The following is a 288358-nucleotide window of genomic DNA, read 5'->3' on the forward strand; positions in this document are numbered from 1 at the left end:
TTCAATGTTTCAAATGTGCATGCAGAAGGTTTATGATTGGAAATTGTGCTCTGTATTCACCGGCTTAGAACTGTAAAAAATAATTTGCTTGCAATCTGTCTTGTGTATTTAAAGAACTTTGCGCATTGTGTGACATTTATTGCAACTTTTAAATGTTGCATCGGGTTGTTTTGCTATGTAACGCGTGCCTTTTAATACGTACTTAGAATGTATTCTTTGTGTTTGTGCATGAATTGGAATCGCTCCGAGTTTTTGTTGTTGCTGCTGTTTTTTTTTTTAGGTATCGTTTGAGTTCTATCCCACCTTATGTTAAATGTTTGAATGTTCCATTCTGAGCACTGTGTATCGCGTGTCTTCTGTTGCGTGCTTGAGGAAACGCTTTCTGCATTACCTTCTACGCCGAACAGTAGGGGGGCAGAGGCTTTGTCAGGCATTTCGCCTCGATCTCTGCCCCCCTCACGGATAGCACCCGTGGAAACAATTCCGAATAAAAAAAATAAAAAACCTTTTTTTTACTTTCCACTGATCGATTGGCCGATCCACTGTTGGCGTGTGCCATGCTCAAAGGGACAACAAAAACAACACGTAACTTCCGAGGCCTTTGTCATGGGCTTCATATAAATATACTTACAATACATAGTTCGCCTTTGTCACGGTTGATGTCGTCTGTCCTGCCACCACGTAATATTATAAGGCCTTTGAAACAACTGCGCCGAAAAATTGTTGAAAACAAGCGCGCCTAAGCAAGTGCAGAGGCAATAAGGCTTTGCGGTGAATGCCAGTTATTCTACGAGATGAGTTTTAAGCAGGAAAACGAGGAAGTGAAAAAAAAATTGTTTAACACGCACAATTTTTCGTGTTGGCATTGAGTTCGGTTGGCACCTTGGACCCTGCACAGAGAGCATAAAAGCTCCAAAACTCGTATTTTTCTGTTTTAGCTTTTCAAAGCACATACTTTAACGAAGCCCGATTTTCTCCCAATTCGGGGCTGTCAAGACTCGCCCTTAGAATATCAGAGTAATCGATACAAGCACTCGAAGCTGCTTCTGATCGCCTCTGGCTGAGGCAAAAACGCGGAACTAAATTATAAAATTTAATGCCACGGTAAATACCGCTGACACTAAATACCAAACTTGAATTTGTGTGCGAATATGAAATGCTTTTACGACGTATTGAGGTAGCGAATAAGACAAAATGGGAGGTCACAAAATGCCTTAGCCCGAAATTTTTAATATAGCTACATCACGTAATCTAAAAACCTGTTTGTAGAATGTTTCTTTCTTTATTTATTGTGTCGTTGTATGCGTTGACTCATCACGTTCGTCGAACGATGCAGCGGTTAATAGCCACCTTCATTTCAGTTGCAGCATTGAACGCATACGATTGACACTTCAAAGAAAATAGCAAAAAAGCAAAGGAGAAACAGGAAGGGGCGTGTCTACTTACCAGTAGATCACACATTTCCGCTTGAGATAACCACAGCTCTTGCAGAGTTTTAAAGGCCGAAAGAAGGAGTAAAAGCATTCATAGGCAGTGTTTCAGGTTCCTTTTAACATTTGACGTCATGCATTTATATGTTGACGGGACGCAAATGCGGCAGTTAAAATAAAAATAAAATGCAGCTGAATGTTGCATTTGGTTTGTCTGGCTCGTTTCTTCTTCGCCCGTGTGCGGACGTCCATCTAACTTCTTAGAAGCTCCCAATCAACTTGATTTCGTTAAGCTATTGCCAAATCTTAAAACGTGTACAGTAAGCACCCGCAACATTCATCTGGTTAATTTTGTGCGTTGGCACCCGTACCCATTCATTCGAACCAGCGAGACACTTTTTCGCACACCATATTTTACGTGTATTTTTTATTCCTTTAATTTCAATCTTCTCTACCTGGTTGCACTGTTTTGTGAATAGGAATTACGATCTTTCCTGAGTTCTGCTTGCTTTCAAACAACAGAAACGTGTTCGTAAAAAAATTTGTATGCCTGAAACAATATCTCTACTTCAACCGCCATTTATTTGCCAAGCACTGAAAGTAGGCTGAGATCATAAAGCAGACCGAATGCTTTGCAGCCACCCCACTTCCAGGTGACTTTCACTCACTCGTTTTCGGGGTGGGCTCTATCATAAACGTGCGAAGTGCGCTTTTAAAATGTTTAAGCTTCAACAAAAATTGCCAGACCATAATAAGATTTTAGCATGTCTACGCAAACGTCCAGATAAAACCAGTTTTCAGTTAATATCACAGAAGCCGGCAGACAAAAGTAATCACTTTCGGCTTGTATGATATATTTCATCTGGAATACTAAAAAATTCGAAAAATTCTACACGAATAGAAATTTCGTGACATCCAAGACATTTCTGACAAAATTATTCTTTCCTATCGTAGTAACAACCGTATCCCTATTTCCACCTCTTGGAATCTCACTTAACCGTCTTTTGTATGACTTAATAGAGGCTTCCAATAGCCGTTTGTTAATGGGCATTTTTACCTGTCCAAATGCAACTCCGCGGCTTCTTCCTTTCGTGCTGAGATACCCGAAGCCTGTATGGTTATTCACTCACAATTTCAGGGGCTCCTTTACACCGCTGACAAGTCTTTGTTTGAAAGAAAAGCCGTTACCGAACGTAGTAGTAACGGTTCGTGGAAAGTCTGCCTTGCAGAAACGACTCCTGGAATGGTGCGAGGCATGGCGGATTTGTGTCCCAATATTCACTGTGCAATTTCAACGGAAGGAGCAAAACCTGTATCCTCAATGTTATGATCCGACATTAGAACATCTCAAATTATTAATGTCTCAGGTGAAGTCTTTGATATCGCAGCGAATGGTTCTACAAATCCACAACGAATTGCTTAACAACGTCTATACCACGTGATTTACTGAAGCATCGCTAGGCTGAGTTCTGAAAGTACCCTCGAAACCTAAAGCTCGCGACATTGATAGGTAGTGTCGGATATTCTTTTGCAGTCATCAGCAAAATTCCAGAGGTATTTGCCCTTCTGTCGGCATACACTACAATGAATAACAGTTTGGAGCTTACTACCAGGGAAGGATTTCTTTGCAGTTGAGAACAGACGAGCTCACTTCATCCTTTATCCGCAGCTAAGCCTTTCTTTGTTTACAAATTGATACTACAACTACGCCCTGTACAATCCCTGCACCCGACGTTTTATCACACGGCGAGTAAGGGGGAAAATTGCTCCCCTGCTACGTTCATCGACAAGCAAAATAGTATTCGTAAGATGCATATTACCACTCGGGTTAGCGGTGGCTTTCGTGTACAATTACAGAAAATCAGCAGCGGCAACAGGCTGCTCCACGTTATCCCGTATGGTATTGTTTCTAGTGGCAACGTTTCTGGGCAGGGCACCCGCTACAATTCGGTCCGAAGATAACGGGACAAAACGCTTACTTGTGTGTTGGCTCATTGGCACTTTTTTTTTATCATATCTCTGGTCGTATATCACTGCTGATAGCTACACACCAATCTTCACGCATGGAGTACAGGATGTGGACGACCTAAAGAGGCTTATAAAGTCTAAAGAAATATCCCCATGCTTTGAATACGACTACACTTTGTCATCATTACAATTGCGAATCGAGCTATTAACCGAAATTATTTCAAACAGTAGTAAGCGCTGTAGGAATTGCTACGTTACTCGTTATTTTCAGGAGTGTTGGGGGTTAACTCGGCAGGGAAAGCAAGTGTATATCCGCTCATGTTGCTTCTACGACCAATCTGTTGCCAAAAAACAAGGATTGGTTGAAAGTCGTGAGTCGTGACAGTTTTTTCTTGTACCAAAGCCAAGCCACTGTGCACAGAAACATGCCCTTTCGCCACCAGCACCGTCGCGTGATTCTGGCAGTCTCAGAGTCCGGGATGGACATTCACGAAGCGACAAAGGCTGACCGTTTGTCTGAGAAAGAAAGTGAATTTATTGTAGTGGCATCGAAATATAAATTAATTTGGATCTACCTGACTGGATGGATCTCTTCAGGAGTGGCGTTTTGCTTGGATATGGCGACCTTTAAGTTTCCGCACCTACGTAAACGATGTACCATCAACTTATCCTTAATGGTATCGGTGCGTACATATGGGGGCGGGTCTACAGGGCTTAAGAGCGGGAGATTTGGTTAAACGTGTGCACTCAATGTTAGATAGCAGAACGACACAGCGAAAAAGATCCAGAGATACTCCTTATGTTCGAGAGGGGTTCCCGAGACTCGGGCGAAATCGTGAAGGAGTTCGGGGATTACTGTACTTGGTCGAAACAGCTACAGCCGTAAGAGTCAAGGGGGGCAGTTTTTATCTCCATACCATAAGTTGCAATGGGCCAATGAAGCCATTTATTCTCTCATCAGCGAACCGATAAGCTGAAAATTGATGTTCTACAGGATCACATTCGTCAGGAAATGGCCAGCCAATTACTATCCAAACTTGCTAAAATACGTTACATTTTCTCAAAGCGACGTCTCAGGGTGCGCCCCAGTCACTCCCTACTAGCAGGAAATTCAGAGCGATGATTGATATTTCATGACTTAGCCTATGGTCTTTTCAATACGGCGTTAAATGGTCCCCTGTTCAGGTGACATCGCTCGAAGCGGGCCCCAAACATGAAGTTCATATATAGTGCAAAGCCACACATGCATTGGGTGGTTACTTACACTGAAGCCAGCAGAGTGGGTGAGCTCGATAACCCAACCCAGAATAAACCAAACGTGCACAGAATTTAGGGTATTTGATAAAAGTTCCCACCGTTCTCGGATGAACAGATTTTCTAGATTGTGTGTTGGAGGCAGCGGGTATAGTTAACACGCATAATAAGGCGGAGAAAACCAGTAACCTATCATGACTCCGTGATTACAATGGTGTTCTTTGTGTGTACAGCTTATTGTAGGTGGTTTAATCCACAACCGGGGACTGTAAAGGGGATTTCCCTTCTTGGGATACTTAATCGGAACAATTTGTCTACCTGGCAGTATTTATGTATGTATTTCTCTCTGTCTATCTCGATTCAGCCATCCGGACATAATGTAAAAAAATCTTGAAAACATGCTAAATAGTCTTCTGAAGGTGCCTTGTGCAGCACGTGGTCAGTGCTGCACATAACTGAGCAATGAGGTGGTTGTGGCGACAGTGTGTTAAACAAATCTTTGTAGACTGAATGTACGAGGGTGATACATCGTTGGCTCGACCAAAGGCGGGTTCCGCCTGAGTTTGGTGTCTTCGCCGTTCGTCACCCGTGGCCTGTCGCCTCGCCTCTTCAAGCGGCTCCGGCTTTATAGCTTGGGGATCCGTTTCAGCCGGAGAAGTTCAAATTCCTCGAAACAGGACCCTCCGCAAGCCACGTTTTCGATTCCTCGAATGGACACAAAGGTATCGCATCCAAGCAGGTTGAAGCGAACTTGTGCCGGGTGGCCTGGCGTAACAGCACTCCCCCGCCAGAGAATGCAACAGGAAGACGAACTGCTTCCACGGGGCTCGGATGACATGCGTGCTGGTTCGCCAGGCCCATTCAGGTTCAACCTCCGATCTTCCGGAGCACCGGTTGGTCCAGGCTCCTTTCCTCTCGTCAGGGCCGGGTCATTCAAGCACCTATGTGCTGCCCGGATGCTTCGACCTGCTCCACCCGAATATTCGGATGGTCTTGTTTACCGGCAGTGAGTAGGTTTTCAGAATAGCACCGAATAAATTTCTCAAACTCGTCGCGTGATGTATGCAGTGGAAGGAAATCAATAATAAAAGATGTTTAACACGCAGCAACAACATTTTCCTGCGAGCCAGGACCATGGCCGAAAGTTCTGCCGCAATGATGGGAGTGCAACAGCTCAACCTAAGCTAATGGCTCTGGCTGACAAGAGCTACGTGGCGTAGATTGTTTAGCAGCATATCGGGAACGATCAGTACCAAAAAGGTGATCCGGAAAACATACCTAGTGTCTTAAAGCGCCCTGTAACAGTTGGCTGATGAGCAGGTTGGCATTGTTCGGAACTATGCAATCCTGAAAACTGGTACTTGTTCATGCAAGCGGATATTGGTTGAATGGGAAATGGGAAAAAAATGATCGCCAATGTGGGACAGGATTTAATTCATGTTTGTAGTCTTAATTTCACACATATAACTTCGCATGTCTATGGATAAGGAGGATAGAAAAAGTCGCTGGATAGCAACTCCCGCACTTCGTTAACCCTGAGCTACACGGGCACCTAGGGTATCACTGCGCAAATCACTTGCGACAAAGCACGTGTACTATTTTTATTCTGAATATAACAACTGATTACGTATACACAGCCAATTGGCAACTACGAAGAGTATACCACCATATTATATTTTTGTTTAACACAAAAGTCAGTGAACCGAGGGCAGAGGCAGGACCAGAATAAAAACAAGTCTACATTATGAATAACTTGAAAACGAAATCGAGACGATTTTTTCACAGAAATGTTACAGGCCCCATTGGAGGGCATAGTGTAAGGGGGGCATGTGAAAACGTAAATAATTCAAAGCATAAATTAAAGACAGGAACATCGTTACAACAAAATATAAACGCATTATACATATTTCAAAGTACAGTGATCACTTTTTGACCGTACTAAATATTTGTGGCCGTTAACGGAGCGAAAAAGCGTACAGTTTGTGAGGAAACAAACACAACATAGATGCAAATCCTGGTAACAGGCGTCCCTCAAAAATTTTATAACAGCATTTAAGAGTGTACAGCGCGAGTAGCTGACTGCAAAATGTTTCGGAGTTAGATATGGTGACAATGTTCATTCAAAAGGCGAATGACACGAGGCAGTGTGGATGAATTAAATGCATTGATTTTACCATACATGCGCATGAAACTGGACTGATTATGCAATCTGCGTGAAAAAGAATGAGGTATTTGATGGGGTAGCCACGTTGGTTTATGTGTGAAAATATATTTTTGGAAAAGGCACAAAACAGCAATATTGCGGCGGATCTCTAATGACGGCAGATGCAGGTTTAGTTTTATTTGTGTTATGCTGACTGTGATATTTAAAGGGGCCCTGAAAGGCATTTTGAGCACACTAAATGAAGTAGCGCAATCGTTAGATTGGGTCGTCAAGGTCATCTGGGCCAAGTATTACTCTTTTACGCGCAGCGGAAAGCTCACACTTTTGTTGCAAAGATTGTCGCTTTTTTCTCACCCTTTCCTTCGTGTTTTTGGACGCCGCCATCTTCACATGTCTACATCATCGATTCCCAGATGTTCGTCATGAGCTAGACATCCTGCTATTGGGCGGCTTTTTCACGCACTTCCGGCAAAGATATGAGTCGTCTGCTCAGCGTCGGCTCGCCGGCTGATCTGCCAGCGGAGTGTCGGAGTGCTTGGACATTTTACGACAAACGAAACAAGTGTAAACAAACGCTTAACCGTTCGTATTGAATGCAACACGGCCATAACACGACATGGATATTCTCTTACCGGAGTACGTTCCATAAAAAAAGCGTTGAAGCCCCGTGGCACTTCTTTCGTGCAATCGCAGAGAACGCCCTGAGCCGAATGCCCGGGTTTGACGGATACATTTTTTTCACTTCAAAACAATCCAGAGATGCGTTTCGAACGAACACAACGTCACAGCATGCGTTGCAAGTCTGAACCGCGATTAACAGACGATGGGTTGCCTCCTCCTGCCCGTCGTAAATTCGGCACTCACCTCGCGCGCGGTTTGCGGGGACGAACAGCAAGTCACTTAACTCTGGCGCGCAAGCCGAGATGGCTTTTTGCCACGCACACTGCACATACCCCATGCGAGGTTGAGTCGTACGTCGCTCGAGAAAGATAATCCAGACCATGGGAAGCACTATCCACCCGCAGAAGCACAACGTCGCATTTCATCGCGAAACAAAGGCGTCCACAACACACACACCATCGCCTCCTGTAATGCCAAACGCATCTCACACTTCCTAATGAGAGTGAGTGGTACGTCTGCAGTGCCCACTAGTCGCGAGGTGGGGCCCCGAGCTGAACCGGGATCACGCAACCGTTACTGACCTCTGGGGCGGTTTCTGCCTTGTTGCCAAGGTAACGGATGTTTGAGATCGTCAAAGAAAGGCGCTCGCTCCAGCGCTAGGAAGCTCAGAGCCGCGCTGGAGCATGTTTTGCCAACGTTGCCGCTCTCCACCACGCGTCGCCCCAAGCTGAACTGGTCACATGATTGAAGCGTTTTGTGCACGGGTTCTGTATCGGTATAAAATGTCTTTTTCACATGGCGCCGGCAGGAATTACCACCACCGCAAATAAGACCCGGCACCAGCGGGGCCACATCTGATACGGCGCTTTTTCGATAAACTGCGCGGTGCATGAAAGGGACCGAGCGCAAGATCCTCCCCAGCGGCTGCGAGTGCGCCGCCGATTGAAAGTCACGTGCTGCACTGCAGCAACGCACACCGCGAAAGGGCAAGGCCAGGCCACCGCACACATGCGGCCAGATTTTTCGTTCGCTTATCCATCCTTGAGCGGAGTGCGGAATTCATGGTGTCAACAAAACTTGCCCGTAGCAGACGGCAGTCGGAGGAGCGTAATGTGGAAGTACGTCACCGCTGACTAGCGCAGCATCATGGGAGGGAGTGCTGGCGCGCCGTCAACAGTTGAAAAGAGGAGGAAACGCGGTGTGACGATAATGCGCGGTTTTTGATTTACGATTTCTCAGCTAATACTCATCGCTTTAACAAAATTCTTGCGGGAGGAGATTGCTAATACATTGTCTTATTTGGTTACATGTACATCCACGCATCGGCGGAAGGTATTTCAGGACCCCTTTAAGCAACCGATGACAGTGTCATAGGTTGCTTCAAACACAATCCATGTTTCGCAAATCACCAAAAAGCGGAATTGTTACGGTTTAGGAACCGACACAAAGTCGTTTGCCTGGATGAACCCTGATGCATATATCTCAAAGCAGCTCTTCTAAACACGGGCGTCTTACATTAGAGCTTGTAGTACAAAATTTAGGACTCTTTTTTGGTCAGCACCTCACTTAGAATAATTATGTCGTGTTTCTAATCAAGAAGTTAAGGGCCATAGAAACCTTGATTTACTATTTGCCAAAAACATAAATTCTTGAACTTAGGACATACACTGTGCAAATTCCTGGAGCAGTGGATTTTTATTTCTGGAAGTACCTTGCACTGGTGGTGCTACAATAATATACAGCAATGCAATATGGAGAGTGAGGGACTGACAGAATATTAATTAGTACTGTCTGTAAAACTGAGTTCAAAACATGCTAAAATAAACGACAAGCATTTGTTTCTGGGAGCACTTGAGGTGCGCTCTCTGTTTCAATATGAATTGCTAACACGATTTATTTCTGCGACCAGTTTAAAGTTTGTTCAAAAAGTAGCTGGGTAAGGAAAACTAAAATGTGTCGGAAGTCCCGAGTCTACAAAACAGAGGGAAGAAATGCAAAACCATTCCGTGGTGCAAGTACTAATCCTCGCAGAAACGAGTTCGATAATAATAATATTAATAATAATAATCCCCGCTGGGGCACCTTGTTTATTCAAGGTGACGGAAGGGGCAGTACCGCGGACCCCGAGCCCATGTGGGTTGGACCCACCCACGCCCTTGGCTGTGCTTGTCCTTGCCGTGTCCGGGCAAAAGGGCTACCTTGTGGCCGAGCCAAAGTTAAATTTGTTCTGGACGTTTATGTCCCCTTGGCAGAGGCAACACGCCACTTTGGCCCCCGCTTCCTCTAGACGGTTCCCCAGTCTGGCCCGACCTGGGGGAATCAGCCAGTCGCCTTTTCCTGTCCTCTTCTCCATACTTTTCCTTTCCTTTTCTCTTTCCTAACCATGTCCTGTCATCTTTTCCTTTCCTCATTTCTCCAATTTTTTCTCCAGGTGGCGAGGGTTAACGCTGTACGAAGGCTTCACCCTAGATACCGAGCATAGGGTTATAGTGGCAACGTACAATTAGCGTGGGCTGCAACGCCAGGTTCCCTTGTTGGGCTCCGAGGTGGATGACTGGCCTTGCCACCGAATTCATTCCATATTTTATGGCTTCCTTCTCCATTTCACCCAAACGAACTGATCGGACTCCGAAACGAGGCCTCGCCGAAGAACTTTTCAAACCAATTTCTACCCTAGTCTTCAACAACCCTCACAGTTTCCCACGCTTCCTAATGATGCATTCAGCTGATAAGGCAACCCCCGTTACCAGCAAATCTGTGTTTTCAGTTGCAAAGTTTATTGTAAGTTTGATAGGAAAAAACCATGAAGCGAAAAAGCTCACTTCTGGGGACCTGCTAATCGAAGTCAAGAGTAGGGAGTAGAGTCCGACACCTTTTTGAAGGAAAACCAAGCTAGCCGACCTTGAAATCACAGTAAATCCCCACCCTACCCTTAACAGCTGCCAAGGTGTCATCTCTGAATCAAAACTGGTCAACGAAACAGACTCTGACCTGCTTGAAGGTTTGCGCGAGCAGAGGGTAACCGCTGTACGACGCATCGCGATTAGACGAGACGGAAACGAAATTAAGACGAAGCACATAATATTGACCTTCGATCGCTTCACTTTGCCAGGATATGTAAACGCAGGCTTTCTGCACTGTACAACCAGAGTATGCATACAAAACCCATGACGTTGTTTAATCTGTCAGAGGTGTGGGCATGCCAGCAAGTCGTGCCGAGGAAAACAAGCGCGTGCGAAGTGCTCTCAGCAGGACCACTCTGCAGATGACTGCAAAAGCACACAACTTAAGTGCAGCAACTGTGGAGGACCCCACGGGGCATACTCTCGCTCTTGCCAGGAGTTTTAGAAAGAAAAAGAAATCATCAACCTAAAAGTGATGCAAAATCTCTCATTTCCAGAAGCCCGTAAACGGTATGCTCTGCTTCCTTCAGAGAGCTACGCCAGCGCGGCCCGCCGGGGAATGGGTCGGCGTCTGGTTTCTGCGGCCACTCAGGTCAGTGAAACTGACTTGATGGCGCACCTACCCCCCGAGGTGCTGCCCTTGGCAGGCCAAACAACTCAGGCATCGCCAGCGGTGCTCGCAGGCCTTGCACCTGACCAGAATTGCACTGGCAGTGGCGTTTCTGTCGCTCCTCGACAAACTCCGGCCGCCGAAACTCTGGTGTCGATGAATGTGGGTACAGGAGGCCCCTCTTCTGCAGCCATGTCCAGCACATCGACAAAGGTGGTGGCTGGATCTTCAGCCATCCCTTCAAACACGTTGCGGGGCGGGTGCTGTAAAACCTCCGCTCCGTCAACGTCCCAAAACTCAGATGGGGACATGAATGTCGGGCCATCTCGGCCTGCATCGCAGTCGTCAAAAGAACAGCGCGGCAATCTTGGCCGCGGGAAAAACCACAAGCTCTCCGAGTCACTGGTAATGATTCTGGCTCAGTGACATAGAAATCTCCGTCCGAGCAAAACCTACGCTCAACATCTCTTTGTTCTCATCTTTTATGCAGTTGAAAGCATTATCCAATTGAACTTTCGGGGACTAATTAAAACCCTCGATGACATCTACGAAATCCTTAATAAGTACCATCCAAATACCCTATACCTACAAGAAACGCACTTCAAATCTACACAAACCAACTTTCTCAAGCGATATTCTGTACTCAGGAGAGACAGGGACAGCTGCACTCACTCCTCTGGGGGTGTAGCGATTTTCTTGAAAAAGTCTGTCCCCTGCCAACCTCTTCAGTTGCTCACTGCCCTCCAAGCTGTGGCAGTCCGAGCAATCCTCTTTAATAGGTTAATAACAGTTTGCTCTCTATACATTCCCCCGGATTACCGTCATCGAGCACAGAATTTGAGTCCCTGATAAATGAGCTTCCGGAATCCTTCTTATTAATGGGTGACCTTAATGCTCACAGTAAACTCTGGGGGTCTCAACAGACAGATGCCCGGGGCCGCTTGCTAAAAAAGTTATTTTCTTCCGGAGCTTGTCTATTAAAAAAAAAACCGCCGACATACTACAACACTACACACAAGATATACTCACACATAGACTTGGCAATCGGCTCTTCTGTCCTCTTTCCGTCTGTCGAATGGGGAGTGGACGATAATCCTTACGGAAGCGACCACTTCCCAGTCATCCTCAAAGGCATAAACAAAAGCCCTAACAGTTCCATCGGTCATAAAAGGTTTAAGAAATCTGGTGCAGATTGGCTGAAATTTAAACAGTTATCTCAGCTTTAAGCTATTTTGGCATTGCCAACTTTAAGCCATTTTGGCATTGATGAAGCCTGTGAACTTATTGCGGCCCATATCGTTCATATCGTTATTGCGGCCCATATCATGCTACACCTAACACTAGGAGGCCGTGGTGGAATGAGGAGTGTCGGCATGCACGGCAGGCTCAAAATAAAGCGTGGGGTGTCCTTCGCAGGTATCACACTTCCCAAAACCTCATTTCCTTCAAACGTCTGAAAGCACAAGCAAGGTGCATTCGCAAGCAAGCCAAAAAGGAGAGCTGGCGCTCTTTTGTGATTTCTATCAATTCATACACAGATACAGGCAAAGTATGGAATAGAATTAAAAAGCCTAATGGACGGAAGACACACAGCATAACCTTGGTTAACACTGCGGATGGCACCCTGGAGGACCAGGCAAATGCAGTTGCAAAACACTTTCAATATGTTTCAATTTCTACTCACTACACGAATGCTTTTTTGCGGTAAAAATCACCCATGGAGAAGAAATCTATTAGGTATAACAAAACACCTGACGAACCATACAACTCTGAATTTTCTCTTACAGAGCTTTTGGTTGCCCTAGAAACATGTAAGGCTTCAGCGCCAGGAGCAGATAGGTTATCATATACAATGATTCAATATCTACACACAGAAACTCTCCAAACACTCCTGCACTTATTCAATAAAACTTGGGCAGCAGGATACTTTCCAAGGGCTTGGAGAGAAGCTCTTCTAGTTGCCATAATGAAGGAAAGAAAAGATGCCTTACTACCTGCCAGTTACCGACCAATAGCTCTGACAAGTTGCCTCTGAAAGCTTTTTTAAAAAATGGTAAATAAGAGGCTTATGCATTTTCTTGAATAAAACGTCTTTGGACAGTTGCCAGGCAGGTTATCGATTAGGTCGAAGCACAACTGACAAGCTAGTAGGTTTTGAGTCATATGTCAAAGATGCTTTCATCCACAAACAGCACTGTCTTTCTGTTTTCTTTGACTTGGAAAAAGCACATGACACAACTTGGCGCCATAGCATACTGCTTGATCTCAAGGCTTTCGGTGTGTCTGAGCACATGTTAGACACTATTGAAAGGTATTTGTCACAGCGAACATTTACGGTAAGAGTTGGGACAGTGGTATCCAGAACATACATACAAGAAAATGGTGTTCCTCAAGGTGGAGTATTAAGCTGTACTCTATTGGTAGTTAAAATGAATTCGCTTTTGAAATCGTGGCCCCCCACAATATGCTACTCAATATAGGTTGACGACGTCCATATTAGCTTTAGATCATGCAACCTGCCCATATGTGAAAGGCAGATACAGTTAGGCGTAAACAGGCTCGCAAAATGGACAGAAGAAAATGGTTTTAAAATGAATTCTCAGAAAAGTACATGTGTTTTATTCACAAGACAGCGGGGAATTCATCCAGAAGACGACATCACACTGAACGGAGAACGAATTCCTGTCAATAAAGAACAAAAGTTTTTAGGTGTTATACTTGACCAAAATTTTACATTCATACCGCACATAAAGACACTCAAACAAAAATGCTTAAACACTATGAACATCTTAAAGGTGTCGCATCAGTCTTGTGGTGCAGAAAAAGACTGCCTTCTACGCCTATTTGTCAGTTTAGTTAGGTCACGTATAGACTACCGAAGCGTAATTTATGGGTCCGCGTCTAAAAATGCCCTGAAAATGTTAGACCCAGTGCTACATTTGGGTCTCCGCCTTGCTTCGGGAGCATTCAGAACAAGTCCAATTGAAAGTCTCTATGTACAATGTGACCACTGGTTCCTAGAGCACCAGCGTGCTTATACAGCACTGCTTTATTCTATCAGAACAATTTCTATGAAGAATTACCCGTGTAGTTCTATTCTGAATGACGCCTCCTCTGCCGATTTGTATCTAACACGCCCCTCGATCCCTGCCCCTATGTCCCTGCGTGTCAAAGGCCTTGCAGAGGAAATAGGGGTATCTTTTGATTAGGGCATTAAGACCTCGATCGCCGATGTAGTCCCGCCTTGGGAAATGTTAACGATTCGTTGCGACACATCCTTTAAACTCATCGATAAGCGCCGTGCACCTCGTGAATTGATCTTACAGCATTTTTTACATTTAAAACACACATCTATACACCTCATTTTACACGGATGCCTCGAAGTCAGCTTCCGCTGTGTCGTGTGGTGCACATGGCCCGGATTTCACCAGCACAAGGACCTTGAACAAAAATACCAGTATCTTTACAGCACAAGCTTATGGTATTTTAATCACAGTGGAGCACATTACACAGAACAAAATACAAGAATCAATTCTCAACACTGACTCCCTTAGTGTGGTTACAGAAATAGATACCTTTAAACCTTTAGAAAACGTTGTCTCCAATCACCTTTTTAAAGCCCTTGTGAGTGCTTATGAAGTATAACAAAAAATACTTGTTTCCCGGATTCCTGGACACAGTGACATTCTGGGAAATGAAATTGCTGACCAGAACGCCACTTTGGCGCCCCTCCGTAGTGGTGTTGACGTAGCGCAGTCCCTTACCTCTATTTGAAGCCAGTAATCCGAAGGGGAATCCGTAAATCCTGGCAGAACATATGGGATACCCACACAGACAACAAGCGTGCCAAGGCTAACAGCCCTGCCAAAAAACCCCGAAGGGGACAGCGAAAACTATCGAGTTCCCCTGAGTGAACTTTATATAGGCGTTGCAGTATATAAACAGAACATCTTCTCAGCTGTGCAGCTCTGTGAAAAGGGTGGTTAAACCTTGTTGCTTTTTTCAGAACACGAAAACCGATTGATGCAAGCAGTCCCGGCCATAAAATTGTATCGGAGCAGTTTGTATAAGAAAAGAAGGTCTGAGCGGGTTCGGCGGTAACTTAAAGAGGCGGTTATCAGGAGAGGGTCAGAGGAAAAACGATACATAAATATTGATACAAATATGGTCTGTACACGCTCTACACGTTGGCAATTAGATATGCAGGTTCACTCCAAATGACAGAGGCATATTCAAGTTGAGTAATTCAAAGTGCCATAAAACGTTTTAGGTAGGAATGAGGAATCTGGAAGTCTCGTGAAAACCTGCATACAGCGCCAAGCGAGCGGAGCACCCGGCGAGTCAGTTGAGTGACATGAGGCGAGAAAGTTAAAGCGCTGTCGAAGAGCAGTCCGAGGTCTTTGATCTCGTCGACTCTAGACAGAAAAAGGGGGTTCGTTTTTCGGGTATAAAACTTGACCTTTGTGTTCGCAAGATTAGGATTTAATCGGTTATCTGAGCACAAATTCGCAAGGGATAATATATCTTGCTGCAGGGCAGCACAGTCATCAATGGACATTATACGTCTGAATATTTTGATGTCGTGAGCGTAGAGAAGAAAAGACTTTTTAACTGCGGCTGACACTTCGTTTACAAAAATGGAGAACAAGAGAGGGCCAAACACGGAGCCTTGGGCCACACCGCTTGTTGATCTATACATAGAGGGCATCTTCCCATTAACGCTAATGACACTGAACCAATTGCCTGGATACCCAGCAATGCCACGAGTGGTGTATCAATGCCCGACTGCCAAAGCTTATCAAGTAACAACGCGTGGCAGACAACATCAAATGCTTTGCTCTGGTCACAGTAGACAACGTCCAACTGGCCTCCCTCGGAAAGTTTAACGGAGGCCTGCTGCATGAAGCAGGCGAGATTAGTTGTTGTCGACCTCCCTGACACAAAAACATACTGTTTACTTGTGAGAAACTGCTGTACAGAACCTGACAGTACCTTGTGCAGCGCTGTCTCAAAAAGCTTTGAGGCAGCACAAAGGAGGAAAACTGCTCTATAGTTTTTTGCATCAGATTTTGGTGCTTGACTTGAAAATAGGACGCACTCGGGACATTTTCCACTTACTAGGAAACATGTTTGTTTTTAGACAGTGATTGCATATTGCAGTTAAAACAGGAACAAAAATGCTGCTGAATGTTTTTAAAATAGCAGGAGGTATACCCGTCAGGGCGACAGGAAAGCGACGGTTTCATGCGCCTTAGAGAGAGAGAGAGAGAAAGAAAACTTTTATTTGAGTCACGGTTCCTGAGGGTTGGTGGTGGCTGGGCGGAGACCAGCCGCGACTTCGGTAGCTCTGCGTACGAGGGCCTCCTGAATCTCCTGGCTAGAGCTACCCAACGCCTCTCTCCATAGCTCGCTGCTGGAGATGGAAGGGAAGGGGTCATAAGAGCAAGCCCAAATGGAATGTTCCAGAGTGGCACGTTGGCCGCATTGGGGACAGTTGGGAGACGGGAATGGTGAGGGGTGGATGTGGCATAGACGAGCTCTGCATGGGAAGGAGTCTGTTTGCAAGAGTCGCCAATAGCGCCTTAGACAATAAAGCGCCAATTGGCCGTCCAATCGTACTAAGATAGAACGGTGTACATTATTCAACATTACGTTTATTTCACTGTCATCGCGCTGGCCTTATGTAGTAATAAATTGCTGCGCAAAATGGTTGGCAACATCACGAACGTCATCCCCAGAGGAATCAACAAGACGGATGTGCTCATGTGAGTTATTGTTACGGGATCGAATGTATCACCAGAATCTTGCAGGCTGGTAGTTAACGCTGCTCTCCACAGAATCAAGATAAGAGCGCTGGTCTCACTCATAATATTATAATAATAATAATAATAATAATAATAATAATAATAATAATAATAATAATAATAATAATAATAATAATAATAATAATAATAATAGTGTTATAATAATAATAATAATATTAATATAAATGTTTTTATTTTTTGTAGAGGCACAGAGAACAAGACGAGTCAGCCCAAGCCAAACAGGCTTGTCGGGCTGTACCCGAATGGCAGTGTCAGGACACTATAAATTAAAGCAGGGAAAAAAAGAAATAAAAGAAAAGTGAGGGCGAAAAGAAACAAGAACACAGAGAAAAAATAAAAAGGGTAAAACGATCAGAAGCAGTAAACCAGTATGTAATGCATACATACAAAATTGAAAACGCAGGGTTACTCAACTTCTCATACGTTTTTCCTTAATAAAACAGTATGAGAGCATGTGTCGATGAAATGGAGTAGATAGCAGTGGGCATGTAATAAATGTATCGCTAACATAATAATTGCGCACAAAACGTCCACATCGCGTGTAACATCGGCGCATGTCGAACAAAGCATGACGTCTCTGGGCTCTTGAACGCACAAAACGAAACAAAAAATCACTACTCCAAAAATGGCGGCATATAACATTGTGCAAAAATAATGCATCAAAAGAAGGCAATTGCAAAACAGAAAAGTTAGTGCCTTCGGGAATGTTGATGTTGCCGCGAACCATGTATAGAGTTTGTGTATGTTTTGTTTTTACTCTCCGGCCCCGCCCGGCTGTGTTATCTGTGTCCCAAGCGAAGCGCGTGTTCTATTCTTTATTTTTATGCTGCACCGGTTATCTCTTTCTGATACGGAGAGCGTTTCGCCCTAACGCCACAAGCCTAAAATAATCTTCTTTGATCTACAATGTTCTGGATGTAAATCGACGCTTCCAGAAACATTCTCGCCGAAAGATAAAAGCCTACAGAGCAGACGCCGCAGTATTCGAATCGCCGACGCTCGCATGGGCACATCACTTTGTTGACTGCTGTTCGCCCCCTGTGTATTCTTTGAGTTTTTAGAGGAGCACAAGTTCGCTCCGATAAACGTGTTTTTCTTCAAGACAACTGAATCGTGTTTAGCTTCAACGCCAAGCGAAAGATCAATGAAAAAATACGGTGACTCCAGATCTCAAGATACTCTAACCAAGCGCATGTACGATAATATCAGGTACTGGTAAAGGGATGATGAAACGGCTGTAAATAATAGTATATGACAAGCCCCGGAATTTATTACAGAGCATAAATAGGTGACTATTATATGTCATATCAGAGTGAAAGATAATTCCTAAATACTTTGTATTCGGCGATGATAGAAGAAAGCATCGACACTTATTACACCGGGTACCATGAAGAAAAAGAGGTAGATTATGATCAGTTTGCTTGTGTGGATTGTGAAAACAAACCAGATTTGATTTTTTCTGATTTGTAGTAATAGAGCTTCAGGAAAACCAATCCATGACAGATTGAGTATCACCTTGTAACATTGCAAGTCATTTGCTTTAAGCAAAGTGCCTGGCCAGAATAACAGTGTCATCAGCATACTAAATATTTGGCAATGGGCTGTATAATTAGGTAAGTCATTTATATAGCCGTTAGACAATATTGGTGAAAATACGGATCCCTGTGGGACGCCAGATTTTAGAAAAACTTTCCAGCAAATGTGCTCACCGATCTTTAGTACCTTTGAACAATTTCAGAAATAGTTAGCTAATAATTTGTTAAGAGGACCCCGAAATCTCAGTAGATACAGCTTGCACAAAAGTATTCTTGGGTTAACAGAATTAAATGCTTTGCTTGCATAAAGAAAGCCTTCACTACTTCATTGTTTTCCATAGCAGAGAAGAATAGATCAGATAATTGTTCCGAAAGTACAGCAGTCCCTTTCCCAGGAAGGAACCTTAATCACGAACTTAAAAATAAATTGTGTTTTTCCATAAAGTTGGTCATTATTCAGGATAAGTGCTTTTCTAAAATTTCATTATTGCAGGTAAAATCAAAATCGACATGTAGTTGTCAACCTGTTTAAAAGAACCATTTTATGTAATCGTTTAGCAACTGAAATTCCTAATTCATCTGGAAGAAAACCAAGCTCGATATAACTATTCAGCAATAAGCAAAGTACATTTTTCAGATCAAGAATGTTACGTTGCAACTCGTACACAGATATACCACCTAAACCCGGCACCTTCTTTGGTTAAAGCTGAATAGTATGCTGTGCAAGTCATAAGAAGTCCTGAAAAGAAGGAATGCAGAAGACTCTAAACTGCTGATGTTGTCGAAACCTTGGGGAGAAGCTGAATGCGTAGCCGAAGATGCGAAGTGACACTTTAATATAAAAACATGAGAATAACTGGTGACGACGTGAAAAAAAATTTTGTGTCACAGATAACATAACTTGCCGAAGAGTTCCTTGTGTCTGCTGTCGATAACTTGATATGCTTTGCTTTCCTGTTGTTTTGCTGTTGTTTTTGTTGCGGCTGCAAATAACCGGCGTTCCTAGCCTTGCACGGTGTCGCGAAAATTGATCCACCCAATTAGAACCTTTTTAACAAAACGTGGGGGAAATCATCAAAAGTCACAGTGGCTTCTGTCCAAAAACTGGACAACCAGGCGCAAAATGTCTCTCCTTGTAATCCAATGACCGTTAGAAATAATGAGGCATGTGGCCCGGCTCTTCTTACTGACCACTCCATTCCATGATCTTACCAGTCGAAGAAAAAATTTCCGACATCGCCTGCTACACCGCACGTTTGACACAGAAGTGATGAGAAATGGTTTAGTAGATTTGTAAGCGACGAATAAGTGTTCTCTAAAGATTTGTCAGTGTTCTTAATCTACGTTCTGAATATTTCTCCCAACTGCCTTGAAAGCCAACGTGCATTCAATGATTACGCAGAAAACATATAAACACTATGCACAACAAAATTCCATAAATGTATATCTGAATAACAGTATCCAACTTCTTTGGGCGATTGCTTGATCAAACACAAATAAAAATAACTTTCAGGATGCTAATTCCTGACCGGCAGCTGCAAAATATTTATGGGACTGCCAAATTTTCAGCCATTTAATAGTGCTACAGGGAAAGAAAGACTCAGGCGTCCTCATGTGTTTTTGTTTGTATCGGTGCCAGTGAGTGCACGATTTCAGCTACTGCGACCTACATTAGGCCTGCTAATGTTTCGGTAGTCGTTAACTGATCTACCGGTACAGAGCCTCCAGCAGCCCGCAGTTATTAAGTTGAAAAAACAGAAGTAACAGAAATACCCACCTGGTGATCGTTGCGTTTATTTGTAACTTTCTAGAGCTATAAGCCGAGGTTCTGCAGCACTGACCTCACCAGGAGTCTTGTAGGCAAAGCGCGAGGCAGACACCGGACGAGAGAAGAGATGGGACGAAGACGAGCGCTAACTTCCAACAAAGTTTATTTCGAGAAGCAAACGAATATATACCCCGAGCCAATACAGTGAAAAAATACACAGAATTATCTAGAGATAACACACTTGCCATGCGCGAACATTGTATAGCCTCAGGAATTGCAACACTTTATCACAAAGCGCGAGGGAGGGGGACGTGACACATTCCGGCCCCACTCTACAAATCTTTTCCGCTTCAATGATTTCGAGCGTAAGCCTGCTTTTGCTTTTCCCTGTCACAAAGGTTTTTTTTTTTTTGAAAATGCGGCTTACAACCCTTTAAAACACACGTGCTGCAGTGCTGTGCGAGGAAACCATCGCGACCATTCATTACATTGCGTGCGCGTTCGCGGAGCCTATCATTTAAACAGCGACCGGTCTGTCCTATACATATTGCTTACCACATAAGAGAGCGATCTGGTACACAACATTTGATGCACACGAAACGAAGGGATTTTTGTGCTTCTTGGAACATCCTTGGTTTACTTTTGCGTCTGAAGATTTCATCTTGAATAAGGTGGCCAATTTTTTCGGCGCTGAAAAGACTACTTTTACACTAGCACGTGCTCCGATCTTTTTTAGGTTGTGCGATACGCCATGAATATACGGAACCACGGCGAATTTAGGCTGGGGCAATGACGTTTCTTGTGGAAGAGGTTGTTTTGATATATGTTTCTTGACCAAAGCTTCCGCTACCGATATCTGTATGTGTGTGGAATAACCAGCATTCGAGAGCCTGAAAGACTGCTCGTTGAAACTATTGACCATTAGGTGGGGGCACGACTTATGTAGGGCATTGCGGAAGCAGAGGTTCACAATGCCTCTTTTAACAAGTTTTGAGTGAGCAAATGGAATGGGAGAAGAGGTTTACTGCTTCTAGGCTGGTGCGCCCAGCAGGTGCGGTTCTGGTGAAAGGTGAAAGCTATGTCTAAAACTCCTAGAGTGTTGTTAGATGGCAACTCATGGGTTAGAGAGAGAGGTTTAAAACATTCTCTGATAAAATTGAGAGTGGAAAGAGCATGTGATTCGCAGGAGCTAAGCTCACAGTCAAGAAAAACCAAATAGTCGTCAACAAATCTAAAAATGTGCAATACATGCTTGTCATTGAGGTCACAGGAAACGGTTCTGTCACGTTTGGCTAAAAACAGGTCGCTTTTTTCACTGTTTTGGCTCGGGGTATATATTCGTTTGCTTCTCGAAATAAACTTTGTTGGAAGTTAGCGCTCGTCTTCGTCCCTTCTCTTCTCTCGTCCTGTGTCTGTCTCGCGCTTTGTCTAAAAGAATGCATCACCAACAAGCCCAACTTTACACTCTCCTCACCAGGAGGCGAGACATCTTGGAGTAGGAACCATCGGACTCCTGCAAGATGCGTCAAATCAGGTGAAGCATCTGCAATGTTTGTTGTCGGGCAGACCGAAGCCACATGGCAGCCGACCCAGAGAAGGCCTGGGCTTTGGTTTGGTCTTGCATTTTCGCTGTTGTCGCTTATTAGACTCCGGCTGTTCACTATGTTCGCAAGATTGCTCAATACATGAGCTGGCGCCTAGCTCGCACTGTTCGCGCTCCGCACAGGACCGGCCTCAGAGGAATGGAGTGACACCGGCAATCTTTCTTTCGGAGCGGTATCAAAAGCCTTCAATCCCGCCTACAGCTAGTGCACGCGATTTCAAGTATTTTGTTATTATAAAAAGTTGCACATACGCAAAATCTGGTGAGGACAACCATCAAAAGTCAACCACGCGCAAAGAAATGGCAGAGAGCACTAACCCAGTGAAGCAGACGACAAATGCTAGAATCCCTAAGAAGACCTCACAGACACGCGCTTCGCAGCGCCGCCCGTGGTAGCGCTCACCGCCAATAGACAGGTCAAGGAAACGCAGTAAGGGCCGGCAAAAAACAAAAAGGGGTGCGCAGCGCCATCTTGAGCCGCACATACCGGGGACTGAGGACCATGTAGGAAGTGCGGTGAGCGGCGCCAAGCCGATCGCCATCGCAATCACAGCCAATGTTTTCTACCAATGGCCAATCTTTTTTTCAATCAATGGCCGAGGTGTTTTTGCTTTGAGGAATGCGCCCATGCACTGCCGCTCATATGTTTGTTCCCAGCGTTCCTCCCTGATACTTCGAGCTTTATTTGTATGCCGGCCCTTGACAGAATCTCTCCGTCACTTTCTCTAATTTCTGCAATAACGTTGAGGGCAAATATTTTGCAGTGCTTTATTCATTTCAAATTTATATTACTGGGCATTTAAGATATGGTGTACGGGTATCAATGGTTTCCAATATAGCTATTGATATGCCAGCTCATGGTTTTACGAGTACACAACAAGTCGCTTGAGAAAATCCCTACCAGAAAATTTCATCAACCATCGCGAAGGTGATTTCAGAAAAAACCCTATAAACCTAAAGCTTACTGCATTGATAGGTAATGCCGGTGGTTCCTCCGAAACATCAGCCAAATTCCTGAGGTCTCTTCCATGTTGGCTGCATATGTAGTATTGAACATTTCCTTGGAGCTGTAAGATGAAAGCCTACCAGGGAATATGTTTCCAGTTCAGACCAGGCGACCTCACTTCGAACCTTTATCGACATTTAGGCGTTCCCTTCCATCCAAATAAAATCTACAACTACGCTATGTACAACCCTGTCAACTACGTTATTTTAACAGCAAGTAAGGGGCGAAATCGCACCCTCCAAGGCTCATTCACAAGCAAAATAGACCTCTTGGCATGCATATCACCACTCGGGCTTGTAATGGCTTTCGTATATAATTCCAAAAATGCAGCAGCGCTGACAGGCTGTTCCAGATTATCCGAGATCTTGTCGTTTCAAGTTGCAACGTTTCTGTGCATGCCACCAGCGAAGGTTCGGTCCCTTGTTAACGGAACGAAAGTGCTTCTCGCGTGCTAGTCTATGGGCAATTTCTTTCTCGGGTCATACCTCAGACCTATATCACTCCTGAGAACTACTCTTCTGAGGCTTATAGAGCCCTCTGTGATGCTTATAGAGGCTCAATAAATATACCCATCCTTTAATTACGACGTCACAATGTCACCTTTATTATTACAGACGAACACATTTCCCTTAGGTGTTTCAGACATCATGAAGAGCTGCAACAATATGCTACCAATCTTGGTTCATTGATGAGTGCGTTCTGTTAGTTCACCAAAGTACGCATGTGTACATTGTTGGCATTTTTATGAGGACCATGACTTCAGGTGCCCATTAGTATTACCGGCCACATCTAACCCCGAATTCGAACGCGAACTGAACAACGCTGTCCAAGGGCCTTGACCTTTCATTTTGGAGTCTTTTCTTTCTGATTCCGTCCAGAAGGCAGCCTTGACCCCTCTTATTATATGACCGTGTTCGCTCTGCTCAATCGTTCAAGGTGTCTTTGCCCTAGAGGGCTATCATTCAATATTGTCGCGAAGACAAGGACGATGCAGTTGTCTTGAATGAGAAACACGTTTATTGGAGCGAACTTGTGCTCCCCTAACAACTCAAAAGAATACAGAGGCGGCGAAGCAGCGGTCAACAAAGTGACTTGCACAGGCGAGTGTCGTCGAATCGAATGCTCCGGCGTCCGCACTGCAGGCTTTTTATCTTTCGGCGCGCGTGGTTCTCGAAACGTCGATTCACATCGAAAACATAGTAGATCCAAGAAGATTATTCTGGGCTGTTCACGTTAGATCGGAATGCTCTCTCTATCCCGACAGATAACACATGCGGCACAGAAAGAAAGAATGGAACACGCGCTTCCCTTGGCGCAGAGATAACACAGACCGGCGCAGCCGGGCGGTAAAAGTAAAACACAAATAAACAAACCCAATGTATGGTTCGCGGCAATATACTCTCCAAAACAAAAGCCTAATATCTCGAGGCTCCAAATCTACACCGGGAATATATTCATGCCAATTCTGTTCTTGATGCAATTTCGAGGTTGGTTCCACTGACTACTTCCTCTTTTTCTTTCATTCTCGCGGAGACCTCGGTTCCGGCACAAAATTTATCGGGCGGAAAATCAATGGCATTATGTTTTGATTTCTAGATTTCGCCCGTCAGCTGCGTTGATACACTCATTTTATTTCAATAGGCTCCGCTCGATATGAGTGCTTTTCTGCGCCTCTTACGCCACTCGGCCCTGCTTTTTGATGTTCACGACTTAATTGCATATTCTGCATTTAGACAAAGCACTTGTTCGCAAGCGCCGTCTGCTCCGCATACAAAATTTGCTTCATTGAAAATGAATTTTAATATTACGACTTTTTCCTATATTTTGCTTTTTTTTCGAACAAAAGAAAGGTGTTCGTGAAAAATTTTGTATGCATGAAAACATATCGTCACTCCAACCGCCATTGATTTTCCAAGCACAGAAGGTAAGCTCAGATCTAAAAGCAGACCGATGTCATTGCAGCCACCCTACCTCCAGGTGACGTTCACTCACTCGTTTTCGGGGTGTAATCTATCATAAAGGTGTACAGTGCGCTTTTAAAATGTTTTGATTGCCAGACCATAATAAGATTTCAGTATGTCTACGTAATCCTCCAGATAAAAGCAGTTCTCAGTTAATGTAATAGAAGCCGGAAGACAAAAGTAAGCTGTTTCGGCTTTTATTAGATATTTCGTCTGGAAAACTAAAAAAATGCGAACAATTCTGCAAGGATATAAATTTCGTGACATCCGAGACATTTATGGCAAAATTATTTTTCCTATCATAGTAACAATCGTATCCCTATTTCCGCCATTTGGAATCTCACTTCACCGTCTTTTGTTTGACTTGATGGAGACTTCCAATAGCCGTTTGTTAATGGCCGTTTTTACATGTCCAAATGCAACTCCGCGACTTCGTCCTTTCGTGCTGAGATACCCAAAGCCCGTCTGGTTATTCACTCACATTTTCAGGGGCTCCTTTACACCGATGAGAAACCTTTGTTTTGAAGAAAAGCCGATACCGAACGTAGTAGTACTGGTTCCGTGGAGAAACTGCCTTTCAGAAACGTTTCCTAGAATGGTGCTAGGAATGGCGGATTTCTGTCCCCATATTCACTGGGCAATTTCACCGGAAGGAGCAAAACCTGTATCCTCTATGTTATTGGCATTGGAACATGGCATTGGATCTGGCATTGGAACATGTCAAATTATTGTTGTGTCAGGTAAAGTCTTTGATACTGCAGCTGACGGTTTTAACAAATGCACAACGAACCGTATAAGAACGTCTATACCACGTGATTTACTGAAGCATCGCGAGGCTGAGTTCAGAAAGTACCCCCGAAACCTAATGCTCACGGCATTGATAAGTAATACCTTAGATTCTTTTGCAGTCATCAGCAAAATTCCAGAGGTATCTGCCATTCTGTCTGCATACACCACATTGAATAACAGTTTGGAGCTCTACGATGGAAGCCTACCAGGGAATGATTTATTTGCAGTTGAGAACAGGCGAGCTCACTTCACCCTTTATCCGCAGCTAAGCGCTCCTTCCTTACCAAATCGCTACTACAACTACGCCCTGTACAATCCCTGTCCCCTACGTTTCATCACACGGCGAGTAAGGGGAAAAATAGCTCCCCTACAACGTTCATCGACAAGCATAATAGTATTCATAACATGCATATCACCACTCGGGTTAGCGGTGGCTATCGTGTACAATTACAGAAAATCAGCAGCGGCGCAAGGCTGCTCCAAGTTATCCCATCTGGTATTGTTTCTATTCGCAACGTTTCTGGGCAGGGCAACCGCTAACATTCGGTCCGAAAATAACGGGACAAAACTCTTACTTGCGTGTTGGCTTATTGGCACTTTTTTTCTTGGATCATATATCCAGTCGTATATCACTGCTGAGAGCTACTCACCAATCTTCAGGCGCGAAGTACAAGATGTGGACGACCTAAAGAGGCTTATAAAGTCTAAAGAAATAACCCCATGCTTTGAATACGACTTCAGTACGTCAGCATTACAATTGCGAATGGAGCTATTTACCGAGAATATTTCAAAGAGTAGTAAGCGCTGTAGGAATTGCTACGTTACTCGTTTTTTTCAGGAGTGTTGGGGGTTAACTCGGCAGGGAAAGCATGTGTATATCCGCCCATGTTGCTTCTACGACCATTATGTTGCCAAAAAACAAGGACTGGTTGAAAGTTCTGATAGTTTTTTCTTATACCAACGCCAAGTCACTGTCCACAGAAACATGCCCTTTCGAAGCCAGCACCGTCGCGTGATTCTGGCAGTCTCAGAGTCCGGGATGGACATCCACGAAGCGACGAAGGCTGACCGTGGGTCTGAAAAAGAAAGCGAATTTGTTGCAGTAACGTCAGAATCAAAATTCATTTGGATCTATCTGACTGGTTGCATCTCTTCAGGAGTGGCGCTTTGCTTGGAGTTTGTGGTTTATACGTTTCTGCACCGACGTAAACAAGGTACCATCAACTTATCCTTAATGACATCGGTGCGTACGTAGGCATGGGGGGGGGAGGGTGTCTACAGGGCTTATGAGCGGGAGATTTGGTTAAACGTGTGCACCCAATGTTAGGAAAGAGAACGACACATCGAAAAGAGCCAGGAATTATCCTTATGTCTGAGAGGGACACTTAGGGAAGCACCTATCAACCACGAGTCTCCCCAAGACTCAGGCGAAATCATGAAGGAGTGAGGGAATTACTTTACCTGGTCGAGACAGGTACAGCCGAAGGAGTCAAAAAGGGCAGTTTTTATCTCTATGCCATAAATTGAATTGGGCCAAACCGGTAAGATTAACACCGATGTTCTGAAGCCTCACATTGCACAGGCAATTAATTGCCCGCTTATTCCTATCGAAAGTTTCTAAAATACGTTATATTTTGGAAAGCGACGTCTCAGGGCGCGCAACAGTCACCTCTTACTAGTAGGAATTCAGAGCGACGACTTTTAATAAATAACGAATTAACCTGCGGTGTTTTTAATAGGGTGGTAAATTTCCACTGACCAGGTGACATCGCCCGAAGCGTGCCTCCGAAATGAAGTCCTTATATAGTACATAAGGCACACATGCATTAGGTTGTTACTTACACTGAAGCGCGATGCACGTATGCCCCAGAATAAACCCAACATGCGAAGAATGTAGGTTATTAGATGAAAGTTCCCAGCAGTTCTCCTAAGCATAGATTTCCAGATTATGTGTTGGAGGCAGCTGGTACTGTCTGCACGCATATATACGGCGGAGAAAAACGGCGCGTGTTGACTCCTGGAAGTGATGATGGTGTTGTTTGTCCGCGCAGCCTATAGTAAGTGGGTTGATCCACAACTGGGGACTGTAAAGGTAATTGCCCTTCGTGGGCCACTTAATTGGAAGAATACGTCTACCTGGCAGTATTTATGTACGTATTTCTGTCTGTCTCTCTCGATTCAGCCATCCGGACATAATGTAAAAAAGTCTTGAAAACATGCTAAATAGTCTTCTGAAGGTGCCTTGTGCAGCACGCGGCCAGTGCTGCCCAGAACTGAGCAATGAAGTGGTTGTGGCGACAATGTGTCAAAACAAATCTGTATAGACTGAATGTACGAGGGCGATACATCGTTGGCTCGACCAAACGCGGGATCCGTCTCTGGTTGGTGTCTTCGCCGTTCGTCGCCCGTGGTTTGTCGCCTGTCCTCTTCAAGCGGCTCCGGATTTACAGCTTGGGGATCCGTTTCAGCAGGAGAAGTTCAAATTCCTCGAAACAGGACCCTCCGCTAGCCACGGTTTCGATTCCACGAATGGACGCAAAGGTATCGCTACCAAGCAGGTTAAAGCGAACTTGTGCCGGGTGGCCTGGCGTACAAGCACTCCCCCCGCCAGAGAATGTGACCGGAAGATGAACTGCTTCCACCGGAATCGGATGACATGCGTGCTGGTTCGCCAGGCCCATTCAGGTTCAACCTCCGATGTTCCAGAGCACCGGTTGGTCCAGGCTCCTTTCCTCTCGCCAGTGACGGGTCATTGAAGCACCACTGTGCTGCCCGGATGCTTCGACCAGCTTCACCCGAATATTCGGATGGTCTTGTTTACCGGCAGTGAGTAGGTTTTCAGAATTGCACTGAATAGATTTCTCAAATTCGTCGCATGATGTATGCAGTAGAAGGCAATCAATAATAAAAGATGTTTAACACGCTGCAAAAACATTTTCCTGCCAGCCAGGATCATGGGCGAAAGTTCTTCCGCAATAATGGGAGTGCAACACGTCAGCCTAAGATGTCATTACAAATACAAGATGTCATTACATTACCAGGTGTCATAGAATCAATGTCATCTCAAATAATGCTCTAGGGGCTGAAATTGCTAGACGAAGCCTGCTGGTGCCAATCCATACTTGCTGAAATACGTACAATTTGGAAAGTCGCCTCTCAGTCCTGCTACAGTCACTTTAAACAGCCATAAAATTAAGAACAATGAGTTATACATAGAAATAATCAGCGAGCATTTGGTTCATCTAAGATGGCGTTAGGTCGGCACTAAGGGAGAGATATTACGGAAAGGGAGCCACAAATACGAAGGCCAGATTTGGGAACGCTTACAGCACCACTTAAAAAGAATCCAGATAAACAACCCGCAGCGTCATTGACATCACGTTTTGTATGCCCAGAACGAACACAACATAAATAGAAGTTTTGTTATTTAAAATGTTCCTTGCACTTGTTATATGAGCAGGATTTAGATATTCTGTATATTGTATATTCTGCATATTCTGTATATTCTGCAGGTGCTATAGTGAATGCTAGAGGGGGGGGGGGGGGGGGGGGACATGTCACGCAAGCTGAGTGCTTGCGACCATTGTGTTCGTCGAGGTCGCGGATTCGATTCCTGGCCGCGGCGGCCGCTTTTCTGATGGAGGCGAAAAGCAAAACCGCCCGTGTGTTCGAGAGTGCGGCACACGATAAAGATCCCCAGGCGGTCAAAATTAATCCAGAGCCGTCCACTACGGCGCGCCTCATCGCCAGCGTTGCGTCGCCGCGTTAAACCCTACAATTAATCCTTCTGTTTGTTATGCATGCTGGTTCATATGGGTACCTTGATTCCCCACAGGAGCAAAATATCCGCGTTTGTGCTTTTGGCCGCTGGCGCAAACTGTGTGTTATATATACGCGTTGAGGTTATAGCCTTGTATCTCTTTGTAACCGTTGCAGTGACATCCTGTAGCAGCTTATGTATTTATTATATATATCTTTAAAGAACTCCCTTGTCTCTCTCCATTGAGGTGTAATTGTGGCTAACGCACTCTGCCGTGTTGTTGTACACTTTTCTCACAAACAGCGTGTCCTTGCGGGCTTTATTGCGCAAGTGTAATATCATTCTTGGGGCTTAAAATGTTTTGGCTAATCTGTGCTATAAAATGCGTCTCTGGCGATCGTCAAGTGTTTGCCGGGGTATTTGAGGGCCCGTCATGTGCCCTTCTTGCGATTTCTTTGAGACCTCGTCGTGTGTTTCTTTGTATTTGCCTATATTTTCTCATGGTGTCTGGTTTCGTCAATGGCGGGGGTGTTTTGTGATATTTGCTATTCATGTATATTTTATTCAAAGAGATAGAGTATGTATAATTCTGTTGTTTACAAGGCGGGACTCTTTTGAAAATTGTGCCTTTTCGTTTCCTCAGTAAAAAAAAATAACAAATGGCCGGGGGCTAGCATGGGCGTGCCTAGCGATGACCGCCCAGCGTCCCTGTCACACGTTTTTCAAGCCAAGCATAACCACTAGATTGGCAAAAAAATTACCTCCAGCGTTCGCAGTAACCGTGGCAACACTTGCCCGGAATGAGAAAGACACGTCGTCGCGTACGCCCCTCCAAGGTGATGTCTAACGACTATCACTTCCGAAAAATGAAAGACCCTCACACTTACAGCAATAATGATGGAGTTAAAGTCGTTCTGGCCGCGAAGTAGAATGAAATTGGCTGCAATCGTGAACCTAAACCTTCGCGATGCTCGTGAAGGTTGCGTACGCGTCTTCGCTACCTTCCAATATTACCAGTGAGTGTGAGCTTCCTTCACTTTTGTATTCAATTATTGTTCAATAAATAGTCTGCATTTTTGCTACTAAAGTGTGCGTCTGATTTCGTGTCGTGGCTTTGAGCGCCATTGCACTGAATTACGTTATGATACAGTGGGTCCTCATGCAGCGTTTTACAATTGCTCTCTTCCTGTTTTCTACTTGAACATTTTTAAATCCCGTAGGGGAAATATTTTATTCAAGCGCTCAAAATTTGGCTCCCCGGGAGACTGAAAACAAACTTCATTTTCATTTTTTCAGATACTGTCTAATTTTAAAAGAATGATTTTATCCGCATACCAGCTCATCGCCCCCCCTTCGCCATGACTAAGCACCCCGTAGAGAGGTAGAAAGAGAGTACAAACTTTATTACGAGCATCCTAAAGTGGGTGGGTCCTCAGTCTAAGACCCCATTCGAAACCCTTGCTGCGACGGCCCTTTCCATCAGCCTAAGCTGGGAGTCTAGGCCGGAGCTGGACAGCTCCTTCTCCCATTCCCAAGAGAATGGTTCGGGATTCTTGGAACCTTAGGGTTTGCCAAAAACTTCCAATAGACCTGACGTGGTACAGGGTGCCCGGTGCGGCGCAGAATTTGCACAGCGGGAACTATTGCGTAGTATGAAGCAAGATAGGTTTGGGCGGGTGAGGAAAGCTGTTTGTTTAAAGGAGCCGGAGGCAGTGCCACTGCTCTTTAATTAGAAATTCATGGGCTGGAGGGTAGGTGAATTTTTGATAATTATTGTACTCTGTTATATCTCGATACATAACCACACGATACGCTGTCTCTACCCAGTACTCTCAGTTCCCTTGGCCGGCTAGAGCTCTAGATCAGCCTTCGCTGTAACTCGCCGGCAGTGCCTGCCAGATGGTGCATCGCCCTCGGTAAGCTTCAGCTATGAAGTCGAGCCTTGGGGGAGGGGGTTCTGTCATGGTGTCTACAGGATCTCCACCCTCGGAATCGGCAGCGGGATATCTGCCGCTGTTACACCAAGTAAGCCCAATCTCACAACTGCTCTGCGAGCACCATACCACCTCGTTACTGCTCTTGGGAGGCAACCGTGCACCGACCAACCTGCGTGCGAACTTGCCGGGGGCATCACACTTTCTCAATTCTGGGCATGCCACTGTAGCACCGCCAGATTGCTGAGCTTATGGCAATGACCAGAAGGTGAGCGAGAATCCCAGGCAGAAGAGGCTGGACCTCACCGGGGCTGGCTGAGAAGGCCGCAGCCCTACCGACCTTGGCCCCAAATGCACCCACTGCTTTGAATGAAAGTCACCAGCCAATTGTCAACTAATTGTTCCCAAGCTAACCGGCGACTGCCAGCTGCAGCTTTGCCTGTGAGTAAGGGAGTGAGAAATGTTTTATTGAGCCGGTGAAGTGGGGGTCGTTGCCTACTGCCTGATTTGACGAATGACGGAGGAGGTCACCAGTGCTTGTAGCCAAGCTTTCCGTTACCGGAGCAGCACAGCAGCGTTGTCCGCTGTTACATGGGCACTCGTCGACTCATCCACCCAACAGTTAGAAATCGCCGCGAGACCAGGGGGGCTGGAGAAATACAAACATCCTCAAGCGCTGGCGACGCCGGTGGTTATCTCGCCTCCTTGCTGACTTTGTCTTCGACCGATACCCCAAAACCGCGGATTTACTCTGCCATTCCACCTTTTTTTTCGCGCACCAGCTCTGACATCATGGCGCCCGTAATAGCTGAGTTTATACTCTGCTCACTGTATTACCGCGAGAGTGCCAGGATGTGCGTCTCTGCTTTAAGCGCCAGATGACAAACAGGGATTTAACATGAACGGTGCTACCAAACGAGCCTGGGCATGTCACACTCTTACCACTCGCAAGTTTCAGAACTGAAATGTTTTCCAGACCTGCAGTGGAATGACGACGTCTGCGTGGTTTTTTTCCCCTCCTTATTTTCACCTACCACTTTTGAATAGGCAGTGGGAATGCGATCTCACTCGTCAGTTTTGCAGAAACAGCGGTAACGCGTGCGATTATTGTGCTTGCGTACGTATGATGTGGACGTATTGTTGGCCCTGTTTTGATCTTTGAGGAAATCAACTGCCATGATCTAAGATTTTTGAACCATGCAAGCAGCGACCAAAACTAATCGCTGCGCCACCTGGTTGCGCGTCACCAGTTGTCCAGACCTGCTTATACCAAAGGCACGACCTATCAGTGCTACGTACATGCCACTTTGCTTCTTTGTGACTGCAGCTTGCTTTGATAATTCAGAGATAGGGGAGCCACGCTGGCTATAGGAACACTGCCCTCCAACGCCCTATCTGTGAAAGCGGTTGGACTAACATGATATGAAGCAAAGCTTCCATGCAGACGCAGTTGGGGCGCGGTGGCTACATCGGGCTCGTTGCTACTAATTAGTTCTTGTGAATCACATGAATTGCTATTGACAGCAGCTATAGCGGACGCTAATAAAGTGTCAAGTGATGTACTGGTATATTATGCAAACAAGAACTTCTGCCACTTATTTTTGTTGTAATTTGGAGTGCTTTCATTAAAAGTTTACTTAAACAGACACTATGCAGAACCATTTTCTGTATATAATATTTTGCCCTAAGACACATTAAATTTAGTACGTAGCTTCCTACAAACAACGCACAAAAACTCTCACCATTGTGTTGAAGTCATGATGACTTATAGAGAATACAAATTTCTTGTATGTTGGTACTTCCGGAACAACAACTCCTCTCCCAGCGCAATGGTTTGTCATATCGCAATGAAGTCCTTGAATACTGAATATGTGGGTGGCTGATTTCTCCATGAAGATTTACAAAGCCTTACGTTCCTCAGCAGTTACGGAACGGCACATTTCACACCTGGGCAACACCAAGTTTCGTGGATCATTGGTATACATAACGAGACCACGTCTGCCCGAGGAAAAAAGTTTCGGCCTGCCGAATGCTCTACACCAGCGACCGCAATAGTTTCCCTTTTCGCAACCGCGTCGGGGCTGGCGCTGATCATCACTGCAAGAGCCGCGGCGGTGGCTGGCAGTGGAGGCTGCTTCCCTGGTTAGAAAAACGGCCGAAGTTAATCACACTGTAATCTTTCACATTATACAGTGATTCCTGAGCGTCCCAGTGTATACAGAGGAACATCTCGAGTTGGTATACAAGCAAAAAACCGTAGCAAGACACAACCGTTTGCACCCATGGCCTCGAGCGGTAGCGTCAGGGTAGGCAGGGCCAGCATTTGCCGCCAGGGAAGCCGAGCCGAAGTTACGAGCTCCTCGATGCGACAAAGCACATTTTATACATTTCCATATCCCATGTGTAGTGGTTTAAAACAGCATCGCTACACATGCAACTGTCGCAGGGCGGGATGGCGGGCAGTTTTTTATCGGCATTTTCAAAGTGGACACGGGGCGCTCCATTTCGTTTCATTTATCACGAATAAGCAGCATGCGGGCGCATTCGAAACATCCCGCACTTGTCGGTTCATTTCGTCAACGTTTTAACAGCAGGGTAGTTCTCGCCTTTTTCTGTCTGTGCGGGTTGTTAACGCAAATATGTCGTCATTGGTGAAGTGGAAACTGAGGGAAACGCTAGGGCAGCAAATGTGAGGGCAAACTGCCCGGAGGCAAGCAGCCCAAGAGATGGTGTTGATATTGCGCGCCTCAAGAAAAAGGTGTCGCAAGGGAGGCCCTAAAAATCGAACCCGGGACCTTTTTGCCTTGAAGACGGCCGGCAATCTAACCAGTAGGCCACCATAAAGGCCCCAGAGGTACGGGATTAACAGCGGCGGAGAACAATTACGTGCTCGGCCGCTTGTAGATACAAGAAAAGGCTCCCTGTGGTCGGAATTGAACCTACCTCACACCTAATTCACCCAGCCGTATGCCCTTAACCTAAATGTACTGCTTGCCAGTCCCTCGGCACCCTTGAGCACCTTATGTGGGGATGCCCGACAGCTTCATATCCAAGAGTAACCACGTGTGAGCAGTCGGAGGAGGTGTTTCTCTGACCTGACCAGTGGGCTGTATCTTCACTGGTCGTCCAGGCGGCCACGGTCACCGCCAAAATAACGGCCACCAGCGTCACCTGAGTGTGCTCGCAAATAAATGTGTTTCTCCTTCTTTTTCACCTTCATCGCATTAGTGCGCTCATCATTTTCTTTGAGTTCATTGCGCGGACGTTGGGTTTCGGCTTTTTTTGGAGATGAAAGTGGGCTTTGGCTTCAAACTTTGGCTGTTAGAATTTTTGCATGTAGGAGCGTGGATTGTAGATTTTGATTTAGCTCAGTTTGCATGGAGAGAGTATTGCTTTTTAACCATCCTTCTTTCAAGGAGGCGGCAGGCCTATAAAATGCCAAGTTTAAGCTAGTGGACCAGCTCTGCCGTTTCCTCAGTCTTGGGATGTCAGTTGCGAAGGTGGGCCACTTTTTTCTCTAGGATAAGGCGGTGTTGTTTGGCGCGTCCACAGTGTTATTTTCATAATACCTCATACGAACCGTTCTTGTGATGATTTTTCACGCAGTTCGTGATATTCAAAAAGAGAACAGAGAGGAATACATCCACTTTGCAATTTTCGGTGTGGAAAAATCAGAAATTTTAGATTCTCCGGCTGTTCGTTCGCTTCAAACATCGGGTATTGACTTAGCAGCTGGATTTTTTCCTTATTCCTTTAGTCGCGTTATTAAAAATTTATCTACTGGCTCCTGCAATACTTTGTAATATATCTGATTAGCCGAGCGAATGGAAACGCAAGACATTCGATTAGAGTCATTTTGCTGCAAAATATTAGCGAGTACAAATTATGCAACATTCAAAAGTATCTTCTATGGTTGCTAAAAAATTTAGGTACAGGAATACCTCTGTAAGGATCAGAGGTCCAACCAGCACCTCTCTCCAGGCCTAACGACTCATTCCGGCATCCATCGCCAACACATGTATTTCCAATTACGCAAACAATAAGCGAAACAACATACCTGCGACTACTACACAGGACCATGCGGACAGTTGCAGACATCAAAAGTTTACAGAAAATGTCCCGACGGCATCTCAACACACCACGGTCTGGGGCGGATGTCTGTAGTGTCGATGACTGGGAGACAGTGTTGATGAGGTGGTGCTCCTCGGGCCTACGCCACGAAGCGCACACAGCGTCAGTTTGCGTTGGTGCCAAGCCTCGACCTCACAGCGCTATCAGGTTCCCCGGCTCGGGTTTACGCCGCGACGCATGCGGGCAACGGGGCTGTAGGAGCACTCCTCAGTAACGCGAACGAGAGGTAAACCACGCCCACTCGCCGACCCGTAGGTCCAAGAACGCAGGAACGAGCAGCTCCGTTTTAACCGTTCCTCCAGCGCCTCCGTCTTCTTCCACTTTCTCCTCATTGGTCACGCCCGTCATTCACACTTTCCCGTACTTGTTCCGATGAAGCGTTGGCCATTGGGTCGTCCCGACGGTCTACGTAGCACACCATCACTACAACCTCACACTTTACCACCATCATTCGCCTTTTAGATGCGGAGCATCTCTTGCTCAGGGGATGTCACTTTTTCGTGCCCAGTCCGCAGCGCCTCTGATGATGATTGTGACAAGATGCCACTAGGGATTGGCCAACCAAAGAATCCACCACGAGATAGCTTCGCGTTCAACCACCATCGTCATCTTCCCGTAGGGAAACCGCTGAAGAAGAAGAAGGAGATGAAGGCAAAGCTATCAACTACAACAACAACAACAAAGCGGCGAAGAGGAGGGCGTATACGTGGCTCTCAGCCGGTGCACCAACGTCAACAACCATTACCACACCAACGCTGACGGAGACTACCGATTCTACCACAGAGACGACAACATTGACAAGAACATTATGGACGAGTTTCGGCGCCTCGAGAACCACCGGCTACTCACCGTGACACAACAGTACTTGCATGCCTTTGCCACCGGTGTGGACCCGGACGCGGAATTCCCTCTGGCGCTACTAAACACCAGATCACTCATCATAACGACAACACAATGGAACCACACGGAACCCCCATGATGCTTCGTATCCTCATCAGAGAGAGAGAGAGAGAGAGAGAGGGAGAGAGAGAGCAATCGAAGTCTGGCAATGTTAGCTGGGCCTAAAATGCCTAACTTGCTACGCCAGTTGATGACGTGATGATGATGATGGCGATGATGTTCAAGAACTTGATGCGCACAGAGACGGCGAACTATTCACACCGACTGGTCTAGACCTGTGTGTTGCAGGTTCTCTATCAGAGCTTTGGTAGCCCGCAAAGCACGTTTGGGACAAGCCCATGGTCCTAAAACGTCCTTTAGCTGCCTGTCCACGGAAAGCGGCAGTCCCAAAGCCACTGCGAGGGACACTCTTTGAGCACTGAATCGAGCGCATCCACAGAGCAGGGTTCCCCAAGGGAAGATGGTGTAAGTTTTTTTATAGAAAGTTGTGTACGCAGCTCTTCCAAGTTCCGCAGATGTGCAGTTTGAAGGGATTATTTAAAAGTACCTTACAAGGGGCCGCTTACAAGACAGTTTCACCATGAATGTACAGAAAAAGAACTATACAAAAGACGCAAAGAACAATACATTTAACCATCACTACGTAAAACGTGTATTCACATCGTCTAATTACGCCCTAAACATATAGTCGGCACCAACGTTTTCAGTGCCTTTGATATTGTGTAAACGGTGTCACGCCTCTATGAGCTGCTCATCATGGGTCAACACACTGGTTGCTGCCATTAAATGCCGGAAGCAGGTGAAGGCCAACTACACGGGAACGCTTTTATAATTATCGTTAACTGGTACGTTAATCTCAAACTCATATATCTTTTTTATACATGAGAAGTTCCGGGTTTTATTAATGAGAGTTGTGTATCTGGATATGTGAGAAAATGAATTGTATGAAAATTTTATAGTTGCCGAACTTTACTGAAATGATAAACCATACGACAGCGACGGTGGGCTTCATTGTCATGGCGATTTTCTTGTAGGTGTCTTTTCTGAGGGATTCTGTCGAAGCCCTCATGTTGCCATAATTTATGTGTTAAAGGAGCCATGAAGAGAAAACAAAAGTTTGTTTTATTCGAAAGATTAGGTGTTTCATAGTACCCCAAGCGCTTTCCCGGAAGCAAATGGTGCTTTATTCACTGAGAAATAAGGCAATTTAAGTCAAAATTTTAAATCTCCCGCTAAAATTGCACATTTCGTCACGTGAACAATGGCGTCATACGACCCGGTCCATGAAACAGATACTTAGTATGTCGACTCCATATAGCACCCACACGCGGGAGTCGACCGAGACGGCGGCCATTTTAAAAATACTAGTAAAACCTAGTGCACCCGCAGCCCTAGTCATGGAATCGCCTGATCCGGAGAACAAAACTCTCGCCGAGGAGCTCGGGCTTGCATTTAACAACCTGACACCACAAAAACGCTCAATGCTTCTAAGTGCACGAGCGGCAAGAGTTGTGGGATACGCGGTGGACGGGAAAGCGACCATTCCGCGATAGCCACAACAGACGAACGCCCAGCCGTCGGCACCGCTGCCTCGTCAGCCCCGTCGCGACGGACGAATACAGACTGGTACGTATGTGCCGTATTTTCAATTTCAGTAGCAGTATCGCTTATGCCAGTTGGCCGGTGTCGTGTATGGAAAGCCGTTCGCTCGAGCTCTCTGCTCCGACCAGAAAGATTCGAGCATCAATGCGCGGTGTGTACGGCAATTTTTTCCCCCAAGGTCAGAGCGCTTTGAAAGGCGATTTTACGAAGTCGGCGACGAGCGCCAGCATGTCCGGGTCCCTGCCGTAACCACTTCCTCGGAAATGAAGCGAGCACACTCGTACTTCCTTTAGCTCTCTTTCTCCTCCGTTTGCAAAATTCACAAAACGTAGCCACTTGCTTCGCCGAGGTTCGTCGTTGGGCAGCACATGAAAGGAGATCTCACCGGCGGGGATGTCGCACTCCCTCGACGATTTGCCCGTACTACATGGGCATTTCAAAACACAGCAACGAAATTTCATTGTAAAGTACTCGAGCAAACTGAAGTTTTCAGTGGTTGTAAACTGTAAACGAGCTCGTAACGACAGCAGCAAGCCAACACGACCTCCATACCGAAACCTGTGCGACGAGTGGCACTATCTCGTTGCTGCTCTGTGTTCCTTACTCCCCTTGTTTCTATTTTTACCTTTGCTGGTTGGCGATATGACGGCCAACCTCCTGTGAAGGGATTACGATACCAAGGAAGGTCGCGGCTGTGCGTGCTGGGACGGTTCGTTGGCCCCGAAGAGCCTTGAACGCGAAAATTCGTCTGCGCGACGGTGGCGACGGCGAGATGTCGAGTTCGGCTTGGCGGTAGTTTCGTACTCATTGGCATACACGCTTGCGTGTTCGTTCGGAACTTCAACCGTTTACTCCACCGTTCTTTGTCATAAAAAGAATGTGCAGTATGTTTCAAGGGCATTTAGCTCGCTATGCAAACTGTAAGCCCTGCCTAACATGCGTTTGCTTTTGCCGGCCTCCGCCAATCGCAGAGCATTCCCAAGTGACATAATAGGTTCTGTTGCGGAAAATGAGCTGGTGGGTGCATGGTCATTTCCTTTTTTCCTAATTATGTAGCTTATTTGAGCGAAGTTTGCGTTATAAGTGGTGTCGTTATGGTTCTAACGAGGCAATCTTTCGAATGAGCCAAACTTGTGTTTTCTCTTCATGGCTCCTTTAAGTTAGTTGAAGAAGGCAACCTGGATCTGCGCAAACCTTTCGGCGTCACTGGAAACAAAACGCAGTGCTTGGTTCAGCACACAGCTATGTCTCAGAGGTCCTAAGATCTGGCAAGGTTTCATTGCGTATGAAATAGTGGAGCCATAACTTTTGTATGTCTCAAACATATTAACTTGCACATCGAAAAAGCGATGCAGGAAACCTATGTTTGTCCAGCTTAAAATACGCCTGCTTATAAGCTGTGGTCTAAAATAGCTTCCATTATTTAGCGTAATAAATACCAGCAGTCGTAGAGTTTCCGTTTAAAGCAAGATCATAATGAAGATTGAAATCAAAGTATCACAACAAGATGCTGTGCCGCTGTTGCTGCTGCTGTTCAGAATGGCTGAAGAATCAGCGGCGTCATCGAAACCGTCTTACATGGTGTTTATTTTTCCTGGCTCCATTCCTTAATATCAAACTTTTGATATTGCAGAGTCACTTTTCCGGTATATTGTAGTTTTTTTTATTCGAAAGTTTGCCCTGCGGCATAACGGTGCACGATTCACAGGTAGACGAAGAAGTTTGGTTCTCGTATAAAGTCCAGAAGGTGCCGATGAAATGGGAATACGCCGGTTCTCGTCCGATATTGTAGTAATATCCCTAGATAAACACTCCGTATACATGGAATTGGGGTAACACAGGGTTATCACTGAGTATAGCATGCTAAGGGGTATCTAAAGGTTATATTTATTCCAAAACCCATAAAATAAGATGATTTCTCAATACAGCGTTCGGCACAGTTTCCGTGCTGCCAATGTTAATGAAGGGCGAGATCAGGTTCAGTAGGTTTTCCTTTCACTCCTTGTATTCGATATCCACAGGACAATCATATAACGTTGCCTGCAGTCTTACAGAACAAAAAATGGAGTGAAATTTTTAAAGGGTATTCACTATTTTATCCCAACGTCTTTATGAAAAAAATTCTCCCGCATTTCCCCGAGGGGGAGAATGTGAAAGTGCGAATGCACGGTTGTCGGCCCGCTTGCGGCGCTTGCGCTCGGCCCCCGCAGCCCACCGCCTCGCCGCCTTCTCTTCCATCTCTTCCATCGGGTTTGTAGTATCACGTGTACACCACGCAGTTATCAAGCCGCTATAACGCCGCTGAGTCGCCAACGCACGCCGCTGACGACGTAGTTTGAATGCGTTAAAGATATAAGGCGCGTCACTAACACTGATATCAGCGTCGTGTCCGTGGCTTGGTCGGTAGAGCGTCGCGCTGCGGCCGCAAAGTCCTCGGATCGAAACCTGGCGCCGGATGCTGTGTCTTTTTTAAATATAGAGGAGCACTGCGGACGCCGCCGCCGCCGGCGGTGGATGGTTTGGGGTCGCTTATAAAGTGCATTCGCACTTAAAATATCCCTATATCATGGCGGCTAGTGTCAGCACAGGAACGTACTCTGTATTTCTATAATTCCACATATGCGGAACTTTCAGGAGGGCTTGGTTTTCTTATGTGTGAGATAAGACGCTAGTGGAAGTCGCTTTTGTGCGCGACGATCGCCGCTACTCCCAAGGCACTCCGAAGCGGGAGCCGAGGTATACTAGGTGACAACTTAAGAACGGCACCGGAAGTTGCCGCTGTGCCTTATCAGCGTAGCCGGATGTTTTTCCGCGCGGCGCAAGTAGGGCGTTACTGGGAATATTTTGAACATGGCGTGAGCCGTTCCCGTGATTTTTTAGACTTAATATGCTTATAAACGACTCCAGTGACGACAAACAAACTGCGTGAGAAAAGGCAGACGATATCACGCATTCATAGCAAACCCCTTTCAAAACGCGCGCGCACTGACGTCACGGGTCCGGCGCTTTGGCAGAGTGATACACTACATGAGGTGGTGCCGTTCTTGAGTTGTAACCGAGTATAGCCGTCCCTACGGGGATTCGATACACACCCCTCAAGGCGTCGCTGGCATCGAGGCACACCAGCCATCACCGGTTTGGCGCTCCTGCCGAAAGTAGCGACCGCACCTGGAAACTCCGCTGCCACGCATCGCCCATTCCGGTGCGTAAATCGGCAGGCCGGACATCTCTTTCATCCAGTGGCCGTGCCTAAGCACTGTACCATTTGTAGAACTCTTTTCAGGCGTGGTTTACGTGAATGTATTTTTATGTTCGCTTACGTGCTTAGTAAGCTGTAATTGCACAGTTACGCTCTAAGCCGGGGAAAGGTGGTCTTGTGTCTTGATTTTCTGCTACTCATGGTTTAATTAATAATGCGTAAGAGTTAAAACCCTGTGAGCATGAGATTATCACTAATACTGCAACTCTTGCAGTAGAGCAGCATCGCCAACGATTACGCCTGCGCGCTGTTCCCACGGTAGGTGTATTGATCACCGGCCTCCAATAGACCAATGAGGTTCAACTGATGCCAACTTATTAGAGCCTGAGGCAGCCGCGAAAAAGTGAGTGAATGTTGCGGGGACGCTATACAGATAGACCACGCGTGCGCTGTGCGCGGTCTCGACAGTAGGCGCCTTTCAACCAGACGGCACAGCAGTTTCATTCGGCCACCGCATCCCTAGTCCGTAAACTTAACCCCACGCCGACGGCAGGGTAATTGAAGCTAGGAGATGTTGGCGCAGCACTGAACCCTGTGGAACCCCACGATACTAGGTGAAATGGCCTGTAGCTTTTCCGTCCAAACGAACAGAGAAAGTGCAGTTCCGAAAAAAAATGCGTTCACAAACGCGTTCACAAACTTGGAAGTTTAAGCCACTAGGGGATCCCAACAATAGCTTCACGGCTGACGCTCTAGTATGTTTTCTTGATATCCATCACCCTGATCGTTCGAATCCGACGAGAGTGACCTCCTATAAGGACCATATAGGAGAAAAGCTGGAGTCCGTCTTCAACACCCATTTGTAACCTGAATCCATTTGTACCAGGGTGGTACCACGAATACCGCTCCAGCCATCACGAAAGGTGTGGCGCTAGCATGCGCTTCATCAGCTTGCATATCGTCGATGTAAGAGATATTGGCCGAAGGTTGAAAATGTGAACCGGGGTTTTGCCTGGCCTCGGAATTGCAATGATTTCCGCGTGGCACCAAGAATCCGAAATGATGGCTGTAGTCCAAGCTGTATTTATAGCCTCAAGTAATACGTTGAGAGTGGTACCTTCAGAAACAGCTCGTAAGGAATGCCATCCGGTGCCGGTGCTGCTCTGGGCTTGGCATATGGTCCATGGCTGCCAAGAGTTCGGCCATTTTGAAAGGAGCTTCAATCCTGCTATATTTCCACTTGTAGGCAATGAACCGGCTCCAGTCGGCAAGCAGTTTTGCACAGTAAACGCAACTGACGGGGTGTCAAAGGCGAAGAAGATGCTACTTGCGGCTTTATAGGCGAAAGTGAACAAGTCTTGCCCGGATGCTAGTAGTGCACTAGCCGTTGGATCCGGACGACGTGGACCACGTTTCATTGCTCTAAATGTTCGCCAGGCTGAAGAATTCGACGACGAAGGGACAAGCGAAACGCACCAGTCTAGCCAGCGGCCGCGTGCCAGTCGCGGCTCATGTCGGCGTGCTGCTGTGAGGTGTTTCGAATCAGCCCACCGCAGTGCTTTTTGCAACACTCCACGGCTGTGCGGCGACGTATCCACTACGTGCGCCTTTCAAGTAGACCCCCCCCCCCCCTGTCGGTGACTCACGCTTGCAGCCGACAGATTCAACGCGTCGCTACAATTCTGGGTCACAGGCGCCTCGCTATCGACGCGATTCAAACTTCGAAGGTGGCAGACGAGGCATGCTTCAACCTGTCCGAAGGACGCGGAAGCCGCTGCGGGGACCTTCTCTCCCCCCTCTCTCGGACTCAGCGTGCGCCGCTACTACCGACCGCTCACAAACTCTGGAAAGAGTGTTGTGTGCGTCTGTGCCATCCGTGTTGTGTGCACAATCTAGAGCGAACGCTTGTTTTAAACGTTAGCGCTTTGGGTATAAATAAGACCCTCCAAGCGCTGTAGTTCATTCCTGTCAGTGAATCAATGCTGTCACTCTGCTCGAGTCCTGTACTGTAAGCTCGCCCGTCGGGACATTGTTCTTTGGCTGCGGCTCATCTCTCGCTATGAAGTAAACGAGTTAAGTTTGCAACGCCTTCGACTTGTGGTCTTCTTCGGGGTAGCAACATTGGCTGGCCGCTCGCTTCATCACGCTACCACACGCATGTCGGAGGCGACGGAGCTCGGCTCGGTTACGCCTTCCCGTATGCAGCAACGGGTTTTCAGCGGTGGGATGACAACGTCGCAACAGAGGCGATGAAGTTTCAGCTGAGCGTCGAATTACGTCTAATCTCCCTCAAGCAAGTTCAGCTTGGCGGCGGGCGGCCGACAGACGGTAGAGTTGTAGTCCGGAGCAGGCCGGGGTTCCTCCACCCAGGTAGAACGGGTCGCTGCCTCCAAAGCCGCTCGGAGCCTGGGACACGTGTCAGGTAAGAGGCTGGAGACCACTGTAGCTGATGCCGATCGATAGACGTCCCAGACTAGAACCCGCCAAAACCTTCGAAGGCGATCCCTACCACCGGGAGAAAGGTCGACATGAATCGGGTGGTGACCACTGCCCCAGCAGTCCGGTTCACACATCCAGGTTACTGAGCTGCTTCCTAAACACAAAGCTAAGTCGGGCGAGCGGGGAGTCTCGCGTGGGCATTCACACCGGCGTGTGGGCACTGCAATGCCATGTAGTAGCACAAACTGGGCGTCCACAAAAGTGTCATACACACATTTAATCCACGCACTGGAGGTGACATAGCCCCATGTAGTGTGGGGCAAGTTGAAATCCCCCGCCACCGAGATTGGGCAGCCGGGATACCGTTGGCGCAGATGAAAGACAAAGCCAAGGCTTAGTCTGGCTGTACGACCACTGTAGGGGCGAGCGTGGTACGACACTGATTACGTCCGTGTGAGGGAGGCGAACGACTGTTGGTGCAAAAATAGAACCTCCGCCGCGCCACGCGTGCTTTATTTCCACCGCGTGGAACTGACCTCTCCAGTGGGCTCGCTCGCTGGGAGGAGGTCTTGCTGCGGTGGTTTTGATTTGGGGTGGCGTTATCCACAACAGTTACTTACGCTTGGCCTGCCCGATACCACGCACCGTTTGCGGACACCTGCCCCTTCTGTGTGACTCCTGCGCCGGAAGCTGACGTTAAACACCTGCTGTGGACTTGCTCAGGTCTCAGAAACGCCCGAATTCAACACCTTCGAGGCACAGCTAGGGCTTCATTCCGGGAGACCAACAGATCTTAAGCGTTGGATATGCGGACCCCAGTACCGGTCTCTTCTTGGTTTTGTGAGGGAAACTGGTGCAATGTTCCACCTTTAAAACTTTTGTTATGCCGTAGGGCAAGCTCTGGCAATTAAAAAAGCGAGTACAGTGACGATCTCTTGCCCTGGTGATGCGGGTCTGAGGATAGATGGAGCGGGCGTAGACGGCTACCTTTCCTGGGAGAACATTAGGCCTAAGACTCCGCCGGTCTAAGATGGATGGAGACGAATACGCTACAAATCCAGGAAAGGAACGAAGACCATTAGTTTCCTGCACTAGCAGCGCGCATGCATGTAGATTCCCGCACAGAAGACTTTGGCGTAGTTCTCCGACCTTTACCGATATTCCCCTGCAGTTCCACTCCAGTTCCACTGGAGGAGAAGGCGGACCTCGCAGGGTGACGAGACAGGTGCGACTTGTGCGCATATCAGGACGGTAGCTACTTCGTGGGTATAGGAGGACAGCTCCTGACGAAGCTGTTCAGGTGCCTCATTAGAGTCTATGCCTGAGATCACGTAGCGCTTCAAGTCAGTTCCAGCGGCCAAGTATGTCTGGACTTGTACACTCTCTGTCTGCGAGACCTGTGTGGCGTTCAACGACTGGAGCTTGGTGGCCAAATCGAAGGAAGGCGCCCATACCGAAATTGTATTAATAGGCTTGTGCAGGGCAAACGCACAGAAACTTGGGACGTTCAGGCATGTGGCCACTGCAGCTTGAATGAGACATGTCCAAGTTAGCTCGCGACTTGATGGCTACCTCATATGATGATGCATCAGGTGACATCGCCGCTGTTGCTAATAAAGGCGACATTGTCGCTTGCATGATTGTATGCATGATTCATAGCCTGAGGTTTTCTAAGAAAAGGCCTGCGCTACACGTCACGAAGTTGAGCTTTGGTATGTACTGTACAGAATGAGCTCGGTTGGCCTTACGGTAGAAGCTGCTGGACGGACCGTAGAATTCTTGTGTACCCCGCACGGGGCACCTTGAGTAATCTTGGTGACGGTACTGGCGATACCGCGGACCCCGAGGCCCCAAACATAAGCTGGATCCAACCGTGGCGATGTGTTTATAGGTGGAGGGTTAGAAACCACGAATGGTGGCCGTCGGAGCCCAGGTCAAGCTCCGGCGGATGGGCTCCCTGTCTGTTCACCAGGCAGGGAGCTCCGGGACCTCTTTGACTACCAGGGTAAGGTCAAAGAAGAAAGTACCCCGTCTCCCTGCTTTCCAGTGTATCATATGGTATCTTCAAAACCCCCCACCCAAACGTGATCGGCCCCCGAAAAGGGGCCGCACCGAAGCTTCATTCCCACCCTTGCCAACAATTGCATCCTAAAAGCCAGATAACTACCCGCGCTTCTTGATTGTTGAATCTCTTGACAAGTCAAATCCTACCTCCTCCCAGTCAGTGTCCTTATCACCAAATTCCTTGAAGGCATCCTTGGCAAGTCTTTCCAAGCCAAGAAACTGAGAACCGGCGAAGTTCTGGTCGAGGTGAACACTCACCAGCAAGCCACAAGCCTCCTTACCCAGAATCGCATGGCAGATCTGGACATCAGAGTCACACCCCACCGTAGCCTCAATAGTTCTCAGGGTGTGATTTCTGAGCCAGATCTGATAAATGAGACGGAAGCCGGTCTGCTCGAAGGTCTGAAAGGCGAGGGCGTGACGGCAGTGAGGCGCACCACCATGCGGCGAGATGATAAGCAAATCATGACAAAGCATATAATCTTGACATTTGACCGTTCCACACTCCCCGAATCCATCAAAGCGGGTTTCATTCATTGTTCTGTCCGGCCTTACATCCCGAACCCGCGGCGCTGTTTCAAGTGCCAACGGTTCGGGCATGGCACCACCTCCTGTCGTGGCAAAACAACGTGTGCAAAATGTTCATCTCAAGATCATGATACAGATAACTGCCAGGCTCAACAATTAATGTGCAGCAACTGTCATGGACCTCATGCTGCGTACTCCCGCACGTGTGAAAGGTTCCAGATGGAAAAGAAAATAATCAACCTCAAAATCACTGAAAACATCACCTTCCCAGAGGCGCGGAAGAGGTTCGCCTATTTCCCTGTGGGGAGGTACGCCGACGTAGCTCGCCGGGGGGCGGAGCGGCGTCTGGTTTCCACAGGGACCCAGTTCAGCGAGTCTGACCTGGTCCCTCCCCCGCCCCCCTCTGGGTTGCCTCTGGCAGCCCAACCCGCCACCACGCCGCTTGCTGAGGCAGCAGCGGTTGTGGTGGCAACCTCTTCCGTCGGGACCGGTGCCGCTCCCGTCCCTGCCTCCCCGTCCTCCAGTGCGTTGGAGAGTGCCATGGACACCACGGGTCCCGCACCGGCTTCCACAGCCACCGCACAGCCCGTGCCACTTCTGGTGCCCCCGACACCTGCGGCGGTGGCGGGTCATACGAAGGGCACCCGAAGGGGGCCAAGTCCGGGGAGCCCGGTTCGACGGGCACACCCAGGACATCGGACGATGAGATGGACGTCGTGCCGTTCTTGCCTGCGGTGCACCGCAAGGAACGCGTCCCGACGCCAAAGCCTCCCGACAAGCCAAAAAAGGCGAGAGTCACAGCCCCGAAAGACGACACATAAACGAACACACACACTCCAGTAGCTCTCACACTAAATAATGGGAAGAGAAAACATAATTCAATGGAACTGTAGAGGCCTTCTTAAAAATCTTGACGATGTATACGAAATACTGCATGCTAATCAGCCAAGTGTAATGTGTGCTCAGGAAACACATTTGAATTCCAAGCACACAAATTTTTTGAATAGTTACATGGTCTTCAGATAGGACAGGGATGGCTGCACACACTCTTCTGGCGGTGTGGCCATAATTTCCCGGAAATCCTTAGCCTGCCATCCTGTCACTCTGAACACTGTCCTTGAGGCTGTGCAATTCGAACAATAATATTTAATAGGTTGATAACGGTATGCTCCATATATATTCCTCCTGATCTTGCACTTTCGAGCTCTCACTTTGAGGCGTTGGTTGACCAGCTGCCCGAACCATACATCTTAACAAGCGACCTTAATCTCACAATTCTCTATGGGGCTCTTCTCGTACGGATGCCCGGGGTCTCCTGATAGAGAAGTTTCTTACATCCTCCGGAGCATGCCTTTTCAACAAAAAACAGCCTACATACCATAACATAGGACACAACACATACTCATGTCTTGACTTGGCGATTGGCTCCGCAGTTCTCTTTCCTCTCCTCGAGTGGGGTGTGGGCACTGACCCATACGGTAGTGTCCACTTCCCCACCTCACTCACATATATAGGTAAAGGCATAAGCAGTCCATCTTCCCATAATAGGTTCAATGAAGCACGAGCTAACTGGAATACATTTACAGAGACATCCAAACTACACCACACATCCATAGGACACCTACACGTTGAAGAATCTACCCAACTCCTCACGGCACACATCCTCGACGCCACCGAAAAGTCCATTCCCCACGCCTCTGGTGCCCCGCGCAACCAGCGGAGGCCGTGGTGGAATGATGACTGTAGGCGGGCGCGAGAGGCCCAGAACAAGGCGTGGGGTATCCTTCGTCGGTACCCCACGTCGGGAAACCTCCTCTTGTTCAAACGGGCCAAGGCGTTAGGAAAACGTGTGCGCCGTGAGGCAAAACGAGAGAGTTGGCGTACATTCATAACATCAATAAACTCCTACACAGACACAAGGAAAGTATGGACACGAATACGCAAACTCAAGGGACAACAAACACACAGCCTGCCTCTGGTCAGCACTACAGGGGACGCACTCGAAGACCAGGCTGACACACTCGCACAACACTTCCAACACGTGTCCAGTTCAGCACACTACACAAACACTTTCCTGAAACATAAAGCCTCTACGCGACAACAACAAATCACAGACTTCTTACAACTCTCTGTTTTCACTACATGAGCTGAGGGCTGCTCTAAGCACGTGTAAACCCTCAGCTCCAGGCCCAGACAACATCACATACACTATGTTACAACACTTACACGCAGACACACTCGAAACACTTCTACATCTATATAATAAAATATGGCTTTCGGGGCACATTCCAAAGTCTTGGAGGGAGGCGGTAGTAGTGGCTTTTTTGAAGGAGGGAAAGGACCCGTCGTCCCCCTCAAGTTACCGTCCTATAGCACTGACGAGCTGCCTGTGCAAGCTCTTCGAGAAGATGATCAATCGCAGGCTCGTGTACTTCCTTGAGTACAACGGTCTTCTCGAGAGCTGCCAGGCAGGCTTCAGGGCGGGGCGCTCCACCAATGATCAGCTTGTTGTGTTGGAATCCTACATAAAAGATGCCTTCGTTCACAAACAGTTCTGTATTGCAGTCTTTTTTGATATGGAAAAGGCCTACGACACGGCATGGCGATACGGCATCTTGAGTGACTTGAAGTCATTCGGTGTTTCGGGCAACATGCTTAGCACACTTTCTAGCTACATGTACTGAACGAACTTTCCGTGTAAGAATTGGTGGTGCACTTTCTAATGTACATGTTCAGGAAAATGGCGTGCCTCAAGGAGGTGTTTTGAGCTGTACACTCTTCATAGTGAAGATGAACTCACTCCGTAAGGTATTGCCACCAACCATTTCTTGTTCAGTTTATGTAGATGATGTCCAAATATCTTTTAAATATGTAATATGTCAATCTGTGAACGTCAAGTCCAGCTCGGCGTAACAAACTTGCTGGCTGGGCGGGCACAAACGGCTTTAATCTGAACCCCGTAAAAAGTACTTGTGTTGTGTTCACCCGTGTTCGTGGGATCCATGTGGACCCTGACGTTACTCTAAACGGCGTGTCGATTCCTGTAGAAAAGGAGCACAAGTTTTTAGGCCTAATATTCGACAACAAACTAACATTTCTTCCTCATCTGAAAATGCTTAAACAAAAATGCCTAAAAACTATGAATATCCTTAAAGTCGTCTCTCACCAATCGTACGGTGCATACAAGCAGCTACTCCTGCGTCTTTATACTACACTGGTAGGATCTCGCTTGGACTACGGGAGCGTCGTATATGGGTCTGCAACGAAAACGGCACTTAAAATGCTTGACCCAGTTCTGCATTTGGGGCTTCGCCTTGCTTGTGGCGCCTTTCGCACCAGCCCTGTTGAAAGCCTCTATGCAGAGTGCCACAAATGGTCCCTGCATCACCAAAGGATATACACTGACCTATTGTATGCCTCTAAAATCATGTCTCTGACAAATCATCCTCTTAACTCAACCATTTATGATGCATCCTCACAGCAGCTCTTTTTAAACCGTCCATCTATTCCCATGCCGTTCCCTCTCACAGTGAGAGCAGAAGCTTCTGAGCTAGCAGTGTCATTCTCATATATCCACAACACACCGATCATTGATTTTATTGCACCATGGCAAGCCAGGGATGTTTCCTGTGACCTGTCTTTTGTGCAGTTCGACAAAAACCGGGCACCGAGGGCAGCTATTATGCAGCATTTCCTCTTCCTGCAGGATAAGTACCAGTGTGCAGAGTTTTACTCCGACGCATCAAAGACAGCTGATGCTGTGTCTTGTGCTGCCCATGGACTGAACTTTAACGTGGCAAAAAGAATGAACTCCCACAACAGCATTTTTACAGCTGAAGCACACGGCATTTTACTTATTTTAGACCACATTGTCCAACACCAAATTCCAAAGTCAATTTTTTACAGATTCTCTTAGTGTTGTACGTGCACTTTTGTCCAGAAAACGCTCAAAAAATTATGTAATCAATCTTGTTTTTAACGGCCTTATGGCGGCATACGCATCAAGTCTTGAAATAACAATATGTTGGGTTCCTGTGGAATAGCTGGGAATGAAACCGCAGATGAAATGGCCACTGCTGCTACACTCTTGAAATCAGTGGGCATAGCAACACTGCCGTACACAGATATGAAGCCACACATCAGACACCAACTTCACAACACGTGGCAAACACACTGGAGTGAACAGACAGATAACAAGTTACATGTAATAAAACCTCACTTGGGACCATACGCTACTGACTCACACAACAGACACATTGAAGTTACCTTAGCTAGGTTGCGGATAGGCCACACACATGTAACACACTCACACCTGCTCACTAGCTCTCCAAGACATGGGTGTAGCAGGTGTGGGGAGGGCCTATCGGTAGTCCACATCCTAATCACATGCAAGGCACTCGACACAACAAGACACAGACACTTCAAGGAACTATACAGACAACACATTCCGCTACACCCTTCGTTGTTTTTTGGGTGATAATGCCATGGTCTTTGTGCAACGCGTTTTTAAATATTTGCCTGATGTTAACTTTTTAAACCTCATTTCCTATCATGCGTAATCAAAACTGGCCCTATACACCAGCCATCACCATTGCCGTTAATTGATTTTACTGCTATGTTGGCTTTAGTAGCCACTATTTTCTTCTAGATACTTTTGTTTGGCGCTCTTTGCCCCAGCTGGCCTTGCGCCAAAAAACTCCAACCATCATCATCATCATCAGAATTCTTGTGTATACAAAACTTTTGTTTTGTATACTGCATTTTGTACAAGAACTACTCAATAAAGCATCACTTTTACGCGAAATTATATGAAAATGACGTAGGCTGGGCAGCCTACGTCATTTTATTGTGGATGTCACACTCACCGTACCACACGCGTTGATATGAAGGAAATAATTACAGTAAACTTCCGTAAAGACGAACTCGATGGGACCGCAAAAATTTGTTCGTATTAACAGAAATTCGCCTTAAGAGGACGTCTCGTTACAACAGAGCAAAAGTGTCATTCGTTTTCTAGCCACAAAATTCGCCTTAACCGAGTTCGTCTCAGCAAGAGTCTACTGTACATGGAACTACTGTCATGTAAATTAAAGCCCCCACGAGGTGCCCGAGCTTACGGGCGGTGATTTGCACAACGCGGAATCCTGATTTTTGTCAATTTATACTTCATCTGTAATTTTAAAAAAACATCATAATCAGCGCTAATATCATAGGAGAGACCTGAAGACAGCGTATGCCACCTTAGCTCCCCCCCCCCCCCCCGGAAAAAAAAATCGTGGCTACGCGTCTGTTAGTCATGGACATGCCCTGGATCATCCCACCATGACTTACTGGTGTATATCCGGGATGCTGACCTACACCTTTTTGAGTGCAAACCCAATTGCATCGTTACGTACCCTCTAAGGCAGTGGTTCTCAGCCATGTCTGCCCCGAGTACCCCTGTTAGGCTTGCGAAAGTGATGCGGGACCCTACGATGATGCTTCATCATGGGGTCCCCCATCATGTTGATCGGTGTCATAATTTCAAAACAATTTGTACTTGCAGATGGCGTCGCCCACACACTTATCCAATTCCCGCCTTTTCTTTTTAGGCAGCGTCTCCTGCCACGCGCGTGGCAGCAGCCACGCCCCCTGGCAACGGCTGCTGCCACGCGTGACGTCATAATGACGTCATAACATTAATAATTGTCATTAATTGTGTAGTGTAGTCCGAAATACACATTTTTTTTTATTTGCAGTACAAAATAACGCACCATTGAACTGCTAAAACTTTTCTAAACAAACAATTTTTGTTCTTGCGGGAGCAGCCGGCGATGCTGCTGCTGCTGCCAGCTGCCGTATCGCGCACATGGAGTCGCGTATCCGAAAGCGTGACGAAGCTCCGATTTTCTCGGGCCGACAACGTAGATAAACCGGAGTTCATATTGTTAGAAGCACTATCTGAAAACGTGAGAAAGTTTCTTGTGATAATGTATTGCGTGGGGACCCAGCCAGCCTTTCCAGACCGCAGCAAAATAGCCGCTCTCGAGTAATGTTGACCTGTGGCCGCTTGGTTATGCTTGGTGTACGCCGATGGTACCTGCGTACAGTTTCAGCGTACGTGAGACGACATCGCACAGCCGACTGGCCTCGTTCGAACAAGCTACGTTCCACACAAGAAAAGACACCGTCCGAGTGTAATTCTGTGAACCTTCCGACGCATGTCGGCGCGGCGGCATCTGCTATCAACAGTTTGCACCACGGCAAGTCCAGAATGCTTAAATGGGCGACCTGAAATCGCGGTGTGTGTTCTCGAAATGAAGACAACTTAGCAGCGCCAAAAGATAATCAGAATGTACAGTGCCGAGGACGAAGGGTAGTGGCGGCAACCGTTTTTTACTAGGCACATGTGCGCATTACAATTACAGACAATTGCGCCGAGAATAGGAAAGGTAATCTTTGGTGTCCCCACACATGTACCACGTACGTACCACTACAGCAGATCTCCTCTTCTGAAATATTAGCAAGGAAAACTCGAAAATCGGGAAGTTCTTATTTTCTAGTGGGCGAAATTGTAGCTTAAAATTTGTTTTACACCCACGATACGTTTTATGAGCAGAAAAGTCTTGTGAGCATGCGCCACAAGGATCATAATTGCGTGATATTCAGCGCTTAAAAAGATTTCCTAGTAGAAACCAAATATTTCGTAGTAGGATACATGATTCTACAACAGTTTAGGACCTGCGACCTTCAAAAGGTAGACTAGCTAGACGCTTCATCTCATAGCCACTGCACTGGTATAACTTTCACGTCTCACTGTACCGTGGTGTACGCTATGTTGGCCAGACTTGACTGACTCCCTCATGCAAAGGAAGTTAATTCAGGACACACACCCAGACGATAGGGTCAGAGAAGAGGCTGTAGAGACGGCAATAGGAAGGGTATACGCTTGGCCGGCCATCATGTCTAATACACCTACATGCACTCCAGCATATGAAAACCTATGGGTTCTGCACAGGCTCAATAAGCAACGTCAAAGAGAATCTTAAGATGTGCCTGGAACGTGAAAGCATCTACGGATTGTTTGTGTAAACAGGTATAAGCAGCGAGCATGCTGCAAATGTAATTGATAGGCAAACGTCAAGGCTATCATGGGGCGAATTTAACAAAAAGAAATGGTGCAAAAGATCCCAATTTCAAACTACATTGATGTTATATGTGCATGCACTATAAACACAGTCATCAGTATGTTAACTGTACGTAAACACTCAAGTGATATGATCAAACGGAACTAGAGGCCCCACTGCAATCGCCCAGTTATGTTTCTTTGCAGTGGAATAGGTCGGTATCTGTTAGTCGCACAAACAAGATTCTCTGATGGCATGGAGAAATAGCTGGAAAGTGGCTATGGAGCTCCAGCTGCTTTACACATTTTCTGTAATACCAGTTATTTGTTTGAAGTTTGCAATAAAATTGATCTCATTTGTTAGTCTTTTTAATTAATGAACGAAACTTTTCATGGCCACAAAACAGTGGTCGATAAACAAATGCTCACTTTCTTTGGTGGCTTGTAACAATTCACTAGAATTTCACATGGCCAACCCAAGGAATCCATGGCTCGTACACTGCAGGGTAGTGCTAGTCTCCAAAAACATTTGCCAGGACGACTGGAAACTAGTGCGGCCCACAGGCTCCATAGGTGGAAACCAGTAGCCCACCCACAGTGCCATAAAACAGCTAATGAATAGAGTGAGTCTCTGCTAAATATTAAGCAGGTTCAAAGGGTAGGTTCGCATTGATAGATTTTGTGCCATCGTTCACTGTGCGTAGATTAACTATTTAACGGGCACAATAGTCATTTTTGTTATTTCGGACAGTTGAAGGGTTGCCTAAATGTTCTTTAACAAAACAAAAAGTGAAAGCTCTCAGGGATTTTACAAACATTGTTTAGCCTCTCCAGCAATTGTCCCAGCCTGAAGGAACTCAGCTGATAGTTGGTGCCGACTGTCGTCCTCGCTTGCTAGCTCCCTGACCAAGCACATGAATGCAGTGACTATGAAAGATGGTGACCAAAGTGAGAAGAGAAGGTGGATCCCGTACAACAGCCCTTGATCATCTAAACACCAGAAAAAAGCGCCGATGACTCACAGGCCACGACTAGGGCGTTAAAATACCTTTTGACATACATTTACAGGGCATTTACAACCTTTTATCAAAAAAATCTTGATTACACACAGTCCCTCCATGGAAGGGGTTTGTTTTTGACAAGGTCGTTGAAATTTGTTATTAGTGACAACATAAACTCATCATTGGTCCCTTTCATTCAGCACACTTACGGGCTTAGTTTTAAAAACCCTGCTGTTTCTATTTCACGTATAAATGAACTGCTTATGCAATATTCTCTTATTTACCTATGTTCGAAGTAAACTGTGTTATACCGTAAAATGTGATGTGCCGAGTGCATGCAGGTGTAACATTCTTAAATGGGACATGCAGAACATGAAGCTCAGTGCTGATAAACTTAAATCAGGGAAAATAAAGCTTCCCATGTTGCTTCTTTATTTTTGTAACTATTCTCTCTACCAAATACCTTGGTGGTAAACTCAACTAACCTCACCTTTTCCCTAGGCCTTTATAATTGTTTTGCTCTGCAATTATACATTCTCAGCTGGAGCATGCCTGCTGAATTCAGGCCCCAACCACGCTTTACTATTTCTCAATTGCAGCTGTATGAAATGTTGCTCTTTAGGTTTTGCCAATGATTTCCAACAGGCCATTTAATTGGTGTCAGAACCATTTTATACCTTTAATTGCTATTTATAGCAAACAGTATTATATCATTTTTCATAACACATTTTGTTGTAACCTCATTCAATGATTTTGTTACCCCGCCAGCCTGGTTCATAAATCTTTGCGTGAACATGCCCGTCTTGCAGCTAATCTGCATTAACAGACACCACACATTTTGGCTTTCCAGCGTAGCTTTGGTGTCCGCAAAAAGGAATCTTTTTCTTGGCTCCTCTGCAGCGCTTTGTAGAAAAAGATCACTTGCTGGTTTGGCTTTCTCGCAGGGCTCTAGTGTAGTGCAAGAGAGTATCGCTTGCTTATTCCTTTTTTGTTGAGGTTTTAATGCTGTGCATCTTCCAGAAGAACCCTGGCATTTTGTTTAGAAATGGAACTTCACAGCACAAACAGTGCAGAGAAAGTAGAGCTACTCACTTTTTGCATAGACACGGAAGTTTGGCAGATCACTTGTCATTGACAAGCAAGTGTTTGATTTCTGGCTTAAGGTGCAACGCTGGGATAGTTTACTAGCTGGGGGGAAAAAACACAGCACTGATAAACGGTACTGAAGTACTAGGAAAGGTGCCGTGATCAACATGGTTTCCATGTGTTGGCAGCTTTTTGGTCCAGTGTTTTTCATGAATATTTGCCAGGGGGCCTTAACATGGCCTGCTTTTGTGTAACAAAAATGTCAACAGTGAAGCACTTATCAATGCTCACATGCTGCTCATTGATACCAGAGCAAAAGTACGTTCAGCAGTCATTTTATTGTTAAAGCCACCCGTGATCCATACACCTTCCAGCTGTACTGCAACTTTCACAAACATTGACAGACATTCACATCTACGCACGTGGCCTTGGCTCCAGTTCTTGCACAAGGAATTAAGAAGTACTCTTGGGAGTGGGCAATGTCACGCTCGACACCAACCGTTACCTCGAAGTTGTACTTGATGAACTATTTTTTACGCCTGTTGGCTTAAAGGATTGTTTAAGTGCCCGTTTTGTGGAAGAAAAAGAAACAGCTAATGGGCACACAACACACAACCCGTGAATGTGTTTTCTAGCAGCTGGCTTCTGACGAGACTTGCATCATTGTTGGGACATTTTATAAAGCCCCTTACCACTAAGTAAATTCACTTGAGCAATTTTCCAAAACAGTTTACACAGTGCGGAGTTAAAAAGCAATAGAATGTGAAACGTCCCCTGACAATTGGAAACTCTTCCTGTTCACTACCCCAAAGGCTTTGACAGTAGACGCTTAAGCACGCTTCACCAGTTGCGAATACAAACATTAGTGTCAAGTTGAACTCCGCAGAGTGCTTGGGATGGGCATATAGATGTCACAGCCACTTGGAATTTGTGCAAAGACTGCAAGCCTCCGAGATAAGCTCTCATCATCATTAGCCCATCCTGCTGAGAGTGAATGAAAGTATTGTGCCTGGTTATGTTGAATTCCAACCAAGCCAAACACAAGAGTAAAGAAGGAACGAGCCTATCAAAATACATACTCAAAGCAGATGCAGGAGGAAGTTCTGTTGCCTAACCAGGTTAGAGGAGGCGAAAGGTACTGGAGCGAAGGAAAGGGAAATAAGAGCCAAGCAGTAATTTTAAGCCTTGCCTATCATTTCATTAAGACTTCCTAAGTTGAAAGCACAATGGTACTAAGCAACAAATCTGAGCATAGATGAACAATAATTGAATTGTCACTTGTTAAACCTTATGCACACCAGACTTTTAAAGGACTATTAGCAGAAGTTCCAAACTTGGCTCACACGGCGATCTTATCGGCTGCACTTCTCCCATGCTTGCACAGTTGGAGCTTGAGCCTCCTTGCACAAGAAGCCAGCCAGTCAGCGAATGGTTTCAGTGGTATCTTGAATAGATATATCTTTGGACGGGCAGTTGGGCTCCACCCACGGAAGTGCAACTGCGCTCCCTGCACGGATTCTGCAGCGCTACGTGCACAGATCGTTTCTGTGGAATAGTCAGGATACATTTCTCGGCGACAGTACTACTGCCCCGGGGGAAAAATTGCAGAAGCTACATGCGAGATTGGATTGCGTTCGATGATGCCGTGCGCTACCTGACGACACTCGATTCGTGCACACGCTGACACTACGTCGCTCGCTACGGCGCGACGCGATGGAAAATATTGATCCCTACGTTTTATAATTGAGCCACCACTCCAGAATCAGAACACAAGGCTTGGCATGGAAGAAGCGAGGCACAAGTAGACAACAAATGCAGGCGCGTAAAGCAAATAGCACGCAAACTGCAAAACAACGTGAAGCTTACAAAATATTAAACGACAACAGTACAGTTCTAGGAGCATGTAAAAAGCGGGGCGAAGCAGCGTGCAGAAAACAATGCGTTAGGCTTACCAAGACGTGCAACAGCAAGTTCACAAAAAATACCCAATCTAAATAATTACAAGCACACCTCCCAACAAGAAAAAAGCGCCGCGAGGCAGCCGCCGCGGGCAGCCGCTGTACAGGGAGATAAGGACGTAACGATGCGTCAGGCCTGCCATTCGAACCACGGGCGGAGAACATCGGGACACAAGACGCGAACACCCGGCTGCCGTCGTCAACACAAAAAAGTGGCATGATCAAATGACGTAAATATGACGTTTGTTTTGTGACGTCACAGGAAGTCACGTGATTACTTTAGCTTGACGTCACTTCTGCGTGGCAGCAGCTGTTGCCAGGGGGGCGCAGCTCGTGCCACGCGCGGGGCACGAGACTTACCCTTCTTTTTAACGTAATGACGATGCGCCTCATAATGGTAAACAATTTGCTCTTGAATCGAAAGGTCTTCAAAACACTGTATGCTACCCATTCGTTGTCTGTTTTTTTTTCCTCAGAGCTGGCGGGCTGTGCAAAAAAAGTGCTTGTTAAAATACGTGCTGCAGAGAAACTTAGCGTACATGTAATGCGGCGAAGCCACGTTTTTGCAGGGCAAGAAAGTGCTGGCAAAATGGAGAAACGAATGGCGGGTGTAAAAGTTTCGAGGGAAGCTCGCGGACCCCCTGGGGTCCACGGAACCCCATTTGAGAACCTCTGCTCCAAGTCAGGTTACAGAACAAGAAGAATCCCAACGACACATTTAAAACCTCAGAAAAAAAAAAAAAAAATCACCTGTGCCTGCCAGGGATCGAACCTGGGACCTTCCGCGTGTTAGGCGGATGTGATAACCACTACACCACAAGCACTGGACAGGCGAAGTGCCAACTTTGGCAAATTATAAACAGAGTACCACCAAACATAATGATTTTAACCAAAAAGTGGTATTATAGCACGTGTTTAATGCTAATATTGCAAGCAGTGAGCAAGTAACGTCCACTTCAGCCTGCGACTTCCACATCAAAGGCTGCGTCGTCCACTCACTTTCAAGCCAAGGATAACAAACACGTTGGCTCGACTAACTATTTTTTAACGTTCTGAAAAAGCTTACCATCATTGCACTTACTGTTTTATAATCATTTATTTTTATTTAATAAATTCTTATATTTTGCTAGCTGTGCTCCGTTGCTGGGTTGGCGTCGCCGCCAGGACACCGTCGCCATGACAACGGTCATTCAACGACGCGAACTTGCCCAGCATGGCGGCCGGCACGTACGAGGTGTTCGCGTGTTCGAACGGCGCATCGCCACCGGACTGACCTTCCCGACGCGGAATCCTTTTTGGGGCGTAGCTGCACGATCGCGACCAAAGAACGCATCGATGCCCGCTTTAGATGACCGGACACGCGGGCGGAAAGGACGATCTCGGGAACGTCGATCACATGGTCGCCGGCGCGATCAGCGGATTTTTCACGCGCTTCGTTTGCCAGCCCTTCGATGTCGTCAAAATTCGATTCCAGGTGAGTTTACGGGAACGTAACGCCACGTTACAGTGTTAGAAATTCACTTGCTTTTTTTTTACCCTGCATTCCGTTGCGCACGATCTCGGATTTCAAAGCAGAGCTGTAACGGAACCGGGAACGCAGCGATCGCGATGGGTTGCACGCGCCTTGAAGGTCAAATCGAACCTTTAAAAGCCCGAGTTGGGAAAGGTAGAACGGATTTTCAATCATGTTCTCGTTATATTGTGAGATGAAAAAGCTTCTGCTTAGCCGAAGCGTCCTTTACACGAGCTCACCGCGGTGCGACGAGCGCGCAGATCGTGCGTTCCACCACATGGTCGGGCGAGTGTATGCACATCGGGGACGGACGCACGCGTTTATCTAAGGTCGTTGCGCCGGCTGATGCCGATAAGCTGTGACACATATATGACGCAACCATGCGCGCGAATTACGATGTTCTTCGGCTTCGAAAACGCTTGACTCGGACGTGTGTTTTGTCGGTCGCAGCTACAGCTGGACCCGATCAAGGCGTCCCACCCGACTGCCAAGTACAAGGGGGTCTGGCGCGGTACGCTATGCATTCTTCGCGAGGAAGGCGTCGCAGCATTCTGGAAAGGCCATGTTCCCGCCCAGATGCTGTCTGTCGTCTACGGAGGAGTTCAGGTGAGCGGAGAAGTCTGTGTTTCTTCCGACTGTTTTCCCCAGCGCGCCGTGTGTCAACAAACGGCGCATCCCACTGCGTTGTTTCCGACAGCTGACCTTGGCGGCACCGTAGTGGAAGGGATGTTCCGTTCTCCTTACAGCTCCTGACAGCTCGGACGACGGTGCGTCGTTGGCGCCTTTCCTAACACGGCTGGAGACGCACCCGACGTGCAGAAGACGTGCATCTGATTATTTCTTTTCCAGCCTCTGCAGGTTTTAAAGAAGCTTTCCGTGGCGACCGTACGCGAAAACGCACTGCAGGAAAGCCAGCTGTGCGCAATTGATTTCACGAAACAATGATGATAAGCAAAGGCGTATCAAGCACCTCAAAAGAAAAAAAAAACGCTTTCTTTGGTGGGAATCGAACTTCGGTTGCTGGCGTTCTGAAGCCCCATTTGCGCCCATTTATCCTATTTATTTACTTATGCACGAAGGTGGTGTCATTTGATACTATTCAGAGATTATTCGGCATGTTATGGCCATGCTAGTGTTAAATTGATGCAGTGGGGTGGAACCAGAGGTATCAGTACGTTCCCTATCATATTTGTTGGTAGTGGCTTTCATTGGTGGCATTCACACCTGTTGATTGGTTGTAGGGTTTTACGCACCTATGCAACGCAGGCGATGAGCCGCGGCATTGTGGAGGGCTCCGGATTAATTTTGACCACCTGGGGATCTTTAACGTGCGCCGAAATCTCGTACACTCGGGCGTTTTTGCTTTTCGCCTCCATCAGAAAAGTGACCGCCACGGCCGGGAATCGAACCCGCGTCCTCATGCTCAGCAGCACAACGCCCTAGCCACTGAGTTACCACGGAGGGTCGTTCACACCTGTAATATCGTAAGGGAGTTTAAGGATTTGCTGGTGTGACAGCCTTATTTCATCTGTTTACGTTATTATTTAGCTCATTACTCTGGTGGAACGATATTTCGAATGAAAGAAACTGGCACTTAGTCTTTATGGTCTCTTGAAGCACATGATAGTCTCTCTCAATGTTTCCACTCGTACTTTTTTATACGCAGTGTCTGAAAGGGGTCAATGCGGAAGTTTACCTGGTGTGAGACTTCTTGTGGGAAGAGTTGAAACATTGCTCACCTAAAGTCGTCTGTCGATCTGTCTAGTCTGAAACGCGTGCACTCTTACAAAACGCATGCACGCAGTAATGAAGAATAGAATACTGGATTATAGTTTTCCTAAAGTGTTGGCTTTGTATGCAGGGCTAGGCCTTGGAGGTTTGCTCGAAATTATGGATTTGCTCCCCAGCTACAGATGTTGCTGTGCTGACGGAAGTGGTAGAAAGATGGGGGTGCCTGCCTAGTGTTTGAGATATAGGCACATATTCGAGGTACTTGTGGGGCCTCAGTTGTAGCCCAGCCCCTCGTTACTGTTTGCTTTATAGCTCAGAAGTAGCTTCAGAGTCTCCTGCTCCAAATTCAGATCACCTATTTTTATTAAGTGCCTTATTGTGCGAAAAACTGTTGTTGCTGTTGTCCGAGAAAATGGTTGCTGCTGGAAAGGGCGAATAAAAACTGCACTTCAGTTCGTATTAGAATCGAACCTAGGGCTATAGAGTAGGAGCCGAGTGCGTTGCGATTGTGGTTCAGTCTGTGCGGTGCTGATGTCACATCGCCTGACAGGGGCACATGACGTCCTGTGAATAGAACAGCTGCATGCCAGCCATGGACAACACTGTTTCGGGGCGAAACGTCTGTCTGTCGAAGTAATTTGTGGCAAAAGGCAAACAAACAAAAGAAACTCGAACATAATGTCAGAGTAAAAGAAGATTTTAGTAAGTGTTGCCAGGGAAAGCCTTAATGCTCTCACCTACAAAGCGCGTAAGCAGACTTAATTGCCTCGAAGAATTTTTTTCCCTTCTTTCGGAAGGATTGACGCTGCAGACATTTTGTGGCAGCCCCCAACCGAGCTTGTGTGGGAGACACCAACCTGCAACATAAATTTTTTATGATGGAAAAAAACGAACAGCACAAACACGACAAACTAGAAAAAGAAGGGAGTTCATCGTCTTTGCGCTGTTCTTTTTTTATTTTTTTTCATCATGAACAAGTACCAACTAGCCCAATTGACCATCCTTCTGCTACAACATAAAGTGTGGCTGCAGCCATTGGGAGAACTCGCGTGCTTCACTGTCGTGATTGGCTTGTGTGGGTGACGGCTGTCGAGTTATTCATAACCAAGTGCCGTTTCCACCTGTACTACTGTCGGCACATGCCACTCATTTCATAATTTGTCAGGAGTTTGCAGCACTAGGCGGAAACAAAGCGAAAATTCACTGACCTTCCACTCTGTGAAGGAGGATGGCCAGCAGAGTTGGCCGCAACCCAATGAGTGCACAAAACAAACACGTTGCTTGTAATTTACCGTTGAGCATACTTCCTAGCTAACTAGCTGAATGAAACTTGGAAGAATTTGAGCTTTTTTTTTGTAGTGGACAGACACATGGGGCCTGTTTGTGTCCCTCTCATAGAAGCCCATCGGTATATTGACTGCAGACTGAAATTCTACAGTATCTACAACTTAACTGTGAAGTAACTAATTGTGAAAAGTAGATAAAACTGGGCGTAATGTTGGAGTCGTTGCAGTGCTCAGTTGTCATATAATTTGGGGGGGGATAGTTTCGATTGAACAAGAGTTACAGCCACTTTTTTAATCATACTCCCTGCATTGATGGCCACATATGGACGGCAGACAGGAAATCTGGAATGTTTACAGCTTCGTTCTCAGCTAACCATGATGAGTATATGAATCTCGGGTTGATGGTGGAGTCATCGGAGCGACCAGTTTCAGTCTTTTTTCTTTTTTTTTCGAGATACCTAAGTTAGATTGAGATCTTTAAAAGAGCCATGAAGAGAAAATACAACTTCGTTTAATTTGAAAGAACTAGGATTCAGTATCTCACTCAGCTCCATTGCAGCCACAAAAGATGTTTTTTAACGAAAAAAAAAAGCAAGAAGTATTTAAAAACTTTCAAATTTTGCGCCACAGTGACGTGTTATGAGCAAGAATGACGTCATACGGGCCAACAATAAAACAATTTTTAGTGCCTTAACTGCACGTTAGCATTCAAGTGATGCAGTCAAATGGAACTAGAGGCCCCATTACAGACATCCAGTCATGTGTCGTCGCAACAGGTGAGTTAGGCGGCCGCCAATCGCACAAACAAGGTTCCGTGACGTCATACAAAAGTTGCGGGAAATTGGCTAGGGGGTCGCGACTGCTTCACACGTTTTCTTTAATATATCCGTTATTTGTTCGAAGATTGCAATGATATTGGTATCATTGTTTTTGGGACTAAGCAGTCTTTCTAGTACACCCAACTTGTATTTTGTCTTCATGGCTCCTTTAAGAGCATTCACCATAAAGCTGGCTTTGTCGCAAGATTAAATTTTTTCGACTTGAGTTTTTCTGCGCACCGTGGTGATGCCCGCAGTTTTGGTAAAAACCTAGCCTGTCACAGCTCTGCTCTAAAATCCAGAGGGCAACCCTTCGTTATATGGAATCTCTCTGCTTCCCAGAATAACCCATCATGCATTTGGAACGTGCAGTGGAGGATAATGGTGTAAGGAGTAACACCATCTTTTGTATCCCTCATTCATCGCTGTAAGGTGCAGTCTGTGTCAAAATGTTCCCCCTTCTTGCTACTGCAGTATCCATAGCGTTTCTTATCAACTTGGAGAGGTGTGATGCAGGGTAGATAGAGAGGTGTTTGCTTGTACATACAGGTTGACTGCTTGGTAAGTAGGTGGCCACCAACTCAAGTAAGTTGGCGCCCTGCATTACCCAAAACATACCTGGGATACCAACTGTTTGCTCATTTTGATTTCTGTCGCCTTAAACTTTGTTCATTATTTGGTCCTACGGACGCTCCTTTGTTCTTGTTGTGTGTTTTGTGATGAGAGAGAGAGAGAGAAAACTTTATTGAGTGAACCAAAACTGGTTCATACTACAAGTCGTGTCCATCGAATGCCAGCTTTTGCTCTCGTGTATTTTTGATTTACACTTTGTCAAAATTTTCTAGGCCAGCCCTCTCGGTGACAGAGAGTTCAAAGAATACGTTTTACCGTTAGATGTATCAGAAATATTTTATGACAGTAAGAAAGAAAGCTGTTTTCCCTAGCTTCCTGGCATAAAATGGTTCAGCCTCGCTCGGGACGGAAATGAGTTGTTGGGGGCCTGCGCACTCTAGAAAGGCCTGGCCTAGAAAATTTTGACGAACACTGTACTTCACTAGAGCTAACTGTTCCTCAAAAGAGGAGGCGAGAGTCAGCCAGATACGACAGCCGCAGAGGTGTCCACAGGTCAAGTACGCTTGGAGTATTGTAAGGACATTCCAGAAGGACATGCTGCTGTTTAGGATGTCCACCGCAGTGATTAGAGGATGCTGATAAGCTTTCTGTAAATTCAACAGTATCTTCAAATTATTGTGCGTATAGTAAGCCGAAGGACTTCATCTGAGCTAGTGTTAGAGGAGTTTCCGTGGACTCGGTAGACAAGATGATGTGATCGTGAAGATTGAAATTGCTGAAATGCTCTACACTTATTCCAGTAATGATTTATCCGAAGGAAGTGCCGTGTTGCCTTTGCATTGACCGGGGTGTGGTTGCTGTGGGCGCAGTTCTCGTCGTGGGAGTACCTGACGCGGCGCCTTGAGGAGGGCCTGGGTCCTGGCCGGTGGCAGCAGTGGAACACGGGGGCCCACTTTGCGTGCGGCTTTGCCTCGGGCTGCATTGCAACGGCCGTGGCGCATCCCTTTGACGTCATCCGCACGCGGCTCGTGGCGCAGATGGAGCCCAAGGTGGGTGGGCCTGCTTCTCTCCCTCCCCAAAGCTGCTCTAGGCAGAGCTGTTCGATTCACAAAGTTGCAAAGCTCCCTAAAAAAAAAAAAAAAAACTAGCTAGGCATCACTGGCCTAACGTCGCAAACACTGATGTTAACAGCAAAGCTGCCTGGCCTTCTTCCCTAATTGCGAGGCTAAGCTTCATAGAACTAAAGCCAGCAACAGATCGATTTCCGTTCATGCGCCAACTCTTGCCTTCTTTCGGAGAGAGTGCGACTTAACCCGTTTTCCAAACATTCAAGAAATGACTGCATGCGCTCTCCAATTGGTTGACCCCTCTCCTTGGCTCCGCCCACCTGTGCTTGGTGCCCGCTCTCCCTCTCCCCACTACACTGCACAGGTGCTTGGTTGATTAATTGATTGTAGGGTTTTACATGACTACGCAACGCAGGCGATGAAGCGTGCCGTAGTGGCGGACTTTGGAGTAATTTTGACCACCTGGGGATCTTTAACGTGTGCCGAAATCTCGTACACACGGGCGTTTTTGCCTTTCGCCTCCGTCAGAAAAGCAGCCGCCGCGGCCAGGAATCAAACCCGCGTACTCGTGCTCAGCAGTGCAACGCCTTAGCCACTGAGCCACCGCAGCGGGACATGGGCTTGGTGCTTGCTCTCCCCCTTGCTATGCTATGCCCTCTCCACATCGCTGCGCCCGCATTACCCCACCTCGTCCCAAGAAAGCCTCAACCAAGAACAGCTTCCCTGTTAAAAGTGGTTGTTGGTGTGCCCTGCCTTGGCGTTTTGTAGTAGCCTGCCATCTGTCAAGAGAAAGTTGAAGTAATAATCAGCTGCTCACAGCTGTTTCTGTCTAGCCATAGTAGAAATGCAGTGAAGGCATTGGGGAACATTTGTCATTCAGTCTATCCTTACTTGAAAAGCAAGTATTGTTGCACAAGTGGTGGGGTTAAAGGCAGTGGCCGAGGCGTTGTGCTACTGAGCGCAAGGACACAGGTTCGTATGGTCGTGGTGGCCGCTTTTCTGATCAAGGCAAGAAGCAAAAACACTGGTGTGCATGTTGAGAGATCCCCAGGGGGTCAAATTAACCTGGAGCCCTCCCGTATGGCATGCCTCGTAGTCCAAGAGCAGCTCTGGCACGTAAACCCCATAATTTGGAGTTTTTTTTATGAATGTTCAGCAAAGTTCAGTTTTCATAACCTTGATGCCACGATGGCACGCCTGGTTAGAAGGGGGGTTGTATGCGCACGGGGCTGACATTCTAAAACACTTTCATTTCACTAGCGGTGTATATTATCAAGGCAGTGTCGTTGCAGGTTTTCATGTGATTCAATTTTTCCTAATCATTCAGCAGAGTGGCTGTGAACGCAGGAATAAAAAGACTGCTGCTGCTTTTTTTTTTTTTCTTTTTTTGCCATGGAATGTTGAGTGCCTGACCAGAAGGGAATATTTGTCCTTGTTGTCCAAGTCATGGCGACCTGCTTCTCACTTTCGGAGATGACCCACTCCTGGTAAAAGTCATGATGGAGACACAAGGACAGGGAGAGAGAGAGAGAGAGAGCACCTATTTTTAGTCCACTCTTTGTGGGAAAAAGAGTTCAGATCAAGGTGTCCTTGACAGACAGGCCAATCCTCATGATTGGGAAGATGAGCACTGAACGGTAAAAGACAACGATGAGGAACGTTAATGGCAATACAGAGATTGTGCTGTAACAGTTCCGTACTTTTCTCGACACTGTAACCAGCACCGTCCAGTCCCCCTACTCCCCCTTTTCTGTGGCAGCACTTGCTGCGAAATCATTTACAGAGACTGCCATCTGTGTTTTCTGCTTTGTAGGTAAAGCCTGTCTGTGGGCCAAACAAAAGACACCTGTGCTTACAACTCGCTGAGTTTTGCGTGGTCTTCTGTGACAGTTATTGTTGTGCTTTCCAAAAACCTCGCATCTTTTCTGCACTAGAAGGTGTAGATTGCTGAAGCAAGGAGAACACTGCACTTGTACGGTGCCAAGGCTTAGCTGAGAAGAGCAAGGCGGTGTCTGTAGCTACGGAAGAGTGAACAGGGTGGCAAGCATCCACGGTGGTGTGTCCGCTGCATTGCTGGGTTGCACATGTGCCTGTGTGGGACTATTGTGCGATGTGTGACGGTGCGGGTGTTGGATCGCTGTTTTTACAGGGTGTAGTTGTTCAAGTGCGACCCACATGGCAACTTGCTTAGCGTGAAATGCAAAAATGTGGGGTTAATTTCTCTTTCAAAGTTATCAGACTAAACATGCACGAACAAATGCACTAACTCCATTTTCCACTGCTTACGCTTACGCTTATGCAGATTCAGCTGCTCTGAGTAGTGCAGAATGCCTTATGATAGTAATAGTGGGGGTGCTCTGGTGCATGTACTTGCGCACATATGAAAAAAATGTTTGCCTCAGTGACGGGTGTCGTTTTTCTATGGTTAAAGAACATCCTTTTTTTTTATTAGAGTTCTATTAATAGTCAGATTCTTTGGAATTATTGCACCAAGAGACAGTGCATTGTATCTTATTTGCGAACAAGAGCAGCTGACAGTCGTTAAATTTGCCACTTCGTCCAAGGTAGTTTGGGCACCGTGTGTGGCTTGTGCTATTCAATTCTGCTTCAGTTCCCGAACACTTTAATAAAAACAACCTCTAATTACTGGATTTTATTTACATCTGGCCTAAATGATTAAGAAATTTCTGGCAAAGGAGTAACATTGCTTCACCATCACATTTGCACTTGCTAAACAGCTTCCTCCACTAATACCAATAGCACAGAGCTAAATGGTGAGTGGGCGCACAATCCTGTTCCTTGTAAAAAGTAGCCTGCCACTGAGCTTTGTAGAGGGTAAAAGTGTGGTTTTACGTCTTGTAACACACAGTGGCTGAGGGGTAGACAGTGCATCACGTCATGTGTCATGTCATGTCAATGCATCAATGGAGCAATGCGTCACTTTGATGTTGTGCATGTTTGGATGCACACATTGGGCGTCATGGCATTCCATGTACTCTCCAATGCCTCGGGAAGAGGATTCAACCCCTACTGTCGTCTTCCCGAGGAGGTCTCTCCCCCTCCTCCTCCTCCTCCCAGCCAGCGAGAGAGAGAGAGAGAGAGTGAGCGCCCCCTCTTCTCCTGCGCTGTGCAGACGTACCCCTCGCTGGGGCAGGCGGTGGTGTGCATGTGGCGGCAGGAGGGCGGGCGGGCCTTCTACCGCGGCCTGCTGCCCACCCTGCTGCAGATTGGGCCCTTGTCCGGCTTCCAGTTTGCCTTCTACCACGGCTTCCTCCACCTCTGGGAGATGACGCTCCACCCCGAGAGCCACGTCACCGGTGAGAAGAGGGTCTCTGCTCTGCAGAGCAGGCTTGTCACCATGTTGGCCTCACAGATGTCGCAGTGCGCGTCAAAACCATGTTCAGTGGAACCCCATTGATACGTCCCCGGGTTTTACAACAACCCACGTTTTACGACTGACTAGTTGAGTCCTGGAAAAGTCCCCGTAGAAGCAATACATTCAAAACCTCGGTTATCCGTCGTGATTTCATGCCTGACTGCATTGTCCGACAACCCGCACAAAGCGCGCAATCAACAGGTGGATGAAATGAAAGTGCTGTGGGTCCATTCTCTGACCTTGAGCCAGCTCAACTGGTTCTCTCTGACATATCTGACATAGCTTTCTTCTCTGCCTTATCTTTCCTATCTCTCCCCTCTAGTAGCTGCCTGTTCCTCTGCACAATTGCTTTCCCCCTCTCCTTGCTCACACCTCTTTTTGTTTTGTTGCACAGCGGTCGCCGGTGCAGTGTGCAAGTGTTCATTTCTTCCACTCAACAGCGAACCGTCAAAGAGGTTACACTGGCAGGCTTAGGCTTCCACATGTGCTCATTGTGATCGTGACCGCGATTCCCGCACTGGCGGGCGGGAATCGCGGCAATGAACTGCGGTACAAGGTTTTGTTTTCATACTGCATGATTGGTACCTGCACTGCATTATTCTTTTCACATTGACGTTTTTTTAGTGATTCGGGTTTCCGAGCCCTTCAGAGCGTTAGCTTGTAGCTTACGTTCAACTTTTTTCCAATTCCGTCGTTTGAAACTGTATTTATGGGCGTAATTGTTGTTCGGATTTCACGACTCCCTCATCTAACAATGCTTTTTCATGGTCCAAAGAAAGTCGTATAATCAGGGGTTCTACTGTAATGAGCTGTCAGAAAGGATACCCACGTGAACGGTATAGCCCCTCTCACCTCTCCTATTGCACTCGGAACCGTAGCTTTTTTTTGAGTGCTAGTATCCCCTTCCAGACAGCTGCCACTGCTGCCTGGTCACATTTCTACCGTTACCAGAAAACTATTTTTTGCATTCAGTCCTTCTTGTTGTCCCATTTCGTGTTGCTTTGTACTCACAAGCAACACACACATGGACTCGATACTACTGCTTATACATGTCCTTTCAAGGTCCTAAAACATGGCAATGCTTCAGCAGAGCACAACCACAAGTTTTGAATACGATGTGAGCTTTTGCAGTGTGCAAAGGCATGGTCACTGAGTGAACAGTGGAAAATCTGGCAAGAAGGCCATCCTGGTACTTCTGCTTTTGTGGCTCAAGGAAGAAAAGGAGAATGAGAGTTGGTTGGTGATTGGCAAGAAAATGAAACAGTGAAAGTTTGAGTGGCTTGTCCTAATTTCTATGATATTTACAGGGCAGATTTGTGTGTATGCTAATGACAGTTGCATGGAGTTTTTAACCTAGCTTGGTCATGATGGCACTTTTGAATGCTTGAGTATGAATGGCACTGGGTGAATAAGCAAAGCTACTCCTTCGAAATTAACTTGATTGGCGACTGTTATTCAGTATATTGTCTTTGCAAAGCTCACAGCATGCAGCTGTTTTCCTGTTCTTACTTTGTTTTTCTCATGAAGGTACCATAGAAAATATAAATACTGGCATGGTTTTTTTTAAATTTGGAAGCATTCTTTATACAATACCTAGCAAAATCTTCATGTAACGGTTAAGTGTAACACCTTGTATCTGCACCACAATGCAGAATTGGAGAAGTAGAAAAAATTAATCATTATAATAGTGCCAATGTAGATGGTTGGTAGCGTTGCAATCAACTAGAAACAGTTGAACAGAAAAATTAGGTCAGCAGAAAGAACCATTCTCGTCAAGCCAACCTAGAAGCTTATTTTTCTGCACTGCATGCGTGCGTGCACAAAGAGAAGCCTGCTTAGGGGCTGCTGAGCATGAAAAAAAATTAAGAATGACTGATTGGTGGACGTGATAATAATGTAACAATAATACGTGGTCGATGGCTGTAAATAAAGTATTGGTGACGTTGCCTCGTCGAGGCCTTAACAAAAATAACAAAATGAAAGGGGAAAAATATTTGATAAGATGGGTTTGTAGCAGTCGGATTCAGTGATACGTGTTCCTGCAGTGCCACCAAGAAACTGCAGTGTTGCTGGAACAGAAGTGCTGTAAGAATGCTTACCCATTAGTAGGCCATTCTCAAAGTGTATACAATTTTTGTTTTGTTATATCTTTCACCCTTCATTTCATACATCTCAAAGGCCAACTGCACTGAAATTTTCGACAACGTAAAAAGCATGTTACCTAATATAGTACACATAAAAAGGGTGCGCAATGCAAAATGCTGCGTTTCAAACATCAACGCGCGCAACGCAAACAGCTCGCGAAATAGGCGTTTTCAGAACCGAAACTGAATAGAAAAGGCGGCCATTACTGGCGCCCGGACGTGACGTACCGTATTTACTCGCGTAATCCTCGTACTCGCGTAATCCTCGCACCCCTAATGGGAGCCACCAAAACTTGGATTTTTTGGTTCCTCGCATAATCCTCGCACCCCCAACTTTGCAGCGGCGAAAGTTGCCTGCTCGCGAAACCCGCATGGTGCACGCGCTCTCCAACGCGCACCCTTCCCCGCCGCCTCTCCGTTCGGCGAAGAGCGCTGTGTATCCAAGGCCATCCAGGCGCCCTAACAACCGGCATGGCTACTCCCTAACAGGCGCCCTAACACGCTACTCACACTGTCCTTGAGCCGGTTTCGCGCATGTTTCGCGTGCGCGCAACTAGTTGAGCGGCAGCAGTCAGTGAGTCACTTGCGTCACTGGTGGATAGCTCGGTGCCATTTTGAGAACTTTTTGATCTCTTTGTTTTGTGCTTGGTGCCGCTTCGCCATGGGGAGGAACGCCAGCTACACTGCCGCTTTCAAATTGAAAGCGAAAGAGTACGCGATCGAACATGACAACCGTGCCGCAGGCAGGCACTTCGGCGTCACCGACTTGAACGTGCGTTATTGGAGTAGCGCACGCACATACGACGAGATAGGGCGCGCGCCAGAAAGCAAAGGCGGCAATTTCATGATCGCTGATCGACGGGATACTGTTTACGTTGTAAATAATAAAATAAAAAGAAATAGCTGCTGTTGGCAACACTGAGCTTACATATACAAAAAACGACCGCTACATTTAGCGGGATTGGCATAAGGCAAATTAGCAACACTGTGCACCGGATTTTTTTTCCCCGCGTAATTCTCGCTCCCCTAACTTTGCATTGACTTTTCAAAAAAAAAGTGCGAGGATTATGCGAGTAAATGTGGTACGTGATGGAACGGAAGCGGCTGCGCCAGCACCGGCGGCCGCTCAGAGCCGCCTTCAAATGCACATGGTAGCGTCGCGTTTCACACTGTTATTTCCGCAGAACAACTCCCACTAACGCTTGCTCAGGATAATGGAGTTAGGCGCGATTCCGACATCGCGTTGCTATCAATCGAGATGAAGTAGACCATCCCACAGTAATTTTTTTCTATCAGAATAAGTGTCAGAGTAGCAATTCTTGGCATTGCGAGTAAAAAAAGCAGAACCTGATTTACGAAGTACTTGCTCGTACAATATCGAAAAGTAACTTTTGTTAGGCAGCGCCTCGGCTATCACGTTGCTCAGTTTGAAGGGAAAGAACTGCACCCTGGCGGAAATCAATTGCTGTTGTTTTAGTATACATTACGTACAAACAGCTTCGTGAATATCGGCCCAGTATTTTTTGCCTTGCTGCACATCAAGAATCGCATTATAAAAGTGGTCTGAAACTATAAGCCAGCTTCCACAGCTAAATGACGCACTAAAACACGAAAAAGTTTCCTATCTAACGCCGTTTTCTACTTTCACCAGAGGCATGTGCTGTTCAAAACATTTTACTTTCAAGTAAACTAAATCTAACGCTCTACCAAAATAAATACTTCACTTCAGAATTGAACAAAAATCTAGTCTATTGTTTAGGAGAGGAGCAGTTTTGTTAGCTTTCGCACTTCGTGACGATGACAGCTGATATTTGTGTGGATGTATCTGTTACCACGAGCAAGGCTTATTTTGGTTCGCTTAGCGAGTGAGGCAAAAGTCGCGCAAATGTTTATACCCGCGTGTACAACAACACTAGTTAGGTCGTCAAAATTTTGGAGAGGTCTAAAGGATGGAGGTGGTGTTGGGCCAGCCCAAATAAGGCGAATATTGGACGTGGAAATGCAAGTGGTCAAAAATTTATAAAATCCTTTTTTCTGTGGTAGATGCCATAGGAATGACAAATGTAAGGCAAGTGCTCGTTTCGCGGTATTTTTTTCTTTGAGTAAAAATATTTTCAAGTAAAAAAAAGTTTTGCTAACTACAAAACGTTCGCAAGCGCGTGAATAGTTTGTAGGCTTATATCTATTTTATTGCATTTAAAAGAAAATGGCGGATATTGCTACCTATGCGGTTAGTTTTAAACGTGATGACGACGGCGGCACAGCGCGCTGGTGTAGTTGAGAAAACCTGGGCGATCGCATCCCTGAGCCCGGCGGAGCGCCCTGCAATTAGCCGGAGAAGCGCGAGCTTCATGGGACAGGTTCCCCAACCTCCGTCACAGGCCGCTCAGAACTTGTTTCGGCGACTCTCCGCCAGGCGCAAACATCGTCTGCTCGGAGGTACTTTGAACGGCGGTACCTGGCGTGCTCTGTGATTACAAAGCTTAGGATTTCGCCATGGTGATTTTAAGAGCCTAGACTACTTATTTGGATCAAATTTGGACAAAGAAAAATTTGAGTGCAGGTGGCATTTAAGTGCACATTACGTAATACAGAGATGGTAGTCCTTCTAACACAGTATAGAGCTAAGACAGTTAAGGGAAATTGCTTCTAGCTGACCTAAAAAAACTTTTTTTGAGCTCCTAATGAATCAGTTTTCTGTTGGGAGACTAGATGCAACTGAAGATACTTGAACGAAGTCCGCTGGAAGATAAAACTTGCGCAGGCTTCTCCCTTGCACTTTGTTGAACATAGTCCGTACTCCTCCTTTCTCACAGTACAGGTTCGCGCCATCTTGGAATGAGTCCATCTTGGAATCTGAATTTATGGTGGGTTTCTCCCCACTGAAGAAATTGGTCTTTTTTTTTTTTTGTAGGGCAGCAAAGTTGAATAACTGAGCTTTAGTGCGACCTGTGTCTTTCATCACTAAACTGGAGGCCAGTTTGGTTATCACTGAATTTGACCCTGTCCTCTGCCTCTTTCTTTTCTGCCTTGGCCAGGGTTAAGCCAGAGCGCGGCGTGCGGTGCCCTGGCGGGTTTTGTGTCCAAGACGCTGGTCTACCCTCTGGACCTGATCAAGAAGAGGCTTCAGGTGGGTGCTTGCGGTAATTCACTTGCTTGTCCATTCGGCAATAATTGGGGTTGACCTGAATGCGGCGTTCTAGCTGGAGGGATTGGAGGGTGCAAGAGAAACAGCTGTGATATGTTCTTTGTTGTTGTAAAAGCCTTAAAGGGGCCATGAAGACAAAATAAAGCTTTGTTCAGTCGGAAATAACTGGCCTTTGGGAACTCGCTGAGCTCCACTCCAGCCATGAAAGGTCTTTTTCCAAGTGAGAAAATGCAAGAAATGCTGCATAACCTTCGAATTCCGTGCTACCGTGACGTAGTTATGAACAGGAGTGATGCAGTAGAGGCCAGCAGTAAAAGCACAGTTATTGGTGTGTTAACTGCACGTTAGTGTTCAAGCGATGTGATCAAATGGAGTTATAGAGGCCCCACGACGACTTCCCAGTCGCGTTTCATTTCTTTTCATTTTATTTTACTCAAGGGTCCCTAACAGAATGGAAATTACATGAGGGGTGGGCGCTTAAGAGATTGGCAAAGGAAAAATATGCTGTGCAGCACAATAAAACAATAAAAATGGTAGGATATAGCGGAAGCGGAAGAGAAAAAAAGATAAGAAAAAGGGAGGGGTGAACAGGTACAGTTGTTTGAGGATGGTGGAAAAATTCATTTTGCGGGTGCAAAAGATACTGCTTCAGGGGTACAAAACAGTGTCAAGTACAGGGTTCGTACAGGGGCTTGAAAACTTTGAAAACCCTTGAAATTGAAAGTTGAGTTTTCAAGGGCCTTGAAAGCCTGGAATTTTTTTCCTTCTCCTTGAAAACCCTTGATTTCTTTGGGCGACACAGAGGAGACACGATTACGTGTTTTCGTGGCTTATATCAGTGTGGCCTTCCACCCTCCCCATCCAAAACATGTTTTTTGCAATTTAAAGCCAGCCTGGGGGTTCAGTAGTGTTGCTTTATACCGCTTTTACAATTTAAAGTGAGCTTGGAAGCACAGCCGTGCTACTTTATACAATATAGATTGTACGGAACGAAATCCCTGCATCAAACAATGCAGAAATCAGCATAGGTCCCCTTCCAATTTTCTATACTGCTTTCTGCATTGCCTTATCCTGTTATTCATTTTACATATTTTCCTGCTGCTGTGCCCCGTTATAGCGGTGCCCCACATTTTTTGGGGTGACACTCCAGGGTGAAATAAAATGAGCACAGATAAGCAAAACTCTGAAGGTGAGTCCTTGAATATCCTTGAATTTTTGTCCCTGAATCCTGTACGAACCCTGCAAGTACAAATAATTGAAAATATACACGCCGTATGAAGAAGATAACATTAGGAACCATTATACTAGGAATAGTGTGGTCTGTCGCAACAACAACGAAAAAAAAAAGATTAAGTACGTCCAAGAGCTTTCTTGCAATTCAACGATGGTTCAACGATGGTTGTCAGTGATTTTTTTAAGGTTTTTGCATCCTTAAATTAATGCTAACGGTGGTGTCTTGTAGGGCGTTCCATTCCTTAGCAGTCCGAATAGTGAGTGATTCTGCTTATGTGGTAGTTTTGGGGCGAGGGTAATATCATAGAAATGGTGGCGTGGGTATGCGTGATAGAATTTGTGGAATAATGTGAGTTGTGTAGCTTTTCAGCAGTGGCTGAGAGGAATGAGTGCAGCACATTTCTTTAAGTCTGTTACACTGGTGCCTTGATGGCGGCTAGGGTTGGCCAGCAATTTGACTGACAAGGTTTTATGGCATCATAAATAATGCGCCGGAAAGTGTTGTAGGAGTTACCACTTCTTCACCTATTTTCTCTAACATCTAGGTTGTTTGTTTGAAGTGTGCGATAAAATTGGCATCCCTGTTATTAGTACAAAACAGTTCCTTTAATGAACCAAAGTGGCATTTTGAACCAAATGAACCAAAGTGGCGTTTTGTCTTCATTGCCCCTTTAAGTGTCTCATTGCGTGAAAAACAAACCTTGCTCTTGTTGTACAGTACATAAAATAGTCGCCAGTGTAAAGGGTAAAGAAAAACACATTTTTCTTTGTATGGGGATTCAGCCCAAGTGTTCCGAGAAGAATGCGAGTTCATATTGGCAGAAAAAGAGCTTGCCTAGTGCATGTGGCGCTGACATCATACAGTCAAACCCATTTATAACGAAGCCAAACATAGTAAATTATGCTATATATTGAACAAAAGCAAGTCGGTAATGAAAATACATGTGGTACATGTTCCTTGTAACGAAGTTCCCATCTGATATACAGTCTACGCTCGTTACAGCGGATTCGGCAGCAACGAACTTTCGGTTACAGCAGACCATTTCTGTTGGCTTGTCTGGTCCCCATGCATTTTAAATGGAGTCCACTCCGCTCACAACAGACCCGGCTAGAGCAGACTGTCGGCTACAAGAGACTAAATTTTAGGCGAAAATTGTTTCGACTCAATGTTTATAGCGGACTTCCGCAGGGCCGGCACCCGATATGCTTTTTCTTCACTTAGTTTGGCAAAAAAAACTGTTATGTCTGGCAACGTTGCTAGCAGCCGGGTCGTTGGCGCAGCTAAGCCAAGCCAGTGCCAGTGGCTTTTTTTTTGTGCGACCAGCGGCATGAGCGGCAGTGTAGCTGATTTCACTGTCGGATAAATTAAGCGTAATTAACGCTGTCGAACATGGGCAAAACCAGGCCGACATCGCCAGAAGTACAGGCCTGTCTAAGCAGACGGTTTGCTCAACCGTCAAGAATAAGGTCGCTGCCGGTAAACGCGACTCCGGTGAGATTTTTTATTTATTTATTTATTTATTTAAGAAATACTGCGGATGGTTTTTCACCATCCCAGCAGGAGAGGGTTACGTAAGGTTCTTAACACAGAGGTCAAAACTAGAAGAAGTCGGAGCGTGCACGCAGTCGGAAGGCAGTGAATTCCAGTCTTCAACGGTTCGTACAAAAAAGGAGTACTTGAACGTGTTATTTTTAGGAGCATATGGTCTTAGAGTTTTTGAATGATTAAACCTTGCTGAGCGCTGGGGAGGTGGCCGAATATACCATTCTTTATTTAAACCGGATTCGTTGTTGCATAGTTTATAAAAGAAGGTTAACCTTGCAATTCTTCGCCTACATTCGAGTGGTTCCAGCCCACATTTAACATTTCAGAAACGGAGGAGAGGCGCCTAAAATCTGAAAAAAAAACCACCGTGCGCTTAGCCGCTAAATCCTTTCCACTTTATCTGGGTCCCACGCAAGGGATGCGTATTCCAGCACTGGTCGAACTAGGGTTTTATAGGCTGCAAGTTTCACTTTCTAATCGCATGATCCCAACTTCCTTCTTAACGGGGGGACACTGCTCTTAAAAAACCTTTTTTAATTTTTAAGTAAACTCTGTGAAACATGTCAGTCTTGCTGCTTTTCCTCCACTGATTTCAAATATGGCATTATTTTCTTTGTTGGTCAATTAGGTCTCAAGATAATTAAAGGTAATTAACCATTTTTGGAGGAACAATAGACAAAAGTGTGTTGGTAAGAAAACTGTAATCTTTACATTTTCCAACACTGTGAACCTTGGTGAGTGCAATAAGACAATCAGTTTTTTGATGCATCGCTTGGAACTAATTTTACAGCTCATTAAACCTTGGTGGCAACACTGGCAAGGAGCCATTTTGAGTGCCAACTTCAAACACTGAAGTTTAATGAGCTGTAAAATTAGTTCCAAGCGATGCATAAAAAAACTGATTGTCTTATTGCACTCACCAGGGTTCATAGTGTTGGAAAATGTAAAGATTACAGTTTTCTTACCAACACACTTTTGTCTATTGTTCCTTCAAAAATGGTTAATTACCTCTAAATCAGTGGAGGAAAATCAGCAAGACTGACAAGTTTCACAGAGTTTACTCAAAAATTAAAAGAAATAGTTTTAAGAGGAGTGTCCCCCCCTTCTTAAGAAGCATAGCTTCTTGTATGCCTTGGCGCAAACGTTGTCGATGTGAGCGTCCCAGCTAAGTTTTGTGTTAATAGTCAATTCCAAATATTTCACGCCATTCACAAATTCAATACTTTGGTCACGGACATGGTATTTATATTCAAGAGGGGTTTTCTTGTGTGTTACTGTAAGAGCGCAAGTTTTTGAGTAGTTGATAACCATCTGCCACCTCTCACACCAGTCAGCAATTTTACACAAGTTTTCGTTAAGCAATGATTGATGCAAGGGGCTACTGACAGTTGTATAAATAATACAGTCATCTGCAAACATTTTCACAGTCACTCCCACGTCAATATCGTCACAAATATCATTTACATAGATCAAGAACAAGAGTGGTCCTAAGACCAACCCTGGGGGCACTCCTGACAATACATCAAGGTTTTGTGATTGGCAGCCGCTAGTTTCTAGGATATTTGATGGGCGTTCTCGTAAGCGGCACGTATGACGTTTTACAGTGAAAATTTCGCCCACGTTATCCGCTTTTTTTCTCGCATGCCCCTCTCGCTTGCCCCTCGAATTGTGTTTCAGCGAGCGGTTAGAAGCGGTCGCTGGAGTTACGGCATCGCGTGGGTGGGCGCCCCGGCTGCGTCAGCGCGCCTGTGGCTTGCGGGGCGCGTTTTTGCGGGAAGAAAACGCTCCATGCGGTTCACACTGATGCCCGCGTAGACGATTAATAAGCACCGATAGAAACAGAAACAGTGCGCCGGCCGTGTATGCGTACCACGTTTTCTTTTTCAGGAAATGCTTCACGGGATGAACTCTTCATTATAACCGAGAATTTCAATGTAATGAAGTAAATTACGAATTTTACCGACTTTGTTACATCGAGGTTTAACTGTATCATCCGCCGGGCCGCACAGGTCCATTCGTAAGAGCCGAAATTTTTCCTATTGCAAACAAGGCAATTTCGCCAGGACTTATAAGAAATTCATATCCCGAAATTCGTATCACGCAGAATCGTATCATCGATATTCCACTGTACTTGGCAGGGGCGCCAGTCGACTATCGTCTTTCGACGACATTTGCAACGAAAGGATCAGATATGTGATCATTTTTTTTGTTTTTGGTAACGCTGGGCAGCGGAACCAAAAGCTCAAACAGCTTGGCTGTTAAAAATGGGGTGCCTTTGCTGAATCGAAAATCTCCCGTCCCGTTTCACAGGTGCAGGGTTTCACGGCGGAGGGCGTGCGCTTTGGGCGCTACACGGGCTTTCTGCACTGCATCCGCTGCATCCTCCTCCAGGAAGGCGTGCAGGGCTACTTCAAGGGCTACCTTCCCAGCGCCCTGAAGGCTATGGCCACCACTTCGTGCTACTTCGCCTCGTACGAGGCCGCCTGCGAGATGATCCGCCTCCGACACGCCGCCCGCGAAGACCCTTCTGCGCCTTACAAGCCTGGCTGATTGCGCCCTCCCGTCTTACCTGGTTGCACCCCCCTCTCTCTCTTTTTTCCTTGGTTCTTTGTTTTCCCCCCGTTTTTCTTACGTTTGTAAAAGGATCGCGTAGAGTTTGCGGACGTTGTTATCGCTGCGGTACGATACAATTGCTGTACAAAATGTATAGAGTGGTATCTGTAGCATTGAAGTCAGTGCGTTTTCTTTTGTTTTTTCTTCCTCTGTTCTTCGTTATTGTTTCTAGATCGATGCAGTTTTTTTTTTTTTTTCTCTTGTTCCGTGTTACTCGTTTCTATTAGTTGTGGGCAAGCCTTAGCTATTGGTTGTTACGGTGGGCAATGAATTTGAGTTAACGCAACGGTGTAGTGGTCACTTGTTCAGCGCCGTCGAGCCTGGCCTTTGTCAAGAATACAACATATTTATTCCACTTTTGTGTGTGTGTGAGGAATTCTAGGTCGCAAGGTGCGGAACGTCACATGGCTGTGATCGCTGGGGTGTGCAGTGGCGTGAGCTAATAGCCCTTGCAATAAAGATATGAATGGTGGTATAAAAAAGAATAAGGATGTGCCAAGACTGCACACGCTAGACAGACGAACAGGCATGGAAAAACTTCACGTCGCTCTCGAAAACTAGAAGTTAAAAAATGGAAACGTTACTCTGCCTAAAGGGTGTTCCCAACTATTCAACGCAATTGTCTGAATTCTCGGGGGTTCATTTTAAGTCACTCCAATTTTTGTAAAGTGCTAGATACCATTAAAAAGCGAGATGTCGCATGTACCCAGGTAAGCAAGGTTAAGAACGAGATTTTTCAGAAGTTCTTCAGTAATTATATTTTACCAAGTTTAATAGTACTTTGACCAATTACTGACCAAGTTTTGCGGAACACATGCATTGCTGTGTTGCGCAACGTCTGTGTAACGTTTGTGAACTCCACACGATTCGTTTTCTTTTAATTTTCGGTTGCACAGTGTCCAGGAGTTGCTTTGATTCGAAATCAAGGTTGTGAGCAGCATCTTTCTTCTATTAATTTTTTTCATAATGTTTCTACGATGCAAACCTAATCTGGCAAAAAATGTGGCAATAAAACGCTTGCAAAGTCTGGGTGCATAAAATCATCAGCTCCCTTTGTAACTGCAGTTGTGTGTAAACTTTGTTCAGGCCTCTATGCAATATTAAGTTTACAATGAAACTTTTGTTGTTTAAATATTTCAAGTGGCGGGTGATATGTTGCGGTATGTGTTTATTACAGTGCGCGACAATCCGCATTTGCAGCCAAGGCCAAACCAATGCTGTCCAAGGCCATGCATTTAGGCATTTCTGTTGTAGCTCTTTTAGTTAGCAATAGCTTCACTTAGTGCCTTGCAAGGTTGGTTTTTTTTTTTTTTTTTTTTTTTCCTCCTCGAATATCTCGAAGCCAGTGGCACTTTTTTTGCCCCCAGCATTTCACCTGGGTAGCTGTGCTGAAATACAATCTTCCGGGGGTGTACAGATCAGTGGTAGCCACATTATAATTCTTTTTCTGTTTGCACACAGCCAACAATTCACAAAAGTGTAAATGTTAAGCAGATAGTGCTGCAGTCGATTCCACACAGCAGGCCCAAGCTGTTGAAGACGTGTTGTTTCTCTATACAGTGAAACCTCGATATATCGAACAGCGCGGTGCCCGCAAAATAGTTCGATATAACCAGAATTCGATATATAAAAGCACGTAAAAAAACGCGTCATAAACTGGTACAAATCAATAAATGAACGAATTGTGCAGTAAATACTCACTTGGTGCTTCAAAGTATATATTCTTTTGGCTTAAAGTACTGCAGTAGGGTATACACGCGTGTTATACACGGCTTCCTCAACGTAGTCCAAACGTTCCACGAGCGACAGGCCGGTGCATTCTATAGCACTGCAGTAGCGGTGCGGTAGGGACAAAACCGTTGAAGCCTCGGTCGAAGTAGGGAGCGGGGCACTATCAGCGCTTGCGGGTAGAACCTCGGCAGCGCCTTCGTTTGTGCGCTCAGTAGTAACCTCCGCTAGGATCTCCACATCCGTCAACTCCGCCGTCGTTCCAGTGCTGTCGTCACCGCCAACAAAGTCATCAATGTACATGCTTCGTCACTCGGCACCAACAAAGTGCTCCAGGTGGCCCCAGGTTTCTTCAAGCTTGCATTCTTCTTTTGCACCGTCTAATTCTGCTTCGGTGCAACCGATGCGCATCAGTCGGGAGCTCCCATCGCGCCACCGCTATCCTCGAGGGTACTGCGGGACAGCTCGCCGCCTGTTAACAGAGCGCGAGCGGTCTGGGCAGTCTGGGGTGGCGGAGTTCGATATACCCATATTATGTCAGTCTCAGTTCGAAATAAAAAATTAAAAATGCGTGTAATTTTCCTCGCGATATAGAAAGTGTTCGATATAGGCAATAATTCGATATACCCGTGTTCGATATATCGAGGTTTGACTGTAGCACCGTGTATAGCTTTGCTAAGATACTTTCCACGTCAAGGCGTTGTACTTCTTCCCTGTACAGAATCTAGTCGAGTGCATTCATCTTCTGTACATATGGCGGAATAAACTTGGATTTAGAAATTGCAACTGTCGTATGCATAAATAGGGTAAGCCCATCACCGTTCGTCATGTTTTATGCTCTTAGGATTGCCTAGAAGGAGGAATTATTGCAAATTTTTGTTTGCATGACATTTGTTTGGGCTTACCTGGTCATGATACGTCGTCACGAGTTTCATTTGGGAACAGATATTTCGTATAAAGCTCTGTAGGCCCTTTCGGTCAGAAAGTACTAACTTTGCAACGAGATGGAAGCAACTGTTGTGCACATAATGGCAATTAATGTAACCACGTGCATTGCAGTGTGATGGTTCCCTGCAGGGATAAGAAAAAAGTGCACAAAATTGGGTGCCTTTTTAAGAACAACCAAAGAGTATAAAAAAAAGCTACAAAAAAAATTCCTTACAACCAGTTTTGTGGAAACCACTTGTGAACTACTGCTTTGGAAAAAAATTTATTTTTTTACTGTGCTAGCAGTAGTATTGTAAGTTCACAAAAACCCGGTGGTGTTGGCAATGTCTACCTACCACAGCATTGAACTGCCTCATCCACGCGACCTGTGACATCCACAGGCCCGGCAGATAATGGCGTCGACAAAACGAACACGCAGGCGTTATACCAAGAGAAGATGTCCAGTTTATTCAACCAGTGCAGTGCATGTTTACAGTCTCGGAAACACTTCCCTGGCACCCTCCAAACCTTGGGCTATTTGTTGCACGCTCACGATAAGAGGGAAAATGAATCCACAAATAAATTCACAAACGAATTCACCGAATGCATAAAATAAAGCAAGCGGAATATTATCCTTTCCACCTTGTTTGCACAAACTGTTGAACGCGCAGAAAAAAAGATGCCTGCCGTTACACGAAGCAAATGCAGTGCAATCATCAAGGTGAGGAAAGGTTTTGATACTGACTGCACATGGTAACTAAAGAACGCACGGTCACGTTATTTTTTTCCTTGGCTAGAGGCATACACGGCACGCTAAACTTCACCGACAGAGCTAACGAACTAAAAAAGAGAAAAATTATCACGCGCTATACAAATACATAAACACAGGCTCTCGTTCGAAATCTTTTTATCACAGTCTGGTAAGGAAAATTCAAATGCTTGTTTCAGCATGAAAAATGCGCCAGCAATGTCACTCCATACAACGGAATGGGGAGAACACAAAAAGGAAGCAAACAAGAGTTTGGAGAACAGACACAAAACGACACTGCCGCTAGCATACAAAATTCTATGTGCCTCTACAATTATTGATGACAAGCAGACAACAGTCCTTTGTGTCAAATTGGGTTAGTTACATGCCAGCGCTGAACTCCTGCCCCCGAAATTTGTATTCCTCGCATGTACAGCCATACATGTTCCAGTTTGAAAACAGTCCTCGTAACTACGTACGATTAAGCCTTTCAGGGTCACGGACGTACATGTACGTCCTCTGCAAACACCTTCAAAATGGTCAATAACGTACATGTACATCATCGCTTGTAAAAGCACGCCTTTTTCGTCAACTTCCCTTGCTTGGCAGGTGCTGCCACACTGCAGAAATACGTCAAATTATTTTCTTGCGCTGATGGCTCTTCTTTTTATCTTATTTTTTATAATTTACGTCAGTGGCGCGCTGTCAATCGCTTGCGCATCCGGTAACGAGGGGTCACGCCGGGTATCGCCCACCTAAGGCCCCTTACGCCCACCGGGCGCCTCTCGCTTCTTGCGCTTACCACAGACTGCCTGCGAAACTGATGAGGCTCTTTCCTCCTTTTTTTTTTTTGTATTTTTTAGGAGCGGTGCGCCGTCTATCGCTCACGCATCCGGCCGCGCGCACACAGCGGCTGGTTTTAATATCATCCTCCGGGCGCTTCCCGCTTTTTGCGCCCGCGAAACTGATGTCTATCTGATTTCGATCCACTCAAAAGGTGCCGGCTTGTTACTCTCTCGTTTTTATTTAGAATTTTTCTTGTGTTACTCATGAATAAACCACATGTATGTAACAACACAAACGATTTTTTTGTCACTATGGTCACCCTAAAAAAATTACGAATTTTTTTTCTTAAAATAGATTCATCGGAAGAATTTAAATCAGCAATAAAAGAAATCAACCCTGGGGATTCGCATTTGACGAAAAATTCGACCCTCAAAGAGTTAACGAGAAAAAAAAGAAAATCTGCGGATAATCAATGCTGAAATAAATAATCGTTTGACACATGCCTGCGAACATTCAAACCCGGCACAAATTTAATAAAACACTGGGATAGCGTGCTCAGAATTAAGCACTAAGAGGGAATCATCGAGCACTTAGTTGCATAGAGGTCATTGAGATACCCAATAGCTTGAATGCAAGTACAGATGGTTGCAATTTACAGTAAAGACAGCTCACTTCAATTCAAATAAATTTTGTTCAAATGGTGGACTGTGCATTAGTACGAGCTAAACGCACATTGTAGGAAACACACGCCTGTCTGCTTAAAATTACGTACATGAAAAAATGCTATAATACTAATGGTCGTAACACAGTAATACCACTAATGAATACAACAATAATTTGGCCTGAATGATGGTTTTCAGACTTCAACCACGTGTGTTTGTACGTTTATGCTTAGACAAAGTAAACTAATTGCTGTACTTGTGCAAACGGCAATTTTCACTCATTTTTAAACATCGGGCACAACGGAAAGATACCAGATTTAATGGCTATCAACACGCGAGTAATTTCACAACAAAAGGACACTCATCGGCGTTTCCCGATTTGCGGAAACTATCGGCCAATGATGGTTGTACAGCAGGCAGTCGTACTGTGCCAAGTTGCAAGACCAAGTCGACGACACGATGGCATATTATTCTAAGCGGCATGAAAACAGGACGAAGTTTTCTCTACGCTTCCTACAGCGTCAAAAGAAGAAGCACATTTTCTGAAAAGACTGAGGGGTAGCTTGATGAAGCAGGTAAAAGAACAATAACCTGAGTAATAACAAAATAAAGAGAAATAACAAACCAAACGCTGATTTTGAACGGCTCACTAAAACAGCACACATACTCTTGGAATGCTACGGGAAGAACGATGCATGCAGAGGGTGGCTAGGCGAGAAATATGTACAGGTATAATAACGGTACGGGACACCAACATCGATGGTAACGTCACGATGAGGGGATTTGTACAACTTTCCTCAAAAGAAAAGAAACGGAAAAAAGAACAAAATTAACGCTGAAATGTTAGTATTGTGAAGTTGAAAGTTATTCACAAGGTAACAGGGAATATAAACTTTGGATTGGTGCTTGTTGAGCGAGTTCTGACAGTATGACGTCTAATTCAATGCAGTAATCAAATATGGTAAATGAAAGTAGAGATGAAGAACAAACAGCAGCGACAATCTGAATGAAACTACAGAGCGCCAAAGGTGACTAAGCAGTAACATACCGTACAAAAACTTGGCAACGACGGAAGAAGAAAAGAAAACTTCATGAGCTGCACTGTAGTCTGCTTGATTGTTGCTTGCTCATGCGCACCTTCCCTACACAAAAGTTTCATTTTTTGCTCACAAGAACACAGTGTTGCAACAACAGCAGGATAATGACTGCCATCATTCAAACTTTCCTATATCGTACACATCAGCAATGGCGAAAAAAAAAAGTAAAAAAAAACAGCACCAAAAACAATCCGTTTAAAAAAGACAAGGAGAGAAGAATTGTGGAAGCAAGCTCCACAAAGCAAAACGATCGAGAATAACCCTAGCAGCAGCTTTTCGCCATGCGAAATACCACACAATACGACTAGACTGAACCGGTTTGAAAGAGCTCTTGCCTAGGTGACTGGGTGACTAGATCCAAGACGGCATGCACACGAACACAAGCCGCAACCCAAGTTCAGTCCACAATTGCCGACAGTTTTGAGTTAACACGTTACAATTGTTTTCACTTTGCTGCTAACTCCTTGCTAAATACTTGCAAGTCGCAGCATTTAAATTTATAGGTGCAGCTGGGCTTCTAGTTTCAATCAAAGTGTCTGATTTCATAAAACGTCTCGAGCAATTTGTGGCAAACGTAAGAATTACTTGTGCCAATACGTTAATCCTAAAACTTAAAGCAGCACACTGAGCAAGAACTTGGGCCGCCGCATTGCTCGTGCAGCAGTTCTCGGCCATTAGTACTGTACCAGGCTCTTAGCAAAGCAACAAAGTACACCAGGCATCATCCAGTGACCTGAGAGGAGCCACTCGACGACGCAGCCGTTGGTCTAAAAAACACAAAATCGAGTTCAAAAGAAGAAAGAAAGAAAAGAACAAACAACACCGGAAAGTACGATACCATGTCAGGTTACAGTATCACACGTCAACCCAGAGTGTAGTGTCAGTATGCACCCATAAAAGCGTTCCTTTCTTAACTCCAATACAGTGGTATCCCCCAAGGGCCAATTCTAGGCCCATGCCTTCTCAATCTCGTAGTCATGACACCACGGATGAAAAAACTCTTAAAGTTCGTTGTCTGTTAATAGTAGTACTATGCTTGGTGGCTTCTTTTTAGCAGGCCCCTTGAACCAGTGCTGCCCCCTGCTGGATGCCAAAGGCACTACCTTACAAATTGGCTAAAGAGTGCGCATAGAAAGCCACAGAGTGGTAGCACTCATAGGTTCCTTGGCAAACAGACTTTAACGAGAGAATTTGTGGCAGAAAAGTTTTTTCTCTTTTTCAAAGCGAGAAAGTCCCCAATGAGATCTGCCCTCTACTGACGCTACACTCTGCGCAGCACACAAGTCAAAACACGCTTTATAAACGCTTGAGAGTGACAGGAGATGTCTCCGAGCAAAACCTAACTGGGAAGGAGGTGTGACGATTGTCCGTTTTCTAGTACGCAAAGTTCTTGATTCCCTTCGCGACCCCGTCAGGCCTTGAGCCCAAAGGGCTGGGTGACATCTGCCCCTAAACGCACCGCCTATCAACTCCCACACTTAAAACCTCGCTCACTAGGATTTAGAGGCATTGGTGAGCATAAGAGCAGAAACTTCAGTGAAATTTTTAGGGTCTCACGTTGATTCTCCACACTTTATATGCAGCAAGGCATGAAGATACAGTTGAGGGAAAGGCTATGGTGTGAGTAGTCACTCAGATGCCTTCATAAGGTGAACCTTTCCTTTAGGCACTGCAGCTACAATCAAAACCTACACTGTCAAACTATTTAATTTAAAATCACCGAAGTTGAGGGGAGAAAAACTTGGAAAAAAGAAAAAAAACTTTCATTTTTGAAAACATTCAAAGGGCCGAAGGCTCCACCAGGAGCCAAGGTACCTAAATAAGCCTTCCTTTTGGAACGACTACAGTTATTTACTCCTCTGCTCCTTTTTGATTGCTCAAGAAGTCAGTCCGAGTTGCAATGTGCAGAATGCACATGACAGGTCGCAACAAGTAAAACTGAACACGTAATGGATGGGCAAGTTACTATAAAGCCAATATCTTTCAACTTGAAGTCACCTGTAGTCTGGCTAAAACAATCTACATTCCTCTCAAGGACACCAGTCTCGAATCCTTGCGCCCGCCGGTTTCACCTAAATCGGCTACAAAAAGAAATTTGTGGGAAGAATCGATCAGCCTCAGTCGTGCACACAACACACGGTTAACCGTCACTCCAACATGAAAAGACAACATCACTCACTAGATGAGATCCTTCCATTGACTGTACTTCAGCACAAGCTCATCGGGAGGGAGGACTTTTGCAGACGTAGTAGTGTCTCTGGGCAGTGGAAGCTAACGCACCCGACGCATTCCCATCTATACACAAAATCACGATTCCTCACCAGTCACGGGAAGCCTGACAGACTAGCAGAAAGCGGTTCCACAACAGGAAGAGACAGGCTCCAACGCTTCGAGTCACGGTGAATGCTTTCCCCAACGTTCAGAACGCATCAACTTAGCCATTGAAGGAAAAAAACACTAAAAGGAAAAAACCTGAGACAGAGAAATCCAGCCCTTATACGCAAGCTGATTCCGAACACGGTGCCAGAAATTACTCGCCACTAATGTGCTTTCATCAAACATTGCCGATATCTGCGGTTGAGTGAACAAGTGCAAGTTTTACCTAGTCCTTCACTTCAAACAAAGCCCTAAGCCCTAACAAGAAGACACCCTGCAGTCTGAACAACAAACAGTGGTGAAAGTAAGTACCAGTCGAAGAGAAAAAATCTACAAGCTGACTAACGTCCTACGATATGGGGCTCAAAGCTTGCCAAAGCCCAGAAAACACTACCTCTACCTTGAAAGGCTATGTAGTTTGAACATGTTCCAAAAGCTTCCTATAACAAGCAGGAAAAGTCGAAACTAAGCCCTCACAAACTTTTCAGGCAGGCTAGCAGTATTACTAGAGTTGCGAGTCGAAAAAAGGTGAAGCGGCAGACGTGACACCGACACGACCTGCTCTACTCAGCTAGAAATCTAACAAAGGTGCAACTTCAATGAAAGACTCTGAATCTTTACCACAGAGCATTACCACTAGAGTAAGGGTGACAACTGGTTTCTTGAAACAGCACGTCTATCGCCCCTTTTTTATTTTTATATTACGTGCACCAACACCTCCCCTACCATTTAGCTGAGAAGAAATAGCCAGCAGAATTTATATGAGCAAGCAGCAATGCAACTTCCTGGGACAAAAACAAAGCAGCACACTGCTTCCTCTTTTCGCGACACCAGGTGCCACGAAAAACACCATGCTGCCTTGTTTTTACACCCGTTGTCATGGGCAAGTGCCATGACATCTGCAAAGGGTGTTCTCTTGCACCCCTACAGGGGTGTAAGAAATACACCCTTTGTAGCAAAACATGTTTTAAGCCTTGCAACTATTGACTGCCAATTCCACAAATTCTGAACACTTCTAGTCTAGGTCGCCGTGTGTGTTACACGACACTCTCCCGTACATGTCATTCACTTGCACTAACTTAAGAACTTAAGCACACCCTTATGGGTGTTCATGGTTCCCATGTGGGGAGTATTTTAACCGCTCACTTAAAAATTACACAATTTGACTCTTCCTGGAAGGGTGTAATTTGGTAAATCAACTCCCTCCTGTGCTATTATTTTTCCTGCTTTCTCGATACGAAGTTGACCGTTATCCCAGAAAGTAACCCTCATCTAGTGGCTGCAAGACTGTGCCATTCACTAGCACTAACTTAAGAACTGACGTACACCCTCTTAGGTCTTCATGGTTCCCATGTGAGGAGTACTTTAACCCTACACTTACAAGGTTAAACACAATGACTCCCTTACTGGAAGGGTGTAATTTGGTAAATCAACTCCCTCCTGTGCTATTACTTTTTCTGCTTCGTCGATACGAAGTTGACCGTCACCCCAGAAAGTAACCCTCATCTAGTGGCTGCAAGACTGGTAGTGGTAGACTGGTAGTGGTAGACTGTTTGCAGTGTTTCCAGCCTAGTAAGAGCTAGAGCCTGCTATTGCATAAGAGACCGCCTTCGAGGCAAACTCTACTACTAAACATCTCCACTCCGCACAAATCGTCCCCCCAACCTCCAACGTGAAACACGTGCTACAAGTTATGTCTGGAAAAATGGACAAATGACCATTTTCTCCGGCTAAACTTTGTACAGACTGGGTGGGATAGAGAGAACCGAACCACCCATTGACGGCAGAAAGTTCCGTTCCGTGAGTTCCGTGCACTGGACAATTGAGATCGCGATGGGAGAGAGAAAAATTTGAACGTTAAAAGACAGCGTGCTGCAAAAGCTGTGCTTAGGAGAGTAGCTCAGTCGACAGAGCAGTCGAGAGTCTAGATGAATCGGGGCACAGAAAGGTACTTGTGAAGAGACCAAAACCTGTCGCATGTTTCACGACCTAAACTACTACGACGCTTCGAGTCCTACTGGAAAGTCAAAATCAAGTGTACAAAAACGTCAACAGCAGTAAGCGAGGCATAGAAAAGCGCGGCCGCTCTCGCTCAAGCGAGAGTACGGCTCATCCTTTCGGGTAGAGATTTATCCGAGCAGAAAACGTGGAACAACCTACCTACTTTTCGGAGTCAGAGAAGCCAACAGTAAAAGGAGCGTCCTACTTTGGGAGGTACTCCTCCCAAGCTGATTCCAGACAAGGCCTTGTTGCGGAAAAGGCTAAGGCAAGGGCTCAATGAGGGTTTCGTCACCCAGGCTCAAGAATGATGGCGGTATTCTGAGTCTGTCCTCCACTCAACTTCATGCGTTTCCTCAACTCGGCTCAGTGGAGGATACCGCAATGCTTTCACATGGGAAAATCTTTTTCAAGGACCTCCTCGACTGGAGGCTCAAGTAGAGGAGGGATTCAGAATACCAGGGTGAGAAGTCGAAAACTGCAGTCACCGATTGACACTCACCGAGATGTCAACCCTCGGTGACCGTCTGCGTGTTCCTCGTCCACCACACTTGCTACTCCCAACTCATTCGAAACAGCAGAGAGTGAGCAACCACAAAGAAACGGCTACGCTCCTCTACCTACAGCATCCAAGTAGCTTTGGGCTGTAGCTTGTACTAGGTGCGGTGTACAAAGCGAGTGACAGGTTAAAATCTGAAATTGAGTCTACAAGTCATCGTCATTACTCCAGCAGTGCCATGCAGCCCAGCACGTTAGACAGCTTAGCGCAACCGACAGCTTCTGGGGCCCCATTCATCACCAAGTGATGAGGTCTGCATGAGCTTACACGGCCCTTTCAAACAGCAGTACTGGTGACTTCACGATAGCATGAATCATTCCAAACATCACACTAGTGTTTTCGTCATGGAGGAAAGAGTGTTAAGCAGCACTGGTGCAATTGCATGGAGATAAGGACAGGACTCTACATTGCAAGAAGTTCTGGCAGGCAGCGTACTGCATGTCATGTCGCATTTTGTATGGTCAACCTTGCAAGGCAAGAAAGTACATTGTCATCAGTGATCTGATGTTGTAAGGCATTTTACACCTGTAGGTCATTTTTCGTGGCGAAACGCTCCTACACCATGTCAGGGATGTTGAGTTACAGGCAACATAAAACCAAAAATGTCCCGACAAATGCCACCGCCTGTGACTTTTTTCGTCACACAGGTAAGGTTCTCGTACTACAGACTGGTCAGACTTTGCCCTGGTCTTGTGAGGTCCGTAACTATGTGGCCTCATCAGAATATTGCAAGAATGTCTTCGGTCTGAAACTACGCAGTTAATACCCAGGTATCAATGCAGTGTAAGACCACAGCCCCAGTGTGATATGCTAGCAGGCAATTTTTTCAAGTGAAATGCCAGCAGCATGCCTGTAAACACTGCTAGGTTTTTGGGGCCGTAGCACTGATAATAACACAAACACGAACTTCAATCCCTTATTGATTTCACTGCAAGAAAATATGCGTACAAGTGCAACGCGTGCATCGAAAAAACAAACTTGGTATCGGTATTATTTCGCGCACATGTCCCAGTGATTGTCAGGCACTACCTCAGCGCGACAGTGCAGTTACTGAAGACGGGTGCAAGAAGACGTGCAGCGGTTCGAGAGCAATGCTGCAGGTATTGCCTGAGGACGTAAGCACCAGACATGATCTGTTCAGCCGCACAGGCAAGAGAGAAGCCCCCGAGCAAAAGCGTCAAACACCCACCAGTGCCCTGAACCGAAAGAAGTGGTGGGCTTCACACGCAGATTCCATTGCTGACCAGGGCGACCGTTTCGTGCGGGGGAGCCGCCTCCCGGTCGGTGGCGGTTGTGGCGGCAGGAGCGCCGTTCTGCGGCAGAAGGACCGTCTTGACGTCGCGCCGGTCCGCAGGTGAGGTGGTGGAGGAGGAAGAGGAGGAGGACGTGCTGTCGTCATGGCGGTTGAGGGAGGATGGGTTGCGGCAGTGCCAGCTGCTGGCCACGGGCAGCATGATGATGCCTGACGCCAGGATGGACAGGCCACTGAAGTAGAAGGTGGCATCGTACGCGCCCGTCGTGTCACACAGCCAACCTGCGTGCATGAGGGGGGAGGGTTGTAGGTACCTGTAGTTCCAGACAGAGAAGGGACACTCGACTGATCTGACTAAAGCGGCAACCACATGCAGCGTTTTTCTCACATCTGGCAGCTGTTGGTGTCTCCGGGTGGGAATGCAAAAAACGTTGGAGAGCACAATTTACCCAACCAACATCTGTCAGATTGCTTTCTTAGCCAAAAACTGCGTTATTGGTCATATTGGCTCTTTATTTTCTTGAATTTGGTCCTCTCCAACGGCTGTTTCACGTCACAGGTAGGAGACGCCGACAGATGCCAGACGTGAGCAAAACGCTCGATGTGGTTGCTGCTTAAGGGGGCAGTTGGGTCTTTGGGGCCGAAAAACGGTCAAAAAAAGCGTTTTCTCAAAAATGGAATTTTTGGCCTCCACGGCCATTTTTCTAACAGTCTCTAAATTTCCTCATCAAAGGGCATCATATTTGGTTGTTACTATATTATAATAGCATTTTAAAGTGCACTCTACTGCTCAGTTAGCGCAGAATTCGATGGTGAAACGGCACTTTTCTTGCAATGCAAAGCTAGCATTTCATCCTCAGATATCTTGGCACCCAGAGCAGGTACAACTTTAATTCTTTTTGCTTCTGATACCAAAATGTGTGGAGAATACAATATAGGCAACAAATTTTTTAAATGGAGGCTTTGGAAAATTTTTATTGTGTTCAATTGGCACCACCTGCGAGCCATTTCTGGCAGAGAGCAGGAGAAGCGAAGTTCCCTGTGCTGTAAAACGACCAAAAATAGCTAAATCAAAAAAGTTCTTCCTATGTTGTATTCTTTAGTCATTTGTCTGCCTAGCCACCTGGTAATTGCCATTCTGCATGGAGTGGTTATTTTGTAACTGTGTCCCAAAATAATGGCAATTAATCATTAATTAATTCAAAATATAATCTGCTTACAAAAAATCTAATAGGAGATTTAAAATCAGAACAAAAAACTGCTTTTCCGATGAAGGTGAAAAGCGAAAACGCTCGTGTGTCGCGATCTCGGCGCACGTTAAAGATCCCCAGGTGGTCAAAATTAACTACGGTGCACCCCGTAGCCCAGGTGTAGGTTCGGCATGTTAAATCTTTCAATTAAATCAAATCGACACTCGACTGATAAAGGATCCATGAAAAACACAGGTTTCGTTCGCCGAAAAAAAAAAAAAAAAAAAGAAACTGCTTTTTCCCAATTGCAATGATACCAATTTTATAGCAAACTTCCAGACACTTTCTGGCAAAGTATTTATGACATCACAGGATCTTGCCTGGGCAATTAATGGCCGCTCTTTAAAGTTACCACCACGAAAAGTGACTGTGTGATTCGAGTGGAAGCCCTTGTTACGTTTGTTGATTGTACCTCTTGTATGCTAAAGTGCAGTCGACACGGCGATAACTAAGTTTTTAGTGTTTCCCCCTCTCGCATCACTGTGAGTAGGGTGCAAAACCTAAATGCTTTCAACACTTCTTGCATTTTTTTTTTCTTCTTAAAAACATGCCATTTGTGGCTGTAATGGAGCTAGGCGCATTACCAGAGGACAATTCTTTCAAATTAAGCAATGTTGTATTATCTCCATCCGCATCATCCCTTCGGTGTCTTACAACTTCCCCTGAAATAAAAACATGTAGTCGCAAAATTCCACCCACGCCCTGCCGACTTCTCCTCGTACCTGGTCCTTTTTGCGCTGAAAAAATATTGATTGATTGATTGTAGGGTTTAACGCGCCGACGCAACGCAGGCGATGAGGCGCGCCGTAGTGGAGGGCTCCGGATTAATTTTGACCACCTGGGGATCTTTATCGTGCGCCGAAATCTCGCACACACGGGCGTTTTTGCTTTTCGCCTCCATCAGAAAAGCGGCCGCCGCGGCCGGGAATCGAACCCGCGACCTCGTGCTCAGCAGCGCAACGCTTTAGCCACTGAGCCACCGCGGCTGGTGCGCTGAAAAAATAACTACGGCTCAAGTTGCATTGGCTCCACAAAAGAGTGCTTTGAATGTAGCCTAGGAGGAGTACTTTTGTAGGACTTATACAGCTTTCTCAGGCATTGAATGCTCCCCCCAGCAACCCAGCACAACCGTTTCCCAACAGTGAAATTTTGCAAGAAGCTACATTCTACCTCCCATACTAGCTCAGCCAAAGAACTCTGTACATGCGCACCTGCGATGGGCGGTCCCACAAGGCCCGCGATGCCCTGCACCAGGAGCAGGAGTCCGTAGGCACCCGTGAAGTTGTCCAGGGAGATGAGGTTCACCAAGATGACGGGCACCAGGGTGTAGTTGGCCGAGATGGCAAAGCCATACATCGAGGACAGCAGAGCCAGCGCCGTGTAGCTGCTCACCAGCGGCAGCACCGCAATGGCCGCCCCGCTCACCGACGTGAGCAGGCTGTACAGCAGCGACGGCTCCAGCCACCACTTGTCCCCCAGGTAGCCCACGATCACCTGCAGAAGGAAGAGGAGAGGGCACAGAGTGAGACCTTGCAGCACACCAGACAGCAAAACACCTGCCCGCCCCTCCTGTCAAGTACATGTTACCCACAGCTATCTGCCTCCACAGACAGGTAAGAAACGAGCACAGAGGCTGAAGGCAGCATTGCTGAACTGCTAATACCCCTAACCTATTGGTACATAAAGTAACAGAAGCACACAGATCACATAATTTTCTCTCCATTATATTATTTCTTTCCCCTCTTACTCACCTCTTCTCGATCACATCAGGTAGTCTAGCACACATGCAAATGCCGAAGCCATACCAGCCAGGTTCTCCAAGATGGCATTAGGGAGCTCTGACAGGGGAAGGGGGGGAAGCTAAGGGATCGAAAAATTAGTAGCAGCAGAGTGCAATTATTTACACTGCTTCGTCCAAACAACTAATGAGGTATGCACCACTGGTCAGATGCTAAATCATTGGCGGGGCTGACGCCACCTTTTTCAGGAAGTCCTGGTAATACTGTAGAGCGTAACAATGTTCGTACCTGTGACTCCTCGCCAAAAAACGTGGCTGAGGGTTGTGTTAGACATGACGATGATGAAAAAACGTTCATTGCGCAGAGTGGAACGTGTTACGGCCGCTTGCAGGTAGGATGGGTGCTCGGAACTGGGTGCAATTTTTCTTTACCATACTGAACTGCCTCTCACATTTCGTGTTTCTGTGTTACTAAGCAGCTTAACTTGCACGCATGGCCGACTACGCTTTTGAACCTCCTCACTTATCACGACGTCAATCGCTGTAGGATTGTATTAGACTGTTGGGTAGCTCCGGCGCAATGTGTCCAAACTGGGAGAAAGGTTTGGCCTGGCACGGGTGTGTATTCGGGAGATTTTCGTTTCGGCCGTACAATCGTACAAAACCATCAAAATTCGGGAGTCTCCCGGACAATTCGGGAAACCTGGCAGGTAGGTATGCGAAGCATTCAGACTCTACTCTGAGAACCACAGGCCACAGAAAGTTGTGGGTAGTTCTACAACCTCTCCAATTCACTAGGTCGTGATAGCCCACCAGCAGCATAATGAGGACACTCCCCAGATGGAAAGTGCTATACGAATACACCAGAAAAACATAGACAGCAATGTGCCTCGGGCAGCCTGCAGTTAGCACAGCACTGATAATAGCATACCTTACGAACGAACCGAAAAAGGCCAGTCCGGCACACGACTGGCCTTTAGTTCAACTGGCCATTAGACAATTGCCAGCCAACCACTAGCTGAACATTACCAGGCCGGTGGCAAAACATTAACGGGCCTTTGCCAACAACTCGTTGGCCATCAGCTGACCATTATCAAACCATTAGCCGACCATTAGCCAGACAATAACACGCCTCAGCCACCCACTTGCTGGCCATTAGCAAACCGTTAGCCAACCACCAGCCAATTGTTAGCTGACCGCTGGCCAGGAATTAGCTGACCATCGACAGAACTGGGGTCTTCTTCCCCTCCCCCTCCCCCCACCACTCACCACTCCGAAGGTGTTGAGGATGCCGATGAAGGAGATGAGGAAGGATGCCCGGTCCTTGTCCACCCCGAGCTGGATGGCCGAGTCCGGCAGGTACATGTACGGGTTGTCCACGCACGCGTTCAGCAGAAAGTTGGACACGCAGAGGAGCGTGTAGCGGCCGTTCAGGAACAGCCGCACGTCCATCGAGTCCAACAGAACCTCCCGCAGGTCGCGCAGCCACTGGCACGTCTGCGTGTTGTACAGAGAACGCTTACATCGCGGCGTAAGAACAACACAGGAGAGTCTTTCCCATATATATCCGCACACTAAAAGATGCGACTACTCATAGACTTTATTGAACACAAACTGAGTCAACTGAGAGAAAATTCAACCGCATGTTTCGACATATGTGCAACCAAATTGGGTCCACTGAAGAAGTCAATGCCCCTAGCACACAAATGAGGTGTTTTTGTTTCTGCATGTATGCATGATACCAGGTGGCCCTTCAGCCAAAGAAGTCGCTCTCGCAACACAAACGCCATGCAGTCACAATTTATAAACGAGCTGCAAATCAGGGGTGAAAAATTTTACAAGCCAAGATGACAAATGCATTGCAGCCAAATATTAACAGCAATGTTACGATTACCCTCAAAACCCAATATATACAACCAAATTCGTCAAGCAGTGCTCTGCACAGCAGTCACTTTGCTTACCACGTCCATTTAACCACCCAGAAATCGTCAATGCTCTCTCAGCATCATTAAAACTACACATGCTAAAGACAAAGTGATGACTGTTGTAGCATACATATGTCATGAATCTCAAAGTTTCGGCATTTAAGCTTTCATCCTGTCCATAATTTTCCCAACTGATCAAAGGTTCCGACTTCTTCAACATTTTCAAGGCCCCGCCAAAAGTTACAGGCAACAAAGGATTAAAAGCAAAAGCTTAACATTTAAGTGTAACCAAATTATTTTTTTATTAAGAAAGGTTGCGTTGTCCATGTTTTTGCTATAAAACATTTAAGACTCACTAAAGAGGTAAGCTTGCAGTTTGGATTCTTTGTGGGCCACTGAAATTTAACATAACCTAGAAACTTCTGGCAATGACTGTACCTTTCACATTACGTGTGCCTTTCTGCACACAGAAACAATTTTACTTTGCATCAACTGACACCCCCTCCTCATATCCACCACTCTTCTTAAGCCTTGTATTGTGAATTCTTTATTACCGATTATTATCTGTCGTGGCCCAGAAACTTTTGGCAAAAACTGTACCTCTAGCATTACGCATGCCTTTCTCTGCAAAGAATACTGTTTCCTCTGCATTCCCCAAACCGTACTACCTTGTACTTTGAATTTTTCGTGGCCCATTAAAGTTTAAGATGGCATAGAAACTTTTGGCTAAGACTGTACCTGCCATATTTAGCACAAAGAAAACAGTCCACCCTGTGACCGCCAATCACCCCCCCCCCCCCCCCTCCGCGTACCGCACCCACCTTGTCCTCTCCGCTGATGGTAAGCATGCTGTTGCGGTACATGTCGGGGCAGCTCGATGCCCGTAGCCGGTACCGGCGGATGTTCAGCATGGCACCGCGATACGTCAGGCTGCCCCGCTGAAGGCGCATGTTGCGCAGGCACGCCGAGTCGGCCCGCTGTTGCAGACGGCGCTCGCCCCAGCCCCCTCCTTGCCCCACCGTAACCGCCGTTGTTGGCGGCACGGTGGATGCCGGGCGCATGAAGCTGGGCAGCAAGCTCTTGACCGCCATGGGGTTGACCGGTTCGATGGTGCTCCAGATGGTGGGGTACTGCTCGAGCAAGGCGTTGAGGTGGCCCCCCTCCTTGCTGTAGTTTTCCGAGAGCACGTCCAGCGGCGTTCCGTGCCGGTCCGTGATGTACGTCGGCAGCTGGATAAGCGAGCTACACAGCCGCTGGTCGCTCCCGCCCGCTGCCGAGAGCGACTTCCGCACAGGCCCGTCCTCTTCGTCGTCGTCGTCATCCCCAAACAGGTCCAGGTCCCGCATGAGGGCACCCGAAATGACCATGTTGAGGAAGAAGCCCGCCAGGATGAGCAGGGTGCCCTGCCAGGCAAACGTCTCCAGGAGCCGGATCGTGAGGGGCGCAAAGACGAACGTGCCGATGCCCGTGCCGCAGACGGCCAGGCCCGTGGCGAGCGAGCGGCGCTTCTCGAAGTAGTAGGCCACGCTCACAATGGACGTCACGTAGCACAGCGCCAGCCCGAAGCCCGATATGCTGAACGTGAGGAAGAGGAACTCGAGCGAAGTGCCCACATACGAGGCCACAAAGCCGCTGGCCGCCAGGAGCGAGCCGACGATGCAGACGCGGCGGCAGCCGTAGCGGTCCGTCAGCGACGAGGCGATGGGGCCCGTGAGCAGCGGCATGCTCAGGTAGAGCGAGCCCACCCAGGCCGTCTTGCCCTTGCTCTGCTCAAAGTAGTCGATGAGGTCGACAAACAGGATGCCGAAAGACATGGACACGCCGTCGGCGATCAGGTTGATCACGAAGGAGGCGAAGACCACCACCCAGCCCCAGCCGCCGTCCGGCGGGGTGGCCCGCCGACTCCGGCCATCGCCCGACGACGATCCGGACGCCGACGACGATCCGGCCACCGAACACTGCTGGTCTAAGAGCTGCCGGCCAGAAGGCACCGAGGGTTTGGGGTCTGCGTCCACAGCCATGCTGGGGGAGACCGCACACACGGGGAAGGTGAGGTCAGAGGGGACACGGGTGTCAGTGGGGAATCACGACACTGCACGTGGTTGGGTTCAAGGTGCTGGGCACAGCGGAGGGGAAACACGGGGGCGGTCTGGCCGGCGGCAGTGACGACTAGCGGGGCGTGCTCTAGGTTCTTGCTGCTGTAGATTTCAGGCACTGATATACCGAGTTGCTGCAGGAGGACCAGTTTGGCCATCGGGCGTGTCAGAGCGTACCGCTTGTTGCTCAGGCGCAGGTTGCTGGGCATCCAGACGGCGTGCCGCTCCGGCGGTCTCTCGGATCTGCCCCTGATCCCATCAATTCTGCAGAGCAAAAGAGAAAGAAAAGGGCATTACATTTGGCGGTGCACTCTGTAGAGAACAACAACACTGCCATTACGAAGTAATAGGCAAGCCATACGAATTACAGCAAATTATGTCCAGCACCCACATCTTCTAGCATATTACAGGACATGCCACAAACCTCACTGCACCCGACATTGGGACAAAGGAAATGGACAACAGCTTCACTAACAATGCTTGTTGTTGGAGCTCACAACCATTATAAGCTTCAAAGCTCGTACACTTGGAGCTAGACCATAAAGAACCTCGCAGCTTTTGAAAACTTTGTCAGTGGTTGTGGAACGTTGCGGCAGAATGTGGGTGAACTGAAGCTTGCATGACGGCGATTGATCGGTACACATGCCCAGAGTGTTAGTAAGTAGTTAACATCCCCTAGAATACACAAAACACACGTCTCAAGCGTTCAGTCTAACACGCACCACTTATTTCTGGTGGTGCAAGTAGAAACAAGCAGAAGATCTTTAATGAATAATTTTCACCAACTCGCCCAACTCACAGCCCTTTATAGTAGAAGAAACCCCATAGCCATTGTAGCGTATTATAAGTTACAACAATCTGCATGTCTGTGCATTTTTTCTTCTGAAATTCGTTTTAGTTAAATGACATTGTGTCCATTCATCTTCCTTTTGAAATCAAACATTTGTTATTACCTTTGCACCTTTAATTAACACATAGGAGTGATACCCCTAAACAAGCTATTTGCATAAGCACCAAACACACGGCATTCCATCCTCGTTTCAACAGCTTTCCAAGTCACTCAAAAAAACATATTTGAATCGTACTGTTGTGTGGCCTGTGCAACTCGACAAAAGACGACGACGTTTATTGGAAAACAGAAGGGACTTGTCATTCACCAATAATGAAGAACTCCAGACTCTCACCGCACTCATTGCCAATTAACTGAGGTACGCAAAGGCAGCTGTATTTCATTCCGCATTAGTGAACATTCACATGCCATGCTAAGCTCTACTCCCCCAAAAATCGTACCTGACCCACAGTTGTCTGCCTAAAAAGCTGGCATGTAATCTGTAAACCTTCAACAAGATGCTGCTCTTCGTGTGAGAGGTGCGGTGAAGCCCTCCTTTTTGCGAACGCACTGCCACTTAAAAGACACACGGAGAAAAGTATACTAAAATACTTTTTTTATTTTCACTTGTGGCAGTTCAACAAAACCACAGCTCTGAGAGTGCACTGTTCGTGGCCACAAAAGACCACCTTTGGTCTTTGCCAATCTGTTTCTCAGGGCTTGACGATCACATGATGCCGCAATGATACGCGATGATAGAGATAGGCTATAAGCATCACTTTGAATGCGAAGTCATTCTCCTGTGAACAAATTGTTTCAAATAGAAACACCAATATGGGTACCTATCTGAAGAATGAAATCATTTTGGAGAGGAGAATACGAAAAAATATAACGGCCAAGAAAGCGTCAAGTTATGAACTTTGCTGCTTGCTTTAAATGCTCCTATAACCAAACTATCACTTCATCGCTGTTCAGGGGCAGCATAAAATGTCTTACTAAAATTTTACCAAGCCTCAAAACCCAACCAAACTGATCACCACAAACTTTTGCTTGTAAGCCACACAGTACAAAACAGCCCCCTGACCTGGCTTACAGCCAACGTCTCACCTGCCTCACTCTGAGGGGTCAGCTTGTGAATCACTGCAAACTGTTGCCATTCACAACACCATCAATAGAAAGCATTACCCCAGTAGGGAAACACAAGCCAATGCCTATGACAATACGTTCCCTTTCGTTCGCCTGTCATTTTCCCGTGCACAAAACAGTGGTCTGGATATTTGGCACGGTCGAGTCGACAGGACTGTCGGGCAGTCAAAACGAAGTGTCCCTTACAATTGTTTTTACAAGCCCAAAGCTGACGTCGGGAGTGAACAGCAGCTGTGATTTGGCGCCACTACAGACAGTTGTGCTCATGTTTTCTTCAAAAGGTTTTTCTAAAACACGCGTCTTTCTTCGGCTACCTGAAAACAAAAATTTTGGCCTGTCTGTCCATCTGTGTGCCTGTCACTCGATTCAGCCAGCTGGGTAGAGTGGAAGAATGCTTGAACGAAGTATATACAGCGCAAAGGAAGCCTGCAGCATGTTTGAGGCAAAATAAAGGAATGTTACCGAGGGTACCAGCACTCTTTTATTATAGGAACACACGCTGGGATCGGTTTTTCTAATAGAAAATTAAAAAAAAAGTAAATTCAGTAAAATCCAGCGTCACTAACTTGAAAAACCGTGCTGAACTAGTTGATTTGGCCGTGCGCCGGAAACATGCGCGCTTATCACTTTTTCACAAGCTTTATAACCACCCGTCACTGCGTGAAAGTTTTTTTGAAAGCCCCTCTGCTCTGTTTCCACGACGCGATCACCCCAATAAAATTAAACGCCCACAATGTCATTCACTTCGTTTCGCACAATCATTCATACCGCGCACCATTGTTGAGTGGAATGACTTGCCAGCACATATTGCCACCGAAAAATATTCTAATAAATTCTTGCAGCTCTTACACACTACGGCCAATAACTAGAATTTTTTTTGTAGTTTTTACCTCTAGCATAAATTGTGGCAGTAGCTTGCATACATTGTTCATGCTCTTGCTGCAGGCTATTTCTGCATACGCTGCCACTTGTTATGTTCTCTGTTCTTTGTTTTTGCGTTATATTGTTTTCTTTTTCAGCCAATATTATGGGCGCAATAGTGTCAAGCAAATTTTTGAGGTCTTGCGAGCCATGTTCCAAATTTATCTGATTGTTTAACGACTGTACAACGCGGTATGGCTGTAGGTTGTATTTATTGTCTCTTCCCTTCGTTGCGACTAATTACTGGTTATAATGCGTTTTGTATTTTTGTTAGTAATTTTGTATAATGTTGTCTTGCCCCCCTCCCCCCTATGTAATACCCTCGCCAGAGGGCCTTTAGGGGTACACTGAATGAATGAATGAATGAATGAATGAAAAATGGTGTTGAAGAGAGGTGAGATAATAGCAAACACTAAAACAAAGAATTTCAGCTCATGCTGTTTAAAGGAAACAGAAACAAGAGATTCCAAAAGCGGAAAATTTAACCGAATTGAGCAAGCCTCCATTTCATTCATCAAGGGACGAGTGGGGGCAACAGAGTGAGAGGTAGAATGGGGAGAAAGGAAGGTGTGTGTTAACAACAATGGCAGCAAAGTGAGCAGATACGCGGACAATTTTTTTTGTGTGTTGCCTTTATGACCAAAGTGACCTTTTCGGGGTGTACAATAGCAGTTTTGTTTCTTTCCTGCAAAGTTTCCACAGCACCAGCAAACAAAGGGAAAGTATCTCCACGCATTTCACACAAATATTTTTTGATCCACACAAGTCTCACAACATGTCAGGTTAGGAGGTGCTGAACACGCGGAACCAGAGCAGACAGTTCTGTGAATAACGACAAAGCAAGCACGAGCATGGTCTGTTTACGTCAACAGATCACACCGGACGTTCGTCATTTCGCACTGTTACCATTCAGGCAAAAAAAAAGACCACTCGGGGTCCAATTGGGCCTGTCGAAAGGTCCACAGGAAATGCGATGGGTTCCAATTGGTCCAATGATGTTTCCGGCAGGTCCACCTCTAATGGTTTTTTTTTTTGTCAACTGAAGCGGGGCTTTTAAATTCAGTCATACTTGCCCCCCACCCCTCTAGTAATATCTTGCGTTTCTTGAGCATTTTATTTTACCTTCAGTGGTTGTGTTTACATTTGCAGAACTCTGCGCGCCTATCATCGTGCGAGGCGAGCGCGGGTAGCTAGGCCCGGCTCCCACGGTCGTCTCTTATTGCTTGCCGTCATGTGTGCCGTGTTTACGACCAGCCCAAACGCGGCTCTGGCATATCCGACACCAGAAGCTCAAGTGTTGCGGCTTCCAGGCGCCGGGAGAAATGCGCAGTCGAGCGTTTGGACGTCTGCGCGGGTGTGTGTGTCACGTAATCTGAGCGCGGCGAAAGAACGTATCGCGAAACCAAGACCATGATTAAGCAGTCTATTTTTGCCTCCTCCTAAAAAAAGTGTGCGGAGCTTATCATTCTACAGCTACAGGCCTTACGAAAGAAAACGACGAGAGCACAAGTTAACTATTCAGGAAAGTTAACACTAACCACCTGAAAAAGATGCGCGAGCTACCGGTCCGCCATTCTTTCAGGTCCTCAGGAGACTATGACCTGGCGCAAATCCCAACCTTGCTGCTAAGAGAAGAGCTACCATTTTCTAGCGCTGCACCCTTTTGTACATACCAGCTTTTTCGACAGTTCGCGGTGAGTTCCCAGTACACACAGAGAAAAAAAAGAGTTTCCACAGGAAACGGGCAAAGCTTACGAAGGAAAGAAAGGCTGCCCCTGTACAGAGCATTGGCTACCAGTGTGTGAGTCACGAAGAAGCATAAGGAAAGGAAAGGAAAGAAAACGGCCCTTTGCTATAAATGCAGATTAGATTAGTCTCGGTAATGTGCACCTGCTTTCGTGGCTTTCATGCGAAAGGAACGAGTGACGAGACGTTGGGGCGGGAAGGGGGGGGGGGCGACGAGGTTGTTTCGTGCGCACGTTCTGTGACAGTGAGATTTTTCCTGCCGCGCCGTGGCGGTACTAGGAGCACCGGTACTGGGAAAAGGTCCATTATAAATGAGGAGTCTTCTTGAATGCGTAACTCCTCTTAGACAAAATATATGAGTTCAGTTCATTAAAACGGCTGCTTTGTCCCATTAACAGCAATACAAATTTTATCGCAAACGTCGAACAAATAACCAAGATATTAAAAAAAAAACATCAACAGTGGAAACTCCCTACAGCCCCTTTGTATGATGTCACAGAATCTTGTTTGGGCAATTGACGGCAGCCTCGGCCAATGGCTTATATTATAAACCATCGTCAAGTAACATGACTGGGAATATTGTAGTGGGGCATCTAGTTCCGTTCGATCGCACGACTTGGATGATAATGCGCAGTTAACAAACTTATAGAACTGTTTTTAGTGCCGGCGCATATCCCGTTTTCTCTGCTGCCCATGTTACGTCAGAGTAGCGCAAAATTTGAAAGTTCTTTTGCTCACGTTTTTTTTTTTTCGGTTAAAAAACGTCGTTCGCAGCAGGAATAGGGCTGAGTGTATTATTGTCTTCATGGCCTTTTTAAAGGATCCATGAAGACAAAATACAAGTTGGGTTTATTAAAACGACTGCGTAGTCCCGATAACAATGATACCAATATCATCGCAATCTTCGAACAAATAACGGAGATATTAAAAAAAAAAGCGTGTGAAGCAGTCGCGACCCCCTAGCCAATTTCCCGCAACATTTCCATGACGTCACGGAACCTTGTTTGTGCGATTGGCAGCCGCCTAACTGACCTGTCGCGACGACACATGACTGGACGTCTGTAATGGGGCCTCTAGTTCCATTTGACCGCATCACTTGAATGCTAACGTGCAGTTAACGCACTGAAAATTATGTTTTATTGTTGGCCCGTATGACGTCATTCTTGCTCATAACACGTCACTGTGGCGCAAAATCTGAAAGTTTGTAAACACTTCTTGCTTTTTTTTCGTTAAAAAAACATCTTTTGGGGCTGTAATGGAGCTGAGTGAGACACTGAATGCTAGTTTTGTCAAATTAAACAAGCTTGTATTATTGTCTGCATGGCCCCTTCAAGGCATGCTGCATAAATAGACAAATTTATTGTAGGGAATTCGGTGATAAAATCCTTTGCAGGTGGTTGACACAGTTATTAGCCCTTTGCTTGCGCACAAAACCTAGCAAGGACGAAACTACGTACTGTGATTATTGTGATGACAGGAGCCAATGTATTCAGAGTTTTAAGCCAGCATTTCAGAACAAGTGCTTTAGTAGGTATATATATATATATATATATATATATATATATATATATATATATATATATAGCGAATCAGAAAATGGGAAATGAGGGGCTCCGTGAAATAAGACAGAAAATAAGGGTTGGCAGTCAAGAAAACCTCGGAAAGCAAAGGGGAGGTTGTGGTGGGTCATAGAAAGAGATGAAGAATTTTTTTAGTCGAAAAGAAAGTGGTGAAAGAATGCCCGCCGGGAGGGATCCGAACCCACGACCTCCGAATACCGGTCTGGTGCGATAACCACTGCGCTACCGGCGGGGCTGTTTCCCCAGCACGTTCTCGGGTATTTATGTTAAGGTATTTTTGTTTACTGCACTTGGGGGTGGTATAGCCAGCGCCACTCGGACTATTCAGGGTGAAGGAGACCTTCTTTTTAACCCCCGGGCCGTGACTCGAGCGTCTACATGTCGAGAGTGGTCGACCAGCGGGCATTTTTTCACCACTTTCTTTTCGACTCAAAAAACTGCCGGCATTTCTTTCTGTATTTCCTAACGAGCCCCTCATTTCCTAAACCTATATATATATATATATATATATATATATATATATATATATATATATATATATATATATATATATATATATATATATATATATATATATATATATATATATATATATATATATATATGAGTGGCGCTGGCTACCACCCTCAAGTGGTGCAGGAAACATAAAATAATACCTTAACATAAATGCCCGAAAAAGTGGTGGGGAAACAGCCCCGCCGGTAGCGTAGTGGTTCTCGCACCAGACCGGTATTCTGGAGGTCGTGGGTTCGGATCCCACCCGGCGGGCATTTTTTCCCCACATTTTTTCCCCACTTTCTGACTCAAACAATTCTTCATCTCTTTCTATGACCCACCACAACCTCCCCTTTGCTTTCCGAGGTTTTCTCGACTGCCAACCCCTATTTTCTGTCTTATTTCACCGAGCCCCTCATCTCCCATTTTCTGATTCGCTACATTCGCTACACATATATATATATATATATATATATATATATATATATATATATATATATATATATATATATATATATATATATATATATATGGTACCCCAATAAGTTCCCCGGGCCCTATAGAACACCTTTTTGGGGGTGCACCTAAATACGCTTCTATTGTTTCAGCAAAATATCAAGAGATACAATGATCACTTTTAAGAAGTAGAAATCTGGGAGAGTTGTAACCTAAATTGGACATGGGTCCACTCAGTGTACCGCAACTTTTGGTGAATTGCATCATCAGCGTATTTTAAGAGAAGGAAATGAAGTGGCTTTACTAAACATACAAGGAATCTCCGAGCATGCAACCACCAACGCGAAAATTCCTGCCCACACTAGATTGTAGATTTACTGTCCTGTACGCGCGCAAGTAAAAAAAAACCTTTTTCTTCGTTGTAAAGTAAATAAATGGCACTATTCCAAGAAAGTTAACCAAGTTACGCGCTCGCTGAATTCCAGGTGAGTTATTTTTTATTGCCTAAGCTTTCTGTAAACACCCTACTGCACAAGAATTACGGTGACTAGTTCTATCTTACTGCATGTTTAATTAAGAAAAAAAAAGCACTAAGTGTTGGACAGAAAAGGGAGACACAATTAACTGGTGCGCGCAGCACCGTATCTTGTTATCCACAGCACTCTATCCACTCACATTTCATCCTTTAACCTCCTCCTCTCTTTGCCTTGTTCAAACTTGGCACATTTTCGAAGAAACCAGACCCCAATGCCGCTTGACAAGTTTCAGCACTTCAAACCAGGGTGGAAGTTCTGTTGCAGAGTGTAGTTTTGTTGGGCAAGAATGACATGCGTCAACTGTAGAATGGGAATCGTTACACACATACGGTGCCAAAACCATTTTTTCTTTCTTCACAGCCATACGTCTGTCAACAGCCACTAATTTGTATGTGCATTTTTTTCTCTCTGAATATATCTTGTACCAAAGCACTGCCTTTAATTACGGCACTGAATTTTCAAAACTGGTCAATTATTTTCAAAATGCACACTTATTCGTTGTGGAACAAAAATTAACGGAATTGCATCAAGTTGTCTCTCTTACATCAAGGCAATTTTAAGACAATACGGGCTGAATGAAAATGTGATGTCCAATAGAGAATCGAAAGGAAAAAAAATACCGGTCCATCTCCACTAACGTGAAACCTGGCGTGGTGCGAAGCATGAAGTGTATAAGTGTATCCTTGGTGCCTTGGCGTTTTTGCCGACGGAGATGAAACCGTTGGCAGGTAGAGGGATACAGCTTTGCTGTAAAAGTCTCTTGTCTTTGAAGCACGAAGCTCTCTATCGCAAGGCATGAACGAGTGTCCGGGTGTTTTAGTACCGTGACTATATGAAACAACGACTACGACGACGACAGGAGACGCCAACAGCCCCAGCCCCTAAGGGGGGCTTCACCCTTAAAAACGAAAACCAATTCCCTCAGAGCATGGAACTTTTCTTGACTTACCTTCCGAGTGCAAGCGGTTCAAGATGAATACAATCCAGATCTGAGAAAGCCACCAATGATGATAACAAGGTATCCCACAGCTGGACTGCGTTCCCGGAGGAACAACCGCGGCTCACGACCACCTGCACTCGCACTCCATGGCAACTCCCCGACGGTCGCACAAGTGAGTGACCGGCCCCCTCCCTCCACTGCCAGGTGCCAACTGTCAACCTGACGACCGGCACCGGGGACTTCGCTCGGACGGAAAGTTAGAGAGAGATAGCCGGTTCCGCTCCCTCGAAAGATGCGATAAAGACAACAGTTGAAAGGCAGCCAGCCAACCCACGTGCAGAGCACCAGAGGAGATGATAGTCGCTGGCAGCGATAAGGAACAAGAGCACCTCTTGCGTCGATGGCGCAATCCCTGAATGGCACTTTCCATCGAGCAATGTCGCTTCCACTCTTCATCCTCCTTTTCGAAAGATGACAAGGACACTGGGGACGTTATCACTGCTGTCAGGGCAAGAAAGAACAGGCTGGAAGACAAATCAAGTAGTGGAGAACAAGGGTGGCAATGGAATGCTCGGTGTTTCTAAAGTACCGTTTTTTCGCGCGTATAACCCGCACCAAAAATGCGAAAATTTCAGCGGCAAAGTAGGGGTGCGGACAATACGCAGGGCTTTTTTTCTTTTCTTCGGTGCAGCTTCGCGGCAACGCGCCGTGTGCCGTGAAGCTCCTACGCAGTAACACCGACTAAGCCTTCCATGGCAGCCATTGCGCAAAACATACAAGGACAAGGAAGAAAAAAAATCACGCCATATCCACGGAATGAATGATGATAAGTGGGGCGAAGCTCGAGAGGGGGAGATCATCGGTAACCGTAATAACTCTCCCGTGAAAGTTCGCCCATTACATCATTAAGAAAGACGTAAGACTGTGTGCGTACATTGTACAAATCAACTTTTATTTTCGGAGTCAATGCTCCCAGGCCTGGGCCAGACCTGGTGAAAGACCCCGCGCCATCGAGGACTACCCCGCACCTCCACCACAATTTGTCACGTAGGATGGGACACAACGGTAAAGAAAGAACTTTTATTTAGGGCGAACTTGTGCCCGAACAAGACGAGAGGAAACGACCAAAGGTCCTTGCGTCTCGTTCGATCTCCGAGAACGACTGCCTGCGTTCGTAGCGTGATCTCTCGCGTGATCTCCCCCTCGCAGTGCACGTGCGCTCGCGCCTCCGTTGGCGAACACAGACAAGGTCGCGCTCCCGGTGCCGAGTTCGCGCTGCCGGTTGCAGCCGGTTCTTGCGCGTGCAACGCGGCCCACTTTGCGACATCTCCGAAAGCATGCGGCGGTCACGTACCACGAGACACAAGGGATGGACAGACCCATGGCTTTAGGAGCTTCGCCCCTAAAACAGGGACGAGCGCACCCTAAGAACTGAATTTTATTAGTGAATTGCGATGTTCGCCTTGCAGTCAGTTTTTCGTGTGTTTGTTGCTTGCGCAGTAGCATTGGTGCAGCCTTTCCTGCATCAAATGCGCGGGCAATGCGCGAGGATTCTTTTTTTTTTTTTCTTTTCCGGTGGGCTGAAAGTGGGGATGCGGATTATATGCACGGCCGGGTTATACGCGCGAAAATACGGTACTCAAGTAGAGTTGAAAGCAAGCGAGTAGCACATTGTTATTTGGAATCTTCGAAGGCCGCTGTTGTCACCAACCTCACTGCTTTCCGAGCAAAATTAATTTGAGACAGGGTCAACAGGCTTGCGCTAAGACGCGAGCTGGCAAACATACAGTACATCACGGTACCCGCAAAGGATTTACAAAATTGAAAAAGCTGAAGAGCCAAGAGTAAAAAACCCAAACACTTTTAATTCCTCGTTGTCGACGCGCGAAGCCGTAAGGAATTTTTCAGGGTTCGCTGACCGCTCGAAGGCGTTCTTTGGACCCACAAAAAAGCCATAACCTCCCTTAGGTTCAAATACCGCTTAAAGGGACCCTGCAACACTTGCCATCGACTACTAGTCATGTATTTTGGGATAAAGTCTATTGTCCCAGAAATCTCCTCCCGCAAGAATTATGAAAATCCGTTCACGATTAACGAAACTACGCGCGATGAGAAATCGCGCATAATCGTTCCCTCTCAACTCGAGCGCGGACAAGGCGACGAAAGCTGCGCGCTCTCTCCCGGAGAGGAGGGCGGCTCGCGGCGTTCTCTTCGGCGGCCTTTGTTATATCACATGCCGGGTAGTTTTCTCCTTTTCTCCGCAACGCGGAGGGGCCTATTTCCGGTCTGGTGCCACAAAAAAGCAGGCATGGGTGCCTGCTCGCAAGTGCGCGCTCGGGCTGGTAGGGCGTTTTTGAAGCAATAAACGTTTGTAGTCGAGTGGTCCCGTTGAAAGGGAAGTATTGAGCTCATCACTCAAACTCCGCGCGCACTCAAAACACAAAATAAATGGCAAAACTGTGCCTACAGGTTCAGACATAGAAGAGGTTCGTACACAGCGATGACGACGACGGAAATGGGAGAATCTAGCCGCGAAGTTGACCAGTGACAGCCGATCGGGCAGCCATGGCCTATGTGACGTCCCTTAGGCCATGCATAATGAGGACAACTGAAGAGAGAGCGGTTTGTTTTTCCGCGTCTTTCACATCGATTTGCGCGCTCACCGCTTCACGTGCACGTGTAATATTTGGCTCAGGTATTCCTGGCAGTGTAATCTAAACGTCGCGCAGGTTTACTTGTACTGCTCAAAGAGTGTTGCAGGGTCCCTTTAAAGAGATAAGAGCACAACAGCTAAGCACATAATCCAGTCCCTGCAAACACAGGGTAATGGAAACGGCATAGGAGCACACAAAGCTAGTAAAGTGGCATTTTTTGTTTGATTTTTAGATGTGAACTGTTGAAAGACACCGTCTGCTTTTGTCCCCCCACCCCCCTTCCCAAAATACACTGCCATTTTAATCTACAGATTTTCAACCTCAATTACAAGCAAAGAACTCGACTAGAGCCTTAAGCAAGTGGGGAAAAAACAATTTCCGACACGCAACACATACAAAACTACTTATTGACTTTTGTAGAGTGCTCTAAAAGGATAGATACTCATGATACTAGCCAACACAAACAACCACTCATTCTCTCATCGAGTTCAACTAAGTGACAGCTGCCACAGTGACAGGGAAGAGACAATTTTGAGTCTTCGGAGAAATGACCCCGAGAAAAGAAACAAATCTCCCGCCAGCTGGAATATCTCGACGCCATCTCCCAGCTATCCACTCATCGTGCCACTATTCCTTGGCACGAGCGGCTCAAAATGAGGCGCGCTATATTTACACGCAACGCCAGCACCAACCTCCAGCCTTGAACCTGGCCTCCCTACGGAGAACGCAATCTGCTCCTGAGCTTCTCATTCCTTTCCCTCCACCTCCCCTCTTTTGCATCCCCTCAGAACCATCTGCACTGCGCCGCACCTGTTGTCATGCGAAAGCAAGAGTGCGCGACAGCATGCAGCGGAGGGGGGTCACAGGGTCGGAAATAGCCCAGTCAGGTGGCGCCGCGGAAATTGGGTACAGGCAGAACTAAACTCACAAGCAGAGATGCGTGTTTCGTTGTTTGTCCGCCAGCAGGTAAAGCTATTTGGACAAGCGCCAGCCACGAGAGCTTCAAAGGGTGCTCCCCGCACCAAGAAGGCTCCGCTGCCCCAGTTTTCTTCCGCGCACGCGAGCGATGATGCTACGACAGCGTTCAAAGGGTTTCTGAAAGAATGCCCCAAATGACAACAAAAAAAAAAAAGAAAAGAAAAGAGCGGCTTTCGAAGGCTAGTTATGACGCACGCCACGTTTAAACCGGAAGGAAATGCTCCGCAAACTTTGGAAGGGAGCCGGGTTTACTGGGGCAGTGAAGTGATTGCTGGGGCAGATGTATGCATTGGAAAAAAGCGAGGGACGTCGTGTTTCCGTCCTTGTCAAGAAGTGTTACATGCCCCGAGCACACACAATGGCCTAGACCACTGATTCGTGACGTAGCTGCATGGCTGATTCCTGGGATACAAACGCTGCATTACTATATAACAGAGGTGGAACACAGAAGCACAGGCGTGTTTTGCCGCGCGACAAAATACCAGACGTGGTACAAACCAAACCTGCCTCAAAGCCCAGATGTTCCTCCAACCTTCCAAGCGACCAAACATTTTTTTTAACTGGACAGATCACGAGGGGGGCCAATGCATTCTTCAGGGTTGAAACAGACACGTGAGAAGTTTAGCGTGACAACAATAAAGAGTGCGTTAAGCATAGCCAAATACCCGACGCCGGAACAAACGCGAGGGGAAAAAAAAAAAGAAAAAGGTACAAGCAACAGCTTCAAGGACGTCGAAGTGAACCAAAGGGTTGCAACCTATTCTTTCCATCTCTCAGTTACAAAATATTCCAAGAAAAGTCATTGACTGGCCATACAACCAACATCTATAGGATAAAGAAAATGCAGCTGCAGGAAGGATGCACGGGACACAACTCACTGGAATGACTCACACAAAGGCGGCCAAATGAATACAACAATGACGCCACATACAACTTACAGCTGGGAGAGTGACTCGCAAGGGGAACATTGTTCCCACACATATGGGACCTGTAAAACGCTGATGACTGTTGCGAAGGCTAGGGAACAGGCCGTCGTAAAGGAGGGGGGGAAATCGGGGAGAGAAGTGGCTGACGAACACGTGAAAGCGACAGTAGAAAAGGTGGATATAGGGTAGCAAAATACAAACTGACAGGACGAATAGTCGTATAAATGCTACTGCAAACATTAGAAGCCCCAAGCTCGGTCAGAACAGGAAATAGGTTCAATGTGCGCATTACCTGCTTTGAGCACCTCTACAACCGTTTTTATAGTTGTACATGCTCCCTAGGATAGAACACGAATCCCAGACACGGTAATAAATTTCTACAAAACAGCCCTCAACATCCTCATTTTAGTGAGATTCTAGGAACACTTTAACTGTAAACGAACGCTTAAATTCAGCACTTGCCAAAATTTAATGTCCATTTATTATTTTACGGCCATTCGTGGAAAAAGACACAGTGGCAGGGGAGGCTAAAGCCTCTTAAATTGGAAAAAGCGATGACAGGAAATGAAAAAAAAAAAAAGTGGGTGGAGGAAGAAAACAGCTACCCTCCGACTTCCGGCCCTGAAGTATCGGCAACAGCTGTCGTTCCACACCATACAGCTGCACTATCCACACTAAGCACTGCCGTTAAAGGGACCCTGCAACACTTGATTGATTCTGATTGATTGTGGGGGTTTAACGCGCCGACGCAACGCAGGCGATGAGGCGCGCCGTAGTGGAGGGCTCCGGATTAATTTTGACCACCTGGGGATCTTTATCGTGCGCCGAAATCTCGTACACACGGGCGTTTTTGCTTTTCGCCTCCATCAGAAAAGCGGCCGCCGCGGCCGGGAATCGAACCCGCGACCTCGTGCTCAGCAGCGCAACGCCTTAGCCACTGAGCCACCGCGGTGGGTCCTGCAACACTTACCGTCGACTACTCGGAATGTATTTTGGGGTAAAGTCTATTGTCCCAGCAATCTCCTCCCGCAAGAATTATGAAAATCCGTTCACTATCACCGAAACTACCCGTAATGAAAAATCGCGCATAAATGTTCCCTCTCAACTCAACCGCGGACAACCAACGCGTTGGGACAACGCGACGAAAGCTGCGCGCTCTCTCCCGGAGAGGGGGGCGGCGCGCGGCGTTCTGTTCGGCGGCCTTCGATATTTCACAGGCCGGGGAGTTTCGTCCTTTTCCCCGCAACGTGGATGGGTCTATTTCCGGTCTGGTGCCACGAAAGAGCAGGCATGGCTGCCTGCTCGCAAGCAAGCGTTCAGGCTGGTAGGGCGTTTTTGGAGCAATAAACGTTTGTTGTCCAGTGGGCTCGTTGAAAGTGGAATATTTAGTTCGTCACTCAAACTCAGCGCGCACTCAAGACGAAAGAAACACCAAAAGCATGCGGACAGGTTCAGACATAGAAGAGGTTCATACACAGCGCCGACGACGGCTGATCGTCACAGGAAATGCCAGAATTTAGCCGCGAAGTTGACCGGCGACATCCGATAGGACAGCCAGGACAGCCATGGCCCGATTGACGTCGCAGAGGCCATGCCAGGGGTGCATAATGAGGAGAATTGAAGAGAGAGCGGTTGGTTTTTTCGCGTCTTTCACGGCGATTTGCGCGCTTACCGCTTCACGTGCACGTGTAATATTTGGCTCGGGTGTTCCTGGAAGTCTAATCTAAACGTCGCGCAGGTTTACTTGCACTGCACAAAGAGTGTTGCAGGGTCCCTTTAATGCATTATCCCCGCAAAAGTTAGTTTTTACAGCGCAAGTAAGGTGAGGCAACTGCACGTTTTCTTGCCGAATGACGAATCTAGTGCAAATGTTTCCTCCCGTACATTTAAAAGATTAGCAAAGTTTTCAGAGTGACAACCATTTGGCAAACGCAACATCACTACCCTCATGCCCCTATTTCACTAGAACTGACAGGTTCAAATTATCTTTCTCTCCCGCTCAATAACTGAATGCAATTCACTGACATAAGCATAGTCCGCAATCATGCAGTAATGCTTTGTTGTTTTCTTAACAGCAGAGCTGTTTCTGCTGGCCGTAACGAATGCGGCGTCATAAAAACATTTAGGGTCATCGTTACTCTTGCCGTTTACCTCGCTCATGAGCACGTTGCAATAACTACCAAGAAAAAAGTTCACCATACAGCTCGCGCTACAGACACCCAGTTCGTGGCCACCGGTTCTTGCGCGGGCTGACGCGTTCCACTTTGGGAGAAATGCGACAGCCTGCGGACAAAATGATCCGGGCCCGCCAGTCATACATGATGAAGACGACGATATTACGATGACTACCACTCCACTACCACAGTGCAAAGTGACGATCCGTAACATGTAAATAAACAATTTCAAAGATAATGAAAAGCGTGCTGGTGTGTCCTTCAGTGCTTACATGGAAAAAATCCTGAAGCTCCGCGGTGGTTCAAGCCTTGTGCGACTTAGCGCAAGCTTCGCCATTTCTTTTTTTTCCTGAATTCGTGTTCGCTTTGTACTTTGATTACGCAATAAATGCTTGGATTTCCGTAACAGGACGCCCATATATGTCACCCACAATGACATTGTTCTGTACATTTTATGACGTATACGACACGCGTCTGAGAGCACCTGAAGACGCAAATATCCGGCGTGGAAAGAACCAGACGTAAATAGCGTCTAGACCACGTTTGACGTACAGCCCACCTAGGTGAGCACCGAAGTAAACAAAAAATAGACGTGACGATGGTAGAAGACCAGCACGTGCCACACGTGGCACCTCCAAATTGCGTCACGCATGGCACGTTTCCATCACGCGAGATTAGACATGACAGACGTTGTCGTCTCCCACTTGACATCGTCACATCATTCACCTCGCACACGCTCCCCAGCTCAGGAGAATTCTATCAGCAACCGATGATTACCCGCCGCAGATATGTCACAAAGGGGAAGGCCGCGAAGTGTCCTCTAGCCACTTCGACTTCGAGACGCGAACTCCTCCTCCCCCCTTGACAGATAGCGCCGAGCCTTCAAGAGCGATAACACGATCGTCACTTCTCTGAAAACGGCCTCCCTCCAGCTGTCGTAAAGGCTGCGTTGAACAAAGCGTAATGTAAATTCCTTCCGGGGGCACTCGAGCGCTATCGGAGATAGTGCCAGTACGCCAGCAATGATAAAAAAGGAGGGGGGGGGGGGAAGAAGTTATCGCTTCATTTTGCACACGTCGTCTGTGCTATAACTGCTTCCCCGACTCCTCCGCAAACAGTACTGCAATGAGGATAATTCCACGCAGAGATAAGCCGCTTTGTTGGAGCATACGGCCACTCCAGTCTCAAGAAGATAAGTCGGCACCGTCTCTGAGGAGGCTTTTGGTAAAAGTTAAGGATAAGAACATAGACCGAGCAGTAGCAGCAATTCTGAAAACAGTAGAGAGTTTTAGCTCCGTGTTGAACGCGCGTACCGGGTTGACCAGGGGCGGTATTCTCGTAACTGTTCCTTTTGAAAACGTCCCTTTTGCGTCCCTTTCATCGTTACGTACTTCCGGTTAAGCAGTGGGCTCTGACAGTAGGTTTGCCGCACTTGCGTTACGTCACTTCCTGTTGTTTGCTTTTAGCCAATCAGGGCTCGTCAAAAGGGACACTTCTGAAAGGGACGCAAAAGGGACAAAACTAGAGAATACCGCCCCAGGACCCTTCCAGTCACTTGTGCATTCCTCACGGTAGGGTGGATTAGTTGCGTGGACCGGATGATAAAAATTTGTAGTTTCTAAACTTGTGCGCGCGCACGAGGAAATGGTAGCTGGTTTCAGCTGGTTTATGCCTGAATTCCTAGCTGGACCCGGCTGGACCTAGCTAAATTCTCAGCTGAATTCCCAGCTGGGTCCGGCTGGGACTTTAACCATAAACCAGCCGAGACCAGCTACCATTTTATCTTGGGTGTGCATTCAGTGGATACACAAAACTGTTGACAGACGTTCTTCACTTTAAAGGTATCTGCTTTGTATGTGCATTCACTGCCTTCACAAAACTTCAGACAAAATTTCCGACAGGCTGGAACATTTACTGACATTTAGAACTGCTTAGACCAGCCACAAATAAAGATGAGCGAATGGATTCACGCGATAAGTATTAAGCCTAAAAAGTTTGCACATCGTATGGGCACAGCTGCTTCAACCTGCTCCAGTTTTCAGGTCAGGCACACCAACAGACACGTCAACCCGATGCACTTAAAACCCCCAAAACGACCTCTGACCTATCCTATATTCTGCTTAGCTGAACGATTTTACGCAACGTGCACTGGGGCTGCTAAGGTAATGCGATTGAGTGCGCGAGTGTGAAAATACCGGCCAACAACTCAAGACTGTCCGTCTTATCTCGTCAAAGCTGTGGACCCAACAAAGTGCGGGGTGAGAGGCCTGTGCAAATGTTCGGCAGGTTTTTATTTGCATGCATGCGTACACGTTTAACTGTCAGAAAAACGAACGGCGTGGCACACACAGCACACAAAAAAGATTCGAAGTTTTTATCTCTCAGATAAGACCCTAGCGCAAAGTTACCAAAGTAACTGATAAAGCTCCACAACTTCAAAAGCCAACGGCCTCTCGCTGCTCAAGTACGGCGTTACCTCTGGAAGGAGGCCAATTCTACCGGCGTCTTTCCAATAATTAACGCGCGACAATTGCAACGTTACCTTTATAAGAACTGCCTTTGCCTTTGGAAACTAAAGAGACATAACTTTACACCCATGGATTTCCTAGACAGTCAAGGTAGTTAGAGCGCCAGGCTGGTGATTAAAACCAGACGACTTAAGGTCGGAAAGCAATGCGAACACCGACCTTCCAGGTGCCATTTCCTCCGCTTTCAACAATGCAAATCAAGTCAAAATGCTTACCTCGAATGTGGCAGAAAGTTACGCAATAATTACACCCCCATGTTTCTTTAAAACTGGTTTTAGATTTGACTGCTAGGCAACAAAGCTAGCTCGTGAGTCGACAAATCTGCCACGTCACTCCTGTGTAACCGCTCCTTCACGACATGTAACAACACACAGTGGATGCAATTACCTAGCAGTTATTATAAAATTCAAACAAAGCATGTTTACAGCATGAGGGAATAAAACCTCACGAGGCTCGAAAATCCTGTTTTGAAACTTTATAAGGAAATTGTTAACTCGCGCTAAACTATGTGCTAAAAATAAACGTACATTAGTCGGTCACCAACATTGCGGTGCTGCATGTATTTTTTTTTCAACAACAAAGGTATTTACCGTGAAGTGATTATGTGCAATAAATGTTACCGTCTACAAACTACCACTTTGTACAGAACCCAATTTTGCAAGGATTGCAATTTACAATCTTGGTTGTCTGCTCCGATTTTTTAAAAATGGTATTTGACTGCTCCTGTGTAAAAAAAAAAACAAAAAAACAAATATGCTTTTTTGTATACAGCCTTCGAAAACATTAAATAAAAAGTTGGTATTGCATGAATTTCACTGTTGACCACTCAAGAATCCAGAGGCGTCCGGACAAGCTGCTTTTTTCCATGCCCGCGACCAAACTGCAAACTGATATCTGACTAAATGCTTCCAATGATAGTTAAGAATGACTTGTTGGTGGGCGAGGTTTTTTGCGCAGTTATTGCATAATTTATTGGGCGAGGTTTATTGCGCAGTTTTTTACTTTCAATGGTAGGTTACATAAAAAATGCCCACCACAGGCAAAATATTTAAAACATCTGAAACAAAGATAAGCACCATACAGCGCAGCACTTCCCCTTAAACTGAAATTTTAGGTCTATTTGATAGCCAATTGAAAATCGGCGTAAATAGGCCGCGCTGCAATTGAGGCAGAGTGAAAGGAATGAAGCGGCTTCCAGCAACAGAGCTCAATTGATGGCGTGGCTCAGGAATAACAGTGGACCAAGGCCGTAGAATCTCCGCCCTTAAATGGGCACTGACAAAATTTTGAAGGCGAAATAACTTCGGAGATAGATTGGTGGGAACACATATACATCATCTGCAAAATATCAGCGGCGAATACAGCCTAGAACATATTTAAAATCAATTTTAAAGTGTGCGAAACGCAACCGAGCAGCCAGCAGAGGACCACGCGCAATCGACATCCCGAGGATATTGTGTAAATAAACAACGTCCAAACACGTCACGAGTTTGTGTTTGCCGCTTCCGCACTTGCGGCGTTTTTCGCCGGCTCGCCGATCCAATCGGAGGGCCGGAGGGCGGAGCTTCTGCTCTCGAGAACGAACGACCCGATCGTTGGCGGCGGAGGAGCCGTGATTTCGTCGGCTCATCGGGCAGCGGGCCGCGACCAAAGTTCTACAGCGATTCCAGGCACTCTGTTTCTATTACTGTTTATTACCACTGGATGCGAAAACGCGCCGGAGGCACGAAAAGCCCACTGAGTGAGCCGCACGGTCGCTGTGCAGGCGGCGGCCACGGCCGCGAAGTGGCCCAGGCCGGCGCAGGTAGCTCGAGTGATAGCTTGTTACCGCTGCACGAAATTGTCCCCAAGTCCCGACCATGGTGGCTTACATGAGAAAGGAGTTAATGATGCGATGGCCGGTTGCATTAAAAATTGTCATCTGCACCGCTTACGAGAGCGGCACTCAAATATCCGCCGCAGTGCTAAGCCGAACACATCTGTAGGCGGACCTGTAGGCAGACCGGCCGGCTGCTCCCAGCGCGCGTCTTGCCAACCACCGTCTCGAGCGTCGCGCGTCGTTCTTTAGCCGCGGTAGCATTTGCACTCGCAGCGCCTGCGTAACATCCACGGTCGCTTTTTAATTAAGCGTCTCACGAGATCAGTACGTGGGGGCATTCGCAGAAACTGCCGTCGATGCGGATTCGACAGTGCTACGGCGGCTCTGCTCTGTGATATCCCTCCGACGGTCACGTAGTCAGCTTTGTTCACACAAAATCCACAAAATCCATCGTTTCGCGGCACTCGCTGAAACCGAAACTGCGACTGGCCGGATTTAAAATGCCTCTAATTAAACAACCGTCGCACGCTGAGGCAAATGAGGTTTCTACAGGTTATAAGTAGGTCACTATCTACTTATCGCAACAAAAAAAACAAGATGCAAAATTTTTGTGTCAGTGCCCCTTTAAAAGCATTTCATTAGAATACTTTATAGGAGGAATATTCCCGTTTACGAACTCGCATTGATATTTTTGCTTGTCCCAGGCAGTACAAGATTTGGTTTGTCCCAAAACAGAGCTCATTACTTCCACATGCCTGCCTATTGAGAGGAAATATACTGTTCAAACGACAGGTTGGCTTAGGTTTAGGTGAAAAAACAACTCAGTATGAGTGCTTGCAACATTCAAGGAAAGACACCCACTCTGAAACAAAAAGAGAAAAAAGCTGCAGCTGCACATTCACAGCAGCCGACGGTGTGTGGCGATTTCGCTGTTTGAGCAGACATCAAAGCGACAGCAAAGCCATAGCCTCTGTATAACGCCTTTTATACAGGAGGACGTGGCAAAGCGTACTCTTTTACTCAAGACCTGCGAACGGTTCGCGGTTCAACTCTTGCAATCCTTGCAGTCTTAGCGGAAGCGTAGATTAGCTGTGTATGTCTAAAAAAATCGCCGTGGGTTACAGCTTGAGATATGTTCGAGGAATAAAAGCAGATAGCCATAAAGATAAAAATGAAGCAAAATAAAAATCTCGCGCACACAGAAAGAACCCCATATCAAAATTTTACGAGTGTTATATATTCCGCCTTTAATGCCAATCTTCAAAGCTAAAGGCCATAAAAATCGCGTGTAGAGGTTAATCTCCGATTTATTACTTTCCTGCCGCAAGTAGGGGGGGGGGAATTCTGCTAAAAAAATGTCAAGCAAACGCACAAAACATTTGTACACTCCCCCCCCCCCCCCGAGTATGTTTTAACTGCCCACAAAAACTCACGACATGCCCTTACAATCTGCACTGTTCTGTTAGATGTAGGACATTCTTAAATGGCAACAAAAACAGTGTTGATGCCCTTGGCCTCCATGATAATGAGTGCATATCGCCAACACGCAGCGAGCCACCACTTTACAAGCAGTGCCTGTATAATCTGAAGGAGAAGCCCTTGACACCTTCATGCATCACTGGGCTGCCGCACGTGCCGTCGCCTAGTTCACGGCCACGGGGGATTTAAACCATGCCGCCCGAGCTCGGAACAACGGCGTACGTTGTATACATGATTGCCCTAAGTCGAGCGCATGATATTCTCTGCACCTTTTTCGGCGGGTAGTTGCAGAGAGAGAGAGAGTTAGCACGGCCGCTGGATGAGAGCGCAAGCTTTCATCCAGCCAGCGGCCGTGGTGTTAGCTTCGGCCGAACCGTGTTGGGCCATCTCAAATTATCTACACCTGATTTGAGTGGACCTTTTCTCTTTTTTTTTTTTTTCCAGCAGCGATCTGCGCACGCGCGGGCTGCCGGTCCGCCATTCTGCCAGGGCAAGATAAACAAAAGAGGGGCCAGCTATGCCTTCTAGCGCTGCAAGTTTTTATTTTTTCTCTTTCGACAGCTCGTGGTGGGGTCGACCCTGCAGATTAGTCACGGGAACGTGCGCCTGCTACTGTGACATTCATATGAGTGGTACGGGTGATGGGTGGGTGCGGGAGAAACTGCAGGACCAAGGTATCTTGCGCAGAGTTCTCGAAAGCACGACTTTTTTGGGGGGCGTGCTTTACTGCCATTTTTAGTTCGCCGTGGCGGCCGCTAGGAGGACCGGTACTGGAAAAAGGTCCATTGGTGAAATGCAATGAAAATGAAAGACAGCCTCATCTGTGCACAACAAATTCCTCACATAGACGTGTGACAAACCTTCACCTACCTGAGTAAAGCTGTTCAAATAGGTGGGCATTTGCATGCTGCGCAGTAACGCTTCATATGTCTCTCCAACCTGTGAACTGCGCATGTGAAGTTACCTAAACTTTCGAGATACAGTATGCTGGAGAATCTGCACAAACAGGTTTGAGAAGCAACTTGTGTGCAAGCTTGAGTGAGCACCTTGAACAGCCCACACACAAGTTCATCCCTCCCGAGCTACGTAATAACCGCAGATTTTTTTTCCTCTCCAAGTTCCAACACAGTCGGACCTCGATTGTTATAACAAACACTGATAAAGCAAATTATTGAATGCAACAAACAAAATTAAAAACTTGGATAGTCGCGCTGAATTGAAATGCAACTTAATTTTAGGCTACAACGTCACCATGTAGCAAAACACAGTATCTAGAGTGCAGGACCAGAGCCTCTATAAAAAATCTTCCCCTTGACCGGAAGGTTTTTAGATGCGAAGCATCTCATGCTCGGGGCTGTGTGCCTCCCTCCCTAGTTGTCGTTGTCCGCCGTCCGCACTCTACTGCGCATGCGCGCCTCTTCAGCCCCGTCAGCGTTTGGTCTGACGTCAGGGCAGTCCACTATTAATAAAAGAAATAGTTACAACGAAGGCACGCGAAGCTGAACGTCACCGGAAACGACGAACTGAAAACTAATGGGAACTTCAGTCGACCCCATGGCTGCTTCACATACTACTATGGTGGCTAGAGGCCAATACTACTCAGGGTTCCCCTACGGGAAGATGGTGTAATTTTTTTTTGTTCTCCATAGCATATACAGGGGCACGTTATATGTGTGAGAATACGGTATACATTTATAGTGTGGTGCAGGAATCAAAACGGCGCTCTTTAGTTTTTTTTATTGTGCCCAGTAGGATGGCAAGTGCCTGCTGCAACAATTTAGGTGCTTACTTTACACTTTATGTGCGATTTCATTACAACAAGGTTCGAATGTGTTGTGCACGACCAATGGTTTTGTGTCAATCGGCTACACTGACATCTGGAAGTAAGGCAACCACAAGACACGGTCCCAGCCGACGTTCTTTACGAGGACTTCATCGCCCATTTCCAAATACGCCGTTAGCCGCACAGTTGACCTCCTTTCCCAAACAAAGAACGCCTGCCAGCAAACGATAATACGCCCTTATCTGCAGGCTCCACTGAAAGCGTTCTCTGCACTAACGACGTGGGAGCAGCTGCACACACCGAGCTGCCGAATGCACGGACACACAGCAGAAAGCTTAAAGGGGGGACCAGTGATCTTAAAAAAACTTTCCAATTTTCAGATAAACTTTGTGAAACTTGTTAGACTAGCTGTTTTTTTTTTCCGCTGATTTCAAATATGCCATTATTTTTTTCAGTTGGTCATTTAGTTCCCAAGATAATCTACTAGAATTAGACATTTTTGGTCAAACAATAGACAACAGGGTGTTGGTCATAAAACTGTAATCTTTATATTTTCCTATACTATGAACCCTGGTGAACGCAATAATCAAAGCAATTTTTTGATGCATCGCTTGGAAATAATTTTACAGCTCAATAAACTTTGGTGGCACAGTGGCAAGGAACCGTTTCGGATGCCCATTTCAAATACGAAAGTTTAATGTGCAGTAAAATTAGTCCTAAGCGGTGCATCAAAAACCTGATTGTCTTACTGCACTCCCCAGTATTGGAAAATGTAAAGATTACAGTTCTATGACCAACACTTTTTTGTCCATTGTTTGACCAAAAATGGCTAAATCTAATTATCTTGGGAACTAATTGACCAACTTAAAAAATAATGGCATATTTGAAATCAGTGGGGGGAAAACAGCAAGACTAACAAGTTTCACAAAGTTTACCTAAAAAACAATTGGGCACATGAACTATTGACATAGACAACGAAGGCCACGAGAGGAGCCACTTCTAAAGCTGAACATTCTAATGGCAACTAAAAAGGAATGAGTAAACCGCACACGGTGTACCGTTTACGGCTTTACGGTGGCTGGCCGGCTGGCCTTCCGAGTTGTCACGCCCGTTTCATGTGAACACTGAGAGAGACCGAGTGGATAGTTGCTGATTCACGTTATGACAGTTGGAGGGGACGCAATAAAGATAACCGCGTTGTTGCAGGATGCGAGAGCCTGTGTGCGGAATTGCAACAGGCAGCGCTGGGGACGTATGCGAGAGACGGTAACGTGCGCGCGTGTCTCGCTTGGTTTCATGTCGACCAGGCACTGCCAAAGCGTTTTTCCACACAGAGATGGGACGAGCTGACACTGCAACTTTCTGTTGCAACACATGCGCTATTAAAAAACTAGCTGCTATACATTGCTTTGCTATTTCTCTAACCACAAGACGTAATACTATGTGCAGCTCAAGCTCAAATTGGGTTCTTTGTTGAAAGATAAGAAATGCACGATCTTGGTGTTCCACATCCTCAGCGCAACAAGATGCAAAGAGAACTCGAAGAAAGTGCTAAGAATCCGCTCCAGTGTTAATTTGCACGCTTCAGCAGCCAGAGCGCAGCTGAGGGGTGGTAATTAATTTCTCGTAACTTTGAAAAAGAAAAAAAAACATTGGAACCTGTCCAAAACACCATTGGACCATTTGGAAATGCAATTGGTTCCAATTAGTTCAATGGTGTTTTGGACAGGGAGAGTTGGATTCCCACGCTTTTTTCCTGGCTGAAATAAATTTCCTCAGCCCACTTCCTCTTACACCATCCTTCTACCCATTTTCCTTATCAGGCCTGGAGCCTGCCTAGCCTCCAATCCCAGGCGAAAAAAACAATTGTCGAAAACACGATTGGGCCAAATGGAACCATTTGCATTTTCAAATGGTTCCATTTGAACCAATTGTGTTTTCGGCAGGTCCAAATGGTCCTCCCATTGTTTTTTTCGCCTGGGATAAAGCCTCTCTCTCTCCCTCTCTTGCAAGCAATTCAACCCTGCAGATATTACTACCCCTTTTTCTATTCCTCTGTTGCCCTGTTCGCTTAGAAAAAAAAAATCATTCTGCTGTGCATTTCTGTCAAAACAGGTAGGTGTATAGGCACAAAAAAAAACGCACTGCAACAGTCCATGAAAACCTTCGCAAAAAGTGGCAAGCACTCAATAAATGCCACTTGCAATGCCAGCCAGCTGTCAAGCAGAAAACCCACATTGCTGAAATAAAGGTACCGACAAAGTCTGTTCTGATCCACATGGCAGCTACGAACTTCCTGAGCCCACCAGCTGTTACTTGACACACCATGTGTTTGGAAAGGCAGCGGGAATTTACGCAGCATACATAGGCCTAAAAGCATAGTCCGGCGTGACGGCATTGGCACCCTCAGTTGGTCAGAGAGGTGCTTAAGCATGCAGTCAATTTGAGCCGTGTTGCTCCTTTCGTAACAAGCCCTAGCTTGGTCAACTGGAACAATGCCCAATTGGAACAATGCCCAAGGTGGAATGCATACAAGCTCCAGGTTAAAGGGGCCACAAAGACGTATTGGTTTATTAAAAAGGCTGTAATGCGCATTAACAGCATTAGCGCATTACAGCATTACTACCAATTTAACCACCAGCCTCAAACAGGTAATCGAAATATTAAAGAAAACCCAGATGAAAATGGACTGCATAGTCTTGCTGGAAATGAGGATTTCCAGCCATATTTCTAGCATAATTTTCCAGTGCCAGCTGTGAATATCAACTTCGCGCTGGAAACGTAACCTTCCCAGCGAGAAATATTGATTTTCAGCCAGAACACAATTTTTTTCTCTCGGGAAATGTGTGACCCGGCCGGAAAGGTTTCCAGCTGGAGGCGGAATTCCTAATTCTGGCTGGGAAAGATATTTCCAGCCCCAGCCGGAGGTGCTCCTGGAAATGAACGTTGTAGCACTTATAGCTTTTAAAATGCATAACAACATAAACAAGTGTGCTAACCGCTTTAATACGTAAGTAAAACACTTCAACAATAAGCGATCCCAAACTAAAAAGCAACAACCTCTTCAAAATTGTTTTAATTGTGCACGGACTACATTTTCACGCGCCTGTGCCCGGCGCCATTTCACACACCTAAAACGTGTTCGACCGCTCCATGTTGGCGTACGTGCAGAGGTCCGCACTTGGCTGCAGCGTGTTTTACGTCCTCTTTTGGGCTAAACTTTTGACAGTGTAGTCAATTCTTTTCTCTACAGCGGTTTTGTACGAGCTTGTGCTGTTCGTGGAAGACGTTGACAGGATCGCTCTCGCGTTATTCGCGTCGCTTGTCGATAACAAAGTGAAATGCCCAGAAAACGATGTGGTGCAACAATGGACTGCGTATCGTTCAACACTGATACTACCATATAGGTAAGTGCACATAATTATTGATTTGCTCAAATCTATGAGCTTGTAGATTTCTTCAGTGTGGGAAGCGGAATCAAAATGAGTGCACGCTTATAGCCCCAACGCAGTCTTGATCGTTGCAGCGACTTAGCACCGTGTGTGGCGCTCCCGTAAAAACACTGCATTGGGCCTCGCTAAAGTTCGACTGGGTCATTGGTTATTATATTCCGGTGGCCTGTGTACAGTGAGAGAGTAGCTGTCGAAGGTCTTAGTGCGTTTCAGACGTCGGCGTGTATTTTAGTAAAACGTGAGCGGTGCGACGCCGTCAACAATTTAAGTGCAGCAGACAGTCATATGTGATATTATGTTACGAGGTAAACCAATCTATAATAAATCGCTTTTTCTTCTGTTTTTTCTAGTATCTGTGAGGGAACGTCTATGTTGCAGAATGTGGTGCACGAGGCTTGCAAACCAGAAGACTACGGGTGGAAGGACCAAAAAGTGGAATCGAGAACTCTGGTAAGCACATAAAAACATGGAAATGGTTTGATTGGCAGTTGTGCAAAGCTCACAAAATCACTTGACATCGCGGTTTCTCATGATGCTTTATTTTTCATAGGCAACCTGAATCACTTGGAGAACCATTTACCCAAAGAAGGTGGAGATTCCGGCCCCTGCGGATGGTCTGGGTACACAAGTGACAAGGCTGAAAATATGTAATATACGGAACGACAATATAGTTTTAAAATTTTAATCTGGCCTCTGTGTTACTGCTTCGGGGCACAAAAGCCCACTTAGAAGAGTTCTTTTATTCGGATATGCTGAAAGTGCTTTGGTGTCTGCTACAAAGGACTTCAGGCCAGAATGCTGTTCATAAAAATTAAATTTGGTATGTGTGCTGACTGCAAAAAAAGTGATTTCTGGCTGGGAATGGAGAAGAATCTAGCATGAAAGTAGTGATTTCTCGCTGGAAGGTGGTGCACAATCCAGCAAGAAAACAATCAATTTCCAGCCAGAAAGCGTTGTAGATCCAGCAAGAATAAAGCAATTTCCAGCTGGTAAGCTACGCCATTCTGGCTGGAAATAATAGTATTTCCAGAAAGAAAAGGGTGATTTCCAGTTAGAAGTGGCATTTTTCTTGCTGGGAATGGTGCGATTTCCAGCCAGCAGACGTGACATTTCTGGCTGGAGACAAGCCTGGAAATTTTGATTTCCAGCCAGTGGTGCCAGCTCCAGTCCAGGCTGGAAACGATTTCAGGCTGGAAGACTGTTTCATAACACAGCCGGGACTGGAAATCATTTCCATTGCTTCATCTGTTAATTAACAGATGAAGCAATAGCGACTATGCTCGGTGACAACTTAATTTAAGAACGGCACCGGAAGTTGCCGCTGTGCCTTATCCCCGTAGCCGGATGTTTCTCCGCGCAGCACAAGTAGGGCGTTACTGGGGATATTTCGAACATGGCGTGAGCCGTTCCCGTGATTTTTTGGACTTATTATGCTTATGAACGACTCCAGTGACGACAAAAAAACTGCGTGAGACAAGGCAGACGATATCACGCATTCATAGCGAACCCCTTTCAAAACGCGCGCGCACTGACGTCACGGGTCCAGCGCTTTGGCAAGTGGTACACTACATGAGGTGGTGCCATTCTTGAGTTGTAACTAAGTGTATCTAGCCACTTTCACAGAATCTCGTATTTGCAACTGGTGGCCACCGACTTGAGCCACTGCCAAGAAACAACATGGGAGATTGTAGTGGGGCCTCTAGGTCCATTTGATCGCATTACTTGAATGCTAGTGTGCAGTTAAAAAACTGATCAAACTGTTTTCAGCGCCGCTCCATAACACGTCCCTCCTGCCCATATTACGTAACTATGGCGCAAAATCTGAAAGCGGTTCAGCATTTCTTGCGCTTTTTTTTCAATGAAAAGCATGTCTTTCGAGGCTCAAATGGAGCTGAGTGGACTACCAAAGCCTTGTTCTTTAAAACAGAACAAAGTTGTATGTCGTCTTCACGAATGCGAGTGCAGCTTGAGAGTGTCAGATGTAGTGTGCTAAAGCCTGTTCGCAGTAGCTAGAGCACCTCACCAATGCAACCTGGGAATTTCTTAAAACAGCGCAGAGGCAAGCATCTCCATATTCAGTTTTAACTTTTAAGTCGCAAGCCAGCTACCAACTTGTCACCAACTTGACCATAACGCTGCACCGACAGTGAAAGCATCTACCTGCCCGTCTTAAAAAAGAAAAAAAATAAATAAAATGTAATTACAAGGGCATTATACCAGCAAAATTGAAGTGGACCCTGCGTGCAGAACAGCAGGATTGCAAACAGAATACCTACTAAACAACTCCTGTGTAATGTTCCCAGTGGTCAACAACAAACCTAAAATTCCACTTTTGCATTTGAATCCCAATGCAACCCCAAATGAGCTGCATCAGAATGCATGCAGTACTTTGCCCACTTACAGAGCTGGCATTACTGATCATAGATAGTAGTGCGGGGGGATCTAAATGGACGTGCCCACTCACACGAAAAAAAAAAAACACATTATAACAATGCAGCAACAAGTACACGGCATGCATGCAGGTGAACAACTAGGTCTCACTACTGTTATAAGGTCTTTGAGGGCCTATTTATAACAATGAGCTCGGACTAGAATCACTCATCGCGCAGCACCTATCCCCTTCAACTTCCGCTGTGTTTTGCTCTTTTCAAATTTTGGCCTATTTCTTTCCTGAATAGCTTTGATACGAAAATGGCAGCTGCTTTGGCTCAACACATGTGCTGCCTTCTCCAAAGCGGTTTTTTTTTTTTTTTTCATGATACCTCCACACGCAGCTTTTCTAAAACAAAACGTTCCCAGTACGTATGTCTTCCGTTCTTTCCCAGCTGCGTAAAGAGACGGCCGCAAATTTTTTCAGAGGGCTATACAAGTTCCACACGCCTTAACTAATAACCATGTATACAGTGGAAACGCAAGACGGGTTTCCGTCCCAAATCACTGAACCACATAGTTTATTGATGCAGAACCGCGATAGCAGATTACATGCTATTTGAAGCAAAATTTAGAGAAAAATATACCTTTTGCATCGTTCTTTATTGGTAGATGTTGTTTAAATGCATAAATTAAACAATGAAGGTTTGTGCTTCACGTGTTTTCGCAACCTATTCCAACTTTACATGCAGTTGCTCAAAGAATCGCGCTTCCCAGCAGAAAATGACTTCTTCGTGATCAAAAACCTGCTAACCTTCTATCGTACACAACATCAGTACTGCTGATAACACAAATGGACAGAGATAGCTGTACGATACCCACGGAAAACTAGCGAAGGACTTTGAAAAAGCTCCGTGCCGTTTTTAAGCTCGCACAAGTTTGCTGTTTACGCAATTTTTTATATATAAAAAAAGTGAAACTAAGGTCTATCTTGTGTTTTCAGTAGCACAATAGAAAATGCAGTCACACAGACATCCAGGAACATGCACTGTTATCTTTTCTCTCTTCTTTTTTTTCCCTTCCCGTTGCTTCGCTTCCTTTTGACCTTCCGCCGTTTCCTTCCTGGCTTCCGAAAATGGCAACAACCTTCAGTTTGCAATGCAGCGCGCTCAAGAGAACAAGTCCACACATGTGGGACGATGCATATTCCATCCGACCAAAAGCTGTACTTCTTTCCCTGTTTACCGCTACCTTACTTGCGAAGCACACGCCAGTGGCTGCATTGAATACAACAAGCACCGTGGCCTTCAACACATAACAACAGTGCGAGCAAAAAAAAAAAAAGAACTCAGCAAATCCCATTTTCCATCCTCAACTAGGACCAAACTTTTTGAATTTGTTCACTGCTGAAGAGGGTCAAGGGAGTAAAGTGTTCATGGCTGCCTAGCTACTTCAACCTTATTTACTGATGCATTGAAAAGAGGACTTTCCTCGGAGCATTTAGGTCAGCTTAGGTGCTTTGAATTAAGGTTATGATGATGATAATGATTGACAGTGGTATCCCCTTTGTAGCGGGGTGATGACGCATCATCTTACAAAAAATAATAATAAAAAACTACAAAACCAATGTTTTATTCCCTTCAATTAATACTAGCGTGGCTCTTAGGGCAGGCACAATAGTTATTAGGCACAAAATACTTATTTTTTTCTGTTACAGGGGGTAGCTGTCCTGGTGAAGGCATAACTACGGCTCCCCCTGGTGACTTTATTTACTTATATAGGACTTATATATACTTTCACACTGCATTTCAATCTCTCTATCGTTATGGTTTCTTTTATCCTTAAAGGAGCACAGACACTAAAATTTTATGTTACACTTTTATTGATTTTATCGATGCTTAATGGTCTGGCGAACCTGAAACAGCACTTCAAATACTTCAGCGCGCGATAGTTAATTACATTGAACGGCCTGAAAATCGTTTGTTTCAAATTCCCACGCTTTCATCCCGAACGGCGCATATGACAGCCTCCCGGTTTGACCTCACCGCTTTGTGCGGACGTCACCGGCCAACACCACCTAGACTAGAAAGTCTAGGTGGTGTTGCACCGGCGCCCGCTTGAGAGAGTGTTGCGCCCGCTCGCCGCTCGTGGAGCCGCGCGCGTGAAGTGACGTCACGAGTATTTGGCGAGCGCTGTCGCGTCACTTCTTTTTCCTCTCCTGGAGTGATGTCACGCTGATGTCCATTTGCTGAGTGCCGCTCCGCGCGCTGCTCCGTCGGTGCGATAAATGCGATCCCATTGAACGATGTTCTTCGCGTCGCAGGCCGCTCATATTTCAGCCAGGGTATTCTGTTGAGTGAAGGAAACGAACTGTGCAATAATATTAGCGCCGAAAATTGGTGTCAGTGCTCCTTTAAGTGAGACTTGCTTCAACAGGCAGACTTGTTTCAACAAACACACCCCAGCTTGGCCAGAATCAGTGCTCTCCATAGCTGGCGAGCACCCGTTCAACTCACGTGCCATCACAATCACCTGTCGTGTGCTATGACAGCACTCTATGCAATATCTCGTCCCACTACTGCCAGTGTGCTTAGGCTGGCTGTAGCTCAACGATTTAATTCCCAGATGAACTCAAATGCGCTCTTTTACTTAAATCTTTGCGGAAGAGGCCACTTTCTGTACTCGAGAATGACAACGACAATGCCGATGTTTTGCCTAAAGGGGCACCTAAGGCTTACGCTTTAAAGGAAATGTCCACAAACATCCCACTTGTAATGCAAAAACAAAGGTCCAGTTCTCTTGGCCTAGCATTGACTTCAGCATTAGGTTAGCAAGAGCTCCCACGAATGCTCCGAATATTTGTGTCAGCCGGAAATGACCAGAATAAACTAAAAGAAAAGTACACGAGAATCGAAAAATGTTTAATTCAATTAGTGCTCAACTGCTATCCAAGATCAGTAAACCGATCAGTAAATTGGGGTGTATGTAAGGGGAAAAAAAAGAAGAGTGGCACATTATGTCCAAATTCAGAGGAACCAGAATTCAGCGAGATGAGTAGTTTTTATTCCTTTTCCACCAAACAATATGCGAGATGTTCCATAGAGAACATTTCGCACGTGTCGCTGAATGAACACAGGATTGATTTCTTGCACTCACAAGAACAGGACATTTAAGCCGGACTGTCTTTGCTGAAATAGGATGCTCTTAATTGACTTCATACTTAGGTTAATTATCAAATACGGCAATTAGTTTAATACAGAACACCTCCCTCAGCTGCACCCATCCACATTACACTTTGTAAAACATGATGAGCAAGATCTACCTCCAAATTTCCCTACAACATTACACACATTCAGCGAATTAGGCTGTGTTGCTATGTTTTTGCACCCTTCCACAGCACTTTCTCTTACATCACAACTAGTTTCAGGCAAGTCCATATGTGTGTCCCCAATGCTAGCACAAACAATTAAGTGTCTACGACATTCCCGTTAACCGCTTGCCTGTCCCTTTTGTGTTGTTGTCCCCCCGTCCCACGCAATAAGTACAATGCCTGCGAGGCAAAACCTATTAACCGTACAATGGCCTGTCATAGCTGGCATGAGCAATGCCTTCTGGTGTTTTGCAAAACACATCAGCAATTCACAAGTACCTCGAGGACTCCCAATGGGCGGTGCTTCGGCGTTAGTGGTTGGTAAGCACAGAAAGCACGATTAAAAAAAATGAAAGTACAAAAATAATTTAAAGGGGCCACAAACACAAAATAAAAGATTGGTTCTTTAAAAAGTCTGCCTTGTCCTGATAACAACGATACCCATTCCGTCACAAACAGCAAAGACACAACAGAAATATCGAGGGAAACAAATGAAGCGGTGGCAACTCCCCAGTTATTTTCCTAAATTTCTCTTATGACGTCACAGAAGCTTGTTCGTCTGACTAGTGGCATCCGACCTCAGCCACCACCAAGAGACATGACTCGGAGATTGCCATGGGGCTTCTAGTTCCATCGGATCCTATCAGTACAATTCTAACATGAAGTTGACACACAGATAACAGCGTTTTTAGTACTGGCCCATTTCACATCACGGTAGCGTAGAATGTGAAAATTTTTCAATATTTCTAGCGTTTTTTTTAAGCTAAACGTTTTTTATGGCTGGGACACAGCTGAGTGATCTACTAAAGGCTAGCACCAGTGTTCAGACTGACCAAAGTTGTATTCTTCATGGCCCTTTTAATTGAGATTCATAGCTGAGCAGAGAACCGGCCCCAGTACGGTGCCCTGTAGGCAACCGGCACAGGCACGTGCGCAGAGACAGATAATGTTGTTGTGTGCATGAGCAGGTGCACCGGATACTGCTCCGGAAACCGGTTCACCTGCTCATGCACACAGCCACATTTTCCGTCTCTGTGTATGTGCCTGTGCCGGTAGCCTACAGGGTACTGTACTGGGGCCGGTTCTCTGCACTGCTATGACTCCCTAATGTCAGCTCAGGAGTGTCAAAGATTGGAATGAAGAATGTCTACGTACCGGGTACTATTTTTCACTGTTCCCTTCATTATGTGAGGGATGTGAATAAGTCTGCAGATAGCTTGGGAAATACCAACTGCATTGTTCACGCAAAAGGAACAGAGCTCAGCACAATGCGTTGAAGACAAGGATGACAGGTGTTGCACGCCAGCTCGACATCGACACATACAGCCTACAGCCAGATGCTTATAGCTGGGGACTTCGCTTGTGCTACGGAAAATGGGATCTCATCATTGTAGAGGAAATGTCAGGCGGGTGGCATGACATCTACAGCTGCAGGATTTCCCAGGCATGTGGGGGCTGTTTGGACGTGCGGCTGCTCGAATGTTTACATGTGCGCAAGAACCAGAAAAAAAGAATAAGCGTTGCAGGCATCCACCAAACTCACTTCCAAAGCATATTACCAGAAGTTCCGGCAGGATGTCAAATGGGCATCAATGACTTTACCTTTTTGTGGAAAAGTCATTGACTGCATTCAAGCATATCACGAGATTTTAGCAATTTTTACAGGACTGGCTAGCGCCAGAAGCAGGGACCTCCCCTTGTGCGTTGTGGTTGAAAAGACATAACTGAAAAACGTGTAATTAATTTCACTTCTTCAGGTGGCCAGCTTGTCACTGAAGCTTTCTGCACATCTGCAGTATGCTTGCACATGCAGCTTAACTACAGTGGAATTTCGACAAACGGAAATAGCTTAAATGGCATTGCTGCTTAAATGGGACAGTAGCCTGTACGTTAATTGGTTTTGTATTCAGATAACGTAAAAACACTTTCAGTAATCAGAACTAAAATTTCCACGTCACCGTTTAAATGGAACTGAAAATGGAACTTCTTGTCAGACCCACTGAAATGAGCATCAGCTTTCTCCAGTTCCAGCAGTTTCGTTTGTTTTTTTTAACCTCGTTGGCCTCATAACCTCGTCTTGTTAGTAGTCAGCTGTGTTAGCGTGATGAATGCAACACAAAAAATTGCTGTATTTTTTTAGTACACACTGGCTTATTGTTGCCAAATAACCTTTGTGTATGCCGTGTCTACACCTCTTTTAGTTTTCTTTATTTCTAAAAAAAACTACTAGCTATATTCACCTTCTAGTCCTTAGAGTTCCATAAAAAAGTTTTAAGAGTGTACACGCACATAAATTTGCACATCTCTCCCAGTAAACAGAACTCCTGTTAAATAGAACTAATTTTTTTCGGTCCCTTGGAGTTTCATTTATCGAGAGTCTACTGTATCTTTTTTCACAACCCATCTTGTGAGCACACAAGTCACTTCCATTTTCACACAACAGCGGCCAATAATGCCGCAATTACTACTTTTAAAGGTTGCTTTAGCCTGCCATGCTTCACCAAACACATATATTTCCTGATTAGGACTTCACTGCTTGCAAGATTACCCCCCCCCGCCCCCCGAACAATAAAAAAACCCAGCTTTCAAACATGTAGCGCAGAAGAAAGAGACACAGACAAGTAGACACACACAGCACTACTGTAGAAATTTGGGCTTGTTGGTACATAACTTTCAAACATGTAGCGCAGAAGACGAGAGACACAGACTAGTAGACACAGTTATGTATCAACAAGCCCAAATTTCTACAGTAGCGCCGTGTGTGTCTACTTGTCTGTGTCTCTCGTCTTCTGCGCTACATGTTTGAAAGTTATGTACCAACAAGCCCCAATTTCTACGCTAAATAAAACCCAGGTGTACTATTCTCACAAGTCCCACATTCATGTACCATAACCCAAGTGCTGCGTTTTCACAAACCTCACATTGATGTACCACGCCTCAGCCCGTTTGGGCACGCTGCTAACTAATTCGCCACAGAGGCTTACCCGCATTAGAAAAGTGGACGTCATGGTACAATACCATGCTGCATGCCTGTAGCCTTAAAGGGGACATGCACTGAGAAAATACAAGATTGTTTCATTTGAAACATTTTGTGTTTTACAGTGCCCCCAGAGCTTGTCCGGGAGCAAACGATGCTTTATTCACTGAGAAATTAATTTAAGTGGCTTCGATTCTCCCACCGAATCCCGTGGTTCACGACGTCTGCAATGACATCACAAGAACAGGTCTTCAAGCTAAACTTGGTGTGCCGCGAAGACTTGTTTACCGTTAGTCAACCTAGATGGTGCCACCATACCATGGCTTGCCGGTTTCTGCCTTTGGTTTGTTTTTGACCGTATTTGTAACTGGCTTGTTTTTGTTCATGTAGACAATAATTGTTTCGTGAAACGTGGTGCTCGTTCAACAAATATGGTCATGCAAGACTTATGCAATCGGTCAGCGTCATTTGAGACAACCCGAAAGAACCACAGTGCTGTGCAGCTAAAACAAGCATAGTGTGCGCAGTACCAACAGCAGTATGCATCGGTACTTCAACGTTTACGCATACTTTCAAAACTTTCACTGTTTATACCACCATTAATCTTACTGCTATAAAAAAAAATCCGCTCTAAATTTACGAGCAAATAGTTTGTTTGGCAAGCCTATAAGCCCTGCCTAATTAGCATTTGTTTTTGCCGGCCTCAGCCAATTGCTGAGCTGGCACATATGATATCATAGGTTCTGTTGTGGGAAATGAGCTAGTCGGTCGCATGGCCATGCCCTTTTTCCCTAATTATATAGCTTATTTGAGCGAAGTTTACGCTAAAAGTGTGTCAGTACAATTCTGAAGAGGTAATCTTTCAATTGAACCAAACTTGTGTTTTGTCTGCATGGCCCCAAAATGTGTCTGCCCATTCGTGGGCACAGAAGTTGTGGCATTCTCATTTCCATCATAATAATCGCACCGTGTGACCTGCTTCTCAATTCAGTGAAGAGTGGATTGCAGAGAGATTATGCTACAAGTGTTCCTACTTTCTTTTTTCATTTTGGAGGAATTGGGAATATATATTCCCAATTCCTCTAAAATAAGAAGAAATCTGCCCCGTTTTTTTTAATCCTTGCTTGTACAGCGCCAATTATTAAAGAGGAAAGTTGGCTGCCAACTAATGAATTCATGGTGCTAGCGAACACTACAGACAACTAAGCTACACAAAGGACAAAACACGCGCTAGATTTATTGCAAAATGGCAAAAAGGGCAAGTGCGATGAATGCGGAGTTTATTATGTTTCAGTTAATGTATGCTTCCTCATTTACTATGTCTTGTCCCATGGACTTCATATATGCATGTTTCCTTGTTTCTTGTGGGATAAACCCAATTGAAGCCTAGCGTGCGTTTCGCACTTACCTTAGCTCCGTCCTGCACAATGTTTGCTAGCACCGTTAGCTTGTTTTGCAGTTCCTTCACTGAGTAAATAAAAAAAAGTAAATGTATTCTTCATAGCCCTGGTTACGTCCTCATCACTTGGTAGTAAAGGCCATGGAAAGTGGCGAACTAGATCACCCGTATTAGTATTTTGGTAAAGCAATATGCATATGTACTCCGCCCAAACAAATGCACAAGATTTCCAGCCTCTGACCCTCCTCCACCTGTCTTTTTTGTTGCAAACAACAATGCACAAAGTTCCAACATGTAGCCTGGCACATTAGGCAGGCTTTGAGAAATTTTCTGCATCAGACGTTTTTCTTTTACGTTTCACTTGTAGCGCTGACCTACAACCGGGCGCTCATCTTCGACCCCCCCAACCCTTTTCTGTTCTTGATGTCGTGAGAACAGCAAATCCAAAAGCACCGTTTTTGTCCCCGCAACCTCCGTGCAAGCATCTATTTTTTAATGTCGCATTGTAGGGATTGTGCCTAAACAAAAACAAGAGCCACGATAGCTTCCGAATGGGCTGATAACAAAAAAGACGCCGCCATAAGCAACGTTGCAAGCTTGCATCACGTCACTGGAGGTAGATTTCGAAGCTCCCGCTAAAGAGAACACCTACGTAGCTTCTCGCGAACTTCAGAATAAAGCTAAACCTTTGAACTCCCACTCCATAGCTTCAACAAAAGATAGCACGATTCTAACCAAACAATTCTGCAACAAATAACGATTGGAAAAATTAATTTCACTGTTCATTTAAAGCTTTCCTGACATTTTCTTGTGACGTTCATAAGAAAGGCATCCTAGTGAGTGTACAAGCTCCTATGTGCACGAATTTTTACTGTCTCAAACATACTATAACCGTTTATTTTTTGCCTTATCCTAACATTTACTAGTAATCGTGCAGCTATATACGACTCTGGACTGCGATATGCCTCCACGATAAGTTCCACCGCACAGTTTATTGCACACCAAGGAGGTGAAGTTGAGGGGCTCATTATGCGGCTTGGACATTACATAACAGGTCGGTGCCTTAGGCCAGGGGCACATTACAGGTAAATGTTTAACCTAGACGTACTTAACGTATATATCCTTGCTAGGAAATTAAGCCGAACTCGTAGCACGCAGCACTAGAACATACATGTGCTGCTGTTGTCGTTGTAATACATTGCACTATTACAAACAAACATTTCCTTAAAATTAATAAATTCCAGGCTATAGGGGCAGCGACCCCCTCTCCCTCGAAGAAATTCCCGCGAAACGTTAGCATAGCGTGAGGTTTACCCTTGAGATAAATACCCGAGGGGAATAATCATTAGGTTGCGACTATATAATAAACAAAGAAATTACGATGAAGAAAATTTGCGCGCGGCGGCAATTCCAAGTGTTCTACACTGCCTTGGTATAGGCTCATCGAAACTTCTAGACATCCGACGGATGCGCCGCAGTAAATAAGAAAAATCTTAACGCGTACGTACGAACTTAAAAAAAAAAAAAAAAAAACAGCAGCAAGAGCCTTGGACGCTGTTCAACGCGTAAATACATACGGGAAACCGAGACTTAACTTCCAATCGCGGCGCGACAATCTCGCAGGTCACGTAACACTGCGGGCGCGCTTCCATTTTTGTGCCTTCATTACGGCGCGCGCGCGAGCCCATGCAGGGCCCGCCCGCCTGAGAATACGTTACCAAGCTAATTTTCTAGATGGTGCTAGCCATCTGGGGTCACGCGCGACCTTCAAAAAAGAAAAAAAAAAAACTAGAAAACAAAGAAGCCATAATTACGGCTCCCAGACCGAGACGCGCGACTGACATGGTAACCTGACGGGTCGATGATTACGGCAGAGCGAAGCGCACCGAAAATAAAAACACCAAACGAAACACAAAAACGCGCAACGAATTCTAGGCGCGGCGTTACTACCCGTACGTTCTAGTCAAGCGACTAATTTTGGCCTTGGCCTTCGGCGCACTTTTACGATCAAACCAGCGCACAGCAACCGACGTGATGCGACCCTGAATAGGCTATAACGCGATTAAGTAAGAGGCTTTCGTCAAAACACAACAAAGACAACTGCAGAACTGTCAACAGCGACAACGATAACAACAACACAACGGCGGCGGACACTCCGTAGGTGTAGCGAGGGGGAGTTCCAGGCGCAGCGCCACAAACGCTGCAATGCGGACCACCCCCTCACAACGGCTTGAAATTGCAGAGACCGCGCGCAGCACTGCACTGCACTACGAGGCACGTGATGAGTGCGCGTAAAACAGCACAATTGGTGCATTCGCTTTCATCGCAGATCAGAATGGGGCACGTCGAGCGCTAGCCGAAACAATGAACGGCTGGCGGGCGCGCGCTGCAAAGACAAAAAAGCGGAAGCGAACGTCTCCGCTGACGACTCCGAAATTCCCAGTACTGCGCGAACCTCCGTTTCGCCGTCGCGAGAGAAAAAAACGCCACGCGCAATATTAATCGCGCGGGTCGACGGCCGCACCTGACGGAGGCTGGAAAAGAACGGACGCCCCGAGCGAAGCGTAGGAAATTGCGCCAACAGCGATCGCAGTCTGAAAGCGAAAGTAACCAGATGCAAAAGCAAAACGCGATGCCCTCCTGGCGCGATCAGCTGCGCTGTCGACGGATGATGGGTAGGTACCCCGGAGGAATTCTCGCCTCCCGAGCAATAAAGGGAGGTGCAACTCGGGCCACTTACCTCATAATTCGTTTCTCAGCTGTTCATGAAGAGGATAAAACTTGGCCGCGTTCGTTTCCCACAGAAACCGAGGAACTTATAAACGAAGAAACAAAAGACACACACACACACCGCCGCCACACTTTGAGGTCGGGACAAAACGGCTCTAAAAGCGAGCTGGACAGCAACACACCAACACAACCGCCGCCAGGGGTACCTGGTGACGGAAATCGAAAAAAAAAACGTAACCTTGACCACCTTTCACAACTTTATCTTAGTTAGTTCAAAATTTACAACCTTAAATTTATATTTAAAATACGTACTTGTTATAATACTTTTTATTCCACGCTTTAATCTCTACATCGGTTTGCAGACGATGGCCGAGAGGGAGCAGCAAGGCAAGAAACAACATGGCGATACGCGCCGAGCTTTGGTTGCACAAAGCTGGACCTATTTGTGTGTGAACCGCCCGGACTTGTTAAACCGTGTGATGACAGCTCTTATTGCGTTAGGGTCGTGCCATGGATTCATCGAATCGACAATCTGAGGTAGGTCATGGTTGTAACCCGGTTGACGCCACTTTTTGTTTCACCTGGAAATGTTTGTCAGGGCTGTGTTGTCACCGCGCTCATTTCGCTGTGATATGGAACGCTTGTCCTCTGCCTCGTTTTAGATCCTGGAGAAATTGGCGAGAATTCGCGAGGAACTTGCCAGGAAAGAGCGTAAGCTTCAGGTAAGCCCGCTTCATGTTCAACGTGATCGCATATTCGCAGCAGTTGCCCCGCGTTTGCGTCTCTTACGATCGGACCAATGCGTCAACACGCGTGTTGCGGTCCCGATTTAGTTATCACGAAATTAAGCGTAAGACCTGCTACACGCCGTTTTTTTTTCTTTCACCCCCTGGACAGAAACTGAAACGTCTTTCCGCTCTGAAGAAAGGACAAGACAGCCTTCAGAATGAATCGATCGGGTCCGACGAGACACGTCTGTCGACTTCTGCAGACGTTTGCTCGCCGCTTCGGGTGCCTCTCGAAACGACGCTTCCCGAGAGCGAAGTTTGCCACTCCAAGTTGCAACGGACGAAGACGCCAGAGGAAAAGTCGTTTTCTCGAGAAGAAGCCAAGTCTACTCTCCAGGCAGAGACCTCTGACAGCCGTGAACGTCGGTTGCAGACAGATCGGAGCAGCTCATCGGTTTGCACGCCGCTTGCAATTACAGCGCGGGATACGGCCCCCGCAGACGGACCCAGTAGACTTACTGCGACCGTTGCTTCACCTCGAAGAAAGTCATCAAGGTTAGAAGCTCTGTCCGGCCGCACAAGGTCTCAACGAGAACTTTTCACTAACAATGTGGCACATTCTTCGATTGAGAATGGTGATACTGCAAGCTTCAGTCATGCCCTCGAGGTCAATTCACACCTGTCAGTTCCTAAAAAGAGCTATGCTGACGCGCCACAAGATACGAATGGGAACAAAGTTGCAGAGTGCAATTTTAATCCCAAAGCAGATGCTTGTGAGGTATCGATGCAAACAAATGCCTCCCTTAGCATGTCACGACTCAACAACGCTTCTTTTCTGGACATGTTGTTGCAAGACTCGCAAGCGGAGGTCAAGGATTCGGATTCGACAGCTGCTGGTAGGCTCTCACAACAAGACAAGGTGACATTAAGTGCAGAGACAAGTTGTGGGGCTGTGAAAGCACGGTTTTCACAAGAGGAGAAGGTACGATGCAGTGTAACATCAGACAGCACATTACACCAAAACGGGAACAAACAGAAGCGGTCCACTGGTTTGTCACTCGTCAGGTGGACAAAGGAAGATACCCGGAAACAGAGCAGCGTTAAGAGCACACATGATGCTGAAAAATGTGAGGTGAACATTGTCGCCGAAGATGAACTGCACTTTGAAGTCTTTAACCCGTGTGACGATGATTCGAGGGATTCTCAGCAAGAATTGTTCGTTCACGAAGATGAGCCAGATGTGATCGTGGAGGATGCCCCTCTAAAGGTAATGGCTGAAGACAAGGGTGGTATTAACGAACAGCCTGTGAAAGAAGGCATGAAGATGACAGAGAAACAGTGCAACACTGACAAGGCACCAGATCCTTCCGAGTCACACTCCCCCATGCGAAAAAGGAGACGGACAAGATCCTACGAACCGACAACAATAACGGCCGACACAAAGGATGCAAACTACAACTTCCGGAAGCGGAAGCTCTCGTACAGCCCCTTCTGGAAGAAGAGGATGAGCAGAGAATCGAAGACCATTGCCTCCGCCTTCAGCAAGCTCATACAAGGTGCACTCAAAACTCCCATCTCCATGTTTGCGTTGAACTTCGAGCAGTTCGGTTTGGCTGAGTGTGCTGAGGCGAAGGGACTGTCTACAGATCCTGATTCAGCTAGTCAACGGGAGAAGTCTCGGTTGACTGTTGATGACAACACATCATCGGAACGAAGTTCTCCTGGGAGGTCAGAAGCTTGTCTGCAGATCGAGCCGGACAAACGAGCTTCGACTGTAAGCAAAGGCGAATCGAGGACACTGGACGACTCTGATAGCTGTGTGCTGGCTAGACAGACAGAGGTATTCCCCACGGAGAACGTGCCGTGGCGTGAGCGCAAACTGGGGCGCCGTAGTTCCCGTCGGCAGAGGAAGAGCAGCACTGTTGCAGAGGGCACCGCGTCGGAGTCTTCGACCAATGACGCAACGTCAGTCCCTGACAAACATTACACTGCAAGAGCGAAAATGTCATCTCCACTCGTAGCGTGGGAAACAGTTGGTAGCGCAGCTCCTGCATCAAACGGTAACAGTGACTCAATGAATACGGCTTTGCCATCGCAGTTGTCTGGGGACTACACTGCACAGGCATCTCAGCGTGGGGAAACACCGAGAAACACCTCTCGGAGTCAAATCGGGACAAGCCGTGTTCCACTACACGTTGCGAGGAACAATCGCGAAGCGCCGACGCACGTTCTGTCCTCGAGTGCTTGCTCTGACGGTGGTTCGTGTCGGCAGGAGAGCTCCAAGTCTCGACATCCAAGCCTGAGTTCACCTTCCATTACCATATGCGGCAAAATGGATGGCAGTGGAAATCCGGAGCACGCATCGAGAGACAAAAGTTCGGAGGATGCAGCTGACACTTGCGACCATGCAATTCCAGTTTTGCCGAAATCCGAGCACTCATCCTGTCTTGACTTGCGAGGCAGCTCCGAGCTTGCGGAACGAATGCCGCCTCTCTCATCATCCGACCTAGCTTGCAAGGGAGAGGAAGAATCTTTTCAAGAAGCTGAGGACACTGATGCAGACAGGTCGACAGCTTTGCGCGGTGAAGTCGTCGAGTATTTTTCCCGAGATGACTGCAACGTGCAAGGCGGCGGGCAAGCTTCCGAGCCGGGTTGCGCCACAACCGCGGTGGGTTCCGCACACAGCACCCTGTTTTCTCAGAGTGAAGAAAGTGAAAGCGCTGAGGATATCAAGGACTTCGTCAGCGGAATCGTGGAACGCTTGGGTGTTGCTGATGGGAACTGTCCCGGGTTCCCGTCGGGGGCTACCAAAAACCGGCTAGAGGACAGCGAAACGCCTGGTAAGCAACCTTGGGAATATTTTTTGTATGGCCTGGCCCACCTATATTAGGGCAAGTAGGGTTCAATTGATGTTGACGTGTGCGCCACGGACGAGACAATAGAACACCTCTTGTGTCACTGTGTCCGGTTTGCAACGCAGAGGCTGCACCTGTCAACCGCTTTCCGGAAACTCGGCAACCAGCCATTAACTGCGCAAACTGTTCTGTGTCACAGACGTAGCCCATCACAGTCCAAAAAGGCCACAAAAGCGCTACTTCGGTTCTTAAAGGACACAGGCCAGTCTGAACGATTGTAGAGACACTGTGCACCATTGTTCATTTGTTGTTTGGTTAGTTTACCGTTTCCGTTTAGGCTTTATTAGTGCCTATTGTTTTGTTATTGTAGTTATCTCTAATTTTTCTTTTCTTGCTCCTCAAGCTCTATTCCTGTCTTTTCAATACTCTTTCTGTCTCTTTAAATCCCTCCTTCCCCACTTCCCACGTGTAGGGTAGCCAACCGGGCTGTAGCCTGGTTAACCTCCCTGCCTTTCATGCACTGTATTATCCCTCCCTTCCTTCAAATGATGTTGGTTTGTGCTGAGGGCTGCGTCAAGGGGAACTTCCCTATTGCTTCTCCCGTTTCTGTATTAAAAGGGGCCAGCCATGAAGACAAAAATACAAATTTGTCTTATCGAAAAGACGGCTTTGTCCAGATAACAATAACACCAATTTCACCTCAAACGTCAAGTGAATAATTGAGATATTAAAGGCCAACTGCCCTCAAAATTTCAACCCCTTGAAACAAACCTTATTTTCGTATAGTCTGCCTAAAAGCACTTTAGGATACAAAATAATGCAGCTCAAATACGCGTATCTACGGCACAAACGGCTGTCAAAAATCGGCGATTTTGAAACAGAAAGTGAGAAGAGCACGGCCATTACAAGTGAAGTTGCAGTTGGGCCCAGCTGGCGACCGAGCAGCCACAAGGAGCCGGCCCGCCGGAGGGTACCTGCGCGCAACGTTTCCCCCTCGCAGCTGCCCTAAATGAAAAGCGGCCATTGGAGCTGAACCGGTTCTCGTGGCTGGCCGAAGGAAAACGCACCCGGCCGGCCGCATTGCAACTTCTGCTTCATAGCTGTTTTCAGGTTTCGCCGGCAGGTGCAGCGTCGCCCGCAACGGAGCAATTTTGAACGTTTATAACTTATCAACAACGCATTTCGTGGGGCTACCAGTTATGTCCCAGTCAGTTTGGTGGCACGTGGTGTACGTTCACTGTAAATTTGGCCCAGGTTGGCCTTTAAGGAAAACAGATGAAGCAGCTGCAAATCCTCAGCCACTTTCTGACAATTTGTCTCGGACGTCACAGAATTTTATTTGTTCAGTCTGAAGATAGATGCCTATCCATGCCACCACCCAGATACATAACTGGGCGATTGTAGTGGAACCTCTATAGTTCCATTTTAGTGTATCACGTCAATGCTAATGTATAGTTAACACACTGAGAACTATGTTTTTAGGGCTGGCACATGTTACATCACTTCTGCACATAATACGTTGCTGGAGCATGAAATTTAAAAGCTTATCAATATTCCTCGCATTTTTTTTTTTTTTTCGGTTAAAAGCATCTTGTTGCTTTAACGAAGCTGAGTGAGTTTCCACAGGCTCATCGTCACCTCATTGCCGTGTGAGGTCTTGCTTTTGGGAAGTTTCTGTAACCGGGTTCTTATTTGACTCTGAAAGTCTGTACATTGCACCCGTCCAAAAACATCACGCAAATACCAATGGAGCAGTGGTTCCAAAACTATTGGTCAGGACTCTCTCTGGTATTGTGAGTAGCTTCAGAACTGAAGGGGGGAAAAAAAGAGAGAAACAAGAAATTAAGTGCGGGCGGTTTAGTCTAGCCTGATTTGAGTCCACCTGAATGTCAATTTCAAGCTTTACACACGCAGATGGGTCACGAAGAAAGGGGTTAGCAGAAGTGCCCGAAGCTGTTGTAATGAAGTGAACAGATACCAGCTAGTTGGTGCATGATGCTACTTAGAAAAAACAGTGCCAAAAACGATGGCCTCACGAAGTATGGGATTTCTGGTGGCGTGCGATGGCAATTTCAAGTATCTCATATGGCCCACACATGTATGGAGTGCATCATGCCGCGCGTTACAAATAGGCACCATTTCTGGCGGGAGTAGGCTAAAAATTCTTACCCATTAGAAATGCACCACCCCCTTCCCCAAAATAAAAAAAAGGGGGGGGCTGCATTTTCTTGTTTGTGCACATTGCAGTCACATCTCGTTGTATTCCAAAATCACAATCAGTGCCAATTATGTGTGGAATTTTTCAAGCCTCACGCTGTGTGGGAAGAGGGCTGCTGTTGGTAGGACTGTCAAAGTTTTCTAAATCGTTTTTTTTTTTTTTTTCTTGGGGCAACGGCCACCTTTTACAATGTGATTTGTTGAAGGTGCTGTGTAGACAAAATGCAACATTTGGAAGAATGAGCCTTTGGTAACTCACTGTGCTCCCTCCCTACCTGCCACGAAAGACATTTTAGATGCGACTGCATCTCATTCACTCGCCTTGTCCCTCCATACGGCGTTGTTGTTGTTGTCCGTCCACACCCTTCCCCCATTCTCCTCGCCGCGCGAGCTGCGCTCTTTGCCACTCACCCCCTCTCCTCTCCGATAGCGAACACTCTCTCGCGAGGGGCATTGGATTGGATTGGATTCGATTGGATTGTATTAAAGTGGATTGTGTTGCGTCATAGCCGCGCCACTTTGCGTCATAGCCGCGGTCGTTCCAGCACCGGCGTTCCGATTTCGGGCACGGGCATAGACTTGATCTTCGCTGCAAATTGCACGGTGGTCCCGTTACTTCACCATCCACTACCCGTACACTTCAGCGACCACAAGGCCGTCATCGTTAACGTTACGCCGCGTGTTAAATAAAGAATACATCATACGCGTTCCTCACACGTTTCACACAACTAGAGAATCAACCCAACGGAAACGCCAAGTGAACCCCCAAGATGCGTCGCATCTCCACAGGGTTCCCCTCGCGGGAAGGTGGGGTAATTTTTTTTCAACGAAATAGGTGCCAGAAAAATATTGAAAAACATTTCGATTTCGCGCTGCATTGACGTGATATGGCCACGCATGATTTGATGGGAGTCAGCAGTAAAACCATAGTTTTTAGTGTGCTGGCTGCATGTCAGCACTCAAATGATAAGATAAAAGGGAACTAGAGGCCCACTTCAGTTGCCCAGTCATGTTTCATGGTGGTGGCTTATGTGGGCGGCCACGGGTCGCCCAAACAAGATTCTTTGACGTCATAAAGAAGTCACCCGAAAGTGGCTCAGGAGTTGTCACTGCATCACATGTTTTAGATGCGACGGCATCTCATTCACTCGCCTTGACCCTCCATACGGCGTTGTTGTCCGTCCACACCCCTCCCCCATTCTCCTCGCCGCGCGAGCTGCGCTCTCCGCCGCTCACCCCCTCTCCTCTCCGATAGCGAACACTCTCTCGCGAGGGGCATTGGATTGGATTCGATTGGATTGGATTAGATTTGCATTGGATTAAAGTGGATTGTGTTGGATTGTGTTGCATCATAGCCACGCCACGTTGCGTCATAGCTGCGGCAGGGTGTTCACGGCACGTTTCACGCGATGGGAGAATCAACCTAACGGAAACAACAACGGAACCCCCTATGTGTCGCATCTACACAAGGGTTCCCGCGAGGGGAGGTGGGAGTAATTTTTTTTGAGATCTCAATTATTTGTTTGAATTGTGTGATGAAAATGATATAATTGTTATTTAGACAAAGCAGTCCTTTTAATGATCCAAACTTGTATCATATCTTCATGGCCCCTTTAAATTTCAAGTGTGTAGCTATAAAAAAAAAAACTCCGGGTTATCTTTTGTCTGTTGAAATAATTGGTGAGAATGTAGTATACACTCTAAACACACCGAAGATATAAAATCAGCCAGTCATATATCAGTCTATATTGAGTATTGACTGATCCCTTTTAGCAAGAAAGGTTGGAATGATAACCCATCATGCAATGTATATGCGTAGAAGAGTGCATAAATTTTTGCTCGGGGTAAGGCGTCCACCATTATTTATGATAAAAGTGTGTACTGTTTATTTTGTAAGAAATGGGGGAGGGGGGTAGTGGAAGGTGAACATGGGTGGTTTATAGCTGGGAGACATTTTAGCTCGTAGGAAGGGACTGTTGAGTGTCTGCATGCATGGCGTTGCATGTCATGTTGTGCAGGATAACAGTACGAATAATTGATCCCCTATTTATGCAGAGCCTCCTTCTCTCTACCTTCATTCAATTTTCAATACATATGTATACAAGCAGTGTAGCTGAGATTCACATGGAAGTTGTTCTGTGTAACTCTTCCATAGTCTTCAAAGCTCCCTTTCTGTTCCAGATGAACTGAACCTCCCAGAAGTCGTCATCGGAGCCTCCAGAGCTTCATCAGGAGACCTGTTAATTCCTTCATGCCGCACTGACCATCGCACTGCGCACAGAAGGCCCAAAGATGATTTCCCAGAGTCCAGGAGGGATACAGGAAGCACGGAAGAGAGCACCACTTTGCTTTCCTCCTTGCAAGCCTGCAGCAGCATCTCCAGTGCCAAAGAGCAGTCCTCGGACAGTCCAATAGCTGCACCAGGACTGCCTTCCTGCGTTCTTGTGGAAGAGCGGAGATCGGAAAGCGAGGAGAAAGACATTGATTCAATCTGTCCTCCTCCAGCTAAGACAGACCCCGTCGGAGAGTCTGAATTGCAATGTACAGTCTCTAAACGTCCTGTTGCCAAGAGGCTGTTTGCTGATCCCGCGACCAGTAGCCGACTGGCCTCGGTAGTCGACTCGGAGCCGCAGGAACTGATGGACCCATGTGAACTGGAAGGCATGTTCGACGAGTGGTCTGAGGAGTGCAACCTCAACACCGCTTATCTTCCTGCTGTTAAAAAAGACTCTAGAATTGTGACTCAAGGACTCGGAGACAGTCATCGAGTTGACAAGCCATCAGCAAGTGGTCGCGGTGATGTTGAAAGCCGTTCCTCCGAGAGAGTGGATGGCAGCCGGATCAAAGCACTTGACGAGGGACCTTCGGACGGCAGTGAAAAAGAAAAGTCCACTGAACGCGATTCTGAGAGCTGCAACCAAGGCTCCCAGAATGAAAGCCTGGCTGGGACGGACCTTCCAGCTGAACCTGTTGCTGAGAGTGCAGAGGAAGTAACGGCTGCTGAAGGCGACCAGTGTTCTCAGTCACTGTCAAGCTCCCTACAACCCCTGTCAGACCTGTCAAATTTTACGGAAGAGGACATCGGTGATGGAGAGCTGGCAGAGTTGAGCGAATTGGAAAGGCACAGCGAGCCGGAGGAAATAGGTTCTCCGGAGCATCGTCGGAGCGAACCTGACGACTGCTGGGGCGATGAAGATGGTGGCCGACCTGACCAGGACTGTATGGATGCTAAGGATGAGGGAGGGGACTGCAAGACATTATCGGACTCTAGCTTGGTGCTTGGAACGAAGAGGCCGCTCCTGTTCTTCTGTGAACTCAAGGTAGGCCTCTCCACCTTTTTTTTATTTTGTAACTCCTAGAAGAGCTCCTTAGCTTGAACAGTGGTCATGACAAGCCCTGGTATTCTTTTGATGTAGTTTTTTCGCATCCTCATTAGCTGCTATGGTGGCACAATGGGGTTAATGCAGGAATAGCCTCAGCTCTCGGGTACAAGTTAAGAGCAGCAGTAGCTCATGCAGTGTGTCACTACACCGAAGCAACAGACCCAGATGTTGACACACACGTATGTGTTGGAAGAGACTGCAGTCACTGCGTGACGTGATCTGCTTTATCGCACCTAGTTTGTCATCACTGCAGTAGTTTACGAGCAGGTTAAGTCTGAGAAATTACGACGGCAACTTGTTTCATGTTCAAAATACTTGTACTAGTGCACTGTTTGGACCGCACGAAGGAACTGCCGGCTGCAGTGATGAGTCACAGGGAAAACATCCTTTGTTGTTCTTAGATAGAGATAGATAGATTGATTGATTGATTGATTGATTGATTGATTGATTGATTGATTGCAGGGTTTAACGCGCCAACACAACGCAGGCAATGAGTCGTGCAGTAGTGGAGGGCTCCGGATTAACTTTGACCACCTGGGGATCTTTAACGTGTGCCGAAATCTTGAACACACAGGTGTTTTTTTCTTTTCGCCTCCGTCAGAAAAGTGGCCACCGCGGCCGCCAATCGAACCCGCGCCCTCGTGCTCAGTCCATTGTTGTTCTTAGGTTGTACCCGAGTATAGTAGGGGCATTTTTTTTTACCTGAACTGGTGCAGGTTAGTGCAGTGTTGTGCAGAACAGTGCAGAGTGCTACTGAGGATATAAATTAGTAAAAAAAAATGAACATATGCTGCGCCGCTTGCACCAGTACAGCCAGTTCAGGTAAAAAAAATTCCCCTAGTGTAGCAGCATAGAGCAGTGGTTCCCAAATGGGAGCCTGCAAGGGGTATCCACGAAGCGCTCTACGGAATTCTCTCTGCCCCATTTTTCTTGTATCGTTTTTACCCAACCTTGGTCGTTCCACAAGAAAGTGGCTGTGCCTGATAGCCCGTAAGTTTGACTTCTCGCACAACACCTAATTCAGGTTTCTGCATAACACCGCAGCTATGCAAAAAAGACAGGCACGCAAAAGATGGATGGTGGTGGGTAGGTGTCCTTAAATGCAAATAGATTCACGACTGGACTCATATCAACGTACTTCACGGATGGCTCCCCCATTACGTCTGCAACACCAGGAGGGTTCCAAGACACACTTATTGAGAACCAGTGGTTTAGTGTATCGTACGTATAGTGAGTGCTTACAGAATCATTATTTTACCACTCATTTAATACAGGGGCCACGCAGACAAAATACAAGTTTGTTTTATTAAAAAGACTTGGCGTTCCGTAGTGCCTCTAGCGTTTGTCCGGTAGAAAACGATGCTTCATTCACTGAGAAATTGAACATTTTAAACCAGGATTTTATTTCTCTTGTTAAATCATGTGTTTCCGGACGTCAGCGATGACGTAAACGGGTAAGATGCTACGGAGCTGCTGCGAACGGCGCAACTTCTCTTGGTTCGCCGTGTCCTTTCACAGATGGCGCCACAGTACCACTAAGAGGCCGCTGTCCATGCTTGCTCTGTTTCAGACCGGGTTGTACTTGGCTTACTTTTGTTACGTTTGATAGTAATCGTTGATTGATTGATTGATTTGTAGGTTTTAACGCGCCGACGCAACGCAGGCGATGAGGCGCGCCGTAGTGGAGGGCTCCGGATTAACTTTGACCACGTGGGGATCTTTAATGTGCGCCAAAACCTCGTACACACGGGCATTTTAGCTTTTCGCCTCCATCAGAAAAGCGGCCACCGTGGCCGGGAATCGAACCCGGGACCTCGTGCTCAGCTGTGCAACGGCTTAGCCACTGAGCCACCGCGTTGGGTTGATAGTAATCATGTCATGAATTGTTGGGTAGGACTTGACAGGCAGGGTTTCATATGTGGTGATGTCACTTTTGCCAGTTAGCCAGTGTCCTGTCAGACAAGCCCAACATGCCCGACGCCAGTGCAGCTTCAGCCATCAAAGTGCGTGCCCTTTGCACTGGTGCTTTTATGTTTACATGTTTGTTCGTAAATTTCCTTGTTTGCCCCGCCATTCTTACTGTATAAAAAGAATTTGTATTACATTGAATTGCAGATAGCTCGTTCCGCAAGCTTATAAGTCCTGCCTAACTTGTGTTTGCTTTTGTCGGCCCCAGCCAATCGCACAGCTGTCCATAATAAGTCAAAGGTTCTAGTGCAGGTAATGAGCTAATGGGTCGCATGGCCAGTCTCGTTTTTTTCCTAACTGTAGAGCTTGTTTGAGTGAAGTTTGTGTTCAAAGTGGCGTAAGTTTTATTCTAACGAGGCAATATTTCGAACGAACCAAATCTGCATTTTGTGTGCATGGCTGCTTTAAGCTCTAAGGTGTGAGTAAACTTAGCTGGGAAGAGTCTGCTGCATTTTATTTTGAAGTTGTAGGAGAGGCTGAACGCAAAAAGGCATTACCAGTTCTACGAATTAAATTGCTTGATCATAGAGTGAATTTTGCATGCGTTCATAAAAACTTTTTCACTTGCATCATGTATTCTGGCTAAGGCGTTGCGCTGCTGAGCACGAGGTCGCGGGTTCGATTCCCAGCCGCGGCGGCTGCTTTTCTGATGAAGGCGAAAAGCAAAAACGCCCTTGTGTACGAGATTTCGGCGCACGATAAAGATCCCCAGGTGGTCAAAATTAATCCGGAGCCCTCCACTACGGCACGCCTCATCGTCTGCGTTGCGTCGGCGCGTTAAACCCTACAATCAATCAATCAATCAATCTATTCTGGAATTTCGTCTTTATGACTGCTGAGACAATGCTTGAAAAACGTTACCTGTCAGCACCTTTGAACGCTTGGTACCTCTAAGTAATTCAGTTAAATAACAATCCTATTGGGCACAATTTGTATTGCATTAAAATAAGAGCTTCCAACTTGTTAAATGCCACTGTCTTGGCTTGTGACCATGTTATGAGCTGCTCCACCAAATTTGTACAAGGAGAATGGCGAAAAGGCAGTGTCATTTTTGGAAACACTTTTATAGGAAAGAACGTGCATGCAAGTTAGCTGAAAAGAAGGAAAAAAAGAGAAAATGCACATGTAGATGAGCACAAGACATAAATCCAATTCACGGATTAGACAAAGTTTACCTCTGTCATCAGGTCCCACTTGGGGGGAAACTGATGTGAGGGTTGTGTGTCCTCTAAATTATTATCTGATAAGAAAACATGGGGAAAGCATCCCCTTAGCCTAGGCAACGAATCTTAGCCCAAAACTCCTTGTGGGGAAATTGTCATGTTGTGCGGAGCTTCCTAGTTGAATCACCTATGCGCAGCCAATAGGCTGAGTGCTTCCAAGGGATGTACACGCGTGCGTCTTTTTTCTTAGGAAAAATGTTTTCCAGAGCACCACTTTCCTCCCTCACTGAACCTTCTGGATTTGGTGGTAGTGTGAGCAAAATTGACTCGGGTAAATTGCAATGAAGCAAACAAGGAGTCGATATTTATCATGAAATAGGTAAAAGTCGAGACTATCCACGGCTGACATGGCATCAGAGCACATGGGGAATCAGAGAAAGACTAAAGAGAGTAAACTTTATTACAAGCTTAGTAATTAAAAGAGCCATGAAGAGGAAACAAAAGTTTGGTTCATTCAAAAAATTGCCCCGTTAGAATCATACTGACACCACTTTTAACATAAACTTCGCTCAAATGAGCTACATAATTAGTAAAAAAATTGGGCCCATCTCCCCACGAGGGGGGACTCGAGTAAATGCGTCGCATAGGGGGTGGGTGTATTGCGTTAACGTTAGGATTTGGGGGGTGGTGGTGAGGTGGTAGTGAATGTGTTAACTATTATTGCTTATTACTATTAATTATTATTATTTCTTTCATATATTAATTATTACTTTCGTGATTTTGCGACTTGAGTCCCCCCTCGTAGAGAGATGGGCCCAATTTTTCTTTTTTTTTTTTTTGTGACGCAAGAAGTGAAGGCAAGGAGTGGGTTGTGTAAGTCGTTATTTATTTATTTGTTGCTGTTGTCGTTGTATTGGACGCTGAGAACGACGGCTTCGTGGTCGCTAAAGTGTACTGTTAAAGGGGGCCTGAGATGGATTTCAAAGTGTTTTTGTTTGTGTCAGAAATCTACTCTATAGTTCTTGTAGAAACAAGTCCAAAAAGAGTAAGCATATTCGCTCACGCTAACAAAAGTTATTACCCCGACGAGACAGAACTATTTGTTGGCTCGGCAGCTTGCGATGACGACATAGTCCGACCTCGTCCGAGGCGAAGCACTCATTTCATGGTTGGCCGCCGGAATGTCCGCTGTTTTTGACGGCGGCGGTTTGGTTTAGAGCGTCGTCGTTACCATGGTTACTTTAGCGAGTGGGTCGCACATGAGACGACGACGTCCTTTTTTTTTTTTTTTTTTTAAGCTACGTTTTCAGTCTTTACGGACTTTGAGCAGGAGATACTGGTGATTGCGGAAGTCGACCTTGCATGCGCGAGAGTTTCCGTGAACGGTAACTTATTTTTACCGTCGCTACATAGTGATACAGAGGCTAGAATTTCTACCGACTGTAGTAGCGAGCCCCCTGCGCCGGCGAAATGTACGCTCGCGTTTTGATTAGATTACCGGAAAGTTCCGAGTGAACGCCCTCCCCCGAAACATCGCCCACCCCCTTTTACGGGTGAAATATTCAATTTACTGGAAGACGCGCGCCCACCCCGTAAAATCCATGGCTTTAGCGCCGATGAGTGAACAAAACAAACCCGAATCATCTCTTCATGTGTAGATGCGGTCACTTATTCGTCCTTTCCGCGCTTGACCAGAAATTTCGCCCATCTCGTATTTTTCACTTGATATCACTGTACTTAAATTTGGGTGGCCGTTCTTCCGGAACTTTACGGCACAGCAAATGCGCTGTGCTCTGCGCTTCATGCAAGCAATCTTAGTTGATGTTGTTTACTACATTCTTGCTAAATGATGATCAGAAGCACGATAAATGACAATTTTTTTTAGAATGAGCGAGCAAAATTTCCGCCCCTACTCCAGCTTCCCACGCTTCCAATGGTTCAGATGCCTTTATGAACTAGCATAGCTCTTTTATGCTTTCAAAATCGTCTTGGGCAAGGTAATATAGGTAACTGCAGAATCATTACAATATATCTTACTCATTTTATATCGAAATATTGAGCGGTGGCGTGAATTCTGGTTAATGCAATACTTGGTCCTAATTCTTCCCACTAGATGGCGGCGTCAACGTCATGTTTTCGATTTTTTAAGCTCTACAGTAGAAGTATACGGCTCTTTTAAAAAAAATTATTACCGTATTTTCCGGTGTATAGGTCGCGGTTTTTTTCTGAAATTTTCGTTGGTGCGTTTTATCCACCGGTGCGACTTATGTATAGAATTCCGGTTCGCGGCGGCCGCGCGTGGGCAGTGCACGTTAGGAGACAGCTCTATGGTCAAATGAATCCGAAGCCCACCGCTACTGTGTTTCTCATAGCCCAAACGTCGCTTCAGGACATTAAATAAAAAAATTAACAGTTTATTCCAGTCGAAAACAATGATAATGGCCTGCGACAACCGCGCACCACTTTCTGCCATGCGCAGTAACTACAGTTCAGAATAAATTCAAAGTAATATCAAACTGGGTAGCAAAAATAAAATGCAGCTTATAAATTATCACAGAGTTACTCTGAAGGATGTAAACGTGCTGCTAATTTTTAAAATGACAGCTTGCTGATAAGTTTCGATTTTCCGGCCGCTTCCGGTCGCGTCACTTCTGTCCGCCATGACACCTTTATTGCACTGATTTACGACAGCACGCGAGAGACGCGCGACGTTTGGAGAGGTGGCCAAATGGGTCTCTGACTCTTGGGACTCCATTTCTACAAAATCAGTTGTAGCCGGGTTCATAAAGGCCGGAATGATCCGTTCCGCGAGTGGTGACGATGTTGGCGAAGAAGATATCAGTGAGTCGGAGGGTGATAGCGATTTGCTGGCGGAACTCCCACTTGAAGTTGCTGAATTGTTTGTTAGTGAGTCGGAGGAAGAAGACTGATGGTTTTGCCTAACGTCGTTTGAAAGTACAAGCCATCTGTGTGTATCAATAAACCATTTTTGAGAACTTTAAGAACTTTGTTCTGTCAAGACTTTGGACGGGAGATGCACGTGTCTAGCCCTCCTCACCGGGCGATGCGTTGATAGGCGGCGGCCGCCGCAACCATGTACTTTCGCCGCTCTTTCTAACAATCTGATTCACTGTGAGTTTACGTAATTAACAAGTGCGTCTTGTACACCGGTGCGTCTTATACACCGGTGCGACTTATATACGTTTTTTTCGGAAAAACTGTCATTTTGAGGGGGGTGCGACTTATACAAAGATGCGACTTATAGACCGGAAAATACGGTATATTCTGAGAGTTCAATCTAAGACGTCTAAGATTCAAGCCATTTCAATTCAAGCGTAAGCGAACAGTTCTGGGCAACAAACGTTTGTGTCATTTGCTTTGCGACAAATTCGCCAGATGTCGCTACTCGGCAGAGCCGGTAAGCCGGAATGCAGAAACCGCAGAGTGCAACCCTTTCGTTTTCAGCGGCAAACTGCTACTCTTGCTTCATTTAACACGGTAACTGGTAAAGCGCGCTAAGGACACTAGGCAACTGGTTCATCCAGAAGGCCGGTGCAGCAAACCACACTTTCCTGCGATCATGACTTGATGGGAAGCAATGAAATGAAACTCTTTGGCAGTTGTCGTTACGGGATGAGCATGCTCTTGCCCTTGTCGCGACCGCCGCAGAGAATCAGCTGCGACAGCGTTTGGGCTTGAACTGATTTATTCAGCCCGCGTGAGCGCACTTGAGCGTGCGCCTCGTGATCACGAGCAGTGCCCGGCGTCGTCCAAGCGCTGCATGCGGAGCTCCTCCTTCGTCGTCGGCGCGGCGCTCCCTTGGCGCGCCGTTCGTTACCACCTCTGAAACAACGTCGAGGCTACGCTCGAAACACAGATGGTGCAAAGAATCCTTTCGGGTACAGCGTCCAAGAAAGCAAATGAAAAGAAAACTGAGACACGGAGTGCTGCGCGATCACGCTGGCTGCAAGCGTCGTTGCTCCTGCGCTCACTGTATCCTTCCGCCGAGAACGGAGGAGCGTCAAGCCCGGTTTCGCCCGGTGTGTAAGTGCTTTACACTCCGGTATAAAACAAATATGTGTGACTGTGTAAAAGCACCCACACACAAAAGATGTTTTTTGTAGCTTTCTGATGTTTTTATGCTCGTAAAAAATTGATTAAATCAAGAGCGCACAAACACGTCACGATTAGTTCAAGAAATAGCCGTTGCGCTCCGATACCATCGACCCCCCAAAAAACCGCATCTCAGGGGCCCTTTAAGGGGTCTTTAAGCAGTGGTCGTGCGTTGCAGCAACTGGTGAAGACGAGATCGATGCAACTGCTGCCGTGTATCAGCAGCTTCTTGACGTAGTTTGAATGAGTCAAGGATATAAGGCGTGTTCGTACCCTTTGATTCTGTGTCGCTTTTGTGGCGCAGTGGGAAGAGCACCATGTACCTTGCGTTCCGCCCACAGGGTCGTGGGATCGAAACCAGGCACCGATAACTATTATTTTTTTTTATATGGTGTAGGGGGAGGGGTGCAGACCTGTTGTTGAGAGCGAGGAGGGTAGCGTGATGTGGGAGAGGAGTGGGGGAGAGGGCGCACCTGCGCGCTGAGCTGTTGCGGACGGGCGGCGGACGCTACATGTGAGTTAAAAAAATGCTCTGCATTTAAAAAAGAAAATGGCCATGCGACCCACTAGCTCATTTCCTGCAACAGAACCTATGATGTCATACCAGAAAGCTCTGCGATTGGCAGAGGGCGGCAAAAGCATACACAAATTAGGCAGACCTTATAAGCTTGCCGAATGAGCTATTTGCGCTTAAATTTAGAGCACATTCTTTTTAAAGCCCCAAGAATGGTGGGACAAACGGTGGAAGTTACGAAAGCACACGTAAACATAGAAGTACCGATGCGTATGCTGCGGTTGGTACCGTGCGTACTATGCTTGGTTTAGGTGCACAGGACTGCTGGGCTTTGGGGTTGTTTCAGACGACACTGGCCGATTGACGCAAGCCACGATGTCTTACGTGACCGTATTTGTCGAGCGAGCACCATGTTTCACGAAACGATTGTCTCCGTGGACAAAACAAGCCAGGTACAAATACGTTCACAAACAAACAAAAGGCAGAAACTGGCTTGCCGCGGTATGGTGGCGCCATCTAGGTTCACTAACGGTACACTAATGGTAAACAAGGCCCTGTGATGTCATTGCAGGTGACGAAAACGCATAATTTAGCAGGAAAATCAAAATTTTGACTTAAATTAATTTCTCAGTGAATAAAGCATCGTCTGCATTCGGACAAGCACTGGGGTCACCATAAAACACGAAATCTTTCGAATAACACAAACTTGTGTTTTGTCTTCATGGCTCCCTTAAGGATGGGGTCCTCAGTCCAGGACGCCATTGGAAATGCCTGCTGCCATGGCCCATTCCAACAGCTAGATAGGGAAACACGGTGATGTCATTTCTGTGGTTCACAGGGGAGCTGCCAGGTGTGCGCAGTGTTTACTTCCTTTCCAAGCTGTACGAATGAACAGAGGCTCTGGGCTTCGGCTAGATGTTGAAACAAAGGATTGAAGGGTTTAAACTGCACATTGTGGCCAGGAATAAGAATACCTTTCTTTATATCTTGATTTTTATCCATTCTTTGATTGAGAGGTTTAGCGAGCCAACACCACACAGGCGATGAGCCGCGTTGTAGTGGGGGCTCCTTGTGATTGATTTTGACCACCTAACGACCTTTAACGTGCAATGAAATATCGACACACAGCCGTTTTCGCTTCCACCACGGCCGGGATCGGACGTGCGGCCTTCGGCTCAGTAGCACAACGCCTTAGCCACTGCGGCAGGTTATTTTTCGTTTTTGACCAGCTTTTACCTAGCCTCTCTTTGACAATGTTTTTAACCCAGACAGCTTGTTTCTTTTACCCTTTGGTTTTGTTGTGTTTGGCGCCGTTCGCGACAGCATAAGAGGCAATTTATGTTCTATCTTTTGTTTTTGTAGTGCTTCAGCATGCCTCTCCACAGCCAGGAATGACTGCTCCATACATCCTCTTCAGTGTACTGTTAAAGGAGCCACGAAGAGAAAACACAACTTCGTGTAATTTGAAAGAACTAGGATTCAGCGGGGCTCTTTGATTTACAGTCTCGGACTCACCGCGGATAGTCCGCGGATAGTCCGAGGATTCCCCAAAGCCATAGGGATACATGGGAGAATTGAGTGCTGGACTGCTTCTCGGGGAGTCTGTGGTGAGTCCGAGACGGTAAATTGAAGAGCCCCAGTATCTCACTCAGCTTCATTACAGCCACAAAAGATGTATTTTTAACGAAAAAAAAAGCAAGAAGTATTTAAAACCTTTCAAACTTTGCGCCACAGTGACGTGTTATGAGCAAGAACGATGTCATATGGGCCAACAATAAAACATAATTTTCAGTGCGCTAACTGCACGTTAGCATTCAAGTGATGCGGTCAGATGGAACTAGAGGCCCCATTACAGACGTCCAGTCATGTGTTGTCGCGACAGGTCAGTTAGGCGGCCGCCAATCGCACAAACAAGGTTCCGTGACGTCATAGAAAAGTTGCGTGAAATTGGCTAGGGGGTCGCGACTGCTTCACACGTTTTCTTCGATATCTCCGTTATTTGTTCGAAGATTGCGATGATATTGGTATCATTTTTATCGGGACTAAGTAGTCTTTCTAATAAACCCAACTTGTATTTTGTCTTCATGGCTCCGTTAAGTACCGACTCTCGCATGTTCTCTGTCGCGTAATGCTTCCCCAGTGTGCCACCAAGCAGCCCGTGAGCAGGGTGTTCGTGGTGCGGGCGACCCCGCGACCTTTCCTGGTGTCGGTGCAAGCGGGGGCCGTCAACGTGTGGCACCTGGAGAAGACCTGGCGGCACACCCTGGTGGCCGGAAACATCAAGGTGGGCCGTTGCTTTCCAGCACGCGTGGATTTGCTTGCATGGTTACTGTGGCATTCTGTGCTTTGAAATTTACAAGAAATGAATCCACGAAAGATTTGGCGCCATTCCGCACTGCAAGTTCAAGGACTAGCATAAGACTAAAGAACCCGGGGTAAAGGGGGGGGGGTACACATATGGCTTGTATTCATTGGCGAGACACGCATGCAGACAACCATGTGAGCGCGCCATCACTGGTTACGTCCGGCTCCGCGGGTTGGCGGTACTTGTCCGTGCTAAGTAAGGCCCCTTTGCTAAGCACATGATGTCTGTTGGATGTTCCAAACTCTACCCCAGCGAACGCAAAGTAATGCCTTGAGTCCATTGTGAGTGCGATTAAAAACATCTCTGTTCACACCACCGTTGAGAATCGGGTTGAAACGGAGCAGACAACGCACGCCGGTGTTTTTTTTTTCTTCGGCGTGCGCGCAGTGGCACAAGCCACGCCGTGTCCATTGCGCAGTGGCCATGTCTGTGGCCGTTTCTAGTGTTGCCAAGCGAATAAACTGACAGCTAAACTTTTCAATGAACACCACCTATACATTGCATTTTTGTGCATATAAGCCACACCAAAAATGCGAAAATTTCAGTGGCAAAGTAGGGGTGCGGCTAATACGTTTGTTTTTTCCTTTAGTAGTGCAGCTTCACGGCAATGCACGTTGCGCCGGGAAGCTTCTACGCAGTAACACCCACTAAGCTTTCCATGGCAGCGATCGCTCGAAACATACAAGGACAATGAAGAAAAAACAAGGACGAGCGCACTGTAACAACTCAATTTTATTAGCGAATTGTGACTTTCTCCTTGCAGTCAGTGTATTGTACTTGCTAAATATGCACTTTGCCTGTCTACGTAGTATGTGATGTGTTGCTTGAGCAGTAACTTTGGTGCAGCCGTTCCTGTATCAAATGTGTGAGCAATACGCGGCGATTTTTTTTTTTTTTTTTTTTTTTCGGCTGGCTGAAAGTGGGTGTGCGGATTATATGCAGGGGCGGGTTATATGTGTTAAAATATGGTAGTTTTCTACGAACATATACTGGAGAGAAATTCAGTGGTAGTATCAAGGCGAGCCACACTTCACCGAGTGTGGCATCGTACATTGCTGCAGAGAAGTGTTCCATTTTTACTTGTCTTGGCTTGGCAACAGGCTTCAACATTGCAAAAATGCCTGTTGCTGGAAAAGTGGGGTTATTGTTCTTAAAAAGACTATTTCAAGTTACTGTATTAACGTTAATGTGTAGCCGATAAGAAAAAATTCTTTGTCAGAAACCTTTAAAACCTTTAAAAAAAAAAAATGTTACAAGAAGGCACGTTGCAATCCAAGCCAAGTAGCAGGGAGACAGTTCCATCTGCTACGGCAGCTCTCACGGCAGCACGCAAATGCGGGGACAGATTTTCCTCTAATATATACTAGTATGAAACTGTAAGTCCGCGTATCCATTAGTCAAACAGTGCTACAGCACAGCACCACGCACTTAGGCATCCTTCCACACACGCTAGGCCACACACGCTAGGCGTGGCCTCATCAGTCTTCTTATGAAAGATATGCAGCAACACATCCATTGCACATTTGCGCTTTGCGCCATCTCGAACGTTCCTAATCACCGTCATGTTGTTCTTGAACCACAGTCTCTTGCACACTGCACAACGGAAACCGAAATTTCTGTCCAGAGAGTCTCCCTGGAATGTCGCGTGCAAGCCTTGCCCTAGTCCAATTTACTACCGTGGTTGCTTCGCCATCACTACTTGCTACCCGCCGCGGTGGCTCAGTGGCTAAGGCGTTGCACTGCTGAGCACGAGGTCACGGGTTCGATTCCTGGCCGCGGCGGCCGCTTTTCTGATGGAGGCGAAAAGCAAGAACGCCCGTGTGTACGAGATTTCGGTGCACGTTAAAGATCCGCAGGTGGTCAAAGTTAATCCGGAGCCATCCACTACGGCGTGCCTCATCGCCTGCCTTGCGTCGGCGCGTTGAACACTACAATCAATTAGAATCATCACTACTTGCTGCCCATTTCCAAGCTTTCCTCCGGCGATGTTCGCTTTACTGATTTGCTCCACCTGCTTATAGAGGGTGGTGCTTTGTAATACCGAAAGGTTTCTTAGCTTTTCTTTCACTACACCAGATGTCAGTGCGTGTCCAACTGGTTTGCTTTGCCTACTGATTGAGAACATCGGGAAATTTTAAGGCACGGACGTAGAAAAATCTATAGGGGGGTTGGGGACAGAGCTCTTCTGTGAAGCGCCATGTTGATGCAGGTGTTACTTGAAACCAAGGAGATACGAATCTCCTCAAAATACCCCCACTGGTAAGTAGCCTTTCACATTCAAGTCGTTGCACTGTGGCTTTGGCCACAAAGCAGCCATGTGTGGCAACCGTTACGTCGGTGCTAGTTGTAGCATTTCTTCCTTCGAGAACTGCCTTGCCTTGATGAAAACCTGTGGTGGCATGGACATGGCCTCCCACAGCCCCCAAACACGAGCACCCTGTTTGTGGGCTGCATTGACCTTAACACTGACACTTTTTTGTACAATTCCTTTAAAAACAGTTTTACAGGGGAATGACAGTGTACCGTAAGCTAATGCATGCTTCAATCTGCAAGCACCAAGCTTCCATAAGAAAAAAGGAACTGGGGCTTTTCTTCGGATGCCAACAGTTTGAGCATTGTATTCGTAAAAAATTCAGGGACTGAATGCGACACAGGGACAAATTGAAAAGTTTTTTTTCTCTGGTCAGGTGCTTTATATTCCCTGCCGCGGACAATGACAGTGTGCAAAAACACCGAACACGAGATCATTTTTGACTTGCCCTCTCACTCCCATGTGCCTGGTGCCAAACCCAGCCCTTCTGTTGGGCTGCCTTGTGTTCCTCTTGCACGAACGTTTCTGGATGTGTGGCGTTTAAAGCCGAAGCTTTGTTTACGGGACAGATGGCGTTCTGCCGAAAAACTAATGCATTTCCCCATAGACCCGTTGGCCGAGTGAAAAGCTCTGATAAGATCTCTCGACACACAGCAAGCGTATGAGACCGGAATTCCATTGTGTGAAAACAATTACTTGAAAATTGCAAAAAAGGAACGGTTCTGGATACAATACAGTTTACACTCGTTACAGGGGATCCGGCAACAACAGACTTCCGGTTACAACAGACCATTTCTGTTGGTTTGTTTGGTCCCCATGCAGAGCTAGAGCAGTCTGAATGTTTACAGCGGAGTTCTGCGGGGCCGGCACCCGATTAGCTTTTTCTTTGTTTAATTTGGCAAGAGAACTGTTATGTCTGGCAACATTGCTGGCAGCTGGGTCAGTGGCGCAGCCAAGCCAGTGCGAGTGGCCTTGTCTTTCTCTTCTCTCTCTCTTCTTTTTTTTTTTTTTTTTTTTATGCGCGACTAGCGACATGAGCGGCAGGGTAGCTGATTTCACTGTCGGATAAACTAAGTATAATTAACGTTGTCGAATGTGACATAAAACAGGCCGACATCGCCAGAAGTACACGCCTATCTAAGCAGACGTCAAGAACAAAGCCACTGCCGATAAACGCGACTCCGCTGAGATTGAGCAACAGCGTTATTGAATACACGAAGTGGTGCACCGGGAGGAGAGTCTGCCCTCGTCGGAAATTTTTTTTTATGTAATAAAGAAACTCGGGTTCGCTAAAGTTCGGTCTTTTTCCCGTTCCGTTCGGTGAAAAAGGTAAGAAATGCGTCAAGTAGTGGGGTTGGTTCCCATCATCTATTGTTTGAAATCTTCCGCTGGCCAAGTGCAGTCCAACTGGTTTAACTTTAGAGTTCACAGCTGTCCATCAGATGATTTCGTATCAGCTTTTTCAATGGAGAGACTAAAATCATAAAAAATGTGGAAGCTGCCTTGGGGGAACATCAGGCAGCGATCCAATTTGCTTGGCGAACGGTTTCGGGTAAACCTGCCTCGTCACGAAGGGATTTAAAAGCACCTAGCTAATTCTGATGGCCACGACTGATTTTTAGAGGTGGGTAATAATTGCTCCTAGCTATATTCTTGCTTTGTTTTGTGAGCTTATCATGCGTCTTCACTACCCACTTTTGCACTCATATACCCCCCCCCCCCCCCCCCCCCCCCTTTTTTTTTTCCCCCGGTCGGATACTGCATACTTCGCCTACAGCAGATGTTGTTTTCCGGATAAAGAGGGTCCGTTGTAACGGGCATAGACTGTACATGCATTTGTCATCAAGAAGGAGTCCAACGGTACACCTTTACACCATGAACCACATGTTGGTATACATTTAGATCATTTGTAGATGCTCTCATGTAGTGCGCGAAAAATTGTCACATGGGTTCGTTCTTCATTTCTGATTTGGGTCTTTGAAGGATTGGCAATCGATTGGATGCACTTTCACCGGAAGTTGGACGCACTTTTGATGCAGTTTTGATGTGAGGAAGCTTTTTCGCCCTTTATGAAAGGATAATAAAGTTTGTGAAGTGCGTTTGCCGCAACCAGTGAGTAACGTGTCGCGTGTGCACACGTGCAGTTCCCCGTGGAAGAGGGGGAGGGGCCTCAGAGCGTGCTGCTGCTGCGGTGTGGGCAGTGGAGCGTGCTGGTGTACCTGAGCCCTCGCCAGGCGCCCCTGCAGCTGCCCTGCGTGCTGTGGGACGCCCGGGATGGCCGCCACTGCTGCCAGCTGCTGCTCACCCTGGGGGAGAAGGGCTCGGCCACCACAGGGTGAGTTGTTGCTGTTGTTGCTGAAACCAGAGTGCTGTTCAGAAAAAGAAGCCACAAAAGGGGAGGGGGGAGGGGGGAGGAAGCAAAACAGAAACCTCCAAACAAGGGGTCAACTCAAAGGGAAAAGCGAGCACATCTTCGTCGGGGTGCCGTGGCTGTACTCCGCACTACTTTGAGAGCGTGTTCAATTTTGTTTTTTGTTCAGGGATGTTGCAAGCTGGAAGATCGTCAAGGCAAGAGCAGACTGCGTGGCTTATGATGGAAGGCTGTGTGTGGCTTATGACGGAAATATAACTACAGTCGAACCTCGTCTGAACGAAGTAGTATCAGGGCAGCAGAAAGTTCTGTATCTGATATTTGTTATAACAGTGTAGGTAACAATCGGCTCTAACAAATCGACAATCTGGCTCGCGCAAAAAAGCTTGACGCAAAAATGCATTTTTCTAGCTTCAAATCTGCTATAAGCAGTGTAACCTTTACCTTTGTTGCATTTTAAGCTCAATGAACCGGAACATGAGTACGTGAAAGTACAACTAAACCAAGTTCACTTGACAAAAAAGGGCCGCGTCTTAATTTATTGGCCACGTCTAGAGTGCAGTCCGACGGTATTATAGGCATTCTACTATGTCGACGTCCACCGGCGTTTTATAACAAAATTGCCGCGCGTGGCGCTGCATCGCTCTAGACAACGTAAAGGTAGACAACCTAACCTAAACATAACATAACATGACCTAACGCACACAAAGAAATCATTTAAAACACCAGTACTAACCTAAGCCATAAAAATTATACTTCAATTTAAAGATGAACAAAAAAAAACTGAGGCCGAGCTGGTATCGAACCTCCATCCATGGGATTACAAAGCTAAGACAGATCCTCTACACTAAAACGACAGACCGTTTGGCTTTAGCTTGCCTAGTCTTATTCATTCTAATGTTGTCGGACGGCACTCTAGCCATGCCTGCAGCGATCAGCTTGAGTGCCGTCGGACGGCACTCTAGACACTGTGTTATTTATTTTATGAAGGCTGTGAGCTTCATTTAGTGGCTACTCACAGCACTGGCCAGAGTGGAGTTTTCCACAGTGTCCTTCGAACAAAAGGGCCTTTATACTTCTGCAGTTTCGGACGACACGATACTTCTTTATCATATCTGACATTGTGGAAGGCTCTCATGGTTTCAGTTTTGTTATAAAAGAATAGGTGTCATTGAAATGAAGCGTGGCCAACCAAAGTTCGTATTTATTTAGTTCCCTAAGCCGATAATTTGCTATATATCAGTGTTCGTTATAATGAGGTTCAACTGTATAACTAATGATAACTGCAGTTAGTGGGCTCGTATAACCCCGCATTTGCCATGGCAGTGGCAGTGACCACCCATTTCCTTCCACTATAGTTCAGTTGACCGATCGGTTAATCAATTGGTTGAAATTAGCACCACCACACATCCAACCGGCATTTTCACACAGCATGCAACATTGGCTATGTGAATCGTCCATGTGGCATCAGACACGTGAGAAAGCCTAACCCTGCCGCCACCATCTACTATATTTGAGAGCACAGTGTCAGCTCCCGAAAAGCTCATAAATGTCCCTCTTACGTTGTTTCTTTAGACACTAATGCCAATTTATACACGCTACAAATTAAAACATCGGAAGTAGTAAAAGTACATTTGCACCACTTTTGGCAAAAAGCCAGTGTTTTTGGTCACAGTGGGCTGCTTAGGGCAACAAGCTTTTTTCTGCCCGGTGCCTCTGAATGCAATAAATGTGGAAATTTCTCTTATCTGAACAAGCCAAAAGTTTGTACTATATGGTGGTAGCGTGCCAAGTAGCGTGAGGGGCCTGCATGCTTGCATAGGCACCCAGTGGTTAACCTATTTACTGCCAAATCATGTGTGGTTGAAGTTTTGCACGTGTGTACACATATACACATGAACATGCATATACAGTGGAACCCCGATTATACGACTTTCAAGTGACCGTGCGAAAGCATTGTCTGACCGGGGTACGTGTAAACGGTGGCCTAGTGGATGGTCACACGTGACAGGTGGGCTAAGAGCATACTTAAATTACTTCCGTATTTATTCGAATCTAGGCCGGCCCTGATTCTAAGCCAACCCCCGAAAGTTCGAAGCCACGAAAAAAAAAAACTTACCTCGAATGTAGGCCGAACAAAAAGGCAAGGTCAGTGTTCACAAAAAGAAAACACGTTTATTGAAAATGAAGAACTCTATGGCTCATTCTGAGTCATCATCGCTGCTAGCCTTCGAATGCCATCCTCACCCGCCGCGGTGGCTCAGTGGCTAAGGCGTTGCGCTGCTGAGCACGAGGTCGCGGGTTCGATTCCCGGCCGCGGCGGCCGCTTTTCTGATGGAGGCGGAAAGCAAAAACGCCCATGTGTACGAGATTTCGGCGCACGATAAAGATCCCCAGGTGGTCAAAATTAATCCGGAGCCCTCCACTACGGCGCGCCTCATCGCCTGCGTTGCGTCGGCGCGTTAAACCCTACAATCAATCAATGCCATCCTCGTTGCGGAGCACGCAAATATCCTCTCCCGTTGCGTCCTCCAACGACGAACATTTTTTTCATCCACGCCGAAGTCCCGCCCGGCTTGAACATTCGACAGCTCCGCGGCTAAAACAACATTTCTTTTTTAAAAGCGCCACTATAATGGCACCGCTTGTTTGGTGTCATTGCGCTGTCAAAACCAAACATCACACCGCACGCAGGCCACTATCTGCACAGTTCAAAATGGCGGCATCGTTCCCAGCTATGGCCCCTTAAGTGGCTACTGGCTCGTCTAGTAATGGCTACAGTACTTTCTTTTCTGGGTGGTGCTAGCTGCGCACCACTTCCCTCAATTTCACTTGGAAATTGGCGCGTGTTTCAAAATCCTCGAATCCAAGCCGACCCTGGAGTTTGATGTATCAGTATTTCAAAAAAACTGTCGGCTTAGATTCGAATAAATACGGTATACAGTTGAACCTCGATATAACGAAATTCGTGATATAACGAATTTTTTCAAGTTTTCTATCAAAATTTTGCTAAATGCATGTATTTTTGTCTCAATTTTACGAAGTCACGGCAAGAAAGGAAGAACGAAATTCCGGTCAAGGCACGTTATATTTTGCCTCTCAGACCCTGCATTGAAAAAATTCAGTACTCGCATTGACTCTTGAAAGGCTAAAATGAAAGAAAAGCGGTGAAATCTACGGTTAACAACAATTAAAAGCGAAGAAAGAAGCTGCACAAACCGCTAGCGGTCATGGACGATTTAATAGCGCAGCCACCATTTTGACATCTCCATCCTTGCCTACACCAGCGCCCTCTATGCTTACGCTGCCGAAGCCTACTTCAAGCTTTTTTTTTCTACGCGTCATTGCTCACGGTGCTGCTGCTCTAGGTTGTGCTCGCTGATAACCACATTAATATTTTGTTTGTGCATCGTTAGGTGAGTCTTGTAAGCAGCATGAGCACTCCAAGGGAAAGAAAAGTGTTCCTAACAAGAGCCTGAGGAAGTTTGGTGAAACCGACAGCCACCGAAGTGTGATGGATGCCATCGACGTTCTGCGGAGGCACGCAGGCACACATGAATGTTTAAGAGCAAGCCTTGTTAGCGCTGTCAGCATACAAGCGTCACATAAAGCCCGCCGTGGTCAAGAAACGCCAGGCACTGCTTACGGACATCTTCACTACGGCTTGAACATCGAGTGCTGATGGCAATAAATTGCTCTCTTTGAACGTAGTCTTCTTCGTTTCACCAGCGTTCATTAGACAGCTGCGGTGCGGAGAAATCGGTTTCGTAAGGCGTTTACTTTTGCTGGCCTCAGCGAATCGCACAGCTGCACATACGACATCGTCGGTTCTGTTTCGGAGATGAGCTAGTGGGTCGCATGTAGCTTATGTAGCTTATTTGAGCAAAGTTTACGTTAAGAGTGGTGTCAGTGTGATTGTAATAAGGCAATCTTTCGAATGAACCAGAAAGAGGGGGGCTCAGTGGTCATAAAAGTAATTGCTTAATCGAATTTGGCCGGAAGATATTTAATGTAAGCTTTCCGCTTTCCGGGGCACGTAAGCGCTGCTCCACATAGTGAAGCGGTCCGCATGTACTCCGCTCAACTCACATTCATGGCTTTATCTCGAGTGTCGTGGTTGCATCACGCGCCCATACTGCAGAGCCTTTGTACATGAAAAAAGTCTCGAAAGTTTCATAGCAGCCTTCCGCTGTTGGCCCGCCGCACCCCTCAACGCTGTGCCTAAGCCTACCACCGAATGGACGAAAAGAGGCGTAACTTCGAACGAGCACCTCGCCGAGGTGCTCGTTTGAATTTTATTGCCTAAGTGTTGAAACTCGTAAATCACACAATTTTCGCGGCCAGTTTTAGTACAAATTTCGCTTTAAGTGCAGAGGTAACTACATAGCAGTTGCTGCCTGGCGAGGGTCAAAGTGTTGAAACCTCAATAACTGGTTAAATGTACTGTAATATCGAAACCTCGATTGTACGAAATTCTCGATTTAACGAAATTTGCGGCCAAAGTACGACTTCGTTATATTGAGGTTTAACTGTATACGGTTTTTCGTGCTGATTTCAAATCTGCAATTAGATTTCTTCCAAGTTGATTATTTTTTGGCATAATTAATAATTAATTGCCATTATTTTGGGTCACCGTTACAAAATAGCCACCCCACTATGCACAACAAAGAAGGTTGAGCAGGTGAAAAGGGAGGGGTACGTACGCTGGCGCGAGTCTCAATTGGCCGGCCGGCTGCTTTATCTGCAGTATACGGCACTGTTTTTGCGCTTGGAAATTTTGAATTTTATCGAGCAATGGCGAGCCACCTTGATGCTTTTCATTCGAAATAACTTCCAATTAACCGGTATAGTGGAGTTTAGCTTCAACTTATCAAGCAATCTCTTTCGTTGGATTGCGTGTAATATTGCCGGGATGAGCACATCACTTGCGATTTACTGGAAATTCCAATTAAGCGATTTTGAAGTGATTGATTGATTGTAGGGTTTAACATCCTGACGCAACACAGGCAATGACGCGTACTGTACTGGAGGGCTCCAGATTAATTTAGACTACCTGCAGGGGATCTTTAACAGGAGCCGAAATCTCGAAACATACGTTTTTTTTTTTTTTCCTCCATCAGAAAAGCAGCAACCACGGCCAAAAATTGAACCCACAACCTCGTGCTCAGCAGCACAACGCCTTAGCCACTGAGCCACTGCAGCGAGTAGCAATTTTGAATTATCGAGAGTCGACTGCATGTATGTGTGTGCGGACACTCTTTGACTTCCTGCGTGCGGTGCAATCGTGGACGCGGGCGTGAAAAAAATGCGCGCAAGGCTCATAAAGACCCACAAATGTTTCGTCGCGCACTTGCTGGAGCGATGGAACCCAACAAGCATGAGTGAACTCGAACGAGGGGAAAAATCGGCGGCATGCAGCAGTGGCAGCGCCATATGCAGTTTGTAGGCAAGGAGCTTGTAGGCACTATGGTTGCTCACAGACTCCGTGGCTCGCTGCATCCGCGGCATTGGGCGGCTCTTGTCACTGTTCGTGTTTTATCGAGGCCCTGTTATTACACTTGCGTCTCCCAAAATCTACTTCTACAACCAAAATTTCGTGCCTAGTTGTCCATGAGACTTTGTTACATTGAAATTTCGGCAAACGGGACTTCGTTACACAGGGGGTGAAAATACATGGTGTGCATACACTTGAAGTTACAAAAGCTACGTGGTTTTTTTACATTGAGGGTTTTGTTGCATTGAAGTTCGTTACATCAAGGGTTGACTGTATTGCCGGGACAAGCACATCACTTCCAATTAACTGAAAATTACAATTAAGCTGTTTTGAATTATCAAGAGTCGACTGCATATACAGTTAAACCTCGATGTAACGAACCACGGAATTTTTTGTAACGTAAAGTGTATGCACACCATGTATTTTCACCCTCTGTGTAACAAAGTCCCGTTTGCCGGAATTTCAATGTAATGAAGTTTCATAGAGAACTAGGCACGAAATTTAAGTTGTAGAGGTAGATTTTGGGAGACGCAAGCGCCGAAATGGGGTCCCAATTAAACGCGAACGACGACACGGGCCGCCAATTGCCGCGGATGCAGCCAGCCACGGAGTCTGTGAGCGAGCCCCTTGCCTACAAACTGCGTGGCGTGCATACACGGCAGGCGCACTGTTTCCGTTTCGGTCATAGCTTAATTGTCTACGGCTTAATCGGCATCAGCGTAAACCGCACGGAGCATTTTCTCCCCCCAAAAATGCAAAACGCGCCCCGGAAGTCACGCGCGCTGACGCAGCTGCGAAGACGACCCGCACGATGCGGGTAGCTTCTAACCGCTCGCTGAAACGCAACTCTAGGGGCAAATGAGAGTGGCATGCGAGAAAAAAAAGCTGATAACGTGGGCGAAATTTTCATTTTAAATCGTTTGATACATGCCGCTTACGAAAGCGCCCACCAACTATCCTGCGCGGTGGTAAGCCTAATCGCCTCTGGCATTGCCGCCACCGCCACATGCCACCGCTTTGCACTTCGTTTGAGTTCGCTCATGCTTGTTGGGTTTCATTGTTCGATCAAGCATTTGTGAATCTTTATGAGCCTTGCACGTGCGTTTTTTTCACAACGGCGACCGCGATGCCGCGCCGGTGGCGGGACGTGACTCGCGCTGCACGCGGCAGTGGGAGGAGCCTGACCAGTTTCGCCATGGTTTCGCCAATGGGGAGGCGCGCACCCTGTGGCGGGAGCTTCAAAGCGCTAGGGAATGCCGGCTGGCTAGACGGTAAGGCTTACCGCCGTGGAGGATATTTTATGGGCGCTCTCGTAAGCGGCGCGTATGACGTTTTAGAGTGAAAATTTCGCCCACGTTAACCGCTTTTTTTCTCGCATGCCCCTCTCGTTTGCCTCTCAAGTTGCGTTTCAGCGAGAAGCGGTCGCTGGAGCTACCCGCATTGCGCAGGTGGTCTCCGCGGCTGCGTCAGCGCGCCTGTGGCTTGCGGGGCGCGTTTTTGCGGGGAGAAAACGCTCCATGCGGTTCACGCTGATTCCCGCGTAGACGACTAAGCTCCTATAGAAACAGAAAGAGTCCGCCGGCCGTGTATGCGCGCCACGGTTTTTAAATGCAGAGCATTTCAGTAACTCACGATGTCACCCACGTTGACGTCCGTAGTTGTAGTCCGCACCCCTCCCCCTACACTATATTAAAAAAAATACTATCCGGCGCCTGGTTTTGATCCCTCGACCCTGCGGGCGGAACGCAATGTACATGGTGCTCTACCCACTGTGCCACAAAGCCGACACAGAATGGGAGGCTATGAACGCGCCTTATATCCTTGACTCATTCAAACTACGTCAAGAAGCTGCTGATACAACGCATTCACTACCACCAACTCCCCAAACACTAAACGTTAATGCAATACACCCACCCCCTATGCGACGCATTTACTCGAGTCCCCCTCGCGGGGAGATGGGCCCAATTTTTTTTTTCAGGTAATGCTTCACGGGATGAACATTTCATTATAACCGCAAATTTCAATGTAGCGAAATTTCAATGTAACGAAGTAAATTACGAATTGTACCGACTTCGTTACATCGAGATTTAACGATATATGTGTGTGCGGGCACTCTGACTTCCTATTGGAGTACAAATTTCATCCTTCTCCTCCCCTCCTACCGCCTGCAGGGAGGAAGACTCCCCCTCCACTACCACAAAGGGTGGCCTCTGCATCTACCGGCTGGCACGGCTCAGTGGCAGTGAGGGTCGTTTTGCGAGCGCTCTGAAGACCGCCAGCGGGGCCACCCTTCTCCGCGTCCACCGGGTGCACTGCTTCCGAGGCGAGTTTGGAGACGAGACCGAGTTCCTGGGGCGCACCTCCAACCTCCTCGACTCCCTGGTGCCGGTTGAGGGACTCCCCAGTGCCCTGCTGGGCAACCACGCCAACATCTTCTACGTCTGGTGGGTGGTAGTGGCCCCCTCGCTCCCCTGTTTAAGGGGGGGGCACAGGTCTTAAAACTACATACTTCTTTTAATTTTTGCGTAAACTCTGTAAAACTTGTCAGCCTTGTTGCTTTTTTCCCACTGATTTCAAATATGGCATTATTTTTTCATTGAGTCAATTAGTTCCCAAGATAATTAGAGGTAATTAGCCACTTTTGGAGGAACAACAGACAAAGCAGTGGTAGTCTTAAAACTGTACTCTTTAGATTTTCCAATACTCTGAACCCTGGTGAGTGTAATAAGAGAATCAGGTTTTTGATGCACCGCTTAGAACTGATTTTACATTTCATTAAGCTTTGGTGTTTGAAATAAGCATTCAAATGGTTCCTTGCCACTGGTGCCACCAAGGTTTAATGATCTGTCATATTAGTTGGTAATTAGTTCAAAAACACTGTTTTCTAAAAAAAAAGCCTCTCTCTCTCTCTCTCTCTCTCTCCCTCCCTCCCTCCCTCCCTCCCTTCCGCTCCCATTATCTATTCCTGGCTGGGTCTTAGGTGTTTCTGATGCCTGTCCTGATTGTAGAATGCCCTGGTCTGTGCAAGTTGGTACATAATTGGATCGGAATTAGCTTGAACTTAGACGAACTCCAGAAAGACAGGAAATACACGGCCTTTCTTGCGTTCATCTAAGCTCAAGCTAATTCTCATTCTGCTTTGATTGATTGATTACAGTGTTCTAACGGGCCACAGCGATGCCGAAGCTATGAGGCATGCCTTGGGGGGGTGCTGAGGATTAATTTTCACTGCCTGGGGATCTTCAATGTGCACCGAAATCTTGAACACATTGGTGTCTTCGGTATTTGCCTCCATCTGACAAGCAGCCACCATGGCCGGGATCGAACCCGCATCTTTGGGCTCGGCAGCGTGACGCCTTAGCCATTGAGCCACCGCGGCGGGTTCAGTGGCTGCACTGGCTGCACTGTGGCTGCCCTGTGGCTGCACTGTGTTCTACACAGTGCAGATTTCCGTGCACATTCACTGCTGCTGTGGCACCGCTCGTGTGGCTTGTTTTCCCCACTAGTTGGCGATCAGAGAAGAGAGCGCAACGTCTTGGAAACAATTTGCACTCACACTTGGTGGTAGGACCAAAGTAGCTGAAGAAGCGGTAAAAGACGTGGAGCTGACGCCCACTTGTGCATCTACCGGCCACTGCTTTTGAGTAAGAGCTGAAGCGAGCATGTGCATTGTCGGAGTCTTCAGTGCAAGATTTCATTGGTCCAACTGGCCATCTCTGCCCTTTTCCACTAGCAATAGCTGTGTGTTGGAGGGGGCGAGAGCTCGTCAGCTCACACTCCTGAGGTGTTGGGGATAGGGCGGAGATGTGGGTTTCACTGGCGTTCCAAGACAATGTGGTAGAGTGTGGCTGGGGGTCACAAATTATGTGCTTGTTTTTCTTTTAGAAAAGTGTCTTTTTTTTTTTTCTGATACATTTTTTTTTTTTTCATTAGGAATTTGTGATTTAAGTTGGGCACTCTCAAATAATGTCAGACGCAAGTTAAGTCAGGTGTTCGCAAGCTGCATAAGAATGCAAGGTACGCAGTAAGTATGGTACTACTACTTTAAATAAGTTTTTAAAACCATATTGTGCCAGACCACGTACAAGGGTAGTACCGTATTTTCGAGTGTATAACATGCACTAGAAATGCTAAAATTTCAGTGGCAAAGAAGGGGTGCAGAAAATCCGCGGGGTGTTTCTTTAGTGCAGCTTCACGGCACTGCACATTGTGCCATGACGCTCCTACGCAGTAACACTGACTAAGCCTTCAATGGCAGCGAAGAAAAAAACAAACAAACGCAAACTGTATGGATGGAACCGAAGATGACCTTGTGTACAACAGTGAGGACTGCGGTTCAAGTGATAGCTCTAGCGAGAGCAGTGACACTGAGTGAATTGTGACTTTCGCCTTGCAGTCAGTGTATTCTACTTGCTGAATATATATACGCTTTTTCTGTCTACATAGTATGTGATGTGTTGCTTGAGCAGCAGCTTTGGTGCCGCCTTTCCTGTATCGAATGTGCAGGCAATTAATGCATGAGGATTTCTTTTTCTTTTCCAGCGGACTGAAAGTAGGGGTGCGGATTATGTGCATGGGCGGGTTATACGCGCGGAAATACAGTAGCATTTACCCACACCCTGATTATGTGATGCTTTTGCACGGTCCCAACAAAGTCATGTAACCGGAGTTCCACTTATATTAGCCACTTCTTGCGGATTTTATCCTGTCAGGGAACACCCAAGTTTCTTTTTTTTTTTTTCAAATCGAGTGGCAAATCAAAGTACAGCTGAACCTCGTTATAAGAGACATGGATGTAAGAGACAAATGGGTATAAGAGACACTATTCACCCACATGGTTGGCTGCCCTATCTTTCCCATTAAATCGACCTCTTTTATAACAGACATTGGATGTAGAAGATTGGTTATAAGGGACAAGTCATCCTTGAAGTTTAATCAATAATCTTGCTTGTAACAGACATTTTAACTTCAGATGCAGTGCCACCAGTCACTAATTGCAGTTGCTTCCATTGTGGAAACACAGGTGGATGACAGACACCTGCAGTCGCTATTTATTATAACTTCAGCAAACACAAAGTGGTTCAGTCAGCTATGAAATGACAATGAGAAGCCCTGCCAATGGAAATGCAACTGACAGAAGTAGTTGAAGCTTACTGCCAATGGAGCGCGATCACACATGCGGGCTCTCCTACTCGCGTAGCTCCCAATCAAGAAGCACTGCAGACGTTGAGTCCTGCAAGCGTAATGAATAGCATGAGCACACAGCGGAAGAAGCTGTGCGCTCTGGCTATTCATCAGGCTTGTGAACTCAACATCTACGATTCATCTTCCACAAACAGAGAAAGGAAAAAAAGCTTGTAGAATCGGTTGTAAAAAACAGTGCAAATAGTCATGAAGCACACAACTGTTTCACAAATTCTGGGGGCCAAACATAAATTAGAATGAATGTTCTGAAACATGCTGTAGCGTTCTTTTGAGCTTATTTTAGTTATACGGTGCCCACATTGAACTAGGGTCTGATTAGTAAGTGAAAACATGGTACCCTGCTTATAAGAGACATCTCGTATAAGAGACAGAAACTGCTCCCCGGTACGTGTCTCTTATAAAGGGGTTCAACTGTAACAGGAGTTGAAAATTGAAAATGCATTCGTTTAGAGCCCTGGCAGCACCAATTTAACTTGGAGAAATGAAGCATCGAATTTACCGTATTTACTCGCATAATCCTCGCACTTTTTTTTTCGGAAAAGTCAATGCAAAGTTAGGGGTGCGAGAATTATGTGGGGAAAAAAAATCCGGTGCACAGTGTTGCCAATTTGCCTTATGCCAATCCTGCTAAATGTAGCGGTCGTTTTTTGAATATGTAAGCTCAGTGTTGCCAACAGCAGCTATTTCTTTTTATTTTATTATTTACAACGTAAACAGTCTCCCGTCGATCAGCGATAATGAAATTGCCGCCTTTGCTTTCTGACGCGTGCCCTATCTCGTCGTCGTATGTGCGTGCCCTACTCCAGTATCGCACGTTGAAGTCGGTGACGCCGAAGTGCCTGCCTGCGGCACGGTTGCCGTCTTCGATCGCGTACTCTTTCGCTTTCAATTTGAAAGCGGCAGTGTAGCTGGCGTTCTTCCCCATGGCGAAGAGGCACCAAGCACAAAACAAAGAGATCAAAAAGTTCTCAAAATGGCAGCAAGCTATCCACCACTGACGCGAGTGACTCACTGACTGCTACCGCTCAACGACGGGACCACGACGGCGACACGACGACACGACAGCGGACTGTGTGAACACCGTGTAGTTGCGCACACGCGAAACATGCGCGAAACCGGCTCAAGGACAGTGTGAGTAGCGTGTTAAGGCGCCTGTTAGGGAGTAGCCATGCAGGTTGTTGGGTCGCCTGGATGGCCTTGGATACACAGCGCTCTCCGCCGAACGGAGAGGCGGCGGGGGAGGGCGCGCGTTGTAGAGCGCGTGCACTATGCGGGTTTCGCGAGTAGGCAACTTTCGCCGCTGCAAAGTTGGGGGTGCGAGGATTATGCGAGGAACCAAAAAATCCAAGTTTTGGTGGCTCACATTAGGGGTGCGAGGATTACGCGAGTAAATACGGTAAGTAGCTGATGCCAAATTAACGAGCGCACACACTATTTGGGATCTCAGATGAACGTCAGAGTCTCTTATTGCACTCGACACACGCATTTCAACTCAGCATTGTCCGATTACGACAAACCCCCTTTCCTTTGCTCACCATCAGGGACTGTGAGAACCGGGTGTTGGTGAAAAAGATGGTACTTGAGCCGGACTTGTTTGCTGACATGCGGCACATCTCGTGGTGCTGTTCTGAAAAGGTGAGTGCTGGACATTTCGCCGATTGAGCTGGCAACCTCTCAGACATAGACATTTCTCACTCATTTGAACTTAAGCTATCGATGACGCTCACATTTTATTTTTTATTTTTTTCTGTGATGCCAAGATTAATGACGTCACTCGTCTGTCTATTTTTCAGTTCCAATTAAAATACACTTTGTGTGCCTATGGTGCCGACTTGGCCGATTGTCATGCTCAGCCTATCTTAGTGCTCAAACCAAATGCAAGCTTCCAAATGCAAGCGTTTTGTTTTTTTTTCTGAAGTCAAATCAAAGTAATAACATCCTCAGTTTTAGTATATGTTTGCAACTTCCACTATGTATGACTGAATCAGCTAAGCAAACAGCGACAGGTAGCAAGTTCCCCAAAATATGTTAAAATCTAGTGAGATAGGCAAAGCAGTGCACCAACATTTTCAATGAATAACAGTTGTGGAGATAAGACGCTGCATTAAATTAAAACGGGAAGCTCACTTGCGAAAGAATGTAAGTTGCTCGGCATGTTTTAAAGGTAAAGGGGCTTTGTGTTGTACTTACTCCAAGCACTTGAGGAAGATGGGAGAGGTGGGGAAGGTTAGCTATTAGAGAGGCTAGTGGCTGTTTGGTCATGAACAAACACCAAATGGTGAACGCGTACCACTACTGACAACAGTTCTTATCGAGGCCTGTATAACTGTTTCACGCAAACTGCTTTCAACTTCGGCTTGGACGTTAGCCATGACTTGGACGTTTTTGTGCCCTTTTGTATAAGTAAGCATGCTAGGCTGGAATGAAAATTTCCAACTGCTTTCTTTTTTAGCACGTTTGCAGGGTTCAATAATTTCACTCCCCTTTGCAAGTGGGCAAGCATTGTTGTTCTCCGCCTACTCGTGCACTTGGGCGTTAATAGGTTCTGTGGTCATTGGGGTTTGCCACAAAGCTGGTGTGTCGTGGGGGTAAGCCTACTCAAGGACGCATGGGGCCATGTTTGCGTAGGCTTTTTTAACTCTTTCGTTATGGCGGAAAAATGGCCAATTTTGAGTGCTTCCACAAAACATCTTCTTTCTCTTGAGCTACTGGACACATTTAGCATTGCTATGCATGAAATTGTAGCTGATAGATTGCTCTTTCAAACGCATAACAGCAGTTTTGTGAAAGGTACGAATATTTACAGTTTATTGGTCCAATAGCAGAAAAAATGCATAAAAAAAGCATACACATATTACATATAGGCGATTGTACTGAGCCTAAAAATTATTTTAGGAATTCTAAGATATGCAAAATGTTTCTGTGTTCTTTGGCTATGATTCAATATGTGCATCAACGCTGTACACCAAGTTCTGGATTTTTGCGGGCCCACCAACCTAGCGGCCCTCACGACTGCGCCATTCCACGCAGCCATTCGAGAGTAAGTCAGTCGCTTTAAAATATGCACCCAAGCATGCTTGTGTGTGCTGTCACACCCAATTTATATCACTGCAGTGCTAAAAAACAAGAAAAAAATCGAGCGGTCTTATGAAGTGGCGCACGGCGCTCCACAGCGCTAATCCGACGTAAGAGCCAGTCTATCTTGAAGGGAATAACGCGATGCGCCACGGTGCATTTGGCAAAATATCCCCGCCTCACATTGTACAAACCCTACACATGAAAGTAAAACCGCAAAACTAAAAAAACTGCGAAAGTAAAAGAATTGCGAAAGTAAACGACCAGTAACCAGCTGTGGGTTGGGGGACACCGCTTTATTGGCGACCTTCGAGCATCTAGTGTCGTCATGCGCTTCACTGCCCGTGACATGGCCATTGACATCTTCACTTCAGTGTCAGTGTCTTTTCTACGAGATCACGTTTTGTGGCAGTCGCATAGTGTAAGCTTGACCCGAGAGGGAACAATTGTGTGTGATTTTTCATCTCGTTAGCTACGGGGGCACTGGACAGATTTTTGTCAGTCTTGCGGCAGGAGATTGCTGCAACAATAGACTTTGCCCCAAGATATATTCCAAATAATCGGTGGCAAGTGTTGCAGGTCCCCTTTAAAGGGGCCCTACAACAGTGCAGCCCTGCTGTGATGACAAGACACAAGTTTGGTTTATCAAAAAGACTTCTTTGTCCCTACAACACTGACAAGAATTTTGACACGAGCTGTGAACAAATAATTGAGATATATTAGGGCAAACATGCGACAGAGTGCTGAGTCCCCAGCTGCTTTCAGGCGATTTTTTTTTGTTTTGTCGCAGGGTTTTGTGCGATTGGTGACAGCCAACCTGCCTAAACCACCACCAAGAAACATGACTGGGTCATTCTAGTGGGGCCTATAATTCTTAGTTTGATTGCATCGCTAGAACAATACACTGAAAATTGTGTTTTAGGTGCTGGCTTTTATTGCCTCACTGCGGTTCATAGTACATCACTGCGGTGAGAAATCTTAGTTTCTCAGAAAAATTTAATTTCTGAGTAAAATTTCTTGCGTTCTTCTTTTCTTTTTTTTTTTTTTTTTCGGTAAAAAAATTATGTTTCAGGGCTAGAATAGAGTAGAGTGAACTACAAGAGGCTACTCCTTTCGAACTGAACAGAGTGAAATTTTTCCTTCGTGGCCCCTTGAAAGGGCATCCTTTGCTGCATAGCAGTTATGGGGTTAATCCTGTGAGTTGTTGTCTGCACTGCTCACGGTCAACAAGCGCAACCATTTTCGTTGTCGTTACCCCTTGAATGCAAAGGCTGTGCGCAGCCTGGCCGGCCACTAACCTGAGGTGTTGGGATGTCTAAAATTAGTTTCGCATCTAATCGTGCACTGGGTTGATTGCAGGGCCTGCTGTTTGCACTGATGCGGTCTTCGGACGATGTGACGTCCACCCTGGTGGCCATGAACCCTTTCAGCTGCAAGGCCGAGCCTGTCTGCAGTGCCTCCTGGAAGCCCGCCGCACGGGCACGCGTCGATGACTCGAGGTGATGTGGCGGGAACGCATGGGATAGGGAAGGCACCATAAAATGAACTGCTGTTGTGGGGAGAAGGGTAGCAGAAGAAGAAACTCGAGATATGACTCGCTGGCTTTCCTTACAATGCGGCTGGGCTGTGCAAGAGAGAAAGGGGGGGCTGTTGCAAATAGCTATCCTCCAGTGCTTGTCTTAGCTGGTGGAATGTTGCTTTTGATTTCAAGTGTGCAATTACATTTGTGGTCAAAGTAATTAAGAGTACCTTTGTGTTGTTTGCCAACAGAAGAAAATACTGATAACTGTAAAATTAATATTAGTTTATGTGCAGACGCTACGCCTCCAAGAATGCCTTATGTATGTATGTATGTACAGTTAAACCTCGTTATAACGAGATGGGCTACAACGAAATAATGGCTATTGGCGGTGAGCGCGACCACGGGCGGCGCTGCGAAGCGCGCCTCCGTGACGTCGGCTTAGGGATTCTCGCATTAGTCGTCTGCTTCACTCGGGCTCGCTCTCCCTGCTGTTTCTTTGCGCTCGGTTGACTTTTGATGCTTGTTTGCACCAGATTTTGCGTGTGCGCAACTTTTTATCATAATAATAGGATTAAAATCTCATGCACTAGCTGAAGGCATGGGTAAAAATATGGTTTTGGATACCGCTACGGAACAAACATTGCCGGCGTCGCCCCATTCCTTGCGAAGCCGGTCCTGTGCAGAGCGCGAAGAGCCGGAGCTAGGCGTCCGCTTCTGCATTAAGCAATCTTTAGAACGAAGGGAGCAGCCAGCTCCTAGTAACCGACAACAGTTAAAATACAAGCCCAATACAAATTCCAGGCCTTCGCGACTGTCGGCTCTGGCTGTCGGCGTAATTACAGTTAAACCTCGATGTAACCAACTTCAATGTAACGAAACCCTCGATGTAACGAACCACGGAATTTTTTGTAACTTCAAGCGTATGCACACCATGTATTTTCACCCTCTGTGTAACGAAGTCCCGTTTGCCGGAATTTCAATGTAACGAAGTTTCATGGAAAACGAGGCACGATATTTAAGTTGTAGAAGTAGATTTTGGGAGACGCAAGCGCCGAAATGGGGTCCCAATAAAACGCGAACGGCGACACGGGTCGCCCAATGTCGCGGATGCAGCCAGCCACGGAGTCTTTGATTAAGTCCCTTGCCTACAAACTGGGTGGCGTGCATACACGGCTGGCGCACTGTTTCTGTCGGAGCTTAATCGTCTACTGCTTAATCGGCATCAGCGTGAACCGCACGCAGCGTTTTCTCCCTGCAAAAACGCAAAACGCGCCCCGCAAGCCACAGGCGCGCTGACGCAGCCGCGGAGACCACCCGCGCGATGCGGGTAACTCCAGCGACCGCTTCTAACCTCTCGCTGAAACGCAACTAGAGGGGCATATGAGAGGGGCGTGCGAGAAAAAAAGCGGATAACGTGGGCGAAATTTTCATTGTAAAACGTGACACGCGCCGCTTACGAAAGCACCCATCAAATATCCTCCGCGGTGGTAAGCCTAATCGCCACTGGCGTTGCCGCCGCCGCCGCAAGCCGCCGCTTTGCACTTCGTTCGAGTTCGCTCATGCTTGTTGGGTTTCGTCGTCCCAGCAAGCATTTGTGAATCTTTATGAGCCTTGCACGCGCGTTTTTTTTTTCACACCGGCGTCTGCGATTGCGTGCCGGCGGCGGGAAGTGACTCGCGCTGCGCGCAGCGGTGGGAGGAGCCTGACCAGTTTCGCCACGGTTTCGCCAATGGGGAGGCGTGCACCCTACGGCGGGAGCTTCGAAGCGCTCGGGGATGCTGGCTGGCTAGACGATAAGGCCGCCGCGAAGGATATTTGATGGGCGCTCTCGTAAGCGGCGTGTATGACGTTTTACAGTGAAAATTTCGCCCACGTTATCCGCTTTTTTTCTCGCATACCCCTCTCGTTTGCCCCTCGAGTTGCGTTTCAGCGAGCGGTTAGAATCGGTCGCTGGTGCTACCCGCATCGCGCGGGTGGTCTCCGCGGCTGCGTCAGCGCGCCTGTGGCTTGCGGGGCGCGTTTTTGCGGGAAGAAAACGCTCCATGCGGATCACGCTGATGCCCGCGTAGACGATTAAGCACCGATTGAAACAGAAACAGTGCGCCGGCCGTGTATGCGCGCCACGTTTTCTTTTTCAGGAAACGCTTCACGGGATGAACACTTCATTATAACCGCGAATTTCAATGTAGCGAAATTTCAATGTAACGAAGTAAATTACGAATTTTACCGACTTCGTCACATCGAGGTTTAACTGTATATGTAAGGTCAAACAGTTTTTGCAACCTTGCCGAACGCTCGAAAATACTGTATCCCATCACTTTACGTTGTTATGGCACGAAACTATGCTGACATGCACTATGGGCTTCAAAACCTGTAGGTTGAGTTCCAAATAACCCACTGTGAGTCTAGGCGCGTGTGGGTTTTATAACAAGCTTCTAACCAGTATGGAGATGTACTGAGCAAAACGAGTCACGTCTACATAAAGATACAGTAACACCATGTTTGTTCAGACCTGGAGGGATATTTCGGTACACTTCCCCCGGCCATACCTTCCCAATATTCAGATATTGGTTGTAGGAAATCTGCACTCAAGAGGAGGAGAAGGAGGAGGAAGAAGAGGCGAAAACTTTATTTCACAGTAAAATCGAACTGATTAGTGGGCGGGGTCCTCAGTCCAGGACAAGGCAGTAGGAGTGATTTTCTTCATTCTTAGAACACCATCCCAAGTACACCAGGATTTGGTCTTTATGAAGGATTGGAAAACAATAGAGAGCTGCCTGTCGGTTTCTATTCTTGTAAAACATGCACGTATACTACTTATTGCGTTCGTTAGCGAGTATATCATGCCTTCAAACACCGTAATCATGTCATAATTGTTCGGGTTGAGTCAGTTCGTTATAACACCGATGGTTACGATAGGAATTCGGAGCACAAAAGCCGCCTTCAAGTACTCTGGACCACGTTGCCTGGGACGCGATCGCGGTGGCGTAGCAGAGACGTTCTCATTGTATCTTCATGCGAATAAACAACGCACGCTGCGGATATGCACCTTCTGGCACGCAGCCATAACGGAAGCCAATATGGTAAGAAGGGAATGTATACGCCATACAGCCACACGATCTTTGTGAGCCTCCCAAACATCCGCAAAGCTATTAATAAGACATTTGAGACGGTGCAGAAAAATAATTGCTTTGGGCACGCACACACGCACACACACACACACACACACGCACAAAACATTTATCTGTTCCAAGTCGACTACAACGAAAGAAATGGAAGACAGCCGCTTTATTTCCTGCTGTGCGATACGCGTGTAGAGGCCCGCTGCTTGGTACGTAGCATTAGACTGTAGAGTCTTCATAAGAGCATCTCAAAATCACTGCAGGGGGCCTACGCAGTTTGAATACTTATCGAGGAGATCTGAGCGCTGAACCTCGCGAATAAGCTAGAAAGGGTGAGTTTCACACGATCTTCTGACCGATGCTCAGAAGAAAGTTGTTCTCTCTCTCCTCGTGTGTTGCAAACTTCTGGGGGATACAGCTTGAAATTATTCAGATGTGTCGGAAGCTAGCAAAAATAACTGAATTACTAGAAACACGCTTTTTAATGCACTAAACCATCAAAGCGGGCGATTTCTAGCACAGGCCCTGCTGCCCCTCACAAGCTGAGTGTAGCAGACGACAGCGGCGCGAGTCCCTAAGCCGACGTCAGAGCCAGAGGGCACCACTCAAACATCTCACCGCCAATAACAAGCAAATCGTAATTCCCCTTGAAAGTCCCCGTAAAAACCCGTGTATTTAAAACCTTGTTTTAACAAGGTAAAATTTGCCCGTTACGGGATATAACAAATAAATTTCGTTGGGAAATAAAATTTTGAGCTAATTTTGCAACAGTGCGCAACGCGGATTTGAGACAGTGCGCAACGCGACAACTGTATTTAGCAGTTCAAAACTCCCACCACGCATCCTCCAGCCACGCGCACCTGACACGCGCGAAGCTGGATGGCACACCATGCGCCCGCTGCGCCCGCGAAGCCTTTCCCACCCTCCTCTTGCTGCACAAGGCATGCAGACATTGCACACGGCGTGCATGGTTGCGTCGCCTCCCCCCTGTTCGTATCGCTGACATCGCTGCGTTTTGTACTGTGTGCGTGTTTTTTCTGAGTCTTCAGCGTTATCTTTAATCGAACTGCCCGCGTGGTTCCAATAACATGAGTGCGACAGGCGGGAAGCGAAAGCGAAAGACTATCACGCTTGAGCAGAAAAGCCGTCGCATCGGGCACGAAGAAGGGTAAGGTGGCAAGAGACTTTGACGTGTAGACGAGTACGCTGTCTACAATCTTGAGCAAGCAAGAGTCCATCGTCGGCGCTGTTGCACATGGCGTGAAAGGAAGCGCTAAGAGGATGAGGGCTCCTGCTTTTGAAGCGGTCGAAAGAGCCGTTTTTAAATGGTTTCTGGGCACGCGGGCCGTGAATATGCCAGTGAACGGCACCTTGCTACAAAGAAAAGCCAGAGACTTCGTCTGCATCATGGGCTATGACAGCTTCTTCGCAAGTTTGGGATGGCTCCAACGTTTCAAGGAGCGCCCTGACATTGCAGGGAGAGCAGTCTGCGGCGAATCGCGGTCGGTCGGCGAAGCAGAGGCGACAACGTGGGCGGAAGAAAACGTTGGGCGGCTGCTAGAAACGTACAGCGAGAAGGACATTTTTAATGCGGACGAAACCGCTCTCTTTTTTAAGATGTTGCCGCACAAGACGTTAGCCCTTAAGGGGGCACATGGGTCTTAGAGCTAAAATTTTTATTATTTGAGCTATTGCCATGAAAATTTGTAGGTTTATGTATTATGCTATGCTGATTTCAAATCTGACACCAGTTTTTGCACAAAGTGCAATGTTTTAATTTTAGGTTACTTTTATTGTTTGCAGCTTTTGTCAAGTTTTTAGAAAAAATAGTTTTCTTGGTGGCTATAAATTTCATGCTGGTGAATTGAGGAAGAACCCGTGAGTGCAATAAAAGCAGCCGCATGTTCCTCTCTCTGCTAGTTCAAAAGTTATGAATGTGAAAAGTTAGTGTTCAAAAACTACCATTTTTTTAGTCTAATTACTTTTGATAATAAAAAATATCTTGATGCATAGGGCATTATCTAATGGTCTAGTTGCACTCACCAGCTATTCAGTCACTAAAAAATACAAGAATGACCAAAATCTGATCAGTATTAGTGGAGATAAGGTTGTCAAACGACTGCTCCAAGGCAAAAAAAGTCGAACTGAGAAAATCACAAAAAACGAAATGCAATGTTGTGAATACTTTATTTACATACATACACATCAAGGAATGCAGCCAAAAGCATCAAAATGCTCCTGGGGAGTAATTTTTGTTGTTGATCAACAAACTCCAGAAGTTTGTTGATAGCCGACAAGTCAACTATCGTGTAAGTCGGCGCCGATGCCGACGGCTCGGTGTTATCACTGCTACGGAGAGTCCGCAGCTTGCGCTCTGTGCCCGATACAGACGATAAGGCGGCTGTTATCGCCTCGGCTCGCTCATGAAGTTGTTGACGATCGTCAGGAGTCATAAACGTCGTGTCAAGCCGCGTTCGCTGCTGCCGGCCGCTTTCACCAGAATCACTCGAACAGCCGGCGGTCGCGCCGAGGGCCGCCGCTCCGCCGACGGTCGCGTTGAGAGCCGCCGCTTCATCTGCCGCGGGTTGATGGTCGGTTGCGACGCCTGTTGAAGGTTCCCGAAGGCGTTCAGCTTGCTTGCAGCGTACCTTTTTGCGTTTTTTGCCGAATTTGTGAGCGCTGCGGAACTTTCGGTACGGTTTTGCCATGCTTCCCGTCCGACGGCTTTTCCAAAATGGCCGCGTTCAATTTGAAAAAGATGGCCGCGCCTGATGACTAGGGCCAATGAGGAGCGCCCGTTTCACCACGTGACGAGCAGGGACCAATAGTAAAGGCGCATTTGACGTTTTGTTTTGTTCATTTTCCCGGCTAACAAAGCGGAGTCTAGCGCGCCGCCCGAGTAGAAAAAAAAAGAAGAAAGAAGGCGCTTTCGAACGCTACCAACATGGCGGCTCTACGCCGCGTCGTTCAAGGACGGCGCGCCGCTCAAAATCGGCGTTTTCGACACCGCTTCGCGTCATTTTACAGCTAGAAACGTGCCGTTATTCGTCATTTTCTAAATAACTACGTGGATTTGGGCATCAAAACTTTACGAAGAGGTAGAAAATGACTTCGCGAACGCGAATATCGCTAAATTGAAAAATGGGTTTCTTCGCGATTTTTCGGCTCCAAAGACCCGTGAGCCCCCTTAAGGGTGAGCCGTGCCATGGCAGTAAACAAAGTAAGCTCCGGATCACGGTGCTACTTGGTGCTAACATGGACGGTTCCGAGAAGCTGCCAGTTTTCGTAATTGGCAAAAGTGCATCCCCCCGCTGTTTTAAGGTAGGTCGACACCTTCAAAAACGCATTTTTTGAAAAAAATGGCTTTTTTTACATTTAGCATTTTCAATATCCCTGTCTATTCACGAATACTTAGCAAAAAGAATTGTGCTGTTATCTTAAGCGGTTCAAAAGTTATGATCATTTTTCCAACCCCTACTAGACAGAACTGAAACCGAAACTGAAGGTTTCCGACTCCGTCGCATCTGTCACTGAGTCATGTCTCTTCGTACACATATTACGTAATGTTAATTCGCCTAGGTACGTTCTAAAGCTTCTGGACGCATTTTGTGGGACAATATATTTTCGATTCATTTCAAAAGTTCCACTAGAGGGCCGCAGGGCGCAGTCGTGCTCTGTTGTTTACATTTGCGCGTTTGTCTTGCGTTGAGCTTGGGTCTGGTGGTTTGTGCTTTTTCGCATGCCGTTTTGAGCTCACCGATTTATACTAGCTTTTTAATGAGACAGTTGTAGTACTTTATAGGAGATGGCAAAGTACAGAACGAAAAGGAAGCGTCAGCGCAAGTTCGTAGGGAATCAGCATACCAGGCATAGACCTACCGTGCAGGTCATGGACGCTTCTGTTTCGGCCAGTGCCCGAAAGCTAGGCACTATGGAGCAGGACTGTGACATCCCACTGCAAGCTTCCCCCCTGGAAGGTAACAGGATCGTAGATATGGAAATCCTTTGTTCCGTTTTTTCATCCTTGGCCTGCCCGGAATGCAAGAGCACTTCGCTAAACCTCAACGAACGCGCCCGCTGTGGTGTCTCCTTTACGTATGGTGTTATGTGTGACTCGTGTGGGTTCGAATGTGCGTTTCAGTCTTCCAAAAAGACCGGGCGCACAGTAGAAAACAATGTCCGCCTTGTGTATGCGATGCGACAACTTGGTAAAGGACACAAAGGTGCTGTCACATTGTGCAAAGTCATGAATATGCCGCCCCCTGCTTCGCATTCTGCATACCAAAAAACATCCTCTAAGCTTTCTCAAGCGGCTAAAGTGGTTGCCATAAAATCTATGGCTAATGCTGCCACTGAAGTGCGCAAACTTGTCGACAGTGAGGAGTGCGGCGTGTCAGGGGACGGCACATGGCAGAAACGCGGACATTCCTCACTGAATGGGTGTGTGTCATTGATTTCTGTCGATACGGGGAAAGTCATCGACGTAGAAGGACTCTCCAGCAAATGTAGAGCTTGTGAATCGAGGCGTAACCTTAGTACTTCAAGCCAGGAGTACCTCGAATGGAAAGCCGATCACACAAACTGTCACGCCAACCATGCTGGTACTGCCGGAGCCATGGAAGCAGTCGGCTTGTATCGCATGTTTGAGAGGTCGGAAGCAACTCGGCAACTCAAGTACGTGGAGTTTTATGGGGACGGAGACTCCAAAAGTCACGCTGCAGTGAAAGACATATATGGTAAAGACAGCGTCCAGAAGCTGGAATGTATAGGACACGTGCAGAAACGTGTCGGTTGCCGTCTAAGGAAGCTAAAGAAGACAGAGCGCGGACTCGGAGGAAAAGGAAAACTCACAGATGTCCTGATTGATCGGCTGCAAAATTACTACGGAATTGCCATCAGGGCTAATGTTGGAAATCTGACAGCAATGAAGCAAGCCACACTCGCAAGCCTATTTCATTGTAGCTCGACAGACAACTGCCCCAGGCATGGCCTCTGCCCTGAGGGAGTAAGTAGTTGGTGCGGCTTCAACCGAGCGAAAGCGCTCAAGAGGGTTGGCTACAAGCACAAGGGAGGACTTCCCAACGAAATCCTCAATAAGGTGAAAGCTGTGTACAGTGACCTTTGCTCCGATGAACTTTTGAGTAAGTGCCTGCACGGCAAAACTCAAAATGCCAACGAGTGCTTCAATGGAATTGTCTGGCAGAGGGTCCCGAAAGACGTATATGTAAGCCTGCCGATTCTTTTGTTTGGGTTGTATGATGCTGTCATACAATTCAACGAAGGAAACAGGGGCATACTGGACATTCTGCAGCAGGCAGGCATCGAACCTGGCCACTACACGAGGGCCGCGTGCCTCACCAGTGACTGTCGCCGTACGACGAAGGCCGCACGTGCGTCAGCTGGAGGCACAAAACAGGCAAGAAAAAAAATGCGCGCTTCAGCTCGCTCAAAAGGAGATCGTGCAGCTTCGAAGGAAGGTGCAAGCTATGAGCCTGGCGGATTTTAGGCACAGTGACCGTTTTTTTGTGACATGCACAAGTGGGCTAAGACTTAAAAGCCATTTTTCTCGAAACTTGATTTTTTGCGTTCCACAGTTACGCGAACAGTGATAACTTTCTTTCTAATAAATATTTTCGTATGAAATTTTGTGTGCTGTTTATTTATATACAGAGCTATGCATTAAAGCAGAATAATTGAAAAATATTGGTAAGTTTTTAGGCTATCGCCAATTGCGCAAAAACCAAACCTGCCGGATATCAAATTTTACCGTTTTTTTGTGATTACGTCACATAGCTTAAAGATGGATTGATCGTGGAGGTTAGTTGCACAGGTCATTGGCTTCATTACGTTCCTGCCAAGTCGCGTTTGAATCACACTGTCCATTTTGTAGTTATGACTGTTTGCGCAACATGAGTATTTTCGGACATTTTTATTTATATATATTTTTTATTAGACATTTTTAGTAGTTTTACCTTTTTAAAGGTTCTAACTACATCAGCTTTACAATTCAAAAATGTAATAGTAACTTTTGGACTACAATTAAAAAAATTTTTTGTGAAGGTGTCGACCTACCTTAAGGGCAAGAGGCAGCTCCCAGTGAAGTACACTGCCAACCGCAAAGCCTGGATGAGCAGGGAGATTTTTGCAAAATGCCCTTGCGAATGGGACGAGAAGCTGACGAAGGAGAACTGCAAGGTGTGCCTTGTTTTGGGTAATTGCACCGCCCACCACACAGCTGCCGTGCTCCAAACCATCGAGCTGCGGTTCCTGCCTGCCAACTGCACAGCAAGAATACAACCGCTTGATCAGGGCGTGATTATGTCGCTGAAGGCAGGATACCGCAAGCGTGTGATCGACCGTCTCCTGCTCAATATGAGGCTGAAGCGGGACACCGATGTTGACTTGTACACTGCAATCGAGGTGCTGCAAGCTGCGTAGATGAGTGTGACGGCAACCGCGATCGCAAATTGCTTTCGGCACGCCTCATTTGCCACCGCACCAAATGCCAGCAACGGGCTGTTAGACGAGCCCGCTGTGCCTGACGGTTTCGCCAAATCAGAAGAGGCCTCAGCGTCATCGTCATGGACGGCCCTTCGTGACGCCGGCGTCGTGCTGACAGTGAGTCGTTTTGCGACTATGTGAGTGCGGACTCGGAAGTGGTGGCAACGGAGCAGCTCACGAATGACGATATCGTACACGCTGTTAACGAACCGGACGAGACCAGTGACGATGAATCTGTCGACGAACGGGAGAACAGCGTGCTGACAACGTCGGAGGCACTAGACGCGGTGAACGTGCTGCGCCGCTACTTCGGCGCGCACGAGGGCAGCGAAGATGGCGTGAACTTAGCGGCCGCAGCTGAGCTAGCTATCGCTCACATCAGGAAGGTGCATCAACGTACTATTACAGACTTCTTCACACCCAAGCCTGTTTGAAATAAGTTTTGAACTGTAATAAAGTAGGTTTGTGACTTCTCCTCTTTACCTCCGGAATGCGTTTATTTTACTGAGTACCGCCGTGCAGCGAGATGCTGTTTCGCCCGCTTCTTGGTTTAGGTAGGTACAATGCATAATATTTGCAGTAAATGTCGGCTACGGCTAGAATGAAATATTGGCTATAACGAGCAAATCGCGGCGCCCCTTCAATTTCGTTATAATGAGGTTTAACTGTATGTATGTTTTTATGGCTCACGGGCATCGAGGAGAACGCCTCGTAGAAAGACACTTCTATAGCACAAGGTTTTCTATAGCGTCATTGTATGAGAAAGCCTCATAGAATGATGCTGTAGAACACCTTGTGCTATAGAACGTCACGTGCTTTGGAACACTCTCCTGAAGCATTTGTTTTCCGTACCAGACACTGTCACCGGCTGTTTCGCCTAATGCTTTCACTGTAACAGGAACGTACAAAAACGAAATCTTTTTGCGCAGGCCATGTGGCGTCCAAGTAGAAGGTCGATATGTGGCCTGCGTCGGCCCTGGCTACGGCGTCCGTATATGGAACCTCTTTACCGGTAACCCCGTGGCCGACATGCGGTACCAGAGCTCCACAAGCTGTGCGGTGGCGGAGTTTGCGGACTCTGCCGTCGTCGCTGTGGGGTCCGACGACGGACGCGTGCTTGTGTTCACCTGCTAGCAACGACGATCCTGGACTTTCTATCCCCTTGCGTCGTGTGATAGACATAGTGTTAAAAGAAGTTTTACTGCCTCGCAGCTTTGAGGAACGACATCGGATCTGCAGGAAGGAACTGAACGCCGACTGTGTGGTGCAGAACTGCCCTGACCACTGTTCAGAACCACGGACAAACTCGCAGTGACTGCAGTGTTGGCGGCCTGTTTGCAACTCCCAGTGTGATTGGGAGAGTGCGTTTGCACGCGGGGATTATATAAATAGACTGTCGATGGCAGCAGTGCAATTGTGCCGTGAGGCACATTATCTCCTTGTTGTCGAGACCACGGCGACATCGTTTGATTTTTTCGTAGGGTAAAAACTGTGTATCCGAATCCGCGTTTTGTGACGACAGACAGTAGCTTTGTGTGTGGGTTTTTTTTTTTTTGTCCATGTGTGTGTTAGCAGTTCCTATTCTTGTCCTGTGTACAGCGTCAACTGTAGGAGAGAAAAAACAATGTTTGGTTGCATTTTGTGCTGTAGTTGTGACTGGACTCTAATGCTGAAAAACCTTGCGTAGTTGCCACATTGTCTGTAACGCTTTTTTTTTTGTTCATTTGTTTGGAATTTTGTTGTCATGCGTGTTGGCAACTAAGAGGTTCGTTATTCGTTTTAATTCTTTTAAACATTGCCAAGAAGACTGCTTCATACTCTGGGATTCCGAATTTTTTCACTGCACCTTTAAGGGACATACCGGTAAGGTTTCTGGGAAACGAAGGTCTCTTAGCAGCACGCAGAACAAAACCAATTTTTAGATGTTCTTTGGTGCTCTTGTGAACATCCCCATGTTCTGGCTGTTAAGTGCGTACCGTTGACTGCTACACTCCCACTATTTACGTAGTCAGGTATGCCGGTGTCGGTGCCTACTGTTAAGCAATGTTTGGGGTTAAATTTTAAGCAGTTAGTTCGCTTGCAACGCGAAGTTTTGTTCTGATAACGTATCATTTCAAAGCATGTTCAATGCGTATAAAGCTAAATTTGAAAGTGTGCTTCGCAAATATGTCTCATTGGATGCTGGCGAAACTGCATTTTAAAAACTTATCAGAAAATTTATTTTTGTAAACGAATAGAGCACTGGTACAATTTAAAGATACTATAGAAGGGAACTATGCATTGCACAGAAGGCAGCTGAAATGAACATGAGCAGCAACTTTCTTCAGTAATGTGTGCTTGTTTTAAGCCAATTAGCGTGGCTCTCTCAAAGGCAGTCCAAGTTTACATTTCTGTCACGCTGTCATTTAGCCCCCCTCTTGGTGTGCCTTTTAAAGACCTTGCTTAGAGCTGCTTAGAAAGAAAATGTTGGCTAACACGTTTATGGGTTTATCCTGTACGTTCTCTGTGTTTTGTCTGTGATATGTTGTCATTATGGTTCTTGTGCTGCAATACACATGGGTTGTTGTTGGTCGGCTGCACAGAATGTCTGCTATTTGGGCTTTTTTTGCCAGCCGATTTTCATCGTTGAGGCAGTGTGTAGTCATTTGTTGTGTTATGTGTCTGTGGAGCTCATGCTGTACAGAGGAAGAATGTTCTATGGATCATTTCGCGCATAAAGGATTCGTATCAGTTGTGTACTTTATCCCTAGTTCTTTCAGTTAGCGCCCATTTCACATTTCAGGGTATTGCAAAAGCTGTATAAAAATATCTTGTGGCAAAAGAGGTTGCAGGTTGGCTGACATGTGATGGGAAATAAAAATAGTTCTCACGCGTGCCTTCTGGTCTGCTGATTAATGCATGAGCTTTGCCAACTTTTGGCTTCCTTGTGAAACCCTGTGTGACAGTAAATCGGAAAAACAGAGAAGGCGGAAGTAAAAGCTAAAATTTGTTGGCCACCAGTGGCAAACCAACCTACAAAGAAGCATCAATCCATGTATATAGCTGTGCTGATTCCTCAGCCATCTTATTCATTTCAGAATGTTGCTGCGTTGTCAATCCACGCAAGCAGTTTTGATTTTCCAGACAAGCCCCTAGTTGATTTTAAATGTTTGTCTCAAATGTGTGATCTAAACGGCGCTCTACGTGCAATAGCAGTGCCAAGAGCGGTGATTTAATGTACATAGTAAGCGTTTTCTTTGGTTTCTCAGTGTTGCGGTAGTAATGCTGAGAATACTACTTGATTGTTGCTGTGCCATACACCTCAGTTTTTCTCCAAAGTCAGCAAGAAACTGGGAGGGCATATCGCATTCAGAATAGCCATGTGTAACAGTAAAATCGGGTTCCAATTTACTTGTCAAGCATTGCAAGGTTTAGGCCTGACGTGGAGGCCGTGAAGATTTTTTATTTTTTTAATGTGAGAGTAGTACTAGGCACGTAGAGTGATTTGTTTGTGGCCAATAGCCATCTGCAAATGCTGTGGCTATCAGCTGTACTCTTTGGCCTTGCTCATTAAGCGTCTGGAAATACGTCAACCTTCGAGTGGAAACAACTCCAATCGGGTGCAGCCACAACCGGAGTATGTAGAGGAGGCGTGCTGGTAGGCTCACCGATAATAATACTATGGTAAAGAGAGAAAATTACGGTGGAGGCTTAGAACTACTTTTTTTTATAATTTGCTCACGAAAACCCGGTTGGACCTTCCATTGAAATGCTGTCAAACTTTATGTTGCGGTGGTGCCCGCCACCACTTAACCAGCCCATCTGAACAGCACCCTCCGAAGCTCGATGCGCTCACTTGCCATCACCAAGAACTTCCTGTTTGTCCCTATCAGTACCGTCACCCCTTGAGGTGGCTCATATTGCATGTGCGGTAGTGACCTACCTTACAACAGCACAGGCTGCGTCGCCGTTTTGCAGAGCCCTCCTTTGGCACTGCTGTTCCTTGGAGCGTGATCCTTGGCTAGCACCTCACCCTCTTACTTTGTGTACAACAATGTGTTCCTCACAACAATTTTTACTGCAAAGCAGTGTATGTCTAACCCCCCACAGTTCTCTTTCCGGTGATGCCGATTTACTCGGCACCGCTCCAAAGCTCCTCCTCGCCACCGCCGACCGCTCTATCACAACTGCTATTCCCCTCACCACCACCAATGCCTCTGTCACAAGTTGCACTATCGGATGACCACAGTGGTAGCACCCTTATCAGATGATTGCGAAGAACACACAGAAGTGCGAATGGGCGTAAAAATTACCGAAAGCCACCGCCGCTGCCGTGGCCGCCTCAAATTCCACCTCGACGAGTAGGTGAGAATTCAAGAGCAACTTGGCCGGTCGGAACGCCGGCGTGAGCCCACAATTCTTCAATTTTTTTCAGTGACATTTTCAGTGGCGTATTTTACACTTACCCAAGTATGCGCCCATCACCGGTTGCCGGTTTATGCGTGCATGGGGGGGGGGGGGGGGGGGGGGGAGGGAGGGGGGGAGAGAAGTGCGACGTGCATGCACAGCTGAGCGCCATGCCGCTACCGATAATGCCCGTTGTGCTGGTTCGAAATTTAAACGTAGCTTGATGGGTCCTGTCAGCTGTCATCCGTATTTGCGCGGTTTCGGTCTGGGTTGGTGTGTTACACAGGCGGCAAGATGCCTACGAAGGGGGAGAGAAAACGACAGTCTAATGTTGGTCCGCCAGAATAAAGCTCGAGACCTTCCAGCTTTAACTCGCTATGGGACGGACGCATGTCATTCGCTTCGAGGTAGAGCGGGAATTGAAGAAGCCTCGTCCCGAACAGAAGTGCAAGCAGGCGCAAAAACAATAGAAAGCCGCTGCCGCCGCCATTCCGTCTTCTAGTTCCGCTCATCAAGTTGCTGCGAATTCCTCCCAGATGAACAGTAACTTGCCCGCTTGGAATGCCAACGTAGGGCAACATTACTTGTTCTGCTTAAGGGGCTTTTAGAGTGACATTTTCGACGATTTCTTTCGCTTCTAAGCCCGCGCACACGGGTTGGGAGGGGGGGCGTGCATGTGAAGCTATAGGTTTCATGCCCTTATTGATGACATATCCGTTGTGCTGGTGGGTGGTTTAAACATGGACGTCAAATGGCCCAGTGCGACTTGTACAATGTACTCGGTGGTCGACCGGATTGGGTTGGTGTGTTACACAAACAGCAAGATGCGTACTACGCGGAAGCAAAGCATACAGCTCCATGTTTGTCCACGAGAGTGAAGCTCAGGTCCTCCCAATTTTCATTCAGCTAATTGCTAGGAAGTATGCTCAATCGCAAATTACGAACAAACGTGTTTTGTTTCGTGCACTCCGCGGAGTGCATCCAGCTTCGCAGGTCATTCTTCTTTAGAGTGCAAGGGCACTCATTTTTTTTTGTCGTGCGTTCCATGAAACAGACCTGAGCGCCGTGCCTCTGCAGTGATGTTCATTCTCACCCATTGGTGGTGCACGCGATGCTCAACAGATGCAGTCACCAGCCGTGCAACAAACTAAAACCATCACACTAATGCTCCTCCCACTGGAACTGATGAGTATTCAGCATTGCGCTCCTGACTACAAAAAGTGGCCCAAATGTCAGCTAGGCAAAAAAAAAAACTGTGGTTGATTCCTCCGGCATAGGAATCGGTAAAACACGAAAATGAACTGTGCAGCAAAATCTGCAGCTGAGCATAGTTTGCGGGTCGGCGGCTGTCTTGTGGGTGTGCTCGAGTGAGCGGCGTCCTGCTGGCGGGTCGCTTCAGCAAAGGTGTACCGACTAGCGGCGTCATTTTCGGGACGGATATGACGTCAGTGAAATCTTGGTGTATCCCGGCATAAAATACTCTCGGGTTAAAATATAAAACCCGAAAACGAACAACCCGAAGTATAACGTACTGATGGTGAAGATGACTGATGATAGCTATTAGTTTTCACTTTGTAGCGGGGTGATGACGTGTCATTTACCACAAAGAGCTAATATACCTATGTTTATTTTCTTGGTTGAATACTAGCGCTGCTTAGGGCGGGCACAAAAAAACTTATTAGGCACGAAATACTTTTTTTGCCCCTGTTATAGGTGGTAATTGTCCTAGGCAATATTCCCCTCGCTGCTTTTCGTCCACCAGCATTCTAATCTTTTCGTCGCCTCGACCGCTTTGAAGTTAAGTTTCTCTGTGCTACCCTTAAATCCTAGAACTTCTGGAAGCCGAATATTTCCCTCATGTAGATACATTTAGTACTAAAGGTTGCTTCCCCACAAGAAGACCCTATGTGCAGGGGTGCATCCTTTACAGGCCGCTTGCTTCGTTGTACTGGCGTCACTTCCGTGGCGGATATGACCTAAGTGAAATATTCATGAATCCCGGAATAAAACACTTTCGTGTTAAAAACTAAGGCCTACATGGTGAACAGAAGCGAAATAAAATGTGTCCTGGTTAGAAATACCGAGTCCACAGCATCTAATGGCACAGCACTAATTTGTTACATACTTCTCAAGCCACCCGGCCAGGTGTCCGCAGCAAGTTCTACCTGCCGAACGTGGAAGACGCCACATGGCGAAGCGCCGGCCCTGCCACAACGCTCGCAGTATGTACTCCAGAAAACACTGACATTGTCGCATTCTTTCTCACGCTCTGCAACACCCCGAAGCTGGACACTGTACACAAGCTCCTCTCATCATAGGCGTGGTGTAGTGGAGGGAAACACAAGAATTTACAATACTTGGAAATGTTTACCGTACCGCATGATTTTGACACAACATGGTTTCGTTTTACATGCCCATCACAAAAACTGCACCCGCAACAATGATTGAAACACTGCGTCATTTGTTGATGCTGATGTTGCTATCCCAGTAGCATAAAAACCCTTTCCACATTCCTTGTAGCCTACGATCATCAAAAAGCGACAATAATAGGAGCGAAGTTGTATGCGTTAGTAACTAAGATAAATGCAGGCACAACAGGATTACCGGTTGTGGGATGGAGTGGTAGCGAGTGCCACGACTGCGTGTTTTACATCTTTAAAACACCCGCTTATGAAAATGGGTTGGCACTTCTCCTTTTTACGTCGCTTCGTATTGCTGCCTCGGCAGACTATAGAACATTGAAGGACTCTGGAACAACGTTCAATGTCAGTTTCCTATTGTGCTTGGTGCACTCTATGAATAATGCACCACTTTTGGGTGGCTCGAAGACATTCTTGCGGAGGATATGCGGTTGAGCCGCTTCAGTAGATCGACTCATGCCCAGGGTTTGGGAAAACACCATTCTCCGCAGTGGCTCTTCAGGGCGTCGTAGTTCACGTCGTATACTGCAATGCCGAATGAAGACGGTTTTAGCGATGTGCGACAAACCTGCGACGGAGAAGAAAAAAAAAGCACGTGCAGTTTTTCTTCTCCTGATGTCAGCTAATGTGTTTTCAGACAATTCAGGAATGGTGGAATTCGCAAACTTTTGCTTTGCACGTACAAAACTAAGCCACACTAAAGTTTAGAACAGTGGCTATTGCGCGTTTTGACACGTCGCAGTACAGTCGCAGCGGGGTCTTTCCCATCGGTAAATTTAGGAGAAGTAGTGGTTTTACTGCTTTGATGACGATAATTGTCGGCTTATTGCCACAAGGCCGGCCAACTGAGGGCAGCGAGCGCCAGAAATTTAATTGTTTAGTAAAAGTGGCAAGATAAAAAAACTGCTAATAAAATGGGGTGTCAAATTAAAAGTGAAATGAATAAAAGACGAATAAATAGACGATTGGAACTGCGGCAGTTAAAGAGCTCACAGTTACCTGCAACAGTCCTTGCATGGGCCATGAAGACAAAATGCAAGTTTGGAATTCATTCCATAGATTGCGTCGTTACAATAAAACTAACACCAGTTTAAACACAAACACCCCTGAAATACGTTACACAATGAAGAAAACAGAGAATACGCATGCGATGCAGCTACTTTTCTGCGCTGAACTATAGGGCTGTATTATACCTAGGCGGCTACGATTGGCTGTGCTTAAATGTGTGTGTAAATTTAGTATACATTTCTTTTTAGCAGCAAGAATGGCGGGATTAACAATGGAAGTTACGAACGAACACGTAAACATAAAAGCACCCGTGGGTACTGCGTGCACTATGCATGTTATAGCTACACAGCAGTCCGGCGCATTAGGGTTGTCTTACACGACACTGGCCAACATGCCTAAGTGACATCTGATCTCTAACATGACCCTCTTTGGCAAGCATGCCTAATGTTTCAGGAAACAATTACTATGAAGCATACCAAAAATAATCCAGGTGCAAATCCAGTAAAAAAAAAAAGGATGTGGGCAGTGCACTGAGCGGTAGCATCGCACTATTATGATGGCAAACAGTAAACAAGGAACTGGAAGACTGTTTTGCCGTTAGCAACAGCCGTAGGCAGCATGCTAACTTCCTCGTTACGGGGAGGCGCTGGTCTTAAAGGAGCACTGACACGAAAAAAACAGCACTTCAAATACTTCAGCGCGCGATAGTTCATTACATTTAACGGCCTGAAAATCGTTTGTTTCAAATTCCCGCGCTTTCATCCTGAACGGCGCATATGACAGACTCCCGGACAGACGTCACCGCTTTGTGCGGACGTCACCGGCGCCCGCTTGAGAGGGTGTTGCATTGCGCCCGCTCGCCGCTCGTGGGGCCGCGCGCGTGAAGTGACGTCACGAGTTTTTGATGAGCGCTGTCGCGTCACTTCTTTTTCCTCTCCTGGAGTGATGTCACGCTGATGTCCATTTGCTGAGTGCCGCTCCGCGCGCTGCTCCGTCGGCGCGATAAATGAGATCCAATTAAACTATGTTCTTCGCGTCGCAGGCCGCTCATATTTCAGCCAGGGTACTCTGTTGAGTGAAGGAAGCGAACTGTGCAATAATATTAACGCCGAAAATTGGTGTCAGTGCTCCTTTAAAATAAACTTTTTTATTGATTCACCCGTGGTAATGAAAATCACAGTGCATATGTGTTTTGTTTTCCCCATTTCAAAAATGTAATTAGTTTTCATGTAGCGTAATTATTTTTTGAGTTTTAAAGAAAATGCTGGAGCCTAATTAAGTAATTTCTTACAGGCCGTTAAGGGGCTTTTTATTCAAATTTTTTTATAACGAGTGGTATAAATGTGTTGCTTAAGGCTTGCCACGCATGCTGATGCTATTTATATTCCTGTAAAATTAGTCTAATGAAGCCAATCACAGTTTTCAGAAGACTTAATTCATGAGCTCATATTATTATTACTTATTTGAGGCATATCTTGAACCAATTAGAATAGCACCAGCATGCAGTTCATTTCATCCTGAATCCAATGGTATAACGTTCATATAAATACTTTGAAAAAAAAAAGACATCCTGAAAACCTCTGTAAGTCTAGGCACATATGCAGAAAAACGGAAGCTGAGAAAATCGCAGCTGAAGTTTTACTACAAGTGAAAGCTTTATCTGTGGAAAAAAAAAACTCTTTAAAATGTAGCTTACGTTCAATTGGCTCAACACGAGCATATCAAGTTCGCTGGAATCAGTTGGTGGGAAAATTGTAAAGTCCTCAATATAAAGGTGTCAAATGGCAGAACTCAACAAAAGCAAATCAAGAAAGTCGCTTCAATTTTTATACTGTTGGCAGCGTGCCGTCACTATTTGTGACCGGTGCTGAGCGGCCGATCATGCACCACAGTTGTAAACGTATATTTTGTTACGTGACTGCTTCATTTGTTGCAATAAAATCGGCCCCAAGGCGATTTGCATCGCGCGAAATGAGTTGCAAGGGGTTGGTAACGGAATGCCCCCCATTGTTTTTGTGACGTGCATGCGCTTGGGTATACAGGTGGGGTAATCACGTTTTCGATTTAATCTACTCGTATATCACTTACCACCGCACATTGTGCACAGTGCGAACATTTATCATTGCCAAATCGCTGACAAACGCGCGCAGAAATGCGGGCCGACCCGCCGCGGCATCGTTGATGACGGAATGAATACACTTCCCTATCGCCGTCTTAAGCGGCACCCGCCACTTTATGATTTCTTTTCTTTCTGTTTGCTGCTAATCTTAAGATAGACGCCCCTAGAGCACCATATCGCTAATGCCATCGTCTCGGCAGCCCGCGCGTGCGCTAAGCCTACCTCCGTCTTGGCGCCGTTCTCGCGATAAGTTGCTTCCCGACAAGGTGAAGAGCGTATTACAGGCGCTTCCTATAATACTGCTCGTTCTTCCTTTGGGTTATCATAGAAATATTTACTTTATTATTACGCCGTCCGTTGCTTTTTCTCGTATGAACGAGTACACAAGCCGTTGCACTGTGATGAGAGTGCCGAGCAGGCGACCCACGGCGCCCAGCCAATCACATTGGCTGCGGTCACGTGCAGCCAGTAGCCAAACGGGCGGCGTGTACCGTCTCTTTTCAACCGCGGTTTTACTCGCAAGTGGACGAAACGAAGCAGTTTGGCGGGAAATTAAACATTGAAAGACCCTCTTCCGAATGACACCAAGATGGACGCAATAGCGCATGTAATATGGTGAAGAAACCGAGCGGCGAGTCGTCGAAAAAATGCTATTAGATGCGAAGCATCTCTTGCTCGGGTGTATGCACTCGTCCGCGCCCCGTCCACAACGCCTCCCTTCTCCCTCCCTCCCTCGCCAGCGATAAAGCAGGTGCGCGCTGCACGCGCCCTCTCTCCCCCTCCCTCCCTCGCCAGCGAATAAAGCATGTGCGCGTTGCCCGCGCCCTCTCTCCCATCCCTCCCTCGACAGCGAATAAAGAAAGTGCGCGCTGCGCACGCCCGTTCAGTCTTCTCGGAGAGATCGCCTGCGCCGTTGAGTTCGACCGGAACCAACAGACCCGTCAGCGTGGGGTGTGAAGCGTGCACATTACGGTCCCATCGGTGCTCCGATAAATAATTGATTGATTGTAGGGTTTAACGCGCCGACGCAACGCAGGCGATGAGGCGCGCCGTAGTGGAGGGCTCCGGATTAATTTCGACCACCTGGGGATCTTTAACGTGCGCCGAAATCTCGTACACACGGGCGTTTTTGCCTTTCGCCTCCATCAGAAAAGCGGCCGCCGCGGCCGGCTCCGATAAATAAAATAACACAATGGAACCACACGGAACCCCCATGATGCTTCGCATCTCCTGAGGGTTCCCGACGGGAAGATGGTGTAATTTTTTTTCGTGTCGAATCTTGGCCGATTTTAGCGGTCGTCGGTGCTATAAATTGATATTCTGGCCCGAATGTGTACTTCTGAGTCTGGATATTTGTATGACCGCAAGAAAAATAGCTCCAATTTTCGAAAATCGACTTTTTGGCCAAATGTCGGGATTCTAAGACCCGCGTCTCGTTCCCTAAAAAGATCATCGCTGACGTCATTAAATGGATGATTCAGTCGGATAATCAAATTTGGCTTCAATTTCTCAGCGACAAAAGCACCATTTGCTGCCGAAGAATTCCTAGCGGCACTGCGAAACACCAAGTCTTTTGAATAAAAGAAACTTGTACAGCCTTTTAAAGAAACAATGCACCTTTGCGAACATGATTGAGCTTAGCATGCAGTGTGACCAAGGTACTATGAGAGACACTCATGATGGCAGGGTCAAGCTCTCCTGGCCGCGCCCATTACCGTTTCAACCAATCCGTTTGCAATCTCGAGAGAGAGAGGGAGAAATAACTTTATCGCGTGACAGTTATCCTATAGACGTCGGCCAAGAGCCCTTGGGCTCTGACAGCGTCTTAGGCCTGCTAAATGGCCCAGACTTGATCCGCTGGGTCCGAGCTGAGCAATACGACACTAGCGATTTTGCGACCTAACGTGGCGCCTGTGGACAGGACCACAGCATATGTGCTAGGTCTGCCCTCTCCTTACACCGGTGACACTTTTCAGATTGCCCGGGGTAGCAGTGGCTGTACGCTGCCGGGTTGGGGTACGAGTTTGTTTGCAAAAGTCGCCAAGCCACGGATTGAAATTTGCTGAGTGTAGGATGAGCTGGGGGGGAAGCGGGCCCGCTCTAGCCTGTAGTGATGAGTGATGTCTCTAAAGGACACGAGCCGATCCCTGCCCGAACAGCAAAGCGAATGAGCGCTGTGGATTGAAAATCCTTGAACAGCCAGCCGTCACCTGAGCTTGCTTATGGGGGTTATATCACAGTATAAACCTACCTAAAGCGTACAAAAACAGCCGAACCGAAATAATTAACGGCCAAAACGGACCTGCAATGGTTCTATTCAACAGAAATAGCCAAAACCGACCTAAACGGGGAAAACTCGCAAAAACGTACAAGAAGCAGTAGCTGAAACGAAAATACCCGAAATTCCATTTATAGTGCGTAAAGATGTCATAAATAGATTATATGCGTGATAACAAATGTTAATATTCAAATATGACAAACCCTTCAAAAAGGAAAAAAAAAGCGGCAACGGGATTTGAACCCGGGTTAGGATGTTCGTTTCGCAGGAGCGGAACTACTTACACTTTTTTTCTTTAATGAATGGAAATGTTAGAAAACTTCAAAAGACGAGACACTTAACACACAATTTAAGCACTAACAGACAGTCGAACAAAGATCAAAACTCAGGCAAGCAAACGCACGCATCCAAAAGAGGCAGCCACTCTGGTGGATCACTCTGCGCAGCATAAACGCTCCGCACCAACGCCGCCTGTTCCCGAAAAATGCACTTGGTCGGCCTAGGGGGTTCCGCATGCCGATCAGTCATACGGCACTTCCACAAGCTAAACAATCCTAGGAGAACGAAATCGTCATATGGCACCCGATTAACATCTTCAAATGGCAGGAAGCGAATGGTGTACGGGGTGATGTCGATGTCCTTTTTTAGTGTCCGCTGCAAAACGTCCCAGAAGAACACAGCGTCCCGGCACAACACAAAACAATGATCAATTGTCTCTGGTTGATTACAGACCGAGACCTTTTTTTTTTTATTATTATTGCTTACATAAACGTGCATGTGGCCCTAAATTTGCTCGCTCAGAACCGATTGGTCTCGTAGTGCAAGTGTAGTGTGTCTTACACTACGAGACCAAGCGGTTCTGAGCGAGCAAATTTAGGGCCACATGCACGTTTATGTAGCTTCAAACATGCCCCTATATGGCGCCATGCGTCGCTTGGCTGTGCTGACTAGGAAACACATATACGCAGCAACCACACATGCAAAGCATTACTCCATACCGACCTCTTCTTGCACTTGGTCTATGAATGGACCTCTCCCGGGGTACGTCACGCGGAGGCCGTGACGTCACGGAAAGCGCACGTGCTGGGTGTGGCCGGGAGGGTGGTTGGCAAAACATTCGGACCGGCGCGCGGGGCGTATGCAGTGAGACTGCATTAGACGCGCGTAAAAGTGGAGTTTTGTTTATGTGTTGGCGTTTCTGATGCCGGTAGCTGCTGTGCTCTCGGCTACGCAAATCTTGCGAGCAGAATCAGCGGCATCAGACTTTTCGGAGTCACCAAAGAGGTAAATTCGGCGTGTATTGTGGATGCGCGCAATGTGCCGAAGAGGCTGGCAGCCAAAGCAGCGACATGGTCTGCTCTTACTCATAGCAAGATTTCCCATTCTTGAACTTCTGCTGTTCCCCAAAGCGAAGTCATACCGTGTACATTGGCAGTCCGCGCTGATTCTTGCCGTGAAATTATGCTGTTTACCAACCATCTGCTATCATGCAGCACCAGCAGAAATTTGCTCAAGTGAAATAGGGCCGGGGGTAGGAGGCATAGGGAAATTTTCTTGCTGCTAAACATTGTCATGTATTGAGGAGGTAGAGTAGTGTATTAAAAACACACTGAATGCCTAACCTGCTTAATAAATGTTTCGACGAGGGATCCGCGATAGCCGCCTGCCGCCAGATCGACAACGACAAGTTTGGTCTTATGGGGGAATCTGTTCAAGACGAACGAAATTCATTGCTCAAGACGAACGAAATTCAATAAATTTTTACCTTGATCAATTATATTCTGCCTTGAGGATGCGGCAAAACAGAGATGCTTGCCGTGCTCACATGTAGCATGAATGAATGAAACTTTATTAACGATACGGGGGGGGCTTGAAAGCCTAGTTGGGGAAGAGGGGAGAAGGGAAAGGGAGTGGGGCGGCCGTCAGAGTCGTCCGGTCAGGTCTGCCGCTCGCACGAACTCCCACAAAGAAAGGATCGTGCTCGCGGCGTCCAAGTGAGGGGGCGGGGTTGTCCATTCTTCCAATGATGTAACGCCGGCGCCCTTGTGCCTGTTCCTCAGCGGCGAAAGGCCGGGGCAGTCCCACAGTAGGTGCCTTAACGTTGGAGAGGCACCGGTACTGCACGTGCAGCACGTCGCAGTGGCTGCCTGGTCGCCCTCCTCGTTCTGATCGGTGATGTCCACTTGTGGGTCACCGCCACGAGCTCTTTTGGATGCAGTGTGTGCTCGCCACTTGGCCAGAACATCTTCCGTAAGTGCAGCACCTGTCCTAGCCTTGTATATTAGCACTTCCGCACCGCGCGGAAGCCCGTTGGGAAGTGGGTGGGGATTGTGCGGCACCTTCGCCCTCAGTTCTCGTTTGGCTTGCACCTTCATCCGCTCGCGTTCCTCGTCCGGGTCAAAGAGCAGCGAAGCCTGAGGGACTGTGTCAAGGGGGGACGAGCGGAAACGTAACAGCTCGCTCGCCGCGTCATGGGCGGCGCCGTTTCCGATGCTGCCCGCATGCCCCGGGACCCAGTCCACCCGCACCATCACGCCGTAGAGCTCGTGAAGGGTTGCGCAAGCGACTTTCACGTTGTGCGCCAAAGTGCCGGCTCTAGGTGTCTTCGTCAGATTTTTGAGGGCGTCCAAAGAGTCGGTAAAAATTGTGAAGGTTTGTCCTCGCACAGAAAGTGGGCTGGTCCTTGCACATTCAGTCAACTTCTCTAGTGCATAAAGGATGGCCTGCAGTTCAAGTGACCTCACAGGTTGCTCTTGGCAGTATTGAAACGCCTGCGCATCCCGCTGCTGTCCTCGGACGGCAGCGACCGCTCCCCGGAAGGTGTCTGGGTCCCAGGCGGCGTCCGTGAAGATGGCGTTGTCCTGGAAGTCAGCCCTCTCAGCAAGGGCGGTTCGTTGGGCCGTGTGATCCCCTTTCGTGCGTCGGCGCGTGACTGGCTTCGTGACACGAACCTGGACGTCGTCCCAGGGAGCGATCGCGCGGAGCACTTCTATCTGTTCACCCAGCTGTTCCCCGTCCAGCTCTAGGAGCGACTGGCCCGCTGGCGTGTAGAGACGGCGGCGATCGTGTCCTGCCTTGCGTTCTGCGATGATGTCTCTGAGCGGCGGGATGCGAGAGTAGCGGTGCAGCTCCTCGACCCGGGCATGGCGGGGCAGGCCCGTTATCACCCGAAGACACTCCCGGTGTAGTATTTCCAGCTTGTCGTATTGCGATTTTGTCAGGTCAAAACACACAGCTCCGTAGCAAGCTTTGGACGTTAGTATTGCCATTGTGAGGGTACGAGCTGTGCGTGTGCTGGCTCCTCCGGATTTGTGGGCTATGCGTCTTACAAGATGCAGAAGCTGTTTCCACTTAGGCTCTAGCTGCCGTAGCCACGTTGCCGCACCTCCGCTTTCATGTATCGGGATGCCAAGAATCTTGATGTGCCGGTCTGGAGCTCTCTCGAGTGTCTGGCCGGCGAGGCAGAGCTTGACCTTTTCGTTTTCAACCGTGGAGCCGCCCAGGAGAATATATTTTGTTTTTTCCGGAGACACTTCCATTCCCGTAGTCTTCAAGTAGTCGGCTAAAGTATTGAGGGCGTCTTGTATAGCGTTGGCTGCGTCTTCTGTTGTTCTGAGAGGGTCACCAGGCTCCGTCCACAGCGTCACATCGTCGGCGTACATGGTGAGGCGCACACCATGAATTCGCCGCAGGCGTGTAGCTAGCCCTCGCATCACCAGGTTAAATAGCGTGGGCGACAGTATGGCCCCCTGGGGAACGCCAATGCTGCTGCTGTAAATCCTAGGGTTCCTAATGTCACTCCGAATCTCAAAGGTGCGTCCCTCCAGGAATGACCTGACGATGTTGAGGATGCGGGCTCCTGGCTTCGTGTCTTCGAGTGCGGAGATTACTGCCTCGTGCGCTACGGTATCGAACGCCTTCCGCAGGTCGACGGCTACCAGTATGCCAGGAACCCTTTTTCTTCCTCTCCGCTTTTGAAGACAACGGCGGAGCAAGAAAATGCTGTCTTGTGTGCAGAGGCCTGGACGGAATCCTGTCTGGCCCGGGTCGAAGTAGGGTTCTTTCTGTGCCTCTTCAAGGTGGTAGTTAAGCCGGGTGAGAACCATCCGCTCCAAGAGCTTGCTGAGTGTTGAGGTAAGCGAGATGGGCCTCAAGTTACTGATGCTGACGGCTGGCTTCCCTGGTTTGGGAATGGGGCTCACCACGGAGTGCTTCCATTCAGCGGGAATTTCGCCTGACAACCAAACCTTGTTAATTTCTTCAAGTAGCTGCATTTTCCCGCGTTCGTTAAGGTTGCGCAGCATCTGCCAGGTGATGCCATCCTTTCCTGGTGCGCTCTTGGCGTTGACGGATTCGAGAGCCATCACTAATTCTTGCATTGTGAAAGGCGACTCAACATCTTTGTCGGAAGTAGGTGCTGTGCGTTGATAAATTCTGGGGTCTGGTGGCACTGATGGCTGCGGGAAGAGCGTCTCTGCTGCCTTTTTTTCGAAGTCAGACGCCGAGTCGCCGGTCGCCAGCCTGACGTTTTTGACGGTGTTTCCAGTCTTGCGGTTGCCTGACATGGCCTTGTAAGTTTGCCAGAGCTTCCGCCCGCCAGTCCGTTCATTGAACGAGGCGCAGTGGTTGTGCCATCGCTCCCGAGAGAGCATTTTGGCGTAACGGCGCGCTTGTGCGGTCTTATTGCGCACCTTGACAAGGTCGACATGCCGTTTCCCCCTGTCAAGGTAAACTCGATGCAGCTGGCTACGGGTGTCCCACAGGTTGAGAAGGTGCTTGTCGGGTGTAGGAAGGTGTTCATCCACTTCAATCTCTCTAGTGGCTTCCCGGGCAGCTCTGGAAAGCTTCTGAAGAAACGGGACGTTTTCGTCGTAAGCGTCAAAGCCGGATCGAAACCTGTCCCAGTCGACAGCTGCGGTCATCCGTTTTTTCCGCCCTGTGGCTCTTACTTCAAGTTCAATCCAGATCGGATAATGGTCGCTACCCATTCCGTCGGGACCGCACCTCCAGTCCTTTACAAGCCTGGACGTTGTCCAAGTCAGATCTGGTATAGTGTCGCGCTGCCTGGAGTGAAGTGCATGACGAGTAGGGTAGTCTGTGTCGTTGGCCAAGGTAAGTCCTGCCGCTTCGGCCTCTTCGTAAAGTCGGCGCCCCCTCTGTGATTCTTTGTCGTATCCCCAGCTCTTGTGTCGAGCGTTGAAGTCCCCCCCGGCCAGCAATCGGTCTTTGGGGTACCGATGTCGGAGTTCGCGTAACCAAGCGAAATTTGCAGTCTCCGAATTGCCCTTTCTGTAGCAGCTGCTCTCGGGACGTAGGTAGGCAGACACCAGGATGGTCTGGCGACCGCCGAGCTCACATCGCACGGCAACCACCTCTTGTATTCTGTTGCAGTACTTCCCAGTGTCGAGTTTGACGTGCGGAACATCTCTACGAATGAAGATTGCCGCCTGTGCTTCGACTACCTCGTCTGGCTGCTGACCTTGCTTCTTCTTGTTTGTCTGTGTGTGCACAATGGTAGGTTGAAAATGCCCTTCGTATCCCTGGATGCATGGATTAGTACCTCTTGTCTCCTGTAGTAGAAGGGCCACCGGTTGCCCTACGTGTCTGAAAAGTGCTCCAAGCTCGGCAGCGCAGGACTTGAGTGACCGGCAATTCCACTGCAGGACGTCTGGTGTCCGCGCAGCCGGTTTATTCTGGCTTATGGTGGGCTGGCTGGCCATGCTGTAATAGTACGGCTGTCACTTGGGCCTGCTGTTTTTGAAGGATTTCTCGGAGTTGTTTTATCTCCTCCTGCTGTGACTGGTGCATGTCGGTCCACTTCTGCATAGCTTGATTCGTTTGAATAGCTTGTGTTTGTGCTTGCGCTTGCAATCGCATGGACTGTGCCCTTGTTTCTTGAAGGAATTGTGTGACCCACGGAGGAGCTTCGTAAGCTAGGGGAAGTGCTTGCTGTGGCTGCTGCTCTTGTAGAGTCGTTTTCTGAGCAGTAGTAATTGCAGTTGTAGACTTGCCTGCTGACTTCTGTTTTTGTTGCGCGTCTGGGGGAGCGGCTACTAGGGCTCTCTTGGGCGATGGGGACTGCCTCGACTTCGCCTTGTCAATGCGCGCCCTTTCCTCCTTCCATTCTTTCAGTCGGTGCTGAAGAACCAGTTTTTGCTCGTTTCGCGCGTTGAGCTGTTCCTGGAACCTTGTACGGGTCACGTCTATGGAGCGCTGGATTTCCGAAAGTTGTTTCTCTAGGCGCGCCAGAGTGTTCTCGAAATCCCTAGTGCTGACTTCTGTTTCATTGTCCAGTTGCTTCAGCTCACTCTCGATTTCTTCCTTGCAACGCGAACTGAAGCCGGATGATCCCGGCTTGCTGGCTGAAATTTGGACTCCGGACGCTACCGTGGCGTATGACAACGCGTCAGTTTGAGGCAGCGACTGATTATCCCTGGGCTCCGAGAACTTGCTTTTTGGTGCGCGTTGCGAGCGGCCGCGTTGCGGTTTTCGGCTCGTGCTTGTGCCGTTTAGTGTGTCGGTTTCCCGGCTGGCAGACGGTGCGAAAACCTTTCGCCGTCGACTTTTGCTGCGTGACTGACGTTCCTGCGTCGCTTCCTTGACTTTCTTATTGAAAAGCCTACGCGCTGGGCACTTTTTGTCGGTTCCCAGATGACCATTCTTCCCGCAGTTGGCGCAGTGTTTTTTGTCTTTCTGAGGGCAGGCGTCTGGCGTTTCCTTGTGGGAGGAGCCGCACTGCGAACACACTGCCTTCTCCTTTGGGCACACATCCTGCTTGTGGCCTGGTCCGTGACAACGAAAACACGCTACGGATCGCGGCTCGTAAGGGCTTACTCGTTTCAGAAAATCCCAGTATTTCACGTACCGGGGTGGATGACGCGAGGCAAACGTGATCAACACCGCCCCTTTCTTTCCCATGGGACGGGCTTGTAGCACCTGGACGCTCTCAGAGTCCAAAGCTTCAACCAACGTCTCTGATGTTTCGCCTGGAGTGCAGTCATATATGACGCCACGCGACATGCCATCACTGGGAACCTGGTGTACAGTCACGGGAAAGGATGGGTTCGAGGGAGTGTCTAACGCTCTTAGTTTAAGTACTGCCGACGCCTGCTTCTCGTCGCAGGTATGCACGGTGAGGGTGTTAGACTCCTTGTTGAAGCGCAGAAGTTGGTGCTTCGATAACTGCTGGTTGTGCGAAAGGGCACAGATAGCCCGTCTCACTTCCTGAGGGTTGAGAGATGTGATACGACATCGCTCCTTGGGTCGTATTGACAACACGAAGGTGCCGAGTTCGGTGCGCTCAGCGGCTCTTGCCGATTTTGCGGACGTCCCGCTGCGCTGTAGCGCTGCTTTTCGTTTGGCGCGAGTAGTTGCGCGCTCCCAAAGTCCGTCCCCTTCAGCGCCATCTTCCGGGTCTCGGCTGCACCAGTCGGCCTGGAAACTTGCCGCTTTGCGTAATGTGGCTTCACCGGCATCCTCGGATTCCGTTCGCCGTCGCTTGCTGTCATGCTGCTGTCTGCGGTCACTTCTAGTTCTCGTAGTTAGGCCGTCAGCGGCCGCTACAGATGGTTTACGCCGCATGCGTAGCGCCCCTTCCGTCGTCGGTGCGCCGCCCGGCGCGACCTCCATGAGCTCCGCTGGCTCCGCTCCGCGGGGTGGCGCAGCGGGCGGGTGCGACGTCAGTTCTCCTGATGAAATCGCAGGCGTGGAGTTGCCAGTTCCAGCGATAGATGGCGACGCCATCCCGCCGCAGGCGGCCCAGCCGCCGCCGCTGTCGTTAGGGTTAGCTTTGGTCCGGTCGTGCACGCTCGAAAGGGAAGTGGCGTAGGGTGCCCAACGAGTTCACAAAAAAGAGCGAAATTTTCCTCACGTGTGCGGAAGGTCAGTTTCCCCGATTGTAGAAAGGCACACCAATGTCCGAGGACGGGAACCATGAAGTAAGGCTTTCCTCTGAAGCACGAAGCATCGTGCCTTCGGCGCGAGATGGGCCGCTCACGCGACTCGAAAGAACTCGAAAAATGTGTTTGCCCTAAGCGAACAAACTCAGTGAATGTATTCTTTTGTTGCGGCCTCCCGACGCTGGCGTATGCAGCGGGCGCACAAGGACACTAACTTTAACTATCATGAAATAATGACTACTGAAAATTATTTCAGTGCGCTGTCGCAAGCTATATGAACTAACCATATGTAGCTGCTATGTTACTCACAATGACAATGAACCATTTCACGATTTCACTGGGGAAAAAGGTAACAAAATAATCGGTCAATCATGTAGAGAATGACATCATCGCGATATTTTTATTGGAATAATTTCTGGCTTTTGCTCTTCATATTCGAGTCCAGGATTCCTGCCCAAGCGCCCCTAGTTCTCAAAGCTGCCACCACGTGCCGTCGTCGAATGGAATTTTGCCTACACTTCTAGGCACTGTACCTACACGGCTGTTTTCCCTCATTCTTGTCCCTCATTCTTCTCGGGGCGGTCGCGGCGTTCGACCGGTTTGACTGTCAAGTGCGACGGCGCGGTCAACTCCTTCTCCTCAAGTTAATTGTTCGTCTGTGAGCGGGGAGTCACTTCAATAGAGTTCCCCCGCGACTATTGTGGGATGGCAAGCGGATGCCTCAGAATAGTTGAAGCTTGAGCCGGTTTGTGCAAAAGTTGGGACGAAGCGAAGACGAGACGCTTCGTCCCGTTCATTGCGCTGCCCTCTACTCCGAAAGCGGATGCCCTCTGCGTTAGGATTTTGGTGGAGCTTGGAAAGGTTGTCCGCTGCGAAGTAATTCACGACAACTACTAGATATACGGCTTATGTCTATCTACGACGCTATTTTCCTGTTTATCTCACATTTCATACCACCGGAAAAAAAAAGCATTGGATAATAATTACTTATTTCGGACAGCTACAACTGCGGAACGATATTTTCGAGTAAAAAAATTATACGGCAGCAGCCGCCGTTTCTTTCTTCCGAAATTTGGTATTCTTGAATGGCTTTTGAGAAAATTCAAATTGCAGGGAGGCATCTAATTACGTGAGCAGAAAGCATGAAATTTCAAAACGCGTTCAAAACAGTACCTGCGAGCGATGTTCCCGGTGCGTCACCTTAGCTACTTCAATGAAGTTCTGGAATTGATTCATTTTATGACATCGTGACGTATCAATAATTAGTTTCAGAATTCCTCTGTCACTGCTCATTATTACCTTTCCGCACGATGCGAACTCACGGACACACCACTAGAGATAAAGATTTGTAACTAGTGCTTCAACTAAGGGCTTAGATTCCATATGAGGAATATTCTACATATATTTATTTATTTATTTATAACTATCTCTCAGTTTCCTCGATAAGGCATTGAGTAAGGTAAGCTAAAAAGACACAAGTACAAGTTTTAACATGTGTGACAAGTAATGCGTGAACGGGGTATATAAAAATGAACGCTAAACATAAGAAACGCATAAAACAAACCTACACATAAATGAGGATCTCACCTCATGGCAGAACAAAAACTGCAATTCACTGCACGGATATCGCGTCTGATGAATATTAAATTTTACTGCATTTCCTGCAAACGATGTCGATCGCATGAAGACTCCTAACCTTAGGTGGCTTCATTTATTTATGTTGTCGGTCGCCCTCCAAGCCCGTGGTATTCGCGAGAATTATTCGTTTTAAAAGTATTCACATATACTGTTTTCTTTTCCGTTTTTCTTGTTTTTCTAGAAATAAGAATTCCCGTTGCCAACGCGCCATTTACCACAGCAGAACGCCTTTGAGGCGATATAAGATTAACAAGGACACTGCGCTAACATGAGTGCTCACTGTATATGAACTCCGAAACGTATTGTAGAAAAATTCTGAATTTAAATCACCCCGAATATGTGTACTCCAGTTACAAGGCCGAATACAATCCGCGAATTGGAGTGAATTGGTAAACATTCATGTTGGATACACATAAAGAAGTGCGGGGGTCACGAGCAATAGCGTTAGGTCAAAAGGGGGAAATCCCCGCTTCACGTTTTATGAGGCGCACCACAATGGATTCCTCCGGATTAATTTTGAACACCTGGGGATCTTTAGAGTGCGCCGAAATCCCGGACACACGGTCGTTCTTGCTTTTCGCCTCCACCAGAAAAGCGGCCGCCGCAGCAGGGAATCGAACCCGCGTCCTTGTGCTTAGCAGCGCAACGCCTAAGCCCCGCTTTACCCACACCCTCTCTTTTCGGAACCGGCTTCCGAAACAACGACAGCGAGCCGCCTCATGACAAATACATTTTTTAGGCGAAGCTCATTTGAATACATAGTGTTTTTTGTATTTTGCATGTATGCAAACAAAAAGTTACGTATCTGAAGAGTGAGGCGTTCTTTACCGTGGGGCGTTCGAAAAAAAATGTACCGGTGTAGGCATTGTCAGTACTCGGTCACCACCAATGTCACTCGCCGTTCTTGACCTCAAGCTTATGCGTCTCAACACTCGATCCGCACCATCAGTAGACTAGTTAATATGATGCACCGTCTGCTCGTTCGCTAGAGTCAAAATAAAAGTACGTGGATAAATGTATATGTCTTCCTTGAGGATGCCCATCGTCAACTTTCAACAGAAATTAAATTTGTTTACACCTTTCCGGTAAATTTGGAGCCACCTGCGTGTCACGTACCAAGACAAGCTTCGCTGGTAATCCACATTCACCTGGAATGTCTCGTGATTTTTCTTTTCGATTATTCCTCACAAAATTGGGAGCTATCAATCTACATTATTTCTACTATAACACTTACATGTTCCAGCGTGACCAATTCGACACTTAATGTTGCTGCGGACATACATTCTTACGCAGTAATATTACCACTCCAGGCACATCGGATAATCTCAAAAAAAAAAAAACCGCGCAAATTAACGGGGACAAGAACACACGAAGACAGCAGAGAATCCCGTTAATTTTCGCGCAGTTTTTTTTTTTTTAGATGCATTATTACCAACTCGCCCAAATCTCAACCCTTTTACATCGGATAACTTGGAAACCCGCTCAAAATATTTTAAAAGTGTAGCTTTTCTGTGTGGACTCAACACGCAAACCCTTCTGTCCGTCTGGGGTGCAGGATGTGCCAGACTTTCCTGCATGCGAAAATTGTAAGTATAAAAGGCCCTGAACCTTGGTGTTTTAATACAAGAGCACTCATATCGGCCTTCCCAGGGAAATCGAGAAAACGGCCGCAACAGCACTCAATTGTCGTCGTCATGATTCCACAGCTCAGACGACAAGGACTGAAAGAAAAACGCAAGACAGGCACTATGTACGACCGGCGCATGCGATTCGCATGCGACTGATCCGCTAAAACCCGTCCTAACAATCAGTCGTAACGATCAGTCGCATGCGAATCGCATGCGCCGGTCGTTCATGTGTCTAGCGCTTTAAACAAGTCCTCGCCAAAAACGAGCATCTGCAGTATCTGCGAGCTTCCAAAAAAAAGTGAAAGGTATGACATCATGAAAAGTATGTCATATATGTGGGCTTTTGTTTCCGTTCCATGGATGTATTATATATACATGGTGATTTTGTCAATAAACTTTCAGCGCCTGTTTGGTGTCCTTTCTTTTATCTTTTTACTGCCCTAAAATAACGTAAAATTACGAGCAACAACAGTTGTAATAAACACGTTCGATTTGCGTGCTTGCAACTCCCATGTTAACAACGGGCGCGGATTTTGCTGCCTCAAACGCTCGCTCGAATTCGTTTTCGTACCGAAACGACCTGTACCGAACCGCCCTGTACCGAAATGTCCTGTACCGAAACGTCCGTGTACCGAAAAGACCGTACCGAAACGCCCTGTGCCGAAAAGACCAGGACCCCCGAAATGTCCGTGCACCGAAATGTCCGTGTACCGAAAAGACCGTACCGAAACGCCCTGTACCGAAAAGACCTAGACCCCCGCTATGTCAGTGTACCGAAATGTCCGTCCACCGAAATGTCTGCGCCGAAATGTCCTACACTGAAATGTCCGGATCCCCATTTGACTAAAATGCCACCTTTGAACTGACACACAACGTTTTTCAAAACCATTTAATTGAAATGCCGTTTGAGACAAAAGAGCACGACTATCGACCTTTAAAAATCTCCAAGGCCTTTGAAACGCGAAAGCTTGTACTCTCGCACCCAGTTTGTTCGTGCCGATTTGCAATTATTTGTGAGTAAAACTTTGTTATTAAAGAGCTCGCTCATAATCACTTTTCTTTTGTGTTTGTTTACTATCACTTGGTCGACTACTAGAAAGTAGCTTAGACTCCCAACACCGGTGGTACGAAAAAAGAAAAAAAACTGCCTATGTTGTGCATGTTTTGTGAGCCGCGGGATGACGTGACTTCGAATATCTCTAAAAGTTCGTATGTACACGTGCTTGTGGGGTCGCAAATGATCGTCATTCAGCGGAATCAATGGGTAATTGGGTAGGCCCATTACCAATTGGTTCCTCTGTAGGACCCACACAACATGCAGTGAAGGTAAACTTTTGGCTGCGACCTGTCTGGTTGGGAGGCTACAAATGAAAAGCTATAATTACACTGCAAACAATGGTACAATAAATGGAGAAGCGGACGTTTCACAACCAGCTTTCTTTCTCAGGGGTGACTGGGGTCAGCCTGCTGCCGCGTCCGATAGCCTTTCAACGCGTTAGGTATCACACAAAGCCCCTCTCTGTTTGGCGCAGGCCATGCGTATACACAAAAGTGAGAGTCCCAAGGTAGCGATTAAGGTATTGTGACATTGTGCCACCAAGTTTTCGTTCTCGACGATGGCCGTCCCGACGAAGTCGATTCTGTGGCCGGGTGCATGGCAGTGCTATAGCTATACATGCACCATGAGCTGACATAATCTCTTTACTGCACAACAAAGAGCCACCGAAGAAGCCCCCGAGGACACAATGACCAGCCTCATTCGCCCCAGTGTCGCCCGTCTCAAGGAACAGGCTTGCTCCCTGCACCTTTCCGCGCCTCGCCGTTCGCTCCTTTTACGCCCCGTTGGCCTCCACGGCTTCAAGGCGGGTATAATAACACTTCCGTCATTGTTGGATGCAGACGTCTCCTCGCCTGCTCCCATTATAATAGGAAGGAACTTTTAATCGGCTGGTGTGGCGAGAGCTGCAACAGTTGTCTATAAGCTTTCGGCGCCCACTTTGCACAGTGGAAAAGCACAAATGGCACCCCCGACATAGGAGGCTGGTTCTCCAGCAACAACCCCCCCCCCCTCCCTGGTCAATCCCCTTAGCAACGCCACTGTAAGTGCGATAGCTGATTATTTTTGAGTAGAACCAGAGTCCTTCAATACACCGAATGTAACGACGACGGGGTGATAGAGAATATCAGGAAAGGCGAATGCACACGTGATTTAATTAAAAGGCACTTTGGTTTCTTTCCTTTTTATTTTTTTCGTGACGGTTGAGGGGCTCATTAAACGCGGAAAGTTTGGTCTCTCTCTTGGTCTGTTTGTCAGCCTGTCTTTCTGTTCTTCGATTCAGCCGCCCGGCCAAAGTTAATGCAGAGGAGAGTTCTAAACAATTAAGTCCGCTGGCAATGTCAATACTTGTGATTATTGTTGAGCCGAAACAAAACATTAAGCATATTTGAAATAAAACACCAATACATAACAGATATTTGCATTGTTCCTTAGAAAAATTCCAAATGAGTAGTCCTTGATAAGTTAATTATCTGTATGTATGCTGCAGAAAACATTATTACAAAGCATTTCCAACTTCTGATAAAACAAACACTGCAAACCCGCCGCAGCCCCTGCTAACAAGTTAACGAAGCCGGGACGGAAGCGTGCGGCGATAAAAAGAGAGAGAGAGAGAGAGAGAGAGAGAGAGAGAGAGAGAGTAATTTATTGCATGGAAAGAAAACACAGAGAGGTCGGCCTGATCGTGTAATCTCTGACCTGCTACATAAATTTGTGTGGGGGGTGGGCAAGGGGGAACGAGCATAGATGGAGAGGGTAACAGGTATGACGAATATAATAGGTGCCTTCCGTAATGCATTTCTAAAAACGCCTTATTAAGCACTTGCGTTATCAAAAAAAAAAAAACCCAACGCATACAAATGCGGAATGCCGAGAAATTGCCCTACATCATTTAGCGGTCTAAAAAGGCACATATTCCTTTTCCCGCGCAGTGGCCCTCATTTCCGCAGCCTTTGTCGTAGGGGATCTGCAAAGTGTGAAAATAAAATAGTTACTCTCACTGATTTTCGAAAAAAAGCGATAATAAGTCGTCAAAACACGGCCGAGGAAATAAGGTGATACTGTCACTGATTTGTTATATAAAATACTTAATAAGTCGCTACAAAAAAAATGATGAACAATTAGGTTTTATAAATGCTACAAATATCCCAGCTAATATTCAACAAATAAACAGAAGTTTTTTTTGGCAAGGCCGCATAACCAACTGCTGGCCTAAAATAACGCAGAACTGCGAACAAGAATATCTGTAATAATTAGGTACGCATTGCGTGCTCGCAACCACCACGTAAACAACGCGCGCAGCCTACAGCGCATGCCGGAATTCGCCTTTATACCGAAACACCCGTGTCCCGAAAGGTCCGTGTCCCGAAACGCCCGTGTCCCGAAAGGTCTGTGCGCCGGAAAGACCGTACCGAAACGCACTGTACCGAAACGTCCTGCACCGAAAAGACCGGAGCCGAGCGGGGCTGCCGGCGGCCCGTGGAGGCTATGGGGGCTGTAGAGGATGCCGGCCACTACGAGAGAGGGCACCACACGTTCCCACTCTCTAACCTGGCATCAGACTCCAGGCAAAAAGTGCCCAGTAACATTTTTCTGTGAACCAATCACGTGGAATTTTATGGCGTCTTGAAGTTAACATACTGTAGTACTCAAATCCGGGAGAGCAATTGGATATCTGATCTTGCAGCGACACAGTGCTCGATTTAGGAGAGCCAAGTGGTCCATTTTTCAGAGACTGCCCATAGACGCCATTGACAAAAAGTTGTATACCCAGGTAACACGCATCGTTCGAGTTACATGATTGAAAATATACAGTAATGGAGAGTGAAAGCTGTTCTGCATACAACCGGGAGAGCAATTAGCTCACTGGTTTGGGTGAGGAGCTATTGATTTATCATTTTTCGCTCCCTTCAGTTACGGAGCGTCGCGCCGCCACACGCCGACAGAAGGCGCTGCTCTCCGCGGAGGCGCTTGGGCAGAAATCCTGCGTTCGTTTGTTTCGTTGCTGATTCTTTTACTTTTTAATTGTTTCATGCTTTACCTTTCCTTTTTCTCTTCGACATGAAATCGTGTGTACGCCACTGTCTCAGGGCGACGCAAAGAGGCCAAGAACAGGGAGCGTATACGCTGCCTGAGGCACCGCGCTTAGCTTAAAGGAGTACTGACACCAAATTTAGAGGCCTAAATAACGATATAATTGGCTTCAGTAGTTTGTACAGATTACCCACAGAAATTTTTGGAGCGATCCGAGGCTGGAAACGCATCAAAAATCGATTTTAATTGCCCTGGCCGCGAACTATTACAAATCGGCAGCACTAGCGAAATCGCTTAGGGTGTGACGTCAGGCTATCCGCGATTTTGCGGCCGATTCAGCATGACGTCATACAGTTGTTTCCGGAACCGGAAGCGATAGCCTGCGCTGTTGTTGTGGGCGGTCTCGCTTCGATAGGAGGTTTGGCTTGGCTGCGGTACCGCTGTGAGCAAGGCTTGCGAAGTGCGCACTTCACGTTTCCGCGCAGGTATTGCCATCTCTCGACCGGTCGGCGCACCGCCCGCCGCGCGCCGCGGGGGGCCGGTCAGCGTATACGCTTGCATCGCGGCAGATATCTGATCGCCGCTTTTAAAATAAGCCCTGATAACAATCCCAAGCACAATTTTTCACCACACTAACACCTACTTTCTCGCATGTGGAACTTCATTTTAACGATCAGATTGATTCAGAAGAGCAGCGACAAGCGGTTGCTACCGTCTTGCTACCGTGGTCTGCGCCGGATCGAGCCGCTGAGTGTCCGAGCTGGCAGGCGCGGCCGGCGTGTGCGCGAACTGTTTCCGAAGGCAGGAAACGCTTCACGATTGCCTGCTTTATCCATTTTTTGCGATTAAACGCGCGGGATCTACAAATTCAGCTCAGCGATAGTCGTAGTTGACCATGGAGCAAAAACGGTGGGCGGAGCGACGCCGACGACGCATCGCATGCACGCATCGGGTCATGTGTCTCAAATTCACGCGTACGACTAGTCGTGGTGACAGTCGTAACGATCAGTCGCATGCGAATCGAGTGTACAAATCGTGCATGTGTCCAGCGCTTTAGTGTGAACCGCGTGCAATCCGTAGCAGACGATGCAGCGAACGTCCCTGACGTCACGGAGACCATGACGTCACGGTCCGACGTCACGGAGACCGTGACGTCAGGCAGTCCGCTTGCAGGCTCTCCTTCGAACGGCCATTTTCCCGCGCGGCGACCGAATTTGAAAGTGGTTGCAATAAACGTGCTATAATTAATTATATGTTGGTGGCTGACGCCTTTCGGTTCGATTTTCGTAATTACTGGGACCATAGGTATTCTTTACAGCATAAAAACTGAAAGCGAGAAATTTCGTGTCAGTACTCCTTTAAGCGGACCTCGAAAGCAACAATGAATGAGCTTTCCTTGGTATGTGTCCGAACACAAGGAATATTAAAAAAACATCCTTGGAATGCGTCACAACAGCACCAACCTTCAGAATGATTCGTTTAGGCGGTTCTGTCGCGCACTGATTATCCGAAAGTGTCGCCCTTCAGTTGATCGTACGGTAAACGAAAGTGTTGCGGTGGTTGTAGATGCGGAAAGCTACATGGAGGTGCGACGGCCATAGCTAGGATAGCTAGACCCCCACCTGCAATGTAGGCGGCCAGTGACGGCCCGAAACAACGGCACATCGTTCCTTTCGGGCGCCGCGTAGCCAGGCCGGGCCGTTGGCGCAGGCGCGTTCTGCCAACCGCCACAGCACTTCGCGGCCGCCAGCAGGCGCCGCCCGTCGCGCACGTGCGCTTCGTGACGTCACGGTGTTTACATACAGGGAGAGGTCCATTGTTAAAGGAGCACTGACACGAAAATTGTATGTTACACTTTTATTGCTTTTATCGATGCTTAATGGCCTGCTGAACCTGAAACAGCACTTCAAATATTTCAGCGCGCGATAGTTAATTACATTGAACGGCCTGAAAATCGTTTGTTTCAAATTGCCGCGCTTTCAACCCGAACGGCGCATATGACAGACTCCCAGCCTGACCTCACCGCTTTGTGCGGACGACACCGGCGCCCGCTTGAGAGGGTGTTGCGCCCGCTCGCCACTCGTGGGGCCACGCGCATGAAGTGACGTCACGAGCTTTTGAAGAGCGCTGCCGCGTCACTTCTTTTGGCTCTCCCTGGATGATGTCACGCTGATGTCCATTTGCTGAGTGCCGCTCCGCGCGCTGTTCCGTCGGTACGATAAATGAGATCCAATTAAATTATGTTCTTCGCGTCGCAGGCTGCTCATATTTCACCCAGGGTATTCTGTTGAGTGAAGGAAGCGAACTGTGCAATAATGTTAACGCCGAGAATTGGTGTCAGTGCTCCTTTAAGACTAAACTAGCAGTACGTCTTTGAAGCCTAATTGTCAGGACTGTAGTGCACGTTGTATGAAACGCCATCACAAGATAGTTTGGCAGGTAATTACAGAACCATGACACAGCACCTGCTAGTATTACAAAGTGGTGCGCCAAGAAAGAAGCACAAGACAAAAAACTTTCACCAGACAAAAAGGTTTATTGAGGGGAAAAACTTGAAAAGCTGGGTAAAAATGAAGGGTTTAAAAGAGGAATGAAGGAAAAAATTAAGTGCTTTCACACGTAGTAGTTCAGGTTGGCTTTCTTCCTTGCCTGCACCTCCATGACGGCCTCGATATAGTCCTCGTGGGTAATGACGCCGCCCGCGCGCCTCAGGGCAATCATGCCGGCCTCGACGCAGACCGCCTTGCACTGGGCCCCGTTGAAGCCGTCGGTGCAGCGCGCCAGCTCTTCGAAGTTCACCTCCTTGGCGAAGTTCATCTTGCGGGAGTGGATCTGCATGATGCGGGCCCGGGCCTCTTCGTCGGGGGCCAGAAACTCCATCTTTAGGTTCAGTCGGCCCCACCTCAGCAGGGCCGGGTCGAGGACGTCCACGCGGTTGGTGGCCGCGATCACCTTGATGTCCGCCCTCGAGCTGAAGCCGTCCAGCTGACTCAGAAGCTCGAGCATGGTGCGCTGCACCTCCCGGTCGCCGGCCTTCTCGGAGTTGAAACGCTTGGTCCCGATGGCGTCCAGCTCGTCGATGAAAACGATGGCCGGCGCCTTCTCCTTGGCCAGCGAGAAGGCGTCTCGCACCAGCTTCGCTCCCTCGCCGATGAACATCTGCACAAGCTGGGGGCCCGCGAGTTTCAGGAAGGTGGCCTTGGTCTGCGCGGCGCAGGCACGAGCCAGGAGCGTCTTGCCGGTTCCTGGCGGCCCATACAGCAGGACTCCTTTCGGCGGACTTATTCCGATGTTCGTGAACTTCTCCTTGTGCGTCAAGGGCAGCACCACGGCCTCGACCATCTCCTGGATCTGTTTATCCAGGCCGCCGATGTCGCTGTACTCCTCAGTGGGTCGGTCAACTACCTCCATGGCGCTGACGCGGGCGTCGTACATTGGCGGCAGGGTCTCCAGGATGATGTGCGAGTCCTTGTTGACGCCGACCAGGTCGCCGGGGCGCAGCTCTTCGGCCTCCACGAGTCCAATTAGTGGCAGAAAAAACGTCTGGCGAGTGGACGTCTTGATGACAGCAGTCTTGCCCTTGCGCTGAGAATAGAGGTCCACGTTGGCGCCGTCCTCTTCGCCGAGTTCCGCAGGGTTGATGTCGAGCAGCTCGACGACGTGCGACACTAGGTGCGGGTGCGCCTTGTTGACCTTGATCTTGTCGGTGTTCTCTTTGATCTGCTGCGTCTTTGCTTGTATCTCGTGCTGGACGTGCAGAATTTCGCTTTTCATGTACCTGATTTGTTCGTTCAGCATCTTCGTCCTGATAGTAATTTCCTCCGTGGACATCTTTGACACGTCGTCTCCGGAAGCTCCGTCGTCCATCCACAGGGCCTCATCTTCGAGCGGTAGCGGACTTGTAGCCATTTTTGCTCTCCTTAACGCGAGCACAATCGCCAAACCATAAGCTGTAATGTTCTGGATTCTCCAGCCACGAGGTCCGCCTTTCTCAGACTGATGCCGATACTAATGCGGGTGCCAGCACTGCAATCATGCTGCAGCCGCGAGCGTTGCAAAACAAAATTAAACCAAACTTCAAGAAGCAAAACCTCAAAAATATAAATTGAAAGAACCCAATAAGTATATACCTAAATAGCAACGTATGTTCCATGCATTCATTGCGTGATTTTTTGGTTGGTTTTGTTTTTTTCCCTCCCCGCTTTAACGGTAAATTGAGCATACCGCCGAGATACGAAACTACCGGCACACAGACGATTTCCGCATGCAGACGATAGTTTTTTTGAACGTGAAAGTACTTATTTCCTTTGCTGCGATAAATATTGATCACGCGAGGAGATCGAAAGATAGCGGCTACTGTCGCGACGTTTCCACGATATTGCGCTGTGACTGCATAATTCGGCGTTTGTGCTCGGAAGCGTTCGTAGGTGCGTAACACGTCAAGTTCGAGCACAGCAGAGTTTGGCGTCGCATGGTGAGATTGTCAGCGCTTACACGTCGACGGCGTCACCTTCCTCCGGAGTCTTGTTCGGCCGACGAATCTCTCACGCAAATTTTTTTACCGCGAAGTCCCAATGCTTAGCGGGAACGACGAGTGTGCGTCTGCTGTGATCGTCTGCTGTGATCGTCTGCCATTTTTTCACCGCTGGCGCTGGTCTGCTTGAATATCCGCGATTACAAGTTTGCGCTGGGCGACATGCGGCTTGTGTGAGAAACTGAGCGTGGGTTGCTGTAATCAGATCTTGTTGCTTTTTCTCTCCGCGATCGCGCCACTGTCCTTTGCCCTTTTCGGGTCGCAACTTTTGAACTATTCCGCCTCGCAAGGGACAAAAAAGCCTACTGTAAAGATTTTCGTGTGTCACCTTTGCGTGGTTTCAACTGCTAACACGGGCGATCCCGCACGGGGCGAGGAAGCCGAAGACTGCGTGGCGGGAGCCGGGGTGCCAGGAGACCGGCTCCCGGAGGGACTAGAGCGGTGCATTCGCTCGGACAATTACCACCAGCAAAAGTGGGCGATCCAGCAACTCGAGGAGGCTCTGGCAAGACAGAGGAGAACGGGAAACCACACGCCGGACTCACCGGCAGCGGGACCCAAATACCCCTGTCAAGGCACCCCCCTCCCTCGAGTCCAAGGCCCGGTGTAACAAGAGACTTTATTCGAATCACACTAGAGTCGTAGTGCGAGCCCTGCGTGGCCGCTGACTACATCTTGCCGGATCTATAAATAAAGTTCTTCTCTCTCTCTCTCTTTTCCACGTTCTCACCAGTACCCGCGTGTAGCAGACGACGGACCCCGGAGGGGGCTTTCCGAAAGCGAGAAAGTGTGATCGTCTGCCATTTTTTTCATCGCTGGCGCTGGTCTGCCCTCGAGCAGACCAGCGTCTGCTGGTCAGCGTCTGCTGGTCGCGTCTTTTGCGCGTCTCCTCAGGACAAGAAACTAAACTCCCGATTCAGCGCCTCAATCTCCTTGAGGCCAGCCCGCCAAGGTCATCAGAATCGGCGGCAGGGGAGGGCGTTGAAGAAAAAGGGTGATGATGACAATAAAGAGGCGGCTCGCACCGGAAGGGCGGTAAGGCCTAGCTCGTGCCTCGCACTCGTGGCACTTGCTCGTGACCAGCCCAGCGAGCGGGTGACCGACTGTAGGGCTGCCGTTCTACGTCGTTTTCTGCGACGCCCACCGCGTCTCCACCGCCTCCTTGCGTACCCAGACTCCACCAGCCAGGCGTTAGGCAGGAATCCGGTGAACGACGTAGCCAGGTTCAGCCCTGCCGCCGACGTTAGGCGCGGTTCTTCAGCGAGGACACCGCCGACGATCGCCCCCGGCAATCCGCCATAGGATGAGTGCTTCCCACAAACCCTCCCACCCGAGCAAAAGACGGGCTCAGGGCGATGAGGCTGCTGGCGCAGGTGCGGCCAAACCCCTTCGCAACACAGCGCCAACCGACTCTTCTGCTGCGGCCACTCCGGGAACTCTCGTCAACGTGATCCCCCTACCCGGCTTCCTGGTGCTGCTGTTACGGTTGGTGAGAAGTGGCGCCCTCAAGGAATTCACCACTACGGAAATGTTGCTTTCGGCCTTCGTAAGTTGTCCCGTGGAACCAGTGGTAGCCATGGCAAGTATTTCTAAAAAGGGGAAGACGCCGGCCTGCTTCCGCTGCGCCATTTCGCGCGGGAGCTTCGTCGTAGTTTGGGCGTCAGCTGAGCAGGAAGCGCAAGCCGAGAAAGATGCCCTGCGCTCTGTTTGGGTGTCTCTGCTGCTCTATTCGCAGAACTCCGCAGTGGACGCGGATCTTCCCTCTCGAGGGAAACCTGCTGCGGCCGCAAGGAGCCCACAAAGCGGCGTCGCCGAGAAAAAAACGTCCGGACCGATCCTTCCCGTGTTCTCGGCTGCTGGTGCCGGACTTGTCCTCTTAGTGAACATCACCGGCGACCCCGACCCCGCCAAGGTTCTGAAGCGCACCGCCGTGCTTCACAGCTTTCGAGAAAAGTACGAGCGGGAAAGCTGCCCTGGAGGCGTTATTTGCACATATAGACTAAAAGAGCGTGTTGTCATGCTGGCCGCCGGTGAAGAAATGGCAACAGCTAAGAAAAGAGCGGCAAGCGCGGCGCTCAAGTACCTGAGCAGCGTTGTCCCAACGCTCAAGGTAAAGCAGCTCCTTGACAAGTACTCCGCCAATGTCACAAAGGCGCACGTGGACGCCGTTAGCGTAAGTGCGGGGACATCTGACAATCCAAGTGGAACTTCCACGAGTCTCCGACAATCGCTTTTAGTGCCAAGATTGAGCACCTAGTGAATGATTGCAAGTGCAACGGCGTACTAAGGGACCTCGTCTTCTCACCTCGTCTTCTCACCAGACTTCGACTCTGAAGAGAGGAACATCATCAGATCCGTGGCAAATACGCATAGGTTGGCGTGTGAGCCCGTCGATGAACCATCAAAAAAGGTTATAATTTTGCGTCACAAGCTATTCGCACAAACAGTAGTGGGCGCGCTAAAAATCACCGGCCCCACCGACCGCTTCGAACTGGTCAACCCAGCGCAGGCTCCGCGCGCTGCATGAGAACTGACGAAGAACACCCTCGTCATTGGAGGTCTTCAAGTTTAGCCAACAACATGGCGGCCATGAGTTTTTTTTTTTTTTTCTTTTTGTAGAGAGTCCCTAAATGCTCTTTGAACTCGATCTTGGAAATAAATCTGCCTGCTAATCATTTCATGTATCTTGTTCAATATATACGACCTGCCGTCATCCTATAAATTAATGGCTGCGGCGATGCTTTGTGCGCTTCTACGGGCAGGCTGCGTCGTGGTGTAGGAGGTGACACGTTCGTATTTCAAGCCTACAGTGATTATCGCGGCTGAATATACAGCGAGGCTGTTTAGCACTTCGTTGATCCCGGCGTTTCACGAAAAAAAATCACCGGCAGAATTCGAACCTGTACGTGGCAGATCTATGGAGTTACACTAAGTCGTCTTACCCACTCGGCTACGACCATTTGAAGTGCAGAGCACTTTAGGCGCTCGCCTTGTCGTCCTAGCTCGCTCGCTCGAACCAAGCATATCTCCACGGCGTTACGGTGTAGCCTGTCACGGTCCCTTCGCCGCGGCGTAACCCAGAGGCTTCGAAAGCCAAGAGGTTTAATTAAGTGCAGAGCACTTTAGGCGCTCGCCCTGTCGTCCTAGCTCGCTCGCTTGAACCAAGCATATCGCCACGGCGTTACGGTGTAGCCTGTCACGGTCCCTTCGCCGCGGCGTAACCCAGAGGCTTCGAAAGCCAAGAGGTTTAATTAAGTGCAGAGCACTTTAGGCGCTCGCCCTGTCGTCCTAGCTCGCTCGCTTGAACCAAGCATATCGCCACGGCGTTACGGTGTAGCCTGTCACGGTCCCTTCGCCGCGGCGTAACCCAGAGGCTTCGAAAGCCAAGAGGTTTAATTAAGTGCAGAGCACTTTAGGCGCTCGCCCTGTCGTCCTAGCTCGCTCGCTTGAACCAAGCATATCGCCACGGCGTTACGGTGTAGCCTGTCACGGTCCCTTCGCCGCGGCGTAACCCAGAGGCTTCGAAAGCCAAGAGGTTTAATTAAGTGCAGAGCACTTTAGGCGCTCGCCCTGTCGTCCTAGCTCGCTCGCTTGAACCAAGCATATCGCCACGGCGTTACGGTGTAGCCTGTCACGGTCCCTTCGCCACGGCGTAACCCAGAGGCTTCGAAAGCCAAGAGGTTTAATTAAGTGCAGAGCACTTTAGGCGCTCGCCCTGTCGTCCTAGCTCGCTCGCTTGAACCAAGCATATCGCCACGGCGTTACGGTGTAGCCTGTCACGGTCCCTTCGCCGCGGCGTAACCCAGAGGCTTCGAAAGCCAAGAGGTTTAATTAAGTGCAGAGCACTTTAGGCGCTCGCCCTGTCGTCCTAGCTCGCTCGCTTGAACCAAGCATATCGCCACGGCGTTACGGTGTAGCCTGTCACGGTCCCTTCGCCGCGGCGTAACCCAGAGGCTTCGAAAGCCAAGAGGTTTAAATAAGTGCAGAGCACTTTAGGCGCTCGCCCTGTCGTCCTAGCTCGCTCGCTTGAACCAAGCATATCGCCACGGCGTTACGGTGTAGCCTGTCACGGTCCCTTCGCCGCGGCGTAACCCAGAGGCTTCGAAAGCCAAGAGGTTTAATTAAGTGCAGAGCACTTTAGGCGCTCGCCCTGTCGTCCTAGCTCGCTCGCTTGAACCAAGCATATCGCCACGGCGTTACGGTGTAGCCTGTCACGGTCCCTTCGCCGCGGCGTAACCCAGAGGCTTCGAAAGCCAAGAGGTTTAATTAAGTGCATAGCACTTTAGGCGCTCGCCCTGTCGTCCTAGCTCGCTCGCTTGAACCAAGCATATCGCCACGGCGTTACGGTGTAGCCTGTCATGGTCCCTTCGCCGCGGCGTAACCCAGAGGCTTCGAAAGCCAAGAGGTTTAATTAAGTGCAGAGCACTTTAGGCGCTCGCCCTGTCGTCCTAGCTCGCTCGCTTGAACCAAGCATATCGCCACGGCGTTACGGTGTAGCCTGTCACGGTTCCTTCGCCACGGCGTAACCCAGAGGCTTCGAAAGCCAAGAGGTTTAATTAAGTGCAGAGCACTTTAGGCGCTCGCCCTGTCGTCCTAGCTCGCTCGCTTGAACCAAGCATATCGCCACGGCGTTACGGTGTAGCCTGTCACGGTCCCTTCGCCGCGGCGTAACCCAGAGGCTTCGAAAGCCAAGAGGTTTAATTAAGTGCAGAGCACTTTAGGCGCTCGCCCTGTCGTCCTAGCTCGCTCGCTTGAACCAAGCATATCGCCACGGCGTTACGGTGTAGCCTGTCATGGTCCCTTCGCCGCGGCGTAACCCAGAGGCTTCGAAAGCCAAGAGGTTTAATTAAGTGCAGAGCACTTTAGGCGCTCGCCTTGTCGTCCTAGCTCGCTCGCTCGAACCAAGCATATCTCCACGGCGTTACGGTGTAGCCTGTCACGGTCCCTTCGCCGCGGCGTAACCCAGAGGCTTCGAAAGCCAAGAGGTTTAATTAAGTGCAGAGCACTTTAGGCGCTCGCCCTGTCGTCCTAGCTCGCTCGCTTGAACCAAGCATATCGCCACGGCGTTACGGTGTAGCCTGTCACGGTCCCTTCGCCGCGGCGTAACCCAGAGGCTTCGAAAGCCAAGAGGTTTAATTAAGTGCAGAGCACTTTAGGCGCTCGCCCTGTCGTCCTAGCTCGCTCGCTTGAACCAAGCATATCGCCACGGCGTTACAGTGTAGCCTGTCACGGTCCCTTCGCCGCGGCGTAACCCAGAGGCTTCGAAAGCCAAGAGGTTTAATTAAGTGCAGAGCACTTTAGGCGCTCGCCCTGTCGTCCTAGCTCGCTCGCTTGAACCAAGCATATCGCCACGGCGTTACGGTGTAGCCTGTCACGGTCCCTTCGCCGCGGCGTAACCCAGAGGCTTCGAAAGCCAAGAGGTTTAATTAAGTGCAGAGCACTTTAGGCGCTCGCCCTGTCGTCCTAGCTCGCTCGCTTGAACCAAGCATATCGCCACGGCGTTACGGTGTAGCCTGTCATGGTCCCTTCGCCGCGGCGTAACCCAGAGGCTTCGAAAGCCAAGAGGTTTAATTAAGTGCAGAGCACTTTAGGCGCTCGCCCTGTCGTCCTAGCTCGCTCGCTTGAACCAAGCATATCGCCACGGCGTTACGGTGTAGCCTGTCACGGTTCCTTCGCCACGGCGTAACCCAGAGGCTTCGAAAGCCAAGAGGTTTAATTAAGTGCAGAGCACTTTAGGCGCTCGCCCTGTCGTCCTAGCTCGCTCGCTTGAACCAAGCATATCGCCACGGCGTTACGGTGTAGCCTGTCACGGTTCCTTCGCCACGGCGTAACCCAGAGGCTTCGAAAGCCAAGAGGTTTAATTAAGTGCAGAGCACTTTAGGCGCTCGCCCTGTCGTCCTAGCTCGCTCGCTTGAACCAAGCATATCGCCACGGCGTTACGGTGTAGCCTGTCACGGTCCCTTCGCCGCGGCGTAACCCAGAGGCTTCGAAAGCCAAGAGGTTTAATTAAGTGCAGAGCACTTTAGGCGCTCGCCCTGTCGTCCTAGCTCGCTCGCTTGAACCAAGCATATCTCCACGGCGTTACGGTGTAGCCTGTCACGGTCCCTTCGCCGCGGCGTAACCCAGAGGCTTCGAAAGCCAAGAGGTTTAATTAAGTGCAGAGCACTTTAGGCGCTCGCCCTGTCGTCCTAGCTCGCTCGCTTGAACCAAGCATATCGCCACGGCGTTACGGTGTAGCCTGTCACGGTTCCTTCGCCACGGCGTAACCCAGAGCAGAGTCCTCGAAAGCCAGACCAGAGGCTTCGAAAGCCTTGCAAGCGGCTATGTCAGGATATACGTAGCGTGACCTAAGGTTCAGCTGGTTATTCTTAGCTTTCCTGGTTGTCTACGATTAGCTGATTATCATGCTTACTGCTGCTTATCATCCAATCCAAATTCAATGCAAATCTAATTTAATCTAATCCAATCCAATGCAATCCAGAACTCCCGCTGGCGCAGTTTCAGGCAAGGGGTGCGCGAGCACTGCGAAGGCGTGAAATTTGAATTGCATGGGGTGCTAGCAGTAAGCGGATAACGGTGGTACAGCCCATTATGGCGAATCACTGCTCTGCACTTCTAAAAGCTTTTACATTGAATGGAACGGCTTTAATTTATTAATAAGCGCTCGAAACTCGTGAACCGCTGGCGCTTAGCAGTGGCTTATATAGCTCGGCTATACCAGGATATACGTAGCGTGAGCTAAGGTTCAGCTGGTTATTCTTAGCTTTCCTGGATGTCTGGGATTGGCTGATTATCATGCTTACTGCTGCTTATCATTCAATCCAAATCCAATCCAATACAAAACCAATCCAATCCAATCCAATGCAATCCAGTCCAATCCAATCCTCGTGCTTGCGCAACATTACAGTAGCAGTGCAACGCCGGCACGTGCGGGAGGAAAAGCACAAAGAGAACAGAACTCCCGCTGGCGCAGTTTCAGGCAGAGGGCGCGCGAGCACTGCGAAGGCGGGAAATTTGATTTGCACGGGTTGGTAGCAGTAAGCGGATAACGGCGGTACAGCCCATTATGGCGAATTGCTGCTCTGCACTTCCGACAGCTTTCACATTGAGTGGAACGGCTTTATTTTTTTTATATTTATAGCCTATCGTTAACAATATGCGAAGTAACACAGAACACGTGACAGGGTACACGTTGCACCTGCGAGCGCCTAGTTTAAGAGCGCGCGTTCCGTTCGTTCGTTCTGATTCTTCGATTTGCTCCTTCTTCGCCGTTATAACAACAAAGATGGAGTAAAAATCGTTGCGGCAGCGAAGAAGAAGCAAATCGGCTGCAATCCTGGACTTAAACCGTCGGGATGGGCGTGAAGGATGCGTACAGCTTCGCTACCTTCAAGTCTTACGCGTTAGTATGAGCGTCCTTCGTTTACTCAAATTTGAAGCGGGGTTCTTATCCTCAACTTATCCCAGCATCCCCGATTTGTTTAGGTAACGTGCACGGTCGGATTGAAAGTAAAACTCACTTTATGTCGCAGCGGTATTTGCACTCGCGGCACAAATGAGGGCCCGCTGCGGAAAAACGTTACGAAGCGAATATGCTGCAATAAGTTATCCGAACTGTGTCGGTCGACATTCTCGCATTTCGTGGGTAACTATAGCCCATTTGATAGTGCCGTTCAGTTTCACGATCCTAAAGTCCCATCCGCCTAGGACAGCAAAAAAGGGAAGTAAACTTTCACTTTAAAAAAGAATACAGACGCGAGCCGCAAGGTGAAATTTGATGAACTCCGAGATTAACGAAGCAGCGTAACATTGTGCAGGAAGAAATGGAGGGCGCAGTTATTGCACGATGTTGTCGAAAGAAGAAAAACCTTGAATGAACTTCGATGACACTAAATTGGGTGCCACGCAGCCTGAATATAGCGCAGTAATTTGCGAGGCAGCCTCTAGCTAACCGCAGCCATCTACGAACATTGGCCAGTAAATGTTCGGCCAGTAAATTGGCCAGTAAATGACATCGGGAAGTCATCCACCTTGACCGAACTTGCCGTAGCGCTGGCGCAAGTCCGTGTAGCTAGCGCCCCGGTGAAAGGCGGCATCCCCAGGGCCCTGCTCCGTAATCCAGACTCTACGCAAGCGCATCATTTTCACCGGAAATATGCCCAAATTGTACTACCCCCATTAACCCGAAATGCTCACTGTGGCAATGCTAATTTACATCACCTGGTCTGGATACGCCCCAATTTCTCCCGTTACCGCAGTTTTACTTCCCCACACCCGGATCCCACAACCGATATCGATCCCCTAACATTAAATGAACGCAATATAAACCTGATTATAGAGTTCGCCTCTAAGACCGGTCTAGCGAAAGTTAATAGATAGATAGATAGAAACTTTATTGTACAAGTGATGGTGGGGCGAATCGGCAGCCTCGGTCCAGGCAGCCGCTGAGGGCCCTGATGATGTGGGCCGCCAGTTCCCGTTGCTGTTGGAGACTCGCCGCAACAGCCAGCCACTCTCCGGTGTAATTGTGTAATTGGGTAGGGTTGTAGGGGCACTCCCACAGAATGTGGTCCTGGGTAGGGGTAATAAGGCAGTGGGGACAGAGTGGGACAGGGGTGTCTGGCGTGCGTTGGAACAGATGAAGCCGAGTGGGTGTGTGCAGCGTATATGTTTGCGCCTGCCGAATTACTACTTGCTCGCGACGGGTAAGCCCAGAATGGAGGGGAGGGAACGTGCGGCGTATGCTTAGAATGTCTGCTAAGGTGGGGAGCGGAGGGGGAGGACAAAGATTTGTGTCTTGAGAGTCGACGCGGGCCCGGAGGAGAGCTTCGCGGGCAAGCTGATGAGCGCGTTCATTCCCTGCAACGCGTGCGTGACCAGGGATCCAGTGCACGTGAAAATGCCCTTTAACGTTGTTGAAGAGGGACAGTGAGGAGGGGAAGGCAAGACCCTGAGCCAGGTGGTAGCATGCTGACTTTGAATCTGTGTAGATATTGGTCGTGCGGACGGGGGATGTGTTGTCAGCAGCGGCAACAGCGATGGCGAGAAGTTCGGCTTCTGGGGAGGTGCAGCGTCGAGTGATGGAGTAGTGAGTACCCCGTGAAGTGATGAAGGCGACCGCACCGAGGTTATCTTCAAATGCCGCATCTGTGAATACGTGGCGGCTGTCGGTATCACGGTTTCCTTTCTTGGCGTAGTATGCGGCACGAATAAGACGGCGTTTGGGATTGCGTTCCTTGTCCATGTGGCGGGGAATAGGTGCTACGGTAATATGTTGGAGTATTTTGCTGTCTAGAGGAGTTGTTTGAGGTCGGGGAGGACGGGGCGGGTATCCTAATGTGCGTAAGATATGAAGACCTGTTGCAGTTTCGGAGAGGCGTTGACGTTGGTGGCTGCGATGGATGTCAATTATGTCAGTAACCGTCGGGAGAACACCAAGTTGCGCAAGTCGGGTGGTGCTAGTGGTAATAGGAAGACCCAGAGAAATTTTTGTCGCTTTGCGGATTAGAGCGTCAAGCTTCCCTTCCAAGGTGCGCGTTAGGACGACGTACGGCGCTTGATATCGAATGCGGGAGAGGATAGGAGCATCGCACGGCGCATCATGTTAACGATGGGTTCGGCCTGACGGAGAATGTGTTGCCCGGCCAAACCTCCTCCTCCATCAGATTGCATGTGAAGGCCAAGAACTTTCAAAGTTTTTTGTGGGTAGATGGTGTTGTCATGATGACGAAGGACAACTTGAGGTGGTTTCCAATTACGGAAGTGCCCAAGCAGCAATGAAGTTTTCTCAGCCGAGCAAGCTAGACCGATAGTGTGAGCTGCTTGATCGACAGCCCTGAGGGCGTCTTGAAGGGTGTCTTGAATGAATCCCGGACTGCCGCGTTTGATCCAGATAGTAATGTCGTCGGCATACAGAGCGATGGCCTACACCGGTGAGTAGGCCATGAGAAAAAAAATCGTCGCGTATCTGTGCCTCTCGTTGCAAATGTCGACGAAAGACGATAGTCGACAGGTGCCCCTGCCAAGTAAATGTCTCCCTTCTCTTTCCGGCTCACCTCTCACACTGTTCCTCTCCCGTCTCGTCACTCCCAAGATAACACGGTGTAGGTTTGCTCAAGTCAATTTAAATTTACCGCGTTCCACTCCTCTATGCCGGGGGACTCGATGCCAGCGCTGCCGTACGGCGGAGACGCGCGTGAGTCGAGGCACCCTACTACAATGTTTATAGAACCATGTCGCCCTACTCTACGAGCGTTCCAAGCGGAACGCGGACCCAATCTTGTGGAAGATTTCGTTGCGTTTGCCGTTTGATTTCTTAAATGCCACCAGGAGCTAGAGTAGCGCTGGCAACAGCAAGCGACGGTTATCTGCAGTTGATGTATTATTTCATTAGCTATCGCAAAAACCAACCAACCGGGTATTATTTCTTAATAAAGGGGCACTGCAAATATCACTCATGTATTTATTTGCGGGCTTATATTTGCGTAATGTCTTGTTCAGGTTGAACAATGTTGACAAGTTGACAATGTTGACAGTGTTGACCGGACTTAGACGTTTAGATCTGGCTGTGAGTATATAATACTATTGGCGGTTAGCGCGACCACGGGCGGCGCTGCGAAGCGCGCCTCCGTGACGTCGGCTTAGGGATTCTCGCATTTGTCGTCTGCTTCACTCGGGCTCGCTCTCCCTGCTGTTTCCTTGCGCTCGGTTGGCGTTTCATGCTTGCCCGCACCAGATTTTGCGTGTGCCTAACTTTTATCACAATAATTGACTTAAATCGCATACAATAGCTCAAGGCGTGAGTTAAAGCATAGTTTTCGATACAGCTACTGAAGAAACATTGCCGGCGTCACCCCATTCCTTGAAAAGCCGGTTCTGTGCGGAGCGCGAAGAGTCGGAGCTAGGCGTCAGCCTCTGTATTAAGCAATCTTTCGACCTAAGGGAACAGCCAGGTGCTAGTAACCGACAACAGCGACAATACATGTCCAAAACAAATTCCGGGTATTCGGGGCTGTCGGCTTTGGTAGAAAGCATTACTATTCCTGGCAATCAAATGTAAGGAAAAACATGTTTTGCAGCTTCGCCGAGCGCTCGAAAGTGTTGTATCACATACCTTTACGCTGTCATCGCACGAAAATATATGCCGCCATGCACTATGGGCTGCAAAAACTGTAGGGTAAGTTCCAAATGACCCACTGTAAGTACAGGCGCGTGCTAGTATTATACCAAGCTTCTAATCATTACGGAAGTTTATTGAGCAAAACGAGTCACGTCTACGGTGGAAGTTTATTGAGCAAAACGAGTCACGTCTACGGTAAAGATACAGTAACACTATGTTTGTTCAGACATGGTGGGATATTTCGGTACATTTACCCCAGCCATATCTTCCCAATATTCAGATATGTGTTATAGGCAAACTGCACTCAGATGAGGCGGAGGGGCAGGACAAAATTTATTCAACAGTAAAATCGAGCTGATTAGTGGGCCGGGTCCTGGACAAGACAGTAAGAGTAATTTTCTTAAATTCATAAAACACCACCTCGAGTAGACCAGGTCTGTTCTTTAAAGGAGCCATGAAGACAAAATACAAGTTGGATTTATTACAAAGACTGCTTAGCCCCGATAACAATGATACCAATATCATTGCAATCTTCGAACAAATAACGGAGATATTAAAGAAAACGTGTGAAGCAGTCACGACCCCCTAGCCAATTTCCCGCAACTTTTCTATGACGTCACGGAACCTTGTTTGTGCGATTGGCGGCCGCCTAACTGACCTGTCGCGACGACACATGTCTGGACGTCTGTAATGGGGCCTCTAGTTCTATTTGACCGCATCACTTAAATGCTAAAGGGCAGTTAACGCACTGAAAATTGTGTTTTATTGTTGGCCCGTATGACGTCATTCTTGCTCATAACACGTCACTGCATGTGGCGAAAAATTTGAAAGTTTTTAAATACTTTTTGCTTTTTTTCCGTTACAAAACATCTTTTGTGGCTGTAATGGAGCTGAGTGAGATACTGAACCCTAGTTCTTTCAAATTAAACGAAGTTGTATTTTCTCTTCATGGCTCCTTTAAAGGAGCCATGAAGACAAAATACAAGTTGGGTTTATTAGAAAGACTGCTTAGTCCCGATAGCAATGATACCAATATCATCGCAATCTTCGAAGAAATAACGGAGATATTAAAGAAAACGTGTAAAGCTGAGGCGACCCCCTAGCCAATTTCCCGCAACTTTTCTATGACGTCACGGAACCTTGTTTGTGCGATTGACGGCCGCCTAACTGACCTGTCGCGACGACACATGACTGGACATCTGTAATAGGGCCTCTAATTCTATTTGACCGCATCACTTGAATGCTAACGTGCAGTTAACGCACTGAAAATTATGTTTTATTGTTGGCCCGTATGACGTCATTGTTGCTCATAACACGTCACTGTGGCGCGAAATTTGAAAGTTTTTAATTACTTCTTGCGTTTTTTTCGTTAAAAACAGCTTTTGTGGCTCTAATGGAGCTGAGTGAGATACTGAATCCTAGTTCTTTCAAATTAAGCGAAGTTGTATTTTCTCTTCATGGCTCCTTTAAGGGTTGGAAAACAATAAAGAGGCGCTTGGAAATATTCATCGGTTTTGATCCTTGTGAGTGATTTATCGTTTTTCATTCTTGTTGATTCTTGTTGGTTTACTGTGTTCATTAGCGAGTATATAAAGCCTTCAACACCGTAAACATGTCATAGTTGCTCGGGTTGAGAGTCAGTTTGTTATGATAACGATGGTTACGGTAGAAAATCGGAGCACAAAAGCCGCCTTCGATTGCTCTGGACAACGTTGTCTGGGGCGAATAAACAACGCCCGCTGCGGATATGTACCTTCTTGCATGCAGCGATACCGACAGCCAGTTTGTGAAGAAGGGAATGTATGCCATACAGCATGAAGAAAATATCCACACGATATTTGTGAGCCTCCGAAACATCCCCAAACGTACTAATAAGATGTTTGTGACGGTGCAGAAAAATTAATGCGTAGGGCGCAGAATAAAAAAAAACATTCATCTAATGCAAGTCAACAACAACGAAAGAAATAAAATACAGCCGTTCTATTTCCAGCTTCGCGATGCGCGTGTAGGGGCCCGCTGCTTGGTACATATCATTAGACTGTTAAGTCGTCATAAGAGCATCTCAAAAATACTTTAGGAAAGCCTACGCATTTTGAATACTTATCGAGGAGCTCTGAGCGCTGAACCTCGCCAATGAGCTAGAAAGGATGGACGGTCTTCTGACCTATGCTCTGAAGAAAGTTGTTTTCTCTCTCTTGTGTGTTGAGAACTTGTGGGGGATACAACCTGAAATTATTCAAATGGGTGAGATGCTGGCAAAAATAATTGAATTACTAGAAATACACTTTTTAATGCACTAAAGCATCAAAGCGGGCAATTTGCCCCTCACGAGCGGAGTGTAGCAGACGACAGCGGCGCGGGTCCCTACGCCGACGTCAGAGCCAGGGGGCGCCACTCAAACATCTCACCGCCAACTGCGCAGTTTTTGTTTCCCTTTGGCCGGGTGGCTGAATCGAGTCGCAGACAGACAGGCAGACAGACAGACCAAAAGTAGCCCGAAAAAGACTATCGTCTTTAAAAACTCATGCCTCCTTTTGACCACCACGAATTTATTACCTACGCACCCCTTTAATCCGTGAATCCCCCTCCCGGTCCCAATTCTGCCACATGGCCCCCGGCCCTCCATTTTTTGAATAAAGGATTAACAGCAATCCAAAAAGGAGGGGCCTCTTGGCTACGTCAACAAACTCTGGTACCAGCAGAGCTGAAGCATGCCGTTGTGACGCCCATCCCAAAGCCCGACACGGACCCCATCCCAACCTCCACGCAGACTACCTTGCACTGAGCCCCAGTGAAGCCATGAGTGCAGTGCGCAGGCTCTTCGCAGTTCCCCGTCCCTGTGGTCCACCGCTCATCCACAGGGACTCATTTTCAAGCGGTAGAGGGCCTGCAGACATTTTTGCTTGCCTTAAGCCGAGTACAATCCCAGAACAATAAGCTGAAATGGTTCTTTCCTGGATCACTATGCCACGAGGTCCAGCTTCTTCAGGCTGATGTCGATACTAATCGGGTGGTCAGATCACTAAAATCATGTTGCCTGTCGAAGCGTTAAAAATACATATAATAAATTTTAGGAGCAAAAACCTAATCAATTTTATTTAAAAGAACTCCCGTGGCATAAAGTTATACAATAATGTATGTTCATGCATTGAGTGCATGATTCCTATCGTCGGCTTTGGTTTTGTTTTCCTGCGCGATATAACGGGAAGTGCAGCATAACAGCGAGATACGAAACTATCGCGGTTCGCGCAGCAGTGAGAGGCGGGGAACAGGTAGACGACAGCATGGAGGAAAAAAAAGCTTAGGAGAGGCCCTGACGTCACACCCAGCGCAGCCGGAAACGCCATTTTTGTAAGTCGAATGGCGGACTCTTTTTCCCTCTCTCTCGGTGCACCTTCTCCGCCTCCTCCATCCTGTATCGCCTCTCTTGTCGTCTGCATCTGCAAGCGCCGGGCCGGCGGAAATCAGCTAATAGATCATAGGCAGGTATAAGGCCGTTTTGCAGCGCGTGACTGGCGTGACCGTGAACCTAAACGCGCGGTTACACCGTTACACGGCCTTCAGTGAGACCGCAGCAGTTTTGCGAAGCGGCTCGCTCTAACAATGCCGCAATGCTCGGTGCCAGGCTGCAAGTCGCGATCGGTACCCAAGGAATTGGGCGTCACTTTCCACCGGTTAGTGCATCATTCCGCTGACTAGTATTGCTGTACATTGGTGTGCATTCATCCTTTTAAGTGCGAATGCACTTTATAAGCGACCCCAAACCATCCACCGCCGGCGTCGGCGGCGGCGGCGGCGTCCGCAGTGCTCCTCTATATTTAAAAAAGAAACAGCATCCGGCGCCAGGTTTCGATCCGCGGACTTTGCGGCCGCAGCGCGACGCTCTACCGACCAAGCCACGGACGCGACGTGATATCAGCGTTAGTGACGCGCCTTATATCTTTAACGCATTCAAACTACGTCGTCAGCGGCGTGCGTTGGCGACTCAGCGGCGTTATAGCGGCTTGATAACTGCGTGGTGTACACGTGATACTACAAACCCGATGGAAGAGATGGAAGAGAAGGCGGCGAGGCGGTGGGCTGCGGGGGACGAGCGCAAGCGCCGCAAGCGGGCCGACAACCGTGCATTCGCACTTTCACATTCTCCCCCTCGGGGAAATGCGGGGGAATTTTGTTTGCAATCGCCGCCGTTTATAGGTTCCCAAGCGATGGAGAACGCCGCAAACAGTGGGCGAACGCCGTGCGGCTACCGGACTGGAAAATGCCCAAGTTTGCGTTGCAGTTTCGCTGGCAATCCCAGAGATGACTAGTCAATTAAACGGCCGTTCTATATATATAGGTAAGCAGCACTTCATGCCGATTTCAAGCTAAAAAAATTGTGGAATGTTTTACCGTTGTTGGCGTGCCTTCGATAGAATTTTTTGCGGAGGAGGAGGCAAAACGTTTTATTGAGCAAAAAAAAAAAAAAAAAAGGAGAGGGTGGGTGGCGTCAATAAACTTTTTTTCGCCAAGTTTCAACTTGTCTCAGTGTCAATAAATTCAAGGTCTGCAGTGTGAAGCTTTGAAAAGAGAAATCCAGAGCGAGACCGCAAAAAGATCCAGATTGCAGATCCAGCACTCTTCCAGTCAACAGACGGACACCTACTAAGGTAATAGGACGATGAAATTATATCAATTGGGAATCTACCTTGTAACAACTGCAAAGGCACTGCCGCGCATTGCCGGCCTAGCAAACTACATGCAGCGGCGATAACCAAAAAATTGAGTTGCGAATCGTTCGGTTGCAAGTTGCCTACGTACTGCACACCGTGTGTCACTTCACCGTGTATCACTTCCCGAACGCGACGGGACGGCGCGTTCAGGATATCGTCGTGATCGCGACCGGAGCAAAGGCTTGACGGGGTACAAGGTGCACTTGCAAGTAGAAATTAAATGACATATTCACATCGGCGCAGCTGTCGCAACTCGCAGCATCTTCTTAGAGTTTCGCAAGACCACAGCGCAGCAAAGCGAAGCAGCAGTCTTCGCAATCGGACGACAAGGCAGGCGCTGCCTTTCCTCCATGACTGGCGGACGGCGGGCGGGCCGTTGCTAGGACGCCGTTGCTAACGCGACTTCCAATGGCCACCGAAAACACGTGACTTCCTCCACACTTCTGCCAATACGCTGGGATAGCTGGGGGCCTCTCCTAAGCTTTTTTTTCCTCCATGGCATAGCCTCTTTCGGCAACTTTTCTATGACGTCACGGAAAATTGTTTTTCCGATTGGTATCCGCTGAACTAATCCATGGCTATGGCATATTACTGGGGGATTGTGGCGGGTGTTCTAGTTCGGCCCATCTAAGGCCTCACCGAAAATTCTGACGTTGGAATAGCCTCGATAACCCACTATAGGCTTGCAATGTATTGTTGAAACTACGCATTACCTGCTCAAAAATTGTTGAGGTAGACGAGACAAGTAGTCCACCGTGTATGCCTTGTGAAAGCTAACGGGGTACAAATTTTAAGACGAAGGAAATGGTGACTCTTCAGGGATGTCTCTTTATTGTCGTTATTTAGGGATTTCCTACGTCGGCTAGAATAAACGGCGGCTAATAAACGTATTGGACTGCTTCGGTCATATCCGCGACATAGTGACAGAGCTACGAATTTATTGTTATACCCGTAGGAGGGTTCAAAGTGGACCGCATCTAGGCGACTTCAAGAACCTAAAACGGAACACATATGAATCATAGAACTGATAGGAGCTGGAACGAAACAAACGACGGGTGGCTACACAGCTTTAAGCCTGGATTGGATGTCACAGAGCCGTTGCATCGTTTTACGGCTACATCGGGAACAAAAGAACGAGAAAGCCTCAACTACGTTTTAGGAGCGACTGGTGGTCAGGGATTGTTCCTGCAACAAATGACCCTTAGCCTAGGCACGCAAGACGTTACTAGCGACGACGTCTTTTGAGCAACAGACGGCATTGGCGTAATCTTTGACGTTGACGTGCACCTTTCCTCTCAAGTGCCATGAGTTTGACGTATCTTGAGGTACAATACAATCATCTAAGAGCAATATAAAAGCTGAGTAAAAATGGGAAAAGATACTCAGAATAATATATATACAGCTGGTGAAACTTACTCATGAAACTTTAAGTAGGGGGTGTTTGAACTGCGCCAATCATAGAAACCAAAGTAAAATAGGGTATGGCTATAGAGAAAATACATAAAAAAGAACAGCATCCGGCAAATACACAGGAAGTTGGTTGAAGAACTTAAAAGAACTGGGCATGGGGCACTGCGTAATTTCTGAAAACATGCGCAACGCTCACACGAACATGCCGGCCCAAGTACTAACTTGGCCATCCAGAGACACAGACCCCCCTCTTAGAACTCGACAGCAGGGAGCCCACGGTGTGTGCGACTGTAGCTGTGATCAAGGAAGCAGAAGCCACCTCAGGCAACATGGAGCATGAATGAACTCTCAAAGGCCATACAGGGACAAGCACGGATGCCCACGAATGCTCATGTTGAATCCCCCAGCCACGGTAAACAGTCAACTTGGTTATTGCCAGGGGCAGGACATGGCGCATGGTTTTTTCAGCTCCCTTGCAAATGCAGTGTTGTAAATGTCAGGCGGGAATCGCCAGATGGGCAAGAGCCAGGGGCCCTGTGCAACGGTAAAGGCAGCTTTCCAGGAATAAATTTAATTTTCAACTGTGCGCACTGGATTAGGGTCCGCACTGGACCAGGGTCTGCATTCAATGAATAAAAGAGCCGCGAGTGTTTGGCAGCACATGGATTTGAACCTGCTACATCCTGCATATGAGGCGTGTGCTGCTCCTCTGAGCCATTGCTTTTTTTCATACCCAGGTAGGTAAGACACTGCGGTGAAAGTTTACATTGCATGCTGGTACATTTACTTTGCCCCCACAGTCATGCCGACATTAAAGAGATTAATTTTTTTGTATTCTGTTAAACAGCAGTCAACTTTACCATGTAAGACTGTGTTTTCCGCAACTGACTGGCCAGATATTAAAAACGTTATCTGGACGTGCTGACCAGCTCCACTATATTACCCAATTACGTGCGTTGCATTTCAGATAGAAAGAACAATCCACATTTACTGTACTTACCGTGCCTCCATTTCAGCTCTGGAGAACGAAAAGACTGATTCAAAGTGGTTGATGACCGCATGAGAGGACTCAACACCAAAAGTATGAAAATGTAGCGACACTTGGAGGATGTCGTCGAGGTGCCCCTTAATGCCGACAATGGAACGCAGCTTCTCGTATGCATCTGTTTCTGCAGCAACAAAAAATGTGAGATACTTTCACATATGTAAAATCTTGTTTAAGACACTATCTTAGATAACTAGACGTTTTTAATGACTAGCCGCGAAGATGAGCATACGACGAGGGTTGCAATAATAGTGGAGATATCGCTAAATTGGAAGCTTCAAGTGTCCATTTCTCAAACTGCTCGCAAAGCACTGTGCACAACAATAACGGTTTAGGGCCTCAAAAGAGAAGCACGTACATTCGCAGGAGTCTGATGTCAGTGACATCAGGACAACACGCGGCGTTGTCTTCGCACTTGAACATTTTGAATTTTATAGACAAACGAGTCATCTGTGTGCTTTTTATTCAAAATAACATTAAACAAACCGATATCATAGGTTTTAGCTTCCCCCTGCCTTGCAGGTAAAATTTCCTGGACCAGCACACCACTTCTAATGAACCGAAAGTTCCAATCAGTCGATTTATCAAGAGTCTAGTGACCTATAGTTAATGATTTGGTTTAACAAAAACACACTTCTAGCTCATCTGCGCAGAGGATTAGTGTGTGGGCAAAGTCATGAAAAGGAATCGGGACAAATTGGCTTACGTTGTCCGTGCTGACATGTGCGTTACAGCTCGCTGTGGCCGTGATGAATTTCCTGCGCATGATTGAACATGCACAGCCAAAGAGCAATGCAGCCTGCAGCCACCACTACCGCATGGTACATTTGCATGATAATGGAGTGTGACCACAAAGCTATGATTTCACAGCCCCTGACATTCTACGCTGCCACAAGCTTTTCCAACTCTAGAAAACCGAAAAATTACAATATTTTCATGTCTCCTATGGTGTTTAATCTCCTAAAATTTAAACCTGAATTACTCCTAGCTGCCATTTTCCAGAGAAAGCATGGTCAGAAAGAATTAGGCATGAATTGTGCTTTCTTCGATAAACAGCCTTTTTCTGTATCAAGAAAAGAAAGCTGTTACCAAAGACTGACCAGCTTCTGTACCAGGATACACAATTTTAAACCACAAGAACAGCCCTGAAACGAAAGCTTTGACAACGTGCCATTCATCAAAATGATGGTCAGCATCAGGCTGCTGCGTCCAGAAATACTTTCGTACTTGCGGATGCCAGTCAGTGACAACCTCAGCGACTCGATCACCATTGTCAGTGAGCTCTTTCAGAGCTCTCTTGAGAACCTAGAGCTCCGCGCGGTTGCTCGAAGGCACCTCCTTACTCTGTGGAAGGTTACCAACATAATTCACGAAGACAAGACCGGCACAACACTGACTTATTCTCACCCCCCCCCTAACAGAGCGAAAGAGTACTGATCTCTTATTTTTTTCCCATTGAAAAACAAACAAGAACATTATCTTAGAGAGTGGCACCTCAAATGTTTCTGGTCACTGCCAACATGCCATGAAAACTAACAAACAGAACAGGCTGGGCTTAATTAATCACAAAGCCCATTTTTATTACTTCAAGCCACCTGCAAGGACTACACATTGTATTGTGCTTTCCAGGTGGAGTGCTCAAACTGCAAAACGTTACTTTGAAAATATTTTCAGATATTCTACCATCTGCTTAATATCTTCAAATGTTTCAAACTATTTCCAATCCTGCTTTTCATCTCTGCATGCATTTTCTTAACTGCTTTCAGAAGGCCTGTGCCTTAACAGAAAAGATACACCTGGTTTAACTGACTGCCTGTATCTTTTTAGTGGCTTTGATGCTGTCACGCCAGGCTGGTGTTTACTGAGTGCGCAGCTGCATAGATCAAAACACTTAGCATGCTGGATCGAAGAACCAGTAAGCCGATTCAGAAAAACTTGACCACCTGACTCCACAAGCTTGACGTCAACAAGCTTATTCAGAGTAGTTACAAGCTGGGAATATCTCCTGAATTTCGCACACTGTCCTGGTGAATCTGCCGGGCTGCCTCCTGCCAGCTTAGCCCCGTTTCCTGACGCCTTCATAAACTTCAGGAGTGACTCCTGCTGCTCTTGTCAAACCTAGATTGACAAAGCAGCACTCCATCAGAGAATGCAGCACGTTAGTTTCTTACAGGTTACAAACAGAATGGTTGTAGTTATTAGTTCGTAAAATTGCTACTACTGCACCTTGATCTCATTGCCTTGTATACATCCGGGATGAGGAGTCGAGCCTGTAGGCGATGAAACGTCATCGGCCAGAAAAACATATTACAGCATTCTGCAGGAATCGTATGGTCTGCATGGGGCTGCTGCAAGTAAGCTGTATGGCTGCAGCGGCCCCACGTTCAACAGGGCATACTTGGCCTGCATTGGCGGGCTGTGCGACTCCTTCAGACCGAACTGGCACATGGTGCAAACTATGACAGGCGAGCCAATTGTCTCAAACGAGATATTCCAACACTTTTGCATTAGGGAAATCAAAGGAGTGCTGACACAAAATTTTATAGCCTAGGCAATTTCGTAAAAGGCTTCCTTTGTATATGGAGATGTCTCCCAGCAAGTTGTCGCAGTAACCGTTCTGTATAACATATTTTAAATTCATTTTAATCTGCGTACACGAGAAAGCTCGAATCGATGCCCTTTCCCCGACGGCATCCGCATGACCCCATCTCTTTCTCCTGCCCCCAAAGTGCGGACTCGAGGGTGTTTGTTAAGTGGAAAACATGCAGTCCCGTTTTGGCGCGGTATGCTCCTGTGTGTGCATCACATCATGGGGTTTTGGGAATGGTGTTACGCTGCCTGAGTGCATGGAGATGATGGAGACCACTACCAGTATGGATACGTGCGCATCCCCACCGGCAGTGGTATTCAACAAGAGTGGTGACGTCACGAGCGCCGCCTTGCCATGGTGGTGGCCTCCGTGCTAGTTTTGTCAAAACCGAAACTACAATCGACCGTATAATGTGCTATTCCATGATTAGTGAAGTGGTAGGCACCCATAACAAGAGAGAAAAAGTAACATGAAGACCTCGTGTCAGTACTCCTTTAGAGGGGCCATGCAGGCAAAACACAAGGTTTGGTTCATTCGAAAGATTGCCTCGTTGGAGTCATACTGACACCTTTTTTGATGCACACTTCGCTCAGATAAAATATAAAATTAGAAAAAAGGGAATCGCCATGCCACCCACTAGCTTATAACCCGCAATAGAAACTATCATTTCATATATGCCCAACTGCACGATTGGCTGAGGCCGGCAAAGCAAACGCCATCAGGCAGGACCTATGAGCTTGCAGGACGTGCTGGTTGCACTTAAATTTAGGGCACATTATTTTTATAGCAGTAAGGATGGTGGGGTGAACAATGAAAGTAACGATAATACACGTAAAAATAGATGTACCGCGGCGCACGAATGTTGCTACTGGGTGCACTGGGCTTGTTAGAGCTGCACAGCAGTCCGCCGCTTTGGAGTTGCCTTCCAATACACTGGTGGATGGCATAAGCGACGTTGTTTTATGTGACCCTGTTGTCGAGCGTACACCGGGTTTCACGAAACGATTACTTTCTACCGTAACAGAATATAGTCAAAAACAATGCAATCGCGGACAACACTCCGTCGCTGAGTATTGCAGATCGATTTGGGAGGACTGACGGCAAGCAAGGCGGCAAAGCCGAATGACGCACAGGAAGTTTACTTGAATACGCGCACTCATGACTCTATTGCAGACGTCACAGAAACACACGATTTGGCCACTAAATTAACATTTTGACCTAAATTGAAATATTTGTCAGTGAATGCGGCATCATTTGCTGCCGAAAAAGTGCTGGGGCCACTAAAACACGAAATCTTTCAAATAAAGCAAATGTTCTTTGGCTGGTTGGCCCCTTTAAGCAATGCGTGAATGTCATGTTTATTTACGGACCAAAAGTTTGGAATAATTGGTTTCAATCTTGACACGAGTGCAAAAACCTGTGTGCTAAATCTGTCTGTTTTTTTAGCCTTTTTATTGTTTGTTCGGAAGCTGTGAGGCTTGTGTGGAGAATAATCTTGCCAGACATGTTCACTATGTCATGTTCAAAGCGTATATGTGCACATAAGTTTATATTAAGTTTTCGTCTAAAAAAACAAACTCCTTACTATTGGAAGAGTGATTTCAACCTGAAACTGGAACACGCAACTAACCTGCAACACACAGAAGAAAAACTTTGGCCGTGCCGAGAATTTTGCAGTCTTTGTCAGTTCCGAAAAAAGAACACTCTGCCGCGCGAATGGCATTGCAACGCTTAATTCGCTGCAAAGTTGCCGCATGTAGCACCGTCATTTGTACTTTTAAGCAGCTTTGCGGGCAATAACTTGATAACAACCCACGATCCTTGGTGTTCGGATACAGAACATTTACACTCGTCATGGCGCTAGCATGAGTTTGACGGCAGTCTTCATAAACGACAAATTTGTTCGCAGGTTGGCGGCTGCCAGGAATGGCACTGAAAAATAGAAGAAAATATAGCAAAGTAAAATAATTGTATTTAATCTTACATATCCCTGCATATTTTTCTCCTTGAGCGGTTTTTAAGCTTTGTCCAACATACGGCTCCTGCATACATTATGCGCCCAAAGGCAGCAACAAATTTATTAGAAAGACAAGAAAGGCAATGAGCAAGTCGGTTTCAAGCGAATGTCTCCCCTTCCATAGTGATTTGGTGCATAACGATGCCTCAAGTGCGGTGAAATTACTAATCAAACAACTCATTTCTTTTTTCTAATTTTCTTTCCAGCGATTTCAGGACGCAAACAGCGGCTCCAGTAGCCGCTGCTTGCGTGATAAAAAACCGGAAGCAAGTTCGGCAGCACTGATGTATAGCGAACCACAATGCTACAGCGTACCGAGCGGTTTTGTCAGTTTTCGCCAAATCAGTGGTGCATTTCCCGAATGCAACATCCTTTGCTGCTCTGGATCACTAAGCAAAATATTGCTTGATGGAACCCGTGATCAGAATTGATGCTTTGTTTAAGAAAAAAACATACCGTCTTTGTAGGGCAGGTGTTTGTTGGCGTTATTGTCTCTTCACTTAATGGTATCGCCGCAAGTGTGGACAAGTGGGGCCATCAGGCGGCAGCCAGGGAAGACGTTGCATACGCTTGAAAATACGGTATTTGGCAAATAGAAGCATTCCCATTCTTTTTAGCACTGCCGCAAAAGCACACAGCGGGACACAATAAAGCTGGAAATGCGCAGAGTACTGTACAGCGATTGCACAATTATGTGCCCGAGTGGTGCAACAAAACTGAAAAGAACGTTTTGGCATTTGGGTTCGCCGCATTATCTATTGGGTGGGCTCTTATGATAGTGGTTTTAGCTTTCTTTTCCACTTCTACCGGCCAACGGTTCTTTTGCGGCGTCGGGTCAAGAAACTCCCAACGCAGCTTGGTCATACCATGCCAAACGTCCCAGCCGTAAAATCGACCATCACGGATTTGCTCAGTAAAAATTGTGGGTCATCCTCGCATGGCCCGCAATGCTCCCTGAAAGTGTTTTTGTCCAAAAAAATTTGTTCTTTTTCTAGCGGCCCTTTTACCTCCAGGGTTTAAAGCAAACTTACGTCTGTGAAAAATTAATGAAAAAGTACCTTCTTTTAGAATGGCCACCATTTTTTGTGAACATCATGTCGAGGCCCTGGGCTGCTGTATGCCGAATTTTTAAAATATTTTTCCTTTTTTTTTGCTGTGATTATGCCATTCAGAAAATACACGGTCGAGCATTTTCAAGCATTTTTAGCAAATACGAGCACATTCTCTCAGCCAACGAAGCATTTGTACCTGTATCTCAGCATTCTGGAAAAATGGTAAAAACTATATTTACACTAAAAAAAGTGAAATGTGCGAGAAAACGTTTGTCAAACGTGGAAAATCTCCTTTCTGGCCATATTCACCTTGAAATTGCGCATTGTTGTGCTCGTAGTAAAAATATAAAATACAAGCCATTCACTAGTACAAATGATCGCAGTTTATTTCAGAAAGTTTAATCAGAACACTTTTTTGTTTTAGCAGAGAAAAACATTTTTCAATTTGTACAGTGACACTACTTCACCCCGTTGTTCCACAGAGCATCTTCTCTGCACGGCATGCACCTGCCTGCATAAAAGAGGCGAGAGACAGCTGGTTCGCTCTATAAGAATACCCTTCGCCGCAATGGTATTTGTAGAGTCAGTACAGGAAAGAGGAATAATTCGCGTGTTAGTGGAAAAAGTACAACGTGGAACTAGCGGTAGTGCGCCCATTCCATGAGTACGGGTAACTCAACGGCTGGACATCAGATGCAACAGTTAAGATAGCACATTGACTTATTGCCCATTTGTGTGGGATGTCAGGATTTTTGCAGTATTTTTGATGGTAGTTATTCCACATACTTTACTTCAAGAAACGTGATGGTCACACTGTATTCGAGAGAGCAGTGGTTCCCAAATGAGGAACTGTCGTTTCCACAGTAGATGAAAGGGCAATCTTGCAATCTATTGCACAGCCAAAGGAATGAAACAAAAGTGTAGCCTCTGCAGGTGGGCTCAACCAAAAACGCGAATCATCAAAGCAGTGCAACACACAGTGGTTTCCTAGAATAACTGCATTACACACATTTGCTGTCCGACCAGGTGTCTGCAACCTGCATTTCCTTTCTACCTGAAACGAACTTCCAGCATTCAGATCTTTGATTATCTATACGTAAGGATGCACCACTGGCAATAACGAGCTTACCGCTTGTGTCAAAACTTTCTTGCTATTTGTCAGGGGATACGTACCGACTTCCCTCATCGCGCATGCTGCCTGAAGACTAAATCTTCTCGTGTGGGGTTTCAGTGCTGCCTGAGTCGTGGTGGACAGAGTTTGGGCACCAAGATGTGCCCTTCCTGATGCTACATGCACAGGCGTGCAAGTACCACCTCCAAAAGAAGCATCTGCACTTGGAAATGAAAAAAAAAAGAAAAAGAACAGAAACAGAAGTAATGCGCTCGGATACCTGGATTATTTGATATCCGAGGTTTTATATTTACTCTTACGGGCAACACCAAAATTACAGAAAACTGAGATACTTATTGCATTTTGGCATTCGCATAGCAGTTCATTTTTATTACCCTCTTAGCTTTTCTATAAAACAATCTGCATTTCGTAAGTAAATGCTGTCAAGTTCGCTTCACAGCACTCGTGCTCAGATCTATCTACAGAACAATTACTATGCTGTTGGCAGAGTTTCCTAGGACCCAAACAAAAGAAGCATAAAGTAAATGACGACGTGGCAGCGCTAATTTGCCTGACTGCACGTCGAACCGTGGTAGGAGAAAACAGTTATTTACTTTTGCTTACCGCAGCGTGAGAAGCAACACCTCTTGCCCAAGATACGCTGCCTGGTATGCTGAGTGAGCAATTGACAAAGCCCGGACAAACAGCGCCATTAGAGTACTGGAACCTGAGTTCGTGGAAGAGGATGCCGTAGGTACTTCGTAGCTTGAACCATACTGCACGTCTTCCGAAGTATCTCAATAAGGAGGTGCAGAATCTAGCTGGTAGATGCCTGCGGAGTTTTAAGTCAGGAAAGTCTTAGCAAAAATCTGTTAGTGCTGGAGTACGTCGCGCAAGCGACAGGGAAAATACCAGCATACCTCGAGTCGACGTTGTTTTGGCGCCTTTACTTCACTCTCCGCCGTGGTGCCACACTACGATGCGGAGATCGTCGGCAAGGCCCCATAGTGCAGTATGCGCAACGCCTGCGGTCTGTACTGGCTCAGGTGTGTTGAGTTATGAACGTAGGAGCCCGGTGAAAAATCCAGCGAGCACAGGAGGCTATTCGGATTCGGCGTCCAGCTGTTTCCGCGTCCGCTCCTGCGGACGAACGCAGTACACCCCAGTCGCTGTAGCGGGTCGCGAGGAAAGCGGTGCCTTACTTAGATTTCGTTTGGCAGCCGCTCACCGCGCAGTGTATTGGCATTGTAACTGGGCGTCAGAGGAGACTGCAGCATATATCCAGCTATCAGCTTCGTAACGACGCACAAAGCACATCAGCCAAGTGAGTGTCGCGTGCACCGACAGCTACAGGCAGGGCATTGGTTACGTCACGGCCGTGGTGACGTCCTAAGTTTTGTGGTCGGTATTACACGCCGTCATGCTGATGCCGATCTCTTCAAGGCTGCCCGTTTAGAGCTTTCTCATGGGTGCAGAGATTAAAATTGATCATACTCAACAGCTACCATTGCAACTTGCTGGGAGATATCTCCACATATAGAGAAAGCTATTTACAAAGTTATCTCAGATTTGAAATTTCGTGTCAGTACTCCTTTCAGACAGCTAATATAATTTATGAAAGCACCTGATATTTTTCTTAGTCCACATTGGGGCTTTGGGGTTGTGGTCAAGCATATTATAAAAAAAAAGTCGCAAATGAAGCTCGGCGAAGACACACTTAAAATGCACCATTTAAAATCACACCCTCTCATGAGGTTCCTCTAAACAAAGTATCTGTACCTGTATACGCTTCAAAATTGAGATTTTGTTAACTTCGATATAGGTGAAATTTTATCCGGAAATTGAGAGTGCAAGAGAAGTGCTCTACTTTCATGGCTTATAAATTCCATGATAATGGCTATCTAAAAAAATGTCTCTAATCAACGCCGTGAAGGCGATTGGAAAGCAAAGCTTGAAGCCACACCCACAAGAATTTCCCAACCGACGTCCCTTGAATTCCCACACGTGGCTCTACAAAGAGTGAAACCAGATATTCTGTCAGCCGTTAACTGGAAGTCGCGGGGGCGGCATCCCGAAAGAAGAAGCCTCGGCCACGGCCGTGCTAGAGCGCCATACGCCGCCGCTGCAGCTCGGCCGTGCGTCGGCGGAAATAAAACCGAGAGGAGCGTCTTTCGAATGGTGAGACAGCGGAACCTAGCCATCCTGATGTGCTAGCTCGGGGCTACACCACCGCGCGACACAAGCGCAGACACGGAAACAGTTTGGCATGTGGGCTTAGTGATTACCATTTATTCCGATTTAAACGAAATTAATTTATAAGTTTGAGAATTGCGAGAAAGCTGAGGGAACTTTTATAATCGCTATTTATCAGATCCAGTTGCTCTTTTCGCATTTTATAATACCTCTTAAAACACGACCGAACAGGTATTCACAAGTTAGAAAACGGAGTCCCGTTCGTGGCAAGCAGTGCGCAAAAGGTGGCGTTTCTCTAGCGGCGGGGTGTCTGTATGTGGTCTCTTTTTCCGGCCCTGCAATCCAATCATGAACGTATCTTTACCATAAACTCACTTAATTCCGTCGGGTTTGGGTGATCCAGAAGGTGCTGTCGAAAAAGTTAATCAGCCGTGCGAACGACGCGCGGAATAGACGCGAGGCAGCTCGAAAACTGGCCCAAAGCGACTGTCGCTAACGCAGATGACAAAGCGTCCCGTCGACCCACCCGCCAGTGCAAGCAGTCACGTGCGTGCGGGTAACGCTGGGTAATAGCGCACTATCGCCTCGCCATCTACATTGTGCTCCATGAGTAAAAAGCGCCTTGCACATTCCAAGCCACGTTGGGAGTTTCTTGTCCCGCACGCCACTAAAGAACCGTTGGCAAGTAGAGGTTAAAAGGTTTTGCTTTGAAAAATGTATGGCTTGGTGTTACTTTTATGAAGAGCTCCTGCAAGCAAGTTTTGATCCAAAGACTGGTGTTGCCTCCTTCTTGCAGCGCTACTGAGTGATATTGCGGGGGTGGCTTTCTAGTTCAGAGGAACACACGCCTAAGCACCCCTTCATCGCGTGTCCAGTGGCTTGCACAATAAATCCCTTCATCGCGTACACTTTGGCCACACACTAGATCAGTATGGAGAGGCTTAGCGCGCATCACCGGCAGTCACCCACTTATGCATGCACGAGGAAGGTGTATCCACAAGCGAGCAGGCAGCGCGATGACCGACATGCAAGGGCTTGCACGCAGCTACTGAGTAAAACACAGTGCGCGGTCTGTGTATTGTATGCGTGCAACACGAGCATACTTATTACAGAATTAACATTAGCCACTTACCAAAACACGTCCCCGCTGAAAGTAATCTTTTTTGGGTTATGCCAAAACGCCAGTGGGCTGAGCTATTGCAACCAAAAAAAGAAACCCAGAAAATAAAGGATCATGATAATTAGAGGACATCTGCGCGTTCCAAAATTGGCCACTCCCGCTTTCGGAATCCCTAGGTAATGAAGAGTGCTAAGGTGTCCTTCAACTTTACAAAGAAGGTAGCTTCACTTATGTGTAGAAGGATCCCCACTAGAGGACAGCTGAAGAGCAAAATGAGTGGCGTGAGAATATGGCGGCAGTGGCTGTGGCCATTGGAAATACCCGCAGATCTTTCGTATTTTTCGTCATATAAAAGGCATCTTGGTCGCAATCGCAAATATTTTTACACAAACAAAAAAAAATGGCGAAGTGTTTGTCAGCCACTCACGTCTTCTGTAGTGGCATTGCGTTGCGGGCCTTGAATAATGCCATGCCATAAAAAGACTACAAGGAAGGCAGTGGCGCAAAGTGTTGTGGATAAAATGCGACAACTACAAAGCTGAGATTGGCGCGTTGTCTGGCACATTCCGTCTTACGGCTGCCTTGTACATAGTGCAACTACATCAACCTTTATCTACCATCGTTCCTGTCGTTTCTGCTCTGCCATGTGCACCGCGTAAAATGTTTGTTGTAGTGAGCTGGCTCATCCACATCCCAGCCACTTCAATATACAAAGGGCACACGGCAGTGTACCCCCCCCCCTCCCCACCCTGTGCACAGAGGAATCACCTTGATACATACATGAAACAAACCTATCCAGCTTCAGAATGCTTGCCACAGGTTCTTGACCTCTTTCCCGGGTAAACTGTACCCAACACTTTGTCCACACCCATATTTCCGCAAATGTATATGAGCATCGTTGCTTTAGCCACACCATTTTCAGCTTCTGCCTACACCTCATAATGCCGGACCTTTTTTTTCACTTCAAGCAGGTATTCTCCTTCTCTACTGCCCAGCTGCCCACCATCGTTGTGCAATCCTGGCAGTCCGTATTGAAAACGGATTTGACAAGGTATCCATAGAAGATACAATCACCAATCCAAATTCCGCAAACTGAGGACAAAACAGATATAACTTGTAGGTATTTCTGCCTACCGAGGGGGGTTCAGGCAACAGCCTCGTCAAAACATTACAGCACAGAACATTGCGAAAGGAACAAGGGGCTTTACTGCAGCAGTGGAAACGAAATATAAATGGCACAGAAGATACAATCAATAACGCACATCACCAAAGCACTTCAAGGTCCGGAGGCTTACGCACCACGGGACGGACGGCTGACCGCTTGCTGACGTGCGGGCTCCTTGGAAAGTGGCTGGCGGCGGTCGCTTGTCTCTTCCGGCTCCCGGCACCCCGGAGGCCCGAACTGTACTGAGCGACTCGCAAATGGCAATCACCAACTACTCCAGAGGCAAGGTGGGAATGGTGGCAGCCCGCATCCTCCCCAAGCACAAAGAGACCACAACGCACATAAGGTGGTTCCCGGCTCATGTAGGACCCATCGCCGGGGGTGTTGCCAACCGCAACGAGAAGGCGGACGCCGTCGCACGAGAGCTCGCACGCCGTGCGGCGCCCCACCGCCTCGCCTCTCAGATTGCGGTGGAGAGCGCCCCTGACATGGAGCCCATTCTCAACTACAGCGAGGTCCTGGCCTGGCATAGAGTGGAAAGGGCGCAACTACCCCCGCCCCACCCAAGATTGAACAGAAGAGAGGGGGTGCTGCTACGACAATTGCAGACGAGGACAGTCCTCACACCGGCCCTGGCTCGACACATGTGTCCCGAACTCTACGGGGAAGTGCTGTGCAGTGTGTGCGCGGAGGAACCTGCAACTCTGGCCCACATTATGTGGGGGTGTGGTGCGAGTGACTACAGTGCAGTGTCGGACCCACTGCCACCGGACATGGTGGACTACGTTAGTTCCTCCAACCCGAAGGAACAGCTCATCGCCGTCCAGCGGCTCGAGGACGCCCTTGCCCAGCAGGCGCGAACGGGAGACCCTCCATCCCCTAGCGGGAGGAAGCGGGCTCGCCAAGTAGCCAAAGCTGGAGCACTGGCCTAGAGTTCCCCGAGGTCTAGCCTCCCGATAGGGGGCGGTGAAGCCCTGCGTGGCCTGACCCGCCCCTGCACGCCGGACACAAATAAATGTCATTTTCTCTCTCTCTCCCCGGCCGGCGACTCCCCCATCGTAACAAGCACCGCTACCCTTATCTAGCGTGCCCAAAACGTGCCACGCCCCCCTCCACCACACGTCTTTCCGCCGTGTGTTCACAGATGGCAGGAGAGGTGGCGCGCGGCCGTTTGAACCGAACAACGCGAGCGCTCACAGGGGAGAATCCCCACAAACTATGCCAAAACATTTTTACTAAGCCCCACGGGCACTGGGGTAAAGCAACCAACGCACAGCTTTTTTTCTCCACTTCCATACGGCACCCTTGAAGAATCAGTTGTTTTGCCGCTTTTGTTTACCTCACTGTAAAAGAATTGTACTTACTGTGGCTAGGAGCTTCCAACCCCATCCCACCACCTATGCCGACGATCCCATTATAGGCCTCCGCTGACGTCATTGGAGAACAGAAGAACAACTTGTAGCAAGCTCCCTAAACACTGAATCTCTATTTACAATGATCAAACCTTCCTCGTGAAAACCAACAATCAAAGCTTTTAATACCCATTACGCGCACCTCACCTCGCTACGAGAAAAAAATTCTCATTAACAACGCAATCTAAACACACAACCCATTGCCAAACCTTCTTAGCTTCCCTTGTTTTGACTTATTGCTTTACAAAACGGTTGGGATTCACAAACCACCTGACCATTACAGCACACGTGTAACAGAACGCACACACCTATGGGTCGAGTCGCGCGAAGGAGACACCGCCTCAAAGAACGTGAGAGCAAAAGACTTAAGCAAGCATTTTTGATAAGTGGCATCACGCAATGGACAACATCCCTTAACTTGAGTACCGTACAAACCAATTTCCACGGCACCTTATTTCCTAATGCCTACAATACAACACTCGCCCGTTTCGCGAGTTAAACGTCCAAGAAACTACTCCATTGTGCCATTATAATACATGGCACGAACTTCTTGACATCCACACAGCCCCACAATTACTTCGCTTCACTATCCAACTCAGCGCTCAACCTAACTAGACCTGCTAGGCTGTTCAGCTCAACGATGCAATTACCATGAAGAACCCATCTTTTTGAAGGTCCTCCAGCAACCACGCATCAACCCATACTAGAAAATTGGGTTCCAAGTACGACGAAGCGTGCCGTCGCGCCAGAACGCCCCATCATTTCATTTCCTTCAGTGAACAAGGGAGCACTCAGATCACATTACATACCAAAACGTTTTGTTGCCAGTGCCAACAATCACGAGAAAGACGAAATGACCGCCGTTACGATTCGCAGCACATAATACGCAACAGCCAAAAGCTATGTTATCGCTCTCGGTTCACAAACCACAGACGTATACGTTAAGATCTCCTCAGATTGTCAATCACCCAGCCGAAACTACTCACCAGCGGTATCTGCCATCGAAACCTGCCTATTTTAGGGCCTAATCTCCATCTGCCCTTTGGTCACACATGAATTGCACATCTTATGTGTGTAGGAACCCACGCTGGCAATCGACGCTTAGACACGTGCGTGTGTTTACGAGCGAGCATTAAGCAGCACGATCGGCATATCTTGTGGATCGCGGGCCAGGAAGGAGTCTCGCGATTACCCTGCGCAGAAGTATGCGCGGTCGCTCGGATAATTCTGTATAACCGGCGTGCGCGCCAGCCCGGGGGGGGGGGGGGGGGGGGGCTTTTTCTTTCTTGTTTGCTTGCAGGGACAGCTGCTAACGACTGCGCCGGACACCACCCCCGCGGACAGGACCCTGCCACGTTTGGGCCTTCTGCAAGGACCCCCGGGTCTTAGGAGGCTACCTGTGGCACCGGTCTACTGCCATCCGGGCAGAGCCGTGGGAGCCCCTGTGGAAGGCGGACGCCTGCACGCACGGTTCCTGTCGAGAGTGCCGGCGACTGCAGCTGAGGGCAGCCAGCGTCGGCCGAGAACGCACCGCCGCCGATACTTCGGGAAGGACCACCCGGTTTTGGAAGATCGCCACTGGCGCCAGACTGCACCCGTCAAGCACCAATTGCTGTGAGGCACGAATAAACCGCTGTGTGTTTGAACCACTGTTTCCGCGTATGCTCCTTGCCGGTAGCAGCAAGGCCGACCTGCTACATGCGCTATAAGGCAACGAAGCCAATCCTGCCACAGACTGGGATAACATACTCCGGGCGCACCCACTGCACTTCGCTCCGTCACCCCTATTACCATTTTCTCATTTCGTCATCTACGGCAGTATGTTCACCCACTTAAATGGACACCGACAAAAATACCGGCACTTTCACCCTACCCTCTCCAGATGCAATGCAGCCACAATCCGCCAACTGCGAACACATTCCCCCGCATTACGCTGTACGACGCAATTTTCTCTACTTAATACCCCGCCACACGTTAGTATCTCGAACTCTCGCCACATCGCAGTAGAATGCGCCTGGTCCTACACAACGCACACTCCTAACATTACCATGCTGCAGTGACTAGACATACTCACCTGCGACAATCCATCCAGCCACCACATGTTGGTAGAGAGGGCAGCATGAGCTACTCACTATAATGCGTCATAGAGAACGCCTCTCACCGGCGGGCACCCTAAGAGCGCGCTTGCTGCTTGGAATAAAGTTTATTCAATCAGGAAATAAATCTACTACGTCCTCTTTTGTTCCCCAATCAAATGAAAACAACAAGCCTATACGGCAAAGACAAAATAAAGCCCCTTTCTCATGGCAAAGGTGGTGAAAAGATGAAAGTGCTTCGATCATGTCAGAATACATTGATTGGGTAGATGTCGACTAGCTAACACCAGGGAGTCAGGTTTAATTACGACCAAGCGAAGCGTTATTTTCTTGAGACTGTTCTTGAGACAGTGTGGCTTCGGTTATCATCATCAATTTGAGGCAGTTAGTTTTGGTGCGACCTCCTACGCCATCACTGAGGCTTAGAAAGCTTTGCTTTAAAAAACTGCGGAAGTAGTAAAAACCTCCTATGCTGTATTAAAGAAGAAAGTATTATTACGTCATGCAGCGCTCCTGCGCGTTACGGCCCAAGAGGAGCAGAAGAGGCCTCTGTTCTGCTGCTGCACATGCCGTGAAGCGCACCGCACATCGCCCTCGATCACTGATGACTGCCGACCGCAAGGTGAAGACCTGGCACGAGTTGGCGATTCACTCCGCAGGAACGCGCTTCCAAGCCCATCGTAGCTTTTTTCTTTGTTTTTAGGCTATCATCATCATCAGCCTATCTACGCCCACAGCAGGGCAAAGGCCTCTCCCATTAATCTCCAATTAACCGCAAATTTTAGGCTATGACATACGTCATATCCAACCAGAGGTCGGCGGACTCACTCATGAGTCCACTCACTCAGACTCATTTGGAATCAAAACCACACAAGTGAGTGCGAGGCTAGTGTGACGTGGTGAGTTTGAGCTTGAGTGAGGTTGAGCCCGACTGTGTTTGGATACGCCTCAGATAGAGTGAGGTCTGAGTGCATATTGAGTTTGAGTACATTTCGAGTTTTAAGTACACTTTGAGTTTTGAGTACATTTTTACTTTGAGTACATTTTGAGTAGTTTAGGAGGCAGCTATGGTTGGCGTTTAAATTTTATGTGTCGCCTTGGGCTCGCAATTGAGGTTACCTGCGGGTACGGCAGAATTCGCGATGCTCATGATCGGTTGGCGGGGAGATGGGTAGGGGGAGGTGGGTGTTGGTGTCTCATTTAGCGGCTAGGCGTGTGAATGATAATCGACTTGTGAGGTCATAAAAAAGGGTTATCTCACCTTTTCATCATGATGGATCCTCTCAGAAGGTGGGAGACTGTGGTGGGAAAGCACACGGCGGCGCTTGCTTGCTGGTTGTTCGCATGCTTCTGTTAACGGCTTGGTTTGCTACGGTCAAAAAGGAAGAGGTGAGCGCCGGGGGAAGGGGCGGCTGTCTTCTCCGCTGTTTCAAATGACTTGTCAACTGAATTGAGTGGGCGACGCCCGTTTAGATAGAATAATAACCGCATTTTGAGATAGATTGTGTAAAAATTCAGACTGGTGTCGCTAAGGCGTGTAAGGTATCAAGTTAAAGGTCCTGAATCATAGAATCACGCGAGGTAAATTAAAAAAAAATGCTTCCTGTGTATAGTCATCAGGCAGTCATAATAGGTCTTAGATTGGGTTAAAATAAAAAATGATGTCGCGAGGGCGTGTGGGGTATCATATTGAAGCTGCAGATGAGGGGAATCACGTGGGACAAAAATGCGTTATGGTTATATTATCACTTAGTCATGGCTAGTTATAGATTGGGTTAAAATTCAAATTCATAGCTTTAGGGCATGTGGCGTATGAAATTAGGGTCTCAATGAGGGGAGTAACGTGGGACTACTGCAGAAATGCGTCCTGATTGTCATTTGACATAGTCATAATGGGTCATAAATTGGGTTCAAAATTAAAATGATGTTACTACGGCGTGCGGAGCATCAGATTGAAAGTAGCGGTAAGGGATGTCCCACGGGGCAGAAATTCTGTATGGCTATATCACGAGGTAGTAATGGTTAGTCATTGTTTGGGTTAATATTCAAATTGATGCCACTGGGATGTGTTGGATATCAATTTAATGGTCTCGATGAGGAGAATCACGTAGGACAAATACAAAAACACTTGAGATAGTCATGAGATAGTCATGGCGAGTCTTAAATTGGGTTAAAATTCGAAGTGACCCCCCTCAGCCGTGTAGGGTATCAAATTTGCAATCTTCATGAGGGGAATCACGTGGGACAAATAAAAAAAGGCTTCGTGGTTCTAATGATGAGATAGTCGTAGTGAGTCATAGATTTGGTAAAATTCAAAGTGAGGCCGCTAAAGCAAATCGGGTATCAAATTCAAGGTTTCAATTAGGAGAATCACGTGGGGCATACAAATAATGCGTCTTGCTTACAGTCATGATGGTATTGGTTAGTCAGACTTGATTAAAATTCCAAATGATCATGCTAGGTTGTGTGGGGTATCAAATTAAATGTCTCGGTGTGGGGAATCACGTGAGACAAATACAAAAATGCTTTCTGGTTATAGTTATGCGATAGTCATGGTGAGTCATAGATTGAATGAAAATTTCAAGTTACGCCAACTCGGCTTGTTGGGTATCAAGTTAAAGGTCTCGATGAGAGAAATCGCGTGGAATACATAAATAAATGCGTCCACCTTATCCTCATGATGTAGTCATGGCTAGTGGGTTAAAATTCGAAGTGATGGCTATAGGGCGTGTAGGGTATCAAAATATTTGTCTCGGTGAAGGAAGGTGGATCGGATGCAACCATCGGAAATCATGGCACTGAATAATGACCAGTTAAGTAAAAAAAGTCTTATTCAGTGCTCCATAGATATAATTGTGCTCGTTAATTGTTGGCACGCTATCTTGAAAGCATGGTTGGTTCGACAGCACTTTCCGGTGAACCAGCTTAGGAACTATTGGGCTGATATGTCTCCTACGTATACGCTCAGAAGTAATTCGTTTGCGCAATCAGCGAATGCCTCCGATCGCGCGCACAATAGTGCAAATTCCCACGCATGGCTTGCTGCTGTCGGTGCACGAACGCGTTGGCATTTAATACGCGCTTTCACACTTCATATTGAGTTGGTTGTTAAGCAAAGCCCTGAAATACTCTTTTAACTGCGCAGGTCGTAGACGTACATACTCATAAAAGTAAAATATTTGCCACCGCAGAACACTATTTGCTGCTGCCAAACAGGGACAACTTATCTGATACACCAATATTTCACGGCTGCTTGCTTGCTTAAAAGAACTTTAGTGTTTCTTCGGCAGGTGAGAATCCCGAACAGCTATTTTCTGACACGATCGGGCGTTCTCCACCACTGCGATGCTTTTATTTTGCTTTTGGCTCGATTTTTTCGCATAGCCGAGCTGCAGCGTAGGTGTCCGGATGATTTTTGTCACCTTCCCGTCGATGAGGGGAACAGAACACACCATCAGGGAACAGAAACGTGCGAGAGAGATTGAACATAAGGTCAATAAACAGAGCTTCCAGAAGCAGCGTAAGACCGTACGTATTCTGGAAAATTTGCTTGGTTCGAAGTCTGTCCGATTCAGCACGACGACCAATTCGCGGAAGTCCTCAAGGGGAGCAAGAAATTGGTGCAGCGAACAGATTCCGCATGTGCAGACACTTCTATTGTCGTGGTGCACTTCACACGTTTGTTGCATGGGAACTTGGCCCTAACGCTGATTGTTGGTGCGTCCAACAACGACGTAATCACGCCCGGGCGAGTAGCTTCTGCACATCGCCGAGTAAAGGCAATGACGGCAACCTGTCCGCAATTAAGAAAATAAACGTCAATTGGGGATGAAAAGTCGGGCGTCATGTTGGCACGGCGAAACGTAGCCTCACAGGCAACCCCCGTCAGGACAAAGCGCGTGTGGGGTGGCCCGCCGCCTTAGCGGGTTGGGGACAGACAAACCTGACAGCTCTCGGACGCTTTGAACGTTCTCTTTAAAGCCATGTTGAACTTGGTGCTGGTGACGTACCGAATAAATGACACTTACCGATTTTCGATTCCACCTGGATGTCTGATATCCACGCGCGGCACGGAGCAACAGCGTGAGACTGCGACCTCGTCTGCTCAGCCTGCAGTCCCCAAGAAATGCCCGCCAGGTGGTGCGTCGATCGTTAGAAAATGTCCGACACGACGAAATTCTGGTCTATACAAGTTGCAGAAGCGTGGTACAGTGAGCAGTGGTTGGCTTCGGATGTTGACCCTTCCCGGCATTTAAAAACAGTTTCCCTGATCTCCATTCCCATCTTGCCCCTGTGGCTGTTCACCAGCGTTGTTTTGGTGGCTATGCGGGCCTTTTTCCAGACATTGCGAGCCGCAGGGTGTCGACCAGGCCACGTTTTAAAGATGGCCTCGTCAAATGGAGCAAGCACGATTGATCCCTCTGAAGCACCAGATGAGGGTTTTTGAATATTGTGAGGGCCTTGGTTACTTGGTGAAGTAGGACGTTTATTCTACGACACAGCCATCTCCGAACACCGGTCTTGGAACTAACGATGATGATAATCAGTCCAGAAGAAGTCGAAGTGTTGCTCGAAGTGTTTGATGATGGGGATAATGTGGAAGTGAAATAAATGAATTATCATGCTTCGGAGCTTCGCGCTTACAATATTGCCGTCATTCAATACTGAACTCGCCATTACAAAGTAGCATGTGTTTGCCATAGGTATACACGTGAATCCCGACACCGAAACGAATAATTCTACAGTCCCGATGAGCTCACGAGACAACTCCGGATTTTGACTTATGAAGTGACTGCGCATAATGATCTTACGATGCGGTCTTTGCCTGGTTTAAATTTTCTCCCTCAAACCCTTCCCTTTGACACCACAATTCCTTTTGTGCTACCGCTCTTGTACTTGCGATGAATTTGTGCAGTGTACTCCTAACTAGTATTCATCGGCGGGATGCCATTTTTATCTGCCCAACATGATTTTATTCATCGAAACCTTTATTTTGATACCCCACACACTCTGCCGGCATCTCTTTGAATTTTAACCTGATTTATGACTTACCATGACTATCGCATGAGGATAACGACGAAGCATCTCCTATTTGTCCCAAGTGATTCCCCTCATCAAGACTTTCAATTTGAAACCCAGACCTCGAGGGGGCATTACTTTGATTTTTAACCCAATGAATGACTCACCATGGCTATGTCATGAATATGACCAGGAGGAATTTTTATTTGTCTTACGTGATTTCCTTCATTGAGACTTTCAATTTGACACCCCACACGCCCTGGCACACATCACTTTGGATGTTAACCATATTTATGACTCACCATGAATGTTTCGCGATTATAACCAGGAAGCATTTTTTTGTACCACCCGAATCCCCTCACCGAGATCTTCATTTCGATACTCCAGACGCACTAGCGGCATCCCAATAAATTTTAAACCATTTTAGACTCACCGTGGCTTTTTCATGAATACGACCAGGATGTATTTCTTATTTGTTCAAAGTTATTTCCCTAATCGAAACATTGCTGAGCACAGACGTACTGCTCAGCAATGAGTTTGAGTTTGAGTGAGTGGTGATTCGAAAATAAATTTGTGAGTGAGTTATAGTGCGCCGCGCTAACATTGCCGAGGAATGTATGCATCACGCCGCTGCTAATAAGACTTTAGTGTTGCTTATGGGGAAGGGGAACGGCGGCGCATCCGTTTGGGAATGCCGGCTTTTATGCACTATAAGCTCCTTAATGCCTGCAATTTAAGACACACCAGTGCTGAAGCACTCGTATTAGGCCACGTCCACGGAAAATGAACGAAAAAAAAATTTACGAGATAATAATGAGGTGGTTCAAGCCGTTTTTCCAGTGGGTGGAGTACCCGTGCTGGTAACCTTAAGACCTGCCTCCGGGCTGGGCTCGAGAGAAAAGTGTATTGATCTTCCAGGCAGGAGCTGGTCACGACGGCACCCCAAGGTTCAATGATGAGGTATAGAACGAAGGGGAGGAATTAGACGTTTGTGCATTCTCAAGGTGTGTAGTAATGTGACACAAGGTACAAGGTACAAGGTTCAAGTAATGTGACACAAGATGGAGGGTCGCAGGTACGTGTTGAGTAAAATAAAGTAAAGGTGTATATACGGCCCTGAAAGATATGACGGTAGGCGGTTTCAAAATCGGTGTTACTTGAGAACGGGACTTCAGGCCCCCCCCCAAAAAAACTTGTTTAGACGCCCACAAAGCGCAGTGGAAAGTGCCGTACAGGCATATAGAGGCATCAAATCCTGTAGTTAGGTACAAATTGGCTCACGTGATATTTACTTCACCAGCATATTCTAGGGTTAGTTGTTTGACTCGATGTTGATGAAAAACAACATAAAAAGGTTGCTAAAAAGAGAGGAAAATGCAGGGGCTTTGGAAATTGATTTTACTTTGTTGTGACACCAAAGCTATTTAGAAGATCGTGTCCGTACTTAAAAATACATAGAAAAGGTCGTGCACGCGCCAGCGCCCGCCCGTGAAAGCGGGCCTCGAGGAGACAGATAATAAAGATGACAGATGACAGATGAAAGATGACATATGACAGATTACAGATGACAGATGATTAAATTACAGTAAAAATGCTAAAATCAGATGCAGAGGTGCTTAGCATATATTTAGACTAAATATTTAACGCAGCCTATTATGCTGGGACATACCCTGACCAGTTAGAAAAGGCTATAGAAACACCTATACATAAAAATGGCGACTACAATGTTTTAGAAAAACGTAGGCCCATTTCTGTACTCAGTGCTATTAACATGTTATATGAAAAACTTATAACTAAACGAGTGTTAGCATTCTTAATAAGAAAGGACATATTAGCACCCTACCCGCATGCCTTTCGTCCCCGAAAATTCACTCCCGCGGCTATCACAGCCGTTACAAATACAATAAATACCACTTTGAATGACGGCAAACATTTTTTAGGGTTGTTTTTGGACGTAACATAAGCCATCGATACGGTTGACCACGGTATACTTCTTAAAAAGCTAAATTGTTATGTTTTTCAATGTCCTTTAAATTCGTTTCAAAGCTATGTGCAAAGACGTACACAGGGCGTGCAAATAGAAAATGCAGTTAGGGAATTCCTACCGGTAACGCATGAAATACTGCAGGGCTCTGTTTTGGGGCCAATTTTATTCGCACTATATGTGAGTGATTTTCCCGATAGTATAAATGAAGGCCAAACTTTAAGTGGCTCTAGTGCCAGAATCGAGCATTGACAGATCAGAACAAAGTGCCAGCAGACAACTTAAAAATCGAACAATGGTTCTACCAAAACAGACTAACGCTTAATGTAAATAAAACCAACTATGTCCTGTTCTCCACATCTGCCAAACAAGCGAAGAAAATCCATACCCCTAAATATACGCAGAGCACAAATTGAAAAACTTCAGATTATTAAATATCTGGGCATCAGACTAGAAGCCTCCCTGCAACTATTAAGAAGACATAAAAATCGCCTGCAGCAAACTGAGTCATTCCTGTTTCAACCTATTTCAGGCACGCTACCACATTCTTTTATCAACGCTAACAGCAATTTATTTCGGCCCCTTCCACTGCTACTTAATATACTGTGTCCAAGCAAGGGGCAAAACTTGCCACCTGTATCTTCAACCACTTATTAATTTGCAAAAAAGAGCTCTGCGAATTATGACTTTTGCTGCATACACGGCTCATTCGGCACCGCTCTGTAAGTAGCTAGAGATAATGCCCTTTTTACTTGCACAGGACTAAGAAATAGCTCGTGTGACCCAGAACATATTATCAAACAACAATCTCTTACCACCCTCAATATTTTTAACACCGCTCAGGAATACAAGAACCCGTTCAGGCAACAACCTCAACCTTCGTATGGTACACAACTGTTTGGCAAACTGACTGTGCAATTTATTGGATATAAACTATGGAATATTATACCCGATCGCATTAAATAAAGTCAAAATTTCTCAAGTGCGGTCAAGCAGTTCATACAATTCAGCAATTTCGCATCACTCATTTAATTGATGAAAGTTTGCTTTTGTGACCAGTTGTGCGCAGTAAAATACTTTTTTTTGGCCTGGTTTTTATGTCTTCTCTCTAGATCCTGTAATCATATTACGGTGAAGATTGTACGCGCGTAATTTCTTCGATTTTTTTGACGAGATGTTGTTTGTGTGTTCGCCTGTTACTAACCGTGTAATTTTCATTTCCTATATTGTGGTTGTTATCATTATATTTGTTAGTGTAAGTTATGTGCTTGCAATGTTAAAAGTGCATTACCTCCACGGGCCCAGTACTAGCATTGTTGTGAAGGGCCCAGATGAAATTTTCCCTCTTGTACCAACCAATGTTTTGAAGTAAATAAAATAGGAGAATGAATGAATGAATGAATGAATGAATGAATGAATAAATGAATGACCACGCGGCAGATAGAGAACCAAGAAAATGCCGCGCCCTGGTGTGTGCGTGCCCCCCGGTGACTTTAGAGCGTCCTCAGTGCACGTTTGTCAAAAATCCATACCCACTCAGGGAGATTGGCCAAGACTGACCCTCAAAGAACTCGACCATTCGCGTAATCGCGGCAACGCTTGCTCGGAACAAGAACGACTCGACTGTTTGCGGTTCTCGTGGCAACATTTGATCGGAACGAGAAAGGTACACTTATAGCAACAATGATGGACTAAAGGTCGTTGCGGCAGAGAAGAAGCAAATCGTCTGCAATCGCGGGCTTAAACCATCTTGATGGTCATGAAGGCTGCGTGCAGCTTAAAGTCTTATGCGTTAGTGCGAGCTTCCTTCACTTTTTAAAAAAAGGCCACACACGCATCGGTGTTTCAAACGTATTATGTGAACTGTTGAGGGACGCGAAACTTTGAGAAAGAGTATAAAACACATAACAAACCAGCACAATCTCAATGTTGTATATTTGGAAATTGTGCCTCATTTCAATATATATTTGGGGTCGCATAAAGAGCGGTCAACGTTTCCTTAAGTTGCTAGAGTGCACTTCACTGCGGACCTCTCAACGATTCATTCCGTCTGGAACGTGAAACTTTTTGCCACTCGAACCCTTCGTCAGTTCTTGTAGCAGTGGGAGCAAGATATTCTCGGTCAAAGACTAATTTAAGCTTTGTAACGCCTCTGTCAACAACTGCTCTTTCGGGAACGGTGGTGGATTTGTCCTGAACCTCTGAAATTAGCACAGCATTACGAGCCACAATGGCTCCAAAGTTTTGAATTGCGGAATGCTTTCTGCTGGGAATTTGAAATTAGGAAACGAATGTGCCAAGCCACTTAAAAAGGTAGCGTGGAGTGAAATAGTCGGTACTACTAGGCTGTCGTCAACTACAAATCTGTTAATCCCATCACAGTGTTAGTTGTAGTATTCATGTGTCCTTACGAACGTTTCTTAGGAGTTCACAACGGCTTCTAAGAGAAGAGACACAATCGGTAAGTGACCCTTGACGGCACGAATGCGCTTTCTTGATTCCACCTATTTATTTGTTGACAGGACAAAACAAGCTTGTCATCTCTTCACAGTACTGATGAATTCCAACAATAGTTCGGTGAAGTGCAGTCATTCCGCATACAAAAGTGAGTCTTCATGCCCTGCAGAAGTGAATGACCACAGAAGCCGCTGAGTGTAACAACCCTCAGTAGTTGTGCTCTATATACCGATTAACATTATACAGCAGGCAAGAGTCTTTGCAACTAACCTTAAAAATAGCTTTGCAACTAATCCTTAGAGCTAAATTGGGAACGCGCTGTGAAGTTACCCGGCGTGGCACATGGCGGCCGTTGCGAATAAACTGCTTAAAACTGCAAATATGCTGATTCCATAGGCCACGTCTTTCTTTACTCCTTCATGCTATACGTGTTGCGTATTGTCGGCTTGCGTTGTCCTCGTGATTGGCGCCTTCTAGTGCACGTGTTCATGCGAACCTTTGATACTTTCGTTTGTCATATGTTCTGGTGGTTTTGCGCGGGAGGGGTCCTTTACCTTGAGTGGCAAATACGTGGCTGTGTCGCGTTCGATCTGGATTTTGTTGTTTTTATTGAGTTAGCAATAGATGGACACGACATGTCTGCAAGGTTTATTGCTTTTGATAAGCGGACACCGAGCGAGAGAAAAACATGGTAAAAAAACTGTCCTGTGTACTTGAAAGTGACAACGAGGACACATGCATTATGGTTAGGGTAACAGCTAGCGTCGGTGTAGCGTGTGTCAGGCCTTCTCTGGTATTTGATGCAGATGACATTTACCTTGGATGCTTTGGCATTTGGGGGCATATTTAGGTTCGTTCGTAGGTCGGTTCACAGGCTGTTAATCTGGCAAGATGTGCCGGAAATTGCTTTGCCCGAGCACCACCAAATAATATTGCCACTTCACCACTAGACCACCAGTTATGCTTCCCGAAAAAAGCAAAGACGAAAGCGCGACACTTCCATATGCAGCATACAATGTTCCTTTGACCAGAGCGCTGTGTGGTACTTCGAAGTTTCGAATCGCTGAGAGCATCGATTCGAAAGTTCGCAGCCCCACTTTCCGTCCGCCATCGGCCCTGTGGCATGCTCCGGGTGGCACATTAAGTAGTGCTGTACAGTCTTAGAAATATAGAATGAAAACACGAAAACATGAACGAGACCACACAAAATAGAAAAATCCTATTGGTGGCGATTCTGTAATGGCCCGCTATTGGTGTATTTGGGAAACCAGCCTTGTAAACTTTGTTACTGCAATTAGGGCACGTGTCAATTTGACAAGGCCACGTGTCAATTTCTCAATGACTGTAAATCCCCTAGGCCCATTTTCATTGAACCCTTTGGAATGAGGTACAACAAAGTGGTCTCAGATTAAATAAGTCCCGTTATGAGGGCAACTGAGCTCCTTTCCAACACCTTCAAGTATACAAGTGTTTGGGGGATCGACATCAATCAGCTTTGCGTATTTCGAGGCGTAAAAGAGCTGGTTAGTTGTCGTTTTTTCCGGGGTGACCGATTCGTTGTTAGGTTCGCTTAGACGGGGGTCGTGTTTTTTAGGGGCGAGCCTGGTGTTCGTAGAGTATTCCGCACGGTGCTGGCTAGTTTCACTAGTTATAATTGGCTTGCTTACTGAACATCAACGGGGCCTTGACAGGTGTCGTGGGAGCCAAACTTAAGAAAGAGGTGCGTGCAGGTGAAAGTCGGGTTTCATGGCCTACGTTTTAATCTTGTCTATTGATTTTAAGATGACGGTGTGTCCATGCAGTCGGAATGAAAGGTTTGGGGGTTTCGTATGTGATACTGCGAATGAGTTGAGCCAGTTGTGAAACTGTAGAGTTGAGCTGATTGAATGTGCACGCTTTTTCCCCGCCGTGTTTCTGAAACCGGCCGAGTGGATATAGGCACAGTGACTTAATTATTCATGGCACTGGATCGGGTATAGGAACGGGACCTCATCCGTAAAACTAGGTTTGTAAGTTGAGCAAGACCTAATTTTTCGAGTGCAGTTGAGGTTCCGGGAATGTAGATATTTTAGTGCACCGTGAAAGCTTTTTCAAGTGCCTCTAGTCGGTTACCGGGGCGCAGGCAGAATCGGGAGGATCAATAGGTACGGGATTGAGCGCTCATCTGATATATATCCTGGTCCCCGCATTGTTTGCTTTTTACTGCCATTATGGTCATGCCCCTCCGAAAGTTATGGTTGGGGCACGAAATTCTTAGTCGTCTTCGAAGTCTTCTTAATCGTCTTAATCGATGACTGCCATGTTGTACGCACGAATGTCATTTGTGTTACTTCGGTTATTCAACTTCGACAGCTGTGTTAATTCAGTTTGATCCAACGTAGCCGACAATTTCGTGTTAGTTAGTTGGTCTGCTTTGTTACTGTTCCAGTTTGTTTGCTACATGCTGCTTCTCCAATAGTCTTGCCTGACTGTGTGATTGCTGTTGTTGGGTTTTTGTTTAGGGTGTCAACATTGGCCTCATTATCACAGCCTAAAATCGCGAATTTTTTCACAATTGCTGTTTGAAACTCTTGTGTGTTGTCTCTGACTGACTTGATACTGAATTTGTTACTTTTTACGAGTTTATTTCTTTCCTATTTGAGATTTAGCTTTACTTTGCACCTAACCCTCATATCGTAGCTGCACCGAATTTTGCCAGAAGCCTCCATATCCTGCTCAATATCTGCGTTGTCGCTTAGAATGAAGTCAATTTTGTTTTTGCTATCACGCCAGGATTTGTTCATGTCCATTTCTTACAATATCGTTTGCGGGAGAATTTGTTCATTAGCCGCATGTTATCTCCCCCCGCAAACCGAACCAGGAAATTTCCTGGACTGTTGGGAGTGCTAATGCAAAATTTCGCATTGATTCTTCTCATACTCTGTTTGCGCGTATACTTTTGCATCAAAGTATCCGTTTGCGATTGTGAACTGCGTTGTTTCCTTATTCATTGCTGACTGGACGTCCTCGCAGTATCTATCCACGGCATCATCATCGTAGCTCGCGGTGGGTGCATAGACTTCTACTATTTTTAATCTGCATCGCTTGATTTTCTTGATCACAACTCCGAGCCTTTCGGTAACACCGAAAAAATTGTCTATATCTCCTGCTATCTCCCTGTGGATCAAACAAGCACCCCGTTCTCTTTGTTTTCGTCAGTCCCCGATAGCATAGAATATGTCCGCTACTCAGTTCTATGAATGCTTTGTTCTTCTAACCTCACTCAGCCTCCTAATATTCCATTTTACGAGCGAGAGCTCCTCTAATAGTACAGCTAAGCTTCCCTCGCTAGCCAGAGTTAATGCGTTGACCGTTGCCAAGTTCAACTTCTAAAGTCGGCCTTGTCCGGACCCAGAAAATCTTAGCACCCTCTGCAGTATCGCTGGTCTGACCGCTGCTGTTGTCGGGTGCTCTACCGCTTCTGGGGACTGAGGGCCGAGAACTGGGTTGGTCAATCATGGCTAGGTGAGGGTAATTACTACATCTGGATGGTTAGATCCTTCTCTAAGTGAGATTGCGGTTGCGCTCCCTTACAGCTGTCATAGCTTGGTTGCACCTATGTAGTTTAGCCTCTCAGGTATCCGGGATGCTGTTTACTTCTGGACGAGGCAGCATTCCGCACCTAGGATATTTTGACAGCAAAAAAAAAAAAAAAATACGATGAAGAAAAGGGAAAAAAAGGAAAGAAAAAGCAAAAAAGCAAAAGGAAAGCTGTCGCGCGGGGTTTTTTACTATAAATAGGCTTCTATTAGGCCCGTTGATAATTTCGGACGTTGCTTGGTGCTTTTTATGCACAAAAAATGTCTCGTTCATCTAATAAACATTGCAATTGTTTCTGTCATCATCGTTTCGGAATGCGGTGTAATCCTCTCCACTCTGCCGTGGCAATCTCTGAGAAAATCTGGCGGGCGTCGGTTTTGACTTCCTGGCTAGGTTGCGCTCACGACTGATATACACACACTAGCTGTTTTTCGTATTTCACGACAGTACGTCTTTCCCTGTCCTTGCGTGTGCGGTGAGAAACATCTCTGCGCTCTGGACACACGCTTGAGGTGGTAGCCTAAATGTACTGCAACGGAGTAGGATACTTCGACAAGTTTCCATCCCATCTGCTCCACTTCGTTGCGGGCAAGCGCGTCCACTTAACGTAACAAAGACAAAAAGGTGGAATGCGGGGTCGACATTCAAGATATTGTAGTGGCAGACAAGGAGCTGCAGCGGTACACGACGGGAAACCAGTTCGATGTTGCAATGTACATGCAAAGACTGCCATAGATGGAAACGAAGTGCGTAGGGTTATTGTACCTGCTCGGAGGCGTCTGCAGAAGAAGGAGGCAGCGGGTGGCAGCGAAGAAATGCAGGCCGACGTGCGTTCCACACTGTTCTGAGCCATATTCTCATACTATTCTGAGCCAAGAAACATATGTGTCTGGAATCACGAGATACCACTTTGTTGTGGGGGCTTCAACATCGGCGCAGGCGAATGAAGGTTTAATACCATTACATAGACGAAACACAAAAACGGTTCGATACGTATTGTTTATATTTGTTGACCGGATAGACTAAACATCTATTCACAGCGCGATTGATTCGAATAAAAAAGCGTCACGCTTGATCCATTTATTGGTAAAATGAGCGTTCTCTCTGAATAAAAAAAAAACGTGGAAGTAAGAACTTGAATTCGCATTCTAAATCGTGGTGGTCGCTTTTCTGATTGATGCTAAAAATGAGAACATCCCTGTATCCGAGATTTCTGCGCACGCTAGCGATCCGAAGGTGCCTAACACGAATCCTGAGCCCTACACTACGGCGCACCTCATTGCCTGTGTAGTGTCCGTGCCTTGAATCTCATCATCAATCAATCAATAAAAATTGTTGTCGGTTGTTTCATGAAACATTGAAGCCCGTTTTGTCAATTGGAGACATAAATAACTAACGGTCAACCAATCCAAACGTATCTAGTGATGTGGATTACCTCAGGTGCTTCGTTAAAAGCTTGTCTTTGTAAGGCAAAGTAAAATTCCCCAGAAATACGTGCGATGCACAAACGAGTGCAAATTCTGTTCTTTTAAGCGGAAATCATTCTGTTCTCTTGAGCGGCATCCCAAGTTAAAACAAGGAGTTTAGATAACAAGGAACCAGATTTAAAGTGCCCCATGCTCACCATACAGATCGGCAACCACCGCAGATGTTACTAAAGGCCGGTAGTTTAGGTATGACGCGTGGAATCCTCATTTTTCGTAACGGTCAGCCGGTGCTTCATTGCCATGTTGACACTGCTCCGTCCGACAGCGCGCCGTTATCGCTTCAGCCGTCATTCACGCAGTAGCTCGCTGTTTGCTCGCTCCGCTGCGATACGCCCAACCAATATCTTTAGAATTACACTTGTTTTCTTTCACCCTATATCTTTCTCCAATTTAAAATGCGGAGCTTTCTTTTTCTCAGTGGTGGCGTTTGTCGCGTTGAGAACCCACTGCAGGGAAGCCACCTTTCTCTGACGATGACGGTGATATTGTTTCTGAAGTGACAGAAAAAAAAAAAACGTTTTTTGTGGTGGGAATTGAACCTGAGTCCCTCTCGTCATAAAGCTGACATCTGTCTGACTGCGCCATTCCGACACCGTTAAAGTTTGGGTTTGAAGAGGGGGTTGTGTACGTGCCAAATTACAAACATGTGATACAGCCCTCCGTCTAACGATGTCGATGGTTGAACACAAAGCTTTCTGTGTGCGAAACCAAAGGCCGAAGGGTCAGTCAAAACCGCGGCGATCAGAAGGCCAGACTGCGTGCGAGTCGAAGTCAAACTCAATGAGTCGAAGTCCAAACTTTCGGCGAGTCAACTGGTCCAATCTCAGCGAAAAACAAGCAATCCCTCACGACAAAGCTTCTCGTTCATTCATTTTCGCCGCTAGATGTAAGTGTCCGTTATTTTAACTCCAGTCAATCATGTTTTTTTCGGGTGGGCTTATTGGGTGGTGTCGGAGGAGTTTTCTCGTACACCGAACCGCAGCATTTTCCTTTCGCTTAGCCATAGAACGCTACGCTTTAAAATTCAGCAACTGTTATACCGGCGGCGTTCTGTTAGACTATTTATTTGTGGTAGTCAATTTCTTCTTCTAAACACTGGAGCAGTTAATTTTGCAGAAATAAATCATAAAGATCTTTAGCATCGCATACGCGTTGATGCGATGCAACAGACCTTCAAAGTCTGTTTTAACCAATTAACTCCTTAAAACGCCTCTCAAAATTTTCACGATAACGCGACATGAATAGTTAAAGTTACTAAATGGTGATGAATTAAGAAGTCATTAGATGTGATAGCACATTCAAAGCCGATAAGGCCAGAAATCTTCCCACTAGGCCCGTGGACATGTAGTGTTCAGGAATCTTGTTGGACCATAGCGGATGCGGACGCGGGCATTGGGTGATAGTTGGTTGTAGGCCGTCGTTCACTCCACCTGTCTGTGACGCCTGCCCATGCAGGGATTGAACAATAACACTTGATTCCCTTATCTTCATTATAATGTGTGTGTGTACATCGAAGCAAAAACTAAATGTGAGTTGCTTTAGCGCTGTCCGTTTCAATTCAATTTGGCGATATTTTTCTTCAGGAATGTAACTTCTGTTACCCTGCATTGAACAATTTGGTCAGAAGAGATATCAAGGCGGTACAAAACTTTAGCCGATGGCATGACCAATTATACTACAAACCTTTTCGAGCGAAGATTTTTATGTATCACTAATGGCGCATATCCCGTCGAAGCGCACTTCAGGTAAGCAAGTCTTCTAAGTCAATGATAATAATCTCGGGTGAAGCGAAAGAAAATACTGGCCGTGGCTTAGCTCAGCTGATTCTGGATATGCTAAGTGGAAGCTTGGCTTATTTTGCTTAATTCTTGGTTTCACTTTTTTACCTATTATTTGGTTGTAATTATTATAGTATTCGTCCAAAGCCAGTCTTCGGCTACGATTGGTGTCAGGCTTCCGGCGTTTTCCGAGCTCTTCCTCGGTTTTCGACGCTTGATTCACGCTGCTGGCCCTCCTCCACTGGAGCAGCTCGCCCGGCGATATTCGAGGGGTGGTCTTACGCCACTTTCCGCCGACGGCTCAAAGCCTCCAGCTACCGCGCAATCCTCAGGGAAGAGAAGACGGCCTGGCAGCGCTCTCATCCATTGACGAAATCGCATGCACGGGGCGAGTAACGTGGCCAGGTGGCCAACCAGCTACGGAGGGCGCATGCGCGTAGCCTGTACTGCCGGCGGCGCCGGACGGCTAGCCAGCACCGTTGACAGCAGGTCAAGGTCAAATGAAGGTGATTTGCTCCACGACGGCGAAACAGCTGGACGAAATTATTAAAGCTTTGCTTTAAAAACGCTTTGCGTGGTCGGAATCGGACCCGGGTCTCTCGTGTTATGAGTCCCGCATCTGTCGTATTGCGCCAATAGGAGAGATGTCGCAGCAGTTTGGATTTAGAGAGGGGTGCATGGACGTGCGATAATAGACAGATAATGGAACTCACCGTCTAACTACGACGATTGTTAAACGGCAGCTTTCGTCGTGCAAAATCACACGGTGAAAGTTCAGTCAAAGCCCAACCTGCGCGAGTCAAACTCCAGACTAAGACGACCACCAAAGCCTCCCTCACGAGAAAGCTTTGAGTTTAACCACGGTAGTGGTGAGGCGGACGCGTTCGTGACTATTATTCCTTGGAGTCCTAAGCATAAACATATTGCATTTCAAGGTGAAGTTGTTACTTTTATATAGCGTAGTTCATAAAAAAAAGGTATGAGAATGTTCTTTACAAAACTTCACTCGCTCAGAGAGAACTGTTCGTGATCCAGCTTGAGTTCCCCAATGTCGAGCCTCGAGGAACAGTGGAAATTTGACAAAACGCAGAACAATGAAACGCAACCCCGGCGCTGAATTACACCTCAATTTGTTTTTCAAGGTTTTCTTGCATACTCAAAAGGCCTGTAAAAAGTACCAGGAAAACCGGAGCTATTTTTCTATTTAAAAGTTACCATCCCTTCCTGAAGAACTCAAAAAGAAGCCCGAAAGCAAAAGGGCGCCCAACTTTCGCGAAAAGTGCGTCCACTCGATCGTAAAAACTTCAAAGACCCAAATCGCAAATGAAGAACGATCACACGCGACGATTTTGCTGCAAGCTGCGATCTTCAGCCTGGAGAACAGCTTGTCCCGCTTTTAACTCCAGTTATCCCCTACCAAAACGCAACTGATCAGCGTCGACGATAAACGTGCAACAAATAAGGACCAGATAATCTCTCTTCAAGTAGGAGACACTTTAATAGAATCTCATAATGGCACTATTCGTCTGCTGGGTCTTCCCGTTAGCAGTTGCAACAGCCCGAAACAATGCGTAACTCACCTAAGGAAGCCCTGGCAGCCTACTTTACACCTGGTCACCCGGTTGTCCAGTAAATATGGGGGGGGGGCACACCAACACGCTTGTACCATGCTTGCTCGTGCAGTGGCACATGGACGATTATGCTACGGCTTCCCGGTGTATGATCTACGTCCGTCCCATGTTAATGCCCCTTCACAAGCTAAATCACCATCTTCTCCGTGCAGTTAGTGGCCTTCCTAACTTCCCGCGAGTCGATATTCTGCATCACGTTGTCCCCCTTCCGCCCCTTCATTCCCTTGTAGAGGAATCGAAGCTGCGATTCCAGCATCATGTGGAGCATTATCCTCAGGGACGAGTGCTTACCGAATGGGATCAACAAAAAGTGATTTTAACCAAATGAACTTTCCGCCGCCCATTCCTCCGTGGAGCGACCTTCGATCGGCATCCCGCGTCGCAGACCAATTAGGAGAAATCATCAAAGTTCTCGAGAGCAGTATGTTCGAACCCTCGTCAACGACAAGGCCGAAGATGATGCAGACATTTACACGGACGCTGCGGTTGACGGAACAAGGGCGGCCATAGCCTGGACCTCTACAGATATCCCTCAAATAAATGGATCCCGTCATCTCTCCAACACATACGGGCTTGTGGAAGAAGTGAAACTCCTGGGAATTTTTGGAGCAATACGGCACATTGGCAAACATTCCTCCACCCTCTCCATTAGGAAGTTCAGAGTAATCTCGTACTCCCACGTCGCACTCCGGGAGATGAACCGTGTGTTCTCGCCTAATAGCACGGCGACCCGCATTCTGACTTTCGTACGCGACCTACAAGAATAAGGCTTCAGGATTCGCATCGCTTGGACACCGGGACACACCATGAGTGCACATGGCAACCTTTTGCCGCACGCTGCTGCCAGGGAACGACTTTAAGCAGTTCCCGCTGTTCTTAACACACCCTTCAGTCGGATTGACAACTTCGGCTTCGGAATGTAAATAAACTAAGCAGAAAACGCTTGCAAGATGCGACGCCGGACGGAGTCCTCGACCTTCTCAAGCCTCTTTCACGCTCAGGAGAAGTATTCGCGAACAAAGTCTACACTAATGCGGCCTACACCCCTCACGTCATTTACAAATGGACAGCCCCTGCAGGTCCGAGATCAGCCACTGCCCACACTGTGGTTGTGATGGCACACCAAATTTATTTCATTTAATCTGGCTATGTCTCGCCTTCGACAGAGGCCGTGCGCAGCTTTTAGCCATTGGCCCGATACCTATGTCCGAATCCGAACACATACGCCGGGTGCGGGAACATCCACCAACCCTTGAAATGATTACTGAATGCGCTCTTGAGAATGGTCTCTTTAAAATGGTGTAGCAGCTTGTCCTACTCCCCCAGAGTGCACCAAACACGCTCCATCTGCCCGGTTTATGTGCGAAAAGTGACAAGGAAAAAAAGAGGGGAAGGGAGTTGGGTTAAATACATCCACTGCAGAAACTCTGGCCATGGTATTTATTTTTCTGGGAGAGCCTTTCAGTTTGATCATATGCAAATGTCGTTTCAAATCGCGAGCCATCAGCCGCAAAGGGTTCGCACAACATCCGACAGATGGCGACGAGTATACTGGCCAGTAGGAAGACGCATTGAAACATCCCCCTCGCGAGGGGCACGATCAAATGCAGAGCCTTTCCGGGGGCGCATGACGTTAAGTAGTTTGCGTTACGTTAATGCTGTTGCACTTGTGGCAACTGCTGACGAGAGAGCGCTCGTCAGCAGTAATTTGAATGAGTCAAGGATATAAGGCGCGTCCGTAGCCTCCAATTCTGTGTTGGCTTTGTGGCGCAGTGCCACCACTCGCTGCTCCCTACTCCGCACGAGAGCCCCCAGTACCGCTTTTCCAGCTCAGTTCGGATCTCCTCTTTAACACTGCGAATGTCCTCCGAGAATTCCCCCGGCCTCTCCTCGTCCGCTTCCACAAGAGAGCGTAGGCACTCTGTGAGTCGACCTAATTTCGCCTTTCTGTCTCTCGCTTCCTGTCGTCCAATTGCGATTGCTGCATTTTTTACCCGTTTTTTGAAGCGCTCCCAGGCGACCCCATCGATGGGTGCAGCATTGATTGCTTCAATTTCGCCCCTCATGCGATCAGCGAAGGCCGCATTATCGAGGACCGTAGTGTTCATCAGCCAACGGCTGCCAACCCCTCCCTTGATTTCGCGCTCAATTCTAATGGTACATGTTACCAAACCGTGGTCCGAGAAAGCAACAGGGGTGACGGCGTAGTCAGTCACTAACGGCAGCGCATCGCCCGTCAAGTACACCCGATCTAAGCGAGCCTGTGACGTGCCACGCCATCTGGTGTAGCGGGAAGTTGACCACCCACGCTGGAGGGCGACGTCGCTCAGGTCACCCTCTCGAAGGACTGCTTTCAAAACACGCGCCGAAGCGTCCGCCACGCCCATAGCACCTGCTCTGTCGCTGGCATTAACAACGCAATTGAAGTCGCCTGCCAGGACGAGTCGACCCGGAATCACCACGATGTCACGAAGGGAAGAGAAGAAATCGGCGCGCGCCGCCGGATCGTTCGGTGCATAAACGCAAACAAAGCGCGTAAGCTCCCCTCCCACCAGGACATCGACGGTGCAAAAACGCCCGTCCCTCGCCAGCTCGCAGTAAATTACGGTTAAGAAATTATGTTTCCGAATTAGAATAGCGGTTCCGCCCGCACGGGTAGTTGTAAGGGTGTAAAAACACCAAAATTGGTGGCCAAAAAAAAACGTACAAAATTTTGAGCGTCCTCTTGAGAAGCAATTTTGGTTTCTTGTAAAAAAGCAACGTCTATCTTGTTTTCATTAAGGAGGTCGGCCAGCCAATGCTTCCGTTTCTGCGTGGTTAGACTTACCACATTTATTGTGGCAAGCGTGACTGCGCTCTGTTGTGGTGTCATGGTGTGAAAGGCGCTTACCGACTGGGTCTTCAACTCCTGCCGCTCGTTGAGCTGCCCTCGGGGTTCGTTGACCCGGTCTCTCCCTGGCTTGGCTGGTTGGGGGCTGCTCCGCGAAACTTTTTGGTGCTTTCGAGCGGGCAAGGACTGCCACTAAAGCGATTTCCTAGGTCAACCACCCTAATGGGCTCGCTCGTGGGAGCGGGGAGGTGGCGGCTGCCTTCGGCGACTACTACGAGAAGCTGTTCTCGCGCGCTGTTCCCGATGTTCCTCCGCCGGATGTCCTCGATGAGCTGCCCAAGGTCCCGGAAGACGTTAAGGCCGTCATAAACAACCCCATCACGGTCGAAGAAGTCAAAAGCGCTATAAAGGAATTGCCAAAGAATAAGTCACCGGGGCCGGATGGAATCGTTTCGGAGTTCTACCAGGTATTCCGAGAGGAGATCAGCCCTGTTTTGGCGTCAGTATTCGAAAACATCAAAAACACAAAGTTGCTGCCACCTTCAATGCGGGCAGTAATTTGGTCCTTATACCGAAAAAAAACGTCTCACGATACGGCACCCAGTGTTGAAGATTTCAGGCCTATCAGTCTGCTATCAACAGACTACAAAATCCTATCCCGAATCCTGTCCAAACGGCTCGAGAAGGCCCTCAGCAGTGTGGTGGGACCACATCAGACATGCGGATTCAGAGGCCGCTCTATAAACACCAACCTACACCGCATGAGGACTGTCTGTGAGGTGGCGGAGTCAGGGCTTTTTCCCCTTGCTGTCTTGCAACTCGACCTCAGAAAGGCCTTCGACCAAGTAGACCACGCCTTTCTGTTGATGCTCTTCCATCGGTGCGGGATAGGGGACGAAATGGTGGAGTGGATCAAGATCTGCTATACTGAAATCACGACCAGCATCATTATGAATGGGGAGGTGGGGAGCCCCATCGCCGTGAGAAGGTCGGTCAGGCAGGGCTGCCCCATGTTCCCGATTCTGTTTGCATTATATATAGAGCCACTTTGCAGAATGGCAATGACATCGAAGTCAGTCAAAGGCTTGGTTCTCGGCGACGAAGAACTAAGAGTCCTGGCTTACGCGGATGATGTCGCCTTCGTATGTTCATCGAAAGAACAGGTGAGGGAGATCGTCGCGCTCGCGCAATCATTCTGTCGGTTTTCGGGTGCTCAGCTGAATCTTTCTAAGTGTGAGGGAGCATGGCTAGGTGAATGGCCCACCAAACCATCACAGCTCTACGGAGTCCGATGGAGGGAGGCCATCACCCGCTACCTCGGAGTCAACCTGGACTACGGCCGAGCCATTGCCCCCCGCTGGCAGTCAAAGCTGGCAGCCGCGGGTAGGAAGTTGGAGCCCTGGCGAGCGCGACACATCGCCTTTTTCTCAAGGGCACATGTTTGCAATGCCGTGTTATACCCGGCCGTCCTGTACGTGGCCAGAGTATCGACCATCGACGCAGGCTCAGTGGCCAAGCTACACCGGCTGTTCGCAGTATTCCTCTGGCGATCCACCTACGAGCCTATGCGTCGCACGAACATTTTCTGGAGTCCGGAAGCGGTGGCCTCGGGCTTGTTAACGTGGAGCTCAAGCTGACAGTGCAGCGTTTTTTGTTCTTCCGGGATCGTCGTGGCGGTTTCCTTCGGGCTGCTCTGCAAAACGTAGGCTCCTCACATTTGGCCCCTTGGCTGCCAACAACAGCGGAGTTTACACATAGTAACCGGGCAACGGGCTTTTACAAAGAAGTGGCGGCAGCGGTGGCCCTCTTGCAGGGACTGTTCTCTTGGGAGTACCTGTGCGCAGTGGCCTCGAAGAAGTTGTACTGGGACCTGGTGGAACAGATCCTCCCACCCCCCATGTATCGCTAACCGCCTCTTGGGCGCATGAAAAGTGACGTCCTCCGGCGAGTGCGGAAGCTCCCCATTCCTTCTGGTTCGAAGGATTTCTTTTTCCGCTTTCACACAGGGGTTCTACCCACTAAGGAAAGACAGGGGGAGAGGGGCTTCTTTCTTCCTGGAGGGACCAACTGCTTGTTGTGTGGAAGGAGGGAGATGGCAGAGCACGTCTTTTTGGAGTGCAACACGGCGTCGTATTTCTGGGACGAGCTGCAGTGCTCTTTCGACACGTACTGGCAGCTCACCTGGATGAACTTGAGGTTCTTGGAGGCGGCCTCGGAGCACCCACTCCTCCGTGACTGCGTCCACGTCATAGGTCTCCACTTGCTATGGAGGGCGAGAGTCGACGTGGTTGAATGTGCCGAAAACCCGCGGCCGGCGTGGAGGCACTTTGTACAGAAGGCGCAGTGGGCAGTGGCCGCCCTTGACGGGCCTGATTCAGACACTGAGCTTCGCGACTCTCTGGCGCGGGGCTCACGAGCCCTCATGGAGTTTAAGGTAGAGCAGCAAAGGAGATGGGACTTGATCTGAGGGTCGGAAGCGGGACAGCACCATGGGCCACTTCTGCCCACTAACGACTTCTACGCCCAACCCCTTGCCCCTACTTCATTACCGTATACTGTAAACAAATGACACCATCACCCATTTGTAAGTGTTTCTAATAGGAACCACGCCAGCACTGCGTGGCTTTGCTGACACTGCCTACGAATGGTTTCCACTTCCCTGGCGAAACACGCTGAATCTTGTCTTGGCTTGTTCAGTTCCCGAACGCGATTATTTGTCTGTGTGAGCAAAGGATGTTACACTGTTCTCTGAAACCTCAGTAACCACTTCATCTGGCCCTGTATGTATATTTGTAAATAAAGTTACTGTTACAAAAAAAAGGCTTTGTGGCGCAGTGGTTAGAGCACAATGTACATTGCGTTCCGCCCGCAGGGTCGAGGGATCGAAACCTGGCGCCGGATAGTATTTCTTTTTTTTATATAGTAGGGAGGGGTGCGGTGCGGACTACGGACGCCAACGCGGGTGACATCGTGAGTTACTGAAATGCTCTGCATTTAAAAAGCTAGGGAACTGTGAACCCCATATGAACAGCGAGCCTTTGCATTATTATGCAGAGAGCTGTGTGAGCAGGGAGCATCGGCTGAACTGCTCTTTCCCCTACCTCTTTACCTCTCTCCCCCCAGGGCATCTGGCCTCCTTAACTCAATAAAACAATTCTATCTATCTTTTGTGAAGTAGGTAAATGCATCTACGAACAATGTAAATTTGAACCGATACGTGATTTATGAGTTAAAGTTGTGCCATTGCACTCATTCGTCATGATCGATGAGTGATATTGAATGATCTAGAACAGTTCGTTTTTCGCTATTTCTATCTAGCCCATTTCGACACAATGGAAACCCGGTTTCACGCGCCCATTGGGTCTAAAGATGTTATCAGGGCTTTCCAGTCGACCATCTTCGGGCTCCGGTTGATATTGCATGGCGATCAGCACGGCGATGGTGGTAAATTTCTCGAAGATGTTGGCCAAACAGACGAGTTCGACACGTCGTTGATAGGATCAGAACAAGTAGAGAACTTGTACAACTATTTCTATTAACACAACTGAGTACATAAGGAACAACACTCGAAACTGTACGGTAGCTCCATGTTGGAACAAATCACTTGAGCGCCTCAGACTCCGGCTAACTCTCGGTGCTTCCGAATATATAATAAACCTTCAAGCGACAATGATTGCAACTCTGTTCCCACCGCAGGATCCTTATAGTTTCCCGGAACAAAACCGTATGCTTACATTCCTACACGAGACTTCAACTTCGAATCTACCTCTAGATTAGAGAACTTAAAAATCCCAATCTTTGCTTAAACAGACGACATTTCACGTATCTCCAGGAACTATAGCTGAAATGCTGTGACAAGAACGCTACTTTGGAATTTGTAGCGCTACAGGGGACTGGCTTGTCGTAATAGCCACGGTATCTGGACACCGTTGTTACGCGGCGTTATATACCCGAACAGAGGCTGCGAAAGGATCCCTGTTTTTCTTGGTCGGGATTGGTTCCTTACCATTGAGAAGCAAATGTCAATCCCACTGGGCCACAGAGACGCAGGGTACTCATATGCAAATTGTTTCTGGTGTTCTTTGCGCTGCCTCATTGCCATGGGCGCTGCAGCTTCTAGGCCGCAAATAAGTGAACAATGGTATAATATAAGAACCAATTATGAAATAATGAATTCTTCAACAGATACTATTCAAAAATCCACAACGTGTCCCTTTATATGCTTTTTCAAGGGCGGTGCGCCCTTTCTTAAATACTATCTGTATCACCTACTCCTGGCACTTGGGCGGAGTGGCTTGACCCCCCAGAGGATCCCCAAAAACAACTCAAACTCGCTCTCCGCAAGCGCACGAAAAGCGCCGGCCGGTACCCACCCGCAGTCCGACAATTGACCACCACCTCATTGCGACTGACAGAAGAGGAGCACTGGGAGGCCCTCTTCCAACACATTGAGGCAGTTCTTGGGGGCGACTGGTAACAGCAGCTCCTTCCCCCAGCAACGCAGAAGCCTTTATAGAAGGGCAAATAAAGATGTTTCTCTCTCTCTCTCTATCTCTCTCTCTCTCTCTGTATCAACGCCAGCCTGATACTGAACCTCTTCAAGAGAAGATGCCACAGACCCTCTAGAGAATCACTGCTCCGCGCTTACAATCTTTCACGTTGAGTGAAACTTCTTTATTTTTGGCAAAATTCTGCCTGATCAGTACTCCGCATTTCTTTCCCGGGTTCGATGTGGGGGTCCATGGTTCCAGGAGTTCATGTGAATTTGTGGTGCATCTTCTGGAGCGTTTCAAGGGAGAACCCTTCTGGAGGCTGGGGGTATTCTTCCCTCTATAAGAATGATCACAACGCTATGTATGTCCGTGAGGACATTTAGACAATTACTTTTCTCCCCCCCCCCCCCCCACACAAATTGCTACAAGAGGAGAATCATTTCCGCGTGCATCGTGGTGGAAAGTGGCATGGTGATGCAGTTGAGGAGGTTTTCGTCCTCGTTTCTTACCACGATCACCGTAGTTTTGTCGTCGCATGTGGCCATGTCAGCGTACACCGGTTATCGGTTGAGCCGAACTTCCTGTGAAAATATTGCGCTTTGGTCAGTGTTCTCTCTATGTAGGCAGAGGGGTCCTGTGTTTGGTGCTGCGGGAGTCCTTTGATGTGTGCTTTTGTGTGCTTACATAAATGCGACTCGGGGTTTTCGCGTCTGCGGTCGGGAGGGTTGGAAGTTCGAGAGTGCGACACGGCCGGGGTATGAATTTCAAGTGCGGCGAACCTTAGGGGGGCGTGTTGTCGTTGGATCTCTTCTGGCTACACGGTATCTAGACACCCTTGCCATTCAGCGTGAGGTACCCATGGAGAGGATTCTAAAATATCACCGCTTTCCCTTGTCACGATAGAAACTAGGTCCCTCGCGTTATAAAGCCGGTGTCAGACCCATTGAGCCACACTTGCACAAGTTATCCTATGCAGATTGTTGTCGGTGATCTTCGCTCTCCGCTGTTGTGATGGAGACTGTCGTTGCTAGTGCACAAAGAAGCACAATATAATATAACATGCAGTCATGAACTACCACATTAATTACCACCCAAAATTGACAACTAAACCCAGTGTCTCTTTATTGATCTTATGAAGGGCTGCGCCGCCCTCTCTTGACTACTTTCGGTATATCCACGCTGGATTGATACTAAAACTAGCCAAGAGAGGCCTCCGATACATCTATGGTGAATCCCTGTTTCGCACTTGACCGCTTTCACGTTGGGTGAGCTCCTTTAGGTTCTTGTCAGAGTCGCTGCGCTCGTATAGATGCTTTCCCAATACTTTGCATGATATTCGTGAGTCCTAGTTCCGTGAGGTAAATGTTTGAGCCTAATTAAGGGAGATTGAGGGCCGCTTTGTGTGCGGTAGATACTATGGCGTTGAGGTGTTTTATCCGTGAAGCTTACGTGTTGATATTGTGAGCTGTTCGGGACGCCAGACATTAGCAATGCATATAGTACACGTATTCTAGCCCTTCTATCGCGCAATTTTTTGGGAGGAGGTGCATAAGAGGCATTTTTTTGTTTTGTTGGTTCGTTTTAATAATACGTTTCTTTTTCTTTTTGTATTTTCAGGAATGTGAAAGTTCTGTTAACGATTTTTATGTCCGCTATTAAGGTAATATAACGCATAATGTGTTTTCTCGCCAATTGTCCGTTCTTATAATAATGTGACTGCTTTGTTCGGTCTTTCTACTCGAGATTCCTTTGTTCTTTTCTGGGCTTTCTATTGTGCCTTCCTTTTTCCGGACGTAGCGGTCAGCATTGCTCAGTACGCTACGGTTGTGTTCGGACGTGAGAATTCGTATTTACACACGAAAGCTTGCACCGTGTCTAGCGTTGCCCTTCTCACGTTCCAACATTTAGGAGCATCTGGGCGAGCGTCTACGTGAAGGGGTCATGGTCAGTCATAGCCCATCGGGAAAGGGAAAACAGGGAAGCATCACGGGCGTCACGTAGGGTTGGCTGTTTGTGTGAGTGAAGGAAGAGAACGTTGGTTGGGAATCTGGTCCGTCGTGCATCAGAAATCGTGGTTCATACGAAATCATTTATTTAGGTCCTCTTTAGTACCGTTACGTTACGAGGCCTTAGGAGTTTTTTTTTTGTCTCACATATTCGATTGCAACTATTTCTGTAAAGGCAGGTAGGTTTTTCTTTATATAACATTAAGAAGAAAAGGTCATCATCAGACGTAGTTTGTCTTGCCTGCGTCAGCATCAGACGTTGTTTGTCTTGCCATAGTTTGTCTTGCATTTTACGTGTGTGTTAGGAGCATCCAAATGGTTTCTCTCCACATACCGGCTTCACCTTCTTGCCCATTACTTGGTATGTTGGCCCCGTGTTTCACCCATTCGCGTTTCTTGGGTTAAGTAGACGTGGTACGTTGACGTTGCGTTTCCACCTTGCGCCTTTCTTCTGCTAAGTTGACATGTTTGGGCCTGGCGAATGGATGCACGTGAAAAGCTCGAGCAATATCGTGATTGGTTGCAGTGTTTTTCAGTCTCGCTTCCACACGAAAGAGTGTGTGGCCAGTCATTGCACTTGTAACGCAATATAACGCAATCTTCCCTTCCTTGGCCGCCACTAATGACATGTCAATCCAAATAGCGCACAGTTATTGGCGCCTGTTTTTAGTAACATAAGGCAAGCACCTAGAGTCACACGCACGTCTGCGAAAACGGAAGAGAAAGAGGCGCGCATGAATGCCTTATGGCTTGTCTTTCGCGCACGCGGCTTCGCCCCGCCGCCGTAGCTAATTAAGGGCTCTATGTAACGACGTTTTTCCTTGGTCGCTCTGAAAAAGAGACTAACAAGCTCTGTCAACCAATTTAGTGTAAGAGCCATTCCGCCGGCGCTGCTTGGACTTACTCGCTTTGTCCGCGGACACCATTCTAGGCTGTGCCTTACATGCCCGCTTTCAGTGCTAGGCATGCACGGAGACTGCTTAAAATCTTCAAATAATACTGCGAAGAGAATATGCAAACTGAACTTTGTACAGCCCGATGTCACCCGCACACAAGTAGTACCAAGCACCGTCTGTGATTTTAATGGGCGATTGGGAGCAGATTTATTGCGAAGATACACGCACCACGCTCTTTCAGGCCAGCTTTACTACGAAATACCTACCATGTTGATATATACCTATCTAACGCCACATTAGTATGCGCATACCTCTCATTGATCCCGAGTGGCGAAGCGTGAATGGCCACCGTTGGCTGGTTGGGCTTATTATTCCTTTCTTTTTATTTTCCTGTTCAACTTCTCTGAATACCCTTACAGTAAGTTTAAAAACGCTTTGGGCACCCTGCTGCGTGTCGCCTAAGATTTGGAGGGAAAGGCTGGCATTAACTGCGAGAAGCTTTGAACGTATAAGTTTCGTTGTTAAATTACTCGTACGAGCAGTTGTGTTGCGTGGAGGAAAGAGAAAAATGTACACCGACCGCGGATAAGTTGACACGAATTCCGTTCATTTGTGGTGGGCGCATTCCTTATCATTCCTTATCATTTTTTATGTTCTCTTCCTTTTGCTTTCTTTCTATTGTTTACTCTCTTTCCCTTTCATTTTCTTTCCCCTGCTTTCTTACCATGGTCCCAAGAGCCCAACTCATGCAGCTGCACAAGGTGGCCTTCTCTGGAAAGAATCATCATGTCGGACACCTGAGAGGCCAAACTAGATATGTGCAACCACGCTAAAAAGGCTCTTTGGTGCACAAACAGCACTTCCGCCCTCGAGTAGGATCTGTCCACCTTGGTGTAGTATTTGTCACACACCTCCCATGATTGACCAGTGTAACTATCGGCCTCGAGTCCCCAGTAGCTGCGGAGCTCCGAACCACGGTGGGGGTAAGGCCAACGATGCAGCTTAGGGTGCTAAAAATCTCTGGATCCGGACAGGCTGCCTTTGGAACTTGATCCTGGCAATGTTCAGTGCGCGAACCCTTTGTAGTGAGAAAAGAGTAGCTGCAGGGGACAAGGCGTTCGCGAAAATTAAGTGGCCATTAATCGGATATTACACGGGTAAGGGAAGTTCTAAAAACAGGGACAGGCTTTATAGAGTTCACTAGCGGGACTATTCTGTGCTACCGAGGAACACAAAAAAAGAAAGAGCACGGGGTGCTCTTCCTAATCCATAGAGAGGTAGCCATGAACAGTTCTTCAGCATTAACGAAAGAGTTTGAGTCATGGTACTAGAGTAAAACAGCGATACATGGAAAACACACCACAAGAATATGCGCCAACAGCTAACTACGGTGATGTTGCCGGAGAAATTTTTTACGAGGACGTTGGATGAACAACGAAGAAGAAAACACAGTTCACAATTTTGATGGGCGACTGTTATGCACAATTAAACAAGAAAATAATAGGAGAAAGGTCAGGGGGAGTTATTGGAATAAGCAGTAGCAACAGTCGAGGAGATACACAATTGGGATTTGCGGAGAAGAATCCCGCAAGGACAAAGAACGCATTCTTCCGCAAAAGAACAAAAATAGGAAATAGTCCTGAACATTGAAGTCCGGAGGGTGCTACAAAAAATTAAATTGACTTCCTTTTTAGTGACAATCAAAGCACTTTGCAGGATGTAGAGGTGCCATGCAATTGTACGGGAAGTGATAATTGGATGTTTAGATGCAAATTAAGGCTGAATCTCAAAAGCGATATAAGAAAAATCGTAAAAAGTAAGAAACCCAGCATGACCGCAGCCAGCGACAGGAAGCAGGAATTCAAAATTATCTTTCAAAACAAACTTCAGCTTCAAAACAAACTCTAGCTTCAAGAAAGATAGTTTAGACGAGCGAAATGACAATCTAACAACGGCAACAAAAGAAACTGCGGTGGCAGTGATAGAGGAAGGGCTGGAAACCGCAGGTACACTAAAAGCAGCCAAGAGATAGCTAGGAATGGGTGTCGCGAAATTCGGGTCCCTCTATGGCTGTCTTTTTTTCGCTCGCCATATTGGGACCCAGCGGGGGGATGCCGGCGGAGTAGGAATGTCTTCGCCGCCATTTCGGCCCATGGGTCAGTGGGCCATGTGTTTCGGCGAGAGAGGGGCGAGAGCGCCACGGCCAACGGAGGTCCCACCCGCGGGTTTCTCGGAAGACGCGCTGTCCGAAAGACTGTGTGCTCGGTGCAGCGCGGGGTTCGTGACTCGCGGGGAGAAGGAAGTGGGAAGTGGCGGTGGAAGGTCGTGCGGTTGTGACGCGGCGGCCGGTTCTGAGGGCTGCGGTGTAGCCCCGAGTGCGACGACAGCGGCGACTTCGGGCACCGAGAATTCCCCTCGAGGAGGGGACTGTGCGTGGCCCAGGTGAAACCAAATTGCGCCGCCTATCAACGGGACTCACCGCAGACGACCGGCGGACCGGCGGATCTTCCCCGGCGAGACCACCGACCAAACCGAGCTAAGGCATCCTCCCCTTCCCCACTCTTCTGCAGACTCTAAAATCGCTCTCTCTATTATCTTCCTCCTTCACATAGACTCCGCGGACTTGATTATCCTCCCTTCTTAGTGTACCGTGTTGTGTGTACGAGTGTGTGTGTGTGTGTAGCGGGCCGATTGTAAGAGTAGAGGGGGGAAGCTCCCCTATTGTCTCACTTACTCCTCCCTTCGTGTTACGGTCGCCTGTTTCCTAAGCCGAGCTTCGTTTTCTTTGTCTGTATTACCCTCTGTGTCAGTCTGTATTTCCTGTGTGTGTGGAGGAAGTAAATGTGCTTTGTTTCGAAACGGTTATCCCGTGCCCCGTCTCGTGCCTCACGCCAGCGGCCAATCAGGCGTGGACCTATTGCCGGTTAGCTTGGTCCGAACCACATTCTCGAATTCGCACGTATAGGGGGGAGTTGTTTGTCGCTCCTCCCGACCGAGACATCGGCCCCTAAATTACCTCGCGCAATTCTGTGACAATGGGAAAGACAGAATGATGTGCACTGAGACGAACAGGGTACAATAACGTGCAGCACGGACGAGATCATAAAAGTTGCAGAATGATTCTACACCGGCGTATACCCCGCCAAACATAGACCAGGGGCATCTAATGATTATACAAGCATAGCTCTCGAAGTCCCACAAATAACCATAGAAGAATTTGAAAAAGCTCTCCAGAGCGTGCGAAGAGAAAACGCTGTAGGTGACCAGGAATAACCGTAAGCCTTCTAAATGACGGAAGAGATGCTGTGCTAGAAATACGCTCTACTATTATCAGAATGCCTAATAACTATAAAAGTGCCCATAGCCTGGACGAACGCCAACATGATTCTCATTCTAATAAAGGAAGTAACAACGATATTAAGAATTAGACGCCCATCCGCCTACCATGAGTTGTGTACCAGCTGTTTACCAAAGTATTAGTTCACTGCATAAGCGATGGCCTAGATTCCCAAGAGCCCAGAGAGCAGGCTAGGTTTAGCAGAGGATACTCAACAATAGATCTCATTCATGTCATCAATCAAAGATCAGAAAAATGCGCAGAACACTCCAAACCCATTCACATGTCATTTATAGACTATGAAAAAGCGTTTGATTCAGTATATACCACCGCATTGCTTAAAGAATAAAAAGAGGGAATAGAGGAGACCTACATAACACTTCTAGACGACATAAATCAACAATGTACGAACAGGCACGATAATTCTTCAGAAGCAAAACAATGAACTCCTAATCCGAATGACGTTAGGCAGAGAGATGCCACCTCGCCAAAACTACTAACAGCATGTCTGGATGGGGTATTCACGAAGCTTGACTGAGAAAAGAAAGCATTTCGGATAAACGGGGTATAGGTAAGGCAATTCAGACTTGCATACGACATTTTCTTGCCAAGTGAGTCTACGGAACACCTTCAAAAATTGCTTGAGGGACTGAAAACAGACAGCAAATCCATGGGGCTTAAGATAAACATGAATAAGTCTAAAGTGATGACTAATAATCACGCTGAAAGCGCGCGCTTCAGCCTCTGCAGCGACACGCTACAAGTAGAAGAGTATATCTGTCTTGGACAGGTTATCAGAGCTGACCGTAATCACGGGACAGAAAATCGGCGCAGAATAGTTATGGACTAGAGCACTTTCTGCAAACACTCCCGAATAATGAAAAGTAAACTACCTCTATCACTCAAAAGGATAAACCACCACTGCATCTTACCTTTCATGACAGATGGAGCGGAAACTAGGCGCCTTAGCGGAAACGTGACGCCTTGGCGCCGCGGCTAAACGGGCAGTGGAATTGTAGGGCGCTATGTCGGAGCGAAAGAAAGGAGCCTCGGAAATGACGACCGGCAAAGCAGATTCTATTGTGTGAGAACTCGGCGAAATCCCGTGGCCTCGCGCGCTCTCGCGCGCCCGCGTGGCTTGTCCCGCGATGTCGCTGGTACTGCCGCGCGAGGAGCTGCGGTCGGTGCAGCGTTGCCTCTGTACGTACTGCTACATGGCTTCCCCCAAGAGAGGAGCGAGAGTGACGATCGAAAAACTAATGCGAAGTTCCAGTGGAGCCACAGATGTGGTTTGTTGAAGGGGGAAGAGCAGGTTCGAACGAAGTGACTTCAGGCGGCTTGAGATACGCGGGTTTCACGCGTTCAATTGCAACGATGTCTTGGGAGCCGCTGATCCCCCGTGGCGTTGAACAACACAGTTGAGGACGAGTGGCGGTGAACGCCAGGATACGAACCAAGGTAATGAGGCCGCCGAGGTCATCTGTCGGGTTCCTAGTGCCCGAAAACATGGGTGCTGTTTTGAGGTCTCGATGCACGTAAGCCGTGTGTTGTTTGGTAATGCGCGTGGACTGAGGGCGAAGGTGCCGAAACACTGCGCGTAGTTGTTCGACGTAGTGGTTGGCAGAGACAGGGTGTGAAGACTCGCCGAGCAGGTCCGCTGGCAGGCAGAGGCGTTCCATACACGAGTTCAGCAGACATGCTAGAAAAGCCCAATTTGTACGTGCACCGGATTCTGAGGAGCGTCAGAGGTAGTCGTTGGACCCACTCTGTTGGGCCCCCCTTTTTAGTGAGTGGAGCCTTGAGGTGTAGATGGAAAGGATCCACCAGGCTGTTCGACTGCGGGTGGTACGCAAGTGTTCGTATAAGAGTCCAGCCGAGAAGACGGAGTAGTTAGGTGAACAGGGACGTCTCGAACTGCCAGATGCGGTCGGTGACGACAGTGGAAGGACATCCGTAGCGCGACACTGTGGTAGAAACAAAGGCTGAATCTACTGTGGAGGCAGTGATGCCGGGAAGAGGGCCGGGTTCGGGCCAACTTGTAAACCGGTCGACACATGTGAGTATGTACCGGTAAGCCTGGCACGGTGGCAGGTGGCCGAGGAGGTCAATGTGAATGACAGAGACGCCTTTATCCACCGTGAGGAATGCTTTGGGAGGGGAAACGAAATGCCGTTGGTCTTCTGAACGCTGGCACGGCGTACAGGCGCATACCCAGTCCCGAATGTCGCATTCATACGTGGACATACGTAGCGGCAAGCAATGAGTTTCTGTGATGCACGAACGCCGGGGTGGGCGATGTTGTGGATGGCGTCAAGCAGGCGGATACGATGTGAAGCAGGGACGAAGGTTTGGAGAACACCTGTAGAAATATCGAAGACGATGGTCCCACCATGAAACGTTTGTCTTCGAGCTTGAGAGCTGTAGGTACTGCGCCCTGACAAGAGAGCTCGCTGTCGGCAGCTTGCGTCGCAGCCAGTTCGTGGACGTCAAGCGGGGTGGTAGGTGGTTCCTGCGATCTTGGTGAAACAGCATTTACATTGTCCATGCGACCATGTGCTGAATGTCGGACATAAACTCCGAGAGAGATACAAGTTGATGCACCTCTCGTGGTGTGGAGAGGGTGTCAGGGTGGTTAAACCTGCACGTGAGTGGCTTGGGATCGGTTAAGATCGCGAACTTGCGTCTTTCAAGGTGGTGTTTGAAGTGCGGCCCTGTGAGGTACATGGCTGGCAGTTTGCTGGCAAGAACACTATATCGTGTCATGCCCTTAGATAAAAATTAAGTGCCCTTCTACTCGGTGAAGAAGGAAGACCTGCGAAGCTGGAAGCAGTGCATGGAGTGCACGAAAAAAAAACATTTTTTCGTAATTTGCGATTGAGCATACTTCCTAGCAAATAAGCTGCATGAAAATTGTAAGGACTCTAGCTTTACTCTAGCGCACAAACGTAGCGCTGTCTGTTTACATCGTGCGTCGTAGGCATTTTACACTGTGTGTAACATACCAAACCACTGCGCTCCACCAAGAAGGACGCCAAATTGAGCGTTTGACGTCCTAGTTTAAACCTTCCGCCAGCGAAACGGTCATGTAATCAGTGAACACCTTATCGCTGACTTGGAAATAGTCAGAAAAAGGTATTTTTTCAAGGACAAAATCATAAGTGGCGTGTCGTGCGAAACTGCGCCTGCTGTAAACTCAGATTACAACGCGCCGAAGGTCGGTTAAATTTTTTGCCCCATTTCACGGCGACAGCAGCCGCCATTTCCAAGCGGTAACGTAACATCATCTCACTTTTAGGCAGGCAGAAGTTGCCAATGTGGGACCTAAGCACTCCCGCCAAATGGAAACTTATTTCTTTCGGTAGAAAACATGTTTTAAATCCCGCGTCACGCGAAACTGCGCCTGCTACAAATTCACAGATATTTCGCGGCGCAACTTTTGTGCCCTAATTCGCGGAAAAAGCAGCCGCCATTTGCAAGTTGTTACGTATTACCACGCCATTTTTGCGCTGACCAAAGTTGTGAATGTGTGGCGTATACATCCTATTCATCTGTTTACGTTACGTAACGCCTTGCCAGCCAATCACAGAGAGGGGGTAACATACAAGCTATATTGGTGTTGAATAGCAAAGACAAGCGTACGTAGTCATCCCCGCTTCATTTCGTCTAGTTTGGTTTTATTGCCGACCAGGAATTATGCGTTTTCACTTCAGAAAAAAATAGGCATATTTTAGAACTGTTGGCAGTAAACGTTATAAAACGTCAAAATGACGAAAGCACACACAACCGCTTTGTCAAACGGAATCACGTGACCAAAGCCGAAAGCGAATCAGGAAACTGTTCCGGGAAATTAACAGTTTACGATAAAATGATGCGTCGAGAATGGGTCCCCTGGATGCATTTGCAGCTGTTCGGCGAGCTGGAACTTGCGGCGGCAGCGGCGGCGGGTTTTCGTTGTCGCGTATATTCGCGCTTCTGCTAGATTCTACGCTCCTTCAATTCCCGCTATCCTTCCTCCGAGAAAATGGCACGCGCCCATCGCATAGCGAGTTCAAACCTGGAAGGACACCAGCTTTATTCTATCGGTCAAACATGTCCGTTTCTTTGAATCGCGTCGTAGGCTTATTACTGAGACTAACACACCGACGCAAACCCAAAACGCTCGACCACTGAGGACAGCTGACAGGTCTCATTGAGCCGTCAGAATTTAGCTTAAGTCTCCCCCAGCACTAAGGGCGTGTCGTCGGTACAGTCATGAAGCGTAGCTGCGTGTGCCTCCCCCTTATTCTACTTCCAAATCCTGGATGCATAAACCGGCAACCAGTGACTAGCGTGTGCTTAGGCGCGAAATACACAGGCAAAAATGCTGTTCGGAAAGCCTTTCAACCTCAAAAACAATTATGGGCTTACTTTAGCGTTCCAAGGGTGCACGTTGGTCCACATCCAGGCAAAATTCGCAACTGGTACCCTAGGTGGAATTTATGGTAGCAACGGTGGTGGTTAAATGTTCGGCGGGAGCGGCTACGTTATTTTTATGCCAATTCGCGCTTCTGTTCACTATCTGCAACCAACTGGCAATGGCACTACCGTCGTTAACAGCCGTATGCGCTAACTTTGAAAACAGGCAAAGGTGGTAGAGAGGGAAATAACAGTTGTTAAAAGGGGTCGGCGGTCGCGAGAAGGAGCATAGAAGCGGTGCCGCGTAAATCGGCTTCACATGAATGAAAACTGGGGGTGGGAGACATATGCTGCTTCGCAGTAAAATGATAGCGGTTGCCATGTGCCTTCAACTCTCTGCTGAAGGGCAGCTCCGGCTGTTAACGTGACCTGTCGGTCATGCGTGCCAAGGGAGAAACCGGATTCGGGGGAGCCAGCAGTAAAGCGTTGGCGAGAGCAAATTTGATGGCTCCCTGGGCACTTGCAGCTTCAGTCTGCCAATCAAGTAAAGTGGATCACCGTTTGGTGGAAAGCAGCCTGTCGAGAAGTTCGAGCAGTGGGGCACAGTTCTTAATGAAGTGGCGGTAAGCATTTGCCAGCCCTCGGAACTGTCGGAGCTTTGTCACCGACACTTGCTTAGGAAAGTCGATGATGTCATAAAGTAGCGTCTTAACAATGGCCAAGAACATACAGAGCAGTGGCCCCAAACGTGCTTTTCAAGACGTTGATGACTTTGCCACAAGCAGAGAGACGCTCGAAGAGAAGGTGAAGATGCTTCAGAAGCTCTTCTAGGGATGTGCGGGCCATCAAAATGTCGACAATATAGGCGTAGACGGACGGTAGCCCTCGTGTTACGGCATCAATGAAACGCTGGAATGTTTGTGCAGCTTGCGGAGTCTGAATGACAGTCCCAGAAGTCAAACAGGCCGAATGGGATTTTGATTGCAGTTTTGTAACGTCGTCCGCGACAGGGATCTTCTGGTATGCACGGTCTAAGTCTATGTAACATAATACTGTGGCGCCGTCCAGAGTAGCGATGAAGTCTTGGAGGTTGGGTGGCGGATAGCTTTCAGGAATGGTCTTGGTGTTCAAAGACCGATAGCCTCCGCAGGGACACCGATCACCAGTTTTTGTTGACACCATCTGCAGTGGTGATGCCTGGTGATGATGGACCGATGATACTCAGTTACATCATATGTTCAAACGCCACACGCCCGGCTTCGAACTTGCTGTGGTCGAAAGAAAACGGCAGGGCCAGTGGTGCAAATGTGATTCCAGAGTTCATGACGAACAGACGCGTTCCAGTCAGGTGGTTCTGTCACGGTTGGGAAAGTCACACAGCAAGGTGGCGAATGGTTCATCGACAACTTTAATGCAGGATAGGTGCTACTAGTGCAGCTGGCTCAAAAAAAAAACACCTTGCACTGAGAGGGATTTCGTAGCATCTAGTAGTCGCCGCCATTTCAGGTCGACTAGAAGCCAATCTTATGTGATGAAATCGGCACCGAGCATTGTGGTGCGAACGTCGACGACGAGAAACACCGACCGGGAAACTCGGTGGGATCCAAGGTTCAGAGTCCATGAGCGCTGATTGTACACTGGTACGCGCGTTCCGTTCACTGCTTGTATATGCGAGATAGCTCGGACAGCACGATCCACGCGTGTTACGGGTAAAGCGCTTACCTGTGCACGGTATCAACAAGAACTCAATCTGCGGTGGTGCGGCCCTTGACGTGAAAGAGGCGCCATTCTTGGGTTGGGTGGAGATCGCTTGTCGCCTTTACCGGACCGGCAGGCTTTTTCCCATCCAGGCGCAGGGCAGATGTCAGGGCTGGGCGTCAGCGCCGAAGCCCCGGT

General features: G+C 47.3%; 4 protein-coding genes, 1 non-coding gene and 1 pseudogene across 6 annotated transcripts; 3 read left to right on the plus strand and 3 right to left on the minus strand.

Moving 5' to 3' along the window:
- Positions 1-57895: 57895 nt before the first annotated feature.
- On the minus strand, positions 57896-57968 carry Trnav-aac (transfer RNA valine (anticodon AAC)). The gene has a single exon. It is a non-coding gene; the product is annotated as a tRNA-Val (tRNA).
- Positions 57969-58331: 363 nt separating this feature from the next.
- LOC144166767 (mitochondrial thiamine pyrophosphate carrier-like) lies at positions 58332-80706 on the plus strand. Its single transcript, XM_077696255.1, has 6 exons — positions 58332-58618; positions 59108-59263; positions 63935-64114; positions 67266-67449; positions 72691-72782; positions 77890-80706. The coding sequence occupies exons 1-6, from the start codon at positions 58493-58495 to the stop codon at positions 78127-78129; spliced, it is 978 nt and encodes a 325-aa protein (XP_077552381.1). The 5' UTR covers positions 58332-58492; the 3' UTR covers positions 78130-80706.
- Positions 80707-81289: 583 nt separating this feature from the next.
- Positions 81290-136801, minus strand: LOC144166766 (monocarboxylate transporter 12-like). 2 transcript variants are annotated; one of them, XM_077696252.1, is made up of 5 exons: positions 136633-136801; positions 96060-97598; positions 94583-94810; positions 92787-93069; positions 81290-90607 (listed from the first exon to the last, which is right to left on the minus strand). In XM_077696252.1, exons 2-5 carry the CDS (start codon positions 97257-97259, stop codon positions 90294-90296), a joined length of 2025 nt encoding a protein of 674 aa, XP_077552378.1. In that variant the 5' UTR covers positions 97260-97598; positions 136633-136801; the 3' UTR covers positions 81290-90293. The 2 variants fall into 2 exon arrangements, with proteins under 2 accessions (XP_077552378.1, XP_077552380.1); XM_077696254.1 differs by lacking the exon at positions 136633-136801 and adding an exon at positions 105993-106223.
- Positions 136802-137097: 296 nt separating this feature from the next.
- Positions 137098-188375, plus strand: LOC144166805 (uncharacterized). The gene is made up of 10 exons (XM_077696297.1): positions 137098-137159; positions 137285-137344; positions 137520-140190; positions 144604-145742; positions 155704-155847; positions 160384-160574; positions 168276-168548; positions 172851-172944; positions 175744-175883; positions 186459-188375. Exons 1-10 carry the CDS (start codon positions 137133-137135, stop codon positions 186661-186663), a joined length of 4944 nt encoding a protein of 1647 aa, XP_077552423.1. The 5' UTR covers positions 137098-137132; the 3' UTR covers positions 186664-188375.
- Positions 182462-184657, plus strand: LOC144166732 (uncharacterized). The gene has a single exon (XM_077696234.1). The coding sequence runs from the start codon at positions 182834-182836 to the stop codon at positions 184532-184534; it is 1701 nt and encodes a 566-aa protein (XP_077552360.1). The 5' UTR covers positions 182462-182833; the 3' UTR covers positions 184535-184657.
- A 27222-nt stretch (positions 188376-215597) lies between the features above and the next one.
- LOC144166733 (26S proteasome regulatory subunit 6A-B pseudogene) lies at positions 215598-216981 on the minus strand (annotated as a pseudogene).
- Positions 216982-288358: the final 71377 nt, after the last annotated feature.

Source organism: Haemaphysalis longicornis, unplaced genomic scaffold (assembly GCF_048455015.1).
Source record: "Haemaphysalis longicornis isolate Haplotype H1 unplaced genomic scaffold, Haemaphysalis longicornis Haplotype H1 scaffold_19, whole genome shotgun sequence".
NCBI classification, from domain to species: Eukaryota; Metazoa; Arthropoda; class Arachnida; order Ixodida; family Ixodidae; genus Haemaphysalis; species Haemaphysalis longicornis.

Bases quoted from the DNA above. Each gene is read 5' to 3' on its own strand.
- LOC144166767 (XM_077696255.1), top strand. From the start codon at position 58,493: ATGACCGGACACGCGGGCGGAAAGGACGATCTCGGGAACGTCGATCAC. The intron at 59,264-63,934 runs GTGAGCGGAGAA...CTGTGGGCGCAG, and splicing joins TCGTCTACGGAGGAGTTCAG to TTCTCGTCGTGGGAGTACCT. The intron at 67,450-72,690 runs GTGAGAAGAGGG...TGCCTTGGCCAG, and splicing joins CCCCGAGAGCCACGTCACCG to GGTTAAGCCAGAGCGCGGCG.
- LOC144166805 (XM_077696297.1), top strand. From the start codon at position 137,133: ATGGATTCATCGAATCGACAATCTGAG. The intron at 140,191-144,603 runs GTAAGCAACCTT...TTTCTGTTCCAG, and splicing joins AGAGGACAGCGAAACGCCTG to ATGAACTGAACCTCCCAGAA. The intron at 175,884-186,458 runs GTGATGTGGCGG...CTTTTTGCGCAG, and splicing joins GCACGCGTCGATGACTCGAG to GCCATGTGGCGTCCAAGTAG.
- LOC144166732 (XM_077696234.1), top strand. From the start codon at position 182,834: ATGGCAAAGTACAGAACGAAAAGGAAGCGTCAGCGCAAGTTCGTAGGG.
- LOC144166766 (XM_077696252.1), bottom strand. From the start codon at position 97,259: ATGGCTGTGGACGCAGACCCCAAACCCTCGGTGCCTTCTGGCCGGCAG. The intron at 93,070-94,582 runs GTGAGTGGTGGG...TTCCTTCTGCAG, and splicing joins TCCTCAACACCTTCGGAGTG to GTGATCGTGGGCTACCTGGG. The intron at 90,608-92,786 runs GTGCGCATGTAC...TCATGCACGCAG, and splicing joins TGTGGGACCGCCCATCGCAG to GTTGGCTGTGTGACACGACG.